The 243,793-nt window shown below is 41.0% G+C and overlaps 5 protein-coding genes across 12 annotated transcripts; 2 read left to right on the top strand and 3 right to left on the bottom strand.

The window, feature by feature from the left end:
- Positions 1–3,592: 3,592 nt before the first annotated feature.
- Positions 3,593–53,179, top strand: CA12 (carbonic anhydrase 12). Of its 3 annotated transcripts, XM_014780803.2 has the most exons (11): positions 3,593–4,041; positions 8,949–8,969; positions 35,990–36,169; positions 37,068–37,210; positions 39,841–39,936; positions 40,832–40,895; positions 41,121–41,278; positions 42,795–42,921; positions 48,732–48,764; positions 49,624–49,711; positions 50,503–50,667. In XM_014780803.2, the coding sequence occupies exons 1-11, from the start codon at positions 3,957–3,959 to the stop codon at positions 50,576–50,578; spliced, it is 1,071 nt and encodes a 356-aa protein (XP_014636289.1). In that variant the 5' UTR covers positions 3,593–3,956; the 3' UTR covers positions 50,579–50,667. The 3 variants fall into 3 exon arrangements, with proteins under 3 accessions (XP_014636289.1, XP_087284308.1, XP_004421725.1); XM_004421668.3 differs by lacking the exon at positions 48,732–48,764 and having other exon boundaries at positions 3,781–4,041; XM_087428182.1 differs by lacking the exons at positions 48,732–48,764; positions 49,624–49,711 and having other exon boundaries at positions 3,779–4,041; positions 50,503–53,179.
- On the bottom strand, positions 53,174–99,756 carry APH1B (aph-1B gamma-secretase subunit). Of its 5 annotated transcripts, XM_087428219.1 has the most exons (7): positions 99,551–99,756; positions 98,027–98,197; positions 93,240–93,310; positions 92,306–92,428; positions 79,686–79,813; positions 77,067–77,116; positions 75,756–76,680 (listed from the first exon to the last, which is right to left on the bottom strand). In XM_087428219.1, the coding sequence occupies exons 1-7, from the start codon at positions 99,661–99,663 to the stop codon at positions 76,662–76,664; spliced, it is 675 nt and encodes a 224-aa protein (XP_087284345.1). In that variant the 5' UTR covers positions 99,664–99,756; the 3' UTR covers positions 75,756–76,661. The 5 variants fall into 5 exon arrangements, with proteins under 5 accessions (XP_087284351.1, XP_004421723.1, XP_087284345.1 ...); XM_087428225.1 differs by lacking the exons at positions 75,756–76,680; positions 77,067–77,116 and adding an exon at positions 53,174–53,973 and having other exon boundaries at positions 99,551–99,755; XM_004421666.3 differs by lacking the exons at positions 75,756–76,680; positions 77,067–77,116 and adding an exon at positions 69,685–73,174 and having other exon boundaries at positions 99,551–99,755.
- Positions 99,757–113,161: 13,405 nt separating this feature from the next.
- Positions 113,162–180,161, bottom strand: RAB8B (RAB8B, member RAS oncogene family). Its single transcript, XM_004421665.3, has 8 exons — positions 179,985–180,161; positions 131,231–131,291; positions 128,096–128,156; positions 122,960–123,037; positions 121,884–121,973; positions 120,597–120,662; positions 118,342–118,392; positions 113,162–117,493 (listed from the first exon to the last, which is right to left on the bottom strand). Exons 1-8 carry the CDS (start codon positions 180,106–180,108, stop codon positions 117,401–117,403), a joined length of 624 nt encoding a protein of 207 aa, XP_004421722.1. The 5' UTR covers positions 180,109–180,161; the 3' UTR covers positions 113,162–117,400.
- A 24,964-nt stretch (positions 180,162–205,125) lies between these two features.
- On the top strand, positions 205,126–208,658 carry RPS27L (ribosomal protein S27 like). 2 transcript variants are annotated; one of them, XM_004421664.3, is made up of 4 exons: positions 205,126–205,289; positions 206,172–206,280; positions 206,958–207,068; positions 208,461–208,658. In XM_004421664.3, exons 1-4 carry the CDS (start codon positions 205,284–205,286, stop codon positions 208,487–208,489), a joined length of 255 nt encoding a protein of 84 aa, XP_004421721.1. In that variant the 5' UTR covers positions 205,126–205,283; the 3' UTR covers positions 208,490–208,658. The 2 variants fall into 2 exon arrangements, with proteins under 2 accessions (XP_004421721.1, XP_087284307.1); XM_087428181.1 differs by lacking the exon at positions 205,126–205,289 and adding an exon at positions 205,785–205,803.
- A 9,810-nt stretch (positions 208,659–218,468) lies between these two features.
- Positions 218,469–232,843, bottom strand: LACTB (lactamase beta). Its single transcript, XM_004421663.3, has 6 exons — positions 232,463–232,843; positions 231,978–232,044; positions 230,266–230,456; positions 229,626–229,977; positions 228,257–228,422; positions 218,469–219,250 (listed from the first exon to the last, which is right to left on the bottom strand). Exons 1-6 carry the CDS (start codon positions 232,814–232,816, stop codon positions 218,719–218,721), a joined length of 1,662 nt encoding a protein of 553 aa, XP_004421720.1. The 5' UTR covers positions 232,817–232,843; the 3' UTR covers positions 218,469–218,718.
- Positions 232,844–243,793: the final 10,950 nt, after the last annotated feature.

Raw genomic sequence — 243,793 nt, 5'->3', positions numbered from 1 at the left:
CAGAGAATCATCTGGTTGAGAATTCAGTCTCTGCCACTCCAAAGCCTCACGAACTTGTGCAGGGAAAGGATTTAACTTTTCCAAGCCTCAGATTCCTCATCTGTAAAGTGGCAAAAAAAAAACCTAACACTATTCCCACAGGTTGTAAGAATTAAGTGCCAAGTACAGTGTCAGGCAAACAGTAGGTACCCAATAAATGTTAGTTCTCCTCCCACCAGTCTTTTCATTAGTTCCATTCAAAGGTGCATTCCTAACTGAGTGACACTATTTGAAGAATTAATCTTATCTTAAGAAATAAAATTCTCTGTACTCTAACTGTTATGCCTGAAAGGCCAACGATTAGCCGGGTAAAGGGCGAATACCGCCAAAGGGCGCCAGCTTCAGAAAGAACCTGGTATTAGCTGTGATTTCAGAGGTTTTATGAAGTCACAGAAGCTAATCCTTACATTGATGATGTCTCACCTCACCACCCAGGACAGAGTGGCCCTTTTCTGATGATACTTCAATCTTCCATGGCACTTATTACAGTCGTAATTATAGAGCTCTTTATGAGATTATTTGTGTTTACACACTCTCCAAGAGCAAGGACCATGCCTAGCACGGTTCCTGGCACACAGAGGGTGAGTGAATGGTAAAGTTTCTACTTGCCTTATCTCATTGTAGCCATACAGCAATACTGTTAGTGACCCCGGGGTCCAGATGACAACTGCACTTTACAGATGAGGAAACAGAAGTTCCAAGAGGTTGACCACTGTTCAGGCCACGCAGCAAGTGGTGGGGCAGGCACTTCAGCACAGACCTCTTGACACTAAATCCGGTGTTCCTTTCCTCCACGCTCCTCTGCCCTTTGACTTGCCAGCCTCGCCCTCATGTCAATTCAGATGGTGACGTAGAGGAGCTCAGTTCCCTGGAGCCTTCTGTCTGGGTGTGTCATTTGGTGGCCAGCTGCCACACTTTGAGTGCTGAAGGTCCACTTTCCGCCTTAACCCACTGAGTAATGGGTTATTTATCGGCTGACAAGAGCCCCCTCTGAAGATGGCAAAGCAAGTCTGTACATGTTCAGCTCCACAGGCCTCAGGAAGCCTCTGGCAGGGTACGTTCCCAGGGTTGGGAACTTCAGCTGGTTAGTTTTGTGCTGTTTGTGGGGGGCCCTTGATATTCAGGTTCAATACTTTAGAAGTTTGGTCATTCCATCCATTTCTGTTTGCTTTCCCCCTCTCTAATCCTCTAAGATTTAAAAAAAACCAATTTCACTCAAAGCACTTAGGACAATTGGGTCTCAGTTTACATTCTCAATTCCCATTTAATTGCTATCCATTCTTTACTAATGAACCAGGTCTCTGATCTAGACATGCAGTAAACATCCCAACCTTCTCCTTTCTCGCCATCAAACCTATGTCACAATCTTGCCTTACTGTTCTATTAAATCCACGCCTCTTTTTTCAACCTCCCCATTTCTGGGGATCCCTGGAGAACACTTAGAGGTTCATGTTCGAGGAGCAATTGAACTTAATGTTTAGCCAGGCATAATGGAAAAACACCTGGAGTGGGAGTAACGAAATGCGTTGGGGGGGGTGGCCCCGTGGCATAGCGGTTAAGTGCGCGCGCTCCGCTGCTGGTGGTCAGGGTTTGGATCCCAGGCGCGCACGGTCGCACCGCTTGTCAGGCCATGCTGTGGCAGTGTCCCACATAAAGTGGAGGAAGATGGGCATGGATGTTAGCTCAGGGCCAGTCTTCCTCAGCAAAAAGAGGAGGATTGGCATGGATGTTAGCTCAGGGCTGATCTTCTCACAAAAAAATAAAAAACAAAAAAACCCAAAAAAACCAAAATGCGTGTGAGGGCTGGCTCTGTGGCCCAGTTGTTAGGTTTGGAGTGCTCTACTTTGGCAGCACAGGTTCTGTTCCTGGGAGCAGACATACACCACTTGTCAGTGGCCGTGCTATGGTGGCCCACATACAAAATAGAGGAAGATTGGCACGAATGTTAGCTCAGGGCAAATCTTCCTCAGCAAAAAAAGAGAAAGAAAGAAAGAAGAAAATGTGTGTGCATGGCCTACTTTACTTTAACTAGTCGTGAGATGTGGGGTGAGTGATTTCACCTCCGTGGGTTTGGTATGTGACTCTCTGAACCTGCAGTGGCTCCTCCCCAACCTCTTGTGTTCCTCTAGGACATTTCATCTTCTGAAGCCCTTGATGACAAATCAGAGACACGAATTGTCTTAAGAACCACAAGTGAAAGGCTCACTGACCACTCAAAGGTCACTCAAGGCTCTTTTTCAGGAGCAGCAGGCAGAAAAGATCATCCTTAAGCCTAGTGTGGTCTGGAAGTACTTGCAACAAGATTGTAACTACTTCCTTAAAAAGACTTCAAAGCCCTTTATTAACCCAAATAATAGCTGAGCTGATAGGGACAGAACAGTAGCACTCCTTGAAGTGTGGGTGGCATGTACTTCCTGGTGGCTCTCAGGAGAGAAGCTGCTCTATCCCTCCAAAACTACCAGGGACAAGTGGCTTCACTGGTCACTAAAACCAGCCTCAGCACTTGGGCTGAGGATCAGCACAGACCTGAGAGAAGTGAGGGCTGGTCAGGCCGCTGTGGCCAAGAGAAGAGGGCAGGATGGGCCAGGTCACAAAACCAGGGAACACGTACCAGCACCGGGCGTGGGCACCCTTCAGCAGACCATGTGGTCTGAGCAATGTCTGCAGGCAGCAGGGAGCCAAGAGAACAGGCAGAGTCACAGAGCAGGAAGGAAACCAAGCCCAGCACGGAGCGCAGTGCAGAGACATTCAGAGGGTCCAGGGAAGCCAGATGCACGAGTGACAAGGGTGATGGGAACAGCAAGTGGCAGTAACAGCAGGAGGACTATTTAGCGAGCACTAGGGGCAGCAGGTTAATAAGACCTTTGACTTTACAACTGAACATGGACTAAATACAAAGGGGATCAGAACCACATGTATATGACCAGATGTATGTATACGCATATTTAAAAGAACACAGATATGTGAGAAAAGCGGGCAGAAATGAGCAGCAGGTGATGATAATATGCCCTGGAAATGGAACTCAGACACTGATCTAGACCAAGATGCAAAATGCCTGGTGGTACAGGGCCTGACACATGGTACCGGCTCAATAAACAATGTCAGCCGCTTTCTTCCCCTGCTTTCCCAGAGAAGGGACGCCCCTGCATCCCAGAGAAGGGATTGATAGTTTGAATTAGCATGAGCCTTGTCTACTTACCTGTTACTAGAGGAAAGTCTAATTGCTTAGTAAAGCTGTGCACTGTGTACCCCCACTGTACTATTTACCTATTCTTAATTAACTTCTTTGTGTCTAAATTTCAAAGGTAAGACCTTATCAGGATGCACTGTACAATCCGCAGAAACTCTGAATTTGAATGCAGCCCCAGTCCCTAACGTGTGCCCAGTCAGGTAGGCACACGATGGGGGCCCTGCAGGAGCCTCTTGTCCATAAGGCACTGCACATCGGGGGCTTCTCAGTAAGGGCAGTGATAGACCAAGGCCGTGGCCACTGAAGCGAGCACCTAGACGCACCCTTCCCGGTGGGGCCGAGGCGGGCGGATCTCATCCACGCCTGCCCGTTGCTCCCACGGAGAACTGGGTTCCCAGGTCAGCCCTGCCCGAGGAGCGCCCGGGCCGCTGTCCCGCGGAGCAAGGCTGAAGTCCGGGCTGCAACACACCTTGGAACTGCAGCGCCAGACCTCCTGTAGGCAGGGCGTTCTCCCCCCTGCACGATGACATCATGTGTTTGGGGCTGAGTCGCTCCATAAAGCAGCTCGCGGGGAGCCAGGAGCCCAAGGGACGAAGTGCTCGCCACGGTGCCGGGCCGCACGCACGCGATCCCGGTGCGCGCCCCGCAGCCCCCGAGCACCGCGCGCCCGAGAGCGAGCAGCGGGAGCCGCCGGCAGCGCGCGCCCGCCGCGCAGGAGCCGCCGAAGATGCCCCAGCGCAGCCTGCACGCGGCCGCCGTCCTCCTGCTCTTGATCTTAAAGGAACAGCCTTCCAGCCCAGCCCCAGTCAACGGTAAAGTTTCTGCCTCTTCTTTCCTAACAGTCCTCAGCGCTCAGCCGCCCCTGGGCAGAAGGATCTCCTGCGCGGCTCTCTAATGACAAAGTAAAATTATTTTAGGGGAGCAGGGAAGGACAGGCATAGTACCAAATAGCACATTTTTTAGGAAGGATGCTTCGTTTTCCTCTGGAATGCACGACCTGCTGCGATTGGGGGAAGCACGTTGTCTTCATATTAGAATATGTCTGTGCGTTCTCTGAGCGCCCCCAGCTCTGGAGGGGTGGCTTGGGAACTTGCTAACGGGGGGGACAGAAACGGAACCAGGATTTAAAATATTGTGCCTGGATCCACGCGCGGATAGAAGTGACTGGCGTTCTGAGCGGCGTCATTGCCAGGGAAGGCTTGCAGTCGCCCCAGCCACAGAACCCTCCGACAGTGGTGGGCGCTTTCTTTGGAGGAGGGACTCTTTACCATTAAATTTTACCTCCAAGTCAAAGGGATGATTCTTCTCATCCTTAATCATTGTTTTTCTCCTAGCGCTCTACTATCCTGAACGTACTGTGTGTGTGTGCGCGTGTGTATGTGCACTCAGAAGAGCATACACACCTCATTTCTGAGTGTAATTAGGGCCCTTCACCTGGAAGGGCTGGAGGCTGAGGCTGCCCAGTGGGGTGGCAGGAGGAGGTGGGGGGAACCTGACCTGTAGGCTCAGGTCCAGGCAGTGAGTTGCTGTGAGCAGTCAAGGTCAGGGTAGTTAATCCGTTGGAACAAGAGGAGGATGCCAAGCTTTGGCCTGGCTCTCCCCCAGCTGGGTGAGCACTTTTCTGAGGGGTAGATGGCGACTTTTCTGGAAATTTCCCAGGTAACCGATGGTGGCTTCTGCCCTTGACAGAGTTTGCCCCAAGTTGAGAGATATTTGCAGATATGCTACGATTCCTGGACCCAGGTGAGGTTGAAACATTTATGGAAGAGCCCAAAGTGACCATAATGGCAGAAAATCGATCCCCCCAGCGATGCAGTGGTGGTGGGAAGTTGGTCCTGCTCAGCAGCAGGAAAGCTCGGAGCCTCCTGGTGTCTTGAAGGTCATTGCGCCCGTGGGGCAGGGCAGGGGCAGCAGGCCGAGCTGGACTGGCAGCAGCTTTGGCAGTACACTCAATTCAATTCAAAGCCACTGGCGAGCGTGACATGCTTGATATCATCCCCCTCATCTGGTCAGGGAGAAACAGAAAGGAGTTATATAAAAGTGGAAATTAATTTTAAAACTGCAAATTTTGACATGTATTCCCCTCTCAAGAAAGCTGCGCTGAGACCTGAAGTCTCACTAGAAATCTCCCTTTAGTTCCAAGCTGCTACAAGACAAAAGAGAGAAACAGCCATTCACTGCCTGTCTTTCCTGAAAGCTTGTTACTCCCCTCAACTCTGGGGCAGCTCCTCCTCCCTTCTCTTCCCCTGCCCGCCCTGCCCCCCCCTTTCTTCCCCTCTCCTCCTTGCCCCTCCTCCTCCCTCCCTTTCCCTCCTTCTTCACTCCCCCTCCATTCTCCAAGTTGGGGTGGGAGACGCGTGCAGCAAAAAATCCACTTTCACCTCATACTGAGTAGCCAGCCTGCCTGCCCCCGGATTCTAAGAACACAGTTTTTATTCTGTTATTCCTCATGCAGATTTCTTGTCTTTTTAACTGCCTCAGGGGACAAGGTCGAAGCAAAAATCACTGATGTGTAGAGTGTCAGTAGTAACCCAAGGTTGGGGGTGGAGGGGCATTAAGCTGGGTATGCCCTCTCCCCGGAGCATTTAAACTTCCAGCGGTTGGCACTGGTGAATGTCTGAGAAAAATGGCTGGCGTTGGGGAGGGAGGGAGCAAAATAAGGTGAAGTCAAGTGTCTTCCAGAGAAAACTTTGGAATTCTTAGTTGCTGTGGGGGAATAGTTCAATAAATTCTGCAGAGCCTGCTCTGTCTGAACTTGGTGTGGAGAGTTGGGCTGCCCAGATAACTCAGGGAAGGTTCTAGCACCCAGGACAGGAAGCAGGTAGCTCTGACCCCTGACCTGGATCTTTGTAAATACCATTTTCTCAGCAGGCACCCAGGGAATTCTCCCTGTCCGGTACAGACTGGGCCTGCAGGTTCTAACAGGCATCAAGCTGGGCCTCCCAAGTCTCCCAGATAGAACAGATGACCTTCTTGGGAAGGGAATGGTTCCCCTCCTGGAAGAGCCTGCTCCCTCAGGAAGCCACCAAAATGTAGCCACAGGACCCTTGGTCTGGCCTGCCTTGTGGGGTCAGTTTAGTCCTGTTAAGACTCCTGCCCCTAAAGCTAAAGGCAGGGAACCAGGAGGTGCCGTTTCCAAATAAAGCAAACACACACGCGCACACACACTTCTTTATAAAGTCTCTCTGAGGTCAGTTCTGAGCTGGTGATGAACCAGGCTGGGCCCTGACCTTCCTCCGATGAACCCCCCTGACGTTTTACAGTGCTTCTTCTCCCCAGCCTCCAGCTCCTGAGCCCCTCCACACACCGCCATTTATACCCAAAGCTCCAAGTCTGGAGGACCATGCAGGCTTGCTCAGACAGAGGAGGGCAGGAGATGCTCTGCTTTTCAAGAACAAGTCCCCGGTCTTATGTCACCACCTGAGGTCTTACAGTCCCAGATGTCCACTCTTTAACATTGTGCCCTGAGCTTTCTCATCTGAGGATGAGAACTACAATAATAGGAGAAACCTCAGCTTAGCAAGCTTTGGGGAGGATAGCAGAGGATGTAGGCTATTAGGACTATGATTTGATTTTAAGGAAGGTGCAATTAAAACTTCTGGCCACGGCAGCCCTGCTCAGAGGAGCAGTGAGGATGAACTCCCCTGTTGCTTGTGAAATTTTATATCCTGGGCCTCCAAGTGCTCTGCCTGGCTAAGTGGCAATAATCTGGCTTCTCTGTCTGAAATCCGTGATTGTATTTTAATAGCGAACCCCTCAAACAAAATGTGGAATGAAAATGTTGAGAAAAGAGGTTTGATGTCTTCTATAGCTTGGTTCCAAGGCAAGGCTGTTTGTTCCTTTCACTATTGTTTCAGTAAAAGGGGTAGTAGCAGATTTGGGGGTCACATACAAGTTTGGTTTCCCCCTGGTTCTGAAGGTCTTCATCCAATCGCTAATTCAGGGGAGGTTAATCTTGGGACTCAACTCTTGTGGAATCCATAGCAGGTTTCAGGGGTTCTGTAGACCTCTTGAAGTTAATTGTACATGAAATTTTGTGTGTCCAAGCTTATAGGCAATTTTATGGGGAAAAGGTCCACAGTACTCATCAGATGCTCTAGGGGTCTGCATTCCCCCCACTATCCCAAAGATTGAGGAGACTCACAGATTCCCTAAGTTTCTGGAAAGTCATGTAACTATGGAGAGACTTCTTAGTAGCCACTGATCTTCCACTTCCCCTCCGTGGACTTTCCTCTCCTCATCTATAAAATGAGGTGCCAGCTACAGGTGTGTGACAGAGCCCTCAATCCTTCTCTTCCGGGGTGGGGGGGTGTGTCAATCAACAATGCCCAAACAAACAAATCAGGAAGGAGCAATAGGTATGTTCTATAGAGATGTGGAGATAATGCCAAAAGAATCATTTTAAAAAGATTTAAAGCTGTGTCCCTTGGGAGCGGGAAAATGGGTAGGGGGTGTGAGGGGACTGACATTTGTATAAAAAGCCTTATAAAACCATCTGATTCTTTAAACCATGTACAAATATAATTTGATAAAATTACCAATTGAACTTGAAAATTAAAAACAAAATTAATTAAAAACACTGAGGCAAAAAAATGAAACAGAACAACAAAAAATATGAGATTAAACCAGCTTAAAGAAATAATAAAATTCCTCATTTAGCTTTTAAAGACCACACTTGGCTTAGGAAATGCCCAGTTGTGATAAGTGACTAGATTGCTGGTCAGTTAAGTTTTACTGTAAATCAATTCCCAAGAGAGAAAGGGGATGTGAGAGCCTTCCTCTCCCAGCTGTACCCTGTGACCAAGAATCCGGAGGCATTGGGAGAAGCTAGGAGAGAGGTACTTAAGAGGTGGAGTCCCCTTCTTTGGATGTGTCCCCTGAGACACCTGAGTCTCAATTTAGGGTCTCAGTCTCCTTCTGGAGGTGGAGAGAGAGGTGTGTAGGCAGGGTAATGAGAGCACGGCTCTGCAATGACTTGTTAAAAATGTGCGTTGATGTAGGAAGGAAGGACTGTATGTGCGAAGGGGTGGAGGGGGAGGGGGTAGGTGATTTGCGTTATAGACCTGGCAGAACTTCTCCTATGCCTTCCTACCACCCCTGCAATTCTAACTCAGATGAGGGTGGCAGCTTCCTTAAAGAAAAACTTTCCTTTTGAGATTAGTTTTCACTTCTTTATGTACTGTTGTGAACTGTTCTCCAGGATATGTTATTAAGTGGGAAAAAGCAAGATGCAAGACAGTGTTTCCAGTATGCCAACATCTGTGTGAAAAAAGGAGAGAAAGAATATAAATACATGTGTGTGTGTCGTCATACCGTGAAAGGGTTCACGCTGACTGACGAGACTGGCAGTCTCTAAAGGAGGCAGTGGATTGGGTAGAAGGAAGAGCTTTCAGACTTTGATGGCTTTTGGATTTTGAGCCTTGTGAATTTATTACCCATTCAGAGAATAAGATTTGGGTTCGCTAAGATGTCTGGGAGGCTTCCTCTCAAGAAGCCCACTCCCGCATGAGCCCCTGCACCAACCCACTGTCTTGTGCCTCTCTCCCTTGGGAGCACAGCTGCTCTGAGCAGCAGTTTTTCTGACACAGGCTGAAAAAGTTTTAATTTCTGGGCATCCACCTCCTTTTCAATTTCACCCACTTCAAAATAAAATCTGCAGTGTTTTCTCTAACTTGTTCAAGCTCAATCGTACTTACTTGCTTTGTTTTGTTCTTTGCAGGATCCAAGTGGACCTATATTGGTAAGTAGAGATCTTAAATACTTTTTTGAGGGGATGGCTGTATTTAGTGAAAAAGCCAGAAACTTCATGATCTGTGGAGATTATTTTGGGGGTTGGAGAAAAGCAGTTCTGGTGTTGTTAAAAGAGGGCACAAAGGCCTCTCTAATGAATCGCTCCATACAGGTTGCATACAGCACTTTCTCCAAGCAGAGGAGCCTGCTCTGTGCACTTGGGCTGTGAGTCAGAGTGTTAAGACTTCCAGATTCCTGCAAAGATTTCTCCCGAACCTCCCAGGTGAAAATGCCGAGGTTATCCCCAGACTGCAAGGACCCTGGGCAAGAAAGGGCCTTTCTCCTCGGGAGGACATTGATCCTACAGTAAACAAAGAATAAAGGGCTCCTTTCTGAAAGTTTGGCTCAGGCCCCAGAACTTGCACTGCTAGCGTATCTAGAATTAACTTCTTGTTGCCATGTTTGTAAGCAAGCAATGGATGAAGTGGTGATGATCAGGCCTTAGTGAGAGAGGGATGCTTGTCTTAAATAGTGTGCGACGGAGTTTCCATGGGATTGGGTTAAGAATGGCATTAGCCATCTGTGGCAGGCCTGCAAGATAAGCAGCTCGAAATTGGCTCAGCTGGTGTGTTGCAATGAATTGGAAATTTGGCCACCAGGTGGAGTGGGAACAAGATGCCAAGCACCTGGGTCCACTGGCAAGTATAGGAATGTTAACAATGTCTTGATAGGGACAGAGTCACAAGGGATGTGCAAGATAGATTATAATGGTGAGCAGGAGGGTGGAAGTGGCCTCATTGGCACAGGAAGGGTGGAGACGGGCAGGGAAGTTGATTATTACAGTGGAGGCAAAATCCAGAGAAAGATCTGACTCAGATTTGCAAAAGTTAGCCTTTGGATATTTGTTAGCCCAGGAGGCATAGGAAAGTCACTGAACTAATCAACCAGCTACCTATAGGCCTAGGTCTCCTCGGCTCTAGCATTGCATGGCCCCATCGTTGCTAATATCCCTTATGTACTTATCATGTGCAAGGCACGTTGCTAAGTGGGTGGATAATTAGAAGGGTAGGCTCTGGTCTGTAGCTTGGAATTACTTAAAACTCACAATTCAAAGCAGAATATAATAGGTAATACTAACAGCTAATGAATAAATGGTTCACTGCTCTGATGGTTCAGAGGAGGATGAGATTGCTAGGGCTGGATGGTCAAGGAAGGCTTCCTGGAGGAGGAGGGCTTTCCCCTGGACCTTGGAGGATGGGGAGGATTCAGCGTGGTGAGGAGGAATTACTGTTTGCCAAGATGATGATCACATCACATGAGTGGAGGCAAGAAAGAGCAAGATGGTATTTGAGGGAAAACATGTAGAGAAGGAGTTATAGGGGAGTGATGGACTCTAAGTTCCAAAAGATAGGTGGGGTCAAACAGGCGAGGCATGCAGAGGCAGGCCAGACCTGTCTCACTTTGTCCCACAGATAGAGGGGCAGGGCAGGGAGTGATCTGTGTTTTAGGGAGAGTAATGTGGTGGTAGGGGGTGGAGTGGGAAGGATGGGAGGGAGGCAGGAGGTGTTTGCCTTTGTAGAAGTCCCATTCTGTGTCTTAACGTCCAGTTTACGGTGATGGCAGTAAGAGGGAAGGAAAGGGCAAAGCAAGAGACCCGAAGAAGGAAAAATTGGCAGAGTCTGGGCCTCAGGGCCCCTTGGGCAGGTTCAGTGTGGGAGGTGACAAGAGCAGTGTAGGAAAGAAGGCGGGACTCGGGTCCCGGGCCTTATTCCATATGATCTTGAGTAAGCCATTCGAAACTTTTGAGTCTCGCTTTCCCCACCTGTACCCTGGAGAAGGGGTAGTCTAGATCAGTGTTCTTCAGACTGGCATGGGGTCACCTACATCAGAATCACCTGGAATGCTCTCCAAATATGCAGATTTCTGGGCCCTAGCCTGGCCCTGGAGGAGGGAGGGAACCTGAAAATCTTGTCTATTTCACGCACTCTCCAAGTGATTCTTACGCACACTCTTAGAAAACCTCTGATCAGATGGTTCTCAAGGCCTTTCTAGCCTGAGCCTGGGGTAACTTGCCCCACCTCTTCTATCAGCCTCCCAGGTATAGTGGAAACACAAATCAAGTCTCTCCAGGGGGCCCTGCCTCTCGGTGAGAGCCCCCCTGGGCAGAGCGAGATGGTTACAGAGAACAGAGAGACACTGTGTCAAGGTGTGAGAGGAAAATCTTACTGCCACTTAGTCATGACATGGTGTTCCCCGAGGGAGGGCTTCTCTGTCTGGCCGTAGGGACCAAGCCAGAAGCATTTCTTCCTGACTGCCAGCCCTCTGTCCCTCTTGTCCTGCACAATTAGAGCAGCTCTTTGCTGAGGAAGCAGAGGGCAGAGTCTAATGCTGCACAACATGCATTAGGTGAGCACAAAGGCAAATCAGGCTTTTTATTAGTGAAATGAGCATGCATGATGTGGAGTGAGCCCTCAGTGGGGGCCAGTGAAGGAGGACGCATGGAGGACCTCTAAGGAGGCAAACAGGTCCAGGCTGGCATCTGGCACCTGTGCTCAGAGTAACACAGGTAAACAGAGGGCCTGGCACAGGTGCTGGGGGGAAACACTTTCCAAACAGTAAGGGCTGCCTTGAATGGGGCAAGTCCTACCAGGCACCACGTGCTGGTTTTCCCAGGATGCAGACCTCAGCTGCTTTGCATGTAGATGCTGCTGAGTCATCCATGCTGAGGGCATCCACCAGACCAGCGGGGCCTCCCGCTGCCTGGAGCACATGGTAGGACTTCTAGAGGCACGTGGAAAGAACTCTACCCTCATCCCCCTCCACACTGAGTCACCAGGCTGACTTCCTGGATGGCCCCCCAGGAGACAGGAGGACCATCCTACAGCCAAGATGGGGCCAACCCTGCCCCTGTGCCCTCCTCCCGGCTGGCTGAAGCAGCAGCTGGATATGTGCTAGGTTTAGAACTGCTGAGTGGGCCCTCCCCCTGGAAATCAGCCCCAAATCAACCCTGCTGAGCTTCACCAACTCTGAACTGGAGGGCGACTGCAAGTCAGGTTGTCATGTGAGCTGAGGATAAAGTCTAGCCTGCTGAAGTGAATGTGTGCTGGTAGAAGTCAGGATAGTGCGTGCCCTTGGGGTGTGGAGGTGACCGGAAGGAGGCACGAGGAGTGCTGGTCATGTTCAGTTCCTTGATGTGGGCACTGTGCTCGGTTTGTGAAAATTCATCAAGCTGTTCACTTATGATATAGACACTTTTCTGTATGTATATTATATACAACAAAAGAGTTAAAAAATTCCAGCTGGCTGGGAGAGTCATCCTTACCCTGATAGTTTTTTTAGCCGTCCCCCAAGAAAAACCAAAAAAACCTCTTAATGTGTTCAAAACAACAGCAACCAGAAAGAATGACTGTATTGGAACTAACAACCCAAGAACACATCATGTGAGCAGAGACTGGGCACCATGCTCCATCCTTGAGGATACCAGACATTGCTTTGGTGCTCCTTGGATGTGAGCTAGTTCAGAAATAGATGAATACCGCTGTTTGCTAGAGATTTGGGAGAAATAAGACAAACCTCCAGAGGAGATGGAATGGAAGGGGAACATGGAAGCCAAGCCCTCCTCCAGGAGGGTGGGCAAGTCCCACCTTTCTCCCAGTCAGGGCCCCGCAGGGCATCCACCAGACCAGCCCCTCTGTCCTGGTGCAGGGAACTCTGGAAAGATGGTGGCTTGGCCTGGGGGTGCTGGGCAGCAGGCTACAGCTGCTCCCAGGCGCTCCTGCCCATCTTCTCTGCCAGGGCTGAGGGCTCTGGCAGGCCTCCGTGTGACCCAGGCACTGCCACTGTATTCCTCACGTTGTTCTCCTTTCTCCTAGATGATAGATTCTCTGTCTTAAAGAAGTTCCTTTGGGAATCAGGAAGGGATCCTCCATTGGAGCAAATCTCATTGGTTTTCTAGGCTTCCACCTCCACCCACCTTCTGTCCTGAATCTGCTGGAATATTAAGTTGCTATAAATGAACTTTCCCTGGGGCTTGGGACACCCTTCCCAAGCCTTCCAAAGCAGAACTAGAGAAGGAACACATGCAAGGAGGCTAGGAGGAAGAGCTCTTTCCTTTCTATTCTTTAGTAGTGATAGAGGCACCGTGTGCCCTCACACTCCAATGCAGTACGAGGAGCAGACTGAGTCAGAGCTAAAGGGAGAACTGAAAAATGGCAGGTAGGGGGCAGGTGCAATTAAAAGCCTGCTTTAATTAAGGAGAGCTCTTGTCTTTACCAAAGGCAGAGAGGCTTAGCCAACTCAAAGCACCCCAGCGACTTCTCCCCAACTCCAGCTGCCATCCTGAGGATGAATGAGAAGAGGCACAAAGCACTCTCAGGAGAGAGAGCCAGAAAAGGCCAGAACATGGTTTTCATACCGGGGAACTGAATCCCTAGCCCTGTGTCTTGGGGATTTCCCTTGAGGCTAGCAAGCCAACCCACTACCATTTATTAAATCTGTGCTACAGTTCCAGTTACTTCTAATTAAAGTTGTGACATCCAGGAGCTGTTTGGTTGTGGTCTGGTCCACCCACTTGTAATTACTTCTCATCTTTCCCGAGTTACAAAATTGAGGTTTGTGTGCTCCCGGGGATCTTGGCCTGTAGCTGCCAAAATGCCTGCCTTTTAGTGTTCCCAGCTGGCCTTACCAGCTGGGTAAAAAGATAGGAAAGCTAGCATTATTTCCTAAAGGTGGCTGTAGTGGCATGGGGTGCGGGGGAGTGTGAGGCAGAACACCAGGAGGAAGAAGTGGAAAGTGGACAGAGCCCAGAACTAGGCAGACCTCCAGGGGAATATCTGCTAGGCCACTTTCTGGCTGAATGGTGTTAGGAAAGTAACTTAACCTCTCTGAACCTCGGTTTTCTCAACTGAAAAATGGGAGTAATAGCATCTACCTCACTGGTTCTCAAAGTGTGGTCTCCAGATCAGCAGCATCGGCATCTCCTGGTGCTTGGGTTTCCTTCCCAAATACTTAAGAGCTAGAAGTGAAACACATGGAAGGAGGCTGGGAGGAAAACCCAACCCCTTCGCCTCCTGTTCTTTAGCAGCAATCAAAGCGCCATGTGTGACTTTGTTAGAAATGCAAACTCTTGGACCCATCCTAGATCTACCTACAAATCAAAAACTCTGGGGCTAGGCCTTGCAATCTGGTCTGACAAGCCCACCCGGTGGTTCTGACGCACACTCAGGTTTGGAACCACTGTCCGCTTCCTAGAGTTGTGGTGAGGATTAAATAAGAAACTAGATGGAAAGAGGCTAACAGTGCTTTGTGTGTAGTAAGTGTTCAGTAAAGCTAATCCTCATTTTCTTTCCCTTCGCCTCACAGAGTTATGGTGGAATTATATTAGCTCATATGTGAGAAAATGCCTTGTAAACTCTACAATATCAAATACACGCGAGTTTTGTTAGAAAGGATCTGCTTCTTCGTGCTTTTCTGAATTGCCTGAGTTTTTAACAGCGAGGAGGTACTCCTTTTATATTTTCAACAAAGGGCATTTCCTTTGTGAGAAAGAAAGGGACTGAACAAAAACACAAGGGCTCCAAGCCCTTGTCCCAAGGGCCTAACAGACCAGAATGTTCTTTCCAGCCTTGTCCTTCAGACCAGGGTGAAGTCGGATCTAATCTCCCTGGTGCTTTCCTGGCCTCTAGGCACCAGATATCTGGTTCCATAGCCTTGGCCACCACAGCCATGCAGCTGAAGTCACCAGAGAGCAGCAGTACCCTCTGCCTCCCCGCCCAGGTCACAGCTGCTGGGCCCTACTTGCACCTGAGCTGCTGGGCTGAGCCTTGATTTAGGGCTCCAGAGCGGAGGCCTGAACCTGGGAAGAAACCTGGGGCTGGGCTACTAGGGCTCAGAACTACCTAAGCCCAGCCCCATGCAGGGGCCCTCACCCACCTGAGGCAGTCAAGACTTGGAACTGCAGGGTGAGAGCCGGTGGGAGAGCTCAGAGCAGGTCCTGCCAGGAGCCCTGTCAGTCCTCAGGCTGTGCTCAAACTTGCCCCTTCTGCTTCGTGCTGGTCTTGAGCCCCAGCCGTGAAGGTGAAGGCAGAGTATATTCCTCCAGGAGCCGATTAAAGCCCTTGGCAGCCCATCCTCAGCACGGGAGAGAGAGGAGCCCTGGGGTAAACCAGCTCAAAAGAAAGATTTAAAGCCAAAAGGCTGAATTCAAAGCAGGTGTGTGAGCAGTTCCTGCTCCAGGCAGGGACTAGAAAGTCTGGTTTTCCCAGAGGAAGAGAATGGATCAGAGATGATTTCAGCAGGATCCCACAGTCTCCCGGGAGGGAGCAAGGGCCTCTTTCTTGGTCTATTACTGTCTTCCTCTGCAGGGCAGCCATGGGGGTGAAGGGTGCAGGCACCACTGTGGAGCCCAGGAGCACAGCCAGACTCTTCCAGGGGCCAGGCCAAGTGGCCACGAAAGAAAGCACCTGCTACAGACAAATGTATTTCAATTGATTCTCTGATACACACTTTTCCTACATTTTAGCATCTCTGAAATTGGGATATATCTTGTCATCCATGGCATCTAGAAGCAAGGAAATATGGTAGTTGTTCCGCAAATACTCACTGAGAAGCACCCTGTTAGATGCTAAGAACACAAAGAAAGGAGCTGAAATGATTAATTTCAACAATAAATAGTAAAAACAAGGAGGGGGGCAAAAAAGTGTAAAAATACTGCCTAGTTGGCATGCTGTCCAATGTAGCATATAGGAATGATGGGGACTCATATTAGACTTTGAACTATAATTTTTTCCTATTTTCAGTCAATCCTCAGTTCACATATACTTCTTGGTGGTGTTGGATCAGTATTATAAGCATTTATAAACAAAGTAGTTTAGGTGCTATTTTTTTCTTTGTTTTTGTTTTTTGTGAGGAAGATTGGCCCTAAGCTAACTTCTGATGCCAATCCTCCTCTTTTTGCCGAGGAAGATTGGCCCTGGGCTAACATCTGTGCCCATCGTCCTCTACTTTATATGGGATGCCGCCACAGCATGGCTTGACAAGCGGTGCATCGGTCTGCCCCGGGGATCCGAACCTGCAAACCCCCGGCCGCCGAAGCAGAGCTCACGCCCTTAACTGCTATGCCACCAGGCGAGCCCCTAGGTGCTATTTTTTTCTGGTTTGCAAAAGTATTCTTCTAAGGAACGAGATTCCCAATGACCTGACAAGCATTCAATTTATGCCAACCAGGAAGGAACAACACTAGCTGCCACCTCCTTGTGTCTATAAAGGTTGACTCAGAACTGGTATAACTCTACATAAAATAGTTCATTTAGTTCACCTTAACCTTCTACATGATTTTACAGTCATTTACTTCTACTAGATCAGCTGTGTGACTTCTGGATAAACTGGCTGAGACCCATCCAGATCTCATGAGGATGCCTGCAGATTCAGGGCAAATGGTTCATGCTGCCCCCACCTCTGGGGTAGGTGGCTCAGGAAAGGCTCCTCGGTTATTATGAAAGTGAGATTTACTCATAGCAGGAAATGGTGACATTGGCAAATGGTGCCTTGTGCTTTCATAGGCTGGCCCTCCCTTAGTGCCCCATCTTCTGGGAACTGCATGAGAAGTGGAGAAATGAGAAGAGGTGATTCTGAAGTTTGTGTAACAAAGATGTTTTGTAGCAAGTCTGAGGCAGTCATGCAAAGGACTATTTCCCCTTCTGGCTTTGGTACCAAGAAGCCCAGGGGCAAACTGGTGGCTCCAACTTGAGCAACTGTCTATTTTTCTGTGACCTGCAAATCTAAAGATTCTCCCTTGATACTGCCCTTCTAGTTTATAGGTATTTTTCCTGATCCTGAGCCAAAATGTTATAACAAATAGATTTCTGGAATTTTTATTTAGAAGGGACTTTTTTATTCTGCCTCCCTCCATGGATACCATTGTTTAAAAGATTTGTTTTAACAAATTAATATAATTAATGAAATAGTTAATTTTTCCCTTTTGTTATTAACCAAAGATAGAAAAATCAATCTGTTTTCAATTAGCCCAAGATAATTGGTTCACATTCATTCCACAAACATTTATTGAGCAAATACTGAATGCCAAGTGTTGGACTAGGTGCTAAGGAAATGATGAACAAGGCATGGTCCCTACCATTATAGACTGAGAATCTGGGAGGGGACAGTGAATTAGACAGGGCTTTACAATACAAAGAGATGAAGCATGGAAGAGAGAGATCTCACCTAGTGTTTTGGAGAAAGGGCTAGAGGAGCCTTCCTGGAGGAGGAGATGTCTAAGGTGAGACCTGGAGGACACGTAAGAGCTAGCCAGGCAAAGGGCAGAGGATGAAAGGGCAAATTGTGCAATGATCACCTAGGCTGGTATGTTCTGGGGACTACCGAGGAGCTCAATGAGGAGGGAGGGGGCTGGGTAGACAGGCAAGAGCCAGAGTGAGGAGCTTGTGAGCCAGCTGAGGAGTTGTAACCTCATTCTGGAGGCAGCACGAGACTGCTGGAGCATTCTAAGTAGAAAACTGAGGTGATCAGATAAGCATTTTAGAAGCATCATTCTGGCCACAGGGTGGAGAGTGAATTGAGTGTGAAACACTGAAGGAAAGGAGACCAGGGGGCTGTGGGAGAGGAGGTGGGGGTCTGAACCAAGGGAGGGGCAATGAGGGTCCTGACCTGTTGGTATAATTCAGCCAGAAACGTACACACCTAACAGAAATGTAGACACAATGCAGCCTGATCGTGGATGAGGGCCTGTCTCTGTTGGGCTTCACCAAGTATTTAGATCGGCATCCAGACTGCCATTATTGCCTAGGTGGGACCCCAGCGGGGAGCACTGATGTAGCCAAGCCCCACCTCCATTTACAAATGAGGCAAGGGAAACTCAGAGCTATCCGGTGGCCCAAACAGAGCGTGAGGAGCAGAGCCAGGACCGGAACTGTGTCTCCTGATTCCGTCTCATGTGCTTTCCCAGCCATTTGGCGGATGCTTATTTTATGCCAGGTGTTGTGTGCCCTACACTGCACATTATGACATTGTGTAAAAGCCATTGAGGAAATGCAGTGACTTTTTAAAAAAGTAAATAATATAGATTTGCCAGAAACAACTTCTGCCAAATTAACCTGCTTTTCTTCTTATCAGGATAAAATGCTTCGTGGTTAAAGAAAACACAATAGACTTAATACCTGTTGACATAAATAAACATTTGATACGGTTCCTTGTGACACACTCGTGGGACATGTGGATCAAAGAACCAGTGTGGTTGCTAGGAAAAAAATCAAGAGAATCCAGACATTGTCACTGTGGGCAGCAGACAGCTGGGAGAGATGTCGGGGTTCCTCTGGGGACAACCCTGAATCAATACCCTTTTCGGATTGTTAGGGAGAGGATGGACAGCTGAAGGTGAGTGGTGATTGGAATCAGAAAGATCAGCGTTGGAAGGGAGAACAGGGAGGACATGTCATACATAAGTGAAGAAGCACACCAGAAGAGCCGGTCAGAGTGAGTGGGCTGGGCTGCAGGGGCAGGAAGTAGCATCTAGTGAGCAAATACCGTGTGAGTGCAGCACATGGCAAGACGAGAGCGCAGGCTGCAAAGACTGAAAGGAAGAGGACCGTTGGCCACTGTGCTTGGTCCTTCTGGTTATTCAGGAAGGAGGCGAATGTGCGCGTACACACACCTATGCACGCCCACACCCATATTCATACATGTATCTACATTCTTAGATGTGCCTATGCCCACAGCTCTGTCTCCTACACGGTGCACTTGGAGTAAACCTCCCTGCTCGTCTCTGAGTTACAGGTATATGCGTTGACAGCTCACTGCTGGCAGAGGTGCTTAGGGGAAATCTTAAAGCAACTCCTCTGCTTCCTTTTGGCAGTTCCCCAAGAGTCTCCCAGCTCTTGATAAACCTCTCAATGTGATGCTTAAACTTGTTCATCAGCAAGGATGAAGTAGGGAATTCCCCATCATTGAGTAAGACTGAATGTGTAAGGTGTGCAAGTAAGACCGAGTGTGCAAAGATGCCTGGTCAGAAAACTTGCTACACCCTGGAAAAAAATGGAGAACTGCAGGAATTTAATGCTCTCCTTTCACAGAACTGCCTCATGAAGCACAGCCACCTCTTGGGTTAATAACCATGCATTTGCTTTCCGGTGAGGAGTAACTTGTCCGATTACCACTGGAGAAGTTTTTCCTTCAATGGTGGTTTTTTAGCACAAGCCTGCTGCAAGCAGGGTAGTGTTCTAGGGCCTCAGAGGGGTGTAGGGGTGAGAAAGGAGCCATTTCTAGCCTCAAGGAGAGTTATCCAGAAGGGCATTAACTGCACAGCGTGCGGGGAGCGACGCCCTCCCACAGGGGCTGCTCAGGCAGAGGCACAGAGCCCAGCCCAGGGGAAATACTCGGGAAACATTTGTTGAGTGGATGAGGAAAGAATGGTTTAGTTCTAATTAATTTGGGCTCTGGGAGTCAGGAAAGGCACCAAGGAGAAGGTGGCATTTGATCTGGGAGGGTAGGATTTCAGGGGCAAAACCAGCCTGAAATGAAATGCCAGAGCACCACGCGTATCTCATTAGAGGTAAAAGGAGACACACAGGGAACCCTAGATTTGTTCTCCGGGGAGGTGAAAGGGAGCATTTGCTCTAAAAGGTTGGACAACAGCCTCTAAGAAAAAAAGGAAGACTTCTCTAGCCTATTCAGTTCAGAAGGGCCTGGGAACCAGCATGTCTTAGGGGTCCATCCCGTCCAGACACTGATGTTACGCTACCACATTTATTCCTCACAACAGCCCCGGGAGCGGGGTGCTGCCACTTTCACTTTGTCAGCGAAGCTCAGGGAATCTAAGAGATGTGCCCAAGGTCACACAGCTAGTAGGTGGCAGAACTGTGCTTGGCAGCTTGGTCTGATGGCTCCAAAGCCCACGACCTTCCAACTCACTCCATGCCTCTCTGGAAAGGAGACAGAAGTAGCCTGGATGTAGGTCTTTAGGTGTGAGAAGAATCATCAAAAAGCAAGTTTTCTCCTTATAAGGGAGAACTGAGGGAGTAGCTTTAAATAACAGCAAGAGTGCTGTAGGTTAGTTATCAGAAAGGACTACCTCATTGGGAAAGCTGGTAAGTGAAGAACTGGGTCAACATCGGGTCAATGTTTAGAGGCCAGTCAACCTTCACTTTAGTTCAGGTTTCACCCTGGGTAACTGCAGAAAGTTTGTGTCTTTCATTAGATCCCCTTCTTTTGTTATTTCCAGACTCCCCAGAAAATGTTTACAAGGTCACAAATCCCTTCATTGCTGCTTCTCCCCTCTAGCTTTGGACCATCGCCTAGGGCTTACCTGCTGGTCACCTCTTACCACCTCATAACGGCTATGGCTGCCCAGGCTCCGGACCCTCCAAAGCGCCTTGGGAGGCTGCTGTGGTGGAGAGCGTGCGCTGTCAGGGTCAGAGCCCAGCCTGGCTGCTTACCGGCAGCGTGACTTTGGGCACATTACTCAACTGAGAACATAGTACCTGTGTCGTGGGGTTGTCATGCAGATTAAATTAAGACAGACATGTTAAGCATATAGAATGGGGGTTGGCAAACTATGGCCCATGGGCCAAATGCAATCCACCACCTGTTTTTGTGAATAAAATTTTCTTGGAACACAGCTGTGCTCGTCCATCTGCATATTCTCTCTGGCTGCTGTTGCACTACGACAGCAGAGTTGGGGAATACTGACAGAGACTCTGCAGCCCGCAAAGCCTAAAATATTTACTCTCCGGCCTTTTGCAGAACATGTTAGCCAACCTCTGCTATAGAATGATGCCCAGCCCACAGTAAGTGCTCATTAAATGGCAGTTTAAAAAAACGACTCACTAGGCTTTAGAGTTTAACAAAATTTGATTGCGATCCTGGGATGACACAAGGCACTTACAGCCTAAAAGGAAAATCTGAAACAGGGACCTCTGTCATCAGCCCTCCCTGAGGGCAATGAGCATCCCTTTTCCCAGGGGGCCCTACCATCATGTTGTAGGCACCAGCCTTGCTCTCCTGGCCTGGAGTCCTGCGGACTGTGCTTCCTCTTCCCCGAGCCCAGGCTCCTATTCCTCTTTCCTGTCCCAGGATGATTGACAGTGAGAGCACTCAATTCCTTCGAGAAAAGCCTCCTCCACAATGTGTGACCTGGTTCTTTCTTCCTCATGGCCCAGATGAGGCAATCACAATAGTCTAGTCCAGGGCTTCTCAGCCTCTGCACTGTTGACATTTTGGGCAGGATAATTCTTTGTTGTGGGGGGCTATCCTATGCGTTGTAGGATGTTTAGCGCTATCCCTGGCCTCTACCCACTAGATGCCAGTAGCATTCTCCCAGTTGTGACACCAAAAATGTCTCCAGACATTACCAAATGTCCCAAGGGGCAAAATCACTCCTGTTGAGAACCACTGGCTAAGTCTGAAATAACATCACAGGCGGAGCAGCAACATCCCAGTCCAGGACAGCTAAATTCATGTTTGTAACAACAGTGTTCTTTGCAAGGGCACAGACCTGTTAAAGATGCACCCAATTTGTATCACTGAATCACTAAACAGAATGCTTAGCATCTCAGCCTGAAGCGCCAGCATTTGGATTATTACGACTGGGGCTACGCTTTAGCAGAAGTGCTGAGTATTTCCCTGCCTTGTGTCTGTGTAACTAAGAACGCTTATCAAAGTGCTCCATCCCACGACACAGGAGGGCCTCCAGAGGACAAATTTCTGGTCCCTTCCACAGAATATGGAAACCGCTTATGAACACCCTGCCTGCCCCACCCATTGACCCAGGCCAGTTTTCTAGCTTCATTAGTTTTTACATCCGACTCCATCTCACGTGACAGGAAGAAACTGCTGGCAGCCTGAAAATAGCAGTTTATTCATTGATTCACTTATTCTTTCGACCAGTCCTTAATGATCGATTCCCTTTGTGGGCGGGTCACTGGGGATCAGAGACAAGCACCACACAGCCCTTGCCTTCAGTGGGCCGATAGTTGAGGGACAAGCAGACATGTAAACAGGTAATTACAATGGAGCAAAGTAAATGCCCCGATAATGTGCACTGGCGCTGCAGACACAGAGGAGGGACAGAAATCCTCAGTCTGGGGCCAGAGTGGCTGTCACGCCTGCCTGAAGAGCTGATTCCTGAAAGACAGAGGAGTTAGCAGGGGAAGGAAAGGGTGTGAATGTCTGTGTGTGTGAGTAGTGTGCATTTTAGGGATGAGGATGGCATTCCATTGCAGGTGACAGAGGTCCAAAGAGCAGGTGAATGAATGCATGTGGCACAGTTAGAGACTCAGGATGGCACAGCCCAGTGTTTGGCGAGTGGTGCTGGGAGACAGTTCTCCCTGGGTCTCCTGTTTCAGCGTATCTGTGAGCAGAAGCACTGACAGATTTTGTTGCAGACTATCTTTTCAAGGATGTTTATGTAGCAAATAGTCTTGCAAGATAGAGATAGTGTCTCCCTCCAGGGCAGAGAGCAGATTTGTTTGCTGTCCAGTAAAATAAAGATAAGGTCTCTCTTGGGGACAAAGGTTGGGCAGGTTTGCTAACCACCCCCCCTTTAAAAGATTGGGGTTTCCTAAGCTCCGAGTTCCTCAGCCGTAATGCCAGGCAGTTTGCATGTGCAGGCATCACCTGGCCCTCACTGCATCACCCTATGGAGTGGGGGCTTGGGAAACAGGTGCAAATGTCACTCTGCTACTGCTGAGTATTAAACCGTCCTTTGTCTCTGACTCAGGAGTCTCGTGTCTTCTCCAGTATCCAAGAAACTGTGGCAGGCTAACTGGTTAGTCTGGGTGGAGTCCTGGGTGGAGTCCCCCCACCAGGTTTTGACAGGCGGTAGTGGGGAAAGCAAAGGCTGGAGAGTGGGGTGGGATCACGAGGGTCTCGTGGGCTGCATTACAGACCTTAGGATTAATCAAGTTTTTTAAAAAGACACCTGAAAGAGTGTAACACCTGAACAAATGTTACGTATCTGTGCCTAGAAGTGGGGGCCAAGGGAGAGGAGAGGAAGGAGTTGACTGTGATTCCAGGCTTTTGGTGTGGTGGGTGGTACCATCAGCTGAGATGGAGAACCTCGAAGGAGGTTGTGGAGGGAGGAGGGTGAGAGAGGAAAAGATAGTGAGTTTGGTTATTTATTTATTTATTTATTTGTGAGGAGACCAGCCCTGTGCTAACATCTGCCAATCCTCTTCTTTTTCTGCTGGTTATTTTTAAAATTATTTGTTTGCCTGTCTGCCTCTCCCTCCAGCCATATCTGATTTCAGGAACCCACAGAGTATCCAGAGGGAGTGTCCAGTAGGCAACTGGTCTGGAGCTCAGGAAGAAACCCTGGGCAGGGCAGAGGTGGTCTTGAAGCCATGGGAGGGGATAGGATCATCCCACGGGAGTGTGTGTGTGAGAAGAGCAAGCTGAGGACAAAACCACGGGGACAGCTGACATTAAGGGGCAGGTAGCTACAGAGAGCTGAGAAGGGGCAGAAGAAATGGGAAGACAAGTCAGACGAAGCAATGTCCCCAGAAACCGGGAAAGGAAAGGTTTCAGACAGCAGGGGTGGGAGGGTGGGGATGGGTGGGGTGGGCACTGGGGCCAAGGGCTGCAAAAAAAAGAAGAGCAGAAGAGTCTATCTGAATTCAGTGGGACGTGGGCCTGGAAGTCAGAGTCCCAGAGCGTGAGATCTGAATGGGAAGTGAAGACACAGAAGTGAGCAATGTGGACAATTGTTGTAAGATGCTTGCCTGCCAAGAGAAGGCGAGAAATCAGAGCAGGAGCGAAAGGGGAAGCACTTGTCCTAGTAAATAAACATTAAAACCCACAACAAAACAGTTTGTTCTGGGCACATTCAACTTGGATATCCAGGGTTCTCCCTGACCTACGGTCTAACCGCGGAATCAAGTCACGGCTCTCATCCACCGCCTCACACTTTTAACAAAGATAAATGCTGAGAAGGTGGATGGGGAGAGGGAGGGAGAGAAGAGCGGCTTTTTGTCAGCCAGAAGAGACAGCTACCAACGATGACAAACACCTGTGACATTTTCAAATCTGTCTGCCAAGGAAGGAGCCTGTCACAAAGGCAGCCTCTGCCCACGTTATTTGCTCTCCCACCAATTTCCTTTTAGTGCCAGAGAACATTGCTACACCACCTTATATGGAATATGCCTTTATTATCATTACTATTTGAAGTTTTCTCTTTTCATTCAGGAACTTATTGCAAATAATAGCCTTGTGGACCCCTAGACCCTCATTTCCAGAAAATCAGGCTATGTTTTCTCCATCTTCCTTTGATGCCAGCTCTAGTCACAGCTTATTTTCTAAAACCCACACAGTAAAAATACCAATGCTTTATTTTAGTCAACAACTATTTTACAGAAGAGAATAGCAATTAAACCAGAGTCAAATATTTGAAATTCAACCAAAAGCAACCCTATGAATGGATAAACAAATTGTGGTACATCCATACAATGGAATACTATTCAGTCATAAAAAGGAATGAAGTACTGATCCATGCTACAACATGGATGGACCTTGAAAACATTATGCTAAGTGAAAGAAGCCAGACACAAATTGTATGATTCCATTGATATGAAATATCCAGAGTAGGCAAATTCATAGAGATAGAAAGTAGATTAGTGCCTGCCAGGGGCTGAGGGGAGGAGGGGAAATGGAGTGACTGCTTAATGGCTATGGGGTTTCCTTTTGGAGTGATGAAAATGTTCTGGAGCTAAGTAGTGGTGATGGTTGCACAACATTGCGAATATACTCAATGTCATTAATGGTAAATTAATGTTATATATATTTTACCGCAACAAAAAATTAACTAATTTTAAAAAAGCAACCTTACCCTAACAGCAGAGAGTAAAAAGCCCTGGCTCCAGCCACAATGCTGTTGATCTGATGACAGCTTCCCACCAGCTCCTCTTAACTTTGGCTGCACAATAGAATCACCTGGGCAGCTTTTGAAAGCCTCCTGTATCTGGACCCCACCCAAGACCAATTAAACCAGTTCACAGGGTCTGGGGCCACGGGCAAACTTAGACGCCCTCACCGATTCCAGTGTGCAGCCAGGGTTGGGAAGTACTGCTCTAGACCAGTGGTCCTCAAAGTGTGGTCTCCAGACTATCAGTGTCAGCATCACCTGGGTACTTGTTAGAGATGCAGATTCTGGGGCTCCACCCAAAACCTACTGAATCAGAAACTTTGGGGGTGGAGCCCAGCCAGCTGTTTTAACAAACCCTTCAGGGATTCTGATGCACACTAAAGTTTGACAACCACTGTTCTGAGTCTAGACCAAGAAAATCACAGGGAGTTTTCCTCAACCAATGAGCGTTTACTGAGTATCTACTGTAAGTTTGGTTCTGTGATAGGTGTTGTGAAAATAGAGAGACCTACCTTGGTTCTCCTCAAACATCTAGTGGGTTAGATTCTTGGAAAAGAAGGTATACATTAAAATGAGACAAACCTTTTTATGGCTGTATAATATCCCATTGTATGTATATACCACATTTTGTTTAGCCATTCTTCTGTTGATGGGCGCTTGGGTTGTTTCCACCTTTTGGCTATTGTGAATAATTCTGCTATGAACATTGGTGGACAAGTATGCATTTGAGTTCCTGTTTTCAATTCCTTTGAGTATATACCTAGGAGTAGAATTGCTGGATCATGTGATAATTCTATGTTTAACTTTTTAAGGAACCACCAAACTGTTTTCCACAGTGGCTGCACCATTTTACATTCCCACCAGGAGTGTACATTTGGGATGATGGAAAAAGTTTTGGAAATGGATACTGGTGATGGTTGCACAACAGTGTGAGTGTACTTAATGCCACTGAATTCACTTAAAAATGGTTAAAATGGTAAATTTTATGTTATGTATGTTTTACCACAATAAAAAAAGGAGTAAAGAAATAAGATGAGCCATGAAAACAGGTTCAGAAAAGGAAGTTATGTTCCTCATGGTCAACACTGAGTAATATTCTTTTTTTGTGTGTGTGAGGAAGATCAGCCCTGAGCTAACATCCATGCTAATCCTCCTCTTTTTGCTGAGGAAGACTGGCTCTGAGCTAACATCTATTGCCAATCCTCCTCCTTTTTTTTTCCCCAAAGCCCCAGTAGATAGTTGTATGTCATAGTTGCACATCCTTCTAGTTGCTGTATGTGGGACACGGCCTCAGCATGGCTGGAGTAGAGGTGCGTCAGTGCGCGCCCGGGATCCGAACCCGGGCCGCCAGTAGCGGAGCGCGTGCACTTAACCGCTAAGCCACGGGCCGGCCTGAGTAATATTCTTTTTAAGGAAGGTAGAGCAGGACGTCTGGCTTGACTATGGACTTAGCATTTTTACATCTACCACGATTCTTTTGTGAATGAGTCCAAGAAGATCAAAGAGGGGCCGGCTGGTGGCGCAAGCAGTTAAGTGCACACGCTCTGTTGTGGCGGCCTGGGGTTCACCAGTTCGGATCCCGGGCGTGCACCGACGCACCGCTTGGCAAGCCATGCTGTGGCGGCATCCCATATAAAGTGGAGGAAGATGGGCATGGATATTAGCCCACGGCCAGTCTTCCTCAGCAAAAAGAGGAAGATTGGCAGGTGTTAGCTCAGGGCTGATCTTCCTCAAAAAAAAAAAAGAAGATCAAAGAGAATAACATGCTGAGCTCTGATGGTGACTCTGGCCTGGCTAGGTTTCATTATCGGGGTTAGGCTGTTAACACTTAGCAACTTGTCTGACTTATTAATTGCTTGTTGTTGTTGCTGTTGTTCAAGAACCATCTGTTGAACACGCCAATGTGCCAGGCTCTGTGGTATGAGTCAGAGATACAAGAATGAATGAGAGGAGCTGGGAGCCGAGTGCAGTGGTTCTCAACCTTTGGCGAGCATCAGAATCACCTGGTGGGCTTGTTCAATGACAGATGCCAGGCGCCACCTCCACAGGGTCAGATTTAGTAGGTCTGGGGTGGGGCTCGAGAATCTGCATTTCTAATGAGTTCCTAGGTGATGATGATGATGATGATGCTCGTCCAGGGACTGCACTGTGAGAACCAATGGCCTACTAGGGTAGAAAGATACAAAATATTATTTTGGTAAGTGTAGGTGCTGCTAGGAAAGAGAAATGCAAAGGGCTCTCCAGGAGCAGCGAGGAGGGAGAAACACTTGGTCCTGCTTTAGGGGGTGAGAGGGGCAGGAAGAGAGGGTTTCAGGGAGATGGGAAGCAGCTTGGTGTGTCTGAAGAGTGCAAGCAGCCCAACATTACCGCATAATATGTAGAGGTGAGAGCAGGCTCAGAAAAGTCCAGAGAGGGGGCAGAGCTTCTCCACAATGAACACTCTCTAAGGCAACAGAACCTAAGAGGGTAGCAGAGGTGGACGAGCAGAAGCACACAGTTGTCACCCATTCACCTTTGGCAGCCAGGAAACCCCACCCTCCTCCCTATAAAAGCCTTGCCTCCAGAAAGGACCTGACAGAGGCCTGGACTCCAGAGTGTAAATGGGACAAAAGCCTTTTTGTCCCCTACCCCCTACGCCAGTCCTGGCACCTCTCTTCTCCCCCAACCCCAGCAATATTGCAGAGGGATTGGGATTATTGGAGAGGGAGGGGCCCTCTAGATATGGCAAAGTAGAGGGGAAGGACTTCCCAAGGGCCAGCAGAGAGCTGAGCTGGTGGCCCAGTCTTGCAGCTCACCTCTTCCCACATCCAGCCTGCACTATTGGTCCCCACTGCCACAGCTATACCAGAAATGATGCCAAAGAGTGGTCTGGGCGGACTTTACCCAGTCCCAGTCTCAGCCCTCCCCCTCAAGCTGACCCAAATAAAAATTGAAATAATAAAGAGAAAAGTTTGATATAAAGTATGGATTAAAGCATTTAGAAAACTTTCCTATTTTTTTTGGATCTATAACAAAATCCAAGGAGGGAGAACGGGCCTGTTAGGGCAGTCCAGCTTTATGCTTTATAAATAAAAAGGAACCCTGCCCCTCTAGCCCTTTGCTCCCTGCCCTGGCTCTGATTCATTTGTAACATTAACAAAGGAAAAGTTTCGACGCCAGTTTGATTCCTTGGCCTCCGTCTGTTTATAATAAAACCATAAGACCTCATCCATCAATCATTAACCCCCACACTCCTGCTAGCCTCCTTTCCTTCTGGGCAGGATCTTGGGCTTTATGGCCATGCCTCTCCACTTGACCAGCAGTAAAACAGGCAGAGTCAGCAGAATGTGGCCTTCTGCTCAGGCCACAGGGGGCCAGAATCCAGCCAAGGTGGACACTGTGGGAACTCTGTACTACCAACTGGCTAAACCCACTGGACTTTTTTGAGAAGCTGTATATCTTTTAATCAACTTTGGAAGTGAACTACAGGAGCTGTAAAGTATATATTAAACACATTTTGAAAATGTGGCTTTCACGTCCCAACAACAGTCTGAGGATGTGTGATGTTGGGATGGATTTAGAGGGGACACTAAGACTGCCTTCCCAACTGAATGAGGTCCTGTGGCTTAGCTGTGTTCTGTGGCTCCAACCACAGGACCACGACTGATGGATGACCTCCCTAGGGAGGTGGGTACCAGCCCCCTGAAGGGACGACCTTTCTAATAGAGGTGTGTACATGAGCAGGTGCCGAATGATTCCACTCAGCCTTGTAGTAGGGCAGCGCCCAGCCCCGGACAAGGGGAGGCCGGATGAATGCTAGGTTCTTTCTGAATCTTTACATCACAGACACGTAAGATATACAAGCTCTCTGCTGTAGCAGGGCCTCTGAGCTTGCTGTGCCCCCTCTCTGGAATGCCATGCCTCAGGTTTTTCTCATGGTTGGCTCAATCCCATCCTTTAAGTCCCAACTTTAATGGCACCTTCTCTGAGAAGCCTGTCTGCACGTTGGGTCCATAGCGGCCCCTCCATTTTTCTCCATCACAGCCCTTGCTTATTTCCTTCATAGCACTGATTGCAGACTGCAATTATTTTATTTATGTATTGCTTTGCTTGTTTGCTTATTTGTAATTTATTATCAGTCTCTTCTACTGGAATGTAAGCTCCATGAGGACAGAGACCAGATCTATCGTGTTCTCCATTGTATTTTTAGCACCTAATGCAGTGCCTGGCACAAAGCAGGCACATTTGTTGAAGAAATGAACTAACTTCAGAATTAAATAGCACTCCAAGCAGAGTATTTCCTTCATTCAGCATTTGAATATTCACTTTTTATTGCAAATATAATGTTTTATTAAATGTGTATTCAAATTTGATACACAATCTGTGATCACTTTCATACAAATAAACATACCAGGACGAGGTACTTTTTTACTATCATCAGATCCCCTTACAAAACAAATTTTGGGAGCTGACCAAAAGCTTTTATTGTTCTGAAATTTTGACTATTGGTGGAAAAGAAAGTGTAAACCTTGCCACTACAGTTTTATCCGTTGGGACAAGTTTTGATATGACTGTGTTTTGATAGCCAGTCCAAAGAGACAAGCCCTGAAGCCTGTGGCCCAGGACAAGCTCCCAGGGCAGCTGTGGCACTAGCCTTCCCCCTGACATGGAGGGGCGTCTACTGCAGAGAGCATGACCACCAAGAGACGTCAGGGGCAGGTCTGAGGGACGAGATAGAAAGGCCCAAAAAGACAAACCTCAAAATAGGATAATAATGAATGCACTCTTTTTGAGTCCAGACTCGTTAAATACAGTCCAAGTTACAAACAATATTTATTTTCACTAAAATTTTTATTATTTTTGAGCATACAGAATGCAGAGTCTGTGAGAAAGAGTAATCAGTGAGAAACAGGAATCAAACTGTAGCAGTAATTATATAGTTCTTGTCTTCTAAGGGGCTCTATGTGCTTTTATTATTACAATATATGCTATAATGTATATGTACCAGGTGCGTAAATATAAGAAACTACTCAACCCATAAAATTTTTTACCTACCCCTATACCATGTCTGCACATGGTATAAAATAAAATTTTATCTAATAAAATTATTTTTCATTTACTTGCATAAATTGTTATTTGCCCAAGGTGGTAAAGAGTCTATACAGTAATGAGTCTATATGTACAGACTAACTATACCGTGTTAGAGAGAGACGAAAGGGGGACCCATAGATAAAAAGGAACTTAAGAGGCATAGTAACCAGTCACCATACATGGACCTTATTTGGACCCCAATTCAAACAAACTGTTAAATAAATTTATGAGACAATTGGTGAAATTTAACACTCACTGGATATTTGATGACATTAAGAAATTATTGTTAACAGTTTTTAGATTTTTAGATGAGAAAATGATATTGTGGTTATTTTTAAAGAGTCCTTATCTTTAGTGAGACAAAAGCATCCATAGATTTTCTTCAAAGCAATCCAGGGGAGAGGAACAGATGGGTGCGGGGGATAGACGAAACTGAACTAGTCATGCATGGATGGGTACGTGGGGCCATTATACTATACTCTTCACTTTCGTACCTCCTTTGAAATTTTCTGTAATTAAATTTTAAGACAAGACACAAGGTGTATTAAGAAAATAGCCAAATTTAAGTTCATTAAAAAAATCACATCGACTTTTTAGGCTCATTGGTGTACTTTGGCTGCATACATCTCAGAATGTGAGAAACTTGGACTGTTTATCTTCTCACAGCCAATCCTGCTCTCTAATCACCTTGGCAGGCCTGTTGAATTCCAGGATTTCTGACTGGGTTTTCATTCTATGGGACTCATTTCCAGGCAGGCTTCAATGTTCTGGTCTGAATCATTCAGCAAACATTTACTGAGTGCCTCCTTCAGCCCAGAGTTAATTTCTGCCTCTGCTGGCTGGGTCCTCCACCGCTGTCTTCTCAGGGCCACACTCCATTAACAAGCTCCTCTTTCTTCTGGATCCAACCTTCCTTCTCTGCTCCCCTTTCCCTTCTGCATGGAAGTAAGCTCAAGTCTCTCCACTAAAAAACAAAACAAAACCCTTCTCATTACCCTCATCTTCCTGTAACCAAACACACACACACACACACACTCTTCTCTCATCTGTTTATGTCTAGTTTTCTGAAATGAGCTTAAGAAACCCTCCAAATGAATTAATTAAGTGTTTGCTAAGTGCCACTATGTGTTCAGACATGGGGGAGGGATGTGACAAAAAGTTCTAGACTTCAAAAGGTCTTTGAAACTTGTAGACCGAGCTCTAGTCTGGAGTTTACGTGCTCCTCTGGAGAGAACAGTCACAGGTGAGACAGGTAAGTGACAATTCGAGGCACTGTACCATTGGGCAAAACTTGAGTAGGCTGGCCAAGAAGCTCAGGCAGGGAGGAAGCACTGGAGTAGCTTTGGCAGGACTTGAGCTGGACTTTGAAGAGTGGACAAGACTTGGAAAGGTGAAGAGGAAAGAAGAAAGGCATTTTAAGCAAATTTTTAGCATAGGAACATTTGTGAAGGTTGGTGGGCATAGCTTGTTCTGAGGATGGGGGAACCGGCCAGACTGGGGGCAGACTGGGGAGGGTGTGAGGGCCTTTGAAGGCCTCAACATTTAGGCAGTGAAAGACGGCTATGGCTCTGGTTTTTTATTGGGGTGGGGCGGGCATGCTATAGAGACAGGGAGTGGAGGATGGAGTGGTGCCGCAGAAGCAGGGCTACACCTGGTTAAGCCTGGTTGCAACAAGAAAGGAGCCTGGCAGCTAACACGAAAGGCTGAGGCAGGGACCCTGCAGGGAGCCTTTGCAGTGTGACATGGCGAGGGCTTAACTGGGGCGGTGGAGGTGGTGGTGGTGAAAGAAACTTGGGACTCCATGACCGACTGAGGGCAAATGATGGACCAAGCCAGGCTGGCTCTAAGATTTTGAGTCTTGGAAGAGTAGGGCCAACTGTTCTCTGACGAGGCATTGCCCTCATCAAATTGAGATCCTGGCCATAACACGTCAACTAACTGCAATATGGGGACCTTATTTGAATCCTGAATTTTACAAATAAACCATTCAAAAGTTATGAGATAATTGGAAAACTTTGAATTATGTCTGGATTTGATAATATTAAGGAATTGTTAACTTTTTAAGTGTAGTAATAGTATTGTAGTTTTAAGAGTCCTTATGTTTTAGAGATACATACTGAAATATGTACAGCTGAAATATATTTGGATTTGTTTCAAAATTATCCAGGGATAGGGGAGAGTGGGTGCGGCATAAATGAAGCTGGATAGACTGTAAATTGTTAGTTGTCAAAGCTGGGGGACGTGGGGGTTCATTTTACTTTTCTCTCTACTGTTGTATACATTTGAAATTTTTCATGAAAAAATTCTGGTCCTCTGGTAATGCAAGTCTTGCACTCTGGGCCTCATAATTCCCAATCCGAAATCACGAGAGGCATTTTGAGCTGTGCCATGTTAATCTCTTGTTACATTTCAAAACAGAAATTCAGTCCACTTCTGTTTTGCCTAAAGCAGAAAAAGTCATGAACTGGAAACAAATAATGCCTTGATCTTGTTTGAAAAAACAAACTGGGAGATACATATGATCTCCTTTCTCATGATCATGGGGGGAATCCAACCAACTGAAGAGGCAAAGTCAAAACTCAGAAAAGTCACATTTTTACGGTAGCTGGAAATAAATGGTTCTTTGGGAAGAGTCAGTCTCAAGAGAGGTTTTTCTGGCAGCAGAGCACTTGGCATGAGTGTGAAAGCTGAGACTGAGCTGAAAAATTACAGCCTGGGCTGTAGCTGCCAGCGAAAAGGCCAGAGTTACTGCAGCGGCAAGTCACACATTGCCCAGGCAGAGGCTGGGGGCAGAAACGAGTCTGCTGCCAACACCTCTGATACTGGTTGTCCTGGTGCCCATCCACATGGCACCTCTCCCTCTCACTCACAAGCCACAAAGATGGGAGGTTGCTCTGACAATGTCCCCAGCCATGCAAGAAGGGGACATCAGCCATCACATGCTGGTGAAGGGTCCTATGAACTGCCATGAGGCCCCACACTTGGCAGGCCATCTCCCAGGCTACAGGGCAGTAACCAGATTTCTTTTCCAATGAGTGGTCCCAAACAGAACAAATCCCCATGCAGGCAAACTAGCAAGCTAGCAGGGTAAATTTTGAACCTGAGCAAGTGACGCCATTTTCCGTTTCTTTTTTGAGGGAAAAAAACAGTAATATGGGGGAATGGGAAGCTACTAATATAGGTGCCTGCTTCCCTGGAGAAGAACAACCACGAAATTAGCATGAGAATCCAGTTCAGTAAACATGTGAGGGCCTGCTCTGTGCCAGGCATTGTGGGCAAGGCAAGGAAGAGTGAGACATGATCCTTGCCTGCAAGGAGAGGATGAGAAAGGGAAGAAACAGGTGTGCACAAAACCTCCTGGATAAACACTGAAACAGGAGGGAACGGAAGTCCTGTGAGCCAGGCAAGGTAACTCCGTTACTGAGCCAAAGTCTGACTTTGGGCAAATCACTTAATCTCAATTTTTCATGTATAAAATGGGACAATTCTTGCCTTGCTGACCCTGTAGAGTTGTAAGGACCAAAAGGACTGAAATTAATAATAATAGTAATAATAATAATAAAGCAGGAGGAGGAGTAGAAAAGGCTTTTCAGACCCTCCTGCTCTAAGGCCCTGTGACTGATACTCAAGGATGAGTGCCCCCTGCGGACGGCAGCTAAGACTGGTGGTAGGTTCCTGATGCAGATGGCTGCCCACTCTCCAGCCAGTCCCAGGAGCAGCAGTGCCCTGTGCCCTCATTCCCACAGCTGGTTCCCACTGGGCACCTCGTCACATGCCCAGGCACTGCCTCGGCATAAGCAACTCTCTCCAACTTGTTCAAACTCACCTGATACAGAGGGTGAAGGTGCTGAGTCCTAGTAATCTTAATAAATCTTGGCGCCTGAGAGCCAGAAGGGACCTTGTAGAACATAGTGTCCCATCTTCCCATATGTACAAAGGGCGAAGGAGACAGGAGGGAAGGTGCCTTGCTCGAGGTCACTCACTGAGGTGGTGGGACAGCTGGTATTGGAATCTTGTTCTCTGCACTCTCCTGGCCCAATACAGCTGCTTTTCTTTCCTAGGAAGGTTTTGCCACCACTGACTCTGATGCCTTTCAAATCCTTAGGAAAAGGAAAAGACAACCTTTTCCCAAGCTCTCTGTTCTTTGGGGTCTTTCATTCTTTGGGAAAATGTTTACTACATTCCTGTTATGCATGTGACCCTAATCACAACACGGGTTCACAGAGACGAAAATGGCATGTCCCAGGCCCTGAGGAGCTCTTGGTTTAGTTATCACTCAAACGCTCTCTCCAGGAAACCTTTGGAACCTCTGCTCTGGGAAAGGAAAGTCCTTCTAACTCGGTTCCCTTTAGTCATGTGTGCAAGGAGAAATCTTCTCATTGCTAAGCCTCTTTACTTCCTGAGTTTTTCCATTCATGCCTGTCTGGCAGCTTCTGCCACCCTGGCTGTGGGCCCAGGTGGTATTGCGAGCAGAGAAAAGGCAGGCAGCCTCACTCTGGAAGGCTTGCCAGCCGGTAGCTGTGCCTCTTCCTGACCCTTAGGGTTTTCCTGATACCTCGTGATTGCTTCATCTCTGCTCCCTGCTGTCCCTAAAGAATTTGCTTTTGCCTTCAGCTGAATAATTGTCTTCCTCCAGTTTGTCCGTGGAGTGACTGCTTTGGTGTCCTTCAGCCTCCCTCTCCCCCAGTCGCCATCTTGGTGTAGTTGAGTTGCCTGGAGTCCAAGGCTTTGAGGCTTGCAAATAAAAATAATATAGTTCAGTGGAAACTCTGCCTGATGTGCGCAAGTGAGAAAACTAGAGTCCAGTGAAAGGTTAGACTGGAGATTCTGAAATCCTTTCAAGCTCCAACATTTCTGAAAAGGTATATCCAAAGGTTGACAGCCTGAAAAATTAGTAGGGTTCTATTGTGTGTGTCCAGACCTAGGACCAACTCCTCCTAGCATTTTAAATGAATATGGGCATCAAGTTTTGCTTCTGACTCTCCCTACTCTCAGATGAGGTCCCCCTAGAGGAGAAGGTGTAGGAAATTGGGATTCTGTGGGACCAGTATACACACTTACACTCTTATGAAATGGTGCTGTTGTCTGTGGAAGCGTTCCCAGAAAGAATGGTGTTCCTTCTCCCTCTGCGCTGGTTAACACCTTCCTTGTGCTGAAATACTAATGAATGGACCCCAGATGGCAACACATGGCTCCCAAATCCAAGAGTGCCCTCAGGGCACCATGATTCTACTCTAAACAAGCCATGACTTGCCAATTATTTGCTTTTCTGGAGAAACCTCAACCTGAAAATCCATTTAATTACCATGGGAGATAATCTTATAAACATAGCTCTACATTCTTTAAAGACTTTTCCCTGTGGGAGAAAGTTTATCTGAACATGGGATTGCATTGTTTATTTTCATTTCCAGAGGAAGGACTACTACCTGGTAGTTAGCAAGAAGCCTGAGCCCTGAAGGATTTATTTTTTAAGTCTGTTCCTCCTCACTGATAGTTTGTCAATTATATTCTATTATATTGTAATTATATTTCCTATGAGGAAGATTAGTAAGTCCACCAGCCTCAAAGACCTACGTGGAGCTGTCAGGTAGCTGTCAGACACCAATTTTTCCGACTTGGGGCATCCCAGTGGATTCATTAAATTATTCCCCAGCAGAATGCTAGCTTGGGTGAGCAGGGGGCATATTGTTGTGTTCAACATGGCGGCCCCAAGATCCAGAGCAATTCCTGCTCATAATAGGTGTTCAATAAACAGATGCTAAATTGCTGAAAGTCAACAGGTCTTCATGTGGAGAACATGTGTATTGTGTCTAAATATGAACAATGTACAAAATAAAGCAGAGCTTGGTGGGCTCTCGTCCCTGGCATGAGGCTGCTCTAGTCCTTCTTTCTCCACATCACTCTAAGAGCAACTAGTCTTGAGGCATTTGTTGGACCTGATTCTGTAGGCTGAGATCTCTGGACCTTGAAGAATATACCTCTGGGGATTAAGAAAAGAAGAGAAAAGATGTAATTGTATTGAACACAGAATTAGAAGGTGAAGAAAAACCTTTTGTGGAAAACATTAAATCTTGAGCTTGACTCTCTCCTTCCAGGTCCCGATGGGGAGAAGAGCTGGTCCAAGAAGTACCCGTCATGTGGGGGTCTGTTGCAGTCCCCAATAGACCTGCACAGTGACATCCTCCAGTACGATGCCAGCCTTGTGCCCCTTGAGTTCCAAGGCTACAATGTGTCTGCCAACGAGCAATTTACCCTGACCAACAATGGCCATTCAGGTGAGGGGCAGATCTCTGAGAGTAGCAGGGGATGTCTGAGCTCCCCTCAGCTCCCTGGCCTGCCCTCTTCTGTCTGTCAGGGAGGGGGCTCTGCTGAGGCACCCAGGAGGAGGGGCAGAGGGGAGCCCTTGAGGGATGCCTGGACCACTCTCTTCAGGGGATGCTGGAGGCCCTGGGGTCGGGTGGTTCAGCCAGGGCAGGACCTCTCAGAAGAAGCACATCTCCTGGGATGGGAGAGGAGACAGGCCCGGGTCCTTTTGCCCATTGGCTGTGGTGCAAGAGTGAATTTTGGGGCATCATGGACTACTCAAGGGGACACACAGTTCACTGGGGGAGCACTCAGGTTTTGGAGTCAAACCTGGATTTGAATCTTGGCTTGATCATTTATGAGTCATGAGACTCTGGGTAAGAATTTTAACCTCCTTGAGCTTTTATCTGCAAAATGGGCATATTGATGGGTACTATGAAGACTAGAGATTATATATATTGGGATCTGGAATAGAGTAGATGCTTCATAAATAGTAATTATTATTATTGTTGTTATATAATTCTATAGCTTGGCAGATACTTCATTAAAGGTTCTATCTTCATGGCCAGGTGTATAATACATGGATATGTAAACAAACATCCATCCATTGGTCTAGTATTAGTGTTCCTGCTATCATTTTCCAAGGGGAACCAGGAAGGCATTGGTGCCGCTGGAATTGCTTTAATGAAGTGGGGACGTTCTCAGGGAAAGAGCCCAGGTTTCTGACCTGCAGGCTGTGTCTCTCTGGTCTCCACCTCCTGCATCCACCTGCCCCCTGTCTGGTCCCCAGTCTGGTGTTGCCTACCTGACTGCTCTCAGGCAGCGCTCAGCCGGCCAGGGTTCTGAAGGCTGCACCTCCACTCCCCACAGTGAAGATGAACCTGCCCCCGGGCATGCACATCCAGGGCCTCCAGTCCCGCTACAGTGCCACGCAGCTGCACCTTCACTGGGGGGACCAGAATGACCCCCATGGCTCCGAGCACACGGTTGGTGGGGAGCACTTCGCCGCTGAGGTGAGTGGGGCAGCCAGGCTGGCAGTGGGTGGTCTGGCACCCTTCCACTTGGCTAGTGTGCAGGTAAGATCAGAGCATGGGGTGGGGCTGCCTTCATGCTCCACACACCCACCCCTGGCCCTGTCAGCAGCACAGGAAGGTAAAGCCACTCCAGCCACCTTGCAGCTCATGTGTGGTGTCCTGCCCCCACTTCCTCTCCTGAACATGCGGAGTTTTTCTCTATGTCTTTTACCGAGTGATGCTGCCCAGAAGGCAGTGCTCCCAGAGTGGCACAGTGGGACACACAGGCCCCTTTTCTAGATATCGCCCTCCCACTTGCACAGATTAAGATCCCACCAGCTTCTCTGGCTTATGCCTCCCACTACTGAATCATATCAGGCTAATTGCTTCCCCAAACTTCTCAGTCTTTCTTCATTCACATGCCATGCTGTTAGCACAGGTCTTTCGCATCCCATCATTCCTTTCCCCGGGCATGGGTTGTGCTGGTAACTTGCGGCCCTGGGTCCAGAGCCACTCTCCACAAATCAAGGGATGACTGGCATTATAATGCGGGGCACATCATGGCAATCAGAGACTCACTGAGGACTCAGAGCATGGGATGTCAGCACAGCATTGTGTTATGTCACCCTGAGGCACCAACCCCAATGCCCAAAAACCAGGAGGAGAAGCAGAGCATTGTTCCTACACTACAAGTGTGCAATGGTGTGTGTAGGGGGTTGAGTTGCTCCCTTTCAGATGGGATTCAATTTGGGTTTGTGGTTCTGAATGTTTACAGGGCAACGCAAAGAGATAAATGCTACTGATCAGCCAGTGGAGCCCATGGCAAATAATGACATGACCACTCTCCTCTGTTCTTAACTGCTGAACTGCTTAATGTCTCAGGCTAATTACAGGTCAAGTAACAAGTGTGGAGGGACTATAATTCAGGCCCAATATGATGGCACTACTGGAGGTGCACATATTTCAGACCAGGCCCCTCTCTGAACCTCCAGGACTGCAATTTCTTTCAGGCTAATTGCAATGCGGAGGCTTCTACTTTCCCGTGGAGAATGAAGAAGGAGTTAGGGTGTAAGCTGGGAGGGTTTGGGCATTTAAAAATATTTCTAGTTATTGTATTTTCTGCTATTAAGTTACATCATCAGACCAAGGGCTTGGTGAAGATGGACCATAAATGTCAATAATAGAGAAAATACATCAAGGTGACCCTAAAGTGGCAGATTCTCTAGGGAGGGTCCTTGAAAGTGTAGCAGTTCTTCTGGATTGAGTCTATATAAGAAGCCTCTCTTAATCTTCTCAGTGGGAAATTCCCTTCTGTTTATATTAGTCTTCACCTCATCTTGATTTAATCTCCACACAGTGATAAAAGTGCTAAGACAGACCAGAAGCTCAAAGTTTAGCTGTAAAAAGAAATGAGGATATAGGACCTTTGGCGTTTAGCCATATAGAATTCTGCTCTGTTTCTCACAGCGATGCCAAGCCACAATGGTGTGGGGCAATGCGGCGGGCTACATCCTTCAGGGAGAAAGATGGTGAAGTAGGAGCCCCTAAGAAATCCTTAGTAGAGGACCACTTAAAAGAAGAAATGATTTGATATAATTTTTAAAAATTAGAAAGGACCACTTGGAAAATGGGGAACATTGAGCTGCATTCAATAAAACAATGCTTGAATTCTATCTATAACCACATAAGGTAGAAAAAGAGATGAATGAAGAAAAAGAAAAGAAAGAGATAAAATCTCAATGTGTCATAGTCCCAAGAGGCAAAGAATCAACAAAAACGCATGTGTCATATATATAGATTGATCTACTAAGATAGTTTTTTGGAAGACAGGTGACACCACCTTTAGGATTAAAAATCAGGTTAAACATTGTCAGAATTTGTCATAACAATGTCTTCATGCTTACCTAGACTTTTTAAACCCAAGATTTCTCAGAAACTTCTCTTTTCCTCACTTTAATAATGATAAGTAATTTCTGCTTTGAAAAAATGAGTTTAGAATTTTATTTGGTAAAGGTCAAAGTCTGCACCCGTGGAATAACAGTCTTGTTTCACGGCTTGTTAAAATATGGCTGATAAAACCTTTATAAAAGCCATGCTGTGATTTTCTCCACCTGAGGGATAGATACGTGTCCTGCTCTGGAGATAACTGAGATTAAGTTACAGTCGGAGGTTCACTGCCCCAGCCCCTACTGCTTCCACATCAAGTGCAGAGTGGCCAGGCTGAGGCCGGGCAAGCCACTTGAGACCATTTTGCCCCAGGATCCAGAATAAGTAGAAAAAATCAGAAGGGAGAAGTGCTCCAAGTACCCGAGCTTTTTCATGGCTAGTATAAAAACCCATTTATTCATTCATTCAGCATCTATTGTGCACCTCATACTTTCTAAGTACCATATCAGACACTGGGATACAATGAGTGAATAAGATGGACAGTCTGCCTTGGTGGAGTCTGCAGTCTCGAGAGGACTGAGGGAAAGGGGAAAACTGGGGAGGCGTGAGGGGTGAGTCGGAGAGGCCTGATCTAGCAGTAGGGGTGGGAGGGGGGATTCCGTCCTCCCACTGGATTAGAGTCTCCTGCAGAATTGAAAGGTTCCCATGAGTTGCTTTGATGGGTGGCTTCTCTCCCACTGCAGCTGCACATTGTCCATTATAACTCGGACCTGTACCCTGATGTCAAAACTGCCAGTAACAAGTCAGAAGGCCTCGCCGTCCTAGCTGTTCTCATAGAGGTAAGAGATGTTTAAAGGGATTTTACATGGAATTTGAAGCCAGGATGAGTTCGGCCTTTGGTTCCACGCGCACCTGTCTGTTGGATGTGTGTGGCTCTGGTAATAAGCTGCTCCCATTTCAGCTGTGTCTTGCCACTAGCATGGGGGTATTTCCCCATAGGGTTCCTTCTCTCTTGGCCTGGAGGCAGCACTTTCTGTGGCTCAGCAGCAGAAATGTGCATGTTCTTTGTGACATTGGAAAAATGAGCCCTGGTCCTCAGCCCTATTGCATAAGGCATGGAATTGCCCAGTTGGATAGGACCTGTGTGTGTCCACAGGGGTAGGGGGTGGGAGGTGGGGATCATTCAGTGCTGCCCCATCAGATGCCTGAACCCCTGATACAACTCCCAGTATACAAATTCTATCCTTTACAAGGACCCTGGAATCAGTTCTTTCCTTAATCCCAGAAAATGGGAACGTCTCTTGATTTGCTTGCATTTTTTTCCCCCAATGAGCCAGCATGTATCTCGTTTCTCAACATGCTTACTTGCCTGACTTGGCTTGTGTAAACTCAAGCTCCCTTAAGTTCTGGTTAGAGAACATGCTAGTTGTAGCCTTCAGGCTCACAGCCAGATAATCAGGAGCACAAGCTATACCCCATGCCCTGAGACACTCAAGCCCCAGTGCCTTTAGCTGGAAACAGGACATCCTGAGATGCAAGAGGGCAGGACCATTACACCAACCCCCTAACAGCCTAGTGATCCATCATAATTATCCTAGTAAAGTGCCTCCTTCGGAGAGGACCTGGGCAGTGGAGACTACATACCCCCAGAAGAGCCCTTCCATTGGGAATTGTCAATCCAGGCCCAGCCTATAGAATTCTGTCTCAGTTCGACCTGCCCTGTCTCTGTTGCAGATGGGCTCCTTCAATCCATCATACGACAAGATCTTCAGTCACCTTCAGGATGTAAAGTACAAAGGTGAGGGGTCCTTATTCATTCACCCTCTGTGGGAGAAGGATGTAGTCACCCCCGTGTGACCTGAAGAAAAATGAATGCAGGGGGCAGGTGCTGTATGTGACTGGGTCCTTGGGTCAGATGGCCCAGAGAGGGGCTAGTTCACGTTTCTAGGCTTAGTCATATGCTCAGCTGCACCTCTGCTCTAGAGAGCAAGGCCAACATCATCCCCTGAACATGTCTCTCCAGGTCAAGAAGTGGTCATTCCAGGTTTCAACGTTGAAGAGCTACTTCCTGAGAGGCCTAATGAGTACTACCGCTACAAAGGGTCCCTCACCACACCTCCTTGCCACCCTACTGTGCTCTGGACAGTTTTCCGGAACCCTGTGCAAATTTCCCAGGAGCAGGTAACTGTCGTGCCCGTCTGAGTCAGAGACTACGTGGTACCTCACCCATATCATAATCAACAACTGGATTTCCACACTTAGTTTCCTTGGTAGCTATTCAAAACTTCCCCAAAGATCACAGGTGCCTGGAAGCACTGTAGAAATTACAGACCAAGCTTCAAAAGTGGAGCTATTAAGTTAAGCTAGGAAAATGAACCTGTCTCCATAGTTCTTTAAAAGAAAAGTTGTTAAGGGGCTGGCCCTGTGGCCAAGTAGTTAAAGTTCCATGCGCTCTGCTTCAGCATGCCAGGTTCGCAAGTTCAGATCCCGGACGTGGACCTACTCCACTCATCAGCCATGCTGTGGTGGCGACCCACATACAAAATAGAGGAGGATTGGCAATGGATGTTAGCTCAGGGTGAATCTTCCTCACACACACAAAAAAGTTAAGCTGCATTTCCTAATAGATCTCTCAGTGGCTGGATGATGGTCACCTCCCAGGCAGGAGAGACCATGGTTCCTCTACAGGGGCAGAATAAAATAGGATCAGGTTAAATTGTTTAACAAACTGGGGAGCTGGGACTGCAGCATCAAGTAAGTGAGGGTCTCTGCCCTCAAGAAGCTCACAGTCTAGTGCAAAACTGGGGTAAGAATCCTGAGCAATCATCTCTAACCCTCTCATTTTATAGGTGATAGAAATGAGGGTTAGAGAGTTGTGGGAACTTGAGGGATCACCCATTGGGTAATGACAGAGCTAAGACCCAAAGTCAGGTCTTCTGAGTTCCAGGTCACTGCCCGTCCCTCTACTCTACAGCCTAAATTCATCAAGAAGAAAAACATCTGTCCAGGAGATGGGGCCAGGGCAGTGCTGCACACTGGCTCATGGCCCACCCCACCCCTCACCCCCACTCATGAGTCCAGTACAGTCCTCACTGTTGCTCCTTCTTTTTTACTATTAGCTTCTGATCTGAGTAACATAGATAAATGGCGGCAAGTAGGCGGACAGGAATAAAGATGTGATGAATCAAGAGATGAAATGTGCTGGGAAGCAGTAACACCCTAACCTAGAAACTGCCTTGGCAACAGATTATATCCTCTATATTGGTGTATGAGAATTAATGGAACTAGCAGTCAGATGACCTGTGAAACTCTTACCTCCCTCTTTTTATTCCTTTTGATGAGACCATCAGAACAAGCCCCTAGTCCCCTCTGCTTTAGACTTGGGCTCCAATTCAGACTCATGAGAGGAACGCAGTGTCTGTGGGAGGCTGAGGAGCCCCTCCACCACCCCACGTTTCCCTCCATGCAGAGTAGATTTCAGGTGTCATCAGGAGCTAACAGCACTAACCTTCCCCTAAGCCTCCTCTCTGGCTTTCCCACTGCTTTCTAATGTGTCTCCCACCAAGCACCACAGGGGCTGGTTCCAGTTGCTTCTCCAAAGTGTGAGAGATGAGAGTTGGCAGTCTCTTCCCCCTTGAGGCCAGGCAAGGAAGCGTCACTCTCCCCGCCTGGTGTGTTTCTGCTCTTCCTCCCACAGCTGCTGGATTTGGAGACAGCGCTGTACTGCACACAGGTGGATGACCCATCCCCCAGAGAAATGGTCAAAAACTTCCGGCAGGTCCAGAAGTTTGATGAGAGGCTGGTGTATGTCTCCTTCCGACAAGGTGAGGAGATGCTGTGTTTGTGGGGAGTGTGGCGCCAAGAGGTCTGTTTTGTATGAAGCCGGGTACCCTGCCTTCGGTCTTTGTCACCAAGGCCCTTAGGAGGTTAAGAACACTGTGGCTGCCAAGGGAACCAAGGTACATGAGGAGCTATTGTGTGTGGGTTTCCTTGGGTCTCCCTTCACTGCCCTTGACTTCTGAGCCTTTGCAGGGAGGCCAAGCCAGGACCTCCAGGTACATGGACCAGAGCCCTCATTAAGTCTGGGAGTCTCCCACAGATGGGGAAGAGAGGATGTTCTTGAGGACCTCTCTGCTCTGGAGAACTACCCCTTCTCATAAGACACATGATACCACCCTTTTCATGAGATCAAACTTCTTCTTACCCTAGGCTTTCTTGGCATCAAGGCCCATCTTAGGCCTTGCCAAGTGATTCATGACACCACCACCACCAACATCCAGGGATGCTCCTTTGTAAGGTTTTAGAAAGTGGGCATAACCCAGATCTGTGGCCACTAGCAGCTTGTGGTCTAATGTAGCAGGGCCCATCAGGCAAGAAAGCATCCTCGTTCACTGCCTTTTTGTCTGATCTCCTTGGAGCTTGCATGCGCACAGGCACACAGGATCTATATGGAATGAAGCGTAATAGTTGGGTTTATTCCTAATTCTGTGAAAGCTTGGTTCTTCCTTTAAAATCTGTAACCATAACTCCCCAGAAGGATATTTAACATCTTTACTTGCTCAGTACCTACATCAATGCTACTGGAAGCTGGGAGTCCAGGGGAAAGGAGTGAGGGAACACTCTTGGGGTCCACACCCTTCTTCAAACCTCCAAGTACACTTTCTCACTGTAGATTCTTGAGTTGCTCCCAACCTGGGACTCTCAAATGGTCTGAAGCAGGATAGGTCTGTGGAAATTCCATTTTATCCCCTTGCATCATTTGTGACTGAACTGGGCCAGGTGTTCATATTTAAAGATGACCGTATTACCCCACTTGTCAGAGAATCAGCTCTTCTCGTCTCACCTGGTGCACCTTTTTTTGGTCCTTTCTTACTGTGTGAGATTATAACTGTCACCTACTAAGCTTAGTTGAAGATATGAAGATTATATTCAAGGCCCTTGCCTGAAAGCTTTAGAAACATGCCCTTCTGAATTGACCCATACATATGGTCAGATTCATGTCCTTCTCTGTCAGTCACTTAAACAAGAACTGCCCAAGAATTTGTCTTTTGTGTTCTCCTCTCCAGAGACCACTAGTTAAGGTAACTTCCCTCTTTTTCTGTTTCCTGGTCTGAAAACTGAATCTGTGAACAATGGCCCTTCCTAAAAGTTAAGAACATATATGATGATGACTACTAACTTTTTTTCTAGCAAATGCCTCAAATGTACAGAATTATCCCTTTGTGATCTATTCTGGATGTAACTTTCTCTTTTCCCATTCTAAATGGAGTATGTAGTAGTCAAGGGTTAACTGGAAATAGTTCAACTCTTAAATAAAATAAATAACAGAAAAACTCTGCCAGGAGATAAGGGACTTTGCCCACATAGATCAGGTAGAATTTTGCTTGTAATTCAAGAATAATAGTCAGCTCTGTGCTCTGGGCTAGTCTATATAAGTCACAGGGGATAAGGGGACAAATCCTGCCCCTCACTTTGTTTCCTCCTGGCTGTATGATGTAGGCAAATCATGTCCCTTCTTTGGCCTTAGTTTCCTCAGCCATAAAATGACAGGCTGGACTAGGAGAGCTAACGTCCTTTCAGTGCTAACCTGTTACGATTCTAAGTGGACACTAACAACTGCCCGTCCTGACTTTACGTTGCAGGGACAGTATTTGAGGGCGGTGATAAAGGATCAGAAGAAACCACGCAGGAACTTGAGTCTGACATCCAAAAGTATCCCCCTCTTGTAACGATGGACTGTGGCATTGGGAATAAATAGCCATCTTCTTAAACCGGTCAGGCAGTGCAGTGGGGCGTGTAGCAGAGCGCTTCAGTAGACCTTCCCAGTGTGGTGGGGGGCGTTGAAGGGCCTCTCAGCAGCAGCCCGCAGACCGACTCCCAGATTACGACATCAAGATCAAAGCCCACATGCAGCTTTGTCGCTGCCCCTCTTGCACGGCTGGCCCAGAGCTGCTGCTTCCAAGAGCCCAGGCTGGGCCCAGTTCTCTCCTTGGAGTGAGAATCTGCGGTAGTCCAAAGCAAACCTGTTCATTTGGAGGCTGATTATGGAAACTTGGCCAGAATTCTCCCCTCCCTCTCACTTCCCAAAGATACAGGCAGCAAACGGGGCTGTTTCCTAAGGAGCAATGATGAGGCAGCCCCAAAGGAATGAAACCCCAAACCTCATTCCCCCAGGGGTGCCTGCATTCATAAGGGCCCTCGTACAGCAACTTGGAGTAGGTCTCAGACCATAACATGCTGTTTCAGGTTTATGGGGTGAGCCTGTTTGTCAGCGTGAACCTTGAGCAATTTGGACTCATTATTTGTACAGTCTTCCACTGAGGCATGTTTGTAATTAGGGTCTGGTTTATTCAGGTTTTTTTCTGGAAGTTAACAAGAATGATGGGGTTAAAAAATTCTGCCAGGAGAAAAGTAATGTTAAGGAAATCCTCTAGAAGAGAAAGTGTAGGGACTTTGAGAGGAGGATCTGAGGTTTAACCAAATCGGACAATTGGGATTGAATCATTTAACTTGACCCTGCTTTTTCCTCAACTATCCTCAGAAAAGGAATACAGAACTTGGTTTCTGTCCTTAAGAGGTGTACAGTCTAAGTACGACTTACCCTAGGGCAGGGTTTCTCAATCTTCACACTACTGACATTTGGGGCTGGATAATTCTTGTTGTAGGGGGCCGTCCTGGGCATTGTAGCATTAGCAGCATCCTTGGCCTCTACCCACTAGATGACAGTAGCATCCCCCCACTTGTGACAGCCAAAATGTCTCCAGACGTTGCCAAATGTCTCCGAGGGGGAGGGGAAAATTGCCCTTGATTGAGAACCACTGCCCCAGGGATTGTACAATGACTCCTAGGCCCAGATTGATTTTTTTCACTCATATCACAGGATTCTAGAGTTTTATATCACATGCCTTGGTCTTTATTTTATTACAGCATGACATTTCCAATTTTACCCCCGAAACAATAAAGTTGGAGTTACTAAAGTAGAACAACCAAACCCAAGAGAAACCCTGTTCCCCATCTTCCTTTAGAATCTGAGTATATATTCTTTTTATATAATTGGGTAGATCCAAGGCTAAGAGAAGTGGATGAGAGACAACTACTCACCCTTAAGAGAAGTATACAAATCTCTATCCCTTTAGTTACCAGATGCTTGAGCATCTGCCTCCAATGGGACCCCAGCCTTGTGGGCTTCATCCAGCTCTGCAGGGAAGCCCCACTTTCAGGATGGTTGGTGCTGTCTCAATTGGCAGGGCACAGCATCTCAACAACATTCCTGCCCTGAGCTTCCTGAGGGAGAGAATTCTTATTAGGTGACTCTCTCACCACCATTCCTCTTCCTTAGTGGCTCTTTGCTTACTCAGTCAAGCTGCTTTGTTTTTTCTGCATCCAAGTCTTGGCTGAAAAGCATCTGTCCCAGTCTTTGGAGCTTTCCTTTTCTTCATGGCTGCTTGGTCTCATTTCATTGTTTCCAAGGAGAGGCAATTTAGGCCCTGACAAGTGGTTGTCCAGGAGCAAGAAGCCCTGGTTAGAGCCCTGGATTAAATTAAGCTGTTGTTGATAGGGCCTAATACAGCCAAGAGCACTGCTCGGTGAACCAGGAAAGCCAGACTCTCCCTCCAGATAAGCCACCAATCTGGGTCATGTGTTCTTGTGAAAAGTCCCATCCCTGGGGGCATTGCTCTCAGTAGACTTGGCTCAGCTCTCTAAGACCATAGGATGGGGACACCTCCTCCAGCCATAGAGTGGGGCTGCTCAGCTGTCTGGGGGCCTGTGTGGCTTGCAGGATGTTTGAGGCAACCTTAAAAGCAGTGACTTCAGAAACTGTCCAGTTTGGACGGCTTAGCAAAGTGGTTAGCCCTACTAGTAATAGTCTCATATGGTGAGAACAGCTTTGGTACCATAAGCATCTGGAGCTTTATGAACAAAGAACAAAAGTGTATTTCATCAAAAGGCTTGGAAAAGAAACCATGACTAGTTGGGTTCTTGTGGTGGTGGTGGTTGTTTTTAAGATCCTAAGGACCATGGCTTCTAGGTACCTTTTAAAAAAGCCCCAAAATACCAAATTACACTGTGCAGAGGCCACAGGCTATGCAGGGAACAGAGCATGTGCTGTACAAACACCTGACACTCTCCCCAGGTGGAGACTCATGTCCTGAGCATCTCCCTAAGCCACACACTGGTCCTTGTGTTCAGGCTACTAGAGGCCTGAGGCAGGGAATCTGGCCAGGGGAGCCACTCTTTCTGCCACTTGGGAGGCCATGGGTTGCTGGTTTTGGCCAGCAAGAGCAGAGAGAACAGGCACCCTGTCATTTGTGGACAGCTCCTCTCCATGCCTGCTCTGTTTATCATCACAACAGCCTGGGACCACCTGGGAAAGCCAGACCAAGGACTCCCAGGGTCCAGTCTTGAACCAGGAAGGCTGCAGGCTCAATGTGAGATTGTGGAAGAGGACAGTAGGAAAACGACACAGGGCTGATGGCTTCTGGGAAATCAGCCAGACTCTGGGCACATGACAGAATGGGGGTGAGCAAAACCTCACTCTGCAGTCTCAGGTCTGGTCCCCTGGGATATCAAGCACCCCAAGGGTAAGTCCTTGGCTCTCTGCTGGCATCTCACACTTGGTCAGGGCTCTCAGAGGGTCTCAGTCACCATGGTGGGCTCTATAGGAATAGGGTCTCCTGTGTGTCAGGGTGGGTGGCCACCACCTGCACAACTCTGGCTTCCAACATGAACTGAAACAAGCACACACACATACATGCTAGAAGTTTCTACTGAGGTCAGAAAACCACCAGACAAGAGGGTAGGTGTAAACAGACTTTCTTTAGATGGAGGACCTGATTGGGAGAATGGGGAGTGGTTCTAAGAGCCTGGAAGAAGCAGGCTGGGGGTGAGCCAGGGGGGCTTCATGACTGGGCTCCTCTATCTTACTCAACTAGATGGACTCACCCATGACCCTCCCCTAGTGAGGTCCCTAGTAGGCTGACTATGGGACTTCACCTTAGAAAGCTGGGCACTACTATTTCAGCCCCACTGAGGACTCTTAACTCACCCCATTCATCCCCAACAATAACTTGCTGGGAGAAGCCACAGTCCTCTGGTTCCATGCAGCAGAGAAGGGAGGCTGGTATGGTGCAGGAGTGTCTTCAGTTTGTCCAGTGGGGCCAAAGCAAAAACAGAACCAGACCATGACGACAAGACTGGGTGGGATAGGGCAGAAGTCTGGTGACAGGTTCCAACTAAGCTCTGCCAGCCCCTGCCAGCCAGAACCTGACAGGTTCCTTGCTGAGGAAGCTGGGTAGATACCAGAAAAGAGATAAGAGCCTGCTCAACTAGACCCTGATTCTTACCCTTCCTCACCTTCCAATTTGGCCACTTTGTATTAAGAACTGAAGTCCTGCCTAGCAAAGAGACTGCAGTGATAAGGGAGCATTGGAAGGAGGGATCATGATGTGAATTCCCTAGGTGGGCAATTCCCTCTACCCATTAAGCAGTTACCTGAGCCAAGGGTGAACACCCCCAGGTCTGCATAAGCCCCGTACCTCCAACCAAACAAAAGGTAGAGCTTTTCTCAGCACACTGTCAAGTCCACCACGGTTTGACTCAGTTAATTTCCAATCTTTTCCTCTCCCCTTTAAAGTGCAAGACCTTACCTCCACAGGACTGAGTCTGGGTATGTGGCCGGCAGGCCGTGCATGCTGCAGCTTCGTGATCACTGTGATTCTTGCTGTGATCTGGGCCTGTGATACTTCCAGCCCATCCTCTCTGCTTCTCTGTGCTGTCATGCTCTGGCCCTCTCTTCGCTGTGGGTTTTACCCTCAAGTCACTCTCTGATTCAAAGATGAACTACCAATCAAATGCTCCTCTAATGAAAGACCTAATCACTCTACAGCATGTGTACAAAGAGCCTATCCAAGACCTTCTGTGGGCCATGGTTGGAGGCCGTTGCCTAAAAACAGGCACTGCCTGAGCCCAGGGTGGAGTTGGGTAACTGACCTTGACAGTGGGATCTGGTTGTTTCGGGCTGCTTAGGACTGTGCAAGGGAACTTGGGGGCAAAGCTGATAAAGAGTCATCCCAATAAGCCTCAAATCCAGCTAGCAAAGATGGAGTAAGTTCTTATTCTGTAGCCCAGGGTTTCTCAAAGTGTGGTTCACGGACCACATACATCAGCATCAGCTAGAGGTGTTTGGTAACCCAGCAGATTCTTGGGCCCCACTCCAAACTGAATGTGAATCAGAGTCTCTGAGGGTTGGGCTCAAAAAAGGTCTACATTTTAAACAAGCTCTTCAGATGATCCTGGTGTAAGTTTGAGAATCCCTGCTAGAGAATCACTACAATTTGCAAATGGCCCCTCTAAGTACTCTAGCCAGTCCTGCCAAGCCAAAGACCAGAACCTGAGAACAGAGATGGGGAAATTATACCTTTCTGTGGATCATTATGCAGCTGTCACTTGGCTTCACACCCATGTGCCGTTGGATGAGATGAAGGGGAAGGGAGGAAAGTAATGTATGTCTGCTGCCTTTTCACCAGGCATTATTCTTTGGGTGGTCCTGGCTGGTGTTCTTGGCATCTGTGTTGTCCTGGCAGTGTCCATTTGGCTTTTCAAAAGGAGAAAGAGGTGAGCTGGTTTTGGTTTGAAATGGAAGTGGGTGGCTTATGTGTCCATAAGGACTGATCTGTCTGGGAAGACACCCTGCAGAATGAAGAGCCTGTCACCTGTACCAACACTTATTCTAGGAGTGCTGTTTCCCAAACACCACTGCCCCAGGCCTCCTTTGCATGAGACGCTGGGTGCTGGTCATTCAAGGGTCTTTATGCTCAGAGTTGGAGGTGTGTCTGCCAGCCTTGCTGCCACTGCTAATTAGCTATGGGACCTTGAACATGGCTCCTGATTTGAGGGGAGGGCCCATTTGCTTCAACACAAGCAGCAAGGCTGTCTTCTTTCCAAAATCTTTACATTTGGTTTTTCTTCTATGAATCCAAAAAGGAAAAATGAAAGAAAACCTGGTTTCTCACTCACGTTAGCTATTAAAGCCCTTTGCACATGTTTTTATTGTCATGTTTGGTTTTTCCTAAAACCTAATTTATTTTTCCTGGTATAAAAGAAAGGTTGCCAGGAACCCTGTTATGGAATCAGAGGTTTGAAGCGGGAGCAGTAATGAAACCTTCTTCAAAATGCAGGTCTAGTATTGTCAGGTGTTAAAGAGAACAGCTGGAACATGAATAGGTTCCACTTTGGTTAATGCTTTATTTGGGGGCATTCCCTCCCAAGACCAACAGAATTGGGGAAAGGCCCCCAAGAGAGGAATCTGACCTCTAAAACTTGCCTCATTCCATAGCTCATTCAGGCTGCTCTCTGGCTCTCTCTCATCTTTGACTAATAAGATTCATGTGTTCTGGTTGTTCCAGTAGCGAAAGGGGTGACGACAACAAAGGAGTCATTTACAAACCAGCCATCAAGACGGAGACTGAGGCCGATGCCTGAGGCCCAGGCACTCGCAGGCACGTCCAAGGAAGAACTTTGCTTTGGACGCTACACACTGTGGCTCCCTGGACATTTGCAACACCAGAGGCTTCTATGGAGCTCAACCCACAAATACCCTAGACCCTTGAGGGGACTCTAGCTGGGTGTGCTGCCATCCTGATGCCACAGCCACCCCAGTGTGATCCATGGGTGAGAAGACCTCGCCCAGGAGGTGGGAACTCGGAGCTGTCTACGTCATCTGTGTGAGACCATTAAGTGGTCTGGATTCTGGGGGCACAAACCAAGACACCTGCTGGGAACTGTTATTGGTTGGAAAACACTTTCATCCAGGGGTTCACGGAAGTGTGGTTTCAAGTGTCCTGGAAATTCTGCTTCTTGTCCAAGTTTTCAGACCAGAATGTGCACTCTCTGCTTAGGTTTTGCTTTTGAGATTCAGTTTCTTTCCTCAGGGAAGGGGTTGTTGTCTCCCTCTGATTTCTTTCTGCTATGACAAAACCTTTAGTCTGACCTTACAACTGAGGGGGAAGATTTGATACAGGAAGGGTCAAGGTGTCACAAAGAAAAAGAAAACAAGAGATGTACTTTGAACTATATCAGAGGCATTTTCAAAGTCCTGTCCTTTGGATCAGAGGCACTGATGGACCTTAGAGAGAGAATGAAAAGACACGTAAGGTCTGGAAGAGGCTCAGTTTGGAATCAGAATTGGAATCAGAAGTTGTTTGTCAAGCCATGTGAGAAGAAAAGAATATTAAGCCGAAACCTAACCTCCTGTCAGCAGGGCAGTTATGTTTTGTACCCTACAGATTTTATAAATAATTAGGCTGTTCCTTGAAAATGTATTGTTGCTTTCTCTTTCCTCGAGTAGACATGAGTTCTGAGATGACTCAAACTGCTTTTGAATCTAGAAGAACTAGGCAGAAGAAAAATGACTGAAGAGCTTTGTCTCTTTTGCCCAATTCATTTCTGCCCCCTTTGCAGTGTCCCTACTGTCAACCTGGAATTGGAACTCACCTACTTCTCTGACTTTGAAGATGTCGAGTCAAGGCTTAGTTAAAGTATATTTTCAAGCTATAAAAGCAGGAAGTTATCTGTGCAGGGGCTGGCATCATGGTATTTAGGAACCAATAATAATAGAATGTTACAAAGATTCTTCACGGTCTTCCCCTCAAGTCACAAAGAAGTTTCTGAGAAGACTTAACTCCTTCTTCATTCTCCTCTCATAGATGTGAGAGCCCCATGGAGATCAGTTAGTCCCAGGCCTGAGAAGGAGCCTCCTCCACCAGCCTCTCAGGTCTAGCACCTCAAAGTTCACAGAGAACTTTCCGATTCAGTCTCATTTTGACAGCACAGAATGTCCTCTTGAAGCATAAGTTTCTTTATAATATCTTTTTCCTTCTCCTTTTCCCTCTGACTCTGAGAAGTCTTCTCCCTTCTCCACTGTAACAACGTTTTGTAGTGATGGCAAGCCCTATGTCTTTGTAGCTTGTTAGGCAGAGCTACAAATGACCTAATGGAGACTGGACACGTGTGTGTGCATGAGACCTCTGACAGCCTTGGAGCCTGGGGTGGCCTCCTGGCCTTGCCATCAGCACGCCTGATGCTGATCAAATAACAGCAGGGACAACCCTCATGACCGAGCCATGTGAGTTACATGATGTTTCTTGGCCTCTGCCCAAAGTTGCCAATCAGAAACCAACATACCACTCCAGAGCTGTGGTACTGTCTTTCAAATAGCTCTCTACACCTTTTATGGACAAATTTTGTGAGAGAACAGAGAGATTACTGTACCTGGAACAATGGCTGTTCATGAAAAGGGAGATTTACCGGGTGGTGAAAACAGTGGTATTTCTTCTGCCCTCTTCCTCCTCAGCACAGCCCAGGCTCTTGGTCCTTGTGGATGAGACAAATCAAAACCAGGGAGGCAGACAGAAGGCTACAAGAATCAACACTGTCAACTTCCTTGCTAATCCTTATGGAACTCCTGAGGATCCAGCTTTGGAATTGGGAAACCTTTCTTCAGGTTCTCGCTCATTCCACTGACACCAGTGGCTACTAAAGGAAACCAGGGCTGTGGTGCGTGAAGCTCCATTGCCTCGCACTTACCCCTCAAAGGGCTCAGGCACTGTGCTGGGCGCAGCTAGCACAGTGCAGGTGGAGATAACAAAAACAAGGTCTAGGCTGGGGGAGGGACACAGGGGAAGCCCTGGCTTCTTTGCCTCTCACTAATGGGAGATTTTGAGTCTCTGTTTTGTTCTTTAGTATCATCTGGTAAAAACCTGTACCTTTTTCCTTAACAGACATTCTAGGATTTTGCTGCATTGACTATTAATCCCATTTCAAGTTCTGAAATTCTTCTTTATTTTTACCTTAAATTTTACCTTAAATTCTTCTCCTCTTCACTAAACTCTCTGAAGGCCTCCTGACTGGCCTTTAGGAAGCACCGAGGTCTATAGCACCCATCTATCCCTGTGCCTCGGATGGACCATAGGCCACTGTGATGACAGTCCATTTAGCACTTCTGTATTTATTGTAAGAATGATTGTAATGAAGACATATACTGTAAATATGAGAAATTATAAATAAAATGTTTTTTACATCAGACTGATATTTTGGAGGTGAGGTTAAAGCATTGCTATTGGCAAAGCCCTTTGTAGTTCCCTGTCCATGGTGATAGGTAACTTATCAGAAGGAATAACAATGTTGTCTGCATCTAGCCCTTAGAACCTGGCTCCAAAGGAAAACAAACTGATGTACTTAATCATTTTACTGAGGACAGAGGCCTATGGCATGTGCAGCCCCGGGATCACACAGCAGCTTAGTTAGTGGAGCTGAGAGTCTAGAATAATCAGGGAAAGGTTCAGGGAGAAAGGGGAAATCTGAGCTGGGCCTTGAAGCATAAGTCAGATTTGAAGAGGTGGATGGAAAAGAGGGAGACATTCCTAACCAAAGTGACATGAATATAAGGAATGGGTCTTTTGTCTCTTTTTACTTTACTAGGTATTGTACCTAGTAGGTTGTAGCCTCTCTTGGTTGTGTAACTGTTACCTTATTTTGGATCCTTTTTGCGAAACATGCTGTCACCTTCCATATAATCTTTGGTCTAAATCCAGATTTCACATTCTAGTTTGCTAAAGGAGGCAGTCCTGAAAAGGTTACGCATAGGCACCATCATTGTTTGTTTGAGTTGTTTCAAAAAGCTTCCAATTTTCATTTCAGTTGCCATAGGACCAAGATCAGTGAACTGTTCAAGGGTAATTTTGTAGGTGATAAAGAAGCAGGCCCAGCTTTGGAAGGGAAACATTACAAACTCCTCCAGGTTCTGATGGTCTCTTAAGTTGGAACATAAGGATTCTTCAGTTCTCCCCCTTTGGCATCCCACCAGGTGTCACAGCCACCTGCAGGGATGAGGACAGGTGGACAGTGAGGCACAGAGTTCCTGCAGAACACTCATTCCTTACATTTGCTCCCATCCCATTGGGAGTGGGGGTAGGGGGAGGCTGGAGGGAGCACTTCCTGGAGCAAGCATTGAGCAACAGAAGTCATCTCCCTTCTCTCTCCACAGCCTTTCTCCCTGGTCCCTGAACTTGAGATTCATCTGGGTTGATGGTCAGGGAAGTGTGGTGGCGACAGCCATGGGTTGGCAGAGGAGACTCAAGTCCTCCTTCAGCTTGGCCATTACCTCCTCATCTAAATCCAGCTAAATGGACACTCTAGAGCACAAAGTCCAATAGAAATACAATAAAATATAGGTGAGACGTGAAATTTTAAACTTTCTAGGAGCCACACATCAAAAAAAAGTAAAAGAAACCAGTGGCATTAATTTTAGTAATATATTTTATATAACCCAATAGATCAAAAATACTATAATTTCAACATGTAATCAATATTTTGATATGAGATATTTTCATTCTTTTTTCCACAGTAAGTCTTTGAAATCTGGTGTGTATTTTATACTTAAAGCACATCTCAATTGAGATGCTAAATTTTCATTGAAAATATTTCATCTGTATTTAGAGTTCATAAAATCTGCAATTGAAAAAGCAGATTCACATATTCAAGTTGCTCCAAACACACTTAAAACTTTTCCAAATAACTGAATCAATTATCAGCTTTTAAACTTAAATTTATTAAAATAAAATAAATTGAGTTTCTCAGTTTCACTAGCCACATTCCAAGTGCTCAGGAGCCACATGTGGCAAGGGGCCAGCATAGCAACTGCGCAGATATGATATGGAACACTAACCTTCTCCTTTGACATACCCTTTGAAAGGGATTAAACATAGACGACTTTCACACAAAAATAAACCCTGGAAGAAAGCTTTGGGGAGTGAGGGATGGAGGATGGGAGATACAGGATGAGGGAATCCAGGGAGGTGGATATGGAAGATGGGAGAAAAGAGCAGATGGAAAATCAGGCCAAGGCTAACAGACCAGCAGACCTTAGGCGTGGCTCCCTCTCTCCTCCTACCTCTTCCCCTCGCTCTCACAGGGGCTCCCCAGCCCTCCCCATCCTGGCCACGCCCCTCAACCTCCCCCTGGGGTCCAGGTGCTCAGTAGTGACTCCAGCCTTGGGTATCCCAGTACCTTTGTGGGAGCTCAGGCTGTGGGCATGAGGGCACCTGGTTAACTGCAGGGGACTTTGCTGCAGGACTCTGGCCAGGTGCCAGGGGCTAACTGCTCCCCACCCACCAACACCCCTCTCCTGATTTCCTCAGAGTCCTAACATTCCCACACTGGACAAGGTGTCTCCACTTTTCTGGAGCCCGCCAGCCCGAAGGGGGCGAATGCCTGAAACCTGAGTCTCTTGAATTGTTAGCCATGCCCCATCCCTCACATTAGAACAAGTTGCCTTCCTTAGAGGTGTGAGGAGAAGTCTTGAGACCCACTTACAAGAAGAAATGTCTGCCAGGAAGCACAGGTGCCACCTGCACAGTGGGCACCATTTTGGCATCGCCATCCATCTCTACATTAGACATGACCAGGAAGAGGCGCATGGCCCTCCATGGTCCTCTGGCTCAGATTCAACTGTTGCAGGGTATGGAGGGAAGGAGTGAAGCCCAGACAACACCACAAAGGAGGGTCCCCATGCCCTACCCATGCCATTTCATTACAGAATGACTGGGCAGACGTAAGAGCCAAAGTGCTTTGTGGTATGGAATTATTCACTATAAAAAAAATTATTGCAACCAGGTCAGCATATCATTATGATTGTAGGTCAACCAGGGATTCAGTAATGTCTTCTACTTGTATACCATTGACTTCAATGCACCTTCACTCCATTATCCAACAACCCAGGGAAAGAGGGAGCAGTGGCCCTATCCTATAAGTGGGAAACTAAACAAGGGCTCTGGCTCTGGGCTAAGCCAAGGTCATACAGCTCCTGCAGCACTAAGATCTTCAGTGACAGTGTGGGGTCCACCCTCTACAGCTCCGGTGACATGGAAACACCTTCTTGTAATAGAATTTACCATGCTTATCCCAATCATGCCACAACCTCATAAAACTCCACAGGCTAAAGGCACTAAAGGCATTTGTACCAATGATTTCTGGAAAGTTAACAACCTCCTGTCTCCAATCTGCTGGTAACATTAAACCCTGGCCTCTGCTCAGGAAAAATCTGACTAAGAATTGCCAACTGTAAGTAGGCAAAGCGGTCAGCTCAGCTCCTGGGACGTTACCCTCACCTCTTAATTCAGCAAACCAAATTCGCAAGGACATTGAACTTGCTCTCTTCCTAAGGCTGAACTGGAGAGAAGGAATAAATACACACATACACACACCATACACACATACACACACACAATATATAATTCCATTTGTATAAAATTCTAAAAAATGCAAACTAAACTATAGTGACAGAAAGCAGATTAGTGGTTGCCTGGGGATGAAGTGGAGGTGGGGGGTGGGGGATGAAGGGATTACAAAGGGGTATGAGAAATTGTTGAGGTGATGGATATGTTCATTATCTTGATTGTGGTGATGGTTTCTCCACAGATGTCAAACTTGTTCAAATTTTATACTTTACATATGTGCCATCTATCTTACATTAATTATACCTCAATAAAGCTGTAAAAAAAAGAAAAAACCCCACACACAGCCAAATGACACCCTGCCCCATACTGGTATTTCCATCCAGAGCTTATCCGCCTGGTCTATCTAGAAGGAGATGCCTGGCCAGTACTGGCACACTTCCCTGGGACTCGCCCTGTGGCTGGGAGCCCAGGAAGGAGTGTGATCTCTGTTCACATGGCCAGCTATGACCTCTCAATACTGTAAGTCAAAGTCATTACATCTGCTTGAATTCATTCATTTCAAATATTAACTTTTAATTGCCTGCAATGAAGATGACAAACACAGGGCCTATGGGCTCAAGGGCAGACTGAGACTTCTATAGCAATTTTGTTGGGGATGACAATTGACCGGCTTCTTTGGAAGAAGCAAAGACTCTTCTGGTGAGGTAGGTAACGTAATCAGTTAGTTCATCTGCTGAAACCAGCTTCCCAGGCTAACTAGACATCCAACAACAGATCTCATGCATCTTAGTTTCTCTCCTTCCCAGTCACCTAACACATAACCATTTGAAAAGTTTTCCTGGGCCGGCCCCGTGGCTTAGCGGTTAAGTGCATGCGCTCCGCTGCTGGAGGCCCGGGTTCGGATCCGAAGCGCGCACAGACGCACCGCTTCTCCAGCCATGCTGAGGCCGCGTCCCACATACAGCAACTAGAAGGATGTGCAACTATGACATACAACTATCTACTAGGGCTTTGGGGGAAAAAATAAATAAATAAAATAAAATTATTAAAAAAAAAAAAAAGTTTTCCTGAATATGTTACATCCTTTCCGGGGAGAACAGGCATGGTCAGGAGCTCATCACTCCCTCTTAGCCACTGGGTGAAATCTGGATTAATTTTCTATGACATTGTGATATAATAAGAAATATATATTTGGTTTTCGCCCCTGGTTCCTGGCACAGAGCTTCTAAATGTTATTCATAATAAGCCCCTTTAAGCCATACCTAAGTTTATGTTAAAGAGATGATGCTTGGAGGATGGGAGGCTGGTTGCCAGAGGAACCAAGCATGTGATTAGAGGGTTGAAACTTTCAGCCCCACCTGCCGACCTCTAGGGAGGGGAGAAGGAATGGGAATTGAATTCAATCACCAATGGCCAAAGATTTAATCAACCATGCCTGCATAATGTAACTTCCATAAAAACCCTAAACAATGGGTTTCAGAGAGCTTCCAACACATGGAGGTGCTGGAAGGGCGGTATGCCCAGAGAGGGCATGGAAGCTCTGTGCCCCTTCACCATACCTTGACCTATGTATCTCTTTATCTGGCTGTTCATCTGTGTCCTTTGTAATATCCTTTATAATAAACCACTAAATGTAAGTAAATGTTTCCCTGAGTTTTGTGAGCTGTTCTAGCAAATTATCAGACCTCAGGAGGGAATCATGGGAACCCACAATTTATTGCCAGTTGGTCAGAAGTACAGGTGACAACCTGGGACTTGCAACTGGTGTCTGAAGTGGGGGAAGTCTTGTGAGATTGAACCCTTAACCTATGGGGTCTGCACTAACTCTGGGCAATTCTTAGCATCAGAAATGAGTTAAATTGTAGAACACCCAGTTGGTGTTCATGGAGAAATGGAGAATTTCTTGGTGTGAAAAAACCCACATATTTGATGTCAGAAGTGTTGCAAGTAAAGGAAATGGTGTTTTCCTTTATCTTTCTTCTATCATTCAAAGTAATTTCCAACTGACTTTCTCATACCTCCTTATTCAAAAGCAAAGACTTAATAATGAACAACTACTGTCTGCAAGGCACAGATTAAGTGAGAGGGATTCAACCACGATTTAGATAGAGTTCCTATATTCAACGATAATTGGTATCACAATCTCATTTAGGAAGGCAGACAGAAACCACTAACCATAATACATAGAAGAATAGCATGGAAAGAATGCTTTGTGTCTATCAACAGAAGAATGGCTATACAAATTGTATATCCATAAGATGGAATATTATTCAGCAAAAAGTTGCAAATTATTGATATACATAAAAACATGGATGAATCTCAAAAAATTATGTTGCGTGAAAGAAGTCAGACACAAAAGAGTACATTTTGCAGTATTCCATTTATATGAAGTTCAAAACAAGCGTAACTAATCTATGGTGACATAAGTTGGAACCATTGGTTGCCTCTGTGGACAACGGGGCAGACTGACTAGAAGGGAGCATGAGGGAACCATCCAAGGAAAAGGAAATGTTGTATATCTTGACTGGGATGGTGGTTACACAGGTGTACACATCTGTCAAAAGTCATCCAATTGTACACTCCAAATCTGTGCATTTTATTATATGTAAATTCTTCCTTGATTTGAAAAAAAATATGCTAAGGGATCACAGTGGAGAAAGCCACTTGCTTTTCTGAGTCTAATCAGGAAAGACTTCACACAGGGTGACATTTGAGCAGGACCTTGAAGGAGGAATAGGATGTTTTCTGGTTGGAGCCAAAAACAAGAGCAAAAATGTGGATGTATGGTGCATCATAAGCAGAGGCCTCAGGGATGTGTTTGAGAATGTCCTAGAATGGAGAATAGGGAATGGTGGGAGGGAGGAAAAAGTGGTTGAAATCAGATTGTGAAAGGCCTTGAATGATATATCTTTTCAAATAAGGACAACAAGAAATCATGGAAATGCTTAGATTATGGTTTTTTCTGAATACATAAATAATATATGCTCATTAAAAAAAATACAAATAATTAAATCGTGTATAAAGCCAAAAGTCCCCCATAATCCTAACTCCCCAAATAGTCATTGCTGACAATTTAGTTTTATCTTTCCAGACTTTATGTGTGTGCATATTTTAATATTCATTTTTAAATTTTTAATAAAATGGACTAATAGGATACATATCATATGCTCTATAAGGACTAAGATCACACCTGTCTATTTTCACTCTTGTATTCTCAGTATCTAGCACAATGTCTAGTGTAAGAAATATTTGTTGAATGGAAGAATGGTCTAGATCTTGCTCTCGTTTTCTAAGATATTCCAAATATCCTTATTCTTTTTAATGGCTGTAAAGTGTTCTGCTCTTTGAGGCAAAGCTCTATTGATAGACATTTGGTGCAAATTCCTAACAGTTACAAGACTATTACAAGATCCTTATGTACTTGGATGTATTTCTATAAGATAAATTCCTAGAAAAGGAATTGCTGGTTCAAAATATGCACATCTCAAAATTTTATAGCTATAATAGAGTTTGCTAAATTATCACCCAAAAAGGTTGTACTAATTTGCTTTCTCACAACATGCTGTTTCTACCATATGCTCAACAATTCTTGATATTATTCATCCTTTTCATCTTTGACAATCTGATAATCTAAAAATTATTTGCTTGTTTTGCATTTCTTTGATTACTAATGGTTTAGCATTTTGTCTTATGTTTATTGGCTACTGCATTTTTTTTCCTGTGAATTAACTGTTTATGTCCTTTGATTACTTTTTCACTAAATCATTAATTTCTTTGTTACAGAAGTTTCTTATGTATTATAGGTGAAAATTCTTCATAATATATGCCAAAAATATTTCTCCCAGTCTTGTTTACGGTATCTTTTGCTGTAAAGTTTTAAATTTTACATAGTCAAATCTGTCCATTTTTTCCCTTGTGATTTGTGGCCTCAGTGTAGTGCTGAGAAATACTCTATCCACCTTAAGATTATGAAACTATTCTAGTTTTTTTCTAGTTTAATTTTTGCATTTTTAATGTCTAGATTTATTTTATAGTGAAAGTGAAAGGACCTAGCTTTACTCTCCCCAAATATAATCAAAGAAATCATCAAAGAGCCCATTTATTGAATAGCTGATTCTTTCCCCATTGATTTAAAATGGCAATTATACTATATACTAGATTTTTATATACACATGAGCCTGTTCTGGAACTTTCTATCCATATCTATTATTGTTGATTTATGGTATATGTTGGTGTCTATTGGGCACACATAGAAATATTTTAGATATGCTTTATTTTTTGAAAGTAGCATTGTTATAAATCTAATCTAGATTAGATAAATTAACAAATCAGACAAATTCATTTATGATGTTAAAAATTAAATATTGATATTGGGTATTCTTTTATAGTGTGTTAAATAGGCATTTAATATGGAGAATCGCCTTCTCATTCATGACGTTTTGTTCAGCTATTACAGAAAAACAAAAAGTTTTGAGTGTAATAGTGATTCTATATTAATCACCTATAAACACATTTTCAATAAACGTACATTTTTATATTTCTTTTTCTTTGTACTTGTTTTATTTGTTGAAATGTAATTTTATATCTGTTGACTCTAATAACAATAATTTGGGGTTTGTAATTTGAATGTCTTTTTTATCATATTTTTATAATAATTCATTTTTGTTGTATTTTACAAAAGTATTGATCTGTGATGGATTAGAAATTTTGTAAAAAATGGCCCTCCACTATCGATAGTTTGAGAAGCAAACTAGTTCTAGAGAGACAACCAATTTCAATATCCAACTGTTTGCTGCTTGTATAAACATAATTGATTTTTGTACATTGACCTTGTATCCTATGACCTTACTAAATGCACTACTTAGTTTTAGTCTCCTTTTTGTAGCTTCCTTAGGATTTTCTACACTGACAATCATATCATCTGAAAATAAAGAGTTTTATTTCTTCCTTTCCAATCTGTATGACATGTCTTTTTGCACTGCCTAAGACCTCCAGTACAATGCTGAATAAAAGTGGTGAGTGGACACCCCTGTCTTGTTTCTAATCTTAGTGGAAAAAGCATTTAGTCTTTTATCATTAAGTATGGCCTTAGCTGTAGGTTTTACATAGATGTCCCCTTTTCAGGTTCGAGAAATTTCTTTCTATTTTATTCCTAGTTTGCTGAGAGTTTTCTTTTTAATCAAAAATGGACAACCTAGAAGAAATGGCTAAATTCCTAGAAACACACAATCTTCCAAGACTGAATAATGAAGAAATAGAAAATATGAATAGACCAATTACTAGTAATGAAACTGAATCAGTAATTTAAAAACTTCCAACAAACAAAAGTCCAGGAACAGATGGCTTCACAGGTGAATTCTACCAAACATTTAAAGAAGAGTTCATACTCATCCTTCTCAAATCATTCCAAAAAACTGCAGAGAAAAGAATGCTTCCAAACTCATTTTACAAGGCCAGCATTACCCTGATACCAAAACCAGACAAAGATACCAGAAAAAAGAAAATTACATGCCAATATCCCTGATGAACATAGATGCCAAAATCATCAACAAAATATTAGCAAACCAAATTTAACAATACATTAAAAGGATCATACACCATGATCAAGTGGGATTCATCTCAGGGATGCAAGGATGGTTCAACATCCACAAATCAATCAACGTGATATACTACATTAACAAAACAAAGGATAAAAATCATATGATCATCTTAATAGATACAGAAAAAGCATTTGACAGAATTCAACACCCATTTATAATCAAAACTCTCAACAAAGTGGGCATAGAGGGAATGTACCCCAACACAATAAAGGCCATATATGACAAATCCACAGTTAACATCATACTCAATGGTAAAAAGCTGAAAGCTTTTCCTCTAAGATGAGGAATAAGACAAGGATGCTCATTCTCTCCATTTTTTATTCAATCTAGTATTAGAAGTCCTAGTCACAGCAATTAGGCAAGAAAGAGAAATAAAAAGCATCCAAATTGGAAAGGAAGAAGTAAAACTGTCACTATTTGCAGATGATATGACACTATACATAGAAAACCCTAAAGACTATACCAAAAAACTGTTAGAACGAATAAAATGAATTCAGTAAAGTTGCAGGATACAAAGTTAAAAACTGGTTACATTTCTATACATTAATAACTATCAGAAAGAGAAATTAAGAAAACAATCCCATCAGGCCAGCCCCAGTGGCCTAGTGGTTAAGTTTAGTGTGCTCCACCTCAGCGGCCTGGGTTCAGTTCCCTGGCGTGGACCTACACCACTCATCAGTGGCCATAGTGTGGCAGCAGCTCACATACAAAATAGAGGAAGATTGGTCACAGGTGGTAGCACAGGGCGAATCTTCCTCAGCAAAAAAAAAAAAAGAAAAGAAAACAATCCCATTTACAACTGCATCAAAAAGAATAAAATACCTAGGAATAAATTGAACCAAGGAGGTAAAAGACCAGTACTCTGAAAACTCTAAGACACTGATGAAAGAAACCGAAGATGACACAAATAAATAGAAAGACATACCATGCTCATGACTGGAAGAATTAATATTGTTAAAATGGCCATACTACTCAAAGCAATCTGCAGATTCAATGCAGTCCCTATCAAAACACCAATGGCATTTTTCACAGAACTAGAACAAAGAATCCTATAATTTGTATGGAACCACAAAAGACCCTGAATAGCCAAGGCAATCTTAAGAAAGAAGAACAAGTAGGAGGTAACATACTCCCTGATTTCAAACTATACTACAAAGCTATAGTAATTAAAATAGTATGGTGCTGGCATGAAAACAGACACAAAGATCAACGAAACAGAACAGAGAGCTCAGAAATAAACCCACAGATATATGGTCAATTAATCTATGACAAAAGAGGCAAGAATATACAATGGAGAAAAGACAGTCTTTCCAATAAATGGTGCTGGGAAAACTGGATAGCCACATGCAAAAGAATGAAACTGGACCAATATCTTATACTATATACAAAAATAAATTCAAAACAGATTAAAGACTTGAATGTGAGACCTGAAACCATAAAACTGCTAGAAGAAAACAAAGGCAATACGCTCTTTGACATCGGTCTTAGTAATATTTTTTTGGACTTGTCCCCTTAGGCAAGGGCAACAAAAGCAAAAAAAAAAAAACCACCAAATGGCACTACATCAAACTAAAAAGCTTTTATGAAGGAAACCATCAACAAAACAATACGGCAATCTACTGAATGGGAGAAGATATTGGCAAATCATATATCCAATAAGGGGTTACTTATAAAATATATAAAGAACTTATACAACTTAACATCAAAACAAACAAACAACTTGATTAAAAAATGGGCAGAAGACCTGAACAGACATTTTTCCAAAGAAGACATACAGACAGCCAACAGGCACATGAAAAGATGCTCAACATCATTAATCATCAGGGAAATGCAAATCAAAACCATAATGAGATATCACCTCACACCTTTAAGAATAGCTATTATCAAAAAGACAAAAAATAACAAGTGTTGGTGAGGATGTGGAGAAAAGGGAACCCTCATGCACTGTTGGTGGGAATGTAAATTGATGCCCCTCTACATAAAACAGTATGGAGGTTTCCTAAAAAATTAAAAATAGAACTACCATAGAAACCAGCAATTCCACTTCCGGGTAATTATCCAAAGGAAACAAAAATGCTAATTCGAAAAGATATATATACTCCCATGTTCACTGCAGCATTATTTATAATAGCCAAGATATGGAAGCAACCTAAGTGTCCATCGATAGATGAATGGATAAAGAAGATGTGGTATATATACAACAGAATATTATTCAGTCATAAAAAAGAATGAAATCTTGCCATTTGTGACAACATGGATGGACCAAGAGGGTATTATGCTAAATGAAATAAGTCAGACAGAGAAAGACAATTGCTATAGGACTTCATTTACATGTGTGGAATCTAAAAAAAAAAAATGAACAAACAAAACAAAACAGAAACAGACTCATAAATACAGAAAACAAACTGATGGTTGCCAGAGCGGAGGAGTGTTGGGGAGTGGGTGAAATAGGTGAAGGCGATTAAGAGGTATGAACTTCCAGTTATAAAATAAATAAGTCATAGAGATGTAATATACAGCATAGGGAAAATAGTCAATAATATTATAATAACTTTGTATGGTGACAGATGGTCACTAGATTTATTGAGGTGATCATTTCATAATGTATATAGATATTGAATCACTATGATATACACCTGAAACTAATATGATATTGTATATCAATTAAACTTCCATAAAAATAAATATCCACCCTCCCTCAAAAAATGGATGTTCGATTTTGTTAGAAGCTTTTTCTACATCTATTGATATGATCACGTCTGTTGATATGGTGAACTGAATGATATTGGTATGTTAAACCAAACTTGTAGTATTGGGATAAACTCACTTGGTCATGTATACCTTTTATATATTATTGGATTCAATTTGCTAAACTATTGTTGAGGATTTTTGTATGCATATTCATGATAGATGTTGGTCTGTAGTCTTTTGGGTTTTTTTCTTTATAATATTTTTGTTATCAAAGTAATGCTTGGTAATGCTCATAGAATGAATTGGGAAGTGTGCCATTGCTTCTATCTTATAGAAGAGTTTGTGTAGAATTGGTATTGTTTCTTTCTCTCTTTTTTTTTTTTTTTTTTTTTTACATTTGATAGAATTCTCTATCAGTGAAGCCTTCTAGGAATTTTCTTTAATGGATATAAGGGATTTCTGGTTAGCTCCAACATGTAAAGAGCTTGGAAGTTGTCATTCCCATCCTTACAACAAAAAAAACTAATTACTGAAACACTAAACTAATTACTGAAAATCAGTAATTTTTCTTGCACCCATTAGAGAACTAAGGTCTCAGGGCAAGCCATCACCCTGAAATCTGGAGAGACAGGAGAATCCAGGGAGTCACAGCTGAGATTTGCTTAGAGCAGAAGCTATTGGAGCCATAAAGTGGTAGGGACACTTGAACGATAATTTTGACAAATTGCTGGAGTGTGAGTGTGTAATAGCGTAAGAGCGAGAAACGCCTTAGACTGGCACACAGTTGTAGGAGCCCCATACTTTTGTAGATTTTTACCTCCAGGAACCCCAAGAGATTCTCACGGTGAAGAGCCCTCTATGGCTCTGGCAGTGAAAGGGTAAGAATAATCATTGTAAAATATCCCCAGAGTGTTCTCTATAACAAAGGCCTACTCTCCAGGGAAAAAGATCTTACAAGAGCCTTATCCCACCTGAAGGAAGGGCATTTCTTCCACCCCAGCCCCCTTTAGCCTTCCTGTCTCACCTAAGGGGGGCAAAACCTAAGAGACACTTAGTCAAGGGATATAGTTCCACTAAAAAACTGAGATTTAATCTTATGATTATAGGACCCACCCCCTCTCCCATACCTTAATGCCACACCAACAGGGCTCCAATATAATAGTGGATTATGGCTGAAAGAGCTGCAAGATTTAGCCTTTCTTTGAGGAGGAGCACATAGGGAAGCCCAAAGTCAAGAGAGGAGACAAAAACAAGGACGCTAGAGGAATCTGAAGCCTCTGGCACTCAGAGCTGCAGCAAACACTAAATACAACCCAATTTAACCTAAAACTTACCCTAAAGGCCTATTTACTTCAGTTCCTATTATCCAATACTTGATGTATAGCTTTCAATAAATAATTACAAGGCATGTGAAGAGGCAAGAAAAAACACTGTCTGAAGAAAGAGGGGTATTCAGATTTTCTATTTCTTCTTGAGCTTTGTTTTTTTAAAAGGAATTTGTCCATTTCATCTAAGTTTTTAATTTATTGGCATTAAGCTGTTCATAATATTCCCTTTTTATTTAATAATGGAGGATCTGTAGTGATGTCTCTTCTCATTCCTGATAATCATAATTTGTGCATTCTCTTTTTCCTTATCAATCTGGCCAGAGCTTTATTAATTTTATTGATTTTCTCAAAGAACTAGATTTTTGTTTTGATTTTCTTCATTGTTTTTCTATTTGATTTCTGCTATTCTCTTCATTACTTCCTTTCTTCTGCTTATTTTAGCTTAACTTGCTCCTCTTTTTCCAGTTTCTTAAGTAGAAGCTAAGTCATTGATTTTAAAAATTTTTACTGGGGCGGCCCTGTGGCTTAGCAGTTAAGTGCTCGCGCTCCACTGCTGGCGGCCCAGGTTCGGATCCTGGGCACGCACCGATGCACCGCTTCTCCGGCCATGCTGAGGCCGCGTCCCACATACAGCAACTAGAAGGATGTGCAACTATGACATACAACTATCTACTGGGGCTTTGGGGGAAAAATAAATAAATAAATAATTAAAAAAATTTTTTTTTACTTATCTAATATAAGCATTGAATGTTAAAAATTTCCCACTCTAGTCCCTCCTCAGGGGCTTTGTTTTGGCAACTGTCCTCCCTCTCTCCTGCATCATTAATTCTTCCCTTTCCATGGAATCATTCCCGTCTTCATACAAACATGCTGTTATAATGCTATATTATAGGGAAAAAAAGAAAACGAAAACACTCTTTCTTGCCCCCCACAACCTCCTTAGGCTGTCACACCATTCCCCTTCTATAAATATGGTTATCTGTCCTCTAATGCTGTGTCTACTTCCTTATCTCCCAATTTCTATAATCCACTTCATTTAAGTGTTCACCCCTACACTGAAATTGCTTTTATCAAGGTCATGAGAAAATTCCATCTCTCCATATGCAACAATCAATTCTTACTCCTCATCTTACTCATTATTCAGCAGTATTTGACATACTTTCCCCTGGCTCTCAGGCCACCACTCTCCTGATTTTCCTTCTTTCCTCAGTGATGACTCCACCTCCCCTTGCCAACCTCTCAGTTGGAGTGCTCCAGGGTTCAATCCTCAGTCTCCACCTTTTCCTCTTGCTCTACATCTATTACCCAGGTGCCCTTCATCCACTCCTAAAATTTTAAGTATCATCTTATGTATTCGAGCTATTCTATATTACTTCATAATTTGTAGTGCATAATTTTGTAGTTGCATAATTTTTTAGTTGCCTTAAAGTAATATTTACGTGTTTTAATCTGGGCAGTGCGAGTATGTGTTCTCTGAGGACAAAGATATCCACCATCTTGTTCTTTCCTATCCTTTTAAAGTATCTAACACAGTGTTCTATGCATGGTAAGCCCTGATTAAACACTGTAAACTCCATCTCTGCTTTTGCTCAAGCACTGAAAAACATATGGTTCTACTATTAGGAAGACACAGGATTTACAGTGATTCACACTTAAGCAACAAGTACCACCTACAAATTATTGAGCCTTAAAGCCAGGACCTGCTCAGGGCTCATAACCTACTATGGTCACCTTAGAATGTGTCAACCTTCAATTCTTTTACTGAGACTGAGACCATAAGCCAGTTGAGTGGTTCCTTTTATTCAGCATTTTCAATGAGGTGAAGGTAACATATGCACTTCTTTTTTTGTCTTTTTATTGCGGTAACATTGGTTCATAACATTGTATAAATTTCAGGTGTACATTATTATACTTCTATTTCTGCATGGATTATATCATGTTCTCATGTTCACCACCCAAATACTAATTACAATCCATCACCACACACATGTGCCTAATTACCCCTTTTGCCCTCCTCCTCCCACCTTCCCCTTTGGTAACCACCAATCTAATCTCTGTCTCTATGTGTTTGTTGTTGTTGTTATTATCTACTACTTAATAAGTGAGATCATATGATATTTGACCTTCTCCCTCTGACTTATTTCACTTTGCATAATACCCTCAATGTCCATCCATGTTGTCACAAATGCCTGGATTTCATCGTTTCTTATGGCTGAGTAGTATTCCATTGTGTATATATACCACATCTTCTTCATTCATTCGTTCCTTGATGGGCACTTAGGTTGCTTCCAAGCCTTGGCTATTGTGAATAACGCTGCAATGAACACAGGGGTGCATGTTTCTTTACGCATTGGTGTTTTCACATTCTTTGGATAAATACCCAGCAGTGGAATAGCTGGATCGTATGGTAGTTCTATCCTTAATTTTTTGAGGAATCTCCATACTGTTTTCCATAGTGGCTGCACCAGTTTGCACTCCCACCAGCAGTGTATGAGACTTCCCTTGTCTCCACATCCTCTTCAGCACTTGTTTCCTGTCTTGTTAATTACAGTCATTCTGATGGGCGTGAGGTGATATCTCATTGTAGTTTTGATTTGCATTTACCTGATAGTTAATGATGTTGAACATCTTTTCATGTGTCTGTTGGCCATCTGTATATCTTATTTGGAGAAATGTCTGTTCAGGTCTGTTGCCCATTTTTTAATTGGGTTGTTAGTTTTTTTGTTGTTGAGATGCATGAGTTCTTTATATATTTTGGAGATTAACCCCTTATCAGATGTATGGTTTGCAAATATCTTCTCCCAATTGTTAGGTTGTCTATTCATTTTGTTGATGGTTTCCTTTGCTGTGCAGAAGGTTTTTAGTTTGATGTAGTCCCATTTGTTTTTTTCTATTGTTTCTCTTGCCCGGTCAGACGTGGTGCTTGAAAATATGTTGCTAAGACCGATGTCAAAGAGTACATTTCTTTCCATTGGAGGTTTCTCATGTGTTGAGGCTGGTCACAGGGAAATCCCTGTTCCAACCAGATAACAAACTAGAGCTACAATTTCAGTGTGGAAGGGCCAACAAAACTGTACACAAATTTGGACTGTTACCTGAGGAATGTGCACCCTTCTATAAGCTTACAAGTTAATAGCAAGTAGCCCTTGGTCCCTGAGGATAGTTCATCTAACAACACAGTCAACATAAACCTGGAACAGCCTTATTTCAAGCCATCAGGCATCATACAGCTTTGAGCTTCAGGCCATAACGATTCTCTATGTAGCCTGATAGCGAAGGCCAATCTCGACCCCTTAGCTGCACTGTCTCCTCATCCAGGGGAGGAAAAACAAAAGGACTTTATAGGCTGCTCAGGGTCACTGGGTAGAAACTAAATTGTAGTCTCCTCATCAACCAACTCCTCTCTTTAGTCACTATTATAGGATGTTTTATAAATTTACTATTTTATAATTACTTAGGAGATTTTTCAAGGTGAAGTTCCAGGATCTTTGAGGATTCTCCTCCACTTGGTTTAAGGCACCTCAAGGAACTTCTCTGCACCAAATTGTTTCTGAACACACAGAAATGAAATAGTCTTTATGAATTTTAAGTCAGATAAGAAAGATATCTTTTGAAAAAAGTCTCAGAGCTGACCAGTCATAAACAGAATCTACAGCCAAGTTTTATAAGAGACAAAAACTGTAATAATAGATACCAACGGATACACTATTGCAAAGAAGAGGAAATATGGGAAATGAGTAGTGCCAAACAATCTTTTTATTGTTCATTGAAAAATACAGGTCTAGAAAGGGTCTATTGCATTGTGTATTGAACACAAGGTCTGATATTGCAAGTATATATGACATAACAGTATAACTTATATAAAATGATACATATTATACAAAGAGACAGTACACACCTCTCTAAACACTAAAATTTAATAGAATGAAGTAAAGCCTTTTATTAAATGAGAAATGTAAACATTGCGATCATAAACAAAGAGCTCTAAGCAAAGCACTTTAAAATTGTTTTGTTGTGACATCTACTTTGTCTACCTGTCTTACGAATGGTGGGGCCCAGGAAAAACTTAGCTAACAAAAAGCTAGCACTCTCAAGGAGCTCTTCCCAGGGAGCAGGCTGCTGATGCCTGAGACAGGCTGCCACCCCGGCTTCCCTGGAGCCCTCAGGTCCACGCTGATTGCTAATCCCTGTCTTGGGGCTAGTCTGAGGTGAGTGGGAACAGTATCAGGTAGGAGGAAGCTTCTGTCACAACTGCTTATACTGCACCAACTCTATGGATAAGAACACCTAGCATTTTTTATGTGAATCTGCCCCTCTCAGCAAACATTGAAATGTGCTTGAGAATAAAAATATTAACATTGGGAACAAAAGCCATTTTCTGTGCAATCTGCAGATATCATCATTTATTCCTTTCAGCCATATTTTCATTAAAATGCTCAAAAGAGGCTGCTAATACTATATTACCAGTCAGGCAGGCCAGGATCGAGGTAACAAAACTTCTCCAGTTACAACTACTAATTCAAATGAATTAAAAATAAATACAAATTTGTTAGAGAGCAACAAAATCAATCTATTATTCACTTGGAAACATATTCAAGCACTACAATAATATTCACATTCCAAGGTCAACTTTAACTATACCTACATTTCCCTCCAAACTGAGAAAGCCCTATGTGGAGGAGAGAGACAACCTCAACACCACCTCCTCCTCTCCAAATACCCTCAGGGCTCAGAAAGATAACAAATGCAAAGAAAAAAAAAAAAAAAGCATCTCAATATATATACAGCAACAGAGGAAGACTATACTCTCCCTCTGGGCTTCCTTGGCATGAGGCAGAGCAAGGCTATTTGTAACAATAGTGCCTAAGCTGACTATGGCAGTGTTCACATTTTAAGAGAAATCAGGATTACAAAGTTCCTCTATGGATAGGTAATCAAAGATTATTAAATAATTTCCTGAACTAAGACAATAGTCAAACCATCAAAGAAAATTTTCTTCTCACTTGAGAAGTTTTTATGAGATTTTATAATATCCCAGCTTCTTTACTTAATATTAAATTTAATGCACAGAGGACATCCTCAGAGCTCAAGTATGAGTACTATTAATATTCTCAGATTTTTCTACACTTTACAGATCAGCAAAATTTTATCAGACTATCCATTTAAGAGATTTGTAAGTCAACAGTAATAACCAACTATACATTTTTCTTACTCTGTTCATCAAAGAACACCACGTTCCACTAGGAATAAAGCCCTGTTCAATGGGTATCTTGTTCCCCTCAACTCTGCACAGTAAATTTCACTATTCAGTCTCTATGTCCTTGACTCTTCCTATGACTCTTCTAGACTAAGGAAAATCTTGTATTAAGGTGGAAAATTCTGAACTCTAGCAGAAGTATTGGTATTGGTGCTGAAGTAAACTTTAGGGGACTAACCATAATTGCTTATGTTTAGAGCCTTGCTAGAAACCCTATTCCTCTTGAATTCCTAGATTGAGAAATTCTAGTAATTTATGGAGGGGATTTCACTGCTAAAGGTCTAGTTCACATGTAAGGTTCTGGTCCCTGGAATTATGTGTGGCTAGCCCAAAATACTGGCCGAGTTTCCATTTTAAACATGTTCATTATCCTTCCCCACCACAGCATTGTCAAATTCCTCCATCTTTCATGTTACTGGTGAGCCCCCACATTGCTACTCCTGTTTCTTTTGGATGTTCTACTGCACATATGGGATTCACTGAGGTTATCACTTTAAGTCTAGGGAATTTCTATTTCACACGATTAGCTCCCTAAAAGGCATCAACTGGGAACAATTTCTAGTTAGGAAAGGCACAATTCACTGGCATTTCCTCTTTATAAAGGGAATCAAAAGGGTTGTTTAGAAGCTGAACAAACACCTTGGGTATTCCTATAAAGGAAATGCTGTATCTGCTACCAAAACCCAGAGACATTTACTAGATCTAAAGATTATATGGATTATGTAAAAGCATGAATTTGGCAGTTTAAGACATAATTGCCAATTTTACACTACAACATTTGAGGGGGGGTGTTTAGTATCACAGGAGCAAATTAAAAGTGTCAACACCAGCCTATTTGCTTGTTTTCCTCACGTTTTGGTAAACTTCCACCAGCTTCAGTGAAGCCTGTCCCAGGGTACATCACTCAGCAACCTGCAGAGCTGCTCAGAGAGAGAACAATGGGCTTCACCTCCACTAGCCCAGCAACTAGCACTCAGCTGGCAAACACTGCCTTGGGGCAGAGCCCATGAAAAGCCTTAAATCCAGGAAAGATTTATAGATGTTACACAAAAATTCTTGGCTTTATAATACCTTTCAAGGAAGTCAGAAAATAATTGGTTTTTAGTTAAAGAAACTGAATCTATACTTGAAAAACAATGTAATGACTCAAAAAGCAAATTCTAGAATGGAAAAACTACAGAAAAATACAGCTGATTAATCAATAGTTTACTTTGGCTAAATTATCATAGTAAGTCAGTGCAATTTATTATTGCATTTAGAAGCACAGCCTACCATGTTCTCATAAAACAGGGTACTAGTGAAGTACATGAAAACAGTTCACAGAGATGGTAGCCCTTTAGCCTTTTGTGACTTCAGAACTTAAAAAGACAAAGGCTAACCAGGATTTGACATTCAGATATTTACTTGTTCAGCACAAGTTGAGTTAGGAGACAGCTAAACACCTGATTCTTATTTACTTATGGTGCTCTCAGGCAATTCCTATTTGGACACCAATGGTTCTAAACCCAGCTGCACATCTGAGTCATCTGGGAAGCTTTTAAAAATTACCAAATGCCCAGACCAATTAAATATGGAGGGTGGAGCCCAGAAATCAGTAGTCGTTATGTTTCCCTAGGTGATTCTAATGTACAGCCAAGATGCACATCACTGATGTATCCCTTTTAGAGAGCTGTTGCTTGAAAGCCATATTGTATCTAGATAGTTTTGTTTTGTTCTAAATTCCACCAGGAAAAGGGATTTTAAAAAAAGGCACAGTTGTGCTTCCTCTAAAGATGCAGCTTACTGTTTAAGCTCGGGGGTTATCTGGAGCGCTGGTTGAAAAGGAGGAAGTCTTTGTCTTGGCAGAGCAGGCATAGTTTCAGGCTTCGGCAGCTGCCTCCAGCAGCAAAGAATGCCCAGATGCCCATGAGCACCATGATTATATATGCTGACACCAGATTTATTCCATAATGAGGATTTATGAAGGTCTGCAAAGGGAAAATAAATCAGTTTGGGTAATAACAGCAAGCTTATTAAACACATGGAGTAACCAAAGATAAAGGAAAATATGGAATACTCTCAATAGCTGGGGTGTGTTTCATTAAACATATAATGTATGTCAAGTGTTGAGGAGCACCAGGCCCCACAAAGACACATGGAACTAACCTGTCAACAGACACTAGCCCATAGATCTGTGCTTTGCTGATTCAAATGGCAACCCTAGAAGGTAACCAGAGGCCAGAACCTAATGAAATACCCAAATAGAAGGTGCATGTTATATAACCTGGGCCCAGTTTATAATAATTTCTATGTTAATTTGCTCTTAGAATTTGCAAGAAAGTGAGACAAGTCCAAGTTACTTTAGTATAAATCCTTAGTATTCAAGGGAATATGAAGGAACAGCATCTCTTTTTCAGCTGCACAATTGCTGTAGGTTCTAAAAGTTCATTTAAAAAACACTGATAGGATGCTGAGAAGTACTGCTACACAATAGTGAAGACCAAAGTGTCTATCCTAATGGGGCTTATATACTAGAGTAAGGGAGACAGGCAACGAATGAAGAAACAAATTAATTAACTACAAATTGTGATGAATGCTAGGACAGAATAATTATAATTATGATGGTGCTAGGATAGGTAATAAGATGATCTACTTAGGGTGGTCAAGGAAGGCCCTGAGGAAGTAGCATTTAAAATGAGACACACAAGAGCAGGAGTGAGCCAGCCTTGTGTAGACTGAAGGAGAGAGCCAAAGGAAGGCAAAGAGCTCAGTGTGGCTGAGAACCTGAGAAGAGCTGATATTAATAACACGTAGGGACGGAGGGGCAGCACATGAGATGAGGTCAGAGAGGAAGGCAGGGGCCAGCTAAGCAGCATGTTGGTAAGGAGTTTGGATTTTATCCTCAGTGCCATGAGGGTCACAGAAGGGTTTTAGGCAGAGGAGCTGAATGACTTGATGTAGATTTTTAAAACTGCAAAGAATGGATTAAAGGAGGTTATGGTGAAAGCAGGGAGACTAGTTAGGAAGATTCTGTAGTGGATGAGGAGAGTACAGGATGGTGACTTAGAGTAGGGCGGTTGTGATACAGACGGAGAGAATGGATGATATGATCTGACAGGACTTGCTGATACATGGAATGTGAGGGAAAGGGAGAGGCCAAGAACGACTTCCATGTTGCTGGCTTTAAGTAAATGGTGGTGCTATTTCACGAGATAACAAAAACTTGAGACAGACCAAGCTTGGAGGGATGGGTAAGAATCAAGTCCAAGGAGAACACGCTAAGAGTGACACGCCTGTGAGATTTCAAAAGGCAGATGTCAGGTAAGCAGTTAGATATATGAGTGTGGGGCTCAGAGGAGAGGCCTGGGCTAGAAAAAGGAATATAGAAACAAAGTCCATAGATGGTATTTAAAGCCATAGCTATGAATGCAATTACTCAGGGATCTAGGTAGAGAGAAGGGAAAAGAGAAGTCAAGGCGAAGCCCTGAGAACATTTATAAATTATTTATGCTGTTTAGTATCACAGGAGCAAATTAAAAGTGTCAACATCACCCTATAGGCTTGACTCTTATTGAAAAGGAGTCAGCAAAGGGGTCTGAGAAGAGCAAACGTGAGGTAAGAGGAAAATCAGGACAGTGTGATGCAGAAGTCAAAAGATGAAAATATTTCAAAGACGGGGTGGTCAACTCTTTTTAAAGGCTGCTGAGATGAAAAAAGAACAATGTCCATCAGATTGGAGAAATGGAGGTCCTTTTTGACCCTGACAAGTACAGTTTTAGGAGGGTGGTTGAGCAGAAGCCAGATTGGACTAGAAGTATGAGAGATGAAGAAGTGGAGACAGAATTTATGCAGGTAACTCTTTTGAGAAGTCTTGCTGTGATGGGGAACAGAAGAAAAAGGGTGGTAGCTAGAAGGGGAAAAGGCAATAAGGAAGAATTTTATGTAAGACATGTCTGTATGCTGATGAAGAGAGGAACATGCTGGTAAGGTAGGATACAGGGCACTATCAAAGGAGTGAAGCCGTTAAGTAGGAGAGAATTAGGCCTAGAGCCCAAGTGGAGGGACTGGCCTTTGATAGGAAAGAGATTTCCTCTGCCGGGCCAGGGTAAGGTAGAGAGATGGGTTCCCATGTGGCCCAGAATTTATACTTAACAAAGGAGAGGATCTGATTGGGTCAGTGTGTCACTGTACACCTTTGCCTATCAAGGCTCCTCACTGTCCTCGCCCTCATCATACCTGCACATATCCCTGGCTAAGGCACCAACCCTGCCTATCAGCTCTGGCCAGGGAAATGGGCCGATTTTACAGGTAGCACCTTATGCAGAAAGAGTGCTTTTCACAAGAGGCATCTGTGGGCATGGCTAACGTTGAGCATTTTCTGGATTCTTCTTCAGAATAATTCTATATCTCAAATCCACTAAATTTTAATTTATTTTACAGGCTGCTAAGCTCTTTTGTATTTCTCTTTAAAAAATTGTTTTCTCCTTCAAACAATTACAAAAGCAGTATGTGATTATTGTAGAAAATGAGAATACAGAAATGAGCAAAATAAACAAATTTTAAAGCTTGAAATTCAGATGTCAATATTTATTAAACAGAAACAAAAAGTGCAAACCATAAAGGAAAAATTGATTAGACTACATTAAAATGAAGAACTTTTGCTTATAAAAAGATAACATTAAGAGAATACAAAGATAAACCACATTGTAGGAGAAGTTAATTACAATACATACATCAGACAAAGGCCTCTCTTAGAGATATATAAAGAACTCCTAAAAATCAAAAAGAAAAAAACAGACAACCCAATAGAATGATGGGCAAAAGATTTGAATGGGCACTTCACAAGAGAATTTCCAAGTGGACAATAAACATATGAAGACATGCTAAACCTCATTTAATCACGAGGGAAATGCAAATTAAAACCATAATGTGATACCACTACACACACAGTGTGATGGGTAACAATAAAGAGAATGCCTTAATAAGCGTTGGTGAGGAGGTGGAAGAACTACAACTCACAAATTAATGGTGGGAGTGTAAGTCGATACAACCACTCTGAAAAACTGAGTGGTATGAACAGCTGACATATGTACATCCCATGACCAGCAATTCCACTCCTAGGCATATAACCCAAAGAAATGTCTACATCTGTTCACCAAGAGACATACACTAGATACTACTCAAAATAGTTAAAGACTGGAGACACCATAAATTTCTCTCTGCTGGAGAATGGATAAATTATGGTATAGTCACACAGCAGAACACTATACTGCAATGAAAGAGCAATCAATAGCTATACTCAGATGAATCTCAGAGTGTTGAGCGAAAGGAGTTGTATGGTTCCATTTACATAAGACAGCAAAAGGCAGGGCAAGCTGTGGTGGTAGAAGTCAGCACTGTGGTTCCTCTTGGAGGAGCAGTGAAGTGGCACTAGGAGGCTCGTGAGAGCTGATGAAGTTTTCATTTAGGTTCAAGTTACATAGGTGTGTTCACACTGTGAAAATTCATCAAGATGTACACTTCTTATTTGTATCCTTTTCTGTATTTTAATAAAACAATTACTTAAACATTCTCTGAAATCTGCCATTCAGACATAACTACTGTTAACATTTTAGTATATAATATTTCAAATTTCCTGGCTTTTTAATCATTAAGGAGAATAATATAATCTATTCAATATTAAACAATATTTATTGGCCAGCCTACTATGTGTCAGGGACTGAGGATACAAAAATTGACAAGATAAGGTCCCGTCCTTGATGATCAAACTCTAACTGGAGAGAGATGTAAAAACTATATTAAAATAATGGTCGCCAAAGACAAGTGTTATAACACAGCTATGAATAAGGGCTAGTGAGAGTGCCGAGTCTGAATATGCACCTTTTCCAGGGAGGCTTCACATGGAATGAACAGGAGTTTTCCAAACTGACCTAGGTTAGGAAAGATAAGTCACTGCAGACAAAACAGCACGTACAAACGGATGCCACACTGGATCAATTTAGATGGAGTCTATGATGTGAACTTGCGGAGCAGCAGGAGGTAAGTTTTGACCAAGAAGATTGATAAGAGGCTTATGTCAAACAAAGAAGTCTGGGTTTTATTTCAAAGGCATCTGCTACAGCTGGTCACTCTCTCCTCCTTAATATACTTGGTTTCCAGGACACCTGGCTCCTGGTTTTCCGCCTGCCTCACTAGTTGCTCCTTTTCAGTCTCCTTTGCTGGCTCCTCTTCTTCCCCCAACCTCAATGCTGGAGTGTCCCAGGGCTCAGTCCTTGGGCCTCTTGTCTGCTTATACTTACTCCTTGTAATCACCGTTTCTAGCCCAGATTTCTCTCCCAAACTCCAGACTGTTTTATCCAACTGCCTAACTGACATCTCCACTTGGATGTCAAATAGGCACCTCTAAGGTCATGTGCCCAAAGAGAACTCCTGATCTCCCCTCACAAGCTTCCCCATCCCAGCTGACGGCAAATCCATCCTTCTACTTGTCCAGGCCAAAAACCTTGGAGACATCCTTGGCTCCTCTTCTTTCTCTCCCATGCCTTATCCAGTCTGTCAGGAAATACTGTTGGCTCTAGTTTCAAAAATATGTCCTGAATCTGATCATTTCTTATATTCTCCACTGCTATATCACCCAAGTTGTCACCATCTTTCTTGAGGACTGTAATCTCTTCCCTCACTGCAGTCCACTCTCAACACTGCAGTCAAAGTAATCCTTTTAAAATGTGAGTCAGATCACGTCCCTCTCTTCAAAACCCTACGACTCCCATTTCACTGAGAGTAAAAGCCAAAGTCCTGCATTATCTAGACGTGGTTCTCACCTCTGACCTCCACCTTCCCTCCCCACCTTCAACTCTGTGACAGTATCTCCTATTAACCTCTCCCTGGCTCACTCTGGCCACCCCTGCTTCCATAAACATGCCAAGCATGTTCTTCAGTCTTAGGACTTTGACACTGGCTGTTCAGTCTGGGATGCTCTTTCTCCAGACAGCCACATGACCAACCCTACACTTTACCTTTTTGCTGAAATATCACCTTCACAATGAAGCGTACTCTGATCACCTATTTCAAAAATTCGATAACCCTCACCTCCCACACTCTGGATCTCTTTTAACCTGCTTTACTTTTCCTTTTTTCCATAGCACCTATTAATTTCTAAATATTACATAATTTCTTATTATGTCTATTGCTTATTGCCTCTATTTCCCACTAGACTGTACAGGCAGGGATCTTTGTTTTGTTCACTAAACTGTTTTGTTCACCTAGAACAGTGCCTGGAATATAGAAGGCACTCAATAAACATTTGTCAAATGAATGAATAACCAGTTGGATCCATAAGAAGGACATTTGCCTTTTTCATGTAACTTCCTTTCTAATTATAAAAGTGTACATTGTAGAAAATTTGGAACATGCCAAAACTATAAAGAATAAAAGAATCCACCCAGAGATAAATGCTGTTAATATTTTAATGCATTCTCTTTCCAGTCTTTTTTCTATGAAGATTTGGTTTTACATAACTGCCATCATATTAAAGGTAACTTTAGTATCCTGCACCACTGAAAGGTTTTTGGTAGGGGAGGCAATAAGACTGCATTTTAGATGGATCAGAGGACAAGGAGCCCAGTATAAGAAAACTTGATATAAATTCTAAATGAATGGAGAGAAGCATGAGGCAGAACACCATCAGAAGGAACTTTTTCAATACTTTAGGTGAGAAATGGTAAGGGTCTGGACAAGGCAGTGGTGAGGATAATTCTGATGTAAATATACTACAAATTACAATAAAAGTCAGACCCAAAGCATTAAATGTACTTAAAAAATATATGTAGACAAGTTTTCTTTTTAAACTTTATTTATTTTGAAAACTGGCATTATTATAATGTCAGTGAGGAGAGAGTGAAATGGGCACTCTCGTTACAGATCAGAATGAATAAAAATGGTACCACCCTTGTGGAGGGTATTTTAGCAATTTGCATCAAGGGCTTTAAAAATATTCACACCATTTGACTTCATAATTCTATCCCTCAGAATCTAAACAATACATTGAAAAAGTTTCATGTACAAAGATGGTCAAGACAGTATTATAACAACCAAAAGCAGAAACAGAAGTGATCAGTTAAGCAAATTATAATTTTTATGTAATGATATAAAGCCATTAAAATTTATATATTAAAAGGATTTATAATAAAATGGAAATTGTTTAAGATGTGTTAAATAACATAAGCATAATGCAAGATTACTTCAGGTTTGAGTATACTCATTAAAAGAAAGACACGTAGAAAAAAATCTTTAATAAGATCAACCAACAAATTAATAGTTGTTGTCTTTCTGTAGACTTGGATGATTTATCTATCATTCATTCATTCATTCTTTTAAATGACTTTTCTGAATTTCCTCCATTTCCCATGAGTATGTATTTCATTTAGAGTGGAATCTTCCACTTTAGATATGTGGACTTGAGTTCCAAAAAAAAAGTTTGAGCACAGTAGCAATACTCACCAGGGCTGACACCAGCAGATGGGTCAGAAGAACTACAAGAAGGGCATACCACTTCTTCTTCTCACAGCCATCAAAAAATACAATGCCCCAGAACATATGCAGCATTATGATTACCAGCGTCATGAAAGCTGAAAGACAGCCATCCATTAGTGCCCAGTCATACAGACAACAGATGCCAAAGCTCACTGAACACCTGGTCATGAAACAGGCTTTGGGGTACACCATGCCACTGTGAGAGAGTTTAACCACCATCTCACAGAAGTAGAACCCTGACACACATTTACTCGAATGGTAACTCGGAAAGCAACATTTCTGAAGGAAGGGTCAGCTTGCAGCGGCTTCTCATCTAGAACGTGAACCTGTCAAACAAAAAGTTAACTTGGATCTGGCCTTCAAGAAGTTTTTCTGAGGAATGCAATAAAACTATTGTGACATCTAATCAGCTCATTTCAATCAGCATTTGCATTAATTAAGAAAGACTTTTCTCAATTAAAAGGAATATTTTTGTTTTAAACAAGTCTTTTCACTAAAGTAGAATTTCTCCTTGGATATTTTTTTTAAAAAAAAAAAGACCAAGGGAAGAATAAAAATATTAAAAATTGCAATAATTATCTAAGATTCTTCTTAGGCAACTGAAACTGAATTTGACCAGCACACACAGGTTTTTCTGTGGAATACTCTGTGTGTGTGTGTGTGTGTGTGTGTGTGTGTGTGTGTGTGTGTGTGTGTGTGTGTGTGTGTGTGTGTGTGTGTGTGTGTGTGTGTGGGTGTGGGTGTGGGTGTGTGGGTGTGTGTGTGTGTGTGTGTGTGTGTGTGTGTGTGTGTGTGTGTGTGTGTGTGTGTGTGTGTGTGTTCTGTCCTGGGTGGGTGTTCTGTCCTGGGTGGGTGGGTGGGTGTTCTGTCCTGGGTGGGTGGGTGGGTGTTCTGTCCTGGGTGGGTGGGTGGGTGGGTGTTCTGTCCTGGGTGGGTGGGTGTCTTCTGTCCTGGACAATATTTTTTATTTAAAATGGGCAAGTTCGAGAGAATCTGAAAATTTTAACTTGGAAAAAAAAAGGCATACAGATTTCCCTTTTCAGCCACATGATAAGATACCATTAACACCCACCAGTCTGGCAAAAATTCAAGTTTGACAATTCTCTTTGAAACTGCTGGTAGGAAAACAATCTTCCATTACCTAGCAAAGTTGACAATTTGCATTCTCTATTTCATTCCAGCAATTCCACAGCTAGATCTACATACTCTGAAGCAGTTAGTTCTTGGATTAATAGATCACTAGCACCTGCGAACCTGTTAGAAATGCAAATCCTTGGGACCCACCCCAGACCTCCTGAATCAGACATGATGAGCCCAGCGATCTGTGTTTAAATGGCCCTCCAGGTGATCCTGATGCACGGTCAAGTTTGAGAACCATGGTCTAGAGAAACTAATGTATTTGCACAAGGAGATATATACAACAATATTTTTGTAATAACAAAGAATTTCCATCGTTGTCAGAATGGATAAATTGTGGTGTATTCACACAGTGGAATACTATATGATCTACAATATAAATGATCTCAAGAATATAACGTTGAGTGGGGGTAAAAAGCATATTACGGAAAAATGCCTATTATTTCACTTATACAAAGTCAAAAACATGCAAAACAATATTAAAAAGCCATAACTGTTGTGGCTGGAGGAAAGCAAGTTGTTACATCTAGTGATAGCATGCCAGCATTTCAGTAAATGATAGTAAATACTTTAAAGTACAAGAGGATTTTTTTTTTAAACTTTGGGACAATGGTAGACTAAACTAAAATGATGTATTTCAGTCCCAGTGATGATCCTGGAAAGGGAAGTTCTCCTGAACATAGATGCTTGGTGATGTGATGGTGTAGAGCTGAGACCACTGAAGATAACCAGGAGGTAAGTTTATGTCAGAAAAGACCAGGGTAGAAACTGTGTCTACACAGGCACAAATGTTCACACTCTAAGGTTTTTCTAAAACCTAGATGTCAATCAAATGTCAAGAGAAAGCAAGGACACCATTAATGTGTCATCTGTTTGTCAGCTTATGTTTGACCTTCTCTCTATGCATTACCATGAACAGTGAAACCAGCCAATCATGCTCCTACAGTCAAGTCCTAGAGTTTAGCAACTTGGAAAATGCTCTTACTTATAGAATTTCAAGTACATTCTCATCCAAAAGAGCATTATTCTGTCAGTTTCAGATAAGCATCCTCAAGATATCATTAGCCCCAAACTTTCTCCCAAATTTTAGGTCCATATTTCTGTTTGCAAGGCCCTTTCCTGCTAAAAAATACCTGTGATGGATTGACCCTGTCTCCAAAGTAAAATCCAAACATCTCAAATTAGCATCCAACACCCTCTACAACCTAGACCCAAATTACTGCCCTTTACTATTCTTCAAATAAATCCTATGTAGCAGAAAATCAGAACTCTTATAATCTGTCTATGCCTCTGTGTTGTTACTTTTTTAAACTGATTGTCCCTTTTGCCTGAATACTCTACCCCTCATCACCACCCCTGCCCATTTCACCACATCCAAATCTTACTTTTATTTAAGATCTAGCTCAGTGCCATCTCCTTGGTGCTTTTGTGTGTGTGTGTGTGTGTATGTGTGTGTGAGGAAGATCAGCCCTGCGCTAACATCTGCCAATCCTCCTCTTTTTTTGCTGAGGAAGATTGGCCCTGGGCTAACATCCGTGCCCATCTTCCTCCACTTTATATGGGACGTCGCCACAGTATGGGTTGCCAAGCGGTGCGTCAGTGCGTGCCTAGGATCCCAACCGGCGAACCCCGGGCTGCCGCAGCGGAGCGTGCGCACTTAACTGCTTGCGCCACCAGGCTGGCCCCTGGTGAATTCTTTCTGATACCTACTCTTCTCCATTTTTCTTTCCTTTTCTTTCCTTTTTAACACTCAACACACATTTACTGAGCACCTGGATGGTCTGGCCTGAAGATTATGTATATGACGTCTGGCGTCACACAATCCTGAGTTGGAATCCCAGCTCCACAATATGGGTTCGGGCAAGCTATTTAACCTCTCTGAGATTCTGTTTCCTTTATTTCTAAAATGGGGATAATAATACCTCATAGAGTTGTTGCAGGGAAGAGAAGTACTTTGCAAACCATGGCTTTTCAGTAAATGATAGCTACTACGTGCTGTGGTCTCCAGATTCAAAGATGAATAAGCCACAGCATTTAGTGAGTTGGACTATCAGGTGAGAAAAGTGAGGCAAGGCAGCAACCAACTACCACATTCATCTAAGTTTCCTGGGTACTTGACTACATTTTAAAATTCACTCTTCTTCACTCTTGTGGATTATTTCTTCCTCTGACTTTGTATTACTCTTACATTTATTTTATTCCTCCCCTTGTTCACTAATCCATACAATAAGTATTTATTCAGTGCCCAGTACGGGCCAGGCACTGTTCTAGGCACTGCGGCTATCACGGTGAACAAAACACAGTCTCATGGGGGCCAGCCCGGTGGCATAGTGGTTAAGTTCGCGCACTCCACTTCAGTGGCCCGGGGTTCACAGGTTTGGATCCTGGGCACGGACTGATGCACCGCTTGTCAAGCCATGCTGTGGCAGCGTCCCATATAAAGCAGAGGAAGATGGGCACAGATGTTAGCCCAGGGCCAATCTTCCTCAGCAAAAAGAGGAGGATTGGCAACGGATGTTAGCTCAGGGCTAATCTTCCTCACAAAACAAAGAAACAAAAAAAAAAAACAGTCTTATGGAACTTTGCCCCATCTTTTCAGTTTACTGTTTCATTAACACAATACCTAAAGGGGATCTCTCAGACATTTATTAAAACACTGTAAATTCCTACTTGACTGCTTATTTATTTAGCTAGCACTAGTTTCTAGCTGGCTTCCATGGTCATCATAAGCCTTAACTATTACAATGTGCTACTTAGAATACTGGGATTTATTACTTATTCCCTCTGTAATTGGTTAGAGGTCCAACAGAAATCAAGACCTGGATATCTAAACCATTTGCCACATACATGTAGCTAGAGTTACATACATACTATTTTGATATTTCTCTCTAGTAAATGGAATTAACTCCAATTAGAGATGAAGATTTGCTAATAGTATCTCTAGGGTACTATCTTTTAGTGACCAGACCTTCCTCATTTCATGTTCCTAAATATAAAATTCCAAAAGTCCTTCAGTGAATCTAACCTTAAAATTTGCTTTGTTCTAATATTCTTAAAAGTAAAAAACAAAAAAACTTCTATAAGTTAACCATAAGAATATCAAAATTAGTTTATAATCCAGATTAATAAAAGGAGTTTCCATAATTTCTAATGTTTTGGAATATTAATCAGAAAGCTGAACAATTCTAACAAGTATTGTACATCTATTTGTGAAATTGTAGCTGTTTAGTTTGATAATGGACTTCCTCTTCTAATAATCTTTTAAGTCAAATTCTCTTGGTCGAGAATGTTACAATCTAACCTCTTTCTAAGCAAAATGTTTCAGTTCTATCTTTAAGAAGCTACATTTACTATTTGGTTCTTTCATCCTTCCTGCATGAATACACCCTACATGCTCTAGCACACAGATTCATAAATTTTCACACTTATCCCTCTCTCCCTCATTCCTGATATCTACTCTTCTGTCCTTGTAAAGACAATGGCCTAAGATAGCAACTGATTCTAATACTGGATCCTGCCAGCATGGAAATCGCTATCATCTGGCTTCCCCTGACAACTTCAGAGTATCTCTAACCATGCCAGAGAGAACCAGGGGCTGGTGGTGGTGGCAGCAACAGACAGAGGAAGACTTCCCAGAGCCAAGGCTGAGCCTCCTCAGCTGCCCAGAGGCAGGATGTGATTACCAATGGGCTTCTGGCTTCTTTCTCCAATTAAGAGAAGGGTCTGGAGTGTCCGAGTTCTGTGAAATGAGGGGCTCTCCTCCATCCCTCTTGGGTTGCAGAAACTCACTGGATTCTTGCAAGATCTCTAATGACCTAGCCCAAGCAGGAGTCAGGCCACAGAAGTAAATTAACGTTTTTGAAAATGCCTTTCCTGAAATAGAGATTTAACTTTAAATTTTTGCTTTAAAAAATGTAAGAGAATTCTGTGACCTAGTTTATTATAATATAAATGTACATCTATTACTAATCAAACAACATTCTCCAAGATTAAAAAAAGACATTTTGAAAACCATCTCATACTGCCATAAGAAAGGCATAGTCCTGTCCCTTAATACCAACCAGATCATAAAGGAGATGTCCTGAAACCAATTTGAATGACTATAGGCATTTAAATAGCATTTATCATTTCATATTTAGGAAAATGCTCCTGATGTACGTTCAAGAGCTGAACAAACTACCAAGGATATGATTTTATGTTTCAAGTCCCCCTAGCGAATGTTAAGAATGACGAAATTCTCTCCTCAAATTAGCTCTTCAGTGCAGAGCCAGTGTTGGGAAACCTCTTAGAATTTGTCTGATCTAGTCCCCTATGCAATGAAAAAAATAGATCCCACAGCACCCACTTCAAATATTTACAGTTTAGGAGCTTACTTCATTAAAACAGTTACTGTGGGAAAGTTGCTTCTCAAACTGAACCCAAATCTGCCTTCTAACAGTGATTCTCAAGTGGAGTGATCTTGCCCCCAGAGGGCATTTGTCAATGTCTATAGACAATTTTGGTTACTACAACTGGGGGAGGGGTGCCTCTGGCATCTAGTGGACAGAAGCCAGGGATGCTGATGAGTACCCTACAATTCAGACCACAGCATCCCCTCCAACAAAGAATTATCTGACCCCAAATGTCAACAGTGCCAAGGTTGAGAAGCCCTGCTCCAACTCCTGCTTGTTGATCCTAGGCTCTTCGAAGAAGTACAAGTCAACTTTTTTTCCATATGTGGCACATTAAAAAATATTTGAAACTCTCCGTATTAGTCAGCTATTGTCACAAAAATGCTGCATAACAAACCATGTCAAAATTCATTGGCTGGAGCTGCCATTGGCAGCGTGGGGTCTAAGGCAGTGCTCATGGGAACCTGGGGTATAATTCCCTAATGGGGAACCCACCTTCTGGCAGTAGGCAGTGAGTGTGGGGCTCTCCAGATTCTATTACTTTGTATTAATGCCTCATTGACTTCATGAAATTAACTAGGGCCTTTCCATGTTTGTTCTGGCCTGGAATAGTTTCAGCACCATCAGATTTATCTTTTCTTTAAAAGCTTGCTTCAAACCAGCTCGCAAACCATCTATTCCTGATGTCATATACAAAGCAAAACCAAACCCTTAACAACTTGGATGGACATTTAAATGGAAGTTGAAGATAAGATTTGCAGTTGGATTGGATGTGCGTTATGAGAAAAAGAGAAGACTCAGGAATTACTCCAAGGTTTTTTGCCTGAGCAACAGGAAAGATGGAGGTGCATCAACTGAGATGAGGAAGGTTGCAGAGGTACACCACTTTAAAGATATTGTTCACTGTCTTCTGTCCTCCAGAATTTCTGAGGAGAATCAGCAGTATTTCAAATCATTGTTCCCCTGAATGCAGGGAGGAAGTTTCCCTAGAGACGGAAAAGCAGTCTACCATTTGAAACAAGGGATTTCAATTCTAAGATTGAAATATTTAAGTAAATATTCAAGTAAATCTTTGTAAATCAAAATATTCAAGTAAATCTTTTGTGAAGAACTTTAAAATAATGAAAAAGGTGATAAAACCCAACAGATCTATCCTTTAAAATAAACCTCAAGGGTGATTAATTCCTTAAGAACCATGAAGATTTCCAAACACTTATGCATATAATACGAAAAGTCCGGTTCTGGGAAATCTGGCTAAAATCTGTTCCAGGAATAGTGTTGGAAAACCTCAGAGTACACCAATTAAACATGTTCCATGCGAACTATTCCCCCAGAAATTGTGCAATACAGCAGCAGTGATGTGAACATTCTGATTCTCTTTTTGTCTTTTTGCTGAGGAAGATTCGCCCTGAGCTAACATCCCCTGCCAATCTTCCTCTTTTTTTGTCTGTGAGCCGCTACCACAGCATGGCCACTGACAGACGAGTGGTGTAGGTCTGCACCCAGGAACCAAACCCGGGCCGCCAAAGTGGAGCGCACCGTACTTAACCACTAGGCCACGTGGGCTGGCCCCTGATCCTCTTTAGAAGAGCTGTGTAGAGGTAGAAGAGTGAACTGGTGCAAGTGGTCCCAGCAGTGAAGAGCATCCTTGGTGAGAAGTGGGCATAGAACAGGTCAGTAAATGCCAGGACTCCCAGCACATTCTCCAGCATAGCCATGGAGCTGCACAGGATCAAGCTAAGGTTGCTGAGGAAGGCCAGACTGATCAATCAAGTTGAAAACAGGGCGGTTTTTTCCCCCTTTCAAATTATAAATATTCGATGTAATGGACAAAACACATATTCCTATAGGGCTAAATGAAGGAAGATACCACGATGGATGATATTCAAAAAATGTTACTTTTTTCCAATGCACTTTATAGGGTAGTACCCTGCTCATTACAGCTATGAGAAAAATCTGTGAGATTCATTGAAGAAAAAGAAACTAAACATCAAAACCACCAGAAATTAAAGGCAGTAGTAGATGAAGAAAATAAGGACCAACTTGCATGTGAAGAAGAAACAAGGCCTGCAGAGAATAGAGAAGCAGAAGGAGTTAGACTGCCTGAGCTACAAAGGGGTGACAGGTGCTGGCCACTCAGCCATGTGAGGAAAGAGACATCAGTGTCTCAGAAGGTGGCCTGGAACATACCTGAAAGAGCCACCAAGTCTCAGAGCACAGCCTATGTCATTCTTCCAAACTCTGTGAAGCAGTCCACTGAGCTGCCCTGTTTGCCCACTGCCTAAAGATGGCTGCCTGTGCTCTACATACTTGATAATGTATCACAGGCTACTAGAGTCTATAATAGGCCAAGGTTTAGTGAAAGACATTCTGAAAGTATAATTTTCCATTCTCCATTATTTGAGCAGCTTCAAGGAAAGACTATTACACTACCAATATAATGAAAATACATATTTGATGATAAAATTGATAACATATTACAACATATAGAATATCCTTGTGTCATAAGCAGTGGCAGTTAGTACTGATAATTTATTATAAGAAATTAAGATTCGAATAAGTTCAGAATGGATAAGAATTGCAGATTAAGCTCCATTGTCGATCATTCTCTCTGTATCATTAATAGATGTTATATTTTTTCTAACATTTTGGAATTGGTAGTGTAGTTATTTGAGACAGTCTTGCTTACAAAGAGCTTTCATTTAAAAGTCTAAACGTTTAACAAACTGCCACACTGTAGAGATTATACTTAAAATATTGTGAAAAAAAGATGAATGAGAAAGGCAACTCACTGGGTTACAACAACAGGGATTTATTCTCATGCTCACTGGTCTAAAGGTTGACTGTGCTTTGGCTGATTAGGGCTGGGCTCAGCTGAACAGCTCTGCTGCAGGCTGCTGGTACAGCTGGGTCTGGCTCCTCACTGCAGGTTGGGCCCAGATCTGCTCCATATGTGTCCATTCTCGGGTCCAGGCTAAGTGGGCATTAACTATATAGAGCATGTTCTCTCTCATAGCACATGATCAGAGCCCAAGAGGGCTGGCCCAACCACGTAAGTGCTTTTTAAGCTTCTGACTTACATCATGTCCACTAATTGGCCAATTCAAGTCACATGACTGAGCTCAAAGCCAGGGGCAGAGAAGCACATTCTGGCCATTATGAGGCCATGCAAGCATGTGGATGTATGATTCTATTATAGGTGAAGGACATACTGGGACAAAAACGGAATCTCCCACATTCCTCTTACTTTTATTTTTCTTCAAGCTTAATATTCCTCTTTCTTTCAATCATACCCCATAGGCCACAGCTTCTAGATCATTCACCATACTGACAATGTTTTTCTATACCAATCTTAGTTCTTCAGTATTTCTGTTAAATCGCAATGCTCAGAACTGAACATGATACTTCACATTTGATCTGACCCGTATTAATTTCTCCTAGTGAAAGGTTTAGTGACTAACAAGTTTAAAACCTTACCTAGATAAGAGTACTGCCAAGAAAATAGAATATAAATTAAATGGTTTGGGGAAGTTTTAAAAAAATATATAAGCTGTCCTTCTTACTGAGTACTAAAGACATTTTTCTTCTAAAGCATAAGGGAGGCAATTCAGAGAGATAAACCCAGATTCCACACAAATTAAAGAAATTATCCTCTCTCTAAATTCTGTTCTTTCATTTCAAGAACCAAATTCTCTACCCTTAGGCCACCTTACAGTTTATAAAGCACTTAAATATATATTCTCTAAATTAATTTCCTTTAATTCTTCACAGCTCTGAGCTAGGTATTATTTTTTCCCTTCCTGAAAGATGAGGAAATTGAGGGTTAGATCAAAGTCAAGTACTTCCTTTGCCCAGTGAACAATGTCTTTCTTACCTCTAGGCCTGGGGAAAACTCTTGCCTCTGCCTGAACATTCTTCCCTGACAACCCCCTTCCTTTGCCTGCCTAGATATTACTCATCCTGTAAGTCTCTACTAAAACAGTACTTCCTCCATAAGCTGTGCCTAGCTTTCATTTTTTCAATAAATATTTATGAGTCTGTCTAGAAACAAAGGACTCCACAAAGTGTTGGGGATACTGCAGTGAACGAGACAGACACAGTCCTTGCACTTATATGGCTTAGCAGCCAGCTGGAGAAAGGGACGTAAATAACTGCCCAATTGACCAATAAATTACAACTGCGGTAAATGCAACAAAGGAGAAGCACAATACCATCCAAGTGCGGGTTAGGGCTTGTCTTTTGTGCGCTCAATGCTCTGCCTCATCATAGCACTTATCACACTATACTGTAATTAGCTGTTTGTCTTTATTCCCCACCATGAGTAGAATGTATAGACATTAACTAGGCTGTATTTCCATAGCTCGGTATAACTCCTGTTGAATAAAAATACTTAACAATTGCTTGCGGAATAAGTGATGAAATGATCAAATAGACTTGTCCAAAATACAAAATTAATGAGCCAGGATAAGACTTGAACTCAGGACTCCAATTCCCATACTCTTGCCTCTATACAGCATTACCAAGAAATGGTAATGATTTTAATAAACGTTAATGCTAGCCTACTACACAACTACAAATAAAAAAGCACTTATACATACATATTCTTTATAAACTATGCCTACCTGTAACATGAAAACCTATGTACACACAGGTATCATATAGGGTATATCTTACACCAACATAGGTACACTAATTAGTAACCCCATAGTCCTTATTCTGATTATTACTTAGGCATTTGTATAGAACATGTTAAACTAGCACATAAACTTATAGATTTAACTGAAAAATTAAAATGAGCTCACGCCTAAATAAATGGTAACAACATCAGTTATAAATAATATATATAACACAAATATATACAAAATTTGGGGTTATTTTTAAATGCAATAAAAAGTAATTTCTTAAACGTACAATTCAAAGTTTATGCTCCAAAGAATGATGTTATAACAAATAAGAAACTCTTGCATATGATAAAGTAACAGCTGCTCTTTCACTCTATAGGTAGATATTCACAGCACCGTCAGCCTGCCATCCTAACTTAGCTAAAAACATTAAAATATTTTATTTTCTTTGAATTTTCCCTTGAATTTAAAGAAATTACAAATATAATCCCCAAATCACTAGCACATCTTTCTTTTACTTTCTTCCACATGAATCATTTTAAGCTCGTCTTATGAAAACTGCCTGGCTCACCAAAGAGAATTAGCACCATCTAGTGAAAGAAGCTGGCAGAAAAATACGCTCCATTAGGAAGATGCTACTTGAGAACCAAAAGAAAATTGCTTATGTAGCAGTATAATAGACCGATTTAAGAAAATATAGAAAAATGTAGCAGTAATATCCCTTCCTGATTATGTCTTGTTAACTTATATCAGACTCTAACAGACTTTAACTATTAATATAACATTTGTTCTAAAAACCTAACACTTGGTATTACAATCATTAAAAAAACTTGCCAGAAATATTCTAATTATGGAATGTTTAAAAGGAAGATAATTTGCTATGTTGGAGGCACCACTAAATAAGTATGACCCATTAACACACTTTCCCATCCTCTAACTTGCAGCCAGATGTAAAGGGCCTTGACTCTATCCTGTATACCTTGGAAAGCCATTACACATTTTTGTACAGGGAATATTAGTTTGGTGGCTGCATACATAATGGATTCACATGGAAAGTGTGTTGAGGAAAGACTAACCAGCTGGGGATTGAAGGCAGTAATCTGGACAAGAGATGCTGAGGCCTGAACCGAAATAGTGAACAAAAGTCCATTGGGTTTGGGGATCACTACAACATGCAGGAGGTCTCTGAACTACTGCAGCAATTTTTTTTTAATTTAGTCATACCTCCCTTATATCTTTTCTATTATTACCTCAAACTGTACTGAAATGCTTATTCACTTTTTCTTATCTTATTCCCCCTACTAGAGGGCAAGCTCCTTGAGGACAGAAATTACTTTTAGGTGTTAAATACATAATGATTTAATTAAAAGAATATGTGCATGGGGTCACTTATTTCAATGATATAACTTGTGGAGATAACAAAAAATACACTGGGGTTTTGTAAAACTGTTGTTTAAAAGATTCTTCTTGTGGAATTTATGAGAAATTTTACGTTAATTACATACATTATCAACCCTGAAATGTGTGTGATCATCACTTCATGATGACAATTTTTATATGATGGATGAAAAAGCAGTCTGAAATGAATTGGTCCTTTTATACTGTATCTTTGGATAAAAAGGTCAACTCATTTATTATCATTGTTTCCTCAATTTCTTTTTGTTAAAGAATAAAGTACGATTTATTTTTAAATGTTCAAAAGTAAGAAAACTAAATATTAATTTTTTTCAGATACATACATGAAGGTAAAACTTCTATGTTTTACCTTCAAAACAAGTAACATATTAACATTAACTTTCAAACCTGGTTAACCTAGGGAATTAATAACACAAAATCAGGGCAACCGTTACCTGTAAGGGAGGAGTGATGAGGAACAAGGGGCACTAAGTTCCTGCAAATGTTCCAGTTCTTAAGGAATAGGGTAGATGGGTTGTTATTCTTTAAATGATACACATATATTTAAATATACATTTTTAGATGTATGACACTACTTCACATTAAACAAGAACCATTTTTTTCCTCTCATTTTCAAGATTAAATTATAATGCCTATCCCAAAAAGGGGCCAAGATGACAAATTAATTAAAGATTAGGGCTTATACTGAAGATAAATATAAACTAATAAAAACCTATACTAATAAAAACTAATAAAAACAGCCTATAAAATTCACTTCTAATACATCAAGTATACAGCAGCATTGTTAGTATAGTAAAATAAAAATAAATTTTATGCAAGCTAAATTCTACTCTAAAATCCTAAAATACTCCAAGCAAATTTTTATTTTCCTAGGTCCCTTACTTCGTGGTGTCTAACAGTATTCTGCTTTTAAAAGGTATAACATAAATTTCTATTCACTTGAATTCCTAAGCTAGAGAACTCTAATAAGGATGTTCATTTAGACCAGAAGGCTGAACATTCACAGCTAGCAGGCACGTACCTGAATTTAGGAAGAACTGGGGAGAGTCTCCATGAATGCCCACCGTGCCTGGCCCCAAGGAGTCAGACAAGGTATTTACAAAGGAAAATACTCCACTCATGATTCCAAAGCCCAAGCCAGAAACTGAAGAGGAAGAAAAACACTGTTAAGCCCTTTATATGCTATGATTTCTCTTCAAATCAAATTTCCAAGGTCTAGAGAATACTATTTTGTTGAAGGGGAAAGGGTGTACATGCTGTTGGAGAAGCAGTGGAGAGCTGGCTCAGAAAAGGCAAGTGCTTGGCTAAATGATGAATTGAGAGAGAACAGGGGAAGAGGAAAGGAAATGAATAGCGGAACATAGCAGAGAAATGAAAAAGATCTAGAAAGGCACAGAAGCAATAGGCGAGACAGGAGGATACAACGCTGAAGTTCTGGCTTTAGTTTATGGTAAGAGTCTGTAGAATTAAGTTTGCTGGCTTAGAACCAGAACTGAGACTGTGTATGATAAGGAGTGATCCCTGGGCCAAACTGGGGTGACTCAACTTAGGGACCTAGATCCAATCTTTAAAACATAATTCTGAAAGAAAAATATACAGAAGTATTAACTGTATTAACATGAAGAGTCTTCCCATTACGGCCAAAGTCATGGTAACCACCCAGAGAAGGTAACAGTAATACCACTTAGAAATTGTCAATTAACTAGAGTGTATCCATGTTAAAAACCTAACTTTCAAACCTGGTTAATATTTAGTGGACACACAGATAAGGGTCACCTGCAATCACTTGCCTTTACATAAGGGCCCTGGAAAGCTGGAAAAATAAACAATGTACACCAATAGGCCAAGGCAGTAATAAAATACTATTTGAAATCTACAAAGACGTAAAAGATAAAAATGGCTTTTATGTCAAGTCTAATCTTTTTTCTTAAAGATATCATGCAGTTCTAACCTACCATAGGCCAGCAGTCGCATAGACGGTGCTGTCTCATCTGCGTTTATATTCTTCAAACCTTCATTGGCTTTTCTAAAATAAAACCACACAGATAATTTTTTTAAAGAAAAAGTAGTATATCAGGAAAACACAAGATATTTCAAAATCCAGATATTTACTGAGGCTTTTGATCAGGTTATACTCTAAATCTAAAATCCATTTAAACAAAACCAAGCAAATTTTCAATTAACCAAAATCAACCAAAATTTCCAACCAACTTTTGCCTTTTATCTGACTTTCACAGAGAGGGGAAAAAAATAAGAAAAATATAAGTAAACAAGCCCTCAGGCATTGAGTTTAATAAGAAAAAAAGCAACACTTCTGACTACTTTCTGAGCTCAGTAAATATTTAATTCAATATCAAATGGCATCTACCACTCTGAATTTTTCCTCTTCCCAAAGTACTATATCTTCAATCCCACTTTGTTGGTACTTTATCTTTTGCCTGAGTTATACTTATTCTGCCACCCTCCCATCTATCTACCTCCCACTCCACAGAACCTAAATTATACTCTTCCTTCAAAGTCTAGTTCAGGCAGCAATTTCTCAAAGAAGCCACCTTTACCAAGGATTGGTAATCACTAATCTCTCCTTACTCTTAAATCCTATAATACTGATGGTCTGGTCTCTCACATGGGTACTTAATCATATGGTCTTCTGATTCTAAAATACTGTACATATTTGTTTCATATCCCCAATCATGCTTCAGGGGAGAACAAAATGCTACCTTCAGAAAAGGAGATAAATGAATACCTGAATGAAACATTAGAATACTGCTCAATAAGAAACGATCTTCAGAATGATCATATCCATGCTTCCGTGTGGACAATTCACAAACTTACCATGAGTCCCTGCCCACCGTGCAGATGTGTTAGGAATGCAAGCTGTGGCTAGTTGGTTCCACTAGTGTCACTATTACTAACCCTTGTTGGCTAGAAGCTCAGCAACAATGATCTTGACTCAAAGGATATTTAAATTATATTTATATAAAGTGTATTTATTAAAGCAATAAAGGAATCAAATATTTTAGAATGATTTTTCAGCAAGTGCTGAAACAAAAATGAGTTAGCTTAACTCTAAGAGTAAAAAATTAAATTAACCACGCACACTTATGAGCATTGTGTTAATTCAAGGTATGCATATTAATTATAGTTGGCCTATTCGTTACATAAATATAAATATCATTGATTACATTAAGTTAAGGCAACGCAGAATTCAACCAAAATAGGAATAAGTATAATGAAAAGGTCTCTTGCTTTTCTAGATTCAAAAGAAACAATTTGCCATTTCAGTGCGCTCCATCATTTGGTAGCATCATTGGAAGCATCATTTGGTAGCAAGGACATGAGCCAAAACTTGAGTGACCGTCATCTTTCTTTGGAGCAGTCACCAAATAAAATCTCCAATTTTCCTAAATAAACTTACCTGTCACAGGAATGTTGTTAAAGGCTAATTAAAGCTTAGAGACATATATAACAGTAATAATCCATCAACAAATGGATATAATGGTATAATAGAATCAATAAATTTTGGAGGATTTCTGTTTTATATAAATTGCTCAGTAATGAATAAAAGATTTTTGCTATTTGGTATAGCAAAGTACTGCTATCACAAATATATTAAATAAATTCAAAAGTTTAACAAACTTCCTCATTCTGTGTTGCAAGTTTGTGGGAGGAAAGGTCTATGGCACTAACAGTTCACAATGCTAACCTTAGGAAGTGAAAAAGTACAAAACACCATTAGTTTCTGCGTTCCTGACGGACAGAACACACAACTGATGATGTAAGGGACAGTTTTTAATTTGACCATTTTACTGAAGCGGAAAATTCTTTGCATCTTTTATTGTTTCCAAGAACAAAAAGAAAAAGCCCAACTTTTTAAATATACACTTTGAAAAACTATGGATAAATCAGACTGTCTTTCTTGTTTGTTCTGATTCTTTTTCGTATGTGTAGTGAGGGACAGTACCAAAAAATATGCATATAAATTAAATACCATTTTAGAAATTTTAAAAAACAGACTTATGCCTTTTAAGAAACTGCAATGATTATCTTAACATTTTTTTCTATAAATGGAAAATTTTCTAAAATTACCAAATATTTATGGTATCAGCATTATAAGACAAAATTGAATTAAATTATAAAAGCTTCAATCCAAACCAAAACAATTCTAATGTATGGTTTAGATAAGGTACAAAACCATAACTTGGATTTTTTAAAATTAATGTAGAAAGGGCTATCACTTGTGGCCACCTGCCAATTTCTCATGTGCAACTCTTTGCTAAGCTGAAAGTTACAATTTATTTAGTCACTCCTTCATTCGAGATGAAGTACTGTTCCTAAGGCCTGACCCATGAAATAAATTTATATTAGACTGCAATGATAAATATTTTGATTCAATTCCATATATGTAAAAAAAAAAAAAAAACTGGTACAAACTCTCCACATTTTAATCTGGCACCAAATTCAGATAGCAAAGATTTGATTAAGGCAGTACTTTAAAGTTCAAAATTTACTTTGGCAGTAGAGATAGTTAAAATATTGATTAAACCCAAGTTCCTATATTTGAATGTAGTGTAGCATAAGAGAACAACTTAAATGTATCTATATACATGTTAGTCAGGAATAAAGTACCATAATAATTCTCAAACTTGTTTTAACACATAACTATATAACATCCAACATTTCTGAATTTTGCTAGGAAAATATTGTACAATATTTCAAAAGCTTGTTAAAGATGCATTTTGCAAAGGCAAACAAAGGCACCTGTTAATACAGGTTTGTCCTACTACCTGTTTGCAAATTTCCAAAGGTCCTTTCAGAGGAGCATATGTGGTTTCCCCAGAACACCAAAGAGGCTTCTCTGAACTTGCTGGCACGAGAGCCTGCAAACTGACAGCCATAATTCCTTCTGCATGTGGCCCTACTCCCTCACTGCCCTCATTAAAAATGGCAACCCATGTTCAGCTTGTAGTCCTTTGCAACCATAGGTTAGTGCCAATAAAGGGATGCATTTCAGGTGGAAACTCTGAAGAAACAAGGTAGTGAAGAACAGCAGATACTCATTTAGCCACTCAGGTAAGTCAGGTTTTAGAACCTAAAGTGCTAAGGGGTGACTAAACCCATGTCCTAAACTGTGAAAATCTATTCGAAATTAAGTTTGTTTCAAAATTAGAACCATCATACGTGAGAATGCAAAACCAACGTGAGCCAATGATGTTGCTGACAGGAAAACCCAGTGCAACCTGAGGCTGAGCTGTTAAGAGAACAGGGCCCAGTCAAGGGTGAGAAGGGCTGCTGCTCTCCGCACTACTTTGACCACAGCAGAGTACTGTGCTGGGTCCTGAGCACAAGTAAACCCCAGGCACTGACAAAAAGGGCTGTATCTACTAACATAAAAGAACTGAGACAAGAAAAGCTTTGGAAGCCACATCTAGGTCTTCTGAGGGCCAGGTGAAGAAATGAGGAATGTTTAGCCTTGAAAGAAACAAGATGACAACCACGTGACAGAGATTTCATTTGCCCGTGTGGAGCCGAGGTCAGAAAGAGGGAGATTTTGATTAATCTATTCTACAATTAAAATTAAATTTTGGAATGGTAGTAACTGCTGCATACCAGAAACATTCACCCACAGTTGAATGTCCATCTGTTAAGGATACTGTATTCCCACGGAAACTTAACATTATCTTCGATATTTGTTGCTCTTTAATATTTCTAGGAACTAATAGAAAAGGTTTAAAAATGAAATTTCCAACATATGACTTTTGCTTCTAAGCAAGGGCTTCCTGGTTTTCTATTTGTAATTTAAATTGCTTCATTATTAAATTTCATTATCTTTCATTAAAAGCAACAAGTAAAAAATACAGAAGGCCTAGCATATTAGCAAGAACAAATTATCAGAAGCCTATTATAAGAGATGTTGTTGAGATTCTGTCTTGGGTACATCCATGAAATTCCTGGAGTGCCTTAATTATCTCATTTGCAGAAATGAAAAGAGATAGCACATTTATCACTCTACTAAGTCTTACTACATAATCAAAGCCAACCTCATGACTGCCTGAAAGAAAATATGGTTCCAAGTTCAAGCTGTGTTTCAAATCAGTGGTTTCATGTGAGGTCCTCATGGTTCCTACAGATGACCTACTTTCTGGCCTAAAAAGGGAACTTGTCCCCACAGCTTTTTTTTAAATGTATTTTTCTGTTATAGATAGGGAAAATCACAAAATGAACCCGTTTTCCCCTAATACAGTCAAAATAATGGTAGACATAATCTCCATAATAATTATTTATTTTAGGTGGTGGCAAGATAAGCACATACAAACGCTAAGCTAGAATGGTGGTGGTGGTTGTTTCAATGACTTTCTCTAGCTTATCTTTCTCCACGGCACTTATTATCTCCTAATATACAAAGCATTTTCTTGTTCATTCATTTGTTATCTATCTCTTTCTCCTATAATATAACTTCCATGAGGACATAGATTTTAATCATGATGTATCCCCAGTGCCTAGGATAGTGCCTGGTATTGAGTAAATTCTCAAGAAATTTTTTTGAATGAGTGAAGGCAGGCAGGAACGTCCACACGTTAAAATACTCAATATTTTCAGGCTGGAAATGTACAATCTCTTGGCTTTGAACTAGGTAGGAAGGGATGGACCCTCAAATACCACACTATTTTAATGTTTCAAACTACTAAATCACAATTCAAATGTAATTGGGAAAAAAAGGTAAAGCAAACATTTAACTTACTTTAAAAGTTTATAATATGCAAACCGGAACATTTCTTGGATAAAGACTGAGACTAACACCCCAAAGATCAGCAGGTATTTCTGTGTTGGTCCATCTTTGTCACCAGTAATGGTTCCTGCTATGAACCAAACAAGGGAGGAAAGGAGTAGAGACACCAACCAAAAGAAAGCTCTGAAAATTAGGAAAAAAAGAAAAGGTTACAAGTGAATAGGATTAATAATGATTTAAAAGCAAAAAAAAAAAAAAAAAAAAACCCTGCTTGAGATGAACAGTTCCTGACTCTTTAATAAGGAAACAAAAGATCCTCATAAAGTGATGTTCTGGATCAACTGTTCTTAATCAATGGTGCATTTTCCCTAGTGAGATGAACACGCAGTCCAAGAGGAATTTGAGATTCTTCCTAACATCACTCTTTTTCACTCACCCTGCTATTTGTAAGTACATCTGCAGACTACCCGCCAAGGACTATCTAGCTGGAAACTTGGTTATTTGCTACTCCTCCTAATTAAGTTTTGCCCATTGATGTGCAAATAGAAGTGTCTTTTCTAGAAAAATGCCTACATCTCTATGATCAGAGTGATTGGTATAAAATCCAGAGGTTGAAAACCTGTGCTCTGATCTAGATTAGTTTTCCAGGCCTGGTTTTTACAACATTCCTGTGGATTTTAACGATTACAACAAGCTTTACAAACCTTTTGCCCAAATCTCCGTTGTTTTTAAAATGACACAGGTGATGCAGCACTTTCAATACAGCGGTGAGAGGTGAAGAACCTCAGAAAAAGTGGGAATCGCTGGCATAGACTCAAGGGTGGTGGGGAGCCCCAGTAGGAGCTGCCAGACAGGTGAAAACTAGGATTATGACCACAATCACCACCAGAGTTCAGTATTTACCAAGCTCCCGCAAGGAGATGCACTGACAGGTGCTTCGGTGTTTTCACAGGTTTCCACCCTTTGGCGGCACACCTGAATCATCCGGGGAGCTTCAAAAAATCTCTAGCCCGAATTCCACCCCCTAGACATTCCGATTCATTTGAGCTGGGGTAGGAGTTGGGCATCGGTAGGTTTTCAAGCACCTGATCCCCAGGTGCGAATGGCTCTTAACCCCTTTGGGATTACAGACGCCTGTGAGAATCTGAGGGAAACAGATCTGAGGGACCCCCTCTCCAGAAAAATACAAGATGCATATTTGAACTTATCCACAATTTTTTCATACAATTTTAATGGCTTCACGACTCACTAAAGCCCACCCACGGACCCTAGGCAAAAACTCAGCAGCCAAGCATTAGGGTTTTCTGAGACCCACAGGGTCAGCTCCCTCCCCAGAGCCTGCCCTCTGGGGTCGCGTGACTCTCGTTTTTTTCCCGCCGACCCTGGGAGTCCCAGAGAGCGGGATCTCGGCTCTCTCTCTCTCAACCCTTCTCCCCTCCAAAGCCCAACAAGGTCCAGCCGTTTGGTGGGGACGCCGGTACCCTGGGTGCGGAGGGGGAGTCAACGGGTCCGAGATTCCCGGCGCAACTGCCTCACCCGATGATGAGGAAGATGACGCGCAACGGCTCGGTGGCGATGGTGAAGATGTAGAGCGCGAGCGCAGGCCCAAAAGCAATGAAAGCGCAACCGAAGAACACGGCCGCCGTCATGGCGACCGCAGAAGGCGGCCCGGGGGCCTGGCGGGAACGCGAGGTGTGCGGTGCGCTGACAGAGCTGAACGCGGGGCGAGGAGGGGCGCGGCGGCGGGGGCGGGGCGCGGCGGCGGGGGCGGGGCGCGGCGGCGGGGGCGGGCGCGGCGGCGGGGGCGGGGCGCGGCGGCGGGGGCGGGGCGCGGCGGGGGGGGCGGGCCTCATCGCCGGCTTTCGGCCACACCCCGCGTCTGGGGCCGCCCTGGGCCGCGCAGCAGTTCGTGATCGAGGGCAACGTTTGCTGGCGACTTTAGGGCCGGGGCAATAGCGCCCCCCACCCCTCAACCCCCACCACACTAACACGTCGATCAGGCCACCGAGCCAGTCTCGAGGTGGATACGAGGGGAAGTCCCAGCCCGCTTTGCAGCAGAGAACGGGGAAAGAACCAGGTCAACTAAAGAAAAACTTAGCGCCGAACAGAGGAAGGATTCAATCTCTAAATAAAGGAAACTTTTTTGAAGCGTATTTTGCCATTTGCATACTTGGGGGAACTTCGTGCTCCATCATGTATAAAACCCAAGCTGGGATAGCGGCGACCCAGGCGATAACTCACAGACGGTAAAAGGATGAAATAGTGGTGGACAAAGCTGTCCTCAGGGTTGTTTGGGCTACCTGGTTTTCTTTTTTTCCCCCTCAAGTCTTCAAAAAAGTTGTTTTTGAAGGTGTTCTCTGATCGCTCTGTAGTAACGACAGCATCTCCCTACTGTTTTTACTTGCTCTGTTGTCTCCTCATTAACATGTAAACTTTGGGAGGGCAGGGGCTTTATTTTGTTCTTGTTTCCACAGCACGTAGAAGGTGCTCACTAAATATCTGTTCAATGAATGAAATAATTTAAAAAGTGGAACTTAAAAACATTTGCTATTTTATATTAATTTAACCAGGTTTAGAAATTAAAACCAGAAGGTTAAGTTCCCTAATCATTCACATCTAAGATTATTCTCCATGTTTAATGGGAATAATAATAATACCTCATGGGTTATTTTGAGGATTGTGCCTGCACAGTAAGTGCTATATAAGTGTTAGCATTCCTACTCATTCTTTCACGTCTATTATGAAAAAAAGCTCTTGGGAATCATCACTAAAAAGAGAAATACCAGTAGACAACAGTTGTGACCTGACTGAAGATGTTTTGTGGCTCCCCTCTGAAAATGGGCCTTCAAATAATACAATTACAGGTATTTAATTCTCATGGTAAAATGTCACCTTTGCCCATTTAAAACAGACATATATATTTTCCATTTACTCCACAGAATACTTCATTTTGAAATGTCTTATCCAACACCTAGTAAAACTTGGGTTGAGATAACAGTTCAAAGTGATAGAGTGACTCACCATTAGATAGATTCTTTTTGGTTCCATCCTGATCAAAGTTATCAAATGCAATTCCATTACTTCAGCTCCATGCAGAAATGCCTTCACAAAAGTATAGTGTACTTGGGTCCTTGGTGTAAATTAAGATTTTTATAAAAGAAATGGCCATCTACCTTTTTTCCTCTATATTTTATAAGACTGTTTCATTATTATGGGGGCCAGCCCAGTGGCCTAGTAGTTAAGTTTGGTGCACTCTGCTTTGGTGGCCCAGGTTCAGTTCCTGGGCGCGGACTTACACCACCTATCAGCAGCCATGCTGTGGAGCAACCCACATACAAAATAGAGGAAGATTGGTGATAGATGTTAGCTCAAGGTGAATCTTCCTCAGCAAAAAAAAAAAAAAAAGTGTTTCATTATAATTGTTTGGTATCTCTGATAGATCCATGCTTTACTATTTCAGTTCAGGCCTGGAAAAAAGTTTTGTTTCTCCTGACAAATGCATATGCTCAGCTTGAGAGCTAACTCATCACATTCAGGCGTTACCTGATTCCCAGGAAGCTTGGAGCTAAATTTAATTGTCAATTATAGCAACTATTCTTCTGTGTTTTTTTTTTAATTATAATTACTGCCATGACTTCAGAATATGACTTATTCTTTTATCCCTATTTTAATGATTTGATTACCCTGATTTTAACCAAGATCTATGTGTCTTGGTTTTTTGTTTTTTTTTTTAATTTTTTTTTTATTGCAGTAACATTGGTTTATAACATTGTATAAATTTCAGGTGTACATCATGATACTTCTATTTCTCCATAGATTACATCATATTCACCACCCAAATACTAATTACAACCCATCACCACACACATGTGCCGAATTATCCCTTTCGCCCTCCTCCCTCCCCCCTTCCCCTCTGGTAACCACCAATCCAATCTCTGTCTCTATGTGTTTGTTTATTGTTGTTATTATCTACTACTTAATGAAGGAAATCATACGGTATTTGACCTTCTCCCTCTGACTTATTTCACTTTGCATAATACCCTCAATGTCCATCCATGTTGTCACAAATGCCTGGATTTCATCGTTTCTTATGGCTGAGTAGTATTCCATTGTGTATATATACCACAGCTTCTTTATCCATTCGTCCCTTGATGGGCACTTAGGTTGCTTCCAAGTCTTGGCTATTGTGAATAATGCTGCAATGAACACAGGGGTGCATGTATCTTTACGCATTGGTGTTTTCAAGTTCTTTGGATAAATACCCAACAGTGGAATAGCTGGATCATATGGTAGTTCTATCCTTGATTTTTTGAGGAATCTCCATACTGTTTTCCATAGTGGCTGCACCAGTTTGCACTCCCACCAGCAGTGTATGAGAGCTCCCTTCTCTCCACATCCTCTCCAACACATGCTGTTTCCTGTCTTGTTAATTATAGATTATATGGCTATAATCTGACGGGCGTGAGGTGATATCTCATTGTAGTTTTGATTTGCATTTCCCTGATAGTTAATGATTTTGAACATCTTTTCATGTGTCTGTTGGCCATCTGTATATCTTATTTGGAGAAATGTCTGTTCAGGTCTTTTGCCCATTTTTTAATTGGGTTGTTAGTTTTTTTGTTGTTGAGATGCATGAGTTCTTTATATATTTTAGAGATTAAGCCCTGATCAGATGTATGGTTTGCAAATATCTTCTCCCAATTGTTAGGTTGTCTTTTCATTTTGTTGATGGTTTCCTTTGCTGTGCAGAAGGTTTTTAGTTTGATGTAGTCCCATTTGTTTATTTTTTCTGTTGTTTCTCTTGCCCGGTCAGACATGGTGCTTGAAAATATGTTGCTAAGATCAATGTCGAAGAGCATACTGCCTATGTTTTCTTCTAGAAGTTTCATAGTTTCAGGTCTTACATTCAAGTCTTTAATCGATTTGGAGTTAATTTTTGTGTATGGTGTAAGGTAAGGGTCTACTTTCATTTTTTTGCATGTGGCTATCCAGTTTTCCCAACACCATTTGTTGAAGAGACTTTCTTTTCCCCATTGTATGTTCTTGGCTCCTTTGTCAAAGATTAGCTGTCCATAGGTGTGTGGGTTTTGATTCTATTCCATTGATCTGTGTGTCTATTTTTGTGCCAGTACCATGCTGTTTTGGTTACTATAGCTTTGTAGTATATTTTGAAGTCAGGGAGTGTGATACCTCCAGCTTTGTTCTTTTTTCTCAGGATTCCTTTATCTATTCGGGGTCTTTTGTTGTTCCATATAAATTTAAGGATTCTTTGCTCTATTTCTGTGAAAAATGTTGTTGGAAATTTGATAGGGATTGCATTGAATCTGTAGATGGCTTTAGGAAGTATGGACATCTTAACTATGTTAATTCTTCCAATCCAAGAGCACGGAATATCTTTCCATTTCTTTGTGTCTTCTTCAATTTCTTTCAGAAATGTTTTATAGTTTTCGGTGTACAGATCTTTGACCTCTTTGGTTAAGTTTATTCCTAGGTATTTTATTCTTTTTGTTGCAATTGTAAATGGGATGGTATTCTTAATTTCTTTCTGCTACTTCGTTGTTAGTGTATAGAAATGCAACTGATTTTTGTATGTTGATTTTGTATCCTGCAACTTGACCATATTCGTTTATTACTTCTAAAAGTTTTTTGGTGGATTCTTTAGGGTTTTCTATATATAATATCATGTCATCTGCAAATAGTGACAGTTTCACTTCTTCCTTTCCAATTTGGATCCCTTTTATTTCTTTCTCTTGCCTGATTGCTCTGGCTAGGACTTCCAGTACTATGTTAAATAGGAGTGGTGACAGTGGGCATCCTTGTCTGGTTCCTGTTCTTAGAGGGATAGCTTTCAGTTTTTCACCATTGAGGATGATATTAGCTGTGGGTTTGTCATATATGGCCATTATTATGTTGAGGTACTTTCCTTCTATACCCATTTTATTCATAGTTTTTATCATAAATGAATTCTGTATCTTGTCAAATGCTTTCTCTTCATCTATTGAGATGATCATGTGATTTTTATTCTTCATTTTATTAATATGGTGTATCATGTTGATTGATTGGCGAATGTTAACCCATCCCTGCATACCTGGAATAAATCCCACTTGATCATGGTGTATAATCTTTTTAACGTATTGTTGTATGCGATTTGCTAGTATTTTGTTAAGGATTTTTGCATCGATGTTCATCAGTGATATTGGCCTGTAATTTTCTTTTTTTGTGTTGTCCTTGTCTGGTTTTGGTATCAGGGTAATGTCAGCTTCATAGAATGAGTTAGGGAGCTTCCCTCCCTCCTCAATTTTTTGGAAGAGTTTGAGAAGGATAGGTATTAAGTCTTCTTTGACTGTTTGGTAGAATTCACCAGGGAAGCCGTCTGGTCCTGGACTTTTATTTTTGGGGAGGTTTGTGATTACTGTTTTGATCTCCTTACTGGTGATTGGTCTATTCAAATTCTCTACTTCTTCTTGACCCAGTTTTGGAAAGTTGTATGATTCTAAGAATTTATCTATTTCTTCCAGATTGTCGAATTGGTTGGCATATAGCTTTTCATAGTATTCTCTTATAATCTTTTGTATTTCTGAGGTGTCTGTTGTAATTTCTCCTCTTTCATTTCTGATTTTACTTATTTGTGCCTTCTCTCTTTTTTTCTTGGTGAGTCTAGCTAAAGGTTTGTCAATTTTGTTGATCTTTTCAAAGAACCAGCTCTTGGTTTTATTAATTTTTTCTATTGTTTTTTGGTCTCTATTTCATTTATTTCTGCTCTGATTTTTATGATTTCCCTTCTACTGATTTTGGGCTTTGTTCTTCTTTTTCCAGTTCCTTTAGGTGCATTGTTAGATTGTTTATTTGAGATTTTTCTTGTTTGCTGAGATAGGCCTGTACTGCTATAAACTTCCCTCTTAGAACCGCTTTTGCTGTATCCCATAAATTCTGGCATGTTGTATTTTCATTTTCATTTGTCTCCAGGTATTTTTTGATTTCTTCTTTGATTTCTTCGTTGACCCAGTCATTGTTCAGTAACATTTTGTTTAATCTCCACGTATTTGTGGCTTTTCTGATTTTCTTCCTATAGTTGATTTCTAGTTTCATACCGTTGTGGTCAGAAAAGATGCTTGGTATTATTTCAGTCTTCTTAAATTTATGGAGCCTTGTTTTGTGGCCTAATATGTGATCAATCCTGGAGAATGTTCCATGTGCCTTTGAAAAGAATGTGTATTCTTCGGTTTTTGGATGGAATGCTCTGTATATCTCTACTAGGTCCATCTGTTCTAGTGTGTCGTTTAAGGCCAATGTTTCCTTATTGATCTGTTTGGATGATCTATTCATTGGTGTAAGTGGAGTGTTAAAGTCCCCTACTATTATAGTGTTACTGTCTATTTCTGTTTTTATGTCTGTTAATAATTGCTTTTTATATTTAGGTGCACCTACATTAGGTGCGTAGATATTTACAAGTGTTATATCCTCTTGTTGGATTGTTCCCTTGATCATTATATAATGCCCTTGTCTCTTTTTACAGTTTTTGTTTTAAAGTCTATTTTGTCTGATATGAGTACTGCTATCCCAGCTTTCTTTTCATTGCCATTTGCATGGAGTATCTTTTTCCATCCCTTCACTTTCAGTTTGTGAGTGTCTTTAGGTCTGAAGTGTGTCTCTTGTATGCAGCATATATATGGGTCTTGTTTTTTTATCCAATCGGCCACCCTATGCCTTTTAATTGGAGCATTTAGTCCATTAACGTTTAAAGTAGCTATTGATAAGTATGTACTTATTGCCATTTTTTAACTTTTTTTTTCTCAGTGTTTTAGTAGTCCTTCTCTGTTCCTTTCTTCTTCTATACAGAATTGATGGTCTCTTTAGTTTGACCTCTGTCTGAAAGCTCTACTCTTTAACTCCCCTCCTCCCTCCTTTTATGTTTTTGATATCATATCTAACCTCTTTTTTGTGCATTTGTATCCATTATGTTCTTATCATGGAAATAAATAATTTTTCCTATTTGTGATCTTCTCTCTTCCCCTTAAATCAGTCCCTGTAACATTTCTTGTAGCACTGGTTTCTTGGTGACAAACTCCTTTAATTTTTGCTTGTCTGGGAAATTTTTGATCTCTCCTTCCATTTTGAATGATAACCTTGCTGGGTATTCTTGGCTGTAAGTTTTTTCCTTTTAGCACTTTAGATATATCATGCCACTCTCTTCTAGCCTGTAATGTTTCTGCTGAGACGTCAGCTGATAGCCTTATGGGGTTTCCTTTGTGTGTAACTTGACTTTCTCTTACGGCTTTTAGGATTCTCTTTCTCTTTAATTCTGGACATTTTGATGATGATATGTCTTGGTGTGGGCCTCTTTGGGTTTATCTTGTTTGGGGCTCTCTGTGCTTCCTGTACCCGGATGTCTGTTTCCTTCCTTAGGCTAGGGAAGTTTTCATCTATTATTTCTTGAAATAGATTCTCTGCCCCTTTGTCTCGCTCTTCTCCTTCCGGGACACCTATAACACAGATGTTAGTGTGCTTGATGTTGTCCCAGAGGTCCCTTAGACTGTCCTCACTCTTTTTAATTCTTTTCTCTTTTACCTGTTCAGCTTGGGTAATTTCTTCTAGTCTTTCGTCTAGCTCACAGATCCGTTCTTCTGTATCCTCTACTCTGCTTTTGAGTCCCTCTAGTGAATTTTTCATTTCCAGTATTGTATTCTTCATTTCTGATTGGTTCTTTTTTATATCTTCCATTTCTTTGTTGACATTCTCACTGAGTTTATCTATTCTTCTCCCCAGATCAGTGAGCATCCTTAACACTCTTAGTTTGAACTCTCTGTCGGGTAGGTTGCTCATTTCTGTTTCACTTAGTTCCTTTTCTGGGGTTTTGTCCTGTTCCCTTACTTGGAGTGTATTCCTTTGCCTCCTCATTTTGCTTCTTTCCCTGTGCTTGTGTCTATGTACTAGGTAGGTCAGCTACGTCTCCTGCTCTTGAATAGGTGACCTTATGTAAGTGATGGTTTAGGAGGCCTGCAGTGTGCTTCCTTCAGTTCTCAATGTTCCAGGGGTGACCCCTATGTGGGCTATATGTGTCCTTCTGTTGTGGCCTGTTTGCTCTCCCTGTAGGCGCCCAGGGAGGCCGAGTTATGCTCCTGGCCAGCTGCTGTAATGCTCAGCTGCTTGTAGTTGTTGTGGGCCCTTCAGTCTCTTTATCAGGTGTGGGGAGCCCCAGCACAGTTGGCTGCAAGTTCTAATACCACATTTGTGTTACAGTATTTCTTTTAAGTGAGTGGGCCCCCAGCGTAGCAGGTTGTTAGGCTTAGGGCCTTACAATTGCTATAAGCCTCCAGCCTATTAGGTCTCTTGTCAGCTCTCTGAGGACTGCAGCTGGGTGGGGCTGGCCTCAGGCACAGGAGCACCCAATTGTTTCAGGCTTTGGAAGGTGGGGCAAACCGCCTATGTGGGTCTTTGAGAAGCACAAGTCTTCTGCAGCTGACAAGCCCTGCCACCCACAGATCCACATACACAGTCAACACAGTCCTGCCCCATGTGTGTGCCCCGACCTCCCGATGCGGACCCAGTCTCTCCACGGCGGGAGCCCCACACACTCCGCCACCGCCCCACACTCTCCACCCGCTCCTTGTGCACGCCCTGCCCCGCTAAAAGCTCAGTTGCCAGGCTGCAGAGAATCCAGTCACCAATCTATGCAGGCCCACAAGTTGCCTGAGGGCTTGTTGTTGGGTGGGGCCAGTCTCTAGGGTGGGCTGCCTGCCCTGGCTGAGCTGGATTAAATCCATGCTCTAGTGGGTGGGGCAGACCTGGGCTAGCAGGCCTCAGGGAGAACTCCAATGGCGTCTGTGTCAGCACGCCCACACCAGGCCACAACAATGGCCACCGCCAACGTCCCAGTCCCTGGAGAGGTCTCACCAACCACCGAGATGCACCCAGGGCCCACTAGGTGAGTCTCTTTTCACCACAGCACTGTGCACCTATCTTTCTGGTGATTTTAGGATGCTTTCTGAAATGGGTGAGATTGTGCATGGGCCCTTTAAGAGCCGGTTTTAGTTTCTTTGTGAACCGGGTTTTCTGGGGGTACTCCCCAATGCTTTAGTAGCAGGCAAAGTCAGATATTATGCCGCTGGTCTCGATTGTGCTGGGTCCACAAAATGCCCACAGCAGGGGCGCTCCCCGGCTCAGGGCCCCGCGCCTCCAGGGAGGCTGTGTACCTGTGAGCTGCTCCCGGGCGGCCGTGAAGCTGGCGGCTTGTGAAGGCGGTGTTTTTCCTCTCCAGAAGGGAGTCTCTGCCTCTTCCACCTCAATTAGGATTGTCCGTTGTTGCAGGAGTTCCTCTTATCCAGTTTTCAGTTCTGTCTCAGGGGTAATTTTTCCACGAATAGTTGTAAATTGGCTGTGTCCGTGGGAGGAGCTGAGTTCAGAGTCTGCTTATGCCGCCATCTTGACTCCCCACCCCCGCCCCGTGTCTTGGTTAAAGTTGCCTCAAATACTTTGGAAGTAGGCAACTCAACATGCAGTGCTGTAAAGTGGGGGAATCTGTATTCATGGTATTTTGACCATATTTCAGTTCAATCTTAGTCCCCACGCCCAGTTAAAAAATGGGAAGGCAATGCAAAATGTAATGAGTCTGCCCCTCTATCTGTGAAGACATCTCTAACTGATGTCTGTTGGAATAGAAAAGAAGAAAGCAACTAGACCCAATTGGCAAAATCACCAATAAAATAGTCATCTTCAGCGTTCACAGTTATTTACTAGAAAAACTTACTTCAAGTTTTCTCTGAATAATGGCACCTTACATTTATATAATGCATTGTTGTCTAAAAAGCACTTTTACGCTGATTTCAACAATTCTGTTTACAAGCGAGGAATTTGAGGCTAAGTAGCAGTGCTATTGACTCCTTAAGTTTTTATGAACTTACTATTAGTTTCCTACAAAGACTTAAAGACATAAGGTACTAAGTGATGTTGGGAATTAAATCCCTAAAAGGTGACTAGGGGAAGGAGGCAGGCACACACTATGGATACAGATATAGACTGCTGAGAATTCCTTGGAACTGTGTGTGTTTGGGGGTGGGAGGTGGGGGGGTGGGAAAAAGCAATACTACATTTTAGCAATTTATCAAGTAAGGCTTTGATGTACTTACCAGTAATTCATAATATACTAACGAATTCACTTGAGCTTTATTTTCTGGTAGTGCTGATAGATTTCTATTTATTCAACCATTTGTTCATTCATTCAAAATGCATGTTGTGCATTTTGGCTTAGCGGTTAAGTGCTTGCGCTCTGCTACTGGCGGCCCGGGTTCGGATCCCAGGCGCACACTGACGCACCACTTCTTCGGCCATGCTGAGGCCGCGTCCCACATACAGCAACTAGAAGGATGTGCAGCTATGACATACAACTATCTACTGGGGCTTTGGGGTGGGGGGGGGAAGGAGGAGGATTGGCAATAGATGTTAGCTCACAGCTGGTCTTCCTCAGCGAAAAAAGAGGATTGGCATGGATGTTAGGTCAGGGCTGATCTTCCTCACACACACACACACAAAAAATGCATGTTGAATGCCTACTATGTATCAAGCACAATGCTAGACACTGGGAATACACCAATGAAACATGGTCCCATCTCCATGGAGCTCACTATCTAGTGGGGAAACCAGACAGGCAAGTGTAAGGTGCTATGAGACTATACAGGAAGGGGAAGGACACACAATCCAACCTTGTGAGGTTTTGCTAAAGAAGATAATACCTAGTCGCTCAGGTCTCAGCTTAGGAGTTAGCAAAGCTAGGAAGAAGCAAGCTTCCCTAGCAAAGCTAGGGAAGAAATGGAAAGACAAGTAGAAAGTCCTCAAAGTGAAAGAAAGCAGGGCATTTCTGAGGGACAGAAAGTAGTTCAGGATGTCCTTGGAGTGTGAGGAGAGGGATAAGAGGTAAGACTGGAAAGGCCATCAGGTTAGAGTTTACCTCAAGTCATGGGTTTATCTAAGGGATTGACATGATCAGATCTCTTTTGTAAAGATAGGGGAAATGGGACTCAGAGAGGATGTCTTTGGCATACTGCTGAGATGACAGGGAAATAGCAGGAGTCTGGAAAGAAGCAGACAACTGAAGAGAGATTTAGCAATTGTGCAAACAGAATTAGTGACTGATGAGCTACATGGAGTGAGGGAGAGGGGAAAATCAAGGATGATTGCTTCTAGAAAGGTATATATATACTTCTTTAATTAATTAACATTAATTAATTATATTTGCTATGGGGGCATTCTCATGTATCCCTGGAACTAATATTGGAAAACTCAAATTTTGAGGGTAGGAAACATGAAGAAAGGGAGACAGAAAGTTGACTCAATTTATCAATACATAAACAACATTCCAGGTGATTTATCTTTTATTAAAAGGAAATTCTTCTGCATTTAATTAAAGATTAAAATAATGTAAGATATTTAACAAAGGTCAAAATAGTGTAAGGTAAGGGCCAGACTGAAAACCAGATTATGAAGCTTCTCTTTTTATTACTTTACTTACTGAGGCATTGATGAATTTACTTCAAATCTTTCTTTAAATTAAAAAGTAAGTGGAGAACAAAACAGCTCCTAAATTACACTTAGCTTTCTTTAGCGACATGTTAATTTTGATTACAGCTGAAGTTCACTGATTCTTTCAACATTTATTAAACACCTTCTCTGTGCCAGGCTCCTTGCTGGGTACCGTAGATACAAAAACTAAAGACAGGGTCCCCACCCTACAGGAGCTTAGAGTTGACTAGGGAAGGAAAGTAAACAGACAATTCGAATCTAGTGCAGTGAGTGACACTTTGGGCATACACAGGAGCGGGTTCCTAACCAGGGATGGGTTGTGGCTGAGGTCTTCCTGGAAAAACTCTTACTGACTCTTGAAATATAGGAAGTTTAGACAGAAAAAGGGTAGGAAGTCAGCAGAAGGAGCAGAATAAGTAAAGGAATGACAAAGCACGATATGTTTGGGAACTGCAATTACTGGTGATGTTCAAAAGTTGGGTATGACTTAAGGTGTGAGAAGATCTTAGGCTGGAGAGAAAGATGTGGGGATGGCAAAGGACTCTGTTTGCTAGGCTAAAGAGTTTAGGTTTTATCCCAAGGTTATGAGGTACCACTGAAGGATGAGATTTGGCAGTGACAGAAGATTCCAGTTTTAAAAACTTGTCAGCACTGTGAAAACTGGATTGGAGGAAACTAAGATTAGAGACTGGTTAGGAGAGGTTGCAGAAATCTAGGCAAAAAATGAAGAGGCCTGAACAAACAGAGGCAGAAATGATGGATGAGTGTATAGATTAGGAAGACTTGGAGATTGATTAACTGTTTGAGGATCTAGGTAGATAATGGTGCTATTTATTCTGATGGAGAAAAGAAGAGAAAGAACAGGTTTCTCCTCCTGGGATTGAGGGTTGTTGGCAGGAACTGCAGGGGAGGAGAGAAAAGATGGGGAGTTGACTTTGAGTTTCAGACATGTTGTTTGATGTACCTGTAGTAGAGCCAAGGGGAGATGACCAGCCGGCCGATCAACTTTGAATTATGGCCCTCTGGAAAGACGGTGGGGCTAGAGATACAAATTTGAGTTGTATTAGTTTCCTATTGTTGCTGTAACAAGTTGTCACAAATTTAGTGGCTTAAAGCAACACAAATTCATTCTCTTATAGCTCTGGAGGTCAGAATTATGAAATGAATCTTAGGCTAAAGTCAAGGTGTCAGGGTTAGCTGGTTCTTTCTGGAGGCTTCGGGGGAAAATCTCTTCCCTCACCTTTTCCAGATCCTAGAGGCTACCCACATTCCTTGGCTCAGAGCTCTGCATCACATCACTTTTTCTCCCTGTTTCTGTCATCACATCATTTCCTTCCGATTCAGACTCCTCCTATGTCCTTCTCATAAAGACCCTTGGGATTACATAGGGCCCACCTGGATAATGCAGGATAATCTCCCATCTCAAGGTCTTTAACTTGATCACATCTGCAAAGTCCCTTTTGCCATATAAAGTAACATTCACAGGTTCTGGGGATTAGGACACGGACATCCTTGGGGGCCATTATTCAGCCTACTACAGAAGTTATGAGCATTTAAGAGCCATGAAAAAGGATGAAATTGTTTTGGAAAAGTGGGGAATGAGTAGAATACTGTCACAGAACCTAAGGGAAGAGAACAGTTCTGGGAGGGAGAGATATACTGGTCAAATGCTGCCAAGAGGTTAACCAAGACAAGGACTGCAAATTGTCTGCTACTTTAGCAACTAGGCCGTTGTAAGCACAATGTCAGTGAAGTGGGAGGGGTGGAACCCAGACTGCACTAGGTGGAGGAACAAATGGAGAATGAAAAAGTGAAGACAGTAACTAGAGGCAACTCTTTGAAGAAGCTTAGCTATGACAGGAAGAAGAGGAAAGAGAGCAACAGTTGAGATGGACATGAGGCAGAGGGGTGGGAGGGTTAAGGATGCTTAGATGCTGAGGTGAAAGGGATAACACAGGATAAGAGTTTGAAGGTGTATGAGAAAGAGTTGTGAGTTCCCTGAGAACAGGACAGAGTTGGGAGGAGGAATCCAGAGAAGAGGCAGAGAGAAAAGCATGGGATAGGAGGAATGCCTCTGCTGCAAGAGGAAGGAGGCGAGGATGAGGGCAGATGTAGAGCAGCCAGCCATGGTAGGCTATAGGTTGGGGAGGGACAGGTGGCTAAGGTGATTTTAGACTGATGTTTTCTCTGTGAGGCAGGAGATGAAAGTTCTGTCTACCAAGAGTGAAAGGAAAGAAGTAGGACGCTTGAGAAGAATAGTGAAGGTTTGAAATGGTTGTGGGGATGAACGGAAAAGGCTATGACTGGGAACAGGCACAGGCACAGTGGTAGAACATTGACAGGGCTGGGGCCATCAAACTGTGTTATTTGGAAGTGAAAACAAAACAACAGAAACTAAACTCACAATGATAAAGAAGGGAAGGATGATCAATTTAAGGCTGCAATTCTATAATAGAATAACTTCAACGTATTCTGAACTAAGTATGAGGAGGAGATCTGGCCAATTTTCTAAGTCTTCAAACAAGATGTAAAGTTTGGTAAACTATCTTAAGTCTACCATGGTTTGAGTCACACACCCAGCAAATTTGAAGAAATATTTTTTAAATGTGCAATCCACTTCAGAGAGTCATGAGTATTTCCATTATGTAGTTTTTATTTTAGACGAACATTATTGTAAAAAAAAGTTCACCTGGAATAAAATCCATGTTTTTAAAAAAAACACAGCATCAGTATCAGTACACAGTTAATGAATTGGCTTAAACAAGATTAAGCACATAGACAGGTCCACTTTATCTGCAGGAGCTTTTCACATTAAGCTGTTGGAGCAAAAATAAAACAGGCTGAAACATACACAGTAGGATAATTCTATGGAAAAAGTAGATATTTCCCATTAGGGGCATGGTTTTAGTCAAATAGTTTATGGTATTTTGCATTAAAGGAACTGCAGTGTCAGCTGCAAACAAAATAAAATCCATCTGTAAGGCCATAGGGATGAATTATAATAATTAAATTCACATTTTAAAAAAAGGTAAGAAAATGAAACAAGAAGTTCCATTAGTTCTTGGCAATAAGAAATGCAATTGCATATGGCACAAGCATTTCAAAAAATGAAGTAAAATTTGAAAATATTCCTAAAATAATTGTTTGCTAATTTTCATTTCTATAAATTTCAGTCATTTAGGTTTTTTCATAGTGAACATAACACCTGTTAATTTTATTAGTCTAAAAAAAAGACTTGATTCTACTGTAAAATTGTGCTAGCATTTGAAATTTTATTAGCATATCCTGTCCCTCTAGATCCCTCTAGGACAAGGAATTTCATTTTTAGACATTCCTTTTTCCCCCCTTTCTTTGGATATAACAAGAAAGAAAAAGGAATGTCTTTTCTGTTAAAAGAAAAATTCTAAAAAACCTGATGGTAGAAATGAGTGCTTAAAATCTGAGATAAGTAAACGAACATAATGAAATGCTGTTTTAAAATTTTAAGCTTAAAAGCTCATCTTTAAAGATTAAGACTACATTTATAAAGAAATCTAAGTCATGAACTAGAAAAGAGAGTCTGCTTAAATGTATGTTACTGTTCACAGGAGAAACTTTATAAGCCTTAATACAGATTCTCAGCGTTCAGAAACTGTAAAATGGAGTTATAATCTCTTGTTTAGAAATTTCTGCAAACATTTATCTATATTGCACAGCTAAATTTATTAATGGAGACAGAGAGATAATACTTTTTTTGCACTATTGGATATGACATGTATGTTCTATTCTAATCTAAACTACCTCCTACCTTTCCAATGATGCCTTTAGTTTAAAACAAAACATATAATCTAAATTGGGTTGGATGTGTAAAGGCTGGCTCACTGTTTTTCTACCAGATGTTAGAATACTAGTTAGCTAAATGAGGTATAATTAAAAAATAGTCCTTCAAAGTAAAGAGTATAGTCTTCTGAAAATTTATAACAAAGACTGCACAAAATATTTATGTAAATAGTAAGAAACCCTGCAGCACCTCCTAACTGATGCACAGGTGGATTATTTTCTCATAATCTGTCTGAAGTAAAATATAGCTAAAATAAGTTCCCAGTGAAACGTTTTATAATCAACTGATTCACATGCTACTTAGTTACAGCACATTTTCATTGTCTGATACCTTCAGACTCTATTTGAAAAGGTCTATTCCAATCATTGTCAAAAATTAGCACACTGATAATAAAGTGCAGCCACTAAACCAGTAATACTGCTGCAAAAATCTTCATGTACCTTATCCATAAGACCACAAAAATGTTCACACAAAACTAGTGAACAAAAACTTTTTCAGTTTCAGCAGGGAACAGACAATTATCTGTCACTAAATTCATCTACACGTAGAAAAAATAATGCACTATATGTACATTATTAAGCAAAGTGGAATATTTATTGGGTCATTTACCATGCAGAAAGTGAATTTCCTATGGTCTTAGCTCAAATTATATACAATTTAGCAAAGCTAAATGTAAGAAAATAGCAAGAAGAATTTATTTCTATATAACAGAGCATATTCCCCCAATTTGCTGCTACTTCAAAGAGCACTTTTAGACTCATCTAATTTTTACAGGCTCTTTCAAAGGGAAGTTCATGGAGACTAGTTATTAACCCATATAAGACAACAGAAGAAAGAAGGAAGAAAGCAAAGCAAAGCATTCTGTTAAAAACAAAACAAAACAAGGCTAACCACAGAATATGTCAGTTTTGGTTTGCAGACAACCCCTGAGATATAAACCAAAGTGTTAAGACACCAAATAGTCAGAGGTAAATTACTAAGAGAATTACATTCATACATGGTGTCGTAGCACTTGCCTTTTAGAAAGTACTTTGTTACCATCCAGAAAGCTTAACTGCTTGGATCTTTTTCAGAAAATTAGTGAATACAAGATGTTTCTAAGAAATTACTTTTTCTTTCCAAAAACGTATCTAATTTTAAGATGGTAGACTTACAATCAACTTTCAGTCAAGGAACTACTGATTATACGAGGACACCAACAGGTGCCTTTAAGCCTATAGGGAAGTACAAAAAAAATCAAAGAGGGTGAAATTTGTCAACAATAAGTTTAGTGTATCCATCAAAAATAGCTCTGGTATACTTGCTGCCACTAAATTGTGCATAAGTTTTCAAACAAGTCATAAAGGTTGACTGATCCAAGCATTCGAATGAGACACCTTAATTTGAAGCAGAATTCTGTGGTAACAAAGCAATCCATTTCCACTTTCATCTCGCATTCTTAACTATCAAGCATGATGGTAACCTTTGTGAAACAAAACAGGCCTATCAGGAAGAATAATTATTAACAGAATTCATTTCCCTAATCACCTCTTTATTACTCCCTTCTGTGTTATGACACTGAAGGCTAGAATAACAGCAATGACATAATGATTTGAATTTGGCACGTAAGTTAACACTAAACACTTTTCTTTTCTTATGTAATGGTTTCATCTACAAAAGGGATACCAGTACCAGTGTTTGCTGAGAAAGGCAGCTAAGCTTTTGGTTGGCTTTGGCCCAAATGACTGGACCAAGTGCTATAACAATGAACCTGAACAGATAGAACTGGGTTCTACACATTCAACAACAGCTGTTTTAAAACCTTGCTCTAATGAAAAGGCAAGACTTTTCCTAGAGGCTGCACTAGGTCTAATTACTTTTATTTAAAAAAAAAAAAAAAGCCCAAATAAAAACAGAACAAAAATCATTATTTTCACCATTACCAAGGGCTCTCTCTATTAAATTTACATCAACAAGTTCATCTCTCTCCCTATAGGTAAGCTTTCTGTGAACTGTAATCTAAATCTAATTCTTGTTAACTCTTGCAGTCAGGGATTATGGTAGAAATTGGGTATTACAACTAAACCAGCAAGCTAAGGAGTGAACCTAAGAAAAAATATATTACATATGCTGACGTGCCAGAACCACAATTAGATGATGAAATAAAACCCTAACTGGCACATCTCTCTACCTATGTAAAATTTCAGCTCAAGAAGTTCACAATTAGAAGCAGACAACAATGTTCAAATACGTTATGTTTTAGATAACTGAGTGGTTACAATAGGTCAAACATAGAAAAGAACAGCAAATACAAACCCCAGGAAAAGTGAGATGAAGGTGATTTCCAAATGCAGTTTCTATAGATTAGACAGAGGTAATCAACTGAAAAAGTGATTTCTTCAGCTACCCAGACTCTCTGACAAAAAGGTCAGGAATGAAGCAAAGCTCTAAACAATCTGAAGAAATAAATTGTGGCCTCTGATGAACAGACGGACATTTTTAGGAATTTTTAAGATAAAAATTTTATCAGAATTTAATGATTCCTATTTAAGAAAATCATAAATCAGAGCCCTTAAATAAATGCTATTAATGCAATAACACTTGGCCATATGAACCAGACAAATGTCCTTTAATTTTAGTACATTAACCTCTGCTTTAAATGTTCTACTCTTTTTTCAAACATCCCCAATTGCACAAATTTGTCTAGAATTTTATGAGACAAAGTGTGCACATATAAGTCTAAGATTGTGCTCTAACAGGGAAAGGCTAATACTGATGTGCAAAGTGAAAAAGAAAGATAGTAGCTTCTGCAACAGGCAATAAAACAAAGAAAAAACAAGTTAATTCCTGCATGTGTCTCCACTTCATTGCTTCCACGTTTGAAAAAGGAGCCTGTTATCTTGATCGGCCATGAGGCTGGAATCCACTTGGCATTCTGTGTTGAGAGGTCTAGGTTCAGTGGTGCTCTCAGCAGCAGCCAGGTGGTATGATTCTGAGGCTGGGTGACCTGTGCTTTCAGAGAAGCAGGAAAGGGTCCTCTAGGTGTGCTGCAGTCTCTCAGAAAGAGTTCATCAAAGTAGCGAACAACGGAAGAAACTGGTCTTCTTTGATCGGTTTTCTGTTATTTTCACTGGTCCACCTCCCCCTGATGAATTGCTGTCATTCTAAAAAACAGAAGATAAGTTACCAAGGAAATAAAAGTTTCATGGTTTGACCCCAATTATCTAAAAAATAAAAATACCAATCCATATCATAAATGTATATGCAGTAGTATTTTATTAGAAAGGGAACTAGTTAAGCTCTGATGTTATCTGTTTCTTTGGAAATGGTGGATTAAAATGAGAAAACTGTTTTTAAGATAGCACCTTTCATATTAATAATATATTAGATAGGAAGCTCCTATTTCCAGTTCAAAGAAATTATAGCCAGTGGAATGTAAAGTTTCAAAGGTAATGATGGAAACAATATTAAGATATTGGTATAGGCAATTCTGTTGTCAGAGGTAAGAAAAGTTGGTAACATAAGGTATACAATTATATCCAGGATCCAGGTTAAAACAAACTTTCAAGGTTGTCCTAATGATTCATCACTGAGATCCTTTCAAATTTAAGCAAACTTTAGCAACTTCAAGATCATAATTTTATATAGATATAAATATCTTTCACATGAAAACTGAACTAGATAATTTTACAGCAAAAATTTAATTTGTGCCATTATTATTTTAAATATTCTGATTAAAATTCAATTAAAGACCACTTAAAGAGTCAGATAAAAGAACTGAAACAACTGCAGTTCAGAAATAACAAGAAACAGAAGATAACATCAATATCAGAAGATAAACTGAAGAAACAGAAATAAGAATCAAAGTTCAATCAGGTGAATATGTGAGGCAGGAAAAAAGAGTTAATGTGAATATATTATAATCAAGTCTATCCTTTTAACCAAATAAACATCATAAATAAGAAAACAAATTTTAAAAATAGCGTAAAAATAAAAATTTTGTAATACAAACCATTTTTCTGTTGAGTTTTGTCATTATATCTCGTGCAAGTGTAAAAAATGCCTAAAGGTAAACCAAAAATTTCATTATTACATATTTATAATATATTTTAAAATAAAAATATAAAATTTTTTCATTATTTCATTATAAAATATAAACATATTACTTCGAAGTTTTTAATTGAGAAAAGAATATAATTATAATCATAGTATACTCATAAATATTGTATCTTATTTTTCAATTATATCATAAGCATTTTCCAGTGTTATCAAACTGTCATTCATGCATTCATCAAATATTTTCTGCACATACTATCTGGCACAAGTTCCTCACATGACACTTGCTGAGCTATGGAGAACCTCCTCAGTACACCAGGAGCACCTGCGGGGCAGAGGCTCTGTCTAAAAGCCACCCCCACGTTCCCAGAGCAAGACACAGTGCCTGGTCTAGGAGATGCTGAATATCTGTTTAATATTATGTATTAACCTATAGCTCTAAAATCTGTTTTCACAAAAATCTCTACCTTTTATTCTCGACCTCCTCTCTTTCAAATTGTTTTCACTCTCATACCTAAGAACATATAATCTTCCTGTCTTAACACTCCAAAAGCCCGATAGTTCCTACGTTCAGCTAAATTCGCCACAGAGGAAATCAGTTCAATTGGAAGCAGGACAAATCTGATTAATCTCAATGACATTTTATGCCTAGTGTCTCTTGACCCCAACCAAACATTTTTTAAAGCTATCATCCCTACTTTGTTTCTATAGACCCAAGACTCTTAAAGCTTCTTCAGTTGTGTCCACGCTAAACCCACTGTTACGTCAGTCTCTTTGTTCCCAACCACTCCTGATGCCCTGAAAAATGTTCAGCAAAAGGATTATTTCCAATCAAGTCAAACAGAAACAATATGATGACTACTATTATCACTCACTGTCAGTGTCCCATGTCACACTGGTCACCTGTGAGTCTAAGTTTCTACATAAGCCTATCCCAGTTTTTATGAGGCTAACCACACTAAGTTAAAGCTCTGGGAAAATTGCTAACTTCTGCAGAATACCTGGCCAGAATAAGTAGCTCGGGCAACTCCCAGCTCTGTATTTCCATAACACAATGTTCTCTCTAAGCCACAGCTGTAATCAGGGTGCAGGTACTAACAGAGACCTAAGCCTGCTCCACTAAGCCAGGGTATGGAGTTCATTCTGTGGGAGCAATCCTAGGTGGGCCATCTCAGTGACCAAGCTTTTCTCCTGTCTCCACCATTACAGCTGACTTAAGAGGCTCCCCTCTTTCTGATGGAAGGAAATCCTTCTGTGGCAAGCAGAAGGAAGGATTTTTCTGCTTATCTATTCTTGCATAAATAAATCAGAAGATGCTTCCTGTTTCCTAACACCCAGTAGCCAACCTTAAAAAAAAATAGTGTTAGTTGTTTACAACAAAGAGAAAATTTTGATCAATGTCCACTAGCCAATAAAGTCATTTAAGTCTCGATTTTTAGCCATTATGTTATGGTGAACTGTGAGGATCCTAAGAGTTTAAACGTTTATGAAACCATCAGTATTACTGTTAAGTGAATTACATGTACTAACACGTATTTTTATGATCAGTTTCAAAAATGTTTTTAAAAAAGAAAACATTATCGACAATTCTGCCCTTGGTGAAGCACATCTCTTCTTAAAAGACTTTAGATGATCTGGTTTTCTTTAACAGTTAACTTACTGAAAATTTATTAAAACTACTCTCTGATAAACACACTTTCTTATTTCTACTAAATGCCACTGTGTTACAATGTATCATGCTTCATCTACTTCAATGTGTACACTAAGGGAATTTGTTCAATAAGCTAACAGTTTAATTCTCTCCTGAGAGAGTACAGACATGAAAGTAATCACGCCTCTCCTGCTACAGGCTACTAGAGGATGACATGAATGATGATAAATGAGCAGAAGACACCGAGCTTGGTTGGCTAGAACAGGACTTCCAGCTTCCCAAACAAAGTGCACACTGAACTTAAATTGAACTTACACTTCTAACTTCTGTTCAGTGAATCTTAATTGAGCAATCTAATACATTCCATGTGGAGGCTGGGCGCTAGAAATTCAGCCAGACTCCACGGAAAAGTCAGAAGCACAAAAGTTCATACAATGGAGGTGGAGTTCACACAACGCCTTCACTAAGTCAGAAGGAACAAGGCTTTGAGAGTTGCTTGAACACAGGCCCCTAAGCACTGGTGCTTCTACATAACAAGTGACCAAACATTGCTTTCTTACCTCTTCTACATTTGTACTGGATTTTGCACTTGTCTCCAAGAATTTAATCCCATAGTCAATTGCTAACTGAAAGGCAAACAGAAATATTTAAATTCAGTGCAAGTTGCTTGACTATATAAAGCATCTATATTTTTTAGGTTTTCAAAGTTCAAAAAGCAGAGTGTCTAGTTCAGAACTTCTGTGGCTCTCAAATTTCTTTGCTTTCTCCTATTGTGGTTGGAATTTAGATATCTAACTTATTCATCATAAATAAAATGGCACAACTTCCAGTCAAAACACAGTCTAAGTACGTCTCTTTTTTTCTAATATACTTTTAGTTCTCTAATATACTTACAAGAAAAACTAGGAGACGGACACCCATCCCTACCATTAACTTTGGATTCATTTGCTCCTTTTATCTGCTCCTCAAGTAAATTCTCCCACAGTTACTATGCTGACTTTTAATTATTTTTTAATAAATTGGTGCATAATAGAACAAAAGCTTAAAATACAAAGTACTCATTGCTTTGTTTCTATGGATTGAGACAAACTGAATTCTTCCATGTTTCCATCCACTCCCAAAGAGTTCTCAGTTCATTTACAATAAGTACCAAGAATAAGTGAATGTTTTTAGGGGAAAAAAGTTTGCGGTCAGATTGAAAAACAGAATGCACTTTGCATGATTCGCTAAAAAAGGGGTAAAGTAAAATTCTAAGACTTAAAAATTGAAGCCTCTAAGTCAATTTAGAAAATTTCATAGAAGTAAATATGTACATATAATAAACTCTTTACAGGACACAAAACAGAGAAATGCCTAGAAATGACCTATAAATGACATCCACAGCTTGATGATTTACAAGGAGTTTATCCATAATGACCTAAATCTAATAAGTAGTAAAATATTCTTAGAAAAAATTAATGAATTGGAAAATGATTACTATTGAAACTTTACCTATCCATTACTTTTTTCAAAGAGAATGAACTACTTCTGCTTCAAAACTGGGCATTTTCACAGAGCTATGGAAGAAACAGCCTAAACTCTAAGCTGCAGGAATCTTAAAAAGGACCAATTTGTATCTCCCAGAAAACAGCAAATTCCTTAGGAATGAGTCATGACTACACAGTATATGGCATTGGATCTCGAATACTAATTCACACCATTCAAGTATGAATTACATCTCTTTGTTGTTTTTTTAAGGAGTAAAATATAGATATTTTTAAAACTTAAATCGATAATTAAAAAATACTAAGAAAATAACGGCTTAATGTGGGTAGATTCCAATCTTTATGCATTCAGTTCAAATTTACCTTCTCCCCTCTTTCTTTTGACACTTGTCTTTTGTCATTCATATCACATTTGTTACCCAGGATCATTCTTTCTACATCTGAAGAGGCATGCTGCAGAGAGAAAATAATATGTTATAAAAACAGCCTGAGAAAAACACCATTATTCAACAGACAAATCCAAACCTGTGAGAAACATATCCATGAATTTAATAGACAAATAATCTTTCACTCAACACAAGGCCTGATTCAGAGAAAAATTTAAAAGATGGGAGGAAGGGAAAAGCTACAGCATAAGAGCACAGGCAAACTTTTTTCCCAAAGGTGTGCAGTTATTCTCATGTCTTTTTTTGCAGAGGAACAAAGAGAAATAAAATTTATGGTTATCTAACAACACAACTTACATATATTAGTTTGGGTCAGAGAAGAAAAAAAAACTCTGAGTAAGCCAATTTGAAAAAGGTATTCTGGATTCAAACTACTTAAAAATTAAATGCATGTAGGTTAATATAAAGGTGTACAAAATTATTTCAGAGTCAGATTTCTTTCTGAAATGTCAAAGGCTTAAAAAAAATCTTAATACCAATCAATCTGGAATTAAATCAAATTTCAAATATCTAAGATGGAGAAAATGTTAGAAGGGCAAAATGACAAGTTGCTGGAATAAAGATATATTTTTGCCAGTCAAACAGCATGGTGGAACAAACAAAATCTGGAAATCAGATGTTCTAATCCTAGCTCTCCTTTTTAAAGGCTATACAAGCACAGACAAGTCACTTCTTTCTGACCTCAATTTTCTCATGTGTAAAATGGGGACTTGATTAAATTATTTTCAAGACCTGGCCCAAGTTTAAAATTCTGTGAAACTGCTCCTCTGTCTGCATCCCCCTGTCTGGCAGAGTGGTCAGACTGGCATACAGGAGATCTCGCGCCCTCCATGGCGCTCCACACAGCAAGAGGGCCTGATTGGTCCATGCCCTACTTCTCAGCAGCTCAGCTGCCTCTTAGAGACAGGAGTCCTTTACAAGCACCCAGCAGGTATCATCATTCCAGTATCATCTTGATGATCTCCAGAATCATCGTTCTCTTGCCATACATACCTCTTCAATGTTTCTTATCCAATTTTTAATATTGTCAAAGGACTTTTCATTTGTGATGTCATAGACCAGCATAATTCCCTATAGGAGGAAAAAAAGATCTTAATTTAGTCCTTTATATATTTAAAGTTATAGAATATAATGTCAATGTACTCCTCCTCTCCAGAAACCTTTTGTTTGTCCTTTTTTTTGTCTTTATAAAAGGGATTCATAATAAATTTTAAAAGTACAGAGAAGCAAAAATAAATAAGTTCTTCCATTGTCTCACCATGTAAATAAATATGCTGTTAACATTTTCACTGTTAACCTTTAATCAATTTGTGATCATGGTAAAGGTGATACACCCTTTCTGCCTGACCTCACATGATAAGAATCGGCACCAACTGGAGCAGAAAGAGTGTTTAAGTTAAAATAGAGACACCATGGAGAGTAAGAGGCAACCACTTCTGTTCTGCACTTATTTATTCCAAGCAGAAATTGTCTTGCTCCTTACTCCTCTACTAAGACTGTAACGATACTTCTTTAAAGTTATTTCTTTTTATATGGGCTGATCAAAATGTCACTACAAATCTAAGTAAATCACAGACACTTAAAATATAACGCATTTGTTATACAGGTTTAATAAAAGGCATTTTCTTCGCATTTTTGAAGACTCCATGTCAGGTATTTCTAAAGAGTTTATCTTCCAAATGTTTCAACTAACACCTGTATGCTAACTATCCCCAAATCTATATCCTCAGTCCATACTTCTGTACTAAGTGCTAGATCCACCCACCTGCCCATACATTCAACAAGCATTGAGTGAGCAGCTACTATGCTATATTAGGCTGATGCTATATTAGCATCAGCAGGGAACAAGAGAGCAGGGAACAAGATAAACAAGTCCCCTTCCTTTCACGGATGGCTGGCAAAGAAAACAGACAATGAGCCACTAATTATACCATTACTTACAATTTTGACAATTGCTATGAAGAAGCCTGGGGAGCTCTGAGTACAAATGCTAATCTAACCTGGTTGAGGAGCTCAGGTGGTCAGAGAAGGCTTCCCTGAGAAAATGACATTAAAGCCAGGGCCTGAGGGTTGAGTAGACTTGAACTAGGCAAAAGCATTGAGGCTGGGGTGAAGAGGGGAAGCCCATGGTGCCTGGCACACAGCAGAGATGTAAATATCCTCCTGAATAGGAAGGCTCAGAACCCACTGGATCAAGTAACAGAAAGTCAGCTTAGCAGGAGCACACAAATTTAATGGGAGAAGGGCACCAAATGAGGCTGAAGGGATACTTAGGGTCAGATGTGCCTTGGAGACCACTGAGGACATCAGCTCCTAGATGTCCCCTGTGGTCACTGAAAACTCAACTAAGTAAAACATGAGGCTGTCTTCATCCCCTCCAAATCTTCCAATCCTCCTTGTACTTTCATTCTAATGAAGAGCAATCCAACTCGGTCAGCCAGCCCAAGCAGGGAGTAATCTCCTCCATAGCCAGTCAGCTGCTACGTCCTGTAGACCCAATGACCTCAATATTTCCAGAATCTGACACCCCCCTAAATGCATGGCCTTATTCCCATTCTCATCAATTAGCCTTTACTTGGATTTCTGTCATAGTCTTTCATTGGTCTTCCTGCTTTCATTCTTAACTTCCTCTAATCCACTCTCCATAAGGGCACCAGAGTTATCACTTCATTGCTTAAAATCCTTCAGTACCCCTCCACTACACTCATTATTAAGTTACAATTTCTTAGCATGGTAAACAAAGTCTTTCAGAGTCTGATCTCCAACTCTGTAAATAAATATAAACGTAAATAGGGGCCGGCCGGGTGGTGTAGCAGTTAAGTTTATGCATTCTGCTTTGGCAGCCCGGGGTTCGGATCCTGGGTGCGGACCTACTCACTGCTCATCAAGCCATGCTGAGGCGAAGTCCCACAAAGAAAAGCTACAACTCTACAACTATGACATACAACTATGCACTGGGGCTTTGGGGAGAAAAAAGAAAAAAAAAAAGAGGAAGATTGGCAATAGATGTTAGCGCAAGGCCAATCTTCCTCAAAAAAAAAATGTAAATAAATATAATTTATACAAAAAACACAAGTGCACATAGACAAAAGAATCTAGGAAACACAACAAAATGTTAACAGAAGCTTTCTCTCAGGATGGTGGGATTTTGGATGATTTCTTGGGATTTTACAAGTTTTCTATACCACACGTAACCTTTTGACAACCAGAAAAATATATATTATTGTTTAAATGACAAACAATATTCTCTTCTATCCACCCTCCTCCCAGACTCAAATGCAAATGTTTCACTTTGGCTGCACTGTAAAGGAGATTTTTCAAAGGTCAATGCAAATAATTTTATTTTTAAAAAATCAAAGTAGAGAACTGTACACTTAAAATGGTAAATTTTATGTATATTTTACCACAATTAAAAAAAATCAAAGTGGAATCTGAATAATTGCTGATTCAAAGAGTTCAGCTGCCTATAATATTAAAATTGACCAAATAACTGCCATAGCTCTATACCCTTTGGGCTATACGGACAACCTTGATCTCTACTGTCTTATGTCTGTCAAGTGGCACTCTGGGTGGTTAGCACAGGAAGTGTGAACACAGTGTAGTGGTTGAGGGCACAGGTTGTGGAGTCAGAGGCGTCACGCCTGGGCTCTACCATGTACCACCTGGGGGATCCTGGAGATGTTATTTTATCCCTCTCAGTCTCCACTTCCTCATTTGTAAAATGAGGACTGCACATCTTCCACACTGGATTCTTTTCTGAGGATCTACTGAGATATTATTTGTAAAGTACCTAACCTGGAACCCAGGACACAGCTTGGACTCAATAAATGGCAGCTATTATTAATTCATATCTTTGGTTTCAATAGCAGAAACTCTTCAACTATTTCCTATGTTTGTAAGCTAACTGATATTACGAATCAGCGAGAAATACAAAATCAAGTATATCAGTTTAAACTTTACATATCTGGTATATACCTATAAGAACAGCTTCCTTAGAGTTCACAAGATGGTGTTGGTCTATGAGAAATGTTGATAATGTATTTATATAGTCCTTTTTTGTCCCAAAAGCCCAACTGTCCATCAGGGTTAATGCTGACTATGAATGTTGCTGAATAGTCTGAAACAAACCAAAGGACTCTGCCATGGTGGCAGACCTAGTACAGTATTTATCAATATGCTGCATACCAACCAAACTAAACCTGCCAGAGCCACCACTTGCTGAAAACGAGAACATACCGCAACGAGAACATGAGGGCCTCACATCCCACTAGAACAGATGACCTCACAGAGCAAAGACACGAGGAAACCAGGATTTCTCAGAGATCTATCTAAGAGTGATACCCCTTCAGCAAGTATTTATTGAGCATCTTATGTGTCAAGCACTGGCATTACAGCAGAACAAAAACAGAGACAAAAGTCCCCACCTTCAAAATGGAAAATACAATTCTATCTTAGAATAGCAACAATTTCTAATTATTTGAAGTAATGTGAAGAAAGACTAGGCAGTAGATAAATGAAAACGACAGATGATCCTCACATCTAAATTAAATAAGACATTTCAATGACCTCTTTCCTCGTATCATGAACTATAGCTAGTCACCCAGGCGAAACATTTGCTCCACATTCTAAGTGTTCCTGTCCACTCTCTAGTGAAAATGAGCATACAAGTGGTGCCAAGACACCACTTCTAGAAAATAAAAAAACTGCTCAAGAGAAAAGGCTGTGTTTCTAAGATGGCTCCAATCAAAAATACCTGTGAACTATTCCAAATCATCCCCATTAAGATGTTCTCATTTATCCCTAAAATCCTTCTTGGAGGAAAGAAATGGCAAACTTCTTCCTGGCACACAAGGTAAGTCCCTTCCTTTTGATTCCAATCTAAGCAAAATAGAGAGCAGCTGACAACTGTTTTTCTGAAATGATGGCCTTTCACAATCTTAAAAGTATTATTATAGGGTGAAGTGTGGAAAACACATATATATAAAATTCTTAGTGGTATATAGTGCAAAGGTGATAGAGCTTTAAAAAGGAATCTCTAATCTTTTTTGGGGGATGAGTTACTGGTACTCAGATAATGGAGCGTGAGGGGCAGTGGAAGAGGAAGGGAGGGCAGCATGATAATGAAGGGATCCGTGGATTCAGATGACATCTTCCTGGAGGCGAGGGGACAGTTATCTCCTCTTCAGCTCTGTCACACCAACACCACTCCCAGGAACACAACAGTTTTTTAAGCAATGAGCTGGGCATGATGGCAGCTGGTACCCCACAATCTACTAGGTTCAGCTTCATGATCTCAACTACTCAACCTTCAAAGACTCTCTGACACATCGGGTTTTATCATAATGCAAAGCTCCAACATGTGCCAGGCTTAGGCCTAAAAGCCAGAGACAAAGTCCTGGTCTGGGCCTGTCATTCTAGGCATGGTTCAGTACAGCTCTGCTTCTAAACTGCCTTATTCACCACTGGTACTCCCAGTACCACACAGAATCTGTCTTGAACCAAAAAGCAATATAAATGAGTTATATAGATAAAGCACCTTAGGATGGAAAATAGCCAAGTGATGAAGTTATGATAACAAGGTTAAAGCTAGGATGTAGCAAAGAAGGACTTGGTAGTCAAGATTCACCAGATTATAAGCCTCAAAGAGTCACAGATCATTCAGCTACTTCCTGGCCAGCTGGCAGGATGCTGGTGGAGGAGACTCCAGAGAGATGAGTCATAAGCAGTAGATGTTGTGGACCTGGTGAGAGATAAGGGATGATGGTGGCAGGGCTGAATGATGAGAGGGTGCAAGAAATGAAGACTTAGTCACGGAGTTTGTGGTTTCCCAAGAATTGGCAAAAGTATGAATAAAAGGAAAAAATCACAAAAATATACAATCACCTCAGAATGTGTGAAGGAATTCTGAAATATCTACAAGCTAATTATCTGATTAATATTATGAAGACCAATGGCAAAGTACATAGCTACTAAACACAAAACATAAAAAACCATTTAAATGTCTTGTTTTCACATCAAAAAATCTATTCTCATTGTCCTAGACTCCAGCTTGAATCCTATAAACTTGACAAATGAATATTCATGTTTTACTTTCACCTGAAGAATTACAAAACCCTAAAACACACTCACCATGGCTCCTCTATAGTATGCTGTTGTGATGGTTCGAAATCTTTCCTGACCCGCTGTGTCCCTAAAATTTGAAACAAAGGAGAGAGTGGTTTTAAAAGTCATCACCAGGATCACTGAGGAGAGACTCTAAACTCTAGGGGATATAATTCCGGTCTGCTTACAAATGCAGTGGTTTCAGGGGAAAGGGGAATGAAACACAAAGGGAGCCTACTGTGCATCTGTGAGCTGGAGGCGGTGGTGGCCATGGGAGCCTGTCAGAAGTTCACAATGACTTGGGTGAAAAACTTGGACACTGATGATAAAAGCAGCAACAGGAAAATACATGGCCCTCTAGGAACTGGCATGTTATATTAGTCAAACACATGAGGTAGAGAATCGAGAATAATCTTGGACTCCTAGAGGTAGTTATAATCCTTTTTATAAATGCCTAATGATTAAGGCATTTTTCTTTCTTGATTGAAAGTCTGATTTCTGTACAAAGCAAGCAATTGGACTTACTACTGGGTAAATTCTGCTCAGCAGAGCACACTAAAAGGATCTCTTCAACTTTTTCGCTGTGGAGCCCACGATTAAATGGGAGCCTGCAGTTCAACACAAAACCCTTGACAATGTTTCCAAAGACTTGAAAATATGAAAAACACCTCAAAATTACATAAACTTTCGTACAGTCTCACTTTTTAGCTGATAGCATACCATTAAAATACTTTCTGAAAAACACAAAAATTTCTAATTACATTTATTGAAGCAATCCCTATAAAGGAATTCAAATTTCCTTGTTATCTGGGAAAATCAATATTCCTAAATTTGCAACTTACAGCCAGAACTAATTCACTCCCTGTGCTACTAAAACAAATTAAATTGTAAAATTTAATTGCAGGGGAGAAAGGGGCATTTGTGGAAATATACTAGAAATCTACTGCATATCAAACCCAAATAAGAGACGAAGGCCCAAGGGAAATATGGCAAATTAAAAACACTAATAAATACCTTAACCTTTATGTATACCTTACAAAATACTTTCACTTGGTGCTCACATGATGCCCCCACAGCCCAGTGTGGTGGCATCACCATCATCCTCGTTCTGCAGAAGAGGAAACAGGCTCAGGTGGGCTGTGGTCCCAGCTCCGCCACTAGACAGCTCATCCCTTTGAATGAGATTCAAGCATCCTAGGTCTTGGCTGTTTAGTGCAGGCCTCACACCACAGTAGTCTTATCCTGCCATTCTCTCACTGGTTGGGATTAATCACACAGGGCACTTGTGTGGTACATGGCAAACAAATCACAGGGAAAATAGAAGCCAAGCACCTTTGAGCAGACTAATCATATTTTCTTGATTCAAACACACTACTTGATTTAGAACCAGCTTTGCAGCAAGGATGGAGGAGAAACCTCACAGGTCGTGAAGATTGAATGGAGACTATTTTGCTGCTCAGAGTATTGAGAAATAGTGCCATGATGTTATGGCCACTCTATATTAAGTTCTAATTAGCTAATCAGCCACAGGCTCCTAGAAACACTCCTGATTGCTATGCTCAGGACTACACAGCACAGAGTCAAAAATTCTTTTGCTCCCCTCTTAAAAATTTTTTTTTTATCTTTAAAATATTTGGCTTCTTACTAAATACCAATAGATGAAAAGGGCAGCCTGTGGTGTTCTTTTTCCAAAGAAGTATACTGGGAGCCACTACCCTAGGCTAATATATAAAGCTGACATGATATTCCAGGAGATTTGGGTAGTTGTCCCAGTTTTATCAGTAATGCAGACATGTGCCCTCAGATGGACTTAACCACTCTAAGTCCTAGTTTCTGTCTCTGTAAAAGAAGGGCTGGTAGGGGGGTCAGCCCGGTGGTGTAGTGGTTAAGTTCGCATGTTCTGCTTTGGCGGCCTGGGGCTCACAGGTTCAGATCCCGGGCACGGACCTACACACCGCCTGTCAAGCCATGCTGTGGCGGCATCCCATATATAAAGTAGAGGAAGATGAGCACAGATGTTAGCCCAGGGTTGATCTTCCTCAGCAAAAAGAGGAGGATTGGCAACAGATGTTAGCTCAGGGCTAATCTTCCTCACCAAAAAAAAAAAAAAAAAAGGAAGGGCTGGTGGATTTCAATGTAATGTTCAACTTCTATCCGGGCTCTGAGTCAAAGAAGAAAAACAGCCTAAGGAAAAAGCTGATATATATTACTTTATAATTTTGCCCTGCCTCATTCTTAGTCAATGCTGCTTTAAATTTCTAAGCTTTGTCTACTGCTGTCATCATCACATATTAGATCAGTAAACATCATCAAAAACCTTCCTCAAGCCTCCAATCTATATAGCTCTAAACGGCTCCCTCCACATGGAAGGGCCTATAACGAAAAGAAATTAAACCAGCTTATAGCAAGTTAAAAAAAACCTAAGAGCTTCTGAGTTCAAGCCAAAAATATTCAACCTGCCAATCTGGAAGAACCATATACATTCATGGTTGTTGGACAAATTCTTCAGCAATTAACCAGACAGAGTTGGATGATCATAAGGAGATCTTGGCCTTGCGTATTGCAACATGAGAGATGAGACGCAGGATTTTTTTCTCCCTTATTTCCCAGTCTAGTGTTCCTCACTGTTTTACTTAATGAGAATAAATATGCAAATAAATTATAAAATATCAGAGCTGGAGGGGAACTCAGATATCATCAGTCTAACCAATCAATTTACAAATAAGGAAAAGTAGGCCTAAGAAGGGAAGCAACTGGCACCAAGTCCTCAATTTAGAGGTAGTCAAGACTAGAACCTAGATCTGCACTTCCCATTCAGGGCTCCTACCACTTGACTACTTTGTCTTATCTGATTTCACAGCTATAATGAAAAAGTAATTTACACTCTTTAGAATTTAGTTTCCTCCCCTATAAAATTAGCATTTTGGAAGAATGAGTTCTCAGATCTCTTCTGGCTGTAAGAGTTAGTGATATCATTCTGTACCTTCCCACTCTTGATGGAGATAACTGAATACTTACCCATTTCCCCTTGGTTCTGATAAAGAAAAGATGTTTTAACTATCATAGGATACCTCTAACTTATCACAATTCACATTTTAAATTCCACTTTCAATTTCTGATTAAGGTAGAAACTCTGTGTGTATATATATATTTTTCACTTACCATATCTGAAGCTTAATTTTCTTTCCATCTAGTTCTATCGTTCTGATTTTAAAATCAATTCCTGCCAGAAAAAGAAAGACATGCTAAATTTCTTCAAATATAATCCAAGTCTTATTAGGAAAAGGACAAAGGTTTCTATTGAAAAAAGCTCTCCAACACACTGGAAAATGTGAACACAGAGAGGGTGTGAATGGTATGTTTCCTCTGAATACGAGCTGAAGAAAGGAATGCTAATTACTCTGCAAAGAATTCCCATACATGTTAAATGCAACGTATTATATGCCTCACTATTTTGACACAAATGGATCACATCCCTCAAAGTTACATAATTTAGATAGATTGAGAACATGCCATATTTTCTACTTCCTGAAATACATATAAGAAATGCTTCCTACTCCTTGTGCCCCGTCCTTCCCTAAAGGCCGCAGGACCTCTTTACAATGTCTTCTTTTATGTCATTCCATTTGTTTCTTTAGAATCTGCAACTGGCTAAGGGGGGGGTGGGGGGAACCCTGCCTATCTGAGACCTATTTGTAATCTTGAAATAGACAACAATCACACCAAAGCTAATCTAGCAGAACAGCTTCTCAATCCTTCTTTCCCCTCACTAATAACCATGTATTATTAACAAATACAATCTGATACCAACTATCCTCAGGTTATCTGGCTCATGTTTCCTCCTCTAAGGCACCTCAGTATTGCAGGGTCTATGGTGGCCGACGCAAAACTTAGCAACACAGCATGAATATTATTCTTAGCATTACACAGAATTTACTGTGGCCATCACTCATTTAAGACTTAATACACATTGATTTTTATGATTTATCTTTCAATATATTTCCAGATCCAGTGTAACAAAGACCCTCTAGGGATTCTCTTCTATCCTTTATCTCTTTTTGGTCCTGGCATCGAGAACAATGCCCAACACCTTATAGGCACTAAATAAAAGTTTCTTGATATTAACATTTAAAAAAAATTCATAATTTTCCAAATTCATAGAAACAGAAAATAGAATGGTGGTCACCAGGGGCTGGAGAAGGGGGAAAAGGAGAGTTGTTGTTTAATGGGTATAGAGTTTCAGATTTGCAAGATGAAAAAGTTCTGGAGATCCAGTTTACCACAATGTGAATAAGCTTAACACTATTGAACAGTACACTTAAAAATGGTTAAGATGGTAAATTTTATGTGTTTTTCACCACAATGAAAAAGAAAAAAAAAAAATTCATGACTTTCAAAATGCCTTACTGTATTATCTGGAAAATAACTTGCTCAACTGGAAGGCTAATGTCCAACATTCCATCATCTAATAGTTTATTCACATTTTAAATAAGAGAAGATGTATATCAAAATGCCTGTTCAAATGAAAACTTTCCTCGTTCTAGCTTATGAAGATGATAACTCCTGTTCTTTCCAGGTGGTTTCTTCCTGTAGTTGGGAGTCATGGGCAACTTTTCCACCTTCATTCAACAAAGCCATTTTGAGGCTCCCTTAAAGTCTCAGTTACTCTCCATTCATTTAAAATATTCGGGAAACTTTCTACTGACCTAGCCTTTTGTTTTTTGAATTTGTTAGAACGATTACCTTTCTGTTATCTGAAAAAGTTCTACCATTATCTGTGATACTTAACCATCTTTTCACTATTCATAGGTTTTCAATGTTTCTAAGAGTTGTGAACTTGTATTTAGCTTTTGTTTATGCTGCTGTCAGGAGCCAGTTGATAGTAATAGGGTTCAGGGCAGGCTGCCCCAGAATGTGACACTCTGGCATGTGGATTATTTTGAGCTGAAGAAAATCAAGGCCCAACAGGCTCAAGAAGAGCTTTTTACCTCCCCCTTAACTGCCTAAAAGATTTTAGATAGGAGGCCTGTACCAGGAAGTCAGCTATTACTAGAGATAATTTTTTACATCAGAAAGACTTATCCACATGGCATGGCAGACATTTGTTTACCAAACATTTGCTCTTCCCATCTTCCTGTGAACTGTCTTCCTCCCCCTTTTTAGTCTCAGACCCCTACCCCTTCTTAGCTCAGGATAGCATACAAGCCTCAACTGCCTGACTGTTGAGGAACCTCATATCTTTTGGGTTCCCGCATGTATGAAATAAAACTTATTTTTCTCCTGTTAATCTGTCTTATGTCAATTTAATTATTAGACCAGCCAAAGAACCGAGAAGAGAAGAAAGGAAAAGTTTTCCTCCCCAAAAGTTTTGGTGCCCAATGTGGGGCTCCTCACTGGCTGGACACTACTTGTTTAGAGGCTGCTGCAGCGGTGAGATCCTGGGACCTCTGACAAGCCCGGCAGAAGGTAAGAATTCTCACCACATCAGTCTCCTGGATCTCTGCCTGCAGGGTCTGTTGGAAGCAAGAGTTTCCTTTTCTTTTTCTAAATTTACATTAGCAGGAGAAAATATTTGGGTGAACTTGTTCCTTGGATATAGTGACTTTGGTAAAAATTTGTGATGAGTAGTCTTGTATTCTATTGACCCCTTTACTCCCAGAGATGGTCACTGTTTTCATTTGTCCCTGTTGTAAAATTTGGCTGGACAGAAATGTGGGTTGCACCCCATTTGCAGCTAGATATGTGTCTAAGTCTTTCTTTTGGTTATCTGTGGGAATGAACTTTCTGGATCTTGTGAGGACTGCATCTTTTCACTCTCTTGTGGGACACCTCTAGTGTCCTTGGTTAAGCCATAAAAAGGCTTATTGGTTTGAGTTGCTATTGAGATTAATATAAGATCCTACTTGTCAATGGCCAGATGATGGATTGTTTGAATTGGCTATATTTAAAAGATAAAAAAAATTTTTTTGAGAGCTCTCATCCTAAACAATTGTCTTACTGATACCTATGGAAAGATCAAGGTGAAAAGTATATACAAAGGAATATAATGGCTAGGTAGGGACTCACTTAATACGATGGAAGAACAGAAATTGGAACAAAATTAAAATCCATTATCTAATGTAAATTCCCCTTCTCCACCCTCTTTACATCCCTTTATCCCCAACTTCCTGTTCCTGACCCTCCAGAAGATCTTTTGGATCTCTGGGCCCCTGGTCTAAACCCCTCCTCTTAAAATTCAGCCCGTTGCCTCTGCATATTCCTTTAGATCCCCAAAACTCCTTCACTTTGCCCAGAAAATCCCTTAAACACCCAGCTGCCTGTTTTAGCTTCCCTTTCCCTACAAGATTTACAGAGAACACTCCAGCCTAATCTCTACGCCCAGGGTATACAGGTTACTCAAGTAAATGCTAAGCCAGGAAGTAAATTTAGCAGACGCACCTAGGATGGACAATAAGGCTCGTTTTGCTGGGCTCTAAAATCAAGCTCTGCCAGCTTCAGGCCTTCCTATGCAATGCCCTTTGTGGATGTATCCCGGACCTTTACCCAATGAATTCACGTCCTCTGGACAACAGGAGATCTTTTAAATTATAAAGCCCTTTTACTTCCACTTTCAGAAGATCCTACCAAATTTAAAGAGGAATTAAAAGATTAATGGTCATTCACAACTGCCCACCCCCCACCCCCCAGAAGAAACAGATGGCCAGAAGTTCTCTCAAGCCCTCCTGCAAATGACCAGGAAATGGCTCAGCTGGACGCTGATATTCAGGGGCTAACAGAAACATTAACAGAGGCTTTCCCCTCTAAGGTGAATTGTTTAAGGTTAAACTGTGCACTCAGGGAAGAAGGAAAAATTTAAATAATTAACTACCCTAGACTTCTGATAATAAAGAAATATACCCAAAACAAAACACGTAGGAGAAAAATTATCTTCTTTCTCTGTCCCTTGAAGATGTGAATCTTACCATGTCTTTGAAAAGTAAACCCTCCAGGAGGTAACTAAAACTCGCTTAAGAGTGAAGAAAAAAAACGGGGGGGGGGGGGCCTTTTTAAAATACAAACTGCTATAAAGGCTCCTTTGCCACAGCCTCCATAAGATTACTTGTCAAGGGCAAATACAAATCTTAAAAGTCTTCTCCACAAATAGTAAAAAGCTTTAGCCATCTGAGCAAGTAAACTTAATTTATTCCAATTGTTATTTATAAACTAGTGAGTTTCATATTGTTGTGCCTGATTCACGGCTAAAATTTTAAAACAGAATCTACAGGTCTCTGTTGGTGTCTGTCTGCATGTTTATGTATGTCTATATATGTACATTATAGATATGGTATTTTTCCACCTCCAGATAGTATTGCCAAAATTAATTTGTAAGAAAGCTCTATTTAATTGGCTTAAAATTCAGTGTTTATGAATTAAGTATTTCTAAATCTCAGAAATATAACAGAAACTAATCCAAATGTTTTTCAAGTTCACATGATCTAGGATAATGTTCAGTAAATAAAAGCTAGTTTAAGTTTGTTGGCTTAATTAAAACAAGCATGTCTTTAGAGTTATCAGTATTAAGTATAATACTTTTATTCTACCTACGTTTACTAGAAGTCAAATAAGATCATGTGGTCTCTTCTACAAAATTGGTCAGCAAGTAGCTTAGGATGATGGGTGACTTTAATATCTCGTGAAGTTTTTGTGAGTAGTCTAAACATAATTGTTGAGGGTAAATGATTTAGATAGATATAAATCAGATAAAAGTTTTTAAGTTAACTTTTCAGCAATAATTATATGTTAGGGTATGTCTACGCAAAAACAGTTTCTCAAATCTTTGGTAACTTCCACTCTTAGAATTTTGCTAAGTTAAATTAAATGACAGAAAATTCACTGAAAGTCTAGATCACTTCCAAATAAGATAAAATACTGAAACATTAATTGCTAAACAAGCCTAAGTTTACCTACTTTTGACCTTTTATTACAGAGGAACTGAAGATATTTGGATCTATTAGTAAACATGTCTTGTGCCAACTGAAAAAACTGTACCATGAGAAAGCATGTTTCTAGAAATTATAAAATGTATTTATAAATTTGCCAAGCCACAGAATGCTAATGTAAAAGGCAGTTTACAATTGTTTACTTCTTTATTTTCACTAAAAATTAAGGCTTTTAAGGGTTAAAAATTCTAATATATATAATTAAAGCTATTAGAAATAATACAGGAAACAACTATATCCAGGGAAAGTAGGATATATTTTAGCTAAGAAAAGGTATGAGGTATGGAGAGATATATATATATATATATATATATATTTTTTTTTTTTTTTTAAGGGAAAAGAAAGTAAATTTCTCCTAAAGTAAAACTGCTTATGTCAAAATGGGAAAGGGAGAAATAAAGGACGAATTAAATAAAAAGTTGGGAAGAGAGAAAAAGAGAAAGAAAATTTTATCTTGTGTAGTTAATAAAGTTGCCTAAAAATTGAATTATTATTATAAGAGTTTTAAAAATAAGATTTAATATCAATAGTGTACTTATGTAAAACTGAAACTTAATTTTCTTTCATCTGATAAAAGAACAAAGTTTACTTGGACTACTGGTCTGCTCCTGATAGGAGATTATGAAAGATTTTTCTTTACTTTTTAAGTAATCTCACTGGAAAGAAAAGATTTTCTGTCTTTTCAAAATAATTTCCAGTGTTGTCTTTATCAGGTCTTTCGATTATTTGAGAAAGTTGAGTCTTCCCTACGAAAAGAGTTAAGTTTTTCTTTTTTTACAACTATCTAACTTTCTGTATTGGCCTGTGAAGTCTTTAGTTGTCACTACCGTTAAATGGACTAGGTATTGTTTCACATTGACCTATGATCCTATTTGACCAAGTGTTTTAAAATCTTTTGATATTTTTGACAAACTTTCAAAAATCAAATTCTAAATGAAGTCTTTTTGGCCTTGAACTAACTTTGGGTTTTCCACAGGTTCCTGGAACATCTCAAAAGATTTGATCTCTCTCCTTATAAAAGAGAGATATTAAACTAATCAGGCTTATTCGGTATGTTAAATTACATGGGAACCATTGTCAAATAAATGATAATGCCCTTCTTAGGTTACACCGTATGGGTGAACGTTACTAATATAAGTGTTCCAGAAATTATATGAAATTCCTAAAAATCTGATATGTAATGTTGTCAGTCATAATTCCAGTTATCATCTTAAAATGTTGTGTGTCACAGAAATAACCAAATTTCCTTGTCAGTTACATTATAACGAACTCTCATCTGATCTTTAACCACTGCCATTTTTAAGCTTTCTGTCACTTATACACAGTTATTGTTTTACTCTTACACTCTTGCAAAAGTGTTCCTGCAAAAGTGCTTCATCTTCAAAGAGATTAATGGAAAAGACTATCAAATACAGGTTTCTGATAACTTTCAGATCATACCACTGAACTGGGTAAGAAATTATAGAACTCTGATGAAAAAACAAACTAGTGGGGGGACTGGCCCAATGACATAGTGGTTAAGTTCATGAACTCCGCTTCGGCAGCCTGGGGTTCGCAGATTCGGATCCTGGGCACGACCGACGCACTGCTTGTCAAGCCATGCTGTGGCAGTGTCCCATATAAAGCAGAGGAAGATGGGCCCGGATGTTAGCCCAGAGCCAATCTTCCTCAGCAAAAAGAGGAGGATTGGCATTGGATGTTAGCTCAGGGCTAATCTTCCTCACACATACACACACATACACAAAAACCAAAAAACTAATGGCTTTATAAAACTGCTACCAAAGATCAAAATCAACAAGAATTAATTACTCGAGACTAAATGAACTGATGAGGATGATTATAATTTTTATAACTTTTTGTTTGAAACATTGCTAGTTCTTTCACCTTTTTTTTCCCAGATTTAAGGACACTTTTTCGCTTAAGCTAGCTATGACTTACAGCAATTTGGTAAAGTATACCTTTGTGAACAAAGATGAAACAATTACTTTTTCTCCCTACCTGATCCCTACAGAATTTGGAAATTTTCAGTGAGTATTCTTATATTTTCATGGCAATATAATTATTTGCATAAGCTCAATAAGAATATGTTTGCCTTGTAACGGAACACAATTGGAAACATTGGTTATATTACCAAGGCTTTGACTGGAATGTCATATTTGACAGAGACACACATAGACTCAGATATGACCAGATAGCTTTAAAGAACTAAGGTTGACTTTAGGGAACCAATAATGCCCCTTGGAAAAATCAGCCTCGTACCTTGCTTACAGGGTTTCTAGTAGTGTTACCAGGTGAATAAGGAAAGTCACTTCCTGGCAGGCCCAAGAACCTTAGGATATTTTGGGGACCTTGAGAAGAGAGCAATTCATCCAAATCTATAGGCATCACTGGTGAAGTCTGCTAGCAAGTCCTTGGCTTGGCTTCCTGGCCTCAAGGCTTTTAAAAGTATAATCTGAGACTCCTTATGAAAAATTCCAATAAAGCAGATTCAAAAGAGCCTATATGATCAATCGCTATTCTTGCTGCACTTATGTAAATAATCAGGCCAAGTTTATTGAGACTTTGTTTTGCAAAGAAATTAGTCTTTCTTTGATTATCTCTGATAGAAATGGGGGTGATTTTAGAGAGAAAAATTGTACTTTTGTATATAATTAGATTTTAGGGCTATTAATTATCTTTGAGGTTTAGATTTTTTTACCTGTAAACTGGACTGGATCCTGAATTCTTCTTGTTTCCTCAAACATCTGGCTACAAATGTCCAAACTAAGGTTTTCAATTTTTCTCCCACCCTGACTTGGAATCATTGAGAACTAAAACTCCCCTTTTTCCGAAGCCATGCAAGCTAAAGTTGGACAACTTGATTTCTTCAGAGAAATCAGCACAGCAGCTCATATATGGACAATCTTTGTGCCTGTTGCTATGTGGCAACTCAAAAAGATCACCAGAGACATTCAAACTGCAAAACCAGGAAAATCTGTCAGATTACCACTGCCTGCATTCATCCCATCTGAGGATGCTTTGAGCCTGACATCTAGAAATCTTCTCAACTGGCTGCCTTCAGAACTTAGAAACTAGAATTATAGTTTGCTCCAATCATTAACCATTGTTTTTCTTTTGTTTCCATAGAAATGTCTCTTATTAAAGACCTGATTGCTTGTGCAATACAGGCCTACGTTTGGGAGGCTGCCTGCATCAACTGCCTCTTGAAATGAGGCACAAGTGTTTAACTGAACTGATCTATTCTCAGGACTAACAGATTGGTTCAATGAGATATGGAGCCATCTACCACTCAGCTACTAACCTGATTCTTCTCTCCACAGCCACCAGCTCAGCTTTTACTATGGGAAACTTCCAGGGAAGTTTCAGAGGAGGGAACCGATGGGGTTCAGGGCAGGCTGTCCCAGAATGTGCCACTCTGGCATGTGGATTATTTTGAGCTAAAGAAAATCAAGGCCCAACAGACTCAAGAAGAGCATTTTACCTCCCCCTCAACGCCTAAAAGAATTTAGATAGGGAGCCTGTACCAGGAAGACAGCTATTACCAGAGGTAACTTTACATCAGAAAGACGTATCTGCATGGCATGGCAGACATTTGTTTACCAAACATTTGCTCTTCCCATCTTCCTGTGAACTGTCTTCCTCCCCCTTTTTAGTCCCAGACCCCTACCCCCTTCTCAGCTCAGGATGGCATATAAGCCTCAACCGTCTGACTGTTGGGGAGCCTCATATCTTGGGGTTCCCATTCATACAAAATTAAATGTTACTTTTCTCCTGTTCATTTGTCTTATGTCAATTTAATTATTAGACCAGCCAAAGAACCTAGAAGGAAAGAAGGGAAAAGTTTTCCTCCCCTACAATAAGACAAATTGCTGTAGAGCACAGTCAAATTAGCACAATTCAAATTTCACTAAAAATGGAAAATATCATTTATATTACTATTGAAAAGCACTGGACCTGGAAGTCAAAAGACCTGAGTGTAGGTTGAGTTCTGTCATTAACAACTTTTGGGAGGTTGCTTACCTGCTCTGAACTTCTATATCCTCATCCATAAAAAAGGTTGACAGGATCTAATTAGATAAATTAGATAATCTGTTTGATTGTGCTGTGGGAACTCTGAAAGTCTATATAAATGTAAGATATTACACATTCAGATTCTATTATCCTACAGCTCTTGTCACTTCAGGCATGGATTATGATAATAGCTTCCCAGGAAGCCATGCCAACATCTCTCCCTGGTCTAATTCCCCTGCATGCCAGTGTGAGAAAAACTTTCAACAATCCCTGTGGTAAAGTCACCTCACTATTTAAGAAGCCATGAATCCAACTTCCTCAGCCTGACAACACAGCCTTTCCCATCGGATGCACTGCTCTCCTGACACTGCAACCCTCAGAGCCTCTCTCCAACTTGGCCTTCGTTTCTCTCTCCACACCTCCTCTCCTCTGCATGTGCATGGCCACCTCACTCAGCAGCCTTCTCTGAGGATGCCACTCGACCTGCACAGTCCTCTCCCTTCTTCTCTCCTCAGCTCTCCACTTAGCCACATCCATCTCTACCTCAAGGCCTGACTTTTCCACAGTAATTCAATCCTATGTTATTGGGTTTATTAACATATTGCTCTGAATTGCTCTCACATCAATCAAGGGCTCCATCCTTTCTTTGCTAGTTAGGCTGCACACAGAAACATGTATACAGTAGATACTAACTGAAAGATTAAATACTCTCACGTAATTAAGTAAAGGTTAAACTCTATTAAGTGTGGAGAGAGCTAAGAAAACCTTAGAAGTTCAAAGTTTTCTTAGTATACTATAGTAACAATAGTAAGGATACTGAGAAATCTTACTACAATAACAAAATGAAGACCTTTACATTACAATTAGTTTGACAATAATATCAGTAGACTATATAATGCATTAATATTCACTTTAAAATTTAAAGGAAAGATAACTTCCTGAGGCTACTCTGGGATTAAAAGAATAACCAGACACAAGAATAATAATATAATTATATCCATTAGGATGCTTTCTGCTGCAAATAACAGAAACCTCAAATCAAACTAGCTTAAGGTAATTTGTTGACTCATATAAGAAGCCTAGTAGTGAGTTGGGGTTCAAAAATGGCTCAATACAGCAGTTCCGGCTCACTTCTCTGCACCTCTCTTGGCTCTGCCCTGCTGGGAGTATCAATTTCATCATCTGACTGACAGCAGCTCCTGACCATGACACCAATACCGAGAAGAAAAGAGGTCATCTTCCTGTGCCTCTCTCTTAAAAGTGAAGAAATGTTTCCCTAAAGCCTTTAGCAACCTCTCCTTCATGTCTTATTTCTGAATTTATAACCACGGGAATGTGATGTTCTGGGGGCTGAGGCTGAGTTCCTGAACCAATCACTGCCATGGGCAGTTACCAAGATTGGATTAATCTAAACCCATCCCTAAATTTGGATTAATCAAGGCCCATCCCTGAAGCTGGGTCACTCCCCGCAATCCACAGGGATGCTAAAAATAGGAGAGAGAGTGGAAAAGCTGTTGAATCAATCATAATATCTGTTAGAACAATACTCAAATATATCTAATTAATAAAATTTTATATTCACAGCTATATGAAATGGACAAATCCTAACAGCTATCATTATTACCTTGGCATAAATGTTATTAAATTTCTTGATAACTACAGTACTTCTTTGAAGGTAATTTCATCTAGTGTTCAGCCAGGAACCAGAGAATATGGAGGAAATAAAGAGGATCAGCAACCTAAGTAGCTGCAACAACACACATCTCTGTGCTAAACCGTCATCTTCATTGCCAGGAGAGTCCCCGAGCCTGCAGTCCCAAAGACCTGGCTTGTGCTCTAGCCCCAAATGATTAGGGACTGCAAAGAAGGAGGGAGCTGTCACATTGACAGCAGCAGGAACCACAGCTCATCCTGGCAGTAAGAGAGCAATTTTTTTTTTTTTTCATTTAAAAGGACTATACAATCTCAAAAAACATAGCTTTTGAAGGGCATTACATTTAGGGTCAAAAAGTCCTTCATATTTCAATAGCCTTTCAGAAAGCATCATTTTTTGGCAGCGCATAATACAATAATTCATGTTCAAAATGACGAGCCTGAGTCATCCCAACTCCAGAGCCATGAGCTGCCAGGCTGCATGCAGCCTACCCAGCTAGCCACACAGCCCCACGTCTATGCTCAGGACACAAGACTCCACCGTTGCTGCCACATTGCTCAAATATGCCTCAACATTAACTTTTTGATGGCTTTAAAGCAGTACAAGTTTTTCATTAATATTTATCTAGTCAGTAAAATAGGAAATCTAAATTGTAAAACATTCGCAAGGGACTCAAAGCCATTTTCATTTTGAACTTAAATACATACACACACACACATACACACACTAAAAGATTTTTATTTTTTCTGAATTGATTCTCATGCTAAACAGTTGCTCATGACTGATACATACTTTACACTATGAGGAGACAGGGAAGCAAGTATAAATGGAATCACAGAATTCTAGACCTGGAAACAACCTTAAAAATTGTTTAGTCCAGTCCTCTCTTTGTGCCTAAGAAAACTGAGGTCTGGGGAGATGCAGCAACTTATCCAGATTCACAAAGACCAATACAAAAAGAGACTGAAATCAAATTTTTGCATTTAAAGGTCAGGTCTTCCCAAAGAGGCGTGTACAAGAAAGTCTATGTCTCCCTGAGGATGGTCACAGCAAAACGCTAGCAAGAACGGAAATGTCCACCAGTAGGAGAAGACCTAGGAATATGAGGGAATACTTGGAAGCAGTGAACAAGAGCCACGTGTATCAACACGATGAATCTAAAAACATAATGTTAAGTGAAAAGAGCAACTGCAGAAATTTACATAGTCAAACCATTTCTGTAAAATCTCAAAAATACCAAAATTATTTATATATACATCCATGTATAATTAAAGTATAAAAACATGCACAAGAATGATTATCAACAAAATCAGGATAGCTGTTACCTCTGGAGAGAAATGGAAGATGAGAGATTAGGGAGGGGGTTCACAGGGACTTCAACTCTATTTATAATTTATTATTTCTGAAATTGAGTGGTGGTACATGGACATGGGAGTGTTTTATATTAGGTATACTTTTGTATGACTGAATTGTTCATAATTTCTAAAAAGCAATGATTAGTTATCTGGAAAAATGACATATGGCAGCACTCATTCATTCATGGTAGTAGAAAAACCAAATTTTAGAGATGAAAGGTACCTTAGAAGACCTAGTCCAGGGAAAAGCAAGCACTACCCCCTCCCGCCTTGTTCAATATAAAGATGGCATGTGAGCCCTTGGTGACCAGGTGTAGGGTGACAGCAAGATTGGCTCAAGTTCAGAAAGTGAGGGGGCAGATCAGAGGCTTGCGGTAGCAAGGAGTGCTGGTCACTCTGATTTCAACAGGAGTTCAGGGATATTTCCTTCCTCGCCTGGAGGAAAGGAGCTCCATTTGGGCCAAGGACAAGGGAAGAATATACATGGGGTCACTATTGGGGGTGGCCCTCTGGGAGAGGAACAAAGGAGTTCTAATTTTCCATTCCAATGGGAGAAGGAAGAAGACCCCCTCCCCCTCAGGCAGGGGGTGGGGGGGTGGGGGTGGGGTTGCCCTGTACCCCTGAGGAGAAGATAAAGTGGTACTTGAGGCCTCTGCATTGTCCAGGGTGACCACAGGACACAAGAGCTGGCAGAGACCTGGCAGTGAGGCTCTAGTGAGGCATCTGGAGGGAGCACTCGCCCAAAGCACTGCTTATCAGATATTTCTAAGAAACCAGTGGTGTCGTTGGAAGCAGCTGGAGGGAGGGCGTGGCCAGCAAAACAGAGGGAAGCAGCTGGAGGGAGGGCGTGGCCAGCAGAACAGAGCGAGAGAAACTCTGAACTTGGCCCAAGACCACTATTAACAGACCTAACAGGAAAAAGGAGCTTGGAATGAGCAGTCTTGGGTCACCTTTCATTCCACAAATTAGATATAATTTAACATGGAGAGGGAACAGATTGACAAAATTCTTTTACACTAAAGTCAAATTAGTTAGCCAACAGATACTAATACCATAACCTTTTCTGTTTCAAGAGAATAGGGAGGTTGCCCTGGGTTTGTGAATGGGTGAAAGGATACCATTGCTGGAGTGGGGGAAAGAGTACCCAGAAGGGCTTTTCCTGGCCTTCAGGACTAACTCCGGGGCCAGCCAGTTGTCCTGGCCTTCAGCATAAGCTGTGACTTGATGCATTGTTGCCCTGTTGTGGGGATGGGGGTGGGGGGAGTGCTGTGCCAGAACACACATAGCTCTCTCTTGTACCTTGGGTTACCTGGGGAAGTCTGCTGTTCTGGCTCAGGAAAATCAGGGGTGATGAAACAGCAGGCACCTTCAACTGAGGTTTTAGACACCTGGTTCCTACTGAGGTTCTTTTAAGAGCCCAATCTGGCTCTAGTCAAGAGAGCCAGGAAAAAGAAATTCAGATTTCTGAGACATTTACCCTTTCAATGAATGATAGCAATGAAAGACTCGATGCTGGGTTTACTCACAGTGCCGCACAGCAGTGGAGAAGAAGCACGGGTTATCTATCCCCTTTGACCCACTTGAAGAAGCAGAAGTTGAACACTGTGCTTTTATAATTTATAAGAAAAAAAAAGTGCTTTGTTTCAAAAGTACATTTGGAAAGAACATCTGTGATCCCAGGCCATCTGAATGTGGGGTATGTGGTTTGTCTATTTACATTTCAGAGATATTCCACTAATAGAAAAAAAGTTTCTCACATATTGAAATCCACTTGAAAGAAATGCTTCATTCACTTCTTTACTCAAGATTTTTATTATTAATGATGAACATACAGTGCAGATGGACCCTGCCAGTTTTGAAACTTTGACAACCACATTTTGCTTATGCTTTTTTTTGTGGACTTTTAAACATGGAGATTAATGAAATTTTAGAGTAGCTGACTTTAGGATAATTAGCTAAAATTTCTAATTAGAAAAACAGATTACTGAAATAGGAAAAAATATGAGTCATAGATGGAAGGTATAAAATATTTTTTTTTTCCAAAATAAAGAAAGGACTTGGAGAAAATGTGTTAAAGTAAAAAGAAAGTTAAGAATGTTACTTAGATTGAAAGAGAGGAGTTCAAGGCATTGTTCTTTTGTAAATACACATTCTGTAAGTTCGTAAAAGCATATTTTCACCAAGTACCAATTTTGCTGCATATATTTAGAACCATTTAATTTTTAGTTTTATTTATTTATATTCAAATTTACAATCTTTTCTTGTTTGAAAACTAGAAAGTCTAACATTTAGGAGGAAAAGCATATTAAAAGAAAGTTTGGAAGACAGTTTGAAATGATCACTAGCAACCAAATATGTTAGTTTTTCTTAAATCCAACATAGGAAAAGGGGGATTTTTTTTTTTAAAGGTGGACTAACAAGTGGTCTGGAAATATAATTTACCCTTACAAAGGACACCTGATATACTAAAAAGAAGCTAGACTAGAAGTTTTCAGATTTCTTTAGTTCTTCTATTCTGTGAATAGGAAGTGGTAAATTAAAGCCCATTTATGGTGTAAATCAACAGTGACACATATTACCATTTCCTGCTGAAAAAACTGTACATCTTTACACTGTTTTAGAATTTCCTACTTGCTACTGAATTAAATTCAATTCTTGGCATTCTTCATTAGACAGCTGTACCCATAAAATCTAATCACACCAACAAAAGATAACAAACTCATAAATTAATTCTAGAAATCAGGAAGGATTTACTAATCTTTCTTTGAGTCATAAACATATGCGTGACAGATACAAAAACAGTGCAGTTAAGAATAGTTTTAAGTAATGTCTATATTTGAGAGTCTCAAAGGGCTTTATAGATTAAAGTATAAAGATCTAATTAACCCTTAAAATGTCTTTGGGAAATAAAAGGGCAAAACAACAAATCATTATATACCAAAGGATAGCTACTAAAATATAACTGTGTTGAATCACAAATAAGAGCTTTGTAAATGCTAAAACTACCAAAATGTCAAGAGAGAAAAACAGATATTGCAAATAAAGTCTAATAACACAGCTACAATAACTGAGATGAAGTAAGCAGAAACACTTAGGAAGGATTGAGAATTTTAAATCTGATTAAGGGGCCAGCAGAGATTACCCAGCATTCAGCTCACCATTTGAGAATGGCCAAATGAATGCATGACTAGTCTCCTTTGCAAAGCTTGCACTTTCAAAAGAAAATGTGTTTTAAGTGTTACTCAATCTGGAAGTAGCAATATGCTTGAAGTTGTCAAAATGTGGGTTTTAGAGATTTTCAATGAACAGTTTTATTTTCAATAAAATCTCTTTCCATAAAGCGCTTAATTTATGAACTAAACTTTCTTTTTTTTTTTGTAAAGATTTTATTTATTTATTTTCCCCCCAAAGCCCCAGTAGATAGTTGTATGTCATAGCTGCACATCCTTCTAGTTGCTGTATGTGGGATGCGGCCTCAGCATGGCCGGAGAAGTGGTGCGTCGGTGCGCGCCCGGGATCTGAACCCGGGCCGCCAGCATCGGAACGCACGCACTTAACCGCTAAGCCACGGGTCCGGCCCAAACTAAACTCTCTTGAAGAACAAAAGTTCAGAATCCCTCTGAGATTTCCATCACTCTCCCCATTATTAATTCATGAGGTTCTCCAGAACCAAAGTGCTCCCAAATAAAACCAGTTGCATCTCCTCTGCTCCATCCACTGTTTCTGAGAAAGTGTACCTTTATAGCAGGTACAGTATGAGCCACTATCACTTTCCTAAACCTGGAATTCCCTTGTTTGCACTTTGACAACTCAGGGTCAGGGCTGTTTCATTTAAGGGGAAAGGGAATATTGCGGTTATTCAAAAGATGAAGATAAAAAAGCAAATCCCTGATTTTACACACTATTGCTACAGGAAAACCAAACTGCCAAATCACTGGAATTATCACTGGAAAAAATTACAACTACATTCCAATGATGTTGCACCAAAAGTGCAGTGAAACTGATCCTTTAGATCTTTCCAAGTATTGACCATGTGTCATATTTTCCATTCATGTGGAGGTGAGTAAAAGCTAAAAAGAAAAAAATTATGAAGTAATAGAACTAAGTAACAACACTACATGGTGCAACTAGCAAAAACAAACGATATATTATTTTCCCTTTGAGAAGGAATTCTTAAAAGAGGGAAAACAAAAAAGATTGTTATTAATGTAATGTATCAGTTAGCAACTAGGGCTGAAATAAATTTTAGCTACAATTTTATTATTTTCCAGGAAATTTTCCAAATCACTTGTGTAAGAAAGATTTCAGCTTATATTGGTGCAAAATATAAAATTTAGTAATTTTCTTCACCCAATTAATACAAATCAACTTTTTTATGGGGGTGGGGGGTCTGTACCAAATTACTGGAGGCTGAAGAGAAGAATCATCTAAAGTCATCTTCCCTCCCTTGCAATATCCACCTCACCCCTTCCCATCCTCTTCTCCCACTGACTTTTCTCTAGATAAAAGGAAAGTGATCAGAGATTATAAAATAAACATAACTGCAAATTCACAGTGCTCTGAATCTAGTTAGCAAAAAAGCCTTTGCTTGATCAAAACCAACATCAATACCACAAAAGCACAGTAAAATTAAGCAGCACAGTAAAATTAAGCTCACTGCAGCCCGAGGGAAAGATGGATAATTATAATAGGCTATTGCTAATGAGGAGGGTTAAAACAAACAAATGGAGTATACGCAAGTAAAAGGATGACACAAAAATCAACAAAAATGGCACAAACAGAATACAGTTTTTCCCAATCAAAAATGAAAAACTTCTACTGACGATTATATCATCCTGATTTGTAAACATAATCCCCTATGATACAAAAGTTTAAAGTTGACAACACTCTATAACTTGCATGCATGTAGTAAACACTCCTACGAGCCAATTCTGCCTCTCTCATATATATAGCCATCGACCTCTAAATACTTAAGACATTTTTCTAACTTTATAGGAGTGATAAAAGATTCCGCCGCCTACTACTTCCTTGGCTTGGCTGTTATAACAGAATACAATGTTACAACTGGGTTGGTAAATCCAAGATCTCCTCTAATCTACCTTTTGGGCCTACAGATGTGGTCTGGACTAATGAAGGACCTAGAACACGTCATATTTTCTCGTCTCCCTTGTCCCCTAGCTAATTGCCACTTTAAATTTCAAGTACACACGAATGAGTAATAATTATATCAAAGCATAAAATGAGTGGGTTGTCAAAATATGCTACAGCAGACTTCACATTCCATCACTATTCTCCCTACTTCCAAATCCCAGTGTTTGGGGAGGGAGGGAGAAAACCTAAACAGTATTGACAAGAGATTGTTTTTAAAAAGCCATCCTTATATTTTAATGGCTTGGAAAATCATCCAGTACCACATAAAATAATTTTTCTAAAATTGACAAAAAAATTATTTCGAATTATATTTTATCAGCTTGTTTTTACAAAACCAACTTCAAAGTGGAACATCCCATTCAAGGCCTCCCACCCCCACCCCTACTAACTAAGGACAAGGCACTCAGGTGTTAGAGCAAGAAACTACCTGCACAGTTCCCATTGACTGGCCCTTAATCTTAATAGGAGAATTATTTACCTTATGTTTCCCTTTACCTGCTTCTTTCAAAATAGACAGTTCTTTCCAAATCCTGGAGAAGCACGGTAAGGATCACTGAACGTCTGTTAGCACCTGTCTTTCTCAGGCCAGTTTGTCAAAGTTACAAATATAAAATATGTTTTTTATTTGTTTTTTTTTGTTTTTGTGAGGAAGATCAGCCCTGAGCTAACATCCATGCTAATCCTCCTCTTTTTGCTGAGGAAGACCGGCTCTGAGCTAACATCTATTGCCAATCCTCCTCCTTTTTTTTTTTCCGCAAAGCCCCAGTAGATAGTTGTATGTCACAGTTGCACATCCTTCTAGTTGCTGTATGTGAGACACGGCCTCAGCATGGCCGCAGAAGCGGTGCGTCGGTGCGCGCCTGAGATCCAAACCCGGGCCACCAGTAGCAGAGCGCACGCACTTAACCGCTAAGCCATGTGGCCGGCCTAAAATATGTTTTTTAAACAGGCCATAATCAGGTAGTTGCCCCAACTGACAAGCATGTGAGATACAAAAGACTCATTTGGAACTCTCTAGACTGACCATGGGTCCTGGAGGGCAACGACCCTTATTTCCCACAACAGAATACCTAGGAGTGAGCAACCAAGAGCTATGTCTTCTCTTAGGCAGGTACAGACCCACTTCCTTGAAAATAGCATCTCCGTACCCCCCCACCGCACCCACCCCCGGACATCCCCACCCCTTACTTCCCAATGCTAGAGTGGCCACTGAAGGCTTTGCAATTTTTTCATCATGAAGGAACATTTGGAAGCTATTAAAAATAATGATTGATCATTATCAAGATTATATAGAAACTTGGAAAGTATTTATAACGCTATAAAAGTAGCAAAATATAAAATGTACTATGTCCGTAACTATGTAAAAAATATATGTGCATATGGAAAGCAATATGTAAAACAGTAAAGCAGTTATATTAGGGTAATTTACTGTGAGATGATTTTCAAAATTATAAACTTAAAATTTTCACATACTCATGTTTGAAGAAAATATTACACATGCTTTAGTTGAAATAGTATTCACTACAACTATACCTCAAATTCTGGATTAAAGAAGCTTTTTGGATGCTGCCTTTGCAAAATCATACCATTGAGTATAATGTTTCTATGTGAAAAAAGCATTAAAAAAAGCACACCAAACAACCAACTCACACACGGCATCTGAAAGAGCCGATGTTAACTGAAGGCTACAACCCTTATTTACCAAATAGTCCGACAAATTGGTCCCTCTTTCTCTAATTCCTGCAGTTCCAGTTTATCTGCCAGAACGTGTGGGAAGACAAAGACAGGGATAAAGAAATGTGCGCTTGTTCTCACATGACGTGTCTTTGTGGCATCTGCAGAAACAAACCCCGGAGGAAAGACATCCTCTGCAGATTTCATTTTTCCATGCTATCCTTGTCCCTAATTAACACAGATAATTCTGAGTTTGCCATACTATAATTTATTAATCATATTCAATTAATCTAATCAGCTGTAGAACAGGAGAGGGCAACAGTGCAAGCTTTAATAAAGTGAGCTCACTGGACTTGAGAAGCTGCTCAGCTGAGGCTCCCCACGAATTCTCAGAGACACAAAGGGCAAAAGTGACCTAGGTGAATAATTTGCTTTGTATATTTTTAACTCATCTTTCTACTCATAAGGCCCATATTAAAATGTGGATTAGAAGAAAGAAACAGCAGGTATATATAGATTATTTTAAAAGTAAACTCAAGGGTACAGAGGGTAGAGAATTCCAGACTCCTGGGTGTGCAAGGGGTGGATGTTGCCATATATAAACAGTTGAGAAAAAAACAAAACAAACTTGTCCATCAAGTTGAAAAATTTACCTCTGCAATTGAAAAGGTGGTATTTTACAATGTTAAATTCATCTACCCAGTTTTTGTCTGATCCGAAAGTACACTGGCAGCACCCTAACTGTAACCCGCAGTTACTAATATGAAAAACAAAAACAGAACTATCTACTCACATGATCATTTTACAGACACACTGTAATTTCAAGGATGTCCTCAGGCAAGCCTGAGGCAGGATTTCCACATCGGCGGTCACAATGTTAGTACTCCCAGTTTGGACAGCGTAATCATTAGGTCAGGAAATGCACACAACAGTGATGCAAAAAGTTAAGAAACTTGATACACAATGACTGTGTATTTTTAACCCCAAATGGTCTGTCAGCAGAATGAGAAGCATGAAGGAAAATGTCACTGACCATTTTGGGAACAGAAGAGATCAACCACTGGACTGCAGTTCTTTGCATGAGTTTCTGGAAGTGATAGAAGAAAGCAAAAAAAACTGTATGTTCAGAAAAACTGATATTTAATCTACTTCGGGTAAGCCTTTGCAGGCCTCAAGGTTGAAGTCCATACTTGGAGATTATGATACCAAAGGCAGAGAAGTGGCAGACTTGGCCCTTTTCAGACTTTGCACTCAATTCCTTATCCTAAGAATGAGTATAATCCATTACTCAAATTATAGAATAGAACACTGACTGAGACTGCTTCATTTTGGCTACATAAAGATATGGCTATGGGCCGGCACCATGGCTTAGCAGTTAAGTGCATGCGCTCCACTACTGGCGGCCGGGGTTCGGATCCTGGGCGTGCACCGACGCACCGCTTCTCCAGCCATGCTGAGGCCGCGTCCCACATACAGCAACTAGAAGGATGTGCAACTATGACATACAACTATCTACTGGGGCTTTGGGGGAAAAAGGAGGAGGATTGGCAATAGATGTTAGCTCAGAGCCGGTCTTCCTCAGCAAAAAAAAGAGGAGGATTAGCATGGATGTTAGCTCAGGGCTGATCTTCCTCACACATAAAAAAGATATGGCTGAAGAGTGCTCAACCACCTATGATAGATACAATGAGGTTTAGCTTAGTCAAATGTAAGTCACACTTAAGAAAAATCAAGTTGACTAACGAAAGGGCAAATTTCAATATTTAATTTGACAAGAAATATTGAGACTGACACTACGCTAGGCACTGAGGAATATAAAGATGAAAAGTTATGGGGCTCAATGAGCTCCCAGGCTACTACTAGTCACTACTGCTACTAGTAGACTACTACTACTGGTCACTAAAACTTCATAACGTGAAAATCCTATGCCATGCAATGTCTTTTTTTAAAGATAATATCGTAAAGTTTGCTCTTGAGGAGCAGGAACTAACAACAGATGATAAACTAACAGAAAACATGATTTCCTAAGATATGAAACTGCCTGCTTTAATTCTGTCATTCCCACAAGCAAGCACATAATTATCTCCCCAAATGCTGAGAGTAAACAAGTGGCATTTGTCTATCACAAATGGCAAAAATGGTAATAGCGATTTTTCACTGTTGTTTAGAAACAAATTTGGCTTAAGATTTAAGACAGTTAAAAAAAAGAAGTACTCACTACACCATCACCTTCACATTCTCTTCCAGCACTCGAGTATATAAACTATAGCCTTGGTCAAGTTTGAAATTCTCTCCGAACCCTAAGAGCTTTGACAACTAGCTGAAAATCAAAATGAGCAAACATCATATTTACAAAGAATAGTAATATTAAAAACTCCATGAGTTTTAAGTTATATTAGCAAGGCTAGGGGGCTTAGCAAACCTCTGTGGCTCAGCTGGAGAGTCTTGAGCCCCTGACTTCAAAGTCCTTTGTCTGATAAGCACAATGAAATTACACTAAAGAGCATTATTGTGTACCTACCATGTGCCAGGTATAACTGTAGGAAAGAGCCATCATTATCTCTCATTTCACCAATAAAGAACCTGAGGCTCAAAGACGTTAAGTAACTTGTCCAAGATGACAAGCTAGTAAGTGGCAGAGCTGGGATATTTACCCACATCTGCCTAGCTCCCTTCATTGGGCTATACACTATGCTAAGGACGAGAATTCTGTGACTGAAGCGGCCCCAACAGGGGAATCATCTTTAGCGCCCTCCCTGGAGTTACTAACTCAGATTACAAAGGATTTGGGAGGAACTGGTTTCCAACAGAACACTGGAAGTTGAAGCTAGCTCTAGGTCATCTCTAAATCACAAAAAGAGAGTGGGTCCACTCTGGATGGACCTGAACATTAGGTACTAGTTCTTTGAGCCCTCTGAGTATGCTCAGTATAACCATTCCATAAAGAATTCTTATTCTAGATCAATCTAAAATAGATCTGATCATCCTGGCATCTTTTGAACTGGAAAAGACTCCACCACTGCAAGTCTGTTTTGAATCAAAGTGAATCTCTCCCCCAAGGCAAAGCCCAAAATAAGGGACGTTCAGGAGAAGGGGCAAGAGGCAACTGTCTGCTCTTATGACTGCAAGGCAGGGATTGTGACACTCGTGCTGCCCCAGGGAACATGCTTTTGGTTCTACTGGAAAGCTAGAAAGAACCAAAAAAGTTTGGGATACCTGGGGTATTATTAGTGATCAAATGTACTTCTTGGTCATTTGAAGGATACCTTTTAAATGCACATAAATTTCTTCCAACATGAGATGAATGCTTTATATAACTTTTCTCTATCTAATTGTAGTTGCATTTTACAACTCTGAGATTATAATGAGAAAGGATGAGAAACTATGTTAGAAATAACTACAAATGCTCATAAAACATTAAAATATGACCAGCTGGTAGACTGTTCTCTGACATCACTGAGGCTCCAAACCCAATGCTCTATTCACTACATCACACTGCTTCATTAGGAGACATTTTGTGGAATAATAAAACGGATTGTTTTATAGCTATTTCTGAGGCTGCACCATAGGGGGAAAAAAACATAAAAGATAAAAGAAAATTTCTTTTTTGGAACAATGTATCAGTCAAGGAAAAGAAACCACTTCAAGTATTTACAACAGAAGGAATTTAATACAGGCAATTGGTTACACAAGACATCAAGTTGCTAAGAGCCAAACAGGAGATAGTAAAAGGTTCAGCAACAGCAGGAAGCCACTACCATCCCTAAGCTAGAGAGACAAAAGGAGGAGATGGTATTACTGGAGCTGAAGGCCTAGAGTCACCTGACAAGAGAGTGGAACCACGGTGGGCCTGTCCAGTGGGAGCTGGAGCCCCAGAGAGACAGTCTTTGCTGAAGACACCCGAGGCAGAAAGGGAGAAAGAGAAATACCCTGGTTTCTCTCTTTCTCCTCCCCTCCAATCTCTTGCTGGTGTCTCTGATTGGCTGAACATAGTCTGAAGCTGACTGACCCAGAAGCCTGGGCTGGGGAAGAGGGAAGAATGAACCTGAGGGAAAACTAACCAAGGATATGAGTGGCCTTAGCTGCAAGAATAAATGTGTGTTATTGTAAGCCACTGAGATTTGAGGGCTGTATAAACAGCAAAAGCTAACTAATAGATACCACCACAAACAACATCAAGTAGGTAAATAAATAAACAGACAGAAAAAAACAGATAAACGGAGAATCAAACATGAAGTAATATTAATAATTATTTTCAATAATTGCTTTGAGGAAAATATTTCCACCATTAATTTGTGAGCCTGGGGCAGAGCACAAGTGCCCATACAGATCCCCAACCATGCCCTGGTCCTGAAGGAGAAGCACATTGGGGAACCTGTCTAGGAATGTGGCGAGATCCTCAGCTAGAGGTGGAAAGGAGCCCTGGCCAGAATTGTTTTGCGGCTTCACAATCAACTGGACAGCTCAGGACAGGATGACCTGGTGAACCGGCAGTGTCATATGCTGGCAAGTCAGGAGCCAGGCCTTCAAAAAGGAAGTCTGTCTGTCACTGAGTCAGAGATGTTGCCAAGCCCTAAGCCAAAGCAGTACCAATATAGCTCAAGGGTAGCCACTGACATGGTGACTCCAAGCTTTTTGATTATAATACTTAAAATATGACCAGCTGGTAGACCACCACAGTACTAACTTCCAACACAGTACTCACAGAACAGCCTCGTTAGTTAGTTATAATCCCTCCCTTCTCCCAAAGTAGACTGTTAGTACCCGCAGGATGTGGGGTACCTTTTTAGCTTATGAAACTCTACAATTAGTCACCTTAACATATATGGCCCCACCCAACACATCCAACCCTACTTTTCACAATTCCTCAGTACACACCCTCAGAAATGCCTCCTTCATGCTCTTCTCTGATATTCCCTGACTCTAGGAATTTTTCAGGATTCCCCCACTGTCTGGAATATTCTCCATCCTTCCCACTGGAATCCTGACAGTGGTTCAAGACTCAGTAACTCCACTTCCTCTGTCCTCCAGATATCCCAGCCAACTCTGCCCACTCTCTACCATAAATTCCTACAGAACTTAGAATAAATGTCATTAGAGACAGCATTTAATTATTCTTGTTGCTTCATACAAGTTTTGCCTTCCCAATTAGACTCGGGCAGAAAATCTCGCACAGTAAGCAGCTGAGTAGGTACTCGGTAAACGTTTAAATGGATGAATGAAAGATAAGCCTTTCAGAAGCAGGAGTCTCATCTTTTACTTACAACACTTCTTTTGGAACCTCTCTCCTGTTTGCCAAGCACATCACAGGCACTCAACAAATACCCTTGACGTTGATTAATTACTTCTGAATACAATCAGGTTGACATATTCCAAAATGATCCTACTGGAATGTATCTTAACAACTGACAAATTAGGTTACATATTTGGTTAACTTTAGGTGATAAATGCACACACACAAACACTAAAATATTTAAATTATTGAGAAAAGAACAAATCACAAAACATAGTACCAAGCACACATAAAATAAATGTCTTTTCATTTTAGAATGGAGAAAAGACAACAATGCAGTCTCTTCTAGAGAAATGGAATTGAATTAAAGGTTCTGTTACCATTGTCTCAATTCTAATCTTTAAAATCATATGTTGATTTAGACAGGCTTAGGAATGTGAGTGATTTTTAAAGATACACACACAATGAAACAAATACTAATTCTGTAATTTTATTAGGAGGACTAATATAAATGCTACCACTGGGGGGAAAAAAGAATTGGATATTTCATGTTGGTTAGAGATTTTTACTTTCTTTGGAAACCATAATTTTCTTAAAACTTCAGCAATAATCACAAAACCATATGTTACAGATGTCTCTGCCTTGTGGGAACTTCTGCCATTGCTCCAATAACTAGAATGGCTTCTAGGGTCTACTTAGAGAGAGAAAAAGCAGAAAACCAAAATAAGAGAGAAACAATAGGTTCATTACCCAAAAGACCCTAACAAAAACACAGCCAGTCAAACCAGCAGCTGAAGCCCTCCATCAATGAAGGCTTGACAGTTAAAGGGCCTAGTTTTCTTTCATAGAAAAAAGGGATTTATCTGATTAAATACAGACTCCATAGAACTGGGGTTTTCAAAAAAAAGTCTTTGGCAAATCCAGCAACAACAATGGCTTTGTAGCTTTTTTGACCCTCAGTTAAGAAATACTTTTTATATCATAGCACATTACACATATATACATACTTACATAACTGAAACAAAAGTCTCATAAAATAGCACTTGACCCTTACTCCTTATTACTCTTATACATGATTGGACTTTGTACTTTCTTTTCTATTCTCTTATATTCTGGTCTATACTCTTCCCCTCCGTAAAAAAAAAAAAAAAAAAAAAATGTTGTTCTAGACTCACTAAATTGACTGATGACCCAATAATGGGTTGCAATCCACACTGAAAAACATTGGCCTAAAGAACATTCCAGAAGTCAACCAAAGGCCACACGCTATTTCTTTCTTTTAAAAACATCCATTGCTGATAAGGAAAAGCCACTCTACCTTCACTTTTTAATGAGAGAGAGAAAAAAAATGACAACTTCAGGGCCTTGCACATAGTAAGCACTAAAATATTTGTTAAATTTAAGAAGCCATTAAAAAGTGTGTGTATGCGTGTGTGTGTTTTCCTGTTTTGTGAGTAAAGTAAAGAAAAGAGCAGGGGAGCTAAGACTTAAAGGAGAATTCTAATAATGGAAATACTACCTGGGCAACATGCCCAATTTTTTGAGCATGACTTCTGCTTCCTCCATCACCTGAGATGCTTTGATCCATCGGGCCTAATGCCAAGAAGCAAGAGAAAAAGACCCATCATAAAAGGGCAGCAGAGTTGAACATGGCTTGATAACTGACCTTATTTCAAATAAAAGAATTGGGACTATATCTTTTAAATGAGGGAATAATTGCCTGCAAAATCAAAGACTCCAGTTTAATCAGTCCAGAATGGCTAGAGCACAAATTGTACCAAAGAACAAAATGTAGCCAAACAAAATTGAGCAACAGATTAGATAACCCTGTATAGTGGAAGCAAATAATATCCCTCAAGATACTCTCCTGAGACCCCTCCCCCACAACAGATAATGATACTGACACCTAAAATGGGATAGGCTCTCATTAATAAAAATAGCTATCACTTCTCAAGAGCCCACTTAGTGCCAGGCACTGTGCTAGATACTTAATACACCTTATCACTATTCTCATAACAAGCCTGAATGGGGGCTATTATCCCCATTTTACACAAGAGGAAACTGAGGTCCAGATGGAAGAAGGCAAAAGTCTAAATCAGAGAGAGGAGGAAGGATGGGTATGAGAGAGGAAGGGTCCTGGGACTGAATTTTGCAGGCATCAATCTTCAACTTCCAGATTCCCAGGGCCCCAGCTGATGGTTTGGGACAAACATGGGATTTGGTCACAAACAGCCACAGTAGGTATCTGCCGTGTTTGGAACGGGGAAGGAGCTCAGAATCCTGTTGAGACTGCAGACACTTGACTCTGTGATAATGAAGTGGAAGGTATGAGGACATAAGACCTTAATTTTAAAAACCTTAATAAGCAAGAAAAATACATATAAATACTATACATGTATTCCACAGAAAATATTTTTTCTTAAAAAAAAAAAATACACTATATGCAGTTTTTAAGTTAGGAGGGAAAAACCAGAAATGTGAACTCTCAAAAGCAGAAACTCACATCATAAGGGTTACATAAGAAAAGAGAAATGAAGTGCTGCTGAAACCGGAGGCAGGAGACCCCGGCCTGGTCACATCCCCTGTCAGATGCACAAGCTTCGTAGAGTGTCAGAAACTGAACCACCCATTTCCAAGGAATTCAACTCCGTTGCAGAATTCTTTTTCAAACTAAAATTAAACTCTTGTATAACTGCATTAGACAGACCTTTTACCCCCTACACTGTAATACCTTGAAAGGAATGACCAATTTCAATTTTTACGCACTGGATATTTCTACATTTTACAAAGTTAGTGGAGAGAATAAAGCTACTTTCGCTTTGTTCTTCAGAGCAGATATGAGAGAGAGGAATAAATGGAAAACGTAGAAAGTTATTGGGAAGACAGAATTTACTCATTTTAAGATTCAATACTCATAAACAAAAGCAGTTGGAAAGAACTCATGTAAGAATTCCCCTTAACCAGAGGAAGATTGTTTTGGGGTTTTTTTGTTGTTTTTTTTTTAGTGTCCATATTACAACTTAAATTTACAACTTAAGCTTTTATCATTTTTTAAATGAAAGCTGCATCATCTGTAGTCATAAATGCACAGCCTACTGAATTTAAAAGAGGCACACGTTACAGCTTTAAGCATAAATAGAGTGACTAAATGAACAAGAAATTCTTTAGGCGGTACAGTGGCTTTTCTGAGCTTTTGGCACTATTTGCAGGAGAATGATTTACTGAGTACCAATCCACTGACCTAAGTCATATTATGATTGCTCCCCTAACCTAACCTCTGCCTCCCGTCCCACATCCCTCCCTCCATACATACCCACCGGTTTTTAATAGTGAAATAGTGCTTAGAAGACATTTATCCTCATTGGATTTTATTTGAAGAAACAAGTCAGAACGCAACTACCTAGTATTAACTTAGTTACAATTTCAGGTACCAGCTACAAAGCACAAAAATGAAAATTAATTTAATCTGTGTACATGTTGAAATTGTCCCCAGTTTTGAAAAGAGATTAGTCAGAACCTAGAGAGTTTCCTTTTGATTCCAAATTGGGAGGAAGGGAAGAAGAAGGAAGGAAGGGAGGGAGGGAAGGAAAGAGAGAGGGAGGGTGGGAGGGAGGGAAGAAGGGGAAAAGGAAGACTTACACACTAAAACAAGTTTTAGGTTTCTGCCAAAGTCTTATAAAAACCTAACAGGAACCTCATAGTTAACTACTGACAGTGGCATGTGCTTTTAATTATATTCTGAAAATGTGCAAGCAAGCAAGGCAAAATTATATCATGGTTCTCATTTACATTTATCATTCCCTCACTACGGGAATGTATAATCACATACAGACATCTGTGGATGATTATATATGAAGATGGGCCTTTCAACATCAAGTTTAAGAGTTCTTGTGTCTTTCTTTCTATTCATACACCAATCGTGAGGCAATTCACTAGAGCTGTTTTAGTGAATAGGGAAACACATGGGGAAGTCCAGAGGCTATCTCCCCACCATGTATGAACATTTTATAATAATTTCCCTGATCCCCCTCCTCCTTCCCACAGTAAAGCTCACAGGTGACATTTCCTTTCCCCTATCTGTTTATAAGAATCACTTTGAACTTCACAACACTTTTCTTTGTAAGGATTCTCTATTTTTTCCTTGAGTCGAAAGTGATGCCAAGTTATCACTACAATATCTCGACTCTTCTGATCCCCAATCAGAATTTCCCCTCCCCTGGCTGAAAGTAACATTTTCTAATACAAAAAATTTCCAAGCAAAATGAGGTTAGACTAGAATAAATATGAGTCACAGCCGAACATGAACTGAAACAGAAAATGTGCTGGTGAAATCCCTCCCTTAAAAACTTTATCTCACAACCCCGGATGTTTAAAAATGATAACCACGGTGACCTACGCCACAAACTGGATATCAAGTTTTTATTGCCGTTTATTTTTTGCTGTGAACTAGTTCAGCATGCTCTGCTTGTTATGCACCAAGGATGCTCCTACACCAACTCAGACGGCAGGACCACAATACATTGCGCTAGGAAGGCAGGGCTCTGAATGATGTTGAACAAGGGGCATTTCACCTTCAGATCCGATATACATGAGATGTACTGGTCAATCCACATGTGGCAATACTAAGGAAAATGTGGTGCTTGGCAAAAAATCCACTAAAACCATAACTGGATTTAACTAGAGGTTAATTTTGAACTCTTACCACACTCACTTTTACTTTTAACAAGATATATTTAAAGGAAGTATTTGATAAATACAGTATCAAGAAGCTTTATAAAGAAAATTTCAAACTAAGGCTCTCTCTGAAGTCTTACACATTCTTTCCTGTTCAAATGGCCATCCTAGTTAAGATATAATGGGGTTAAATAAGCCTGTCAATGAGAGAATACAGTGAGTGTATACAGCCTGGAGTGGAGCACAGTTATAATATTCTAGTAAGTGAGACAATAATCTCCCAAGCTCCCAACACGTAAAGGGGGAGAATTCACTCAGTTTGGCTGTAGTTTCAGGAACATCTGTGAAACATTTCTCCATATCTCAGTAATTTCTATACTTCTGATCTACGAAGGACATTCTATTATTTGTTCCCCTGTCAGAAAAGAAAAGTTAGGCCAGAGAAGCCAAAAGAGATTTTAAGGCAAAACACTTAAGCCAGTGAAAGCAGACCTGATCATTCACTTTTATATGGACTTTTGCAGATAAGACACACATCTCAAACCAAACATAGAAACCTCCCCCAAACTCTACTCCTGCTTCTGTCTTTTGATATTGCAAGGGCTCCAACGGGTCACTGTGTAGTGGTATCTTTTGGCAAAAGAAGTTTCCTTAGGTTAAGGCCTGGCTTTTCATAGCTAATTAGAAACACGCCACACAGTATTGTTAGTATGCTGCTAGAAAATGCCTGTGGTACAATGTTAAACTTTCATTCTCTTCAAGAGACAATTCAATTTCTCATCTTTTATTTACATACCAGTCACTCATAACACAAAACCAGCCTACAGTTTAGAAAACGAAGGCCAAGAACTGGCCCAGTGGTCGTGGCCCACAGCTGCAGCCGCCACCACTGCCATCACTACTCCCCTTTTCAGTAGAAAAGACAAGACAGAAGAAGCAGTGGCACTCTCTTCCTTCTCCTTTCAAGGTCTTCCATGTCAGAAACCCTGCCATTTCCCCAAGTCCAAAATGATCTCAGTGCTTCAGCAGAAAAAGCTGAAAAATGGCTCCATCACAGAAGGTCGGGAACTCAAAGGAAGAAGGTATCTTGCACCGAAGGCTGCCTCTGGCAACTACCAGGGGGCCTAGCTGTGCTACTATCTGTCTCCCACCCAGGTTTGCTTTTGCACAATTCAAACTCAGTAACAAAAGATTTTGCGGGAGATGGTAAAAATAGACAAAGCAGAACAAAAAACCAAATTCATTGAAAAAAATTTTTTTTAAAGAATGAAACTGACAGGACTGTATATAGCTTGAAGATGGTCTTCTCATAGCACAGAGAAAGCCTCATTATCTAGATCAGGCCAATGTTCACAGGGTGCTGACAGCTCTAGAGAAAGCCAGAGGCAAAGAAACTGTAGCCTATCACCTGGGGGAAAGATTTCCAGGGCTTCCTCAACCTTCCAACAAAGGTTTCACCAAAGAATGTCAAAGGAAATGTGTAATTTCTCAATTTAACCACCTAACCCACAGCAGATCTTAATCCCACAGTGAGATATGTAGAGTTGCAGTCTAAGATTATTTTATCTTTAAAAGATAAATGGATAATCATTCTTAACATGTTTTAGAAATCAACTGTAATTCTAATTCTAGAATCATCAGAAAAAAAATTCTAAACTAGTACCTTTAATGGACCCCTTCCCCCAAAGATGAGAGCTTTACTTAATCACTTCATCAGTATCATCCTGAAATCTCAGTTCAATGACATCTTTTTGAGCACCAAATATGTGCCAAGTACAATATTTGGCATCTGAGGAGCATCAGGAAGGAAAAGTAGGATGTCAACAGGAAGATAGGAGGTATGTTCATGGAACCATCCATTCTGGGTAGAGCAGTGATTCCTAGACTTTAATTTTGTGAATCAGTAAAATTTCCAGAAAAGAAAAAAAAAAAACGTAGTGATGGTGAGGAAAATGAAAGAAGTTGAAAGAAGGAATATATTAAGCTAGAAACTGTGTTCCATAAAATTTGATTGGGGAGAAAACTGGGCTGGAAATAACCTTTTCTCTCTCAGAGAAACAAAACAGCAAGAATTCTATTGCAATTTTTTTTTATTTTGTAAATGATAGTGAGAAAAATAATGACTATCTATTATTACCATCATTTTATAAGTAAAGGAGCATTTTAATTCCAAAAATGTAGGAAGCATATCATCTCAGAAACTTAAAAATGGCATTCCTTCTCATGAAAGGGCAGCTAGTAACCTAACACTGGTCAGATGAAAACCTGGCCACAGCCCACCGGATACACCTGTTTAGGGGTCCCTGGGTTAGAGCCTAGGACTCCTGTAAAGAGCAAAGGAAATACAGCTGAAGCCACATGGTAGGGAATTTGGAATGCTAGACTGAGAAAGATATATTCAATTAGGCAAAGTGAAAAATAAGACTTTTGAGAGGAGGGTTAAGGGACTAATATGATATATAATCAGGGCTATGTTCTACAACTAATTTGATCAAAGTGCAGAAGATGGAATGGGGGGGGCGGTCAGGGGGCTGCTGACCAAGGCAAGTGTTCAGGTCACCTAGGAGGATACTGCAATGTCCAGGTGAGAAGTGTTGAGGGCCTAAACTAGGGTGGTTGAAGAATGGAAAGGACTTGGCAACAAATTATATGTAGGATTTGAGGAAAAGGACAGAGTCAAAGATGATTTCCAGGTTTTGAACCCAGATACATGAAAAAAAAAAATGAGGGTAGTGTTAACAGATATATGAAAATTCATGAAAGGGTTCTAGATAAGAGGAGGAAATGACTTCATTTTGGGGTGGCACATGCAGGGCAGGAGTCTGGGAAAGGCTGGGGATATAATGAGACAGAAAGTTGGGAGTCCTATGTGGAAGGCTTGGAAGGGGGCAGGCTTATCTCCTTCATCACTTGGGGATTTCTGAACCCTTACTATGTGCCAGGCACTGTACGAGGTGCTAAGGACACGATGAAGAACAACAGATCAGGAACCTGCACTCAGAGAGTTTCCATCTGGCAGGAGAGACAGACATTAATGCAGTAATCACACAGATGGGTGTGATTACAAATTGTATTAAAGTGTCTAATTTCCAAAAGAGAAAAAAGTAAAAAATAGAGAACAGATACTTGGAAGATGACTTCAATTAAAAGGCAAAATGAGACTACCAACGGAAACAGAAGGCACAGTTAGAGGAGTAGGAAGCAAAAGGGAGCAGACAATTCCTGGAAGCCGATGGAGGAACGAGTTTTAAAAAGCAAATAATAAACAGTGGCAAGTGCTGCTGAGAGGCCAAGGGGCCTGAGGACTGAGAAAAGGCCACTGGCCTGTTCAGTGAGGAGGACAGGATGACCAGGCGCAGTGTTGAAGCAGGGGGAGCAGGATTTCAAGGGGTTAAAGAGTGAGGGGGACCTAGAAAAGGGCAGGTGAGAAGACTTCTTTTTCAAGAAGTTAAACAACAAAGGAAAGGAGATGGGTGACTTGAGGAAGTAGCGAATTTAAGGGCTCTCCTTTTAGAATGGGGATGATTTCAACCGGAGTGAAAGCAGAGCAGAAAGGGCCAGCAGAGAAAGAGAACACAGAAGATGTAAGAGAGGAGCCTGGGCCCAGGAGATGAGAAGGTATTACATTAAGAACATCGACCAACAGGCTCCTTGGAGAGAAGGGGAAAGGAAATGTGGGAAGGTGAAAATACCCAGAAATTAGAGATGGTAAGAAAGGATGTTAAGGAAGTTCTTGTTAGGGGTTCCTAGGGTCTCTTCCGGAAAACAGGGGAGGAGGGGAGAGATCTGAGTGAGACACAAACAGCTGGACTTGAGGAGAGTGCCATCGGCTGTCAACCGTACATTCACTCAACAAACATTTACTGAGGGCCTTCCATGCACCAGAAACTGTGCATTTATGCATGAGCATAAATGTAGTAGGCATTTGTTACTATAGATAAACACTCCGGGTAAAAGAGAAACAAGCTGATTTTATCACTCTCACATCTAGAAAAAGACCATAAGCAATAACAGGTGATAATTATACACCCTTTGAAGCTTATGTATGTGCTAATGGATGACATATCACTATTGCAGGAGCCCAAAACGCATGCCTCAGAAGGAAATGTATGGTGTTAGTTCATTTATTCCACAGATACTGTGCACCTGAGCATCAGATAAATGAGCTCTGAAGAGGCAAGCCATGGTTCCTGTTCTCCAGAAGGTCACAATCAGATGTGAAGTCCTGAAAGCTTCTGCTCTTTCCACTATTTTGGCACATTTCATCTCTTGGAGCATTAACTGAACCCACCATCACAATTATTATGCTTCATTAGAAGGTAAGACTTTGGCTATCTGAACATTTTTAACAAGATACTTTCCTGGATGCAACATAATTTTAGGGAATGGACTGGACCAAAGAATTCCATGGCATGGTTTTTCAGTGCCATTAAACCCCAAAATGAACCCTCTTAAAACCACTGCAGCTTTAAAAATTATAAATCAAATATGTCATTTCCTTGCACATAATCTTGCATATGTCCTCTCAATTATAGTAAAATCTGTCCTCCTTTCACTGGCCCTCAAGGCCCTTTATGACCTGATCCCTGTCACTTCTTGCACCATCCTTGTATATATTTTTTTAATGTTTAAAAACACTTTTGGGTCGGCCCCGTGGCTTAGTGGTTAAGTGCGCACGCTCTGCTACTGGCGGCCCGGGTTCAGATCCCAGGCGCGCACCGACACACCGCTTGTCCGGCCATGCTGAGGCCACGTCCCACATACAGTAACTAGAAGGATGTGCAACTATGACATACAACTATCTACTGGGGCTTTGGGGAAAAAAAGGAGGAGGATTGGCAATAGATGTTAGCTCAGAGCTGGTCTTCCTCAGCAAAAAGAGGAGGATTAGCATGGATGTTAGCTCAGGGCTGACCTTCCTAAAAAAAAAAAACAAAAATCTTTTATTTATTTAATTTTTCCCCCAAAGCCCGAGAAGATAGTTGTATGTCATAGCTGCACATCCTTCTAGTTGCTGTATGTGGGATGCGGCCTCAGCATGGCCGGACAAGCGGTGCGTTGGTAAGCACCCGGGATCCGAACCCGGGCCGCCAGCAGCGGAGCGCGTGCACTTAACCGCTAAGCCACGGGGCCGGCCCAAAAAACACTTTTTAGCTAGTGAAGAACATCTCACCTCACCTTCCTAGTCCAAAGCAAGAACTGTACAAAACCAAACCCTACGTACATTACACCTTCCATGTACATGTAATCATTATGTACTAAATACCACAAGGGGGAAAAATGTTAAAAGTGGGGAAAAAAATCATGCTTTCGCCCATACAGACACATTTATTTCCCAAATTCTCTTGATGGGACAGTTTAATGATAAAGAAGAAACTAATAGCATGTATCGACCTTGTAAAACTATGATTAATGACTTTTTTGAGATTTAAGTATCATCATCTTCATTATTAGGTAAAGAAAAGCCTATTAACTAACTTTCAAGTTGGGTAATTTACTCCATTAAAATCAGCTACGGTGTTTCAAGATTTAATGTATTCTTCAAATTCATGTATGCAAAAAAACTCATTAAAATTCAGGAGGCTTCACTCAGAAACTCACTGCACTTAAAATTCAGGGCCCTAACAGGACATTGAGCTGGAATATTTAAATGGAAACATTTGTCCTTTCCAGACAGGGCCTTCTATACTGATTTTGTTTTTGTTTTCATTTTCCTTTTCACCGGAAGGAGGAATTCAAGATGCCCTGAGAGTTTGCAGCAGCTGGAAGGCTGGCAAGAATTTGCTCCTTACATTACACTGACATTCTGCACCTGAGGTCAAGGGCCGCTCTTAGATGCCTCCTGACACCAGCTGAGGCCAGGGCCAATCACCTTCACTCAGGGAATGAGTTTAAAGACAAATATTTCTCATTCTAGCTTTGTAAAACGCATGTGGTCCTAAACTTTAAGAGCTAATTTTCTAGACACTGAAGCACACCCCATTAAGTAACCAAAATGTTCTCGTTCATTTTTTTGTGTGTGTGTGTGAGGAAGATCAGCCCTAAGCTAACATCCGATGCCAATCCTCCTCTTTTTTTCTGAGGAAGATTGGCCCTGGGCTAACATCCGTGCCCATCTTCCTCTACTTTATATGGGACGCCGCCGCAGGATGGTTTGATAAGCGGTGTGTTGGTGTGCGCCCGGGATCCGAACTTGCAAACCCCAGGCCACCGCAGCGGAGCGTGTGCACTTAACCGCTGCACCACCGGGGCAGCCCTCGTTCATATTTTTTTACGAAACTCATTCTAAAAGTGCTTCTTAAGTTACCTGGAAAACAAAACCCCTTCCCATTTACTGAGCCTGACTGTGTGCTAAGCCCGGGCTAAATGCTTTACTACAGTAGTACTTCATTAAACCACTTCAAAACAATCCTCTGCAGAAGAGGGGACTAGGACCAAGGAGATTAAAGGACTTGGTGATGTCACCCAGCTGGTAAGAAGTGGCGCCACAGTTCACCTTGCACCACATCACCTCCTTAAAATTAATATATTTTTTTAATATTTCTGAGTCACTGTTAGGCTGGAAAGGCACAGTGGTTAAAAATACAGAGTCGGCGGAGCTGGCCCGGCGCAAGCGGTTAAGTGTGTGCTCCGCTGCGGCGGCCCGGGGTTCGCCGGTTCGGATCCCGGGCGTGCACCGATGCACGGCCTGTCAAGCCATGCTGTGGCGGTGTCCCATGTAAAGTGGAGGAAGATGGGCATGGATGTTAGCCCAGGACTAGTCTTCCTCAGCAAAAAGAAGAGGATTGGCAGATGTTAGCTCAGGGCCGATCTTCCTCACAAAAAACAAAAAACAAAAACACAGAGTTGGAACCAGACTGCCTGGATTCAACTCTGAGTTGGTTCCACCACTTACTTGCTGTGTGACCTTGAGAAGTTATTCAACCATTCTGTGCCTCAATTACCTCATGTGAAAAATGGAAATAATAACAGAATGCACCTAAGAGGTTGTTGTGAGAAGAAATGGGTCAATCCCTGAAAAATGTTAACTCATGTAAAATGCCTAGAGCTGTACCCGGTATACAGCAAGCACTCAACAACTGTTAGCGCATATCATTAAAAGCAGGTGTTATAACAATGAAGCCCCCAGGGATTACCAAGGTTCTCATAGCTATCTGGACCTAACCTTAGAGAACTGGGACTGAGTTCACTCAAATACATTCACACATGCCTTTTTTTGTGTCTCCCATGTACCAAAGATATTATACACACAATAATGCATTTCATTCTCAAAATAAAACAAAACAAAAATCCTGCAAGGGAGTTACTATCCTTCATCAATAAAGAAAATGGTTAAACAATTTGCCCAAGGCTCTCAAATAGGAAGTGGCAGAATCAGGATCTGAATTGAGAGTTTCTATCTCAAAAGCCCAAGTTCTGTTATCTACACAATGTTACTTTGAGTTCTTGTGTCTACTTTTTCCATTTTGTTGGTTAAGTCCATTGGTTATCACTTAGGATCAGAGTTTTGAAAGGGACTTTTGAGTGCATCTAGCACAATATTCCCTTTTTGCTTATGAAAAAATAGAAGCCCAGAAAGTTTACTACTGCGTTGCCCCAAGTCACATAATGAATGCCACTGCCTTGGTACCACACTGTCACTTTCTCCTCTCAGACGTTGGTGGCCTGGCTCTAGGGCCTAGGCCCTAAGCCCTGCTCCAATCTTTTAGGGACTCAGAGAAACCAATGACCACTGTATAGATCAAGAATGCAAAGGCCAAGTGAGGCCCCGGGGGGCTCCCCTATGAGGCAAGTTCATGATTTTTAGCAAATGTACTTTATGATGTCAAGCTTAGCTCCTTAGGCCTTTCTGCTTTCTGGCTTACAGCAGCATTCTGGAGACTCAGGTTAGCAAACAAATCAGTTGTTAGTCTAGTCTACAATGTCACTGTGATTCTGAGGAAAACTCTGCCAAACAGGGCTTTACAAACAAAACCCGGAGTAGAGACAATTTCACCCTGGAAAAAAAAGGAAAGGACAGGCTGACATGAAGTTTAAACTTAATTTGTCAAAGGAAGGAAGCTCACAATTAAAGCAGCTGTTCTAGCAAATGTCAGTCTCTCTAAGGCCAACAACATACAAGCATAACAATCCAACGGCCCCCTGTGGAGAGGCAATGCTGAGATGTGTGATATAATTAGTCTCCTTTTCACAAAAGAGTTGGATTTATAATCAAACTCTGTCCCCTCCTGCCCCCATTCTTCTGCGCATATATTTGATTGCTTCCTAAGGGACTGGGTTAAAGGCCAAGAGACAACCCGACACCACAAGTCCACTGACCTCCCAGGCCAACAGGCAACACGATGCATGTTTGTATTAGCTGTTACTGGGGCTTGTTGAGGAGGAGGTTGATTTCATCTTTCCACTCAACATACTTCTCAAGGGTCTGCTGGTCAGTTTACACAGTTCTTACAGACCACTGAAAGTGACCGCTACTGCAGGCTAAGCGCCAACGCACTGAGTCCCATAGAAAACTCCAGGACCCATCGTGAGAGGAGCAGGTTGTCGTGGACAGACTGTGGTCCAGAACTGAAGTATAAGGCTCAAGTCTTCGCTCCTCTACCTATTTACTTGACTGATCAAGTCAACTACCCTCTCAGAACCTTAGCTTCCTTGTCTAGAACATGGGGATAATAATCTCTGTCCATGGATATGATTATTGAGGAGTTTAAATAGTGAGATGTAAGTGAAACTACTTTGTAAACACTAAAGGTCCAAGTGAAGGTAAGGGGCAACTGATACTGTCTGCTAATCTCCTAATTGGTCTCTGTGTGTAAAATCCCCAGTGACTCCCCACTGCTCTCAGGATAAGGTCCAGACTCCAGAAAAGGTTTAAAATCCCTTTACAATCTGCCCTCTAATTACCCTTCAACTTCACCTCTTGTCACATGCCCCATTTCACTTGAGGCTTCAGCCAAACAGGATGTCTTCGAGTTCCTCCAGAGGGCTGTGCTGTCTCTCACACCTGCAGGGGACAGCCCTCCCTCCCTACACTCTTCCATTCTACCCAACTAACTCCTCCTCCGGGTTCTGACTTTTGCTTATGTCACTTCCTCCCAGAAGCTTTGCTCTACCTTTCCTCCGCGCTTTCACAACATCTCATATTTATCCCTTTATAGCCCTTTTCATCATTCTGTTAAAATTGCCTGGATACTCGTTACTCTTTCCCCTCTCAAAATGTTGTGGCCTAAAACATGTTGTTCACTGAATGAGTGAATTTAGCAAAAATGACTTAGTGTCCGATATTGGTAGCCTATCGACAAATCATTGCAGTTCCCGTCCTCCACCTCTCCTTTTTACTGATAAGAAAACAAAGGCCAAAAGAAAAAAAAAAACAACCAAAACAAAGGCTGTGAGAGACTTGGCCAAAAAGCAAATGGCTAATCACGGGCAAAGATGTGTTTGGACCCTACATCTCTTAGTTGAATCGCTGACTTTTCTCCCACAAAATGCTGACTATGTCCAGATTTTATGCTATACCATCAATGTCTTTTCATAGCAAGAGAACTGAAGGTAGATGAGGTATAAGAGAAAAGAGACTTGGGCCAGTCCCAGTGGCCTAGTGGTTAAGTTCGGCACGCTCTCCTTTGGCAGGCTAGGTTCAGTTCCCAGGCGCTGACCTACACCACTCATCTGTCAGCGGCCTTGCTGTGGTGGTGGCTCACAAACAAAAAGAGGAAGACTGGCAGCAGATGTCAGCTCAGAGCAAATCTTCTTCAGCAAAAAAAAAAAGAGGGAGAGAAAACAGACGTGAAATCAGAAAACTAATACTCAAGGCCAGGCTCTACGTGACCTTAAACAATCTCCATGCCTCTGGGCCTCTCGGCCCTCATCCATCAAATAGAAACTTAGCACCAGAAACCTAAGCAGCAAAAGGCTTCCTATTATTTTAGATTATTTTTCCCCTTCCTCACCATGTTTTATGTGAAGAAAATGAGATAATTCAAAATACTTTATATATCTCTTCTCAAAGAAATATTTTTACAACTTTCAAGTAGTTATTTTTCTGGTGACATTTAGCTTTATTGTTCAAACCAAGGCATTTTTATTTTTTTATTTATTGTTTTTTTTTTTAATAATTTTTATTTATTTTTTCCCCCAAAGCCCCAGTAGATAGTTGTATGTCATAGCTGCACGTCCTTCTAGTTGCTGTATGTGGGACACGGCCTCAGCATGGCCGGAGAAGTGGTGCGTGGGTGCACGCCCGGGATCCAAACCCGGGCCACCAACAGCGGAACGCGCACACTTAACCGCTAAGCCGCGGGGCCGGCCCCAAACCAAGGCATTTTTTTTTTTTTTTTTAAAGATTTTATTTATTTATTTTTCCCCCCAAAGCCCCAGTAGATAGTTGTGTGTCATAGCTGCACATCCTTCTAGTTGCTGTATGTGGGACGCGGCCTCAGCATGGCCAGAGAAGCAGCGCGCCGGTGGGAGCCCGGGATCCGAACCCGGGTCGCCAGCAGTGGAGCGCGCTCACTTAACCACCAAGCCACGGGGCCGGCCCCCAAGGCATTTTTAAAAACAGGATTCAAATTCATTATGCAGTCTCTTTAGTACTACAAAAGGTTTAACTGATTTACAAGATCAACACAGCCTTGGCTTGAATTAACTAATGCTACCATTTCTTCCTTCTGTCTTCATGTCATCAAAACACTAGTGACCACCTGCAAAAAAAGAACCCTCACCCACAATCATTAACTGAAGAACGAAAAGGACAAACCCTTTTTTCTTTACAGACACTACTTGATTTCATAGACTCACAGAATGCTGCAGCCAGAAGAGACTACGAAGACCATGGAAGCCTGCACTTGCCTTTCATGATGAGAAAACAAGCCTAGTCTAATGTCCTTAGGAGAGGTTTGTGCCATCGCTGATTGGAAACATGCACCCATTGTTTTTCAGAGAACTATATACTTTATTTTCCAATAATAAAGAGATGATTTGAACAAAAAAATGTGGTAAATCACATAATGAAATCACAACATAAATTTAAAATGTAATGCTGTATCAAAGTTGAAGGCTGAAGTGCCAAATAGAGACACAGACACACACTTCTGATAATATTATATATGGATGCTTTAAAACTTAATTAAAATGGAATTTTGTGGAAGTGAAAGAAATTATTTTGCTTGTCCCACAAATTGTTCATGCTTCTATAAGACTGGAAAATTCCAAAACAGTAATAAGTAGACAAAATAAGAAATGCAGTCATTCAAATTATTCTGTTTGTGGATGACACCCTAATCTGTGTCACTATTCATTACTGGTTGTGACTGAGACAAGCACCAACTTTTTATTATCTAGTTTTAAAAATATAAGAGAGCAATGCAGTCAAAAGTCACTATTACTTCTCACACTATTTTAGACAGAAGTTTCTAACTCCTCCCCCAATAGTTTACTCCAATTGCTAACAAAAACAAAAGAGACAGAACAAGTAGCCAAGGAAACTGATAGGGGTGGAGGGTAGAATGTTGTTTTCATTCTTCTCCTCTTCCCAACCCAATTCCCTCTCCCCAAAAGCTGGTAGGGGGAGGTGTTAATGGAGAGTGAAATGAGAAAGTGGTCGGAATCATTCCAAAAATGGAATAAACTCGCAATAAAAATTTTTTTTCCAAGCCATCTCAAGATTTTATTCAGAGACCTTTAGAAGAGAAAAAGCAAAAACTTCCTTGTTGAAAACCCATCCAAATTCATAAGCAACAAACAAATTACAGTAGAGTTAGTCACTGGCATCTCACAATGCAAACTCTTTTTCTTTTGTAATGGATTTTGTGTATTTGTGTGTATGAGATTAGAATATTTTGCAATACCTATTCCAGATAAATATTGCATAGGATCATAAGAAATGAACTCTTATAATTCAACTTTTAAATAGATCACCCTATATTTCATGTCAAAACATGATCATATATTTTAGAGACTGTCTTTCCACTTTATATATCAGGAAAATGTCTATGAATTATTAAAATAATTACTGTCAAGTTCTTTCTCAAAATATGCAAAATTATAGTGTAATGTGGGGAAGTCATGCCAGTCCCAGCTCTGCCAGCAAAAAGCTGTGCAACACTACACACTGCTTCACTACTTTGTGGTGGTTTTTATCATGATGAGGTGGGATTCCATACCTAACCCAGCTTCTGCAAAGTGCTTTGAAATCCTGCAATGCTGTCATGGGACCGCAAGCAGCACTGTCATCCAGTCTATCATAGTGATAGCAAGCCTAAATTTGATAAACATGAGAACATGCAGAGCTTTAGCATTTTTTCCTGGGAGCCAAGAATTAAAATTCTGGGCCAAAGAAGATGAGAGCTCCTTGGAAAATATCCAAAGGTTTAGCAACAGGTAAATACCAAAGTGCCTAATTAAACTGATGCTGAATGCTACAGGTAAGACAGCCAAGTAACAAGGCTGCTGCAGAGACCTGTTTCCAAATTGTTTCCACCACTTTCTGTGGCTTCCCAAAGGAAGTCCTGAGTAACTAAGAAACTTAAAAAAAAAAAAAAAAGCAGACATTTCTTCCTCTAAAGACAATGAGGTGCTTACTTCTTTTAAGGGTCTTATTAATTCAGCTCAAAATAAGAAAAATTTCAAAACACAAAACTGAACATAGGAAAAGGACGCATCTCCAGACACAACATATCAAATAATCATTGACGGATAATATTTTTAACACCGACATCTAGCCATAACACGTTGGACAGCAAATAGCTACCTATTCACTTTGGAAAATAGACAGCAAATGCGTAGGACGTTGCCACTCACTCTCTCCCTCCAGTGCCCATGGCCGACATCAGGCACCCATCACAGCCCTCGGTCTTGCTGAGCTCAGACAGGACATCAGAACTGTACACAACACAGCATTCCAGGAGGCTCAGTATTGGCATTCATGCTGAAGCCTATTTCATCCTGGCTTTGCATATCCTCAACATACAACGTCAAAATACTGAAATGGATCTTCAAAGAGCCATTTCGTGAATAGTTTCAGGACTACAGTAAAACCTTCATATAAGCCACAAAATGGGATTTTTTTCCATTTATTTAAAAATGGTAATAAAAGCATAAAACATACCTGCAAACATTAGTTTTACTCTAGACACTGCTGTTTCAGTGAGATATACAAGCAGTTCTATATAATAAATGTTTATATTCATCTTTTTAAAAATAGAATTTGGGGGGCCGGCCCTGTGGCGTAGCGGTTAAGTGCACGTGCTCTGCTGCTTGCGGCCTGGGTTCAGATCTGGGCGCTCACCGATGTACCACTTGTCAGGCCATGTCGTGGCGGCATCCCACATAAAGTGGAGGAAGACTGGCACAGATGTTAGCTCAGGGCCAGTCTTCCTCAGCAAAAAGAGGAGGATTGGCATGGATGTTAGCTCAGGGCTGATCTTCCTCAAAAAAAAAAAAAAGAATTTGGTTTTATTCAACCCAAACGCCCAGTCCAATTCCCATCACTCACTACCCTGTCACTCAAGGGAGTGCTGGGCATAACACAGACACAAACACAGTTCCATCTGCTAATTAAAACTGGGCATGAAACTGTTAACAGGCATCTGTTGCATTGTTTGAAGCTAATGGGCACAGACAAAGCTGAAATGGCTCTTCTAAGGCAAACCCAGTGATTTCACTCATTTTCTATTTGGTATTTATGTTAGTGGGGGCGGGGGGGTTGGAAGCAGGGTGTGTTAAACAGCTTATTATGGAGACTGAAAGATAACTGAAATATCTTTCATATTCTAAAATGCCCCTTTAAAACGGATTATAGAAAGATATACAGCATTTTATATTGGAGGAAATAGCATTCTTGTGTTAAGAATTCAAATTAAGCACTTTTATCTCAGACATCATCTAATTATCTATAATACTATGAAAGATAATAATAACTAAAATTCAGGCAGTGCTTTATAGCTCATATAGTGCTTTCACAATTCATCCATCCAGCCATTCATTCATCCAGTTGATTAGTCATTTAATACAGGCCTTGAAGATTTAAAAGGTGAATAAGCCTTGACTCTTGCTCTGGGGAACTCACAGCAATCCTGAATAGCTGGCACGGTATTATTATACTCTATTATAGATGAAGGAACTAAGGCCCTAGAAGGACAACTGACTCACTAAAAGCCAGAAAACCAGGAATGGCAGATGCCAAGACACGAACTCAGATATGACTCTAGACCCATTGCTCTTCCTAACTCGCCATGCTATCTCCCTCACACCAAAACATGAACTAGCCCACTTCATCTGCTACTCACACATCAGAAGCTCTGTATTATGTACGTTCCACAATATTACTCACTAATACCTAAAATCTACTTCCCTATCCCTACTCCAACCCTCTTCTCATCCTACTACAAAAACTCTTTCCTGAAAAATTTTCCCAAATAGCAATTCTAACATACACAAGAGAGCTGGTCCCCAGAACAGCTCTGTGTACAGGCAGGTAGACCTAAACTAGAGCCAGCCTCAGGCCATGCCAGCAGCTCCCTGGTCTTTCACTTCTCCCTTGCACGGTTCTTTTCAGATTCAGTTATTGGATTCAATTCAAAAATCAACTGCTAAATGTTTCCTGGTCTTCAAAGACTAGACTCATTTCCCTCTAAGACAATATTCAAACCTATTTCCCTCCAGCTTTTCTCAGTGGATCCAAACAATCTTGCTGCTGTTGCCAAGAGAACCTCCTCCCTGATTTGCTGCCATGCAGAACAGCTGGTGAAGCTCTTTATTAAAGCACATTTATTCTTTTTTTTTTTTTGTGAGGACGATCAGCCCTGAGCTAACATTCATGCCAATCCTCCTCTTTTTGCTGAGGAAGACCGGCCCTGAGCTAACATCTATTGCCAATCCTCCTCTTTTTTTCCTTTTTTCTCCCCAAAGCCCCAGTAGATAGTTGTATGTCATAGTTGCACATCCTTCTACTTGCTGTATGTGGGACATCGCCACAGCATGGCCCAACAAGCGGTGCGTCGGTGTGCGCCCGGGATCCGAACCTGGGCCACCAGTAGTGGAGCATGAGCACTTAACCGCCAAGCCACGGGGCCGGCCCCAAATCACATTTATTCTTGACATTCCCATATCTGTATCCGAGACTCAGTTTCCCCACTTCCATCCTTAACTTGTTGAATGGCTTTTTCGTTCACTAGAACACTAATTGAGATGAGTTTAACCCTTTATTATCAAGTATTAACTTCTACTTTTTCTGAAATAGTTTTGTTATCAGACCTATCACTTAGATGGGAAGTCTAACAGCTGTAAAAGAACACAATGACATTAAAATAAGGCTTTATGTACAAAATGTTCAATTTGAAGTTGCATGTTCCTTGCATGTTTTTGTTTGAGAGATTGAAACCAAGGAAAACAACTATGAAAATTAAAATCAACTTGCTCTATGTATCTGGATTATGCTTAGCCAAATGTTGATATCATCTTGGATAAAAATGTAAATATGACAAAGTTTGTTTTTCAGTCAATAAGTCTTGATAAAAAAAACTTTGAATTGCTACTAACCAAAAACAGTTTTTTAATTTTAAGCTGGGGTCAATAAACTTTTTCTATAAAGGAACAGTTAGTAAATATTTTTAAGCTTTGTGGGACACGTACGGTCTCTGCTGCATATTCTTCTTTGTTTTTTTTTTAATAACCCTTTAAAAATGTAAAAAGCATTCTTTGCCTGTAGACCACACAAAAACTGGCTGTAGGCCACATTTGGCCTGTGGGTCATAGTTTGCCAACCCCTGATTTTAAGGAAAGTGAACCCAAGAAAAGAATGCCGTGTTACAGAATAAAACGTCTAAAAGTGCTCTCTGATGAGACTAGGCTGCAACAATTACCAGCATACCACTAATAATACGATTTCATTAGTTATTTTGCACATGGAAGGAATTTTAATGACAGGATGCACTTTGATCTCCTAACTTGAAACTACAGACACAGAAAGCAAGGCTAAAGGACAGCTATAATATGCTGAGTTACCCCAGTATAAACTCCTATAGGAGTTTATAGCATTTATCGTTTCCCTGAACAGATATGGTAATTCAGAGTGGGAATATCTTAACTTTTCTCACATAAAAGCATATGTGCAGGGGACAGCCCCCATGGCCTAGTGGTTAAGTTCGGCATGCTCTGCTTCAGCGGCCTGGGTTTGGTTCCCAGGTACAGACCCACACCACTCGTCAGTGGCCATGCTGTGGTGGTGACCCACACACAAAATAGAGGAAGACTGGCAACAGATGTTAGCTCAGGGTGAATATTCCTCAGCAAAAAGAGGAAGACTGGCAGCAGATGTTAGCTCAGGGCACATCTTCCTCAGCAAAAAAAAAAAGCATATGTGCGAAATTTAATTCCTCCCTGGAAAGGTGGTGACTTGAATTTATGGATCTGATCATACTGATGAGAAACAGCAGCAGCTCAACTGTGCAAACGAACACAGACTTGGACGTGGTGAGGCTCTACTACAACCAGCTGTGTGATCTTGACAGTGTCAACTTAGGTTTTCTCATTTATAAAATTGGGGTAGGGGTATAAAGTCGATAATTTCTAAGACTCCTGCTGTCAAACTATGACTATACTAAATAATGAAACCACTCAGAAAACACCCTAACAGGAAGAAGCCGGCAGGGGAAGGAAGAGAGAGCAGAGGGAAGAAGCTTAGACTGTCCTGTTAGAGGAGAACACAGCTGGGTTTTCTCTTTTTGTTCTACCAGCACCTTGTTCGGTACAGGCCATTCCAAGACACCATCAGATCAATACTGAAATACATCCACATCCCATAGGAAATATAAATCATAACTAACTGTATTACCATTTCCTAGTTATCTCAACATTACATTTTACAGACATTTAATTAAACATTAATTATGATTATGTGAGGGGTTTGGGGGAGCCAATCAAAAAACTTTTTTCAGTTCTCAAACATTTGAACAGAAAGGCTAGTTGATCCTAGGCACTGGGACTATAATTTTAAGGGGAAGAAACATCCCTACACAATAGTTAACAAATATTATCAGACTGATATACGGGAAGATTCCCAATAAGTCAGCTGAAAGAAAATATACTCTCTACCACCCTCAAGAGCAGAAAGGAAATGAGGGGAGCCAGGAAATCAGAGAAAATGGCAGAACCTTAGAGAATTGAGAAGAGGAAAGTATCTGTGAGACAATCGTCTCTGTACTCAAAATGACTAATTGTCTCCTTCCTTTCATGATGGCAGAACCCCTATCAAAACAGTGTCTCAAGACGGCAGATGCTCTTCTTCAAGACTACTCAAATTTTGACAAAGCAAAATTACGACTTTAAATATATCTTCACGGGAAGAAACAGGCACGCATACGTATCTACCAAAACACACACACACAAACCCCAGGCATTAAGAAATAGATCTTTCCTGTGATGACCTTATCAAGTTTTGTCAGCAATCCTGTAGCAGACCTTGTCAAAACGCAGTCAGAAAAGCCCAGGAACTCACACACCTAGGTAACTCAAGAAATAACTATGACTGGAAGGAGACAGACCACCCACTCTCCCCTCAACAACTTCAGATCACCTGGGGACGGGGCGAAGGTTTTGGGGGGTGGGGTGGATATTGCTGCTAAAGATGTGGACACGCCAAGCCTATGTCGTGGTCAGTGAAGAGTTTGTGGAACTTTTCACTAGAATAGTGTTAACATTCACCTTATTTTCCTAGCTTAATTTCAACTGCAAAGCATTAGTTTCAGGTATATAAATTCTTCTGCTGTTTGAAGGCAGTGTGCTACCACTTCCTGTCGGGGCTCTGGGCCTAAATAAGAGGCACGGGAAATCCCCCCCTTCATGTCAACTGAAGACACAGCTCGTAGCCTCTTTTTACCACATCCACCCCACAGAAAATATAAAGACCAAGATCATACATGAGATTCACCCTAATGTCTACCTCCTATTCTAAACAGTTTCAGGACGTTGGTTTTCCTGCCTTAGTAGCTACAACCCTCCACGGATCTGAATTTCAATCATTAAAAAAAAAAAAAAAAAGAATGTACGCAACATTCTAATCCTTCAGAATGAAATGTAATATTTAAAAGCTACTATTGTAAAAGGAAGCAGACACCCTTAAAGGAAACGTGAGACAAAAATTAAGGCAAAAAAAGAGAAAACTAATAAAACTATCACAAACAAGCAAAAGTCATCCAAGAAGCTTAACAGAAACAGCATCGAGATTCACTCACATTCAATGCCGGAAATGCTTCCGGGAGATTCACACATAGAATGGACAAAAGGCTACCCACTCAACTTGTCAGAAATTGTCCTTTACCATCTGGACTGCAGCATGCATACAGCAATGAAAAAGGGTTATTTGGGGTTCTGAAATTAATACTAGCATAAAAAATTAATGCCCTTTAGTTGCCGTAACAGCTCCCATCAAATCTCTTAGGAATATACTTGAGACATGACATTTAAAATCTGCTTCCTCAGAAAAGAAAAAGTCCCACTCAAGACTGACCGCCAAGAACTTGCAACTCAAACTTCCCTATGCCGAGACATCATAACACCCAGGAGATTTCTGACCACTCAATCCGTACAAAAGAAGCCAGAACCAACCAACAAATCATAGCCTTTCCTAGTACTTGATTTGAAGAGTGCTCTATACCCAAATATTCTTTCTTTTAAATAATAAATTATCCTTAAAACATACAAACATTCAAATATACTTATTACCATAGCACTAGTCTCTTAATAATCCCAGAAATTCATGGTGAAATATGCTATAAGAACCATTTGAAAGATGCTTAAGTGAGCTACTATTAGCAGCCACAAACATCACCCAGACAACCAAAAGCTAAGATTCTTATGATACTTAATTACCTGCAGCTATTTAACAAGGGAAATGATGTTAAGGTCACTTGTGTAAGCAGCTTAAAACAAGCTTTGATTTGCTTCTCAGTTTATAGGGAGTTAGAGATCTTGTTACCTGAACACAAAGTCTTCCTGGACAAAGGTAGGAAGGACAGCTCCCAGCCAAGATCAGAAAAAACTGAATCAACTGAAAGTAATTGGGGGGGTATACTGTATGTTGTGATTAATTTAGCTAGTAATAATTAAAACCAAAGCAAAATATACAGGGAGGCAAGCAGAATGTAAGATCAATTCCTCAGGTGAGAAGTTATTAAACATTCAAGCCCAAGAATTTAAAAAATTGAGAATTGTTGCTTCTCAGGAGATGGTAGTAAAGGAATGAACCGCATTTTCCTGACCACACCATTCCCAAAAGTCTCCAATTCTCTTAATACCCGTTAACACTCCCAGAACAATTTAATGCTCCATAGACATTACTCCATCATTAGTCACTTTTTGCTCTTTCTCCTGCACTTGATCCAAAGCAAGTAGAGAAAGAAAATGGTAACCAGTGCTCCCAGTTAACTGGAGAAAGTCCTGCTTTCCATTTCCTCTCTCTTTCCCATCTTCTCTGCTCAACCTCTCTACTGTATATTCTGCTTCCCCTTTTCCTTTCTATCTCACACCCAGCTTTCCTCTACTTTCTCCACCAAGTATCCTCCTTCCATCCTCTGCGCCCCTGAACTCTTCTCCCCATCCTGCAGTTTTCTTCTGCTCCCTCCCATGACAAGAGGTCCAGACCTCTTGTAGCCAGTGCCCCTCATCCCTCATCTCCTGATCACTCATTCCCCTGAATTCCTTCTGACTGCCAGGTTCTCACCTCTCTTGTCCCTTGTGTCCTATGCCCCTTTACTTCATGTCCCTCCCTTTCCCCCAACCCTTCATTTCCCCCTTCACATTTCCTTCCTCTTTCCTGTCTTTTAATCCATTTCACACTCACTATCCTCTTCTCTCTCTCCATGAAATTTCCTGTGTCCCCCCACTTTGTCCCTCTGAGACCCTTCCCTGTCATGCCCCCAACTCTCTCATTTCCCCCAATACCCCTAGTCCTTGTTCCTCTGGCTCGCCTTCCCCTTCCTTTGCCCCTAAGTTCCCCCTTCACCCTCAGCCTCACGTCCCCGCCTGCCCCTCTCCCTCACGCCTTCACCCTCTCACTGTCCTCGCCGCCCTGCCGTCCCCAGGGTCTCCTCCCTGGGGCTCCGAAGCCCTCCTCCCGCCCTCTCCCTGGCCCCCTCGCACCCGCCCCCCGTTTCTCACCCCCATTCCCTGGCGGCCCCTCCCTCACCGATGGTGGAGATGAAGGTGGTATTGAAGGCGTCCTCGGAGAAGCGGAACAGGAGGCAGGTCTTGCCCACTCCCGAGTCGCCGATCAGCAGCAGCTTGAACAGATAATCGTACGTCTTCGCCATCTTCTCGCTCCGGCCCTCTGACCGGGGAGCCAGAAGAGCGGCGGAGAGAGGCGGGAGGGGGCCGCGGGCGAGGGGGCGTGCCCGCCGAGCCGCTGCCGCTCGCCCCGCCCCTCTCCCCGCCCCTTTCCTCGCAGAAAGCCTGCGCGCCCCGCCCCGCGCGGCCAATCCGCGGGGGCTTCGTCATCACCGCCCGCGCCCCCGGGCTTCATGGAAGTTGTAGTTCCTTGGAGGAACTTTGGGCGTTCCCGGCCCGGGCTGTCCGAGCTGCCCCAGCGGATGAAAGATCTCCTCTGGGTGGGGTGACCGGGTGGACTAGACGTTTCCACCCGAGCTGAGAAGGGAGGCCCGGTTTCGAACTCTTCGCGTCGCGCCGCCGGAACGTAACTTCGTGGTTTCTTTGTGTGTGGGCGCGTTTCAAATCCAGGACCTCGGAATCTGAATCCCGCGGTTCCCGCATTCTTCCGCAGGGACCTGGAGCAGAGATGCTTTCTTTCCTTCACGCTGCTGTGGCGCAGCCTGTGGATTATCTGCAAAGTGCATTATGTGGCTTCGCCTTCAATTCTTGCCCAGCGTCACCTCTAAGCAGTTACAGAGCTCGAAAAGAATGATTGCAGTTCTAACTTGAACCCCAATCGTGTTCTCTTCTTCATGCCACACTGACTAAAGCCAAATACTTATGTAGGTATTTTAGAGGATCTGCTGTGCAGACCGCTCCCCTCCCCCCCGCAAGAGGATGGATAAATAATCTGGGAATTGAAAACATTCAGGCTTGTGCTACAGGTCTGTGCCGTATAAAATTGCAGTCATCATCTGTGACAGGAACTATGACCATGGGAATCTAGAGAATAAGATTTGGATTTTGTCTTGGCTCAGCAGCTTAACCACACACAGGCTCTCTGCACCTCAGTTTTCTCATCTGTAAAATGGGTATAAAACAAGCTGTTTATAGGGTTGTACGGAATATTAAATGATACTAAATATGAAAGCACTTTGAAATCTATAAGGCTTTGTAGAAATGTTAATGGTGATTGTTATCTTCAACCCTGGTAGGCTCTCACTTAATGGACAAGTGAAGGAGGAAAAACAGCATTCTGTTATATTCAATTTAATCCTTTATTTACTGTCTTAGACTATTCTTTAATTGTTTTGTGGCTGTATTGTTCAGGCCTCTTTCTTCACTAGCTCTTGTGAAATGGGGGTTTGCTGGCTCAGGTAAAGCCGAAGGGCAAAGCAAATAGCTAAGGAGGTCTAGCACCAGATGCCCCATTCAGTCAGAGCTCTCTGTCCCTCATCTCTTCTTCTGCCCTCTCAGTTTTGATTTCTAATGTGTCAAATACTGACAGATAAGACCCATATGAACAAAAGCTCTTTAGAGTCCTCAGTAATTTTTAAGAGGATAAAGGGGTCCTGAGGCCAAAATAGTTGAGAACCACTGTCCTAGGCATTTACCTTAGATCTAAAGAAACACCTTCTGGAAGGTTAGAGGAGGTTATTAAGGAAACCAGTGGATTCAGCCATTAGTGGAATAAGGATAAAACTTGGACAGTTAGTTGAACAAGACAGCAGCCTTTTCTAAAACACATCCTGAGTGCCTTGTGACTTCACATCCAATGAAGTGGTGGCAGAAGATTCAGTTGACCCTAGTATCAGCCTTCACCTTCTATGTGGAAAGAAGATGAAATGCATCATTAACTCATACTTATTGATCTTACAGTACCCAGAGGGTTGCTGCTAATCTATTGTCTAATTTTAGAGCCCACTTGATGGGAACAAAGCTCTAAGGAGGTCAAAGTCACAGTTTCTGCCCCCTAATGAGGAGGGATTTTGCCTTCTGGCATAGGCTGAGCCACCTTGCGCCAGCTAGTCCTTGGGCGAGTTTGTGAACTTGTCCTCAGCCGGGGCTGAACAAGTGTGGACAGCTCAGTTCTATACCTTCATCTTCATTCTGGAAAAGAAGGGAAAAAAGTCTTCAAAGATGAATGGAATCTTCTTTTTTTAATAAAATGTATACTGATTAAAATAACTTTTAGTCCCACTATTTGCATGCAACTTTTGGCATTCTCTTTCTATATGAATAAGAACACACTGATGTGGTAAAGAACTTAAGTTCAGAAGAGAAACTAGAGTTAGGAATTTTAAAGTCCCTAAATTTCCTTAGGGGAATTTTGTTAATTGATGGGAATTAAAAAAAAAAATACTTCTGTCTTATTTTCACTTCCCTGGTTTTTCTCTACTACCAAGCGTATATAACATTGGGACTTTCTAGCGGGTAAGTCTGTGCACCACTAGTGAACCATTCAAGCATTTTGATATATTGACACTACTTCAAGAAGAACCCACTTTTTCCTTTTACACATTATTAATTTTCATATTTTGTACAACAATATGTTAGAGATCAGATTTTGGTAGTAGTAACAGTACTATTGAATCAGGGCGCTTTGCTCAAAGGACTGGACAATAAGAATATTTGTGGAGCTGAGGGTACCACAGGTAACAGGCTGCTGATTGCCACTTTCTTTTCTTTCTCCAAGTGGCTTTGGTGGACCCCTTTCTAAAAATCCATGTTACTCTGCTCTGAGGAAACCACATCAATACTTTTTTGCCAGTTGCCCAAACACGCCCTTGAAATGCTACATCACTGTAGGCAGACCAGCACATCAGTTTGACTCTGTAAATGTTTATTGAAGCCTTTGATAAGGTTAATATGTGCATGGCAGCTTGCTTACAGAAATCTAGATGTCCAAGGAGTTTACCCTCTGCAGTTTTTGTCAGGCCAGCACTCTCCCTTCCTGCTTTTGGGAAGCTGCTGTGAATCATGGTACTTTATTCCTCCAGCCACAGAGGTGGGCATGTGACCAAGCTGGTCAATCTGAGTTCTGCCCTGTGAATTTCCTAATGAGGTGGGGAGATGATGCTAAAAAGAGGTTTGTCTGGTGTGTGGTCTGTGTGAGCTTCAGGCTGGTCTGGATCAGAGCTCTAGTTCATTTTCCTGTATCCTTTTGTTGCTGCCTTCCTCTATAGGTTTACTTTGTCCTCAGGCTGGCTTTCCTCGTGGTAGCAAGCAGGATTGCCATGTTCTACAATTCCAAGGGCATTATTCACTTCTTACACTAGTTAGTTCATCTTGGGGTCAAAGACCCCCAAGAATCTACATATTCTTGAGGGTCTCTGTGTTCTCTAGGCAAATTTTCAAATTAATTCAAGCATTCTTTAATTGGTTTAAATTGCTCCATGACACTTGAGTGCAAGAAATATCACCTTTCTTAATTGCTTAAATGAAATCAAATTTGGCTGAGACCCCTACGTGTCAAGGGCTGGCAAAACTGGTATCAATCATTATTTGGACTTTTCCTCTCCTTAATTGTATCCTATAAGAATCCATGTGCTTACGTTGTCCTGAAAAATTAGGGGCAAAGCAGCCTCTGGCCATCAGTCTGCACACATCCATGCTGACACTTCTGTCCAACGACTCTTGGTTCTGGTCCTCTGCCATCTGTTGAGCACAGCTGTCCCGGTGGGCTACAAAGATGTCCTTCATGGTGATTATTTTCACTGACTGATGACTCAGCCATTGAATAAGTTCTCTCTCTGTTATCTACTAGTTTGTGTACTTTTTTTGTCTTCTCCCTTAAAACTTGAGCTCTTTGAGGAAAGGGACATTGCTAATTTCTCACTGTGCCCCCAGCATGCCTAGCATGAAGCCTTACACAAAGTAGGTACTCATTTAAGCTGTCGACTGAATGAATGAGCATCTGACTATCATGCCAGCAGTCTAGGTATTTTAAAAACATCTGGGACACCTTCAGTTTATTATTGGCTCTAAGACCAAGGTGTTTTTGGCCTCACCAATACTTTTCTGGTTGTACTTTACCTGGTGTATATATGTTATTCATTCTGTAAGTATATTATTCATTGTTGTGTTTAAGAAATCAGTGTGATTATATATTATTTCTCTAGCTTGTCAAGATCATATCAAATGATAAGCCCTCAAAAATACCAATTTCTCTTATCACCTATGTGTCATCCCAAAACATGCTATTTATTTAGTGATATTCCAGTGAGATAATTCTGTAATTATCTTCATCAGAGAGGGACAAACTGTACTCTTTCCACCCACTGATGTTCCCTGAGCAATCACTGGGTGAATAATGTCCACTCAAGCAAAAATATTCATTAAGCTCACACTATGAAACTAGCTCAGCAAGGCCACCTGGAGGATAGAAAGAGATCTATCATGTGGTCCCTGCCCTCAGTTTGCTTCCCAACTAATTGAGGGGAGAACCCACAAGTGAAAAGTTCAATGATAAATGGGAGGCAGATATTTGGCTGGTACATACTTCATTTATTCTGGTGGGCCAGGCATCCATTCTGATTGGTTGGGTGTCCATTTAGATTAGTTGGGCATACATTCTGATTGGTCAGATGCTCATGCCAAACTGTTAAATATTTTGCATAGCACCACTGGATGCAAAAGTTAAATAAAAATGACATGGTAATACAAAAAAATTGCTACATGAAAGTGCAGTATCTGTTTGATTAACAAATCTCTATTAACCTAGTTTCTTATAACAAAGTCAGCAAGGTGTACAGGGGATGAGAGGACATTCTGCATCGCTCAGGCCTGTTAATGAACATGACTGAATGGGAGGTCATCTATAGCATAGGCCCCTAGAATACGAGCAAGGGCCATGGCCAATGCCCAGATGAAGACAAAACTCTTTTCTTGGGAATCAGAAGTGGATACCTAATCACCTAGAATAGAGAAGAAGCCACCCAAGTTGCAACTATTCTGGGTGGCTCTATTCTGGATAGGGTCCAACCCACAGAAAGGGGAGGTAGAGCTTAGCGTGCTAGAGAGTAATGCTCAATATTTTACCCTATTGAAGGGTGGCTTGGAAGGAATCCATTCTAATACCTCTTTATTATTTCTTTTTCTGATAATAAAGTTTCTGAAAATAAAATTTTAGTAAAATTCATTCCTCTCATTAACCTAGGTATTGCTATGTAGGACTGTGTGTCAGATAAGGCATATGCAGTAAGTCCTATGTGTTTTGGGTAGAGTTTCTTGTAAGCTTGAGTCATTAAAGAAATCCTTTTGGGACCAACTTTAAAATGGACTATGATATTATGGCAAAGTCAAGCTGAAACTCACAATCAGCATCATAACATGTATTGGGATGCTTATGGTAGTAAATATCAGAACAATAAATAGCTTAAATAGTAAAAAGTATTTATTTAATCACATACTAAAAGAATCAGACATGGAACTAGTGACAGGTGAGGCTTAATCCAGCAGCTCAAACGACGTGTGTGGGTCCTGGTTTCTCTCTCTTAGTTTCTTAGCAGTGCTTCCTCAAAGTAACACTTATTTCAACAGCCCTGCCCCATGTGGTTGCAAAATATCTTCCTTAAACTCCTGGGGTTCCTTGCTTCCTAATTCAAACAAAGCAGAACATAGAGAAAATCCTCTTCCTCAAGAGTTCAAATAAATGCCCTAGAATTGAATTCCATGGGCCCTGACTGCCCTTCTGTGAACCAGTTCTATGGGCCAAGAGAATGGCCCAGGCCAACTGGCTTAAGCCATTGGAGCTGAGTGTGGGGTCAAACTCACCCTAAATCACAGAGTTCTGTTAGAAATAGAAAAGACAGGAGGAGACAAGGCTACAGAAGCAACAAATGAATACTACCACTTGTTTCAGTGTTAAATGCATATTGATATTTGTATCAAGTACTGCTAAGTAGTTGGTTACGTTGAAATTTCTGGAGTAGTCATGGAGCTGAATTCAGGAAAACTCTGACTTGTCATGCTCTTAAACAGATGGATTGATGCTGAACTGGGAAGAAGAGGCAAGAAGGAAATATTATTTCCTTAAGGAGCGGATGAGTGGTCCAAAGCTAGAATTAACATAGGCACTTAGACACCTGGTCGCTTTTCTGCCTTACTTCAGCAACCAGCTAAGGTTACAGACTTAGGCAGCCCTGAACTTTCTAACTTCCCTATCAGGCTCTGACAAGTCTGTCCTTGGACTTTGTAGTGAAAAGAGAATTGAACTAAGTATCAAGTGACCTGGGTTCTGTTCCCGACTCTGCCATTAACTAGCTCTGTGACCTTAAACAGGGACAACAATCTTTCTGTGCTTCAGTTTCCACATCTGTAAAATGAGGGGGGCTGGATTAGATAATTGCTTTCTGTCTATGAAATCCTTTGACTCTTGAATCCAAACTCCCATAATAGATCACCTAAGATCTGCCATGGGGATTCTGGTCTTATAGACATTGGTCTCCCAGGCCAACCAAACACCCTGGTGAATCAAGGAGATTTATCAACAGCCTCGAGGCTTAGTGGATCCCATAGAGGCCAGGCAGGATGTGGTGCTGGGAAAGGAGCTCAAGATACCTAGTTCCTTGTTCTAAATAGCATTCAGTTCGCCCTATGACTCAGTTACCAGTACTTCTCTCTTTCCAAAGAGTGCAAAGTTTCAGTCTCTCTGTGATGGCAACAACAATTTATAGGGTTGCCAACAATTTATTCGGTTGCCAACCTATAAGGTTAAGAGGAAAATGAAATTCTGCTTTGTATTTTGAGCCATATACAATCAGATTCTTGTCTCCAATTCCTACTTAATATGGATAATCACTTCCTGAATAATCTTAAACAGACTCATTTTTTCTAATTTAATAGCAACAGGACTTATAAACAGAATTAATCAGGGAGCATGTTGAATGCTGTAGAACCTATGATAAAATACCCTGTCTCTCTTAAAATTCTTTGCCCTCACTGTTCAGACAGAATTGAAGAGTTTATACAAAATCAAGCAGAACTCTTCGGTTCCTCATTTTTAAGATTTACTATTATAAATGATGGTGACAACCTAATAGAGTGTTGAAGAAATAAGGCTGAATAGGTGATTCTTTGGGGCCAGAATGAATATTCAGATTGAGAAAAACTGCTAATGAAATCTCAACCGCATAGTAATTTCCCACCTATTGCTTTCTGAAACCCAGGTAGCTGTATGACCTAATTAGGCCTGTTTGGGGGATTATCACAACATCTTATTTCTGCAATGAATGGCATCGCTCGGCATTTAATATTCATTGAGGCTTTTATGAAACAGAAAGCTTTCCATATGTCTCTAGAGCAAAACATTTGTGTTTGCCATCTGCTACTCAAGAGTAGTTTTGTAGAAAAAGAATGCAAATTGCTCAGTTCTTTAATTACTTTGAGGTTAGGCTATCCTATAGTTGGGACTGTGGGACCGCCAATTCACTGCTAGAGGAACACTATTGTTTGCTTAGCCACCAACTTAAAGAATTCCTTACAAGCAAACAGCATGAAAAGAAATTGAAGCCTAAAATTATCTTTGTCCTTTTAATTCAAGGCAAAGACCCCTGTGAAGTGATGTGGGGGACTTTTTTTAAGTTGGCATTAAGGAGACACTATCTAGGATCCTGGACTTTAAGGTCAGTACAGCAAGCATCAATTCTCTTTTCTTAGTCTTGACACCAAAGGAATATATGACTCAATACTTAAGGAAAAAAAAAAAAATCAAAGGGTCTCCTTGAGGTCAGTATCAAAAAAAGGTAATTTAACTTTTAGTCACCCAGGAGCTAATTATCTGGGCTGTGGACTCTGTGCTGTTTGTTTCTCTTTCCCCCTTTCTCATTAGCTTCGTGAATGTGGATCATTCTCTGCTCAGTAACATCTCCACTAGCCTATGGATACGTACCATTAGTTTTGCTTAATCAGGAGTAGCTTAAACCAACAGAGTTTAACCAAAAGTGGAAACCCTGGAGCTTAGAGATTATCTGTAGATTTCAATTGCTGAGGCTTTTCCTAGCCCTCCTCACAGTAAAATTTCATTCATTGGGGTTATTAGCGTATAGAACGTAAGAAATTGACAGATGAAAGGCACCTAGTTTGGCCACTGAATCGCTATGAGATCCTTAATAGGATACCTAACCTCAAGGGACCTCTGATTTCTAAGACTATTTTCTGCTTTAGGGTGCTATAAAACCAATGAATATAAGAATGGTTTATTCTAATGTTTCCAATGTTCGTACCTCAGATCGCTAAGTGAATCAGCAGATGTTAGTAGGTGAAACTAGAAGAAAGAGTTTCATGGTCAAACCCTTTTGAGAAATGCTGCTATCCTAGTGTTTTGATGGTACAGCTTCTCAGAACCCTTAATATGCTGAAGTGCCTTGTGACTCTCCACAACTGGGTGCCGTGCATAGCTTTCCCCACATTCCGCCCCCAGGCCTCTTTGTAATGGAGCATCTTATGGGACCTATGTTCTGCAGAATATATGTTGGGAAACTCTGATTTCATCTAAACCATTAGTTTTAGATATAAAAATCTAAATTGTAAAGTCCTACTATCATGATGAAAATCAGCATGTTTACAGGAAGCCATCTGGAAGGGAGGCAGCATCCATTACCAGAGTTCCTGACAAACTGGACAGAGAACACCTGTCCAGCCTCACAGGTGTCTCCTGAATCCCAAGGCAGGGCTTCCCCATGCTGCCTCTGTCACTATCACACCCACAGAAAGATCAGCCAAGGAGGTGGGGGCACTGTGATGGCTGTTTCCTCCCCATCTGGGGCAGCAGCCTTACCCTCAAGTCCTGGGGAACTGGCAGACATTGTACTAAACTGAAATGAAAATCACCTTATGTGCAGAAGCAAATTTACCCAGAATTCTGAAAGCGCAAAACACTATATTCTTAAATGAACATTCCAGATGCTATGTTTTTCAGAAAAAGGCTAATATCAAGTAATTAAGCTAACATTTGTGTTTTTCTTTTTGTCTCACTCTATTTTGAGAGTTATGGGATATGTTAGAGGGTCACATCACACCCGGGCTCATCTCCTGCACTGACTTCTGAAGTTCTGTGAAATGATCTACACAATAAAATGTTTTTAAAGATGAATTATTTAAATTACTTGAGGGCATGAATTAATTCACATTGTACCCCTAATGACTAACAAAGGGCTTTGCATATATTAAGCACATAGAGATAAGTATGTTTGCATTAATTAATAAATTATAATCTGATAATTGGAGTTTAATAAAATTAAGTAATGGTAATAGTACACTAATGGTATTAATGATATTGTACCTTTCCAAAAATCTCAAAGATAAATTCCTTGGCCTGGTTAATGTTTATAAACAGAAGCTAGTTAACACTCCTTATTTATAATCTTCTATTTTCATAAATAATTATACTGTGATGTGATGTTTCTTTTAGGTAATATTAAATAGGGATCACTTCTATATTTGACCTTTTTTTTTTGTGAGGGAGATCAGCACTGAGCTAACATCCGTGCTAATCCTCCTCTTTTTGCTGAGGAAGACCAGCTCTGAGCTAACATCTATTGCCAATCCTCCTCCTTTTTTTCTTCCCCAAAGCGCCAGTAGATAGTTGTATGTCATAGTCGCACATCCTTCTAGTTGCTGTATGTGGGATGCGGCCTCAGCATGGCCGGAGAAGTGGTGCATCGGTGCGCCCGCGGGCTCCGAACCTGGGCCGCCAGTAGCGGAGCGTGCGTACTTAACCACTAAGCCACTGGGCCGGCCCTATATTTGACTTTTAAACACATGAACATAGACTTAGAATTGGAATGAGTCAGTAGATATCGAGTCCTAACTTCCAGTCATTGTAGAATTCCCCTTTCAGCTGCTTGGCCCGTATTAAACATCCCCAGAGATAACACACATAATTATAAACCTGAAGAAGTGTGTGACCCTGGAGGACCCTCTGAGTGATCAATGAAGGATTAAGTCATGTTGGTAAATTATAGTTTGTGCTCTATATTTTCATTCATTTAATAAAAACTTTTTTTTGGCACCTACTATATTTAAAGCAACTTGCTAGGTACTGCAAGGGGAATAAAGAGGAAACCGATACAGACCTTTGTTTAAGAAGCCTATGGTCTTGCAGGAGAAGTGGGGCACACATAAATAATTACAATGCTAGGTAAAATTACAATATGCCAGTATAGTGCTGTTGTGTTAGTTTATAGTTCTTTTAAAATTAGTTTATATTTCTTTCAAAACTGTAGTCTACAGTTAAGCAGATTATCCAGTGTATTAGAACACCCCATTCCCTAACTGTTCTGGATAAATGGAAGGTCACATTTCTCGGTATCACTGACATCAGTTTTGACTAGCAGTCATCAGCATCATCCAAGATCCATATTTCTCAATAGATGGCAGGACAGGACCATCCCACCAAGATCTTACTGACCAGCACTAAGTCACTTTCTTTGGACATACAATTCACCTGAATTGGATGGGTGAGGGGGATGAATCATAACGTTGTAGGAACCTGAACTGTGGTGGGGAGGCTGTGGGCATGCTTGCAGAAGTTGGATACTTGTGTGGGCAACAACACAGTAGCAGACTGGCCAAGCTGTCAAGTGACAACCAGAAATGGGGTCACTATAGGCACACAAATTGTCTGGCTCTGCAGAATGGCTCTGTCTGAACTGATAGTGGATCTGGGGGCAGAAGGGTATGGGGGCAGGAGGAGGATCAGCCTGTCCACACCTCAGAAGCGACCACCACCTGATGGTATGAACCAACTCTTTGATTCTGATTCAGGCTCTATTTTGACCTCCATTTTAAAAGCAAAAAATTTTTAAGGAATTAATTTATATAACCAACATCCAAAGATCATTAAGGAAATATGTCCTTCATATATTAGGAACAATGCTGTCAGAGAAGGTTAGACTAAAGCCTTTGTCTGAGTCACGAATCCAGAATTCAGTGCTGTTAGCATTGATGTACACAACAACAATAAATTAGCATAAAAATACTCATCTTACACTTTCCCTTATTTACATCTTTTGCCTTAAGAATTTGATGACAAAAATACTTTTTATATGTGAACATAGTTCCTTAAATGTTTTAAATCATTAATTTAAACAAAATTATGATATGAATTAATAAGGAGGCTCATAGTTTTAACTTCTTTGCATTTCAAGCCAGGACTGGGATCATAACTCTATTTCCGAGGGAAATGATGTGGACAGAGGGATCTGTTTTGTCCCACAGCTCCACACAACCTCAGCTGACCCACAGACCCCTCCACAAAGAGCAAGACAGCATGGCCCTCCAGGTGGCACAGGGAATCATGCTTCTCTTCTTCCTCCCACTTGGTCCATTTCACAGAGGCAACAGCAGGGGCATCCACCCTAGGGTCACCATCTAGAGTTTTGGTATCTGTTTTTTTAATGGGAGCTCAACCTCTCCAGTAAAATATTTTATTTATTTATTTATTTATTTAATTTATTTATTTATTTATTTATTTATTTATTGGTGAGGAAGATCAGCCCTGGACTAACATCTGTGCTCATCTTCCTCTATTTTATATGGGACGCAGCCACAGCATGGCTTGACAAGTGGTCAGTCAGTGTGCACCTGGGATCCAAACCTGCAAACCCCCGGCCGCCGAAGCAGAGCGCGTGCACTTAACCCCTGCACCACCGGGCCGGCCCCAATATTTATCACAGAGCCTATTCTTTTGGTTTCTGGCCCTTATACTAAAGACCATGCCCAGGATAAGTAAGTTATTTGTGGGAGGCCACAGACAAAACACTTGAAAGAGCTCGTGCCTCTGTGTTTTATAGTTGAGGTAGAAATTATTTATGGCATCCAGATTTGTGCAGACTCTAGTATTAACTGACACTTTTGGCTTATTCATTATTTGGCCAGATATCATATTCTCTCAGGCCTTGGCAAGAGGGGCCCCTCCCCTGGGGCCCACTCTTTAGAGAGCCCTACCCTTGCTCTCTTCTGTCACTCCTCCCCACTGGGCAAGGAATCCACAGGCCATGCGGATTTATTCACACAGAGCCATGTTCCCCCTTTAGGCCACATTCCATGCACCCAGACACCAGAATACCCTGCCAATGGCCCTGCTTCCAGGACTGGTGTGGGCCTCTTCTCCTGATATACCCTTCCGAAGATGGACTGTGCCACTGATGTGGCACCATAGGCTCAAGTGGTGGCCAAAAGGGGGTGGTGTCATGGCGAGAGCTTGAACATATGGGCTGGCATCCTCATCATGCATGTGTGAGGCCCTTCATGATGCAGGCCAGGCTGGGGGTGGGAAAGAAGGACATCGGTCCAGGCCAGGCCTGCTCTCTGAACCATCACATTCTGGTGTGAAGCTCTGAGGAGCCAGAATATTCTAAATTCAAACCTCATATTATAACATATATCTGTCAAGGTAGGAAACTAGCTTGTTAGCTTCAGCTATAATTTTTAAATATTTAGGCACATGATATGTGAGCCTCCATTTTTACTCTTGCCCCAGGCCCCACAGATATGTGGCTAGGCCTGTTCTTGAAATAGGTTTGAATTTGAGTTGCTTTAAAATCTTAATATAAAGAATCTGGTAACAGAAGGTTGAAGTGTGGGTAGTGGGTAGGCTGCTTTCCACCAGGTCAAATGTAGTGTTGCTACAGCTATGTCCCGTGTCCTGGCCCTGCTTCCTGGCCTAACAGGAGAAATTGTGTGTGTGGTGTGTGCGTGTGTGTGTGTGTTTAACATCCACTGAGAACTAGAAAAATATGACTTGGCCATTTTCGAATAATTCAGTCCCCACACTGCTGCTCTGGTCTAGATTGCTGCCATTTCCCTGCCAAGCAAACTCTTCCCAGTTGACTTCCTTTAAGCTGCTTAAAGTTAAGAGCTGGGCACTTTGAAGGCCTCTTCCAGGGAAAAAAGGGTGAACTAGAAAGGGAACTGGGCCGGGCTTCCTTGATTGAACACCACTTCACTTCAGCAAATCCCTAAGCCTTTCTATCTGTTTTGTCAGCTGTAAAATGAGCAGACTAAATCAGCCCTGCCTCAGAGGGCAACCAGTGGCAGGTTTAATTAATGATGATTGTGACGAGTTTTGTAATGTAAAGTCTTAGGTAAATGAAAAGGAGCGTTAGAGCTATTTTATCCAAAGTGTGGAGTGCATTCTGCTTTCCACTGTCAGAGTTAAGCCTCTAAGTCCTGATCACAGACTGCTGCAGACTTCAGGGGTGCAGAAAAGCACAGCTGGGCTCGCATTACCTGAACAGAAAGCAGAGTTTGGTAATGGGAGTGGGGCGCAGGGCAACTGATCAATGCACGTTTCAGATTTCTGGATGGCAGGCAGCACCGAGAGCCTCTGGGTCCAGCTGGTGGCAGATAATGGGCTGGTTTCTGTAATCAAAGTACAAAGAACAGGTGTGCCCATTTATTCCTGGGGCTATTCTGGAAAGATCCTTGACATCTAAAGTGTCACACTGAGAGGAGAGCTCTATCCAAAGATCTCCCCTGCACTTCTTCCTGTCGTCCCTGCCTTGGTTTGCTGGCTGACAGCTCATGTTAGAGGTATTTTTTTCAGGGAAGTGTTTACTGAGAACATGCAACAAGGATCAAGTCTGTCTAGGATCCATTCCTTCCTTTAAAGTCTTGTGTCTTGTTCATAGGGGTCATATCCCATAGTTCACTTAAAGACATGGCTATGTGATTTACCAGAAGTCATACTGGTCTTGCTGAGAGTCACATCGGAATTGTTGATTACTTTGGCGAACACGGGATTTCTGTCTCTCTCACACAACGCATCTAACAACATTCATATGCAGCAAATCATAACTTTTATATACTTAGTGATCATAGGCATGATCACTCCTCTTAATCTCCTGGAACCTGTGTGTTTCAAGGATAGTGTATCATACATTATAACCATGCTTGTACAGCCTTTTCCTCAATATTAGATGATCTTGAGCTTCTTGAAAACCCCAAGAGAGTCTTAATCATTTTTACATTGCCATGGACATCAGTGTCTTCCTTATAGGAGACACAAAAAATACTTATTCAAATGCATTGAAAATGAAAACACCTAACGAGTGGTGAAAGATGATAGAAAGGCCTAATATCCATTAGGAAGCTTCATTTCCAAATATTTTTTTAAATCTCTTGTTGGAAGATCTAAGTATATTGTATTGGTTAAGGTGAAAGGTTTCAGCTTTAGCCAGACAGGTTTATATCTTGGTTCTACAAGTTACCATTTGTGGGACCTTGGGAATGGTACTTAACTAGCACTGTGCCTTAGTTTCCTCGTCTGTAAAATGGGGATAATACTATCTATCTCATAGAGATGTTGTAAAGATTAAATGAGATAATCCATGTAAAGTGCTTAGCACAGTGTCTGGCATGAAATAAATGCTCAGATAATATCATCATCATTGTTGTCATTGTCACCATCATCATCATCATCATCATCATCTATTGTAGGGAAAAGAGTCTTGGTTGCTCTCAGAGCCTAGGAGTATAGCCTTCAGATTTAACAACCTGCCCCATAATTCCTTTAATACTGCCTTATAAATCTGAAGCAGAAACCCATTTAGGTCAGAACCTCCAGATTTTCTACTTCTAGCCCCGATTTTGTATTTTATTCTTCGGATACTTGAAGTATGAATAAGATAGTTCTCATTCAGACATAATTTGAGGGCTAGTTAAAAAGACATTTTGCACATTAATTACTGGTGCTTATGCATAAGTAATTTTGTTGGTTGTAAAACATATTGTTAGGCAATGTGGGTCCTTATAAATGCGCTCAGTTCCAATGTATTTGGTATGTCTTTAAACAGGTTTCTCCCCTCAACGTGTGGTCCCTAGATTTGATTATTCTATATGAAAAAAATGTTTTTGTTGCATACATTCGTCGCCAATTTGCTGAAGTTCATGAAGAACGTGTTTCCAGTTAACAAGCTATGTCCAGCTAATGTTCAATGTTTCAGGGAGAAGGCAGAGCAATAGTGAGGCAGCCTGAAGAGGAGGACTTAGACTGCTGGCTGCCTTGCCAAAGACAGTAATGACAACAGTTTGCAGGGAGTAAGCGCCTTACAGGGTCTCCGTTCAGTCTACACCTCCTTTCCTAAGACCTTCCCCCAACCCCTTCCATAGGGGTGGGCCCCAGGAGTGACTATCACCCTAAGTGCCCACAGATGATTGGAGTAGACACTCCTGACCCAAGCTGAGACAACCAGATTCTCTCTCCAGGGCATCTGGAATTGGGACACTGGCCTTCTGGTCAGTCACTATTGGCCCTGGAACTAGGACAGCATATAACAGGGAACTGGCGTGGCCATCTTCACCATGTGCTCTGGGAGGCAGAAAAAACTGGGATGTAGGGAGAGGAGACTGAAACAGTGTCAGAAAGTAAAGATGAGAAACCAGGTCACCCCTGAGAGAAAAAAGGAGGTGGCAGGAGAATAGCTGTCTCCATTCCCAGTGGCGTCCCAGGGCTTTGTTCTGACCCACATGAGGCCCAGTTGTTCTTCCTGCCCTGGCCCACATCCAGTAGCCTCTTCATTTTAGCTCAGGCAAGCTTAAGATGTATCTATTACATGAAACCCAAGGAGCCTTGCCTAAGGGAGTGGGTTGGCACCGAGAGAGAGGCTAAACCAGGGGTTCTGGTTGCACAGGCAGGGTCTGCCTGGTGATGCCCCCCTGGGTGGTCCCATCACACTGGCCTGCCAAAATCAGACACGTACACAAGTAATTTTTGCTGATGATAAAATCGAATGGAACAGATTCATAGTTATTCCTGAAACAATGTTCTCTCTTAGTCACTTCCTGATACACTTTCTTGTGTAGTAGGGAAGCAGGTGGCATTATAGACGGCATGCCCAGAATTTTGTCTAACCCTGAATACTTCTACAGGGGTATGTGTACCTGTGGCTGTCATTGGTCATACATGTTGCAGGAAAACAACCACACACACACAAAACAACTAGATAGGCAGTGGTCTCTTCTAAGGATCTGTCAGTCACCATTGCGGGCCACTTGACGCTCATCCATAGCTTTGGCCCTGCCCCAGATTCAGGGGCAAATCTCATCTCCAGCTGAAGTCTTCAAGGAGCACTGTTTCAGTAGTTCAGGGGACACAGGTTATCTTGTGACTTGCCCTGCTGTGCCCTGGTTCTGGCCTCTGGGCTTCTGCCTTCACCTTGGCATCGAGTCTCAGTTCTGATTCCCTGTAGCAGGACCTAAATCCTTAATTCCTCAGGCTTCAGCCCCTGCCTCCATAATCTGACCAGGACCCTAGTCTCTTCAAAATCAAGACTCTAATTTGCTTACATCTATTTTCCCCAGGTAACGCACCTGAATGCAGACCAAGCTGGGAGCTTGCTACCTACCCGTTGTCCTGTCTTACCCACACTGCCAGTTGGGTCATTCACATTGTTCTTCCCAACATCTCCCCACCACTCCACTACCCCTACTTTTAACACTACCAATAATCATATTTGCTCCACTTATGCGACACGTACCTTTTGCTACCTTCTAGAACTTTCTAACCCTGATTCTCTCTAAAACACCATCTCACCTATTACTACTCTGAGGGTCCACGTGGTCCTGAAGCTCTGCCTGCCTGGCAGACCTCCTCCCACTAACTTCAGCTGGGCACCAATCACAAAGCCTAGCATGCAGCAGGGTGACAGAGAAGTAGTGTGGTGTGGTGGAATGAGCATAACATGAGCATAGGCAACCTGAGCAGACCTGGGTTCAAATCCTTGCTCCTCCACTTGCACAAGTTTCTTAATTCCTCTAGAACCCAAAAGGATTATATGAAATAATGTGTTTGGCAAAATTTAGTAGTAATTTAATAAAATATAAAATTTAGTATTTAATAAAATACATGTCTTTCTTTCCTGCACTTATATTTTTTAACGGCTTTATTGCAATATAATTCACATATCATTCCATCCACCGATTTAAAGGGTGGATTCAATGGTTTTTAGTATATTCACTGGACTTAGATTTCTTAAAATGCAGTTATATGAGGTTTAAGAACAGTTAAAAAGACTTAGGATTTTAGTCAGCTATAAGTTTATATAAAAATCAATAGTGTGATGCCATTGTATTGCCAAAAAAGCTTACGTGGTATTGGGCTGTATTGATACACATATGATGATCAGAACAAGACAAGTTAATGGCTTCCTATGATTCTGAGCTGGCAATGTGTTCAGTCGTTGGGCCTATTTTACGAGGGATATGGGCAAATTAAAGCATGTCCAGAGAAATGTGAAAAAGGTGATGAGAAATTGCAAGTACTGTTTGTAGGAGCCCGTGATATTCATCCTGGAGAAGTAAAGCCTAAGAGGAGATGAAACACCATCTTCAACTAGCTCTCAGGCTGTCATCTGGAAAATGAATGACATGTATTTTCTATGTTCTCTTCCTAGGCCAGAACATCAATAAGTGAATTTAAGTTCAAAGAAAGCAGATTTTGACATGATATAAGGAACAATTAGAGCTGTCTAAAATTGGAGTGTTGTCCCTTGCTAACCTGAAATTCTATATTTAATAAATTACCTCTTTATTAGCAAGTCAGAGAGCAATGTCTTATAGAGCTCTTCCTCTGTATGTGTTGTGCTCAGGTAGGTACAGTGATCAAGAAGGACAACTCTTCTTTATTTAAGGCCAGTCATCCAGTTTGGCTAGTCTAATAGTCCATCTTTTCTCCTGCTTTTCATTCCTGTTCTCTGCTTTTTGGTCAGAGGAAAGAGAAAAGGAAGCCCCAAATCATCAATATGGGTATTTTACTAGCAGTTCTTTTTATTATTATTTTTTGTGTGAGGAAGATCAGCCCTGAGCTAACATCCATGCTAATCCTCCTCTTTTTGCTGAGGAAGACCGGCTCTGAGCTAACATCTATTGCCAATCCTCCTTTTTTTTCCCCCAAAGCCCCAGTAGATAGTTGTATGTCATAGTCGCACATCCTTCTAGTTGCTGTATGTGGGATGCGGCCACAGCATGGCCAGAGAAGCGGTGCGTTGGTGCGCGCCCGGGATCCAAACCCGGGCCGCCAGTATTGGAGCGCGCGCACTTAACCGCTAAGCCACGGGGCCGGCCCTAGCAGTTCTGATGATAATGGAAATATTCCTAAAATAAGACTTTGGCATTACCTGATCAGGAGATTGTGCTCATCTCTTCCATACTCTGTTTAAAGCGACTTTATCTTAATACTTGAAAGTGTCCATGGTGGAAACATTTATGGAAATTAGCAAACCCTACAGACCAGCAACACAACTCTCCCCCCGCAGTTTACTTCCCAGTGCTCCCCTGCTTTAGAGTCTATGCTACTCAATGACTACAGGGCTGGCACGATTAAGAATGATGACAGACTTTCTACTATATTTTTGGACTATATGTCTCTATAAAAAATAGATTTAGAGCCAATGGTATTTAATGTTCATGTAAGGGCAATTTGGAATTTAAATAGTTTAATACAGTTAACTAGTGTCAGATAAGTGGAATATATAGGGGAAAATATTTGAGGAGGACTAGACTCACTCTCCACTGCCTTCTAGGCCACATCTCTTCTTTAGGAAAACCCATAATAACTATGGTCTGTATATTTCAAGAGTCTATTATGCACAGCTACTTATGGAGTGACTGTGTAACAGACTAGGAAGACATGTCCAAGACAAAGGCCCTCTGGAAAGGGGAAGATAAAGCTCTCTGCTGGCCAGTCCTTGTCCTGCACTGCAAGTGGCTCCTTGTGCCACCTATTGGATTTTGAAAGAACGATTGCTCAGCTTTCAATTCAAAGGTAAGACTCCAGCAAGTATTTTCTGCAGATGGAACGTATTCATAATCTTCCTTAAGGCAGAACTGTTCTAAAAACACTGCATTTTACAAGTCCTTATGCGGGAAATTACCATGAGCTTGATTCCAATGCCAAGTGATTTCTATATCATCAACAAGCTCTAGCAATTACAGTTGGCATTTATTGAGCACTTGCAGTATACTATGCACTTTACAAGCATTATCTCATTTTATCTTCATATAAGGTTATGAAATAGGTATAAATATTTTCACTTTACAGATGGGGAAACAACTTAAAGAGGTTAAGTGGCTATTAGAGTTGAAAAGTTTCTGTGCTTCTAGGAAACAGGGTTTACATTGACTACTGCTTTGTGTATAGCAGACATTCCATAAATAGTTGAATAAGTTTTTTAATGTGAACAAATAGAGCACCATTCTTCTTAATACTTTGAGCCCTTTGACCCATTAGCCTTTTAATCAGCTTTTATCTAATGAGAAAACAGAATGATTTTCATTTATTTTGCCTGTACACACTTTCCAAGGGAAGAGCTCACTATAGTATCTCATTAACCCTACAATGACTTAGAATTATTTTCCCAATTTTGGAAACAAGTTAACTGAGGTTTAGAATTCAGAATTCAGTTGTCTTTTGTCTTTTCATCACACCAAGTTGAGGCAGAGGAAAGACCAAAGGCATGTATCAAGAAGTTACAAGCAGAAAAGAACAGTTCTGGATAAACCAGAGGCAGAATAGTTAGTCCTCAAAGAATGACCATCAAGTCAGTTACGTTGAGTATGGCCCTCAATGGACATATTCCCGTGCTTATTATGCACTGTACTAGGCATGGAAGGAGATGAGACCAACACTTGATCTTAAGAAGCCTATGGACTTTTAGAGAAGAGAAGACATAGACACAAGGAAAGTGAAACTGCAGTACAAGAGCATAAAAAGAAACACTACACAAGATAGCAGTGGTTACTGAGAGATAATTAACATAGGCAATGAGTGCTGCAGGAGTTAGAAAAGGGAGAGATTACATTTGCATTATTTTTTGCTGACCTCAGGCATCTTCATAAACTATGTTTACTATGAGCTGTGGGAAGACAATGAAGTTTGAGTGAGCACCTGGCCTCTAAGTAGCTCACTTTCTTCCCTAGAGATTCAGGCAGATAGCGCGAGGTTTGCAGGAAGCAATAGCCAGAGAGACGAAGAGCAGACTGGAGACCTGATCATCAAGGCGGGCAAGACAGTGCTGGGAGATCTCACCTGGTTATTTTGAATATTAATGAATAATTTTCCTCTCTTTGTATTTTTTCCTCTTTCTACCTTTAAGCAGGAGTAGCCTGTAGTTCTTTCTGGGATTTGCTTTTGAAAATTTTGAGCCCCCTGGAGAAATTATAGCAGTAGTGCTCAGCCTTGGCTCCTCATGGAATCACCTGGGGAGTTTTAAAAACTACTACCGTCTGGGTCCCACCCACAAATACTCTAATTTAATTCACCTAGGATGCTCCTTTGGTGATTCTAATGTGCAACCAAGTTTGAGGATCATTGACTTAAAGGGTTCCTGGACATGGTAAGACAGAATGAGATTTATTGGAATGAACAAAATATCTTGGAGAAGCAGGGGAAGAGGGGCTTCCCTGCTCTAATCTAGGAAAATATCTTTGATTTGTTACCCTGGAGAAGTAGGAATCTGGGTTCCTGACAGCCCCACGGGGAGGGTAGGAAGACTCCAGAGAGAATGGCAAGTGTGGCGTATCTAGGCCAGTACTTCTCACACTGGGATGTGGACACGAATGCCCAGGGGATCTTATTAATATGCAGATTCTGACTCAGTAGGTCTGGGGTGGGGCCTGAGAGTCTGCATTTCCAAAATGTTCCTAGGTGATCCCAATGCTGCTGGTGCACAAAGTGGCAAAGATCTGCATGGCTAGGGCCCTAAGGCCGTCTCCCTTAAGATTCCCACATCCATCTCAAGCATGACCTGTTAAACTTGAAGGGTTGCACAGCCAGCAACAATGGAAATCCCTACAGTGTCCCGGTTGGATTGATGACTGAGGAGCAGATGGACCCCATCTGCAAAGCCTTCCAGGCTGAGGAGGAGCACATCCTGACAGGGGATCCCCATGTCAGGGTCTTGGCAGATGACAGATGGCACACCCAAAAGGGGTAACTGAAGATAGCTTCATGTAGGGACTATTTACAAGGTTGGCTAAAAGGGGAGGAAGTGGTGACTGGAATCCCACCAGAGCTGTAGGAAATGGACACCTGAAGGAACTGTTCCTTTAGAGAAACACAGCCACTTGGGAGAAAATGCCCATCAACGACAGGTCCAGGGAAGTAAGTACGCCAAAACTGCTCGTCTCCCACTCTGTGATTTCCTACTGATGCCTCCCATTGGCCCATCCCAGCTAGAAATCAGAGGGCAAGAGAACCCAGCTTATGCAGCACATCAAAGTCAGCCTCCTGGGCACAGAGCAGGGCGAAGGATGGAGAGCAGATCAGGTGAGGGACACCTGCAGAAAACCTAGCACAATCCCCAAGAATGAGGTGAAATATTCTCCCAGGCCAGCTGGCTTAATATGTTCAGGCTGCTATAGCAAAATACTATATATTCAGCGGCTTAAACAACAGGCATTTATTTCTCACAGTTCTGGAGACTAGGAAGTCCAAGATCAGTAGATTTGGTGTCTGGTGAGAGCCCCCTTTCTGGTTCATAGACAGCAGTCTTCTCACTGTGTCCTTACATGGCAGAAGGAGTGAGGGGGCTCTCTGGGCCTCTTTTATAATGGCACTAATAGCACCCATTCATGAGGGCGTCACCCTGATGACCTAACCACCTCCCAAAGGCCCCACCTCCTGATACCATCACATTGGGGGTTAGGATTAATCATATGAATTTTGGCGAAACACAAACATTCAGTCTGTAGTATCAGCCCAATGGGGGCTCAGCCTCAGTCAGAAATTAAGTTGGTTTGGAAAATAAAGAAAGTAACAGCAGAGTTTGCAGCTGAGATTCTTACCCCTTATAGATGGGAGCTTACCTGAGAGTGTCAAATATCCTCATGCATGACAGATAGATTTTGATCCCTACAATGGAGCTTTTGGGACAATAGTTTGACCCTTTTGGAGAACTTGTGTGCAGAGAAGAGGTGGACTGTCAGAAGTTGCTGCTGATTTCAGGAATGTGTTGAGAATAAGCCACACGTGCTTTGAAATGTGCCAACAGGTGGACAACAGAGGGAAGAGAAAAAGAATGCAGGCTTCTTATAGTTTGCTGATGACATAGATTGCTCTGAGCATCTGAGAAAAATACTTTAACAAGCAGGCATGTGAAAAGTTATCTTTAGGGCCCCACCGCACACTCTTGAATTTCTTAAAAATAAAACTAAACTAAACCTCTGACCATCTTTCTAGGAAAAGAAGGGCACAGCCTGAGGAACTCCAACCCAGGGGAAAGTGGGGATCTGACCTATTTAGAACTGGTCTTGGCCAGCTTGAAATATGTGCCAGTTGGGTTTGGCTTAAGCCAAACACCTGTGAGTTTTCCCAGTGTCCGAAGTTGGTAAAAGGAGAAGGAAGAGGAGATGGCTGCACACCCTGAGGTGAAGGGAGCCAGGTGCTGACAGGAGAGTTCAGCAGCACCTTCTCAAACCTGGCCAGATAAAACAGCTGGAGAGTTCTCAGGCAGTAAACAGAACTCATGGTTCTTTGTGGGAAGCCAGGTGGGAGCTCCTCCTGCAGGATCCCTGAGAGCAGGCTGGAAGGTGGAGGGACTCTGGGTCACTGCATCTGTCTGCATGTCCTTTTATCTGCCATCAGTGCAAGGTCCTGGAGACATTTTAGGAGGAACTGAGTTTTGGAGGAAGAGGCAAAATTATAAATAGAGTCCAGGTCTTCTTGATGCTAAGACTTTCATTTCTCACGCTACCACAGTGTCTCGGAAGTTGGAGGGTTCTGACACTGTACGGGGCATTGCCTAAGAAAATGAAGCAATAACTAGGCCTGATCACTAGAAGCTGTTCTGAGAAATACTACACATCAAGCGCCAAAATAAATTCCACGTTAATTAAAAAGTTAAAGAATAAACATCACAACAAAAGAATTAGAAGAAAGTCTGGCAAATATTTAGCTGATCCTAAAGTGGCCAAGGCCTATCTAAACATAATAGCAGAAAGGAAAAACCAATAGGTTTGAAATATATATATGTATATATATAATTAAATATTTATGTATGATTTTAAAATCACCAAAAAATAAAATTAATATGAAACAACAAGTTAGGAAAATATTTGCAGCATATGTGATCAATGTTTAATATCCTTAATATAGAGGGATACATAAGGAAGAAATAGATGATCATCCCAATAGAAAAGTGCTAATGGCCAATAAGCATATGAAAAATATTAATTAAAACCATACTGAAGTATGACAAAATACCATGTAGTTCTTCTGGATTGACTAGACAGGGAAAACCATGATATCCAGTACTGTCAAGGGTGCAAAGAAAGGGGCATTCTCGAACATTTACATCTGGAATGTAAATTGGTTTGAATTTACTGGAGGGTAATTTGGCAGTTTACATTATAAACCTTAAGATGTGCTTAACTTTTGACTCAGCAATTCCTTCTCCAGGAATTTATCTTAAGTAAATAATCAAGGATGTATACAAAGACTTATCTACAAGAATGTTTACATCAGTGTTATTTTAATAGTGAAAAATTAGAAAGAAGGAGTATTGAATGTTAAGATTTGACAGAGTTGGCTGGTGCGTACATGGGTCTTCATTATTGTATTAATTTTCCATTGTAGCTGTAACAAATTACCGTAGAGTTGGTGGCTTAAAACAACACAAATTTGTTATCTTACAGTTCTGTAGTTCCAAGCCTGACCAGGGTCTCACTGGGTTAAAACTGAGGTGCTGGCAGGACTGTGTTCCTTCTGGAGGCTCTAGGAGAGTCCATTTCCTTGCCTTTTCCAACTTCTAGAGGCTGCCTACATTCTTTGGCTCATGGCCTCTCTTTCCATTTTCAAAGCCAGCAACGTAGCATCTCTCAGACCCTTGTCACTCCATCTCTTTCTCTTTATCGGTCTTCCTCTTCCACTTTTAAGGACCCTTGTGATTACATTGGGCCTACCCAGATAATCCAGGATAATTTTCCTATTTAAAACCAGCTAATTAGCAACTTTAATTCTACTTGCCATGTAACTACAGGTCATGGGGATTAGGACATTGAAGTCTTTGGGGACCATTATTCTGCCTACATAATTGTATTATTCTATATACTTATCTGACTGAAAATATTTAATATTTATTAATATTTAAAATATTAAATATTTAAAAACCCAAACTTAATTCCAGTTTAGTGTGCAGATGAAAGGGGATATATTCATACAATGAACGCTACATGCCCATTAAAACTCATAATGTAAGAAAATATGTAGTAACATGGAGCAATGTTCATTATATGGTAAGTGGGGGGGGAATAAAGTCTAAAAAAGAATATGCACAAGATGATACCAATTATATAAAACCCAAACCCAAAACAAACCTATATGCAAGTGAATAAAAAATGTTTGGAAGGATATAGGTCAGAATGTTAACAATGTTTATCTCTGGATGGTAATTTTAATTTTCTTCTATTTTTCTGCATTTTCCAAAATGTGTAGAATACACTTATTATTTTTGCAAAGAGAAATAAAAGGTGATTGAGAACGTCTATCTAGCACAATTTTCTGGTCGAGCGTCTCCCTGATTTCTTAGCTTTCGATCACACTTGCGCACACCCATTCCTCAAGCGCTTGTCCTCCTCATCAAAGATATTTCATGTCTGGCTATCGGTGACACGCCGTTTTTTCAGGCCTGAGCCGTCTGCTCTGGAAAGCACGCATAATCCTCGGAGGGCAGGAAGTGGTCTTATGGTGACTTAAGCACGGCAACAAATCGGTGCTTTTAAAAACTTTTTCAAGGCACAGCCGCATCCCGCAAAGAACTTAATAAGCGGTATCTTGGAAGCTGGATGCACAAGTATACGAGCCTGTTTTGGCACATATTACTAGTTTTAATTAATAATATTGCTTTTAATACACAAAAGGACAGAGAAGAGTGGGTGGCAAAGGCCGCACAGCGAACCGAGAGCGGACGGGCGTGGCCGGACACTGAACGAGCGGCCCAGAGTGCCCGTCCGGGTCGGCCCGCGCGGTTCCGCGATGCCCCCGGCCCGGGGCAGACGCCGGCGCTCCCTCTCCGCGGCCTAAACCCGAGGCGGCTTCGCAGCCGGGCAGGTCCAGTGCGGAGCTCGAAGACGAGCGGCCCCAACCCTGGAGACCTTTAGGTTCGCGGGGCCGCGACCCTCACAGTCCCCTTCCTCTGGGATTTGCGGACCGGCCGGAGCCATCCCCCCCCACCACCGAGAGGAGGGCCTAGAGCGGACTGGCCCACCGCCGCCGCTCCGCCGCTCCACTCCTCCCAGCCTCCTCTATCCCGGAAGTTGATGCCGCGCCGCCCTAGCGCATGCTGTTCGCTAGGGTGTCGCCTTAGAGATCTGGACGGTCTGGGGTTGCGAAAGCGTCAACATGCCTGTGAGTTGTTTACTTTCGGGCTTCGGGTTTGTGTGGGCTTCTCTGTCGAGGGTCCAGGGGACTGGTTAGCCCAACGACTCCGCGGGCCCGTGGGGCTCCCTGCCGAACACGGCTCGGCGGCTCGGATCGCGCAGCTCCTTCGCGCGTGGCGGACTTGTCGGGACTTGCCCGGGCAGAGCGGCGTGTCAGCCCTGCATGGGCGTGGAGCGGGAGGACCCGGCCCGCCCTGGGCTGAGATCTGGAGTCGCTGGCTAGGAGGGGACAGCTCCTCGGGTGACTTAACTCAGCGCTCTTGTTTTGTGGGCGCTCGGGAAGCTGTGGTCTTTGGAGTCGTCTTGCTCTCCTTGCGCTTCGTGTTCTCACCCCCTCTGCCTCCTCTAGGAAGCGATTTCCTGCTTATTTCCTTTTTAAAAACTGTCTTACATATTACATCGAGGACGGTCACGGCCCAGCGGCTCAGAGTTCAAGTCAGATCAGATGTTGAACCCTGGGGGCGGAAATCGCCCCGGCGTCGGTATTCTCGGGTCTCTCTCAGCGATTTCTACTCTGAGCGGGGCAGGGACGGGGTCAGGTTCTTACTTAGCATCACAGTTTTGTTTTCATTGGAGACTATTATTCAGTTGCGGAAAGAGGAACAGGGTTACCATATGCTTACCATATGCTTCCTGATCTTCAAAGAGCCCTTTTACCGGGACTTGGAGGACGCAAACATTATAAAAAGTATTGATGAAAAAGTTAACAGGCTTAAAAAAATAACATCTGAAGTGTTGCCTCTGCCGAGTATGACTGTTATTCTTGTTTTTGCATGTATAATTCACGTATAGTTAAGTCTGCCAGCATTGTGGTTTCATTCTAGTAGTAATAATATGCTTTTTTATTCAGTTGGCTAGAGATTTACTCCATCCGTCCTTGGAAGAGGAAAAGAAAAAACATAAAAAGAAACGGCTAGTTCAAAGTCCAAATTCTTATTTTATGGATGTAAAATGTCCAGGTAAAATTTTAAATCTTAATTCCCTTCCCAAGGAAAATTTCTATAGGGATTGCTAGTGTGGTGTGTATACTTAGATACATTAGGACTCTCTGTTGAGTAGAAGTGCGATTACGGAATTGGAAATATCATAAGGGACATTTTCATAATAAACGTATTCAAACTATTGTAGAAACATTTGAAGGGACAGTGAAGATGGGACCCCAAAGGCGATATGACATTTGACTAAGTCTTTAAGCTGTTCAGATGAGTTTTCTTTTCATGATGCAATGAAAAGTAGATTGATTCTTTAAAGTGTAAAGCTGTGCTGCCTAGTATGGTGGCCGTTAGCCATATGTGTCTGCTGAGCACTTGAAATATGGCTAGTCAAAATGGAAATAGTCTCTGTGTAAAATATATGCTGGATTTTGAAGATGTAGCAGAAAAAAAATCATTTGGTTACATGGTGGAATGATAATATTTTGGAAATATTGAGTTCAATAAAATATATTTAATTTCACCTGCTGGTTCTTTTTTAAATTTTTTTTTAACGTGGCTACTAGAAAAGTTTGAGTTACACATGTGGCTTGCTATTGCACAGTACTTAAGTTTTTAATCTTTTACAAAGTCTTTACTAGAAATATGTTGAACAAGTGCTGTATTTTCTTCTGCTTTTCACTTATACATTGCCCTTTTTTTAGGTTGCTACAAGATTACCACGGTTTTCAGCCATGCTCAGACAGTGGTTCTTTGTGTAGGTTGTTCAACAGTGTTGTGCCAGCCGACAGGAGGAAAGGCCAGACTCACAGAAGGTATATCATTTAGTATTTTCTAATGCAGTGATGAGAAAAAACCAGTTTAAAAGAAATCTTAAATTCATGATTACCAAAATAATTTTATCTTTCATTGTGTGCTCTGTTCAATGGATAAGTTTATACTCTTGACCTTGTGAAGAATTCCTTTAACTATTATTTTTCTTAATTTGGAACACCTCATTCTATTGTATTTAGTCACTTAGTTTGCTTAACTTGGAATATTAAATAATTCAGAAAGGAGAAAAGAACTACATACAATAGGACATATGGATTTTTTTTTTTTTATTGCTTGAGGAAGATTAGCCCTGAGCTAACATCTGTGCCAGTCTCCCTCTATTTTGTCTGTGGGATGCTTCCACAGCATGGCTGATGAGTGGAGTAGGTCTGCACCTAGGATCTGAACCTGTGAACCCGGGCCACCAGAATGGAGTGTGCGGAACTTGAACCACTCCATCACCAGGCCATCCCCGACATGTGATTTTTTAAACCATAGGATTTTAAAATTTCTCTTGTAAATATTTTGTTTCATATGTATTTGGTACCTATGACTTAAGACAGTTTTTATCATTGCTAGCTGTGTGACGGATAACTAATTAAAATGCCAGGTTTGATTTCTGTGAGCACCCATTTAATGGTTAATATAAAAACCCAATTTTAATTCCTCTTTCACTTCTTATGCAGTAAGAAAAAAATAATAATTATGTATATTGTTTTCTGTAGTAGTACTTGTAGATTTATAATTCCATAATGATATTTGAAATTTGCTTGTGATATTTTGGGGAGCTGTGAGTCCTTGCTGTTCTCACTGGAAGAGTTATAAGGGGATTGGCAACAAATCTGAGATCTATTTGGTGTGACCTGGTGAGATCTAAGTATAAAGTCAGCATATGATATTAAATGCAGTATTGCTCTTAAAAGTCTCGTTGCAAGATTTCTGTAACCTTTATATCCTGCTGTGATCTTGGAATTTTGTGCTGACATATGATTAATAGGGTGTATCTGTACCAGAGTTTTCCTAGTAGATCTGAAAAGAACTCTAATCAAAATTATTTTCTTGAGAAAATAATGCAGAATAATTCCTAAAAATTAAGATTGCATCTTTGACAGCTTACATTAAAATTTTAACTGTTGAATTCAGGCTTGTGGTCTTAAACTCCATTATAGCATTTGAGAAACGAGTGACAGTTATAGTCACATCAGAGTAAATTCAAATATAAAAGATTTATTATAGCAAATTTCTGGTATAAAAGAATAAATAACCCATATATGAATATTAATGTAATATTCCTTAAACTTTAGTTTTTTGCTTAAAACGTACTTTTTGTCATTAAAAATATAGCAAAGATAGACTAGACTAGTGTTTAATATGCTTTCTTGATTCTTTTGCAGGGTGTTCATTTAGAAGAAAGCAACACTAGTGATCCACACAACTTCCTGAATTTGTGTTACATCGCAGAAAGCCTTATCAGTTCAGTAATTCTAGTTAATTTACCAAGATAATGTAATTATGTTTAATTTTGTAAGGTATACAACAGTGATTTCCTATTTTGGTGTCAGTTTTTCAATAAAGTTTTGATTATGGGCAAATTCTCCCTTTTTCCTTTTCTTAAAAGTATGTGTGAGGGCCGGCCCCGTGGCTTAGCGGTTAAGTGTGTGCGCTCTGCTGCTGGCGGCCCGAGTTCGGATCCCTGGTGGAGTTCGGATCCCAGGCGTGCACCGACGCACCGCTTCTCCAGCCATGCTGAGGCCACGTCCCACGTACAGCAACTAGAAGGATGTGAAACTATGATGTACAACTATCTACTGGGGCTTCGGGGGAAAAAAAATAAATAGATAAAATTATAAAAAAAAATAAAGTATGTGTGAATATGCTATACATTTATGTATACTGTGAATGTGAATTTGGTTTAAACATTTAAAAAAGTGTATTCTGATTAGTTTTTGTTTCATTTCAGGAGTAAAAACCCTAAAGATTTGTTTAGTCCTTTTCCAAATTCCTATAAATGGGCTAAAGAATTACAAATGGAAAGGTCCATTATTTATTAATTCTAAATATAGTTTTGCCATTATAACTATGGAAACAGATATTTAATAGAAGTACATATTTAATGCAATAAAAATCACAGTGTAATGCCTTGGATTTATGTGGCCCTAATGTACTGCATTTTTTTAGTATAATAACTGCAGCTGGGGTTGAGTTACAGGAAGCTTCTTTTGGGGTAGAAAATTAGAGAGGAGGAATCAGGAGTAGCATGATTTACCCCAGGATGTCCTGGCTAGGGATGGTAGATGGTGTCAAATTCTCTGGTCCAGACAGGTAAGCACTCCTGATTACAGATGTGTTGAGTGGCCCTGGTGTGTCATTGTCATTTTTATAGCTTATGAAGTGACCCTGGGGAGCTAGGAAGTGGAGTGTATCTTTCCCTCTCTAGCCACTATACTACTGCTCTTTGGACTGGGAAGATAACTGTTTGTATTTTACTTGTTACCTTTAAGGCAGGCACTTAAGACAGGCATTTCCTATCAAGAAGTGTTTCTACATATACACCCCCAATCTGAGAGACTGATCCGTTAACATACTGATTCACATATCAGAGGAATGTTGCAGGAGAACCGAAGAACTATGGAAAGTTTGGGGTGTGTTTAATATATGGAGAAGTAGATAACCCAGAGGTTCCCAAACTTTCTTGGTTTGTGGTCTCTTTAGAGTCTCAGTAATTTTTTCACAGAGTCCCTTGGTCAAAAGAAATACCTAACAGTTACATTTATTAAGTAGTTAGGTTCTAATAACTTTAATAGCCATAAAAAAAAAACATGTAAATTAAAGCAAAACTGATCATTTTTATCTCATTCTTAAATGACCACAATTACTAACGGAAGGGGTGTGTCTTTTGGGCACTGCAGTTTCTCAAAATTGGGATCAGATTGGACGCTGCCATCCTCATTTTTCCACAGTGAGTGATTTTTGCATAGTACTTGATTTTTATTAGAGCAATGGCCCAAAACCTATCTTCACAAAGATATGACATCATGGGAAGGAATGTGGTGCCATCTAATGTATCTGAACTACAAGTTTGCATGGTTCCAAAAGATTAAGTATCAGTGTTTTTCCCATGGTGCCCCAAGGCGCCTCATTTTGCACAGTTTAGGAAGCTTGACTCCAAGAAGAGCCAGTGGGGATGATGGGCTATTGATGTGGAAAGGAACAAAACCTGTGATGACTAATCTAGAGGGCAAATCCCTGAAAATTTCTTTGGAGATTGTATTGAAAGAAAGTATTGTACTTTAAAAGAACATATCTAAGGATTAAGTTATAGAGATACTTGGCACTGGGAACTGAAGGGTGTACTAAGCAGTATTATTGGGTTTGAAAAATGCTTAATGGAATACTAGGACTTTTCTAAACTTCAGGGTCTGCTATATACATTATTATTTACTGACTGTTTAATACTGTTATTTATATTGACTTCATTTTTTTATGTAAATGTATTTTTAAAGGAAACCTTATATTTCTTCTACAAGTAGAAAAACCAGTTACATAAAGATAAAAATAAAATGAAATTTTTCGCTTCTGACCTGATCAGATGACAAATGGTTTCTTATCTGGTTGCCCCTGTAAGTCATCTGATAAAGTTCTAATTTTTTTTTTTTGAGATATGTAGATACCATAAAATTCAACCTTTTACTATGTAAAATTCAGTGGTTTTTAGTATATTCATAAGGTTGTACAACCATCAGCACTGTCTAATCCTAGATAATTTTCATCACCCCAAAAAGAAACTCCATATTCATTAGCATTCACTGCTGGTTCCTTCCCCCTCCCAGCTCCTGGCAACCACTAATATACTTTCTATCTCCATGGATTTGCCTATTCTGGACATTTTACATAAATGGGATCATACAATACGTGGCCTTTTGTGTCTGGCTTTTTCACTTAGCATAATGTTTATGATGGTCATCCATGCTATAGCATGTATCAATACTTTTTTTCTGACTGAATAATATTCTGTTGTAAGGATATACATTTTGTTTATCCATTCATCAGTTGATAGACATTTGGGTTGGTTTCACTTTTTGGCTACTACGAATAATGCTGTTATGAACATGTATGTACAAGTTTTTGTATAATTTTAAATTCTCTTGGGTATATACCTAAGAGTGGAATTGCTGGGTCATATAGCAATTCTGTATTTAGCTTTTTGAGGAATTGCCTGTTTTCCAAAGAGGCATTTCTACTAGCAACGCACAAGGGTTCCAGTTTCTCCACATCCTTGACAACACTTCTTATTGTCTGTCTTTTTGATTATAGCCATCCTAGTGTGTGTGATGAGTTGTTTCATCGTGGTTTTGATTTGCATTTCCTTGATGACTAATGACATTGACCATCTTTTCATGTGCTCATTGGCTGTTTGTATATCTTCTTCCGAGAATCGTCTATTCAGATCCTTTGCCTATTTTTATTTGAGTTGTCTTTTTATTGTTGAGTTGTAAGAGTTCTTATATACTAGATATAAATCTCTTATGTATATGATTTGCAAATATTTTCTGCCATTCTTTGGGTTGTGTTTTTACCTTTTGTCCTTAGAAAAACAAACATTTTTAATTTTTATGAAGTCTAATTTATCTAATTTTTTGTTGTTTCTTGTACTTTTGGTGTCATGTCTAAGAAATCATTGCCTAATCCAAGGTCATGGAGATTAATGCCTGTTTTCTTCTAAGAGTTTTATAGTTTTAGTTCTTACATTTAGGTTTGATCCATTTTGAATTAATTTTTGCATATGTGTGAGGCAGGGGTCCAACTTCATTCTCTAATTCTTTCTAATGGCTGCATAATAGTTTGTGGTATGAAAGTACCATAATTTATCCTATTGAAGAGCATTTTGTTTCTAGTTTTTTCCACTATAATCAAAGCTGCCGTAAATATATTTAAATATGTCCTTAATAATGGTGCTTTTATTTCTGTGGGTTAGATTTCCAGGAGTGGGTTACTGGTTGGAAAGAGAAATGTATTTTAAATTTTAACAGGTAATGCCAGATTGTTTTCCACCAGCAATATATGAAAATATTCTTATATATTCTTATATAATATATGATATTCTATAATAATTCCCCTTCTCCATCTCTTCCATTAACAAATGGAATCTAAATTTTTTGCCATTTTGATGATTGTAAGGTTATATATCATTGTTACTCTAATTTGTATATCTGATTATTGAGGAGTTTGGGAATGGAAAGAAGCCAGAAGCAGCTACTATCTTCCTAGAATTCCTTCTCATTTGCTTTAACAACAACAACAAAAAAATTCTCCATATTAAAAATTGGCTAAAAATAGTTGGAATATAGTTACCTGTTGCTGCTGTAACAAATTACCTCAAATTTGTAGTTTAACCTAAATTTATTATCTTACAGTTCTAGAGGTCAGAAGTCCAAAATGGGATCTCTGGGGGCTAAAATCAAGGTGTCAGTGGGGCTACATACCTTCTGGAGGCTCTAGGGGACATTAAGTTTCCTTGTCTTTTCCACCTTCTAGAAGCTACCTGCATTCCTTTGTTCAAGGCCCCACATCACTCCGATCTCTACTTTTGTCATCACATCTCCTCTGACTGACTTCCCACCTTCCTCTTATAAGGACCCTTGTGATTACATTGTGCTCACCCAGATAATCCAGGATAATCTTCCTATCTCAGGGTCTTTGATTTAATTACATCTGCAAAGTCCCTTTTCCCATTTAAGGAACATATTCACAGGTTCTGGGGATTAGGATGTGGACATCTTTAGGGTGCCATTATTTTGCCTATCACAGAATACGAAGTTTTAAAATTCTACTCCAGATTCGAAAACTGAGATTCTGGAAATAGGTATTTGTAATTTTCACTGGAAAAAACTTAAATCTTTGCCTGAAAGGGTTAGAGTTCACTATTGCATCTTACAAAGAAAAAAGATTACTTTTATAGAATAATGACCTCACTCTGTAACCTTTTAGGATTTTACAGCTACATTTTCACAACCAAAGGCATAAAGAATTATATCAAGTTAAGATATTTGCTATTGATCCAGGCTCAAATAGCCTTTGAGTCTTGTTTCTAAGAGGATGCCAGAAGAGCTAATTTTCTCAGTTTATCTCTGTTCTACGTATTCTGGCTCAGTTCCTCCCCTACTGTACCTGGACTACTGTTATTTTCTTGCCCAGCAAAACCTCACCTTAGAAAAAAATTAGGGAGAATAGTCCTGTCCTGTAGGCTTTAGTTAGCCTACATTTTAAATTTTTCTTAAGGAAGCAGTTTTAGTTTTGATTATTCTACAGGAACAGAAATTGGAGCTGCCACTGCCTTCCGGACCCAGGGCTCAGCAGATATCAGCTTCAGCCCTTCTCAGTGTTTTCTGTTTATGTTTTAAATCCACAAATGTCTTTTTCATTTTCTCATTTTGCATTTTATATATCATGCTATATATTTAAAAGAGGGAGCGTGTAAAAGCATGACTCTACTGTGCCATCTTTGTCTTGTCTTTATATTAATTTGTGTATTAAATAAAAGTCGTGTATTTTTCCTTTTTTGCAGCCAGATTTACTGATTAAAATACCAATATATATTTATTTTTATTCATTTCACATGACTTAAAAAATTTTTACTAAACACAGCATCTGTAAAATTGCATGTCACTAAATGTGTCTTTTATTGGATCTGTAAATTTTTAGAGATGCTATTTTTATGAGAAAGCAAGATAATGGTTAGAACTGGCTTCCGAGTCAGATATACCTGGGCTTGAAAGCAGTTCTAATGGTTAATGCTTGTGTGACCTTGGGCAAAATAAGATAATAATTTCTACTTATAGGGCTGTTTTGAAGATAAAATGAGATAACATATACAAAGTGCTTAGCAGAATGCCTGACACATAGTAAGCGCTCTGTTAAAAGTATTTTTTTTAAATAAAAAGGATCTCATCTATTCAAAATCAAGTACTATCAAGTTCTATTTTTCTCTCTCAAATTATTTACCCACGGCATTACTACACTGGAGCATATTTGTGTTAACTATTGCTGCAAAGCAACCTGAAAATTTAGTGGCTTAAAGTAATGATCATTTATTATTTCTCATGATTCTGTGGGTTGGTCTCACCTGGGCTTACTCACATGGATGCATTCAGCTGGAGGCTCAACTGGACTGGAAGGTCCAAGATGGCTTCAGTCACATGTCCAGCAGCTGGTGCTGGCTGCCAGCTGGGGTGCCAGTTCTTCTCTGTGTGGCCTCCCATGCTCCAGCAAGCTAGTCTGGCTTCCTTATATGGCAGTCTTGGGGCAGTGTTTACAAAATAAAAGATCAATTTAATACAAGGAAGGTAAAGCAAATCTTTTGTAGCCAATGACCTTGACAAGTTGTAAACTTCAGAAAAAAGAACAAAAACACAAGAAACTTGTATCAAGTTCTCCTGAGTTCTTTTCCCCAATATTAAGGATCAGCCACACCAGAGAGAGTACCCTGGGAGATGTGGCAATTTGTCAATACTGTTGTTAACAGTATTAAGTAAGAAAAGAATATAAGTTATTGTGGCAAAAATATCTAAAACAGGAATTCTTAACCTGGTGTCTGTGAACCCCTGACTTTTGTATATTGGCTCAGTTACTGAGAACGTTCACAGCTCTTCTCGGAGCTTCAACAAGAATCCTAAAAAAGATGAAAAAACAACTAGTCTAAAGCAAGTGCCGTGCGCATAATACACATTCACTAAATTCACAGGGCCCTTCACACCTTGTGCAGGAATCCTCCTACGCCTATAGTTCAGTCACGCTGCACTTTTCCCCAACACCCAGATAATGCTCTTTCCTCATTTTTCTCTCCCAGTTTAAATGTCACCTCTTTGGTGACTCCAAAGCAGGTCACTCTGTGGTCTGTGCAAAGGTTCAAAGCTTACAGTGATATCACATGATCAAATTAAAAACATATCTTTCAATATCAGAAACATTTTTAAAAATTACCATTAATTTGATTTGCTTTTAGTCACAATATTTAAGGTTTAAAATTTTAAATAACATTAAAGGAAGATATGACATTTTTATATTTATCAAAAACAGTATGGATTGAAAAATTTGACAAATATGACTGTAAGACCTAGAGATCAGGAGAAGCCAGAAAGAAATAAGAAGGTGAAATGAATCTGTTTTAGGGAGTTGCTTTCTCTGTACTTCAACCAACTCGGAGATATTCATTTATTTACCTTTATCGATCAAGGTGGAAAGTGAAGAAACAGGCTTAGGGCTCAGAACTATAGACAACCCCTCTTTTATTAGAGTGTAAAAAACTTTGATTTCTTTTTAAATTTTCCTAAATTCAGTGTAATCTCCAACATACACCATTTATGGCTGTTACAACAAAATTTCCCAATATGTCAGCACTACAGTCAGCCATCTGTGGAGCCAGTCTCCAAGACGGCTCCCAATGATCCTCACCTTCTGGTAGTTAGCCTTTGTGTAGGTAGTCCTCTCCCACATTGAACCAGGTTGGTCTGTGTAACCAATAGAATTTGGCATAAGTGATGGTATATGACTTCCAAGGCTAGATTATAAAAGACATTGTGGCTTTTGCCTTGTTCTCTCTTCAATCACTTGACCTGAGGGAAGCCATAGGACAGTCAAGCAGACCTATGGAGATGTCATGTGGTGATAAACTGAGACCTCTTGCTAAAAGCCAGCAAGTAACAGAGGTCTCTTGCCAACAGCTACATGAGTGAACCATCTTGGAATTAGATCTTCTAGCCCCAGTTAAGCCTTCAGATGACTAAAGCTCCTGCTAACAACTTGTCTGCAGCCACAGGAGAGAACCTGAGCTAGAACCACTCAGCTAAGCTGCTCCCATACTTATGAAACACAGAAATTGTGAGATGGGGTTATTTGTTACGCAATAGATAACTAATGCACGTTATACTAAATGAAAGAAGCCAGACACAAAAGGCCACATATTGTGTGATTTCATTTATATGACATGTCCATTAATAGGCAAATTCAAAGAGACAGAAAGTAGATTGGTGGTTGCCAGGGCCTGGGAAGAGAGAGGAATGGGGAGCAAATGCTAATATATAAGATTTCTTTTTTGGGTGAAGATGTTCTGGAATTGAAGGGAAGTACAACCTTGTGAATATATTAAAAACCACTGAATTGTACACTTTAAAAGGGTGAATTTTAAGGTATATGAAGTGTGAATTATATCTGAAATATACATATATTTTTACATTACAGACTTTGATACCTGGAAGTAGAGTACAGCCATAACAAAAACCTAAAATGTGGGAGTGGATTTGGAACAGAGCAATGAATAGAAGTTGGAAGAACTTTGAAAAGAGTGTTAGTGAAAGCCCAAAGAGCCTTGAAGAAATTGTTTAGAAGAATGATGGCCTTTGAGGAATCTGCAGGTATGGACTTAAAGGAGAGAAAGGAAAATCATATTGGAAATTGGAGAAAAGGGGATTCTTGTTATGTAGTGGCAGAAAGTTGAGCAACAGTGTTGCCTGCAGGAACGTAGAAAGTAGAAAACGTGCCTAATGAATTGGATGATCTAGCTGAGATTTCCAGACACAGTGTTGAATGTGCCTCCTGGATTCTTCTTGCTGCTTATACTAAAATGCAAAAGAGATAAGCTAAAGGAAGGACTATCAAACAAAAAGGAATCAATAATTGGTAGTTTTGAAAACTCCCAGAGGGGCTGGCTGGTGGTGTAGCGGTTAAGTTTGCATGATCCACTTCAGCGGCCCAGGGTTCACCAGTTTGGATCCTGGGCGCGGACCTACTCATGGCTCATCAAGCCATGCTGAGGCAGTGTGCCATATAGAAGAGCTACAACTCTAGAACTATGTTATACAACTATGTACTGGCGCTTTGGGGAGGGAAAAAAAAAAAAAAAAAAAGAGGAAGATTGGCAACAGATGTTAGCATAGGGCCAATCTTCCCCAAAACAAACAAAAAGCAAAGCAAAACAAAACAAAACAAAAAAAAGAAAATTCGTAGATTCTCCAGATGGCAAATGATGCTAAAATTAAGAAATGGCTTCAAGGCAAAGATAAAATTTAGGGCACTTCCAGGAAAACATGGTCTAAAAATGAAGTTGAAAGTTGACTACAAAATCCTGTAAGACTGCAGAAAGGACCAAGACGGTGCTTCAGAGAGCTATTTAAACAATAGGGCTTATTAGAAGCTTAACAGTGTTTTCTCCAATGGGCTCAGCAGAATCCCAAGTTAGAGAGGGGCTTATTTTGAAGAGATTTTGGGTATGGCTTTTGTTTATTAGCAAGAACCCCAGTGAGATTTGTAGGAGACTCAGAAAGTTTTAAAAAATTATATTGGCAGTACCATTGCTAACTTGGACTGAAAGGAGAGAGTACAAAAGGGGCCTTTGGACCCCCAAACTTCTACAAGTAGAAAGCAGGCTGAGAAAACCACTCAGCTACAAACATATACTACCTTTCATGAAAAAATAACTCAGAGAGCAGAACCAACGGCCCAGAGAACAGAGCCAAGAACCAAGAATTATTCCTAATCAAGGAGCTGCCAACCTGTGTCTGGTTGGATTTCAGAATTGCTATGACTCATAAATGTCTTCCATTTCTCCACTTGTTGAACAGGAGGGTCTACAGCAATGATCCTATATATGTTGTACCATCGCATGTTGCACATGTGGGGAGCAAGTAACTTGTCTTTAGTTCACAGGTCTTTGGATCATTACTTGAGTTGCTAGACTTAAGGCACTACCCCCAAGGAGCCTCATCTACACCTAGACCTGATTTAGATGATAGATACTGGGCTTTGAGCTGATGCTATAATGGGATCAAATTTCTGGAGGATTTGGGAAGAGGTAAGTGTACTTTGCATGTGAGAAGGACATGAATCACTCGGGGCCAGAGGTCAGACTGTGGTAGCCAGCTTCGAAGATGACCCCCAATGATCTGCACCTCCTGATAGTCACACCCTGTATGATCCCTCTGACACGTATCAGGATTGGTCTGTGTGATCTAGGAAATATAGCAAATGTAATGGTATGTGACTTCTGAGCCTAGATTATAAAAGACATTGACTTCTGCCTGACTTGCTTGCTTGCTTGTGCGTGCGCCTGCACGCTCTCTTTCAAACCACTTGCAGCATTTCCTCCAGCCCCAGAGAAGTCTTTAGATGACTACAACTTCTTGTCTGCAACCTTATTACTTTGCCACCAGACCCACCCAAGTCAAGCTACTCTTGAACTCCTGAGCCTCAGAAACCATGAGATGATAAATGTTTGTTCTTTTAAACTGTAATAGATAACTAATATACCATTTGTCATAATCTTGTTTCTGCTGTCATATTAAAATAACACTATTGGGAGATTCCTGTTGAATGAGATTTTCTCTATATTATACATTCAAAAATACAGATTTTTATCAGAATATTTTATTTCAAGAGTTAACACTTTTTTCAAAAAGTAAAAACAATATAGTTACTTCCCTGAGTATAAAGAACTAATCCTACAATAAAAGACAATTACAAAATTAAGCCATTAGAAGTACATAATTCTCTGCATTCAATTATACTCTATTACAAATTTATTCTTAAAAATCTCATGTATTTTGGGACTTTAATGTTTCAACAAAACAAAACAAAACAGCTCATTTTGCACCTGTGATGCTAAGGTATGTCTGATCTGTCTTTATCAAATTCCAGAGCAATCTTTAAAGCAGTGCTATTGAGGCCAACAGATTGCATGTTACATATGATAGAAACAACTATTCCTCTTGGGGGAACCTTGTTATTTACAGTTTCTGCATCCAGTTCTTCAGGAAGGACCAGGAGGACACTACTGGCACCCACTGCACCTCCAGTATGTGAGGCATAATGCCGTTGCTTCCTACAAGAACCATATGTTTGCTTCTTTTCCACAACACCCCACGCCATTGCATATTTACCCTCTTTATCCCAAGACATCTCTGTGTTAGGGACTGGTGTCCAAATCATAACCATTGTTTCTGGTTTGAGATATCCGGGTAAAAGATTTTCATTTGAGTTCTTAAACAGCCCGACTTGGTAACCATACAGCATTGCATTCCCAAATTTCAGAAGGTCACCCACTGTAGACAGAAATCCACCACCAGCCCATTTATAGGAGTTATCCACGTAAGGTGTGTTGACAAGACGTCTCTTTTTATTGTAAACATAAAATCTAAAATGAAATAAGAATGGTCATTAACAATTTAATAGTCTATTATTGACTTTACACATGAAAATGATTAGGAAAATGTGTACATGAGATAGACTGTACTGCAATGTAGTGATCATACATTCTCAGAAACTAACCACTAATTTTCAGTATGACTCACATCCTGATCAAACAGATAACTGAGTAACTAAAGCATAGAAAGCGGGTTGTTTTTTCTATCGGCATGGCTTGCCCATGCTGAGTGTATCAAACTTTTAATACCTGCAAAAATGTATTGATTAATATTACACATGATATATTTGCCCCATGTATATGCAGAAACACCTATCATTTGGTAGATATTCCTAGTCCTTGGGCTCGATGAATCATGTGCCACATGTGAGTTTTATAACTAAAAGTGTACACATTGGGATGTTCAGGAATAAGGTTAATATTTGTAAGGAGACTACATCTCCTGCTAAAAAACTATAGAAATACCATGTATAATGATGTGATGTGGTACTTTCTTGGTGTAGTGGGAGAAGCTGGAGTTAGCAAACCCCATTTTGAATCCCAACTCTCACCCTTACTAGCTATGCTTATTTTATTTGACTAACAAACACTTATACAGTTCTTACTATGTGCCAGGCATTGTTCTAAGAACTATATAAATAAGAACTAATTTATTCTAGCAACAATGTTAGGAGGTAGATATTACTACAATTCCTATTTTACAGATGAGGAAACTGAGGCACAGAGAGTATAAATAACTTGCCCAAGGTCACACAGCTTGTAAGTGGCAGAGCTGGATTCAAACCCAGGCAGTCTGTTGCCTCTCTGCTTCTGTACCCTAATTTGTAAAATGGAGACAAAAGTATCTACTTTACAGAGTTAGGAATATGTGTTTAAAACACTTTGCATATTTCTGGTAGGTACTGAATAAATGATAGCTGTTATTTACTCATGCATTCAACAGTCATTGATGGAGCACTTACTATGTGCCAGGCACTGTTTGGATGCTGGGATAAAGTATTAAACAAAAGAGACAAAGTGCCTGACCTCATGAGGTTTCTAGTCTAATATGAGGAGACTGTATCATCAATATTAGTAAATGAAATGAAATAACAAAATAATTAAACAAAAAATGAAACAGCTCATAAGGAGCCTTTCCTTCAAGATGCATAATAAAATGGTGCTGTTAGGTTTTCAGTTTGCTCACTGTCTCACCTCTAATGATCTTCATCTTCATGCTACCTTGGCTATTCATAAGCACTGTCAGACCTCAATCTCACCATCACTTTAAACTGTTTTATCCCTCAGGTCTCAGGAATTTCTTCCTATGACAATGATTTCCAATCCATCCAACTCTCCAACTGAACCTGCTCTCTGCCCTCATCGTGACCTCCATCTATTTCCCTTGACTATTACCAATTTTCTAGGTCTTTCAGTTCCTACTGATTTCACCTAATTTTCTATTCCAGCTTGAACTGTATCATCAACCCTTTCAACTATTTCAGCTCGTGGTCTCACTAGCACATTTGGGTTCCTCACTCTTCAGATCTTATACTACACCAATCCACCAATCCTGAATAAATCTAGGTACCCCTTTCCTTGGTTCCTTATCTGCCAAGAAAGGCTGCAGAAATTCACATAACAAAGCTGAGCTGACTGATACCAATTCATACTCTTGCCAAGGGTCTCCACTGCTGTTATCAATCTTTTCATTCTTTTCCTGGTTATTCCCTGGTATATAGTAGCTATTCCCAATCTCTTCCACCCTCAGTCCTCTACCCTACCTCAGGCCCAGTCAACAGATAAACTATATCCTTTGTTTTACTGAGAAGATTGAGGCTATCCAAAGTGAGCTAGAAACTCCCATCTTTATCTTCAAATGTATTTACATCATCATCCATTATTTTTTCCTTCTCTCCAGTCACTTAAGAAATTTTCCTATTGTTTTTAAGACTAATTCTACTACCTACACCTTTGACTGCCTCTTTTTGCCTCTACAACCTTGTTCCTCCAGTTATACTTCCTAGATTACTTTATCTCCTTGCAGTCCATTCTCCATGCAGAAGCCAGAGATTGTGTCTCTCCCCCTTTTCCCAAACATCTGAAACTCTTCAATGGTTATCACTGTAAGGAGAATAAAGCCCAAATTTCTTGGCCTTTATTCTATGGCCTACAACACAATCAATGGTCCAAAACAGAGGCAGTACCAACTCCCTAAGGGAAATTTTTGGAGGCAGTTTAGTTGTCACAATTATTAAAGGGCTCTTACTGACATTTAATGGATAGGAGTCCAAAGGTCCTAAATGTCCTGTGATATATGGAAAAGTCCCACACAATGGTGCATTCTCCCATATCCTGTAACGCCTTCAACTATCCCACCAGATATTCATGTAAGTAAAAAATCTGTTTACAATTAGCTGAGCCTAGAACCCTCTCTATTTTATATAAAAACACAAAGTACTTTTTGCACATTTTCACTCTGCAATGAATTTTTCTTGAATGTAACCACTGTGTAAATTGAAGGAAGACCATACTTTATTTTGCTCAAAATGTTAGCCAGAGTTGGCCACCAAGGGCATGAGTTGAAGCACCAACACAATACACCTGTATTGGTCTGCATTTACAGTTGTCACATTTATAATTCCTTTACGTATTAAGTTGCATCTGACTTTATTATGTCTTCTAATGTTATCATGAGTAAACTTTAACATATTGAAATATCATTTATTGATTATAAATTATATTCCTTTTGTTTCTTTTTTATATTTTAGTTAGAGTATTGAGTGTAGTTTATATGATCTATGACTTCCATTTCAGGATATTAAAGGTGTTATGAAAAATTTGTTAAATTAAGGGGCAGTGGGTCTAACAGCATTGAGACTTACTGTCCAATGATTTACCCCCTGCTTACCTCACTGACCTTATCACTTACAACATCTTACCTTGCTTCTTTCACGCTAGACTTATTTCTGTATTTGCAACAAGGCAAGCTAGCTTTTCTTATCATTTATGTCTCAGCTTAACTGACATGGCCTAAAACCAATGTTTTTTAAATAGATCCCCCCATATCCTCTCCCTGTCACTCTATTTCCCATTGCCCAATTTTATTTTTTTATAACAATATCTGAAATTCTTAGTTTACATGTTTGTCTGTCCCTTTCCAGGGAATGCAAGTTTCATAAGAGCAGGAACCTTATCTACCTTGTTCACTGATGATTCCCCTACCTAGAACAGTACTTGCCACCCACTAAGTGCTCATTAAACATGCTGAATACATGAAAGCATCATTTGCTGGCCAAATATTTAATGGAGACACCTTGCAAGGTACTGGAGAGACAAGTAAAACCAAACACTGTGGCTGCTCTCAAGGGGCTAACTAACAGTCTTGTTGGACAGTTCTTAAATTTCACAGCACCACATGAATCACCTGAGGATTTTGTTACAATGCAGAGTCTGCTTCAGTAGGTCTAGGGAAGGGCCCGAATTTCTGCAATTCTAACAAGCCCCGGGGAGATACCAATACTGCTGGTCCCTGGACCACATTTTGAGTAACAGGTTGTGGGATGACTAGCAAGCTGGATGTGAGAAATCCAGAGCAAGCCTTGATGAAATCGCTGCTCACAGAGGCCAGGCTGGGGAGCAAAGTAGTTCAGTTTGGCTGAAGCAGAGAGCTAAAGGGGACAAGTGGCAAGAGATGATGCTGCAGGAGGAGACATGGGACAGGGGATAGGTCACAAAGGAGTTTCTGTGACATGCCAGGAACTTTGACTTCTTCACCTTAGTTCACAAAATGCTCTAGTTTCCTATATCCTAAGGAAAAAAAAACTTTTATCTTTTTATCCTTGTTACAGCTTCCAGCTACCAGACCTATCTCTCTCCTCATTTACTGCCAAACTAAATAAAATAGTCCACATCTGCTGTTTCCATGCACTCATCCTCTCCATTCATTCAATTCCTTAAAATCTGGCTTCTGTTTCTCCATCACTGTGAAACAGCTCTCCTGTTGGTTATCAAGGATCTTCTAATTCCCTTTCCCTAATTCTCTTTTATCTTCTAATTACTCATCCTATTTGCCCTCTGTTGCACTGTTAACCAGCACTTGGCTGACACTCCCCTCAGGCCATTTTGCTCTCTCTCTCTTCTCACTCTCAATCCCATGATTCCCCATACCCTTCCAATCACCAGTGGTCCCAGTTTCCCAGGTCTTTTCTTCTACAGAGATAATTACAAATCTGCATCTGTACCACGACCCTTGACCCAAATTTACAATTGGATTTTCTACTAGCATTAATAATTTTCAACTTTGGTTTGGGAGAAAGGTAGGAAAGATGTTTATCAGAATCACTTGTAGGCCTCCTTCCTCCAAAAATTATACCCTTGCTTCAAAATTCGTAACTTTGGAGGGCCTGTGGGCATATATAGTTTGAAAAACGACTCTTCTTTCTTCCTTCAAGATTCTTATATGTCCCCTAAAAGTCCAAGTCATAATATTGGGTAAAGCAGAGGTGGCCTCAGATATGTGCTTTGAAGATAAAAAGAAGTCTACAGAGAATCTTAATATGCTCTCTTGAGAATCAATCACTTGATATACGGTCTTCTCATTTATCAAAATGAACAGGTCTAAACTAATCTCTTCCTCCTCTCCATTAAAACCATGGTTGGGGGCCGGCCCGGTGGCGCAAGCGGTTAAGTGCGTGCGCTCTGCCAAGGCGGCCCGGGGTTCGCTGGTTCGGATCCTGGGTGCGCACCGACGCACCGCTTGTCAAGCCATGTTGTGGTGGCGTCCCATATAAAGTGGACGAAGATGGGCACGGATGTTAGCCCAGGGCCAGTCTTCCTCAGCAAAAAAAGAGGAAAATTGGCAGATGTTAGCACAGGGCTGATCTCCTCACACACACACAAAAAAAACAAAACCATGGTTGACTCTCTTGCCTTTAACTCTCACATCCAATAAGACACTAAATCCTATTATTCAACCTCTGCTTTGTGTCTTACCCTTCTCCCTTCCTTCTGTTCCTAGGGCCACTCCCACAGTTTAGGTCCTCATTACTTTCTGCCTCAATTCTGATTACACTTGTAATTCCAGTCAAGCAAATCTAAAAGAAGCTGCACAATAGAAACACCCTTTCACATCGAGAAATATATTTCTTAGAGTGAACTTCAAGCAAATATATTTCTTAGAGTGAACTTCAAGCTTGTAAACTAGGAGAGAACTACCAGAATATTTTGGCTAATAATCAGCTTTGTGTAACCTTCTTTCAACAGTAAATCATTTTAAATCACTTACATCAGGGCTGGAAATTAGGACTCCTCAGTCATTCCTCCTTTAAAATATAAAAATATGGAGAATTCTAGACTTTAATTTAGAATTCTAAACTTTAAATAGGCAAATTCTAGACTTGTAATCTCTTGACTCCCTTTCACAGGGGACAAGTTAATAACCTTTCATGATAATATTTTTTTTCAGCTGAATGATAAAACTTTACTGTTTCAAATTCTTAAGGAATTTCTGCTCTAAAAAGAATGGACTTCAGACATAAGTTCTTGAGTAAGTTACTGGGACACCTTTGTAACTGAGTAACTGATGGAATGATGATGCCAGATGACAAACAGCCTCTTCCTATTTATTTAAGAATCTCTACATTCTGCATAAGAACCATTATATAACTACAAAAATCTACATCTACAAACTTAGAAATTCAAATACTTTTATTTTTAAAATGCTTCTTAAGTGGCTTTAGAAACAATTATGCACCACATTGTATTTTATTGTTCTGAGAAGTTTAAAACCCCACAGAATTTAAAATGTATATTATAAAAACCAATCTCACTTTAACATTTAGCAGTAACATTTGGATTGAACCTACTACTAGAGAGTCTGTTGGCTGAAGGCATAAAAAAGAGCTTCATAAGGAACCATGCTAAATTCTGGAAGATACTTTAGAAAATAAAGGTAATAAATAATAATAATAAAGCTAATAATGTAATGGCCAGATCTTTTTTTTTTTCAGTGAGGAAGATTGTCCCTGAGCTAACATCTGTGCCAATCTTCCTCTATTTTGTATGTGGGACACTGCCACAGCATGGCTTGATGAGCAGTGTGTAGGTTCACGTCCAGGATCTGAACCCGTGAACCCCTGGGCTGCTGAAGCTGAGCGTGTGAACTTAACCACTATGCCACCGGGCCGGCCCCATAATGGCCATATCTTTACTGTCAAAATACAGCAAACACTTCAGAAAACATTCATTTTATTTGGTTTTGGTCCCATCCAATTATAAAAGAGATTTTTGTTGCAAGTATTGTGCCAAACACATAGAAAATACAGAGTCCAATAATAAGCTAATGCATTGACTAAGGATTCCCCTATCAATAAACTGAGTATCTTTCAGTGGCAAGAACATTCACTCCATTCCCTTGTGGACGGTTTGCTTAAAGGGTTAGTTTACTTGCCTATACAGAATATATTTGCTATACAGAATCAATATAGCTATTTGCCTATATAGAATCAATGCTCCTATCTTCCCATTTTGAAAACCCCAATTTTATTCAGGACAACAATGTACTCTGCTAAAGACTAATTTCCCCACATCCCTTACAGCTAAGTGTGGCCTGTGGCTAAAATTCTGGCCAAAGAAATGTAAGGAGTATTTTGGGGTGGGATTCTGGGGAAATATCTTAAACAGGTGACAGACACTGGGAGGCACTATTTTAAATACATACATATACATAGAAAGAAATGATAAAAGAGGATAAATATTTACTCTTGGGATACAGTAACTCTAAAAAGCCTTAGTCAGGACAGTATAAACATATATAATTTATGATTATGACCAAGGAGTCAGGAGACTAATAAAGCTGGACACTTGGCTGGAAATTTCATTTGCTGCAAAATGATACTTTAAAACAAATGAATAGAAACATATGCATTTGCTAAGTTTTACTTTAAGGTTTTTTTATTTTTATACCTATCTTTGAAAAGATTCCTTTACTCCCTGAACTCCCCCAAATAGCTGATGCCTTTAAGCTCTTTTAAAATAATTATTACCAAAAAAAAAAGAATCAGAGTTTTGGAGGCCCAAATAAATAGTGTATCAAGTAAAATAAAAACAAAGCAAATGGACAGAACATTTTCCTAGGTGACAATATTTCCTTCTTTCCATGCCCTATTTATTATAGCAGCCCATCAAGGCTAACAAAATGAATCAAGTACCCCTGGAGCACCACTGGGTGCCAACAAAATCTAAAAAAACCCAGAGCTGACAGGAACCTTTAATAGCAGAAATGGAAGTCCACCGCCTTTTTTCAAAAAATGGGAGATAAAATGAAATTAACTCATCATCATATGCCTTATTTTGATTTTTGTGCAAGTTATAAATTAATCACTCATTAACAGCAAATGATAGCTGGCTTGCAGTCTGTACATTCATAGAGCCTTAATTTTCAGTTTAGAAAAGAGGCTCAATGATTATACACAATGTTCCTCTTCTCTCCCTCATATATAAATCTAGGCATTCATTTTTATATGTCTATATCTAAATCAAAATAAGGTCGTGCATCTATGCCATCTTTACTAGAGAATCCTTTTTAGATTCAATTGGCAACCTCTGGTATTTGTCAATTTTTCTCATGGTTTCCAGTAGAATATAATTATTGGATCTAAAAATAATAAACACTAGAGTATGAAGTGGTTGAGAACTACATGCCATTTAAAAAATTAAAATTCATTGCTTGCTGTTAACCTAATTTCTCTTAGGTCCAAAAAAATCTCTTTCAGGCTGATTTGCAATGCACATTAAACCTTTTAAATAAGCTAGTAATTTAAAAATGGTAATTTAATTAAATACAACAGAAGGCTGAACAAAACTAATGTGGGGATAGGAAGATATAAAGTTAAAAACAATTCCACCATTTCATCTATTTCAAGTACCATTAAGCCATTTAAAGCACGTACTAACGGAAATATGCAAGGTAAAAGTAACAGTTGATTTGTTGAATGTCACCTTTCCAACAAACTAAATAATAATAAGAGTAAAAAGGAAAAGAAAACACCATAACCGTAAAACTCATTTTAGTCATTAGCCTCACGATTCTCTCCCAATGCCCCTTTAAAACTTTTAAAAATTACTAACAAAAGTTATGATAAAGTTTTAGTTCGATACATTTCAATGAAATGACTTCCAAACTTTTACAGTGGAGAAATATGGCAGGTACCACCTCAACAAAGCGATTAAAATTACCATCACCAATAACGGGACAAACTGACATCACGTGACTTCTGAGAGACACAACAACTAAACGTAATGTGTGATCCTGGACTGGATCCCGGACCAGAAAAAAAAGTTTTTTCTTTTCTTTCGCTATAAAGGACATTACTGGGACAACTGGCAAAATTTGAATAAGGTCTGTAGATTTGATAAAAGCATTGTGTCGATGTTAATTTCCTGAATGTCCTTGTTTTTAGAAAATACACATTTAAGTACTTACAGGTAACGGGATATGATATCTGCGACCTATTTCCAAATGGTTCAGAAGAAATAACATATAGATAGACAGATAAAGCAAGTGTGGTAAATGATAACATTTGGGCAATCTGGGTGAAGAGTATACAGGAATTCTTTGTACTATTCTTGTAATTTTTCTATAAGCATGAAATCATTTCAAAATAAAAGGTAAAACAAAAAATAATAAAAGGTAAACAAGCAAACAAAGCATTAGCTAAAACATCTAAGAAAGGGATGACTGAAGAGCAAATTATAGATACCCATGATGGGTATAATTTTGGTTTAATTATTCATGTGCTTAAATTATTATTGCTATCATTTATCTAAGGATCTTGGGCGTACTTTACAAATACGTTTTATTTCCTTCACTTTATAGATGGAAAAACAGACATGTAGAAAAGCTCTCAAAATCTGGCAAGTTGATTTTGGAATGAAGAAAAGGAAAATTTGACTTTTAATTGATAACATAGCGTTAAGATGTGATATAGCTAGACACACCAGAAGGTATTCATTTACCTTGCTCTATTGTAAATCACTGGCTCATTTTCTTCCTGCACAGTTGTCAGCATATCCAAGTCATGGAATATTTTCTGCATATAGTCCAAATATTTATATCCTGAAGCTCTTTCTACTATGGCTGCCAGTAGGGTATAGCCAAAAGTTGAATACAAAAACTGACTACCTTGAGACATCATTGCGAGGGGGAAAAAAAAAGAAAATGCTTCATTATTATTTAAAAACATGTAAAATATTTTCCCACTGAAAATTGGCATACCTTAAAACTGGAATATTTTCTTCAGCTTTTAGAAAAACATCATGGATGATATATTAAATTTAGTCAACTTTGCAATGGCCTTACTTATTCCATGTCTCTAACATAAGAATAAAATGATGATCAATATACTTTAAATTTCATATGAATCTATTCCTTTCTATGATAATGAAATAAGCAAATAAATCCTACCTCAAAACAAAACAAAAATCCTTCAAACTGGCAACAAAACAGGAAGGGAAAGAAAAGCAAATATGGTTTCTTGAGTCAATTGTCTTGTTCCTAATATACTACTACCAGTTGTTTAAGGCATAAATAGTTGAAAAGTTATTTAAATAAAATATACGTAGGTAGAAGGGCCATGTTTCAAATACATATTCAAATATATATATTGTTTCAAATATATGCCTTTATATCATTTTGGATTCTGGAAAAGTAGATTGTATGATCTGTACTAAAAATGGACAGGAATCTTATTTTTTAAGATAAAAATCCATAATTATATTCTTTACCCTTATTAATTGTACCTATATAATATCTATTCACAGTAAAAACAATTATTAAAATGAAAATGGAATAAAAGTAAATAAACCTATGGTAAATTTAAAGATATTAAGTGGTTCCAGTAGGCATCACACCAAAAAATATACGAAAACAAAGATAATTATTTTTATAGATCAGCTTTTTGGGAAATAAAATTAAGTTGATGAACACTAATTTCTTTAAGGAATGAAGGTACAAAGTTGAGCAATTTAAATTCTAACTAAATACTAAAATATCAGCAATACTTTATTATGTCCTCTTTGGTCCAGATTTTACTTGGAGAACTATTATCATTCCAACATTACTCCATAATTTTTCCACAAATATCTTGATACTGAGAATCTACTAAATGACTGGGTAGCCTCCAGTGAGGCTAAATCTAAACAACTAGCCACCTAGATGCTAGAATGTGTTAAGAACTACAGACAAAAAGGCTAGCACTTGACTGACAACAAAATCCATGCCACAATCATCCACCACATGGAATGCACTCAGGGTGGTATTATTTTGGATTTTCTGAAAATTAATACTTCAATAATGATGACTTTAAGAGAAGGAATTAACACTCACCAGGTTTAAAGAACAAAGGATCATTTTTAAATAATCTTAGGGATTCAATTGAATTTTCAAACTTTTCTTTCAAATATAATTCGCCTTGTTCAAAATCATTCTTTTTCTTGCCAGGTTTTGAATTCCGGCCTTTGGCTTCATTATCCTGCTCTATCTTAGCTTTAGCAAAGTCATTCTTTTCATTACTTTTGCCTCCTTTTTCTTTTAACTCTTTTTCATGGTCAGATTCCATCGTCCCTTTCATCATCTTCAAGGCTTTATAAGCTTTCTCTTCTTTCACCTTTTTCATGTCCTTTTCATAATGACGAATTCCACTTAAATGGGAAATCAATAATCTTGTTGTGACAGAAACCTAATTGTAAAAACATGAAAATGCAACTACATTATTAAATTGTACAATAAAAAGTTAGTAGCCTTGGAATAATGCATCAGTAATTAATATTTTCCATTTTAAATGGCTGCTGGAAAAATATATACAGATCTTTAGCCTTAAATTTCAGAAAAATACCCACTTGATTATCATCTGGATTAAAAAAAAACTTAATCCTTTAACAATAATTAAAAACAAACCAAAGAATCCTATGAAACCTTTTAAACCATTTAACATGCCATTAGTAAAATGAACTGTGAGTTTTGTTACCTTTTCACCTTCATATTCTTTTTCTGGGAATTCAGGAACATAATGTTGTACTGGAATATCAAGATCCAGTTTCCCCGCTTCCCACAATTTGGCAAGAGCAACCATGGTGAGGCTTTTGCTGATACTGGCAATTCTCATAACTGTCTCCGGTTTGCATGGTACACGGTTCTCAACATCAGCATAACCTAAACCTTTGGGAAAAAACAAAGCAAGAAGTCACTATTAACAGACTTCATGGTCAAAGGATTCTTGAAAAACTGAAATAATACTATCTTAAAACATCCTGCGTATTTATCTAAAGGAAAAGATATTCCACTTTTATAAGTTAATTAAAACTGAACATGTAAGGGATGAGAGTCTTAGCAACACTAACAACAGTAAATCTAACAATTTAACCTCATAACTAACCTGAATTGTATCCTGTGCGCAATAGTAATTTTATATCTGATTCAGACATTAATTTTTCTTAGCTTAACTAAATAATTTAGTTATTCCACATTTTAAATAAATTACATTCTTTAAAGAAAACATCATTCTTTTTCAGATTATATTCTTGATTTTTTAGTGAGTTTCCACTGAATTCCTTAAAATAGCCACCCAATAAAAATGAATGTGAAAAGATGTCCTGCAAACCCAATCTAGCTAACCATCAATTTAATTCAGTTGCAAATTAGAAGAAAAACAATGTATGACTAATTTAAAGCTTCTTCCAGAAAATTTTTTAAGTTTGGTTTCATCTTCTGGACAGGCTGAAAGTGTGGAAATCTAACTAAAAGATATAAATAACTGAGATTTGAAAAGAAAGAAAAGGCGTACAATGATTGTTTTTAAACTGTTAAATGTGGATTATGCTGAAAAATATTTGCATAAAAACAAAGAGCTCACCCATAAAGCTGACATTTACATTAATTTTTGATTACAATAGTTTCATAAATTCGGTATCTCGATTAGACTATACTTATACTTGGGAGAAGAATCATTTTTCTTTAAATTCAAAACCTTACTGCTACCATAGTAAGGAGTAAAGTACTACTTTCTTTAAATGATGTCTGAAACAGGATTTCCTAAAAGTACAGCTCCTCAAAGCCTGGATGACCAGTTGGACCAATTTGTGTGCAATGGAGAAGTAAATCAAGTTATAAAATATGCTTTGATAAAAGTATCATAAAATGATTAGAAATCCTCCTCCCAAATCTTATAGCTTTTTGTTTGAAAAAGTAGCGGACACCTCTAACTCGTCAAAAAAAGTAATAAAGTATATCGTAAACTCATTAAGGACAAGGCATCGTGTATATCCGCAGTACTTAGTACAGTGCATCACACAGAATAGGGGACTCAATAAATTTCTGACTGAATTAAAAAAGAAAAACACAAAATTCTGATATTTTATCTATTCATAAGGGTTATCTACAAATACGCAGTTAACAGATGGTGCTATACACAACTTGCAGAATAAATCCAGTCCTTATAGACAAGTAGGGGTAGAAACAAGTCATCTTTAGGACTGCAATTTATTCATTAAAGTCATTTTAAATCTTGCTGTGTATAGAAAACTCGATTCTTTATTGTTAGACACGTTTGCTCTACAACACGTGTGGCTTTAGGTAAACTGAACAGCATTTCATGGGATTCATGCCAAGCGGTAAAACATCAAGATTTCATTCACCAGCTGGCACAAAACAAGCCACTAAATAACACTTTTCTGAGCCCACCTTCTGACCAGACTTCTTTTCCATCTACAGAGACTCCAACCACTATGCCTGGTGCGCCCACCTCATCCTAAGAGCGAAGGGGAAAGAATGGACAGTTCAAAGACAGGCCCAATAACCTTGCCCCTCGGCCAGCGCTTTCCTCCGGGACCTCCCCCAGGCCCGGCCCCGCCCCTCGGCCCGGGCCCCGCCCCCTCTGCTCAGGCCGGCGGGGCGCTATGGGCGAGAGGTGTGCGCTGTCGGCACACAGAGGGGGAAGGGGCGGTCCCCTCCGTCCCGACTTGGGCAACCCCCCAAGAGCTTCTGACCGTGGCTGTGCGGTCGGGAAACGGGAAGTGTTTCTCAGAAGCCGACCGCGGGCATCCCACCGCCCGGGGTGGGGTCCGCTCGACCCCAGGAGAAGACCACCCCATGAGGGGTCCCAATCCGAGGTGACGCCGGGGGTGGGACGCCGGGTACCCGGCCGCCCACGCCCCCCGTCGCCGCACCTTGATCCGGTGCAGCAGGTCGCGGCTGCTCTCGATGGCTCTGGCGAAGCGCCTGGAGGCGGGCGGCGCGGGGGTCTGCGGAATCCACGGGGCGAGGGACTGTTCCTGCGGCGCCAGCGGCTCGGCCTGAGGAGACGGCTCGGGGTCGGGGGCCGGCGCGGGGGCCGCGCCCCTCAGTCCGCCCGCCAGCTTCACCCCGAGCGCCAGCCCCAGCCCCAGCCCGAGGCCCCCGACCCAGCCGGGGCCGAGCGGCGGCAGTCCGGCACGCTGGTGGGCCCCGCGCCGCCCGCTGCCCCCGGCCCAACCCCCGGGGGTCGCGGCCCGGGCAGTCACGGCTGACAGGAGCCGGTACATGGCGTCTCTGGCGAGCCGGCAGCCTCGGAGCTCGCGCTGGCCGGGCGGGCAGCGGAGGCGCGTGGAAGGGAGGGGGGGTGGGGGGTGTGACCGCCCTCAGACTCTAGCAGTCGACGGCCGACGGCAGGAGCGCCGATCGCATCGAGCCCTTCCTCCTTTCCTGTTTTGCCCCTTGGCTCGCCTCTCCTTTGATATTTCTTCGTCTCCACCCCCATTTCTTCCCCCTCTGCCTCCCCTGGGATCAGGTGTCACCTCGTCAGAGGAGCCTTCCTAGTCCCCGTCGCCATGGCTGCTCTCGCCACACTTTGACCCCCAGCTCGGACACCTCCTTAATAACACTTAACACTTTGTTTCATTGAACTAATCTGATCCCTTAACACACCGTGACCTCTTTGTAGAGTCATGACTTTTGCTTCTGGATCCTCAGCTCCTGGAACAGCGCCTGGCGCCTGGCACACAGCAGCTGCTCACGGGGCATCTCTTTTCCCCTCGAACTCTTCTGTTTTCTCTTTTGCCACCTCCATTCTTTGTCTCATTTTAGCTCCTTCCATTTCCCTAAGGCCCTTTTAACTTCTGGAGGTCTAGCTCCACATCACATCAGACATTAAGTTATATCCAGGGCTTATATTTTTAAAAAAATCTTTTGCTGTATAAAAGAAAGTTTAAAAAAATTTTTGCACTTGAAAAATTTCCATCCAAAAGTAACTCGTATAGTTTAGTTAGCTATGATTTCTGACATCTGTGCGTAATCAGAGATTCTTGTGAAATAAGAAATCTAACCTGTCAACGAATAAGAGGCATAAACTGCAAGAGAAGCAAAAATTTTATTTGAGATCTCAAGAATTGCACTTCCGGGAGTCTGACAGATTCAGGTAGAAACCCAAATAGTGTCCCACTAGGGAGTAAAAGCCAGGGGCTTTTAAAGGCAAAGAAGGGAGGTTGTATTACAAAGAATTTTAACTGGAGTTTGAAGCAGAGAGCTAGTCTTGGCTAAACATTGATTGACTATTGATTTTATCTTCAGAAAGTCCACAATCCTCAGTCTTTGTGATCAGGATGTCCGTTCTGCTGGCTTCTCAAACAATGGTTTGTAAAACAATTGCCGTTTTGGCCCAGTCCAAAGATTTGGCCCAGTCCAAGGTTCAAGACAGCAAGGCAGTTTCTCTGGAAAGGTCGCTCTGACTCCGTTTAAAATGGCTCCACTATTTGTCAATTTTGACAAACCTCAAATTGCTACAAAATGTAAAATGTGTATAATCCTAATTGAACAATTAATGACACAATGTTAATTTTGAAGATAATTAAACATCCATTCTAATTTTACAATTTCTACTTATACTTTGGTATATATATAAATTTCTTAAAGATTTTTGAAAGCTTGTAGGCCTTAGGTACTGGGGCATTATCCCAATGTGTAAAATGATCCTGTCTTTCCTTGCAGGTGGAATATATATAGAGAGAGTTCAAAGACTTCAATTGACAACCTGTTGTCTGGAGAAAAAGCTGTAAACATCTTGAGCTAATAATTGTTTAATTAGAGGACAAGGTAATAATGGTAACTACCTAGTCAGAAGATACTGGGGCTAAATAATTATAAGGTGCTGAGGCTGCTCACAAGTCCCAGAACCCCCAAGAGATCAGGGTCTCTTAGGACCCAGAGGGTTTGGCAGTGAAACTTACAGAGTTCCCTAGAGAATCACCTGCAGTTAGGGTGGACAGGTGCACTCTGTCAAGATGGTATTGGAGATTGCCATCATGGGGGTCCCCACATGTCATGTCCAACCACAAGGCAGTGAGAGAAAAAATATAAAGAGAAAAATATAAAGAGAAAAAATACAATAAGTGTGTATTTTATCATTCTTTTAAAAACTGTACATATATATTTTATGCACTCTTCTGTGTGTCTTTTTGGATCAGAAATGGAACAGAAACACAGAGCCACATAGAGAGCAAAAGCCAAGGTCCTGGTGGACTTCCACCATTTTAGAATCAGGTAGAGGCCACTCAAAGTATGGCTTCTGTGAAGGTAACAGGGAATAAAGTTTCTCCAGGCAAGCCCAATGCCTAGGAGGCAACCTGACCGAGCAACTGGCAGACGTGTTGGCAGGATCTTTACTATCACTGTGGGGCAAGAACCCAGAGCTCCAATATTTTAGCTGGCTCTGGACTGGGAGCCAGATAAACTAGATGGAAGAAAAGTAAGCCACTAGACAAGGAGAGGAGTGGGAAGACAGAGAGAGGAAAAGGAAGAGGGAAAGAGTTTTTCCACTAAAAATAAACCTGCAAACCAAATTACCAAAACACATGAAGGAAAATATTTCTAAGAAAGGTTGGCAACAAAATCAATAATCAAAAAGTGAAATCAGTGGCCCGCCCCGTAGTGGAGCGGTTAAGTATGCGCACTCCACTGCTGGCGGCCAGGGTTCGGATCCCGGGCACGCACTGAGGCACCGTTTGTCAGGCCACGCTGTGGCAGTGTCCCATATAAAGTGGAGGAAGACAGGGACAGATATTAGCCCAGGGCCAGTCTTCCTCAGCAAAAAGAGGAGGATTGGCATGGATGTTAGCTCAGGGCTGACCTTCCTCGCACACACACAAAAAAAGTGAAATCACCTCAGACAAATGAAAGCAGTAGAACAATCTACAGGAAAAGAGAAAAAAAGAGGCCATTCCCTGGTTAAAAAAAAAGATGAGTTAATGGAAAACAAAATATGTTTTTTTCCCCAAAGAATTCTCAAAGGGAAAAATGAATCATAATATTCACAAAACAAACAAGGAATTATGAAACAAAAATAGAAATAAATGAAACAAGAACAAAAGGATATGAAAAAGAGCTTATCAGAAATTGTGGAAATAAAAATCATGAGAGCTTTAAAAACAGCCTCTCTCTGAAGCTGGAAGTGCAAATGTGGTGGGCTACCTCAGAGGTCAGTTGTTGTTTTCCCTTAGTGTTTACTTTTGCAGGCTAAACTTCTCCAGCTACGCTAACCATTCTTCATATCTCAAGGTTTCCAGGCCCAAAACTGGCTCTAAGAACTACATACAGTGCTGGAGAGTCAACCACTATAGTGAGACCCTGACTTCCTATCCTCTGGACAGTTAGCATTTTTACCAGTTGAATCATGATATTAGTTCATAATGAATTTGTGGTCAGCAATCAAGTCTTTTTTTTATGTAAATAATGTAGTCAAACCCAGCTTCCCTTCCGTATCATGTACTTGTGAGATTGATTTAACATATATCTATGTTAACTTTTATCTTACTGGTTTTGACTTAGTATTTTCATGGTATTATTTTTAATCTAAATTCTGTTTGGGGCTTTATCATAAACCTTTCAACTTTCATATCATCTGCGAACAAAATAGGCAAGACTTCTGTCTTATTCAAAATATTGAATAGGGCTGGACCTCAGACAGAACCCACTAGTACACCAGTAGGAACTTCTCTCCAGGGGATCAGAGGTCCTGTAGCCAGAACTCTTGAAGTGGTTGTTCAAACAGCTGGGAGCCCATCATTGCTATTCCGTGACCCACAGATACTGCTTCTGTTTCCTCTCCGTTTTTCCTCTTTTGAATGTTTTCCTTTGTCCTTTTGACCTCAGGTTCTTTGAAGGCTTTTGCAGAACCCTGTTTTTAATCATCCAACACATATTTATGGGTATCTGCTCTTTGCCAGACAAAGTTGTTGCTGAGGTTACAATGGTGACTCAAAAGAGACACCATGACAGTCTCAGCTGTCCTGGAACTTACAGGCTGGAAGGTAACAAAGTCATGACTCACATAAACACAAATAAATGTAAAATCCCACTGTAATAAGTGCTGTGAAGGAGAGATGCATAGTGTGTTGAGAGGTTATAATGGTGAGATTTCATGTAGTCTGAGAAATCAGGAAAGGTTTTCCTAATTAAGTGAAATTAGATCTAAGACCTTGAGCAGAAAGAGAGAGGAAGTGTTCCATGCAGACAAATCAGCAAGTGCAAAGGCTCTGTGGTGGGAGGGACGATGTTTCATTTAAGGAATTAGAAGATGGCCATGGCGGCTGCTGTGGAGAACTAAGGGGAGTGAGGTGGGGGTGAGGCTGGGAACCTCAGGACCTCCTTCCCCTGCTGTTTCTTTGGAAGAAGGAATACTCTTCTAGAGCTGCTTGTAGGCACGAGTTCTGTTCAACTATATCTCACTATAGTATATACTATATTATAATATCTAGTATTATGAAATACTATTTGTTTTCTTGGGTTAACATTTCAAAATTCATCACTCATACTCTGTGCTTTGGTATGTCGACATCAGAGGTCATAAGTATTACTGTTAATCATCTTCCTGCCCCACCTTCCTACCCCAAGAATTACAGAGCACTTCCTCCTTCATGCTGCTACTTTGTCACACTTGTTCCTCATACTATCTGGTTTTAAAGTTTTCTTTGGGTGGTTTATTCTTTTATCCCTAAAATTTAGATGAGGGTACATTCATTTTGGATAGTAGCTTGGGTGTATCTATTAACTATTAAAAAATGCTTATGACTCATGATCCACAACACCATTTTTAGGTTATATATTCTAGAGCTGTGATTTTCAAAGTATGGTCCTTGGACCACCATCATTAGCACCACCTGAGAACTTGTTAGAACTCCAAATGCTCAGGTCCCACCCAGCTCCAGTAAGTCAGAAACGCTCACAGTGGCACAGTGGCACAGCAATCTGTGATTTTAAAAGCCCACTAGCTGATTCTGATACAGGCTAAAGTTTGAAAACTACTACTCTCAAGAAATATCTGCACACATTGCATCAGATAACTTTTGCTGTAAAACAACAACTATTTATTTAGCTCACAGCTCTCCAGGTTGACAACTTGGGCTGGACTCAGCTAGGCAGTTCTGATTTCCTCTGGGCTCAGTCATTGTCAGCAGTCTGCTGCTGGGTTAGCTGGGGGCTGGCTGGTGTAAGATGCCCTCCGCTGACAGCTCAACTCTGTTCCGTTTGGTTTCTCTTTCTCCAACAGGCTGGCCTGGGCTTGTTGGGCCAACTGGGTGGCTAGACAGAGATCCAAGAGAGAGAAAGCAGAAGCATTCAAGATGTCTTGAGGCGGAGGCTTGGAACTGGCACACTGTCTTGTCTGCTGCATTCTATTGGCTGAATTAAGTCCAAGGTCATCCTAGATTTAAGGGGAGGAGAAAAGGATTTTACCTTTTGATGAGAAGAGCTACAAAATCACATTGTAACGTGTGTGGATACAGGGAGGGTGGAGAATTGTGACCCTTTTTTACAGTCTTCCACACATGTGCATATAGAAACAATACAAGGCTGTTTATTGTAGCATTTTTGATAATAACAAAACATTGGAAATGACCTAAATACCCATCAATAAGGGAATGGGCAAATTGTGGCACATTCATACCTTGGAATACTATGTATCCATTGAAAGGAATGAGCTAAGTCTCTTTCTAGGTCAACTAGAAGAAATATAAAGCAAAATATTTTTAATTAAAAAAAATACTGAAGAGCAATTTGTACAGAATAATACCATTTATATATTTTTAAAACCTACACAATATTACATATTTTTGATGCATACATATATATGTTTATAAAAGTATTTTAGAAGATTTAGAAGTATATACATCTAACTTACAGCAGTGATTACTCTCGGGGAGTGGGAGAGGAGGCAAGAATTCAAAGTGGTGGTCAGAGAGGATTTTAGCTTTATCTGTTAGGTTCTCAGTTTTTTCAAAAAAGAATACATTTATATGTATTCTGTGAAATTAAAACTAAAAAAATAAAACATAAGTTTGGTTGGAAGCCCATTTCAGGGTAAGTCTCTTGTCTGACACATTATTCCAGGTCTGTGTGAGATTCTGTAATAAACTCAACCACATTTAGTGAAGACTGCTGTGTTCTATGCACTGTGCTAGGTGCTAAGGGCTCTCAATCCTGTGCCAACTTCCCACCATTTTAGTCTCTAATCAGTTTCTTACCCATATCTTCAAAGTCTTTGGTGAGAAATTCCAGGTTTTTTCTGACTGCATCATGGATTCCCATGTGTATCAGTAGAAAAGGGCTGTGATTGGTGGGCTGTTACCATATCTGGATCTGGGAAGATGCACACCTCCCAGTGAACCTTGTCATGATTAAACATAATGGATGTCATCCTTTAGCAACTATGTTAGCACTGTCATTCATTTTCATCCCATCCCTATACCCTCTTGCAAAACCCCTTCTCGGCTTGTTTCCAAAGCTTTTGTTGAGCAGAGGGCAGAAGGCCATGTGACCTGTCCATACTTGCCACAAATGACTGGATGACAGGTAAACCCTTACCCAAGTTCAGCCAAATTAGATTTTCTCTCCCATAACTTTGTAACTGAACTGTGGTACAGGAATTTTGGTCAGTCTTTCTTGAGTGCTTGCGCTGGTGGATCCTGGAGGACAAGATGGCCACCTTTTTCCTCATGCTCTGGGAAATAGAGAAAGCTGGTCTACAGAGAAGAGAATGAGACAGATGTGAAGAGATGAGAGCCATGCTGCAAGACGCACAGTTAGTTAGTTAGTTGGTTAGACGGTTCATTGAGAATTGGAGCTGATTTAGTTTGATGGCTTGGGTTCCAGCTTTCAGCTCACCATGATCCCCAGTGTACTTCCTGTATGGGAGGATGTCTGTAAGAATTCCTTTAAGTATCCCAATAATCTCCCCAATTCTTCTGTCTATTTTTTTTCAAAATTAACCTGAGTGGGTTTCTGTTACTTCTAATCAAATAATCCTTTACTACAGCACCATCACAAAGCATGTCTTCTGCATGAGGTGGTGACCTATCCCTTCATGCCAGAGCCTGCAAATCTATCTTTGTGAACACATTACATTCTTCTGAATGCCTGGAATGACACTCTGTATGGAAAAACTCTCATATAAGGGGATAGCTTTGATAGTTTAGAATTTATTACTCACCTTCTCTATTTTCACATTTTTCCACTTCTAAGTAACCTATGGGTCAAAAAGGAAGCCTCAAGGAAAATTTAAAAAATACATTGAATTGAATGAAAATTAAAATACAACATATCGAAATTTGTAGACACAGATAAAGCACCACTGAGAGGGAAATTTACAGCACTAAACTGTATAAATTGGGAAATGGTATGCATTAGGAAAGAGCAGATGTCTCAAATCAATAATCTAAGCTCCTATCTAGAAAAAGAAGAGCAAAATAAACCCAAAGCAGCAGAAGATAGGAAATAATAAAGAGCAATATCAATGAACTTAAAAACAAACAGTAGAGAAAATCAATGAAACAAAGGGCTGGTTCTTTGAAAAGATCAATAAAGTTGACACGACTTACCCAAAATATAATTTGAATAGCCTTATAACTATTAAGGAAATTGAATTTATAATTTAAACCCCCCCGAATTAAATCATTAGGCCCAGATAGTTTTACTCAAGAATTCTACCAAACATTTAAGCAAGAATTAACACCAATTCTCTACAATCTCTTCCAAAAAAATAGAAGAGGAGGGAACACCTCCCAATTCATTTTATATTGGTAGTACAACCCTGATACCAAAATCAGACAAAGACACTACAGAAAAAGAAAGTTACAGCCCAATATCTCTCATGAATATAGACTTAAAAATTCTTAACAAATATTACCAAGTAAAATTCAGCAATATATATAAAAGAATTATACTCCATGACCAAGTGAGGTTCATTCCAAGGATTCAAGGTTGGTTTAATTTAAAAATTCAACCAACATAATCTATCATATCAAGCTAAAGAAGAAAAATTACATAATGATATCCATTGATGTACAAAAATTATTTGACAAAATTCAACATCTTTTCATAATAAAAACTCTCAGAAACATAGGAGTAGAGAGGAACTTCGTCAACTTGATAAAGAGCATCTATAAAAAAAAACTACAGTTAACTTATATTTAATGGGAAAAGACTGAATGCTTTCCCCCTAAGATTGAGAATACGGCAAGTATGTCCATTCTCACTACACTTGTTCAACATAGTGCTGGAAATTCTAGCCAGTAAAATAAGGCAGGAAAGGAATAAAAGCTATACATATTATTAAGTAAGAGATAAAACTGTCCCTATTTGCAGATAACATGATTTTCTAGGTAGAAAATCCCAAAGAAATCTTAAAAAACAGACAAATAAACAAACAAAACCTCCCAGAACTAATAAGTGAGTTCAGCAAGGTCATAGGATATAAGACAAGCATAGAAATACCAATTTGTATTTCTATATACTAGCAACGAACACTTGGACACCAAAATTTTAAATGCAATACCATATTTTATCATTCAAAGAAATCCCGAGATATTTAGGTGTAAATCTAACAAAATATGTTGAGACCTGTCTGCCGAACTACACAACAGTGATGGAAGATCTTGAAGATCTAAATAAATGGAGAGGGCCGGCTCCGTGGCTTAGCGGTTAAGTGTGCGCGCTCTGATGCTGGCGGCCCGGGTTCGGATCCCGGGAGCGCCCCGAGGCACCACTTCTCCGTCCAACGTGAGGCCGAGTCCCACGTACAGCAACTAGAAGGATGTGAACCTATGACATACAACTATCTACTGGGGCTTTGGGGGGAAAAAACTGAATAAATAAAATCTTTAAAAAAAAAAAAATAAATAAATAAATAAATAAATGGAGAGACATACCATATTCATGGGAGACTCAACATAGTCAAGACGTCAATTCTCCACAAATTGATATACAGGTTTAATACAATTCCTATTAAAATCCCAGCAAGATTTTTTTTGTAGATATAGACAAGAATATAATAAAATTTATATGGAAATACAAAGCAACCAGAATAGCTAAAACAATTTTGAAAAGAAGAATAAAGTGGGAGAAATCAGTCTACCCAATTTCAAGACATATTATATAGCACAGTAATCAAGACTGTGTGGTATCAGCAAAGGAATAGACATATAGATCAGAGGAATAAAATAGAGAACATAGAAATAGACCTACACAAATATGTCCAACTGATTTTTGACAATGGTGCAAAAGTAATTTAATGGAGGAAAGATAACCTTTTTAACATATTGTGTTGGAGCAATTCGACATTCATAGGCCAAAAAAAAAAAGAAAGAAAGAAAAAGAAATAAACCTCAAGCTAAATCTCACACTTTATACAAAAGTTAACTCAAAATGGGTCACACACTTAAATGTAAATGTAAAACTATAAAACTTTTAGAAAAAAGCTTAGAAAAATCTTTGGGGTCTGGGGATATCCAGGAATTCTTAGACTTGACACCAAAAGCATGATACATAAAAGGAAAATTAATAAATTGGACTTAATCAAAATTAAAACTCTGTTAAGAGGATGAAAAGAGAAACTACAGAGTGGGAGAAAATATTTACAAACCACATATCCAACAAAGGACTAGTCTCTAGAATATTTAAGAAACTCTCAAAACTCAACAGTAAAAAACAAACAATACAATTAGAGCATGGCCAGAAGACATGAAGAGACATTTCACTGAAGAGGATATACAGACATCTAATAAGCGCATGAAAAGATGTTCAAAAAAATTTCAATATGGAAATGAAAACTAAAACTACAAAGGAATATTACTACAGATCCATTGAAATGGCGAAAATAAAAAGTAGTGACAACACTAAATGCTAGCAAGGATGCAGAGAAACTGGATCACTCATCCATTGATCTCAGGAATGTAAAATGGTACAGCCATGCTGGAAAATAGTTTTGCAGTTTCTTAAAAAAACAAAACACGAAACCATATGACCCAGTATTTGCAATTCTGAGCATTTGGGCCAGAGAAATGAGGACTTATGTTCATATAAAACCCTGTACACAAATATTTATACCAGCTTTATTCATATAGTCAAGACCAGAAGCAACCCGGATGTCCTTCAGTGGGTGAATGGTTAAACCAACTGTGTTAGATTCCTACCATGTAATACCACTCAGCAAAAAAAGGAATGAACTATTGATATATGTAACAACCTGGATGAATCTCCAGAGAATTATGGTGAGTGAGACAAGCAATTCCCAAAGACATGTATCTGTATGATTCCATTTATATAACATTCTTGAAATGACAAAATTATAGATATGGAGAACAGATTAGTGTTTGCCAGGAGTTAAGGAGAGCGAAGTGGATGTTGCTTTAAAAGGGCAATATGAGGGATCCTCGTGGTGATGAAACTTTTCTGTATCTTGACTGTAGCAATTGTCAGTATCCTGGTTGTGATATTTTACTATAGTTTTGCAAGATGTTACCGTGGGGAAAACTGGATAAAAGATACACAGGATCTCTCTGTCTTGTTTCTTAGAACTGCATGTGCATCTACAATTATCTCAAAATAAAAAGCTTATTTAAAAATAAAAGATGTGGTATGAACCAGGATGAATATTCTGAAACTCAAATGCAATCATATCTATCCCCTACTCAGAATGCTTTAAAGCTCCCTTTACCAATACGAGCAAGTCCAGACTACTGTGGTTAGGCGTGTGGATAACCTACTGAGAAAAACTGTTTTTTCCAGAGAAAAACATCCCACAAAGGAATGAACCACATTTCCTCCCCTGCCAGGAGGGTAGCCAGGCCTCTGAGTCCTGAAGGTCTGGGCTTTCCTAACCCCCAGGGGGTAGTTAACAACTGTAACTGGTCCTTTTGAGAGGTCTCAACCCACTGAAGAGTAAACAGAGAGCGTTTTGTCCTTCCCAGCTATCTGCTTTGCTAGGCCAAATCCTTTCATAGCCGGGTAGAGGGGAACTTTAGTGATATCTCAGCCTGGTCCAGTACCTTTTCAGCCACATCTAGCTATTAAAATAGTGTAATTTCAAGGGAATATTCAATTGCTTCAGGTACTATCCCATCTGCCAAGTCTACTCCAACACCCTGTCTCCAGGAGCTAGGCAGGGTGCCTCTTGCAGCTGCACGAGGCCCTGGCAGGGGTTGAATGGGGGTTATGCAGGGAGGGGTGTCTGCTTGCTTGCTTTCATTTCCCTT

Source organism: Ceratotherium simum, chromosome 3, assembly GCF_057802395.1.
Source record: "Ceratotherium simum simum isolate JZ-2026a chromosome 3, ASM5780239v1, whole genome shotgun sequence".
Taxonomy (NCBI): Eukaryota; Metazoa; Chordata; class Mammalia; order Perissodactyla; family Rhinocerotidae; genus Ceratotherium; species Ceratotherium simum.
The sequence above is the reverse complement of the archived record's forward strand: the minus strand, read 5'-3'. Positions and strand labels throughout refer to the sequence as shown.

Bases quoted from the DNA above. Each gene is read 5' to 3' on its own strand.
- CA12 (XM_087428182.1), top strand. From the start codon at position 3,957: ATGCCCCAGCGCAGCCTGCACGCGGCCGCCGTCCTCCTGCTCTTGATC. The intron at 40,896-41,120 runs GTGAGGGGTCCT...ATGTCTCTCCAG, and splicing joins TCAGGATGTAAAGTACAAAG to GTCAAGAAGTGGTCATTCCA. The intron at 41,279-42,794 runs GTAACTGTCGTG...TTCCTCCCACAG, and splicing joins TGCAAATTTCCCAGGAGCAG to CTGCTGGATTTGGAGACAGC.
- APH1B (XM_004421666.3), bottom strand. From the start codon at position 99,663: ATGACGGCGGCCGTGTTCTTCGGTTGCGCTTTCATTGCTTTTGGGCCT. The intron at 98,198-99,550 runs GTGAGGCAGTTG...CCTAATTTTCAG, and splicing joins GTCATCTTCCTCATCATCGG to AGCTTTCTTTTGGTTGGTGT. The intron at 79,814-92,305 runs GTACGTGCCTGC...GCTGTCTTTCAG, and splicing joins CCAGTTCTTCCTAAATTCAG to CTTTCATGACGCTGGTAATC.
- RAB8B (XM_004421665.3), bottom strand. From the start codon at position 180,108: ATGGCGAAGACGTACGATTATCTGTTCAAGCTGCTGCTGATCGGCGAC. The intron at 128,157-131,230 runs GTAAGTGAAAAA...TTCAAATTTTAG, and splicing joins AAAATTAAGCTTCAGATATG to GGACACAGCGGGTCAGGAAA. The intron at 123,038-128,095 runs GTGAGTGTGTTT...TTCCTCCTATAG, and splicing joins CATACTATAGAGGAGCCATG to GGAATTATGCTGGTCTATGA.
- RPS27L (XM_004421664.3), top strand. The intron at 206,281-206,957 runs GTAAAATTTTAA...CCCTTTTTTTAG, and splicing joins TATGGATGTAAAATGTCCAG to GTTGCTACAAGATTACCACG. The intron at 207,069-208,460 runs GTATATCATTTA...ATTCTTTTGCAG, and splicing joins AAAGGCCAGACTCACAGAAG to GGTGTTCATTTAGAAGAAAG.
- LACTB (XM_004421663.3), bottom strand. From the start codon at position 232,816: ATGTACCGGCTCCTGTCAGCCGTGACTGCCCGGGCCGCGACCCCCGGG. The intron at 232,045-232,462 runs GTGCGGCGACGG...CTTCGCTCTTAG, and splicing joins ACCTGCTGCACCGGATCAAG to GATGAGGTGGGCGCACCAGG. The intron at 228,423-229,625 runs GTGAGTGTTAAT...TGATGTCTCAAG, and splicing joins TCCTTTGTTCTTTAAACCTG to GTAGTCAGTTTTTGTATTCA.